Here is a 288358-nt window from a genome sequence, read left to right as displayed (position 1 = left end):
CTCATATTTAAGAGGACATGTCATGCTTTTTTCTATTACAAGGGATGTTTACATTCCTTGTAATAGGAATAGAAGTGATCCATTTTTTTTTTCAGTGTAAAAATTAATAAAATAAATAAAAATAAATAAGAAAACCCCCCAAAAAAATGTTTAAAGCGCCCCGTCCCGACGAGCTCACGCGCAGAAGCGAACGCATATGTGAGTAGCGCCCGCATATGAAAACGGTGTTCAAACCACACAAGTGAGGTATTGCCGCGATCGTTAGAGTAAGCGCAATAATTCTAGCCCTAGACCACCTCTGTAGCTCAAAATATGCAACCTATAGAATTTTTTAAATGTCGTCTATGGAGATTTTTAAGGATAAAAGTTTGACGCCATTCCACGAGCGGGCGCAATTTTGAAGAGTGACAATTTGGGTATTATTTTACTTGGCGTAACATTATCTTTCACAATATATAAAAACATGGGGCTAACTTTACTGTTGTCTTATTTTTTTATTCAAAAGAGGGAATTTTTTCCAAAAAAAGTGCGCTTGTAAGACTGCTGCGCAAATACGGTGTGACAAAAAGTATTGCAATGACCGCCATTTTTTTCTCTAGGGTGTTAGAAAAAAATATATAATGTTTGGGGGTTTTAAGTAATTTTCTAGCAAAAAAACTGTTTTAGTCTTGTAAACGCCAAATCTGAAAAACAGCCAAGGACCTTAAGTGGTTAAATAAAAAAAAATCATGCCCAGCAATATCAACCAAACCTATGTGTCAGCAGTTGCACAACACTAAAAATAGGTCAGTTAATTATCTCCATGGCTTGCGCAAAGTTTCTGGTTGTATTTCTTTAAATGTCCCCTAAGACTCCGGGATTAGATTTAGCAATACTGGAAAACACTCTGCTAATATCCCACCAGTGATGATCCTTGATAATAATTTTATGTAAAGATATAGCTTCAGCAATAATTGAACAAGGAGCATGAGGGGAAAATGTTGCTTTATGTTTCCAAACAGTGATTGATACTCAAATAGAAAGTCCTCCAGATCTTTTCTACTGTAATATTTACAGACAGTTAACACACAGTTAACCATTACAGGGACATTTTCAATCTATCCATATTCCTAGATGCAGCCATTAAAATAAGTGTTCTTGTTCACTGTGTGTAAAACCTTAAGTGGGTTTATGTAAATCTGCTTTTCTAAAATACAATTCCTGCCTCCATGCTGTCAAACAAACCTGTTTCATCTCTCTCATTAATACTCTCTTAACTTGTCTTCATCGGCTCTTCTCTGCCTTTAACTCCCTATTTTGCTCCTATGAATTTCCACCCACTAACTCATTCACTGGCCAAGAGATTGACAATAACATAAAAAAAAAAAAATATTGATGCAATTCCACTGTACAGATATCTTACTTACTTACTTACTTACTTAATACATCCTGTCTAACAGCAAATTCAATACTTTCCACTTTTGACACTGCTACTACAGAAGAGGTTACCAAACTTTTCTCAGACACCTGCCTAACCATCTGTCCGATGTACCCTATTCCCTTGCAACTACTATGGTCACCCTTTTGCTGTATCCTATCCTCTTGCTCACATCTTTAATCTCCCGCTCTCTATTGGCACCTTCCCCTCCCCTCAAAAGCATGAACTGGTCTCCACCATACTTAAAAACCCCTCACTGGACCCCACCAGCCTGAACAACTTAAGGCCTATCTCCTTGCTTCCATTTACCACTAAACGCTTACCTCACTGACAACAACATTCTTGACCGCTTACAGTCTGGCTTTCACTTGCAGCAGTCCACAGAAATTGCACTACTAAAACTCACTAACAATTTACTATCTGCAAAAGCCTATGGCCACAACTCCAAATCTTACTAGTAGACCTTTCTGCTACCTTTGATACTGTTGACCACTCAATCCTCCTCAAGAAACTCCACTCCCTTGGCCTCAAGACTCAGCTCTTTCCTGGTTCTCAGCCCTCATATCACAGTGTTCCTTTAGTGTTGCCTACAACTCTGTCTCCTCCTCCTTTCCACTTCCCCTTTCTGTAGTGGTCCCCAAGGCTCTGTTCTGGGACTCCTTGTCTTCTTTATCTACACCCCCTCTCTTGATCACTTGAACTCCTCACCTCACTTTTTCAGTCTCCTCTTGCATTACTAACTTACTAAATTACATATCAGCATGGATGTCACACTATTTCCTTAAACTACATCTTTCTAAAATGGAGCTTGTGATATTGTCCCCGCCTGTGCCCCCTTCCTGACTTTTCCATCAAGATCAATAATACAACTATTTGTCCCTCCACTTATACTAGGGTACTAGGTGTAATCCTGGACTCTGAGCTGTCCTTTCAGCCCCAAATCCAATCATTGTCCAAATCTTGTAGACTTTACCTCTGTAACATTTCTAAAATATGCCCCAACTAACCCATCATTCACTCCCTTGTTATCTCTTGCCTTGATTATTGCAACTTCCTTCTCATAGGCCTACCTTTAAACAGACTACCCCCCTTCAGTCTAACATGAATGCTGCTTCCAGACTCATCTACCTTACCAACCGCTCTCTATCACCCCTCTCTGCCAGTCTCTCTACTGGCTTCTAATTGCCCATTGAAAACAATTTAAAATACTAACAATACCACAATAAAGCCATTAAGAACTCTGCCCCAAATTACATCACCAATTTTATCTCAATATATCACTGAAACCATCCTCTCCACATCTTCCAAAACCTCCTGCTTAAAGTAAATTTAAATGGCTGCCTATACTTCTACTGCTTATAGGTAATATATAGTAACATATTGATGTTTTTAGGGTTCAGAAAGAAATGTTTTGCCATGTAACAGGTTGTACCATGCTTTGTAAAGTTTTGTTTTGCTTTCTTCAGGATCAGTGAATGGATTTGGGGTTTTAATGATGCAAGGTCTTTTAATGTTTTACCTATTCAAAAGCTAACTATTTAACTAAGGCTGATACTTTCAACCATCTGTCTGAGTAAAAAATTTCCAGGTCTTGTCACAGTACTATTCTTTATAAAGTATATCATGCCAGAACTTTTATACCCTAACATATATCATGCATAATTGACATTTTTCAGGCCTGAACTTTTTAATGTTTTAATGTTTTATGGCGTTATTTATTTGATTTTCAACAGCAAAAAATGTAACAGATGAGAAACCTACAAGAAAGAAGCACAGAGGTAACAATATGGAGTATATATATATGATTTTGAAACATGTGTATTAACATATTAAAGCTAATGTTATCGTTGGTGTATTGATCTGTCTGTTATTGTGCTTGCAGCTGCTGAAGAGAAAACAACAACAGATAAAGTCAAAGGTACAGTAATTATAAATGAGTTAAATGCATGAACTTTCTTAGTTCATTAGATCAATGAAGAAAACTATCCCATAAAACCACCTTGGATTGCAACAAGATAATTTCTAACACAGAATTAACAAAAATAGGCTAATTAACATTCACATGCTTGCCTGTATATGTGACTTTGAGCCTATTCAATCATTTATGACCCAATACAACTGCTAGTAGATGCTATGGGCCAGATTCACAGATGAAATACGCCGGCGTATCTACTGATAAGCCAGCGTATTTTCAAATTTCCTGCGTCGTATCTTTAGTTTGAATCCTCAAACCAAGATACGACGGCATTTGGGTAAGATCCGACAGGTGTACGGCTTCGTACGCCTTCGGATCTTAGGATGCAATACTTTGGCGTCCGCTGGGTGGAGTTCGCGTCGTTTTCCGCGTCGGGTATGCTAATTAGCTGTTTACGGCGATCCACGAAGGTACGCAAGGTCGTCGCATTCTCTTACGTCGCCGCTAGTTGTCTTTTCCCGGCGTAAAGTTACGGATGCTATTTCAATGGCTTATATTTAGACTAGCCATGTTAAAGTATGGCCGTCGTTCACACGTCGAATTTCAATTTTTTTTTTGCGTAAGTCGTCCGTGAATAGGATAGGACGTAACGTACGTCGCCGGTGCGATGTCATTTAGCGCAAAGCACGGCGGGAAATTTCAAAAAGGAGCATGCGCAGTACGTTCGGCGCAGGAACGCGCCTAATTTAAATGATACACGCCCCATTTTAATTAGGCAGGCTTGCGCCGGACGGATTTACGTTACGCCGCCGCAAGTTTACAGGCAAGTGCTTTGTGAATCAAGCACTTGCCCGTAAAACTTGCGGCGGTGTAACGTAAATGTGATACGTTACGCCGCCGCGGATTTACGCGATTCTACCTGAATCTGGCCCTATATATATATATATATATATATATATATATATACACAGGTGTATATATATATATATATATATATATATATATATATATATTTCAGTTAAATGTTTTTATCCTGGTGATACTGCAAATATATTTGGGTAGTTTAGTATGCATCTGCAACTGGTATTGGATATAGGGGTATATTGTTATATACACATACCATTTTTAACACAATCCTCTGTTTCAAAATTATATTAGCATAATAGCATAATACAGGCTTGCAATCTAAAAGTCCAATACACTGTTTACTCCTTCTTAAGAACCAGCTAAAGAACCTGAGAAGAAAAAAGAAAAGAAGGAAAAAGAAAAGAAGAAAGCTAAAGGTCAGTTTAGGCTTTGGTAGATTAATATTTACATATGCAGGTATGTTCTATTTCAATGGCAATCAACAAAGGTTTTATTCAATTTCAGTTGAGAAAATAGGGATAGTAGTGTGCAGTATAACAAGCTAAAAAATCAACCTATCCTCATGTAAATGAGACTGTGTAGTGCAGCTTTAAGGATTTAATAAAGCACATGACAATCAGCAACTAGCACAATTTAAAACAACATACTGCACAATGAAAACAAAACACAACGTTTTATCTATTACTTAGCACATTTGCGTGGTCAAACAGCAAAATTATTGCAGCAAGATGCAGCTGTCCTCAGTTACTTTATATATACAATACTATGTTTAGTAATGCCAACTGGTTAATTTGTAAAGATTTTCTGTAAAGATTAATGCTATGGAAAAACGTGACAGCATTAAAGTTCTCTTTAACTAATATATGTTTGTAATAACTGCACTAATGCATCTAAAGCTGACCATAGATTGATCACATTTTAACCAGTTCAGCAGGGACTAGTCAAATTCTGATCCTTCTATGGTCATTCTCGTTAGAGAACAGTTGATCTAACGACCAACTGCTCACAAACCAGCTTGTTGGAAAATGTTGCTTCAATCAGCACTGCAGTATATTCTGACAGTGAAGATGTCCCCACAGTCTGAATACAGTCTGAATACAATGACACAAGAGAGGCGATTCCCCCATACATCTCGATTGTGCGAGTGGGGAGAATTTGTTCATTTTTTTTAATCAGCTTTTTGATCAGCTGATCAAAAAAAGATGACATACGTGTGACCAGTTGCCAAATGTGTGTTTTAAACCTGGTCTAGCTTTAATTATAATTATAGAATGGCTCCTCTTAAGTCATTTTTTGTATTTGGGACAGAGTAAAAAAGGGTTAAAATCCCTTTCAACTATTGATTTCATTCCACTTCCCCATTTCAGATATTAATCATCACTTCCTTTTTATTTAATGTGTGTCTGAATAGGAAGCAGAGGAAAATCTCAGAGACAGTGATACAAACTATTTTTCTTGAATGATGGGAAAGGGTTTGAAACTCTGTCAAGTTTTTATTACTGTTTGTGTCACTATTAGGATTTCCCATGCTTTCTATCAAGTGATACACACCTGGCCCTGGGACATGCTTCCTGTTTTACCCCACATGAAGCTGTATTTTTATAAACAAACTTCTTTGTCGATGGCATACCTGAACCCCTAATACACAGTTCTCTGTGCGGCTCTTGATTACTTGCGGTTCGTCTTCACATGGGTCCTAGGGCCCCCTTACCTTAATATTTCTACACAGCCATAACAGGTCTACCACCACAGTTGGGCCCCCCCTCCATCTTGGTCACTGTGTGAGAGTCTTCTCCGTGGTCGGCCCCTGGCTCCCTAGCGAGTGGTTGTTTTTGGTACAGAAATTCTCCTGACGAAGCAACTATCGTTGCGAAACTAGTAGAGATCTTGACTTGTATGACCCCCTTTGTTTCAATGCTACCCTTCGTCTAGGGTCCATTCCATCTCGGTGATCTGGACGGTTGGTCGTACAATATGTCCACCATTTTATACTGCTGTTTTTGATGTATTTTATAATTATGTGTGTTTCCTGTTTTTTGATATTATGTTAAAAAAAATGATTTATATCTTTTATCCTTACTACATTTCTATTCTACTTTTTCTTATCTAGTAACGAGACAGTCCCCTTGCCCCTATTTGTACTTGGTCTTTCGGGCCTCTGGGGTCCCCTTAGTCCTTATTCTATTCAAAATTGCTTCCTATCAAGGTTATGGAAGTCAAAAGTGATATGAAATCTCATTGATTAGGTTGCATACACACGGTCCGCAGACCAGTTTCAGCGGACATGTTCGGTCATCTGTACGTGCTAGGAAACATGTCCGCTGGAAGCCTGTCCGTCGGACATGTTCGGTCGTCTGTACAGACTCAACGGACATGTCCGCTCGGCCGAAAGCCCTCGCATGCGTCAAAGTGATTCGACGCATGCGTGGAAGCATTGACCTTCCAGGGCTGCGCACGTCGCCGCATCATCGTCGCGGCGACGGCGCGGCCACATCACCGCGTATCGTTTCCGCGCGGATTTCTGTTTGATGGTGTGAACAACCATCAGACAGAAATCTCCGAGCGGACATGTCCGATGAAAACGGTCCGGCGGACCATTTTCATCAGGCAGTCCGTCCGTGTGTACGAGGCCTTAGAATTACCCTTATGGTTAGTGGTGTGAAGTCCTTTGCTTGCACCTTTCAGTGCCCAGATGAAATTGCACATAAGTACTTTTATAGCTCCTATTATCTTCAGATTCCACATACTACCATAAATAAATGTAGGACTTTAAAGTAGAACTCCAGGATCTGCAAACATCCCCATCAGTACCCCCCCCCCCCTACACAAAACACTAAATAGTTATTACATTTGTGAAATTTCTAATTCAATTTTCCACTCTGTAATTCAAAAAATATATTCTGTCAAGGAGGAGCTGTTACAACAGTGATTACATCATGTCCTCGCCTCTCTGTTTACAGAAAAAGTAACTACATTTCCCATGAATCTTTGGGAATTGCAGTGAATGTGGGAGGGTCTATAGACTAGGCCTGTACATGTTAAATGTGAACTTGCCCACTTCAACAGAAATCATGCCCCTCATTCTCAGCCACAGTGCTGAGCACAACACAGACAGTGAGGGGAAACTCCTATAACTGTAAAGCATGCATATGCCCTATGTAGTCTACTTTCATTAAATATCTCCCTCTCCAGTCAGAACAGCAGATAAACATATTGCCCTTACTTTCTTTATTTAATCATTACTGCCCATAATGATTTATTCCATCATTACATGCCCATATTCATATATTATACACACTGTACTCTGCTGTAATTCAGTATTAGAAATATTCTTCATGCAGCGTTTTTAACACCATTCAGTGCTTGTATGGTGTGTGAGCACATCCCCAGCCACAACACAGAGAGAGCTGGGATATGCTGCTTTACATTGGTAACACAAGCAACATGGTAGCAGGAGAAAAAAAAGTGCAATACTACCTTTTTAATCAATAACTTAACAATAATGGTGGAGCCCGCTAATGTATTGAAATCTCAATAACTTCACATATAATACACATCAGACTGAGAAGAAAACCCATTACAAATTAATCTTGCAGGGATAGTGGAAACCCCTTCTATAGTTATTGGCCATACAGATTAACTTCAGGTGCAACAATTCCAGTGATATGTGATTTGCTAAGTATGTTTTGTGGAAATTTCCATTGTAATTGAATGGCTCCGTGCCAACGTTTAAGATATTTTCATATTCACTGATGGACACACTGTATGGAATATTTCCTTACCAATTCAACTGTTAAGAACTTTTGTATCGTTTTCTCCTGTGACCTAAATAAAAATTTGAGTGCATACATAGCGACACCATTTATTGAAAAGCCTGGCGCATCTTCCCTGTTGGAAAGAATTGACCATGCTCTTTGCTTCTAACAAATATAATGCTCTCAGCAACAGGAGGAAAGGTTGGAAAATGACTAAGGACCTAGCCACAGTAAATAGAAAGCCAATCCAACTCCTCATCTCTGTCTGACCTCTGCCGATGCCTCACCCCTCCTTCTGGTCCCCTCAGTCACTGTCTATTCTCTATTTTTACCTAATTTTATTGCATATGTCTATTATCTCTTACCTACAGCTTCTTTAGCCCATCAGCTGTCTTTTTATTTTGTCATTTTCCTTCACAATGTCTTTCCCTCCCTCCTCACAGTATGTCCCATACACTTAAAGGTAATACAAATTATGAATCAAAAACCCCTTATGCCTTGTACACACTATCTTAATTTCCGATGAAAAAAGTCAGATGGATTTTTTATCGGATATTCCGACCATGTGTGGGCCCCATCTGACTTTTTTCTGTCAGAGTTTAGAAATAGAACATGTTTTATTTTTTTCCGATGGAAAAAAATCCTATCGCAAATTCCGATCGTCTGTGTGGAACTCGTCTGTGTGAAAAAACACGCATGCTCAGAATGGGATTTCTAGTATGTATAGAGCAGTGCACATGAACGCATTAAGGTACATACATGTGCTGATCATCCAAACAGACCAGAGTGAGTGGCAGAGGTTTAAGGCCGCGTACACACGGTCGGTCCAAACCGATGAAAACGGACTGAAGTTCAGTTTCATCAGTCCAAACCGACCGTTTGTACGCCCCATCGGTCTGTTGTTCTTCGGTCCCAAAACAGAGAACTTGCTTTAAAATCGAACCGATGGACGCCTGACCGATAGGTCAAAACCGATGGTTAGTACGCAAAAGCCTCGGTTCCAAACCCGCATGCTCAGAATCAAGTCAACGCATGCTTGGAAGTATTTAACTTCGTTTTTTTCAGCACGTCATGTGTTTTACATCAACGCGTTCTGACCCTGATCGGTTTTGGAAACGATGGTGTGTACGCACATCAGACCATCGGTCTGCTTCATCAGTGAACCGATGAAAACAGTCCGTCGGACCATTCTCATCAGATGGACTGATCGTGTGTACGCAGCCTCAGAGCTCACAGAGGGTGTCACAAGGAGACCAAAAACACAGGGCCAAATTCTCAAAAGAGATACGCAGACTTAACTCAAGTTTTCTAAATTTACACAGCGCGTATCTTTGCGCACGATCTTCAAAACGAGTTAAGCCCAGATTTCCGTATTTTCAGCCCTATCTAAATTAGTTACACCTGCGCATCCCCGGGCGCAAATTACGCTAGTCTCGCCGCTGTTTTTGATAGGCAAAGATGCAAATGAGGGAGTTAGGGCGATTCTCAAAATTAAGTGTGTGCGCCGTATTTTCCGCCCTGTGCGCACCTGTTAGTTTCCCTGACTAAATTTCCACATTATAAAAGCAGCCCTAATTTTACACATGCCGTGAAGGGTTTGCTGTAGGTAGTGACTAGAGCTATAGTTGAGAAGGATCTGTCTTTAAAAATGCCAGGGGCATCAATGATTCTGACGGCACTTGCCGCCTTACAGGCACAAAGGAGGAGGAGGGCACAGAGGAGGAGGATGAGGGCACAGGCGAGAGTTTATCGGCCACGGCGTGATCTTTTTCAAATGCCAGATTATGAGGTGTATGGCAACTACAGGTTTGATAGGGAAGCCATCCTGGAGATCACCCAACTACTTCAGGAGGATCTTATCACCCCAACCAGACGCTCCCATGCCCTGACACCTCTACATAAAGTGATGGCAACCCTCCATTTTTTATCCAGTGGCTCATTCCAGCGTGCATCTGGAGGTCTGGCTGGGATGGTGCAGTCGACAATGAGTCGATGTGTCCATCAGGTGGTCCCTGCCATACTGCAGCGCATGACCAATCAATTTGTGAAGCCCACCCAGGAGGAGCAGCGTCTGCAAGCCATGACTGACTTTTACAGCATTGCTGGCTTCCCAAGGACCATCGGGGCGATAGACTGCACCCATGTGGCACTTCAGCCCCCCCATGAAACTGAACACCTGTTCAGAAACAGAAAAGGGTGGCATTCCATCAACGTCCAGATGATTGTAGATGCCCATGGCCTCATCTGGCATGTTTGTGCCAAGTTTCCAGGGTCGTGCCACGACAGCTTCATTCTACGGCAGACCAAGATCTACCAAGACTTGGAGCAGAATGTGTATGGAGACAGCTGGCTGATTGGTGAGTGACATTGGTGTCAGGTATGCCCCCCCCATGATGCAGACATCACAAGGGGCACATGCATGACTAATATCCTCCTGTCTTTTCCCTTACAGGTGACTCTGGATATGCGTTGGGACCCCACCTGATGACCCCCTTTAGGAACCCCCAAACACCCGGAGAACGGAAATTCAACGAGGTGCACATCCAGACCCGGGCAATAGTAGAGCGGCATTTGGCCTTCTCAAGTCCAGATTCAGATGCCTTGACAAGACTGGGGGTACACTCTTGTATTCCCCAGACTTTGTCTGTCAAATTATTGGGGCATGTTGCATCCTCCATAATTTTGCTCTGAGAAGGGGCCTGCATGTTGAGATATGTCCTGACCTAACCCCCCCCCCAGGCAACCCCCCCCCCCCCAAACCCCTCTACCCGGTCTGCTGAGGGCCAGGCAATAAGGAGACAACTGGCTGAAGGCATCTTTGCCCAGTAAATGGACCCTAATTATCTTTATTTTTTTGCTTTGCCAAGAAAAAATCACAGTGATTATGTGACCTTTAAACATTTTCTTTGCACATAAAATGCACATTACTTATATGTCAATGAGAATGTCTTTTTTGGTACAAAACGCACATTAATTATCTCACAATGAGAATGCATGAATGCACGTCACTGTGGTCCCTAGCACAGACACATCACATGCACATCGAATTGGATTAGATCCAAGTACCCCCCCCTTTGGTACTTGGGAGCAGTAACGCCCCGCCACGGCTCCAATTATGTCACTGTGCATTCATACACCATTCAGGAACCTAGGATGACTTCTCCCTGGTCCTGGGGATCCCTAATCCACCAAAACTGAGGGTGACACCCTTATGTTTTCAGGAATGCCACCCCCCAACATTCACACATTATTCACACACATAAACCAAATCATAAGTACAGTTAAAAAAAAAAAAAAAAAATTCAAAAGTACCCCTGCAACTTAATGATGTTGCCGAGTGCTCCTTCTGGGCTGCCCACGGGCACGGGCACGGGGACGGCCATGGGGATGGCCACGGCCGACTGGGGGATCTTCACGGGGGGGGTCTGTGCAGGGGAGGGAGTATTTTCATGGGGGGGGTCTGTGCAGGGGAGGGAGTATTTTCATGGGGGGGGTCTGTGCAGGGGAAGAAGGAGCCTCCCCTGGTGTCTGTCCTCCTGCTGGCCTGCCCTCCAAGGCCACGGCTATCCTTGTCAGACAGGAAGTAATGTCAGCCGTATTAGCCTGGCCAGCCCGGGTATTGGCCTGCACAGCCCGGGTATTGGCCTGCACAGCCTGGGTGAGGGCAGTCACCTCCTGGGCCACGCCTGTTGTTGCATTTTTCAGGTCCCACAAACACGTGATGACCCCCACTGAGTTGGTGGCTACGTCACCCAGTGACTCCCTCATTAAACCCAGGCTGTGCTCCACCTTGCTCATCGATTTTTTTAGTTCAGCCAGACTGCAGGTCTGCCGGGCATTGTCCCTCAACAGACTGACCGGCAGACGCACAAACCCCCCCCTGGTTTCCGGGGTCGGCCTCCTACTTGCCCCTGAGGCTTGTGGCCTTGGAGGAGGGGTTGGAGTCACCCATGGGTGCTGCTGCATGTTGGAGGAGGGTTGGGAGGGGCCACCCATGATGGTGGCCTGACTGCTGTGCGCCTCTGGGGTTCCCTCAGGGGATGACTCAAAGGTCATATCTTGGCCCATCAGGATTTGCTGGCCAATATCAATATTGTCATCTTCCTCCCCCTCATCCTCCTCCCACTCAACATCCAAATTAGGGGAGTTGTGGGCACTCCCCTCCCATGGCGAATCCTGCCCTTCTTGGGACTCTGCATCAGCCTGTCTTGGGGGTGGTGCAGCAGCCTGCACTGATGGGCCAGCAACCTCCTGCCCTGATGGGGCTGCCACCTCCTGCCCTGATGGGGCTGCCACCTCCTGCCCTGATGGGGCTGCCACCTCCTGCCCTGATGGGGCTGCCACCTCCTGACCTGATGGGGCTGCCACCTCCTGGGCTGATGACCCAGCAACCTCCTGGGCTGATGGGGCTGCCACCTCCTGGGCTGATGACCCAGCAACCTCCTGGGCTGATGGGGCTGCAACCTCCTGGCCATCTGGGGAGGACACAAAACAATCACAGGTTGGTGGATCCACACACTTGGCACATCTTCCCTTCCCCCACCCACACATGCTAATCACCAGATAGAAAATAAAAAAAATTACCTGTCCTCATAAGAGGATCAGAGTCAAAGCCAGGCAGGCCCACCACCTGCTGTGGGTGGAAACACTGGGCCACTGCCCATTCCTCCTCACTCATCCTGACTGGGCAGGGTCCCCCTCCTCCAGTGCCCCTGGTATGGGCATGCAGCGTTGCCAGCTTGTTCCGGGACACGCTCTTCAAATCATTGATTTTTTTTTAACTCCAGCGATGGTCCTGGTCCCCCCCCGCGCCGCATTGATCCGATTGGTGATCTTTTTAAGGATCTCCTTCCTCCTGGCCGGGGTGGTGTTGTGGCTCTCAGGGCCATGGAGAAATCGCCCATATTTTATGACGCCCTGAGCAAGTATATGCTTCTCTGCCACTGTAAAATTTAGCTTCCTGCGCTTGGGGGCTATGACAGACAACACCCAGCAACAGGGAACTCACCCAAAAAACAATCAACAATACACACACACAACAAAGAAAAGAAAAACAAGCAAAAAAAAAAGACAGCTACTCTAAATTCAAAAACAAACAGGCAAAAAAGGGAAACAAAAAACAATCACACACCAAAAAAGAAACACTTATCAAAAACAAACAGGCAAACAATCAAAACAAATAACAAATTATCAAAAACAAACAGGCAAACAATCAAAACAAATAACAAATTATCAACAACAAACACCAACTAGACTCTCCAACTCCTCAACAACTTTTCTCACAAACAAATCTTACCAACAAACACTGACAAACGTTCAAAGCAGAAGCAACTTGCTTTAGGAATGGAACACAGGGAAATACTTTTGCAATATAAGTGTGTTTGACTGGGGCTATTTAGACACAGGGCGATCCTTAAACTAAGTACGCTTGGCCTTTTACCTATCTCACTGATTGCGATGAGCAAAGTTCTGCACATGCGCAGTGAGGTCCAGATTCGTGCGCGCATGCGCAGTACGGCCGGCCCTTCATTTGCATGGGGTCACGGCTCATTACAATGAAGCACGCCCACTTCATTCCCACTTGCCATAACCACGCCTTACGCATTGGAACTTAGGTTAAGGATGGCGCAATTTTGTGCGCAAATGCGCTGTGGATACGGCACTTACGACACCAACTTAGGGCGCCGTAACTTAAATGACATAAGTTAGATAATACTAAATTTGCACAGCTTTTTGGGAATTTGGCCCACAGAAACTATTTCAAGAACAATTGATCACAGGGCTATTAATTATTTGATGTGTATGGATTTTTTTTGATGATATTATTTAATGTCACTTTAAACTTCATCCCAGAAGTTACAGGCAGCTGCATTGCTCACAGTCCCCATCATAATTCTTCATATGGAAACAACACATTGAATATGCTTACCGGTTTCATAATAAACAGTAGGAATCTCTTTAAAGTTCAAATAGAAAAAAAATTGAAAAAAAAGCTGAAATGCATTCCTTCAAATGCTATGCAATATTTCCTAGGCAGTGTTTTGTAGACTGAATCCTGGTCTACATAAAAACAAAAAAAATCATACTTTACCTTTTTTTCTTTGAATGGATTTAACTTTTTCAACAGTTAACTTTTTGTTTATTATTTTGCCTAATGCTGCGTACACACAACCGTTTTTCGTGACGAGAAAAATTAAATTTTTTCAATTGGTCATGAAAAGCGGTCATGTGTATGCTCCAGAGCATTTTTCTCGACGAGAAAAATGGCCGCATTTTGTTTAGAACCTGCTCTATTTTTTCTCGTCATTTTTCAAATCGTGAAAAATGGTTTGTGTGTACGCTTTAACGAGGGGGAAAAAAACATGCATGCTCATAAGCAAGTTATGAGACAGGGAATTTAGCAAAAGCAGCCCAAAGGGTGGCGCCATTCGAATGGAACTTCCCCTTAAGTAGTGCCGTCGTACGTGTTGTACATCACCGCGCTTTGCTCAAGCATTTTTTTTCACGAACGTGTGTATGCAAGGCAGGCTTGAGAGGAACCACGACAAATCATGTTGAGAAAGATATTTTCTTGCATGACATGAATAATGGTCGTGTGTAAGCGGCATAAGCATTTTTCATTCCTTGAAATTTTTAGCTCTAGTGATGTACAACAATAACTCTTTGCTTTTTGAAGATTAACACCATGTAACAATAGTTTTCTGAGATTATCGGTCAAACAAAAATGTTGACCCATTACTGCCAAGCACAAATTTTGACTTTTTTCCAGATGTAAAATAGATTTAACAAACCCTATCCTACAATAGAAAAAAATACAAAAGTGACACAGTAATACTTTTCACAATGTCCTCTTAATGTAAAGATTTTTTTTAGAAATAGCCAACACTTGCATGAGCACAGGTAGTCATATATTGATATTGTATTTTCTATAATTTTAGAACTAGAAGAGATCACACCTGAAGAAGAAGGTAAACTGCTAGACAAGTATTTAAATTTTGTGTAGATTGATACTTTTATTTATTCAAAAGGAAATATGTTCTTATGTACAAGCTACATGCTTATCCCAGGCCAACAGGTGGGACAGCAAGGCCCAGGATTTATGGCAGGGGGCAGGACCTTATGATGCTTTTTGAAATGGTCAAGCAGGTTTACAGCCAGCAAAATTGCTTCCATAAAAATCGGAGAGTTGTCTAGCCAAGTGTATATGCATTCTTGGCTGCTGAAGCACATAACAACATAAGCCTTATGTCAGTGGCAGTGAAAGGGTTCAATAATGCTAATGTAGGCTCCGTTCACACTTGTGCAGCTTAAAAGTTGTGCGATTTCCATTGCGACTTTATCCTGTGACTTGATGCAACGTTGATACAACTTTTCTGCAATTTTGAAGTGACTTTGAATGAGTGCAACTTTGTTACAACTTTGGCTTTACCAATGTGATCGTTTTGTTTGTGCTCTGAAAAGTCATTAGACATGTGCAGATTGGAAAAATGTGTATGTGTAAATAGTTTAGTTTAGTTTCTTAATTTTATAACGAATTCCAAATTTTAAGAACAATTTGGATTTACATTGGTCGAAAATTGATAGACCAAACCAAATTCTGTGTAAATAATAGCTGGTTGTTAAGGAGCAGGCCAGGAAGCCGGACTCGGTTTTCTTAACAAATGATGATGGTTCCCCCATGCAAACCAAGCCCTTCAGGTCTGTATTTTAACAGGAACCCCACCTCAACATTTTTAAATTCGAGCATGCAGGGTGACAGACCAGGAACGGGGGGACAAGCAAGTCCCCCCGCCACCCCTAACCATACCAGGCCTTGTGAAGACATCTGTCGGCTTTTTGATGGAAGCAATTTTGTTGGCTGTAAACCTACTTGATCATTTCCAAAAGCACCAACAATTCCTGCCCCCCTGCCATGTATCATGGGCCTTGCTGTCCTACCTGTGGGTCTGGGGTATGCATGACAGGTGTTGCTGGATAGAGCTGAGGAAGTGCAGCCAACATTCATTCACTAATCCTCTGAAACAACATTTTAAAGATCCTCTTCAGAAATATAGGGACTTTTAAGTCAACAACACAATTAAATAAAACAATGGATTTCTTCAATTTGATTACAATGAATTGTAGATTATTGCATAGTCACCATATAAAATGTACAAATGTAATCATACACCAAATATTACATCACAAAATCTAACATTTATTTATAAATACCGCTAGCCTTTAAGGAGGTATCATACTGCAGGTATCATGCTACATACTCCTCTGCCTGGATGGACATTTTACAGCACCAATGTACATTTCTGGTTCAGTGTCCAACCTATCTTTCCCTATCTTTCTTTGGTCTGTTGGGGGATTGCTATTTTGATTTATTTGTATGATACCTCCTTAAAGGCTAGCAATATTTATAAATAAATGTTAGATTTTGTGATATTCCCACAGTGCCCTTGACAAAGCAGTTGAGGGCTGCGAAATTAATCGGAAATTATCAGTGGGATATACCATTATTCATGCATCTGTATTGATTTTAATATTTGGCGCATGATTACATTTGTAAATTGTATATGGTGACTATGCATTAGTCTACCATTCAAGTTAATCAAATTGGGTAAATACATTGTTTTATTTAATTGTGCTGTTAACTCTAATATGGTGCCCTAAAAGTCCCTTTATTTCTCAAGGTGATTCTTCAGATGTTGTGTCTATGATATTTGGGATGTGGCACTATAAGCCTACTCCCCAAGATGGTGTAATTTTGTTTATCTTCACGGTTCCACTGTTATTCCTTGGCAGTGTTGGTCAGGGAAGAAGCTGATTTGTGTTTTATTAGCTTCACTGGAGTCCAAAGGTGACATTAGGGGCCTTATAGACCTCTAATGTCTTATTAACCACTTAGAGACTTTTACGATACGACACTGCCTAAATTTAACTGACAATTGCACGGTCATGCGATGTTGTACCCAAACAATTGACATCATTTTTTCCCCACAAATAGAGCTTTCTTTTGGTGGTATTTGATCACCTCTGCGGTTTTTATTTTTTTGCGCAATAAAAAACGCAGATCGCTGCCATTACTAGTAAAAAAAAAAAATACTAATAAAAATGCCATAAATCTATCCCCTATTCTGTAGACGCTATAACTTTTGTGCAAACCAATCAATATACACTTATTGGGCCAGATTCACATATACTTGCGGCGGCGTAACATATCGTCTATACGTTACATCGCCGTAAGTTTTCAGCGCAAGTGCCTGATTCACCAAGCACTTGCGTGTAAACTTACGGCGGTGTAGCGTAAAGGCGTCCGGCGCAAGCCCGCCTAATTCAAATGGGGCGTATACCATTTAAATTAGGCGCCCTCCCACACCGGACGTACTGCGCATGCTCCAATTTGAAATACCCGCCGTGCTTTGCGCGAAGTGACGTCATTTTTTTGAACGGCGACGTGCGTAACGTACTTTCGTATTCCCGGACGTCTTACGCAAATAAAAAAAAAATTGAAATTCGACCCGGGAACGACGGCCATACTTTAACATGGCTCGTCTAAAGTTAAGCCATGTTAAAGCAGGCTTAACTTTGCGATGGGAAGAAATTACTAGCGATGACGTAACGAACGCGAAAACCTTCGTGGATCGTCGTAAAACCTCATTTGCATACCCGACGCTGGAAAACGATGCAAACTCCACCCAGCGGCGGCCGAAGTATTGAATCCTAAGATCCGACAGTGTAAGTCAATTACACCTGTCGGATCTTAGGGCTATCTATGCGTAACTGATTCTATGAATCAGTCGCATAGATACACTCAGAGATACGACGACGTATCAGGAGATACGCCGTCGTATCTCTATTGTGAATCTGGCCCATTATTTATTTTTTTTACCAAAAATATGAAGAAGAATACATATCGGCCTAAAATGAGGATAATTATTTTTTTATATATTTTTTGGGGATATTTATTATAGCAAAAAGTCAAAATTGTCGCTCTTTTTTTGTTTATAGCGCAGAAAATAAATACTGCAGAGGTGATCAAATACCACCAAAAGAAAGCTCTGTTTGTGGGAAAAAAAGGACGTCAATTTTGTTTGGGTGCAACGTCGCACGATTGTGCAATTGTCAGTTAAATTGACGCAGTGTCATATTGCAAAAAGTGCTCTGGTCAGGAAGGGGGTAAATTCTTCTGGGGCTGAAGTGGTTAAATAAACTTTTTAAACATTTTTTTTTACAGAAAATATGCACGTGACAAACAGTTGTGCTAATATCATGAGACAGTTGTAAATACTGTCATTTTTCTTATCCATTATCTCTTCTTCCATAAAATATATAGGGGCAGATCCACAAAGCGAGTACGCCGGCGTATCTACTGATACGCCGGCGTACTTTCAAATTTCCTGTGTCGTATCTTTGTTTTGAATCCACAAAACAAGATACGACGGCATCTGGGTTAGATCCGACAGGCGTACGTCTTCGTACGCCTTCGGATCTAAGATGCAATTCTTTGGCGTCCGCTGGGTGGCGTTCACGTCGTTTTCCGTGTCGAGTATGCAAATTAGCTATTTCCGACGATCAACGAACGTACGAGCGGCCGTCGCATTCTTTTATGTTGTGTCTAGTCATTTTTTTTCGGCGTATAGTTAAACCTGCTATTTGGTGGCGTATAGTTAAACCTGCTATGTTAAGTATGGCCGTCGTTCCTGCGTTTAATTAGATTTTTTTTTTCGTTTGCGTAAGTCGGGATGGACGTAATTTACGTCCACGTCAAAACAATGATGTCCTTGCGACGTCATTTAGCGCAATGCACGGCGGGAAATTTAGGGACGGCGCATGCGCAGTTTGTTCGGCGCGGGGACGCGCTTCATAAAAATGAAACACGCCCCCCAATTTGAATTCCGCGCCCTTAAGCCGCGAGAGATACACTACGCCGCCGTAACTTACGGCGCAAATTCTTTCAGGATTCAAACCAAAAAAAGTAAGTTACGGCGGCGTAGCGTATCTCAGATACGCTGCCCCGGGGCAGATCTTTGGGGATCTGCCCCATAATGTTTAGGGTTTATAAGTAATTTTTCAGGCCTAAAATTTGCATTTTAATAAGTGAACGCAAATTGCCAAAATGGCTCTGGTAGTGTAAAGGTGAAATGTAATGCCATCATTTAGGTCCAAATTCTTGGTAGTAAATATAAATAATCTTTTTTTAAACTGTTTAGACAATGACATACATATTGAGAGGGTCAATTCTTTCCTCATAGGACATGTCTGCCACAACCAGTACAAATCACTGACAGGCCGACAGATGCCACGGCTGTATACACTTCTGAACAGTTACTGTACATGCATACAGGTACTGTTGAGTGGCCCTGGATAAAAACTGTCTGAATCCAGAGCTGCTCATCTATATGTGCTGCGGCATCTGTCAGTCTGTCATTAATTTGTACAGGGTGATGGTCACGGCTGTTCGCAAACATTAGGCACAGAATTACACTGATATCTGTCAGTGTATGGCCCTCTGCACCCATGTGGATGAGCCCCTAGAGGCACCGGTGGCGTTTACAATGACTTTAAAATGCAGAAGAATTCTTGTAAAGAAAATTAAAAAGGAAGAAACTGAAAGATATGTGAACTTATAAGCCCAGAAATACTGGAATCTACCACGAATCTATGCCCGATCACAATTTTAGTTTTTTTATGTTTTGGTACAATAATTTCTATTTTACTTTTTTCTCCATAAAATAGTTGATTCAGTTCAATTAATTAATGTGATAACATTCTTTCAGGTGCTCTACAGTACATCCAGAGTGTATTCTATGATGGAATGAGTGCAGTTAATCAATTTACAGAAGGTAATGTCATGTTCTACAGATGAAGTTTATCTATTTTTCCTTTTCTTTACTTGAATTATTAGTATTCCTACTTGTGCATGCATATTTGAGATATAGAAACGTTTCATTTGTTTACTAATTTGAAGTAATCGCTTCAAACTTTTTAAATCACTACAACTCTACTGTCTATTTCTCCAGATACTCTTAATTACTCTCAGAATCTGTTCTACGATGGACTTGATACAGTGTATGATTTCAAAGAAGGTAATGTTATTCTACATACAAAAGGCGCATATAACCTGGAGAAAACTGTATAGAGTTTATGACCAAATTAAATATTATCTTTTCAAATATTTGAGCATATCTGCAAGTATATAAAAATATAAAACTGTGAAGAAGAATGCCCATTTACTGTTTTTTACATTAGTTGAGTGATTATTTATGGAAATTACTTAAAGCAATACTGACATGTTATCGTTTATATTTCTTATGTTTTTTAACTGCAAACGATCTGAAATTGCTAGTTAAAAATAAATGTATGCATCCATATTTGAAAATCTACAGTATGGCCTGGATTCACAAAGCACTTATGCCGACGTATCTCAAGATACGCTACGTAAGTGTAAATATGCGCCGTCGTATCTATGCGCCGGACTTTGAAACCAAGATACGCCTAAAAATAGGCTTCATCCGACCGAGGTAACTTTCCTACACCGGCGTATCATGGGCGCATATTTACGCTGGCCGCAAGTGGCGCTCCCATTGATTTCTTATTCAAATATGGAAATGAGGGAGATACGTCGATTCACGAACGTACGTGCGCCCGGTGCATAATATATGCGGTTTGCGTAAGTTGTACGTCTGACATAAAGTTATTCCCCATATATGAGGCGCAACTCATGCTAAGGTATGGACCAGGGAACACAGCCGTCGTATTTTACATCATTTACGTAGTACGTGAATAGGGCTGGGCGTAGGTTACGTTCACGTCGGAGACAGTGATCCGTCGTATCTTAGGGAGTAGTTCCGACGTGATTCTGAGCATGCGCACTGGGATACGTCCATGGGACGGTGCATGCGCCGTTCGCTTTAAGTACTTGTATGGCACTCGGCCCATCATTTGCATGGGGTCACGCCTCATTAGCATGGCTCACGCCCACTTCCACCTATGACGGCTTACGCCAAGGGGAACCCAGCGCAGTTTGGGAGGCAAGTGCTTTGTGAATTCGGTGCTTGCCTCTCTGCGCTGCTTCGGCGTAGCGTATTTTAGATACGCTACGCCGGCATAAATATGCGCCGATGTATGTGAATCCGGGCCTACTGTATGTGTTTAGTGGCTTTCTCAATAGGTTTTCCATCTGCTATGCAGGCATAGAATTAGGTTCTAGGATTCCTCATGACCTCTTGGGTTGATCTCAGCTAGCTGCATAATCCGGGGGTCATAAACATTCCATTCTTCCCACTAAGTATGTCAATATGCTCCCACTGCCTTGTGTTCTTCATTCTCCTTTGATAGGCAACGGCATTTAGTATACCAAGTAACAAGTGGCTGATAAAAGAACAGGAGAGAGGAGGATTAAGATAGGCATATGATGACCCTTTTATACAATGAGTTCTAAGCAATATAATAAAAGTAATTCCTACAGTAAACTCCCTGTGAGAAATGTACTACATTATTCTCCTTACATTCTAGAATCATCTTTACCATCTCTATTTAATGCCGTGGAAGTAAATTAAACTAACTTTGCAAGTTGGCATATGTATAATATAAAGAGTGTGCATACACAATTTTTACTTGTAATGTAAAACTGTTTAAAAAAGTGTGTTATAATGCTTTACTGTAGGGCAGCCTATTTATTTGATTGGGTTAAATCACAACATATCAAAAATAATGCATGCAGCATTTTCATTATTGCAGCATGCTGCAACATATCGCACATTAGTGCAACAGTAGTTCAGGTGTACTAGGGATGTGCATTGGGTGCTATTCAGAATAAATGGCACCACAGTGCACCGACATTAGGAAAGATCATAAAGGTAACCTATACAGATTTAGGGTCAGTTTAATTTTTTAATTTTTTTTTCTTTAATCTGTTTTTACTATATGCATACAAAATATGTATTACAAATACATATTTTAAACATGGCAAAGGATCGATCTCCAGAGCCAGAGCCAGAGCAGCAGACTCCTTCTGCTTTAAGGATCATTTTCTCTAACTTAGAACCTAAACAAAATTAGAACATAATTTACAGTCAGTTGGATGTACCCTTTGTCCTCTTCTATAAGTTGAAATTGTAATGTGACAATCCCCCCCCCCCCACACACCCTCTATAATATTGTATTGCAGTGGTGATTAATAGAACTATAGGCTGCCACCAGCTCTCTTTAAGAGAGTCTGACTATGCCCACCCTTTATGTCCAGCTCTGCCATTCATACAAGCCATACTACAGGATCTATGGCTTTTCAAAGTCTCTATTTGTTAATGCATATGCATGCCACTTATATAAGCACGTATATGCCTTTTAAAAAGTCACTCTGAAATTAGTATTAATATTGTTGTTCTCAAACCAGTCTTGGACTGAAATGACTTCTGCATCATAATTATGCCTTAACTTTTAAGTTAAAAGATTTTCTCTTTTATCCTATCTGTCTTTCCAGTTCAGTGTAATATTTTTATACCTGCATGTTTGACTTCCAATAAACTTGTGTTAGAAGTAAATTATTTTGCAGACAACATTGACCATATATCCAATCCCCTCATAGGAACCGAGCTAAAGTGCATTCTAGGGAAACTGAAATATGAAATGGATAAAACCTCTGTCTGGAACATTCACTGACTAAAATTACCCTAACTGTACACACGACTAGAGATTAAAAGTATTTTGGGTACAAACATAAAAGTAGTACAAAGATAAGGTAGATAAGAAATAAATAATAGCAATTAGTAAGGAAGATTCACATGGACATATTGGTTCTTCCCCTCAGAAGGCTTAAAGGATCACTAAAGGAAAACATTTTTTTAGCTAAATAGCTTCCTTTACCTTACTGCAGTACTGGTTTCATGTCCTCATTGTTCGTTTTTGCTTTGAAGTAGCTGTAATTCTGCTGTGATCTCCACACTTCCTGCTTGTCTGGCTCCTGATGAAAAATCTCATGGCAGCTTTTCACTGTGGTCCAAGCTGTGTGTCTAAAACACCTCAGAACCAATCAGATTAATTTTAAAAACAAAACACTGCCCTGGATTTGTTTGTTTTTGTTCTGTGGGTCTCTTTACTTCACAGAAACATGAAACCAGTTTAAAACCGAAAGTGAAACTAGAGGAACATTAAATGATTGAATTTAATCTATTTTTAATCATTTTTAAAAGGAATCAGTTAACTTGTATGTCTCTATAACCTGTAAACAGTCATTTCAGCAACAAAAAAAATTCCTTTAGTGACCCTTTAACTATGCTATGTCTACCAAGGTCACTAGGTGCTAATAAACATATTCAATTCAGATCAAATTGAACCTGACCTTTTCTCTTAATGTAGTCACATTTGGATTGGTTGCTATGGGAATTTGCACTTTAACTTAATTATCAGTAGAATGTGCTGACTGAGCAACCATAAAGGAAAAGGATACAATGTTGTTTTAAATAATTAAAGTCCTTTGTTCAATGGTGGATAACATCTTATAACAAAAGCAGCATTAATGCAGTATATTTATTAACGTGTGTTACTTATGATTTGTTTATTTATTTTAAATGTATTCTTCAATTTATCTAAAAACATTAACAAAGAGATCAGCTGAATTTTCCACAGGCACCTTATTTTAGAGATTTTCTTTTTAGATATCCTTGTTATAAAAGCCATTTCACAAAGATTATAACATAGGTTATTGCTCCTAAAAATACTTTTAGCTTCAGGCGGGTGCTAACTTTGAGTTTCAGCAAGTTGTCTAGTGAGAAGAGAGACAAAAGCAACCACTTGAAGTAGTGATACAATAACATACAGTGAGATATAATATCAATTAATGTGTATAAAAAATCTTTCAACTGGTAAATTCTGATTTTATGTAACAAAAACAATATTTCAAGCTCAGTAGTATTTATGTTTGGAAATGTAATTAAGCTCAAAAGTATAGTTATATTAAATAAATTAAATAAGTTAAAACACCTAATCAATATTAGTGAATTAATCCTTATGGAAATTTTGGCTAAGTAAATGTGTCTTGGTACAATATTCTTGAAGTCTGAAAATTTTGAATTTTAAATCAAACCCCACTGAAGTCTATAGTGGATGTATCTTGAAAATGTATTCTGGCTATTTTCAAACCTAATAAGTAAGTGAATGGCAAAAAATGGGAATGGAAAGCTTGGCGCTACCATGGAAGATATGTAGCAAACCAAACATTAAAAATAAATTAATTGTTTTAAATAGCATACAGTCGGGAAAGGGTCACCCTTTTCACGCTACTTGAAGGACAACAAGTAGCACCAGACATGGTGGAAGCCACATAAGATGTAATGTTGGCAGACCAGCACAGGTGGAAGCAGCTGGTAATGGTGGTAGGCCAGCAGAGGGGGGGCACGAGTTAGTAAGGGTAGAACCATTTTTTTATAAAACTGAGCTGGTCCACAGTATCAGGGGACAAAAAATATTTCTGTTAACCAGTACCCACAAAGGCCAATTCTGACATTTCTCTCCCACATGTAAAAATCTGTATTTAAAGATTTAAAAATAGCTTTAAAAATATTTACAGGTTGCCAGTTTAGAGTTACATAGGAGAGCTAGTGTTAGAATTATTGCTCTCAGTATAAAGTTTGTGTTGAAACTTCACATGTGTGGTGGAAACACCATTTACATATATGGGTGTGACCTACGTGGGCATTTTTTTTTACACTGTCCCTGATTTTTTTGATCGCTTTTATTCCTATCACAAGAAATTTAAACACCCCTTATGATAGAAATAAGGCATGATAGGTCCTTTTTATGTAGGCATCTGGGGTCTATAACACCCCAGATATCTCCATTACTATAAAAAGCATGAGATCAAAAACAAAACATTGATCTCTGCTTTCCAGGAAAATGAAAATGGCAATGTTTATATCTGCCAGAGCCAGAAGTGATGGAATGATGTCGCTTCCAGCTTTCAAGGATCATAGAGATGACTGGAGACCATCTGGTCCATGGCCAGCTCTGTGGTAACCAGAGGCTGTGGCAGATCAGATTCTGGGCCTCCAGATCACATTGGAGAGCCCAGAGAGGCGCTGCTAGGCCTGCAAATGCAATTCATTGTGCTAGTATGGCTTTTACATTGTAGGGAATCATCGGCTGAAAAGAAAACTGCAGGCATCATCCAGCTATCTCCATTTCAAGTCCAGAAGATCAAACTGCACTGGGTTTGGTTCAAGGGTTTGGAGAAGTTAAAAAAGATTCTGAACCCGACTGAAATCAATGTGAGCTGAATCTGTAAAATAAAAAATGCTAACTTTTTAGGCTAATAGGCAAAGGGTTGTAAAAAAAATATCACGGGGAGGGGAATATGTAGTACCAGTGCAAAGAATGTTTAGGAAAATGAAATTCAGCCAGGAGCAGTATTTTTTTTTATTACAGCACTGACATTTACAAGGTAAAAAGGGGTTCTAAATTACCTTCAAATTACATTTCCCATCAGGCTGCTATAAAAAATAAACAATTATTGACCATTCTAATCCACCTGACTTAAGTTCAGAGGCCAGGAAGTACAATTATGATAGTCAGTTGCTATGTCTGCATTAGTTAGCTATTTTTCCACACCCATGCACAACACAAAACCATAGTTCATCCCTATTGACATCATGGAATATTGACGTCTCCAGAATCCTCTCACCAATCCAATGGTAATTAGGTAAGTATACTGGTGTCAACAGTTGTGGAATTCACAGTTGTGGGCTTCACAGGCTGGGAATCTCAGTGTAATCCTGAGCAGATCCCAGGGATCCAGTGCGCAATTAGGAATACCATTCCACAAGAACTAAAGCGTGTTTGACCCTCATGCGACATGCATGGGGGTCCTTTCCTTCCTGTGAGAGTGGGAAATTTAGAAGGGGCACAGAGCATCACTTTATTAATGCTGTGCACTGAGCACTTCACAAGGGATAACCAAGAGAGACTTTGAAGTGTATGATTTTGGAACTGTGAATACACCTAATATTTATCACAGACCTATTTATTGTTTAATTTTGTATTAATTATTTATATGTATGTACTGCATCGCATTGTGAGAAAGTACCCACTTTGTGAAATATGTAAAATCTAATCTAATGTAAATATCACATCCTGTTTTCAAACACAAAATCTGTTTCTGTGATTCTTTAGATTCTGTTGATTACTTCCAGAGTGGGATTAACACAGTGACTGAATTTGGAGAAGGTATGATTAGGATCCTTCATTAGATAGATAGATAGATAGATAGATAGATAGATAGATAGATAGATAGATAGATAGATAGATAGATAGATAGATAGATATATGGAGTTAGAATTGTTTTCTGGTTCACCCGGACCAGACGGGCTTTATGCCGGGCCGGGGAACGGACGTAAACCTTCGTCGTCTCCACACCCACCTAGCGCTGGCCGGCCCTGGGGAGACCGGGGTGGTGGCCTCACTCGACGCCGAGAAGGCATTCGACTCGGTCGAGTGGGGCTACCTCTGGGCGGTGTTGTCTCGGTTCGGTTTCGGACCCCGCTTTCTGTCCTGGATACAGATGCTGTATGCCCACCCCAGGGCGCGCATTCGGACCAATGGGACCCTGTCTGCCTCCTTCCCCTTGGAACGGGGGACCAGGCAGGGCTGCCCGTTGTCACCGGCATTGTTTGCCCTGGCCCTGGAGCCCCTGGCTGCGCACATTCGGCGCGACCCAGGGGTCCGGGGGGTTAGGGTAGGTCCCCTGGAAGAAAAACTGTCCCTCTATGCCGACGACGCTCTGCTATACTTGGCGGACGCCTCCGCCTCTCTACAGAACGCATTGTCACATTTTGAGACGTTCGGTCGGTTTTCGGGGGTGCGAATCAATTGGGACAAGTCGGTCCTCCTCCCACTTCATCCATCGTTGCCACGAGTGGACACTCGCACTCCTCTCCGGTGGGTGGAAGACTTCACCTACCTGGGGGTGAGGGTGGGTCTCGAACCTGGATCCTACTTAGACAAGAATGTCCTTCCAATGCTGGACCTCCTGACCAAAAGATGCTCGACGTGGCGTAGCCTCCCCCTTACACCGGTGGGCCGGGGAAATCTCATCAAGATGGTGATACTGCCTAAATTGCTATACTTCTTCCGACAGACCCCGGTCATTATCCCGAGGTCCTTTTTTCGACGGCTCGACGCTATCGTGATGTCGTTCATTTGGGCGGGCAGCCCTCCCCAGGTTGCTAAACGTGTCCTCTATCTCCCCTTGTCCGGGGGCGGGTTAGCCCTTCCAAACTTCCTGGCCTACTACTGGGCGGCGGTCCTGGTAACGGTCCGGTGGTGGTTTTCCCAGCCACGACAGAACCCGGCGGTCACTCTGGAGGCGGCGGTACTAGGGTCCTACGCGGCCCTTTCCAACCTTGTGTTCCGAGGGCGCAGGGCTCATCCCTCCGTCACGGAACCCATGGCGACGGTGATAAGGGTATGGACGTCGTCTAGAGCTCGAATGCTTAAACCACAGACCGTATCCCCGCACACCCCGTTGTGGGGTAACCCGCATCTTCCCCACCTGAACACGGTCCCTGACCCGGTAGTCTGGGCTCGGCGGGGCGTCCTCACCCTCCGGCATGTGATGCCGGATGGTGTGGTGATGCCCTTTCAGGAGCTATGCCAGACCTATAAAGTCCCATCCTCCTTTAGTTTTAGATATGCGCAATTGAGACATGCCTTGGCGGCTCAGTTCCCGGAACCGGTGGTGCTCGAGTCGGACTCGGTCGAGCGCCTCCTGGTTTCGGGTGTTATGGGGAAACCCCTCTCATCCCTCTACTTAAGGTTCACGTTAGCATACGACACGGACATGACGCGCACCCTGGCCAAGTGGAATGCCGACATACCGGATCTGGACGAGGAGATTTGGGAGGAGTGCGTTTCTTCTTATCTTCCGTCCATGATTGCATCCAGAGACAGGTTCATCCAACTAAAACTTCTACACAGGGCCTACTACACCCCTCAAAAACTTGCTAAAATCTACCCCGCTAGGAGCCCGACCTGTACAAGATGTCTGGGGGACGAAGGCTCATTTATCCACATGGTCTGGTCCTGCCCCAAATTAGATGAGTACTGGAGGAAGGTGGCGGAGGTCCTCTCGGACCGCTGTGGGGTGGTGCTTGTGAAGGATCCAAAAATTTTCCTTCTGAGTTACCTGGGTGAGATAGAGGGAGATAGATATACTAAATTATCCATCACTTTCGCACTATTCTATGCCAGAAGGGAGATCCTACTCCGATGGCGGGGCTCTGAGCTCCCCACTGTGTCCTCCTGGCTGGCCACGATCAGCAAAGTCCTTCCCCTCTACCGGTTGACATACGAAAGCAGAAACTGCTCAGCGAAATTCGAACGCATTTGGTCGAAATGGATTGATTCGGTTGGAGACCCCTGATCGCATCCTCTATCATGTCTCTGCCCCCCGGGGGCGGGGAGGTGGGTGAGACCCCCCCATCCCCCCCCCCCCCGGCCGTGCCCGTCCCCTCCTCTGCCCCCTCGCTTCCCTCCTAAAAGGGGGGGGTGACGGGGCGGGATTGGCGGACGGGTGGCGCCTCATGGTGCCGTCCTTCATTGGTTTCAGCTCCCTCCTTGCAGTTTATCCCGCCCTAGACGTGGCAGGTATGTCCTCCCGCCAGGAGTATGCTATGTTTGTGTTGTACGTGTATGATTATCTCCAATTGCACTATGACCTTTGCACTCTCTGTACTGTCGTGTTTATGTGTGTGTTGTTGTTTGTCTTTTGAAAACAATAAAAAACTTATACTGTAAAAAAAGAATTGTTTTCAAAAAACTAAAAAATCACCAGAAACTACAAAACAATTCCTTTAGAATGCAATCACTGTTTGCGCATATATGGAGAGTTTATCCTCTGTTGAAATACTTCTAGTAAATTCTTAAGATTTTTTAATATGCTTTATTTGTTGAAACTAATGATAAGTATTTGTATTTTTTTCTTTTTTTCTTTGAACGGGAAGAGGCTTATTTAGCAATTATGAGATATTATGTATTGTTTTTCCACAATTGCCAATAGCCACTAGCAGGCAGTGAGCCATATCTGAAAGGCAGCTGAGCAGTCTATGTGCACTGCTTAGAAATCAACTGCTCAGAAAAGGTCACCAGATTGGCTTTTTAGAACAGGTTTAGTAATACAGGTATACTGTAGACTGTACTGTTGTTCTGTCTACGTAAAAAGTATAACATTGTTGCATAATACATACTTATTTAGGCATCCATTCTAAATGGATTTTTATCGGGTTTTTTTTGTTTTTTTTAAACAGATATAATAAGATATCAACATATTTTGAAGAACACTATAATCATACTTAAGAAAAAAACATTTCTCTCTATTACAGATTCTATTTAAAATGTACACTATGCTGTGGATTTTATCCCTGGCTCAGTCTAAGTTTAGAAAGCCAAAGATAATTTGAAATGAATATAATAAAAATAATTAGAAGTGTTTTATTATGAAAGGGCTAATAATTCATCTGTTCTTGTTTCAGGTGCTTTCGAGTATACCCAAGGTGTCTTCTATGATGGCTTTGATACAGTTAATCAGAAAAAAGAAGGTAAAAATATGCAAGTTCCCTCCTTTCCTCTACATTGGCTCTATGTATCAGTTTGTTCTTACCTATTGTGTCACAGCCAATCATATTCAGGCTTTCAAAGCAACTCTGATGCTGATTGGTAGACAAGAAGAAATAATTCCAGTTTTTAATAAGAACATGTTAATACATAAGTCCCATTTAAATTGTCATGTGAGTTTTTCCTCTAGACTAAATTAATGTTTGTTCTATATTGGTTACAAATTTGTAATGGTCTGAACTGATTTACAGTACTGTTAGCCCACATATCGGACAAACATGCACATACTTTTTTCCATTTATTCAGATATACTTCAATACCTCCAGGGCCATTTCTATGAAGGGCTCAATAGAATTACTGAGTTTGGAGAAGGTATTGCCAAACAATTTTATGGCTATGCCTGGCTTTTGCTTAAAATACAATCCAGCTAAAATGTCTGCTCAACTAATAATAAATTGCTTTATGTGTTCAAGTGTGGCTACCGTAGTGTAGTTTGCCTACTATAGTGCTGAATGGCAAAACAGAACTTTATTTTTGGCTCTTTAGGTCTCGTTGACTATGCACAGAGTTTCCTCAATGGCAGCTTAAATAGACTTAATCAGTTCCGAAAAGGTAACTAATAAATTCCGGCATTCAAAATATTCAGTCACATACAACTTGGACCTTTTTCAGAACCTACGCAGCATTATTTATAGGTTTTTAAACGATTTTGGATAGACTGTATGTAATAGCGAACGTTGCTGCCTTATCTTGTTCCAGAGCTACAGCCATAATCCATGTTAGTTCAATAAGTGTGTTATACATTGAAAATTCAATACTGTATATTGCTAAAGTTCTATTTAGTAATGACTATATTTACAACTATTTCTAGTGCTTCCAATTGCATATGTATCTGCCAATCTGTAAAATATTCCATTGTACATGTTCAACATCTTAGTAGTACTAACATAAGTATTTCAGCTTGACAGACTATTTGCCTTTTTACAGCCTGCCTGGAGCTTTTAAATACACCAGGAAAAGCAATATCACAGTTCAAATAGGCGATATAGAAATGTTTTATTTTGTTTTATTCAGCACGATTATATGAGTGCACTCATGATTGAGAAGTCATGATATCAATGACTTTTTTCCCAGTCCTACTTTTAGTGTTGCTACCTATGTCAAGTAATTAATATTCAATATAATGATAATATTATTATAATATAATTGTATAATAGATGACAGATAATCCCCCCCCCCCTTTTCTCTTTACCTCTCCCTTATGCACTACATGTGACAATTTTGTCTGTATTCCCTCAGACCTTGTTGAATACTTCAGCAGTCTCTTCAATGATTGGGTTGAAAGAAGCACTCATTTTGGAAAAGGTAATTACACAATTAAAGATACCGAAGAGCATTGGGTATTAATTAATACAATATAAAGTCAATATATAATTGCATGAATAGCTACAAATATGTACTGTTTTTACAAGTGAACTTTTCTTATTCTTATACCCTATGAGCCAGATTCTCGTATCTCTGCGCAATTTTGGGCAGGCGTAACGTATCTGATTTACATTACGCCTCCGCAACTTACACAGGCAAGTGCTGTATTCTCAAAGCACTTGCTCCATAAGTTGTGGCGGCGTAGCGTAAATCGGCCGGCGTAAGCCCGCCTAATTCAAATTTGGATCAGGGGGGCGTGTTTTATGTAAATCTACTGTGACCCGACGTGATTGACGTTTTTCCTGAACGACGCATGCGCCGTCCGTGGAATTTCCCAGTGGGCATTGCTCCAAAGTACGCCGCAAGGACGTCATTGGTTTCGACGTGAATGTAAATGACGTCCAGCCCCATTCACAGACGACTTACGCAAACGACGTAACTTTTTCAAATTTCGGTGCGGGAACAACGGGCATACTTAACATTGATGCGCCGCACTTATGCCACCATATAGCAGGGGCAACTATACGCCGGGAAAAGCCTAACGTAAACGTTGTAACTTTACTGCGTCAGCCGCGCGTACGTTCGGGAATTCGCGTATCTAGCTAATTTGCATACTCGACACGGAATTAGACGGAAGCGCCACCTAGCGGTAAAAAAAAATGCAGTTTAGATCCGACGGCGTAAGAGACTTACGCCTGTCGGATCTAATGGATATCTATGCGTAACTGATTCTAAGAATCAGTCGCATAGATACGACAGGTCAGATTAGGACTTACGACGGCGTACATGGCGCTGCACCGTCGTAAGTCCTTTGAGAATCTGGGCCTAAATTCTCATGTAACTGGCTCATGTAAAGTGCCACCTGGACAAGAAGCATCTCTGAATATCCTGCTGCTGGTTTACTCTAATTAACGTTTATTAACACAACATGTAATCAGAAGAAACTTTTATTATATTTGCACACTCTGGACCAGAGCAGAATGAGGGCCAAAAGGGACCTAGACAAGGCTGTTGTATTGACCCCCAACCTTTTCACAATATGGAGTACAATGAACAGAACAGCACGGCATACAGTGTACACAAGTGGGGATTTTATGACAATGCCCTGTCAAGTCAGGGATCTCTGATCCTCTCTGGGTATCAGCAAGTAAAGAACACAAATAAACTACCTGCAACAAAAGACTGGTCTCCACATGTGCCAGACAGGATAAAAGGTGTCTAATTAAGTCTCATAATTTTGGAAGCGGACTGGATATTTCAGTGCTAGCACCCAAGATAAAGATACCAAAGTGCACCCTTGCTGACCATTGATTGGACAGGTTGAGAAATTTCCCTATAACCTTAAACATAAGGGCAGAGAAATCATAGCTATCCATAGCCTTAGGGTTTCCTTCTTTTCATCCATGGAAAATGCAATCAAATGGTGGCTGGTGGTGTGTATGTGTGTGGAAGGGGAGAAGTTGTTGCAGTTTTCTTCCAACTGAGAGATGAGGCACAGGGGTTGAGCTAAACAAATGTAGTAAAATTTTAATTTCAATATTTTTTATTGGTTATTAAAAAAAATCAATTGACATCTGACATCTTACAGTAAAGCAGCATCAATAATGTAAGCATTACAAGTGGAGCTTACAATGTATAACACATGTGTTAAGGCTAGCCGCAGGCTAGCCTGTGTTTGTAGGAGGAGTCAGAGGGCTATTTATCCCTCCTCCCCTCTAATCTCCGGCGTCGGTGGGATTTCTGGGTAGCTGCGTCACTTCCGGTTTCTTGCACGTGTGATGGTTCCTCTTCTAGGGCTCATACCTTTCCTCGTGCTGCATCTAGGGGGGTTGGGGGCGCTCCCCCCGTCCACATTGCTCTACAGTGCAATTCTCGCCTGGCTATACGCAGGCACGGGGGGGTCGCCCACTCGCAGTCCCGGAGCTTTTGCCAGGCCATCCACCACTTACAGGGCATTGCACGCTGCCTCGGCTCCATCTGCCTTTTAGGGGGCCACCCGCTTCTCCCGGTACTCGCGCCGGGGGAGGGGGGCCGCACTTACACATGCTGCCAGGGCGCTGGCTATTGTGAGGGGGGGGCGCCCGCCGCTTCTCACCGGTACTCGCGCCGGGGGAGGGGGGGCCGCGCTTGCACACGCTGCCGAGGCTCCAGCTTTGTGAGGAGGCCGCCCGCCCACTTCTCCCGATACTCGCGCCGGGGGGGGGGGGGGAGGGCTGCATACATCCTCTTTCCCTGGGCACTATCCGGCATCAGAGCAGCAGTGCACCTTGTGGCAGTGCTTTTCTCACGCCAGGGGAGGGGGTGGACCGTCCGTCCATCTGCCCGCCCACCCACGTTGCCTGGGTGCTGTCTGGCATCTAGGAGGCCGCCCGCTTCTCCTGGTGCTCACGTCGAGGGGGGGGTGTCCGTCCCCCCACCCACACTACTCTGTTCAGCCACTGCTAGGGCTCTGTCCTGCATCAGCAGGGACCTGCCGCCTGTTTCTCCCGGAGGCAGAGTGGTAGCACGATCGGCCGGGGGTCTAAGGTTGGTGATGGTTAGCCTATGGTTCACATGGTGCTGGCTTGGGGGGTGGGGGGAGACGAACCGGATGCCTCAACAGGGGGGGGCGTCCATCCTGTCCTCCATGGCCGTTGCTGCCATGGGGGGCATCTACCACTCATCCCAGGCACACGCTGGCAGCATGGGGGACACATCATCTACTCCTCCCGGGGGCACACTAGCAGCATGGGGGGGGAGGCTGTCCCCCGCATCTCCAGGGGTCTTGCTGGCAGCATGGGAGAGGGCTGTCCACCCACATCTCCAGGGGTCACACTGGAAGCAGGGGGGAAGGGCTGTCCACCCACATTTTCAGGGGTCACACTGGCAGCATGGGGGGCTGCCCACCTTTTCTCCCGGGGCACGCTGGCAGCAGGGGAGGGGTGGTCCACACACTTAGGGGGTCACTCTGGCAGCATAAGGGGGGGGCGGTCCACCCACGTCTCCACAGGTCACGCTGGCAGGTTTTCTGGCAATATGCTATTTGTCAGATCCTGTCCCTGCGTTGCAGTCTCTGCATTTTCTGTTGTAGCGTTTCCGCCCTGGCTGTTCTACCCCATGGGTTTTTCTGTCATAGCGGATGTGTCAGTAGTATGTTTCTGTCAGAGCGGTTGTGTCAGTACTATGTTTCTATCATAGCGGATGTGCCAGTAGTATGTTTCTATCATAGCGGTTCTGTCAGTAGTATGTTTCTGTCGTAGCGGATGTGTTGGTAGTATGTTTCTGTCATAGCGGATGTATCAGTAGTATGTTTCTGTCATAGCGGTTCTGTCAGTAGTATGTTTCTGTCATAGCGGATGTGCCAGTAGTATGTTTCTGTCATAGCGGTTTTGTCACTAGTATGTTTCTGTCGTAGCGGGTGTGCCAGTAGTATGTTTCTGTCATAGCGGTTCTGTCACTAGTATGTTTCTGTCATAGCGGATGTGCCAGTAGTATGTTTCTGTCATAGTGGTTCTGTCACTAGTATGTTCTGTCATAGCGGATGTGTCAGTAGTATGTTTCTGTCATAGCGGTTCTGTCACTAGTATGTTTCTGTCATAGCGGATGTGCCAGTAGTATGTTTCTGTCATAGCGGATGTGCCAGTAGTATGTTTCTGTCATAGCGGTTCTGTCACTAGTATGTTTCTGTCATAGCGATTCTGTCAGTAGTATGTTTCTGTCATAGCGGTTCGGTCAGCAGCGTGTTTTTGTAGTAACTGTCATGCCAGTATCATGTTTCCCGTCTTAGCGTGTTCTGTCATGGCGGTGCTGTCAAACATCATGCTTCGGTCAGCGTCATGCTTCTGTCATGGCGCTTTTTGCTATCACTGCCCTGTCGTTAGTGTTTCTGTCACAGCAGCTCTGTCATGGCGTGTTTCTGTCATGGCGTGTTTCTGTCATGGCGTGTTTCTGTCATGGCGTGTTTCTGTCATGGCGTGTTTCTGTCGTTGCACAGGTTCAGCTTACACCAGTAGCCGGTTCATCTTCGCTCATTCTTATGTCTCATCATTTTTCATAGGTTGCTTTCCTGGTCCAGTTGGCTAGGGCTCTCATCTCGGGATCTGTCACGTCCACAGATCCATTCGTGCTGAGGGTTTTTCATTTTTCAAGTTGATTGTTGACCTCACTCTTCTCGCCTGTCATGTCTTACCATGCATTGCTTTGCATTTCGTTTCACCTGCAGGACTATCCACCACGGTCTGTGGGTACACGGGTCCTCAGTGTTCTGTTGCGCGGCAGGTCACTTGCGCTCACTCACGTTATTCGCCGGGGGGGGTCGTCAGGTTCATTCACATGCTGGGGTCCCTCCGTCACTGTCTTCATACTCGGGTAGGCACAGAGGGGCTTGTGTTTCTTTTTGGGGTTCTACTCCAGCGTGGTTCGGTCACATAGCTTGTCGGTGCTATGCAGTCATGGCACACGAACAGCCTTGTAGCTTCATGTGTTTTTCTTTGTCTTGTCATACCATTCTTCCGGGTATAGTTAGCCAGGGTGCGCATCTCAGGATCTGTCACGTCTACAGATCCATACGGGCTGAGGTTTCGTTTTTAAATGATTGATTGACCACAATCTTCTCGCCTGTATACCATACGTCATACGTCCACGTTCATTCTTACGCCTATACATCTACCCACCACGGTCTGTGGGTACATCGGCCCTGAGTGTTTCGTTTTTAATTACCTGTCTCTGCGCGGCAGGTTACTCGCGCTCACTTACTGCTTACACTTATCACATAGACTTGGGTGGGATCTGTCAAGTTCATGCACGCGCTGAGGTCTGGTCATTTCTGCTCACGTCTTTGGCCCAGGCAGGTACAGAAGGGGGGGGGGTGTCCCATGTTTTGTTGTCTGTTGTCTTTTCTTCCTGTTTTCCTAGGGTTGGGCGTGCCGCACGATCGGGGATGACACATTTTGGTACATCCTGGCTGCTCCACGTGGGGGTTCAGAGCATGGTAGTACTCCGTCACTCGGGTTGGTCCGTACTTGACTTAGCAGAGCGGTAAGTCAACAATGGGTTTCCTTTTCCGGCCACAGCAGGGTAGGCCGTACGTTTCAGTTTGTGTCCAAATTCCATCCCAGTTACTTCACATACCAGCATGGAGCGTGTTCTGGCCTTTCCTACAAGGATAATTTTATCAGGGTTCTCGTTCATGAAGTCGTCACTTCTTCTCTGCTCATGGTAGGGGTCTGGGCTGTTCTCTTGTTCATAGGTTGCCGGATCGTCGGGGCAGGTCTGTCAGTCCAGGTTTCCTTGTCCAAATTCCCAGTCTGTTCCTAGGTGGGGGGTCACAGGCACTTGGGTAGTTTGTGTCATGCCATGTCTGGTTCTGTCTGTGTATCGTTGCCTATCGCTACTGCGTGTTGGCCTCATCCGTCAACATCAGCTACTCCTCTTTCGGGTAGCCGGCTCTCATACCCCTTCCCTCCTATCAGTTTGTCCTTTTTGGCATCTCTCCCTCTCACGTCCCCTTACCAGGTATAGATAGTTAGGCCAGGGGTTGTGGGTGTTTGACAGGGCTACTGGTCTTGCGTCCTATTGGATGATGTTTGCATTTCACAGGGCTCCTCAGGTCGGCCCTTGTTCCATTCCCCCACGTATCTTCTCACCATCAGCATTCGTGCCCATGTCTGTGCTTTCGGGAGGGAGGCTTAGTCTATCAGTCCTGGGACGGTCGTTTGGTTTCTGGGCAGTTGTGTAAGTGCCAACGGATGGGGGGGTTCCTTCTAATCATCGGTTCTTAGTACGCTGGTTTCTGCTGTAGTCACGGATGCTAGTCGTTCTTTGAGACTGTCCGGGCATGCTTCCCTACCGGACAGATGGTTCATGCCCTTCCACTTTTCATCACACCTACTTCCGGGTCTTTTTGCCCACTTATAGGCGTACTGTCTGCAAGGCCAATGGCACACCTCAGGCCTGGGTAGTTAGGATGTCGTATTCCTCGGTGAAGACTCTGACTACAAGTGTTAAGGCTAGCCGCAGGCTAGCCTGTGTTTGTAGGAGGAGTCAGAGGGCTATTTATCCCTCCTCCCCTCTAATCTCCGGCGTCGGTGGGATTTCTGGGTACCCACCCACCCGTTCCCCCTTTTTTCAATTTTGTCTTTTTCATCATTTATTTCTTCACTTCACTATCACTTCGGGGTATGCCCACTTATAGGCGTACTGTCTGCAAGGCCAATGGCACACCTCAGGCCTGGGTAGTTAGGATGTCGTATTCCTCGGTGAAGACTCTTTTTTATTGGTTATTAAAAAAAATCAATTGACATCTGACATCTTACAGTAAAGCAGCATCAATAATGTAAGCATTACAAGTGGAGCTTACAATGTATAACACATATATAGTTTAACATATATAGGGGGAAAGTTGAAGAAAATTATATTGTTACACAGTCCGACTTATACAAAATGTATTATGGTCATTATTTTGTTACTTGACTTTATTACTTGTTTTATACCATTCAGTCCATCGTTTCCATCTGGAACTCATATCTTCATAGTTACCCTGTGCTCAGGCCCGGATTTCCCACAAGGCCACTGAGGCCAGGCCTTGGGGCGGCAGGGCGACAAGGGGCGGCAGTGGCATGGATTCATCTGACGCCCGTAACATACAGTTAAGGGTGGTAAGTTATGGGGGAATCCGCTCGCTCGTTAACAAGTGATTGCGGCGATGTCGCGGAAATCACTTCTAAAATGTGTGCTCCCGACCATCCTCCCCCCCCCACCCCACATACCTCTCTCTGCTGGCTCTGTCTTCGGAACTCCATCCTCCCCCCGGCCACGAGTCTGTCTCCTGTTCCTGCTGCCGATGTACACAGTGAGAGGGGAGAGCTGTGCTCTTCTTATCTCAGCTGTGACAGGAGTTCTAGCACAATGCTAGGACTCCTGTTTTGGAGGTAACAGGGTCAATAAAGAGAACCTGTCACCTCCAATTGCTATCACACAGGGAATTGTTTTCTCCTGTATGATAGCAAAAAAGTGAAACAAAATGATAAAAAAAAAAAAAAATAATAAGAAATAATAATTAAATTAATAAAATAAAAAAGTAATTAAAAAGTAAAGAATAAGAAAAATAATAAGAAAATTATACAAAAAAAAAAGTAAGCGACAAGCTATAATAGTAGTTTGGTTGGTGGGGAGGGTGTGCATTGCGGAACCTGGCCTTGGGGCGGCAGGGAGAGCAAATCCGTCCCTGCCTGTGCTGCCGCGAACATTAGCCCATAGGTGGCGTGGGTGTTAGTTGTCTCCACTACCTCTTTTACTGAGGGCGGTTTTATGTTCTTCCAGTGTCTCATTATTGACAATATAGTGCTAAGGAGAATATATGTGACTATGGTTCTTGAAGCTGTTGCAATCTAGTCTACACCTAGGGATACCTAGGGATTAAGAAAAAAAAAGAAAAACAAATCTTGATTGTGCAAAGAATTGTGGGAAAAAATTACAACTTCAAAAAACTCACCATGCCTCTTTCTAAATACATTGGAATATCTTCTTTACAAAAAGGGGTCATTTGGGGGGTATTTGTACTTTTCTGGCATGTTAGGGTCTCAAAAAATGAGATCAGGTCGTCAGTACTTCAGGTGTGATCAATTTTCAGAGATTGGCACCATAGCCTGTGGACGCTATAACTTTCACAAAGACCAAATAATATACACCAATTTGTACTTGTTTTTACCAAAGATATGTAGCAGTATAAATTTTAGCCAGAATGTAAGAAGAAAAATTACTAATTTGCTAAATTTTATAACAGAAACAAAGAAATTTTTATTTTTTTACAGAATTTTCAGAATTTTTTATTTTAATAGCGCAAAAAATAAAAAACCCAACGGTGATCAAATACCACCAAAAGAAAGCTATATTTGTGTTAAAAAAAAGACCAAAATTTCACATGGGTACAGTATTGTATGACTAAGTAATTGTCATTCAAATTGTGAGAGCACCAAAAACTGAAAATTGGTCTGGTTAGGAAGGGGGTTTAAGTGCCCAGTGGTCAAGTGGTTAAAAGAACTTGTACCTCAGTAATGCTATCACATACGGTAGTTATCAAGTTAACTCCATTGTGATAGCAAGACTATTATGTGAAAAAGGTGGAAAATAAGTGTAAAAATAACATAATATATTCAAAAATCTTAGATTGTATGCTCTTTGAGAGCAGGGACTGATTTGAGTGTGTAAAGCACTGCATAAATTGTCAGCGCTATATAAGTATCTGTAATAAAATAAAATACATGTAAAAAAATTATTTACACATACAAATGCACGCCAGTAAAAAACACATACATACATAAATGCAGATTGTTCAAGACTTGAGCTGTAAAGGCTTAAAAACAATATCTGTGGAGAATTTTGGAGCATATCGATGTTTATCAGTGTTTTGTGCACAGTTTTGAAGTGTGACATATTTGGCATCTATTTACTTGACACAGTAAATAGTAATTGTATTTTTCAGTAGAAAACACATTCAAATTATTGTTAATACACACACAGTAATGGCATTAATTAAGAAATATTGGGTTTGTGTGAACCATTTGAATGTATTTTTCTATTAAAAATGTTATTTTTATAAACAGCTAGCAAAAAATTGTATAACTTAAAGCAGGGCTTCACCCAAAAGGTAAAGTTCCACTTTAATGCCTCCTCCTCCACTCCTGTAATGAAAATGGCGTGGCCTCTGCCGCCAAATCCATACCAGACACTTATCCAAGCATGCAGCCCGGCAGGTCAGGAAAGGAGGGGACAAGCGAGGGCCCCCTGAACCATACTAGGCCACATGTCCTCAACATGAGTGAGATGGGTGCTTTGGGGCAGGGGGGCTCTTCCCCCCATTCTAATGCACCTTGTCGCCATGTTGATGAGGATAAGGGCCTTGTAACGGAATGACCCGGAACAAACAGAGACTTTGGAAGGATGAGGGGTACTCCTGTGCCAGCGTCATTAATAACTCTTATGTCTAGCGTCACCTTATGTCCGATAGGGCCATAGGGTGACTGAGAAATTATATCCTAAATTACAGGACAGGGGACATTACTGATAGCTCATATTGCAGGAGATTGCAAAGTGTTGGTTTATTCTATGACTCATCTCTCTGTGTAGACTGTTGACATGCTAATTGAGTCTGGTCCAGGATCTCTCATTATGTATGCTAATAACACTGTGTGAAGATGCTACTGATGATAGATATGTGTTGTGAGTTAGCAGGCTAAAGGTCAGACGTCTGACTTAAGGAATGTGTATTGTGCCATTGAATGACTTATTGTCGGAGACGTCTGGGTGATAATTAACTCCTCTATGTAATTATCTAAAAGATAATGTGATTGAAGCTCATCGTGTGATGTATGGGTGGGGTGTGGTTTTGTTTCTTTGAGTACTGTAACATGCTGTAACTGCTTAAAAGCTGAGAGTGAACCATTAAAGTTGTCTTGCATTTGAAACCAGAACACAGAGCTGTGTGTCTCGTGTCTGGGGGGAATTCTTATGGGTCGTGTTCGTTTGCCTGATTGTGGAGTGTCGATAAGCTGTCATGGGTTGATGGAAGGTCGTAAACGGTGGTGAACGTTACAGGCCTCATCCCCACAACCATGGCCGGTTGGTTGTGGGGGCCCCCCAAATCCCACCCCCATGTTAATTAGTATCGGGTGCATAGTACCCCTACCCATTCACCAAAAGAAGTGTCAAAAAGTAATAAAAACACAGAGACAGTTTTCGACAGTTCCTGTATTAAAAAATCAAAAAACAATGTTCCCCGATGTGAATCCATCTTCAATCACGCTGCCCGTCACTCTCGCTGACATGGAGGCAGTCTGCCTACTGCAGGCACCTCCATTTGACAGCTGGTTTATAGGATGGGGCCACCTGGCAATGTCATTGGTTGCACCGCCCCCCTTGTGATGTCACAGACCTAGCATGCACCGGTCCGTGACATCACAAAGGGGGTGGTGCCACCAGGTAAAGTTGACAGGTGGCCCTGCCCTTCCCTATAAAAGTACTGTCAAATGTAGCAGATAGCTTCCATTTTGGAGAAAGCTATTTTTTTTGGGTGCAGCGGACGGCATCATTGACGATGGATTTACATCGGGGGACACTATTTTAATTTTTTAATAAAGGATTTGTCAAAAAACTGTCTCTATGTTTTTCTTACTTTTTGACTCCAGAGCACCCATCTCCCATGATGAGGGCATGTGCCCGGGTATGGTTCAGGAGGGGGGCGCTTGCTCGCTCATCCCCCTTTTCTGACCTGCCAGGCTGCATGCACTGATAAGGGTTATGGATTTTGAGGGGCACCCCACGCCATTTTTTGACATTTTTGTATTGCCAGCATTCTTTTCTTTACATTCATCTGTCAGTGGGAAAGCCCACTGACAGATGATGATTCATCGGTTGTTAAGTACGCAGTTTAACAACCAGCTATTCTTCATGCAAAGTTCAAATCATTCTGAAACGTTGGAATTCGTTAAGAAAATTAATAAACAGAACAAATTTTTACTAAAACGAAACTAAATTTACCGAAAATGAAACTAAACTAAACAAATTCCAAAACCAAACAAAACTAATTCCATAACGAAAAATAAAATTAGTAACATAATGAATCTATCCAAAACTAAAACAAAGAGACAAACACCCTTCCCAATTTTATGTGTTTTAATTCCTATATGTGTCCTGAAAGGAAGCAAGGGGAAATCCCTCAATAGGGTCACATACCACTGTAATAAAAACTGGCAGGTGTCCCATCCTTTCCCCACTATGTCAAAAACTAAAAAAAAAATTGTCCGGAGCTTGATTTTATTTAAAAAAAAATGATTCATAGTGTACATATACAGTATTTCATTAAAGTGAGCACTCCCCTCACATTTTTGTAAATATTTTATTATATCTTTTCATGTGACAACACTGAAGAAATTACACTTTGCTACAATGTAAAGTAGAGAATGTACAGCTTGTATAACAGTGTAAATTTTCTGTCCCTTCAAAATAACTCAACACACAGCCATTAATGTGTAAACCTCTGGCAACAAAAGTAAGTACATCCATAAGTGAAAATGTCCAAATTGAGCCCAAAGTGTCAATATTTTGTGCGGCCACCATTATTTTCCAGCACTGCCTTAATCCTCTTGGGCATGGAGTTCACCAGAGCTTCATAGTGGAGTCCTTTTCTACTCCTCCATGATGACATCACGGAGCTGGTGGATGTTGGATACCTTGCGCTCGTCCACCTCTCATTTGAGGATGCCCCACAGATGCTCAATAGTGTTTAGGTCTGGAGGCATACTTGGCCAGTCCATCACCTTTACCCTCAGCTTCTTTAGCAAGGCAATGGTCAACTTGGAGGTGTGTTTGGGGTCCTTATCATGTTGGAATACTGCCTTGCAGCCCAATCTCCAAAGGGAGGGGATTGTTCTCTCTGCTTCAGTATGTCTCAGTATATGTTGGCATTCATGGTTCCCTCAATGAACTGTAGCTCCCCAGTGCCGACAGCACTCATGCAGTCCCAGACCTTGACACTCCCACCACCATGCTTGACTGTAGGCAAGACACACTTGTCTTTGTACTCCTCTCCCGGTTGCCGCCACACATGCTTGACACCATCTGAACCAAATAAGTTTATCTTATGTATCATCAGACCACAGGACATGGCTCCAGTAATTCATGTCCTTAGTCTGCTTGTCTTCAGCAAACTGTTTACAGGCTTTCTTGTGCATCATCTTTAGAAGAGGCTTCCTCAGCCATGCATACCAATTTGATGCAGTATGCGGCATATAGTCTGAGCACTCACAGGCTGACCCCCTGCTCCTTCAACCTCTGCAGCATTACTGGCAGCACTCATACATACATTTCCCAAAGACAACCTCTGGATATGACGCTGAGCATGTGCACTCAACTTCTTTGGTCGACCATGGCAAGGCCTATTCTGAGTGAAACCTGTCTTAAACTGCTGTATTGTCTTGGGGTCACTGTGCTGCAGCTCAGTTTCAGGGTCTTGGCAATCTTCTTGTAGCCTTGGCCATCTTTATGTAGAGTAATATATTTTTTTTCAGATACTCAGAGAGTTCTTTGCCATGAGGTGCCATGTTGAACTTCCAGTGACCAGTATGAGAGAGTGAGAGCGATAACACCAAATTTAAAACACCTGTTCCCCATTCATACCTGAGACCTTGTAACACTAACGAGTCACATGACACCGGGGGGGGGGGGGAATGGCTAATTGGGCAAAATTTGGACATTTTCACTTAGGGGTGTACTCACTTTTGTTGCCAGCGGTTTAGACATTAATGGCTGTGTGTTGAGTTATTTTGAGGAGACAGCGAATTTACACTGGTATACAAGATGTACACTCACTACTTTACATTGTAGCAAAGTGTCATTTCTTTAGTGTTGTCACATGAAAAGATATAATCAAATATTTACAAAAATGTGAGGGGTGTACTCACTTTTGTGAGATACTGTAAGTTGGAGCATTGCATAATCTTTAATCGTCAATGATGTGAAGCACTCATACCCCTCTTGGTGGCTACAGATCAGGAGATGTATGTTGCCAAGGCTTTAGGACACTTATCAAAGGCTTTAGGACACTTGGAAAATTGGGCAATGTTCTTTTTACACATGGCAAGTAAAATATATTTTTTAAATAGAAGCAATAATGTGATATGTTAAAAGGGTTGTAAAGTAAAACAAATTGTTTTTTTAAATAATAAACATGTTAAACTCCACTGTGCAGCTCGTTTTGCACAGAGTGTCCCCGAACCTGGTCTTCTGGGGTCCCTCGGCAGCTGTCTCGGCTCCTCCACGCAAGAACTCAACGCCTTCATGTGAGCGAGCTTGCATGGTGTTGAGTTCCTGCGGGCGCGCTCCCGTGATATTGCCGCTCACTGTATCACTTGTATAGCTTCCTTTACCTTAGTGAAGTCCTCCTTCACTTACCTCATCCTTTGATTTTGCTTTTAAATGTCCTTATTTCTTCTGAGAAATCCTCACTTCTTGTTCTTCTGTCTGTAACTCCACACAGTAATGCAAGGCTTTCTCCCTGGTGTGGAGAAAGCCTCTTGAGGGGGCGGGCAGGAGGGTCAGGACGTGCTCTTCTTTGTAGATAGAGAAAGGAACTGTGTATTGGTGAGCGTCCTGACTATCCTGCTCGCCCCTCAAGAGGTTTTCTCCACACCAGGGAGAAAGCCTTGCATTACTGTGTGTAGTTACAGACAGAAGAACAGGAAGTGAGGATTTCTCATAAGAAATAAGGACATTTAAAAGCAAAATCGAAGAATAAGGTAAGTAAAGGAGGACTGCACTAAGGTAAAGGAAGCTATTTAGGGAAAAAAATTACCTTTACAACCCCTTTAATGCATAGGATGCATTAAGGTGAAAAAACATTTACCTTTACAACCACTTTAATGTTAACATGTACCGCACTGATATATACTGTATGTAATCTTTTTTATTCATATTATTGTTTTGCCTACTTTTCTGTCGCACAGATATTGTTATTTATGTCCAGCATGGCTTCAATGAAGGGGTTAACAAGTTTAACAAGCTGAGAGAAGGTAATTTTATATTAATATTATACAGGATATAAATAATGCCAATAGTTTTACATTGCAACACTTTACATTGTAAGGGCAGACAGTACAGTTACAATGCAATTTAATACAGAATCAAAGGTCCCTGCTCATTAAAGCTTACCATCTAAGAGAAAAGGTCAAGTGATACAAAAGTTAATAACTGTGGGGGATGAGCTGAATGAGAAAATAAAAGAACAGTTGTTGGGTAGAGGCAAAATAGGCTTCTCTAAAGAGAAGGATTTTCAGGGATCGTCTAAAAGTAGATAGAGTAGGAGACAGTCAGACAGGTTGGGGTTCCACAGGATAGGAGAGCCTTGGAAAAAGTCCTGAAGGCGAGCATGGGAGGAGGTGATGAGGGAGCTGGAGGGAGGAACAAAGAGCATGATCTTGTTGGTATTTTGAGACTAGGTTAGTGATGTAGCTGGGGGCGTTGTAAGTTGTTGTTAGTATTTTGAATTTAATTTGATGAGTGAGCAGAAGCCAATGGAAGGAATGGCAGAGAGGAGTTGCAGACACTGAATGGTTGGGGAGGTGAATGATTCTGGCAGCAGCTTTCATGATGGACTGAAGAGGGGATAGCCTATGTGAACATAAGCCAATGAGGAGGGAGTTGCAGTGGTAGAGATGAGAGATGACCAAAGAGTGAATTAGAAGCTTTGTGGTGTTATCGGTTTGGAAGAGGCATATGTTGGAGTAGGTTGAGTCAGAAAGTTTTGGACAGTGATTAGATGTTGCGCCGAAAGGATAGTTCAAAGTCTAGGATAACACTTAGTACCATGGTGTGTGGGACAGGATAATAGTTGTGTCATCGATCTTGACAGAGAAGTCAGGGGAAGAGGCTCATAGGGCACAAAATATTATGAGCTTGGTTTTGGATAAATTTGAGCCTGAGGAAATGGTGTGACATTTAGGCTGATATGTCTGCTAATAGTAAATGAGGGATGCGTGTGGAGACTAATGGAGTGAGAAAGTTGCTCAGTCAGTTTTAGACCAGACGTTCAAGAAGTTTGGATAAATAGGGGAGAAAGGAGATGGGGCATAGGTTGTTTAGATTGGTGGGGTCCAATGAGGGATTTTTATGCGTGGGAGTGACTAGTTAGCATTTTATAGAGTTGCAGAAGATGCCAGAAGAGAATGAGAAATTGGAGATGTGAGTTAGACAGTGTAGGATAGAGTCAAATGGTGAACGTAGCATTTGCAAGTGAACCAGGTCCGGGGGGAAGGTGGTAAAGTGGGCATTAGAAAAATGTTTAGCAACCTTATGTTTAGTAGTGGGGATGGATGAAGGAAGTAAAATGTGTACCTGTGAACATGAAGTGTTAAGTATGGAAGGTTTCTGTACAGTAGAGATTTCATCAATAATTTAATTGATTTTATTTTTGAAGTGTTTGACAATCTCCTGGGCAGTGAGTGAGGTAATGGGTGGAGACAGTGGAGGACAAAGTAGAGATTTGAAGGTAGAGAAGGGTTGACAGGGATAGGATAAGCTGGTAAGGAAAGTGATAAAACAGGTCTGCTCGGAGGCGGGAATTGTATTTTTGTGCAGCAGATTTATATTTTTTTATATCTTTCTGAGACTTAATCTTACAGGTGCTCAAGAGTGTAGCTACTTTTTTTCAATATTCTGGTGTCATCTGTCTGCCAAGATTTTGGGGGTCAGGGCCTGGTTCTGTGTGTAGTGGGGGGAAGCATGTCTAGGGAGGATGAAACGGAACTGTTGAAGTGGCTAGGTTTGGGCAGATCAGCGGTGAAATCTTGTCAAAGAAATGGTCAGTAGCAGAATAGAAAAGAGAAGGGTTAAGGTGGCAAAGGTTTTTATGGGTAGCTGTTAAGCAGTTGGAGGGAGAGGAGGTGGAAGACAGGGAGAGAGAGAAACAAATAAGGTAGTGCTGAGAGAGAGGAAATGGATTGTTGGAGAGCTTGTCCAGAGTGCATAAGGAGTAGCAGGAGTGTAAGTATTAACAGGAATATTAAAGTGACTGAGAAAGATTAGGGGTTGGGGATTTCAGAACAGAGAAAGTAGGGTAGCAAGGCAGAGAAGTCATTAAGGAAGGTTGATACCGGTCCAGGGGGCTGGTATATCACAGTAATTCTTAAAGAAACTAGAGAAAATAGATGAATACAATGTGCCTCAAATGAAAATAACAGAGAAAATAATCTGCAGTAAGTTATTTATGTAGGTTGCCATTGTATTGCCGTGCTAATCCTATGGCTTTAATACTGTGCTACTGACTTGGAACACATATGCAAAAATGGTGTTTTCATTTTGATGGCCTACAATTAGCAATTTCAAAAGGCTATCAACAGCGAAACTGCAAGAAAGAGGATTATAATGCTATTTAGTGAATTCAATTTGCTTCTCTGCGATGAACTGAAGTGCACTATGGGAAAATCGGTCTGCATGAGTTTCCTTGTCAACATGCATTTTCAGTTCTGCAGAAATTAATGTTAATGGACTATGTGATAACACACATGTACACTGTGATAACACATATGTACACTGTATACCATGTAAGCAGCAGAGTTCTTTTTAATCTGGATTCAGGAAAGAAAACACAAAACACTTTTAGAAAAACACAACAAAATGTACAATGTCTGCCATGAAAAACATTCAGAAAACTGCATGCATTTTTAGCCTTGATACATCTCAAAGCATATACATTTCTTTATTTTTCAGATCTGTCCAGCTACAGTCAGGAACTGTTCTATGATTCAGTAAATAAACTTAGTCAACTTGGAAAAGGTAAAAAAAATTGTACCATTTTCCGATTATGAAATTACATTGGTAAAGCTTTCTTTCCTAAGTTTTAAATCAGAAGAACCCAGCTTTTTGTCAACCCAAAAAAAAAAAAAACTGTGAGCTTTGTTTTTTTGTATTATTTATTTAACACTTTGGAGATATGTGTTTTATCAGTAAAGTATCAGACAGTTCAAGTAGATATGGGTGCTGGTAAAAGGCATAGATTTTGATTGCACCACATCCATTGCATCAAAATAAAAACAAAAAAGCTTAACCTTCTGGGCGGTATTCCCGTGTGTGTCTCGGGGCGAGATTTTTAGGCTACGATCGGTAACCCCGAGACACACACGGGTTTGCTTCGCTAGATGCAGGAAGAGGTTTCTTACCTTTTTCCCTGCGATCCAGCGATGTCAGCGATGTCTTTCCCCAGTGCACGGCGGCCGGATGTCTGCCCGATGCACTGTGTTCCTCTGATTCCCTTCCCTGCGAGCGTCGCGACGCAGGGGGGCGGAACGGGGGGGGGGAACGGCGCGAAATTCAAAAAATATAAATAACACATAGTAAAACACACTGACACAATTGGCTAAAAATTAAAAATAAATTACAGTGACCTTTGATTGCCCCCCAGTGCTTTCCCCAGTGCCCTGTCTGCAGATTGACTGTACCTGTACTGTACCTGTGTCTGCAAAGTGCACAGCGATCATGGCAAAGCGCACCTGTACATCAAAATCGCTATGCGACCTGCTGCAAAACAGCGACAGCGATACGGAATCACTTGCGGAGGAGCTGAGTGACAGCGACGCATGGCAAAGTTCGTCATCAGACGCAGAAAGTGATATAAGCGACGATCCTGTGCCCAGCGATGTGCGGACTTGGTGCGCAATTGATTGCGGTGATGACCACGTAGCGCCCCCAAGATTTCCATTTACAGGAGCACCTGGGATAAAAGTGGACGTTGATGACAATCCCCTGGAATACCTCCAACTTTTTCTGACCGCTGAAGTGATCGACAAAATAGTTATTGAGACAAATCGATACCAAGAACAAGAAGCTGCGACTCCTCAGCGATTTTCAAGGCGCAGAAAATGGGAGCCTGTAACCAGCGAGGACATTTGGAAGTTTTTGGGCCTCATTATTTTACAGGGAGTGGTGGGGAAACCCCTGCAAAAATGGTACTGGTCCACGAACAAATTATTGGCCACGCCTTTTTTTGGATCCGTGATGTCGGAGTACAGATTTTCATTGATCATGAAATATTTGCACTTTGCAAATAATGAGGACTTTGATGAGCATTCTCATCCAGCTCCAAAGCTGAAAAAAATTTGGGAGGTTTACCAGCTTATTTTGCAGAACTTCCAGCGGACCTATATTCCTGAGCGCGACGTTACCATCGATGAAAGTCTCATGGCCTACAAAGGTCGGCTCAGCTGGATACAGTTCATCGCATCAAAGCGAGCTCGCTTTGGTATAAAAACTTTTATGCTGTGTGAATCCAGCTCTGGATATATTTGGAACTCAGTCGTATACACTGGGAAAGGGACCAAGTTCTGCGAGCGATTCAGCGATTTTGGGATGGCAACCGCTTCAGTTCTGTCATTGATGGAGCCCTTGCTCAACCAGGGCTATTGTGTCACCACAGACAATTTTTATACCTCCCCAGAACTGTACGAGTTCCTTATCCAAAATAAGACCGACGCTTATGGAACCGTGAGGCCTAACCGGCGTAACATGCCGTCAGCATTTCCCAGCAAAAGGCTTGGGAAAGGAGAAGTAGCAGCATGGCAAAAAGGGAAAATGTTGGCACTGAAGTGGCGGGACAAAAAAGACGTTTCCCTTATGAGCACAGTCCATAACACCTCGACCGTCATGGTGCATACCAAAGGTGGCAAGGATATTATGAAGCCACAAGTTGTGTTGGACTACAACCACACGATGGGAGGTGTGGACAGGGCTGACCAGGCCATGACTTTTTACCCTGCGATGAGGAAGCAGCAGAAAAAGTACTATAAAAAATTTTTCCGACATCTTGTCGAACAATGTCTCTGGAATTCCTTCATCCTGATGAAAAAAAAAAGTGACAGGCCTATAGCCCATTCAGACTTTGTGTGGAAGGTGGCAGAACAAATCTTTCTGAAGCACCAAACGCCAATGGCGGTAAACCGATCTGGACGTCGGGCTACTGGTGTAGTGAACCCTGAAAGACTGACCGGTCGTCATTTTTTGGACCACATTCCACCTACTGAAAAAAAAACAGCACCCACAAGGATGTGTGTGGTTTGCTGCTCCAAACGCGACGAAAACGAAAGAAAAATCCGTAAAGAAACGCGTTTCTATTGTGCCGACTGCAACGTTGGACTTTGCGCTGTACCCTGCTTTAAAATGTTTCATACCCGAGACGTTTACTGAATAATTATTTTGCACCCTTGTTTGACCCCCCAAAAAATCAGAGTATCTGAATATATTATTTGTTAAGATTTATTGAATAAAAAGTATTGTTATTATTAAATTATTACTTGTTATTATTTATTATATTATAATTTATGATTTTGTGTTTCAAACTTCATCATAGTCTACTAGAGACTCTGGTTTGGACAGATTTAGGTGAGTTATTCCTAAGAATTACAGGCCTGCAATCTAAAACGCCAAATTTCCATGCAAAATAATGGTACCGCTTTCAGCACCTTTTTTCAGAAAGAATCATACCGCCAGGGAGGTTAAAGAGGTAGGATTGGGATCACTGAGACCAAACAAAAATAAGCATTTAAAATGTAACGCTTTTTATTCCAAATGTTTCATAATACCCATAAAAAGGTACAAAGAGAAAATCTTGATTATAACCACTATATATAATCCTCTATACAACTTCCTATTGTACATGTTTTGCCCACTGGCTTCTTCCAGAACTCATATACTGCTTATTTTTGTTTGGTCTCAGCACCCCAATAAACCCCAATACTAGCTCTTTAAGATTTTTTTTCTAATAGACAGTTCATATTGCAGGACATACCATACCTCAGGTGCCTCTCAGGTCTAGAGTTGTCTTCAGACAAAGAAGAAATGTATATAAGTGAGAAAATATTTTTACAATCCAATACTAAATATTCAAATACTTTCAAATCCAACACACATATTTTATATCTGTGTTTGTACTTATGTACATATGCACCAAGTATCCGTGTTTGTTTCACATGTAGTGATGCCTTGTATGAACTGCATAACTTTAGTTTATTTTAACATAGTATTTTAGTCTATTTAATATGTTGCTGCATTACACCAATTCCTCTTTTTATCTAGATGCTCTTGAGTATTTCCAGAATCTTTTCTCCTCTGGAGTAGACAGATTGTCTGAGTTCAAAGACGGTAAATATGCCTTGACATGTCTGTCTGCTTGTAGAATAGCTTAACATCTGATGCACTGTAGGTAAAATGAACTGTACTTATACTGTAAGCATGATTATTTCTGTTTTTTAGGTACTGTTAACTACTCCCAGAGACTCATCTATGATGGACTCAATGGACTTTCTGAGTTCAAAGAATGTAAAGAAATATATTAAAGTAGCATGCTTATATTGCTTGTAAATTGTTTTCCACTCTATAAAAAAATATATATTTAATACAAAACCACCAATTTATCTTTCAGGTACTTTAAACTACTCACAGAACCTTTTCTATGTTGGACTTAGTAAGCTTTCTGAGTTTAAAGAAGGTAAGGGTGTAAATCTGTGCAAGTATATTCAACTATACAGTGAAAAACTTTGAAAAAGTATTCATAACCCTTGACATTTTCCAAATTTGTTCATGTTACAACCAAAAACGTAAATGTATTTTACTATGATTTTATGTGTTAGACCAACACAAAGTGGCACATAATTGTGAAGTGAAAGGAAAATGAAAAATGGTTTTCTAAATTGTTTACAAATAAATATGTGAAAAGTGTGGCTTGCATTTGTATTCAGCCCCCCTAAGCCAATACTTTGTAGAACCACCTTTCGCTGCAATTACAGTTGCAAGTCTTTTTGAGTATGTCTCTACCAGCTTCTTTATAGCTCAAGCTGTGTCAGATTGGATGGAGAGCATCTGTGAACTGCAATTTTCAAGTTCCTGCTGAAGAAAAGCATTCCCACAACATGAAGAGAAGAAAAGAACGGCTGCACACCAAAGGAACGTTCCAATGTGTTTATTCCAAAATAGCAAATTACAGCCAACAAGACAGAGTGCCCAAACCCAAGAAGAAGCACTGAGGTCAGTGTGAAATGCGTCACCTACTGGGTTTGGGCACTCTCTCTTGTTGGCTGTAATTTGCGTTTTTGAAATAAACATGTCGGAACGTTCCTTTGATGTGCAGCCATTCTTTTCTTCTCATTGAAACTAGTTGGCGAGCCGTGGCTTTCACCCAGCACATCCGGACAGCAGTGATTGCATACCTGGAGCGTATTTTCCTACCTGGAACATCCCCACAACATGATGCTGCCACCACCATGTTGCACGGTGGAGATGCTGTGTTCAGGGTAATGTGCAGTGTTAGTTTTCCGCCACACATAGCGTTTTGCTTTTAGGTCAAAAAGTTAAATTTTGGTCTCATTTGACCAGAGCACCTTATTCCACATGTTTGCTTTGGCCCCACATGACTTCTGGCAAACTGAAAACGTGACTTTTTTTATGGCTTTCTTTCAACAATGGCTTTCTTCTTATCACTCTTCCATAAAAGGTCAGATTTGTGGAGTGCACGACTAATAGTTGTCCTGTGGACAGATTCTCCCACCTGAGCTGTGGATCTCTGCAGCTCCTCCAGAGTTACTATGGGGATCTTGGCTGCTTCTATGATAAATGGTCTCCTTGCCTGGCCTGTCAGTTTAGGTGGACAGCCATGTCTTGGTAGGTTTGCAGTTGTGCCATATGCTTTCCATTTTCAGGAGATGGATTGAACAGTGCTTCGTGAGATGTTCAAAGCTTGGGATATTTTTTTTATAACCTAACCCTACTTTGAGCTTCTCCACAACTTTATCCCTGATCTATCTGGTGTGTTCCTTTGCCTTCATGATGCTGTTTGTTCACTAGGGTTCTCTAACAAACCTCTGAGGGTTTCACAGAACAGCTGTATTAATACTAAGATTAAATTACACACAGGTGGACAGTATTTACCAATTAAGAGACTTCTGAAGGCAATTGATTCCACTAGATTTTAGTTAGGGGTATCAGAGTGAAGGGGCCGGAAATAAATGCACGCCACACTTTTCAGATATTTATTTGTAAAAAAATGGAAAACCATTTATCATTTCCTTCCACCTCTCAATTATGTACCACTTTGTGTTGGTCTATCACAGGGATATGCAATTAGCGGACCTCCAGCTGTTACAAAACTACAAATCCCATCATGCCTCTGCCTCTGAGTGTCATGCTTGTAGCTGTCAGAGTCTTGCTATGCCTCATGGGACTTGTAGTTGTGCAACAGCTGGAGGTCCGCTAATTGCATATGCCTGGTCTATCACATAAAATCCCAATCAAATAAATTTACGTTTCTGGTTGTAACATGACAAAATATAAAAAATGTGAATACATTTTCAAGGCACTGTAGTAGTGTGCTTCATGTTTTTTTAATCAATAAAAAATAAATAGAAATGCACAATTTTAAAAATACCTCCCTGTCTCCTAGGAACTTTTAACTACTCAAAGGCTCTCCTCTATAATGGACTCAGTAGTCTTTCTGACATTAAAGAAGGTAAAATATTATGCATTTAAAATAATTACCATTCTCTTCTTTATATCCCCCGCATACAATTGCATCTCTTCTTTCAGGCACTATTAACTATTCCCAGAGTCTGCTATATGATGGACTTAATAGACTTTCTGAGTTTAAAGAAGGTAAAATCACTGCATTGCTAGGCTGTATAAATATAGAATAGTTTAGCTTTTCTTTTTGCTAATGCAAACAAACAAAAATATATATAATACACCAATATATGCATGGAATGCAACTGTGTATCTTCTTCCAGGAACTGTTAACTATTCCCAGAGTCTCTTATATGATGGACTCAATAGACTTTCTGAGTTTAAAGAAGGTAAAATCACTGCAATGCTAGGCTGCATAAATATAGAATCATTCAGCTTTTATGTTTGCTAATTTCAAGCAAAAAAAAAAATATATATATATATATATATATATATATATATATATATATATATATATATATATATATATATATATATATATATATATATATATATATATATATATATATATAAAATACACCAATATATGCATGGAATACAACTGTATATCTTCTTCCAGGAACTGTTAACTATTCCCAAAGTCTCTTATATGATGGACTCAATAGACTTTCTGAGTTTAAAGAAGGTAAAAATTACTGCATTGCTAGGCTGTATAAATATAGAATAGTTTAGCTTTTCTTTTTGCTAATTGCAAACAAACAAAAATATATATAATACACCAATATATGCATGGAATGCAACTGTGTATCTTCTTTCAGGGACTGTTAACTATTCCCAAAGTCTCTTATATGATGGACTCAATAGACTTTCTGAGTTTAAAGAAGGTAAAAATTACTGCATTGCTAGGCAGTATTAATATATAGTAGAATAGTTTAGCTTTTCTTCCTGTTAATTGTAAGCAAACAAAAATATGTTCAATTAACCAATATATACATGGAATGCAACTCTGTATCTTCTTCCAGGAACTGTTAACTATTCCCAGAGTCTAATCTATGATGGATTCAACAAAGTTTATGAGTTCAAAGAAGGTAAAAGTATTTTGCATTGCTAGTCCTGCATATATGTAATCGCCTTTCTGAAATTGTAAACATCAGGCATAATAAATGATCATAGTGGAAGCCATCCAATTATAAATGCTATAAATACAATTGTTTTTCTCCTTTTAGGAACTGTAAACTACTTGCAGAGTCTGTTCTATGGTGGACTCAATAGACTTTCTGAATTAAAAGAAGGTGAGATAACTTAAAATGACATCACATCTTTACCTGTTGCTTAACCTAATCTATAGTTCTTTCTTGTCAAAATGACAAGATTTATATACACAGCACTTATGCATCTCACTGTAATGATTGTCTTTATTATAATGATTGCTTTGTTTGCAGTTATGTTTTTATTTTGTAAAAAAAAAAGCGTGTATCGGTTTTTAATTAGTCCCACTTCAGTGCAAGCGAACTCTCATTAGTAATTGAAAGCAATTTTAATAAGTCACTTCACATTTTGTGCTATTAAATAGCTCTGTGTATTATTATTAGACATATTTATTTTCAATATTTCTTTATTAAAATTTTCAATAAAGTGAACAGAAATACATTTGTTACAACATGTCGGATGTTCCGACTGGAGCAAATGAAACCAGGAAGAACAAATACCGATACTAGTATCGGTATCGGGACCGATACCAAGCATTTCCTCGAGTACATGTACTCGGGGAAAATGCTCCGATACTTTACCGATACCTGACTTTCCCTGTATCCCTGTATTCTCCCATCCATTCTGCTCTCTCCCTCCATGCTCCTGTGTCCCCCCTCTGTGCCGCTGCCGTTCTGCTCTCCCCCCTCCGTGCCCTGTGTCCATTCTCCATGCGCTGCTCTCTCCCCTCCGTGCCCTGTGTCAATTCTCCGTGCACTGCTCTGCCCCTCCGTGTCGCTGCTCTCCCCCCTCCGTGCCCTGTGTCAATTCTCCGTGCACTGCTCTGCCCCTCCGTGTCGCTGCACTCCCCCCTCTGTTCCCTGTGTAAATTCTCCGTGCACTGCTCTCCCCCTCTGTGTCGCTGCTCTCCCCCCTCCGTGCCCTGTGTCAATTCTCCGTGCGCTGCTCTCCCCCTCTGTGTCGCTGCTCTCCCCCCTCCGTGCCCTGTGTCAATTCTCCGTGCGCTGCTCTCCCCCTCCGTGTCGCTGCACTCCCCCCTCCGTGCCCTGTACCATTCTCCGTGCCGCTGCACTCCCCCCCCCCTCCATGCCACTGCAATTCCCCCTCTGTCAGGATGGAAAGCAGAGGTAGGGGCCGCTAAATCCGGCTCCTACCTTTTCTGAATGAACAGAGTCAGTGATCACTGACTCTGTCCATTCATATAACTGAGCATCATAAACTGTGTTTACGATGCTTCAGTTTATGAATGGAGAGGAGCTTCTGTCTCCTGTCCATTCATTTTCAGCACAGCTGAGAAAGAGACTGGGGAATCTGTGTCCTTAGTCCCTTTTTTTTCTGTATCAAAGGGGAGATGTCAGAGGTCTGTAAAGACCCCTGATATCTCACCAAAGCCCCCCAACAGGGCTAAGAAAAAAAATAGCAATAAATAATAAAAATAATTAATTGTAAAAAATACATATTAAAATAAAAAAAAACACACTGACACATCCATCCCCCCCCCAAGGAAGCATTGTAAAAAAACAGAAAATTGTGAAAAAATGTAATTGTAAAATAAAAATAATACTGACATAAAAAATAAAAAGTATCGGTAATCGGTATCGGTGAGTACTTGAAAAAAGTATTGGTACTTGTACTCGGTCTTAAAAAAGTAGTATCAGGACAACCCTATAAATGAAGCATAGTCAGTCTTAGAAATTGAACTTAACAGAGATAAGGCATGTTTAGTATATAACCATTGTAAACTCCAGGTGGGGGGGGCGGTAGGGATGGGAAGGGGGCACTAGCTAGGTAGGCATTTTTGCTGTGTCGTAGCATGGGGGTGAGTGGAAGGTAAGAAAGAAAGAAAGAAAGAGAAAGAAGGTATGGAAATGGCAGGAGGTTGCGATATATGGAGAGCATCAGATAGTCACAGTGCATTTGGAGTGTGTGAGCCAGGGTGACCACTTATACAGGAACCTTTCCATACTCAAGTTTTTTCTACCGACTAGTCTCTCCATTTCACATTGGAGGTTCAAGTCTCTGTACTATTACCACTCGTGATCTGGGGGGGGGGGGGGTTTCTCTATCCCAAGATGTAGCGAGGGATTAGGGGTGGTTGGGATCTGTGATATTGTGGAAGTTAGAGCAAATATGTGTTTCCAGAATGAGCTTATGGACCTACAAAACCACAGAATGTGTGCTATGGTTCCAGCACTTCCACAGGTCCTCCAACGGGTAGAGGGATGTCCTGGGAAGAAATTGGATAAGCGGTAGGGGGTGATATACCACCTGTGTATTGTTTTCTGGTACGATTCCCAATGATTGGTGCAGTGGGATGCTGTGAAGGTGTGTTTAAATGCACGTATCCACATGTCGGGGGTGACAGTAACATTTAGTTCTTCTGTCCATTGTGAAAGGCATGAGATTTGGGAGTATGGCCGGTTGTCGCTAAGTGCAGAGTACATTAGCGATATACCATGTTTTGGGTATGTTGGGTATGCGTAGAAGTTATGGATTGGTTCTGGTATTTTAACCTCCGTGGGGATTTTAGACTTCTGGAGAAAGTGCGAAATCCTTATGTGTGTGAAGGCCGCAGATTGAGGGAGGTTGTATTAATTTTGAAGTTCTGTGAAGGTTTTTAAGGCATCTGTGTTGTAGAGGTCAGATATGTTACTAATCTTGTGTTTCTGCCAGTCCTGCAGGTTAAGATTTTGCAGATGCACTAGAAGCGCTCTGAGATGGATTGGGAGTGTATGAGACTGGTGCGTTTTGGATGTCAGCTGGGTAAATTTCTTCTGGACAGTTAGTGAGGCCGCAACTGACGGGGAAGTATCTGTTGTGATAGGAGGAAACCCAGCTGAAGTGATCAGTAGTATTTCACGTAGGTTATTAGGTTTATAGGAGGACGATTCTATGATCGACCAGGTCTTATTGGGAGTCGGGTGCCACCAGTAGTATTGCTGGTCTAGGACAGAAGCATTGTAGTAGGTATGTATGTGGGGAAGGCTTACACCTCCTTTTTTATGATGTCTAGTCAGGACGTAATGCGCACATCTAGATGGTTTAGTGTCCCATATATATCTTGAAATTTGTTTTTGTATGGAGGCAAAGAAATAGGTATAGTAGTTTGGGGAGGATTAGCATTTTAAAGGAGGCAATCCTTCCTAGTTTAGATAAGCCTGAAGTCCGCAGTTGGTTTAATAGTTGGGGAAGCTGTTTTTGGAAGGCACGATAGTTGAGGTCATAGAGTTGAAGCAATGATGGGGCCAAGTTTATCCCAATGTACAGGATAGATTGACTCATCCAGGAATAAGGAAAATATTCTTCCAGTAGGGTCTTCTGGACGTTTGTGAGATTAAATGGGAGAATTAGGGACTTGGAGGAATTCATTTTATAGAAGGAGGCTGAACTGAATTGGGTAATGATATCTTGAATCGCAGGCAAGGAGTGGACCGGGTTTGTGATCATGAGTACGACATCATCGGCAAAGAGGCTTATTTTATGTTCCATGTCATTATGTATGATGCCTAATATGTGCTTGTCTCCTTTAATCCTTGCTGCCAAGGGTTTTACATAATAAGAGCAAAGATGAGAGGGGAGAGCGGGCATCCCTGACGAGTGCCATTAGTGATCCCGAACGGTTTAGACAAGGTACCATTGTTTAATGCTATGGCTGAGGGGTTTGAATAAAGTGACAGTATTGCAGATTGAAACCAGCCTGTGATTCCATATTTTGTTAGCACTGCTTTCAGGAATCCCCAGTGCACTCTGTCAAACGCCTTCTTTGCATCTAAGGATAGAAGCAGAGAAGGCGTTCGAGATCGGGAGACCCGAAGGATCAGATTGATGACTCTTCTATTTGCGTCTGGGGCTTGTCTATCTGGCATAAAGCCGACTTGGTCTGGGTGCACTAGAGAAGGAAGACATTTTAGCAGTCTAGCTGCCAGGACTTTGGCGAATATTTTTACGTCTGTATTGAGAAGCGATATGGGCCTGTAGTTGGTCGTGGAAGTAGGATATTTTTCTGGTTTGGGGATGGTGGTGACGATTGAACGAAGCGACGCGTATCAATTAGTAGAGAACCAGAGGTGGCAGCAGAGTTGAAGAGGTCCATTAGGTGAGGGGTGACTAGTTTAGCGAATGTCTTATAGAACTAATTTGTGTAACCATCTTCTCCAGGTGATTTGTGGAGAGGGAGAGTATGGATGACTTTCAGGACTTCTTCTTCTGAAAATGGTCGGGAGAGCTCCGCTGATTGGGCAGGGGTTATAGATGGGAGACTACTTAAGGATAGGAAGTTTTGTATGGTTTGGTCTGTTGGTTGAGGGGTAGTTTTGTCACTTGCTAAGTTGTAGAGAGAAGAGTAGTAGTCGCTAAAGGCATTAGCTATGTCCTTTGGATTTGAAAGACGTTTTTTGGTGGTAGGCTTTATATGCCGACCATAGTACAAGCCGACCATAGTACAAACCTATCAGTGTCAGGGCGATCGTTTGATTCAAAATAGGATTGGTGCTCAGTAGTGAGTTTTTGGATGTTGCTCGGGCTTGCGATGAGAGAAGAATCAAGTCTCCATATTCTGGTTGTTTTGGGTCTAGAGTTTCCTACAGTAATGGAGATAGGGGCATGGTCCGACCAGGTGATGGATCCAGTCTCTGATTTTGTCACATCTTGAAGAGTGATTTTGTCAACAAGGAAAAAGTCTATACGGAAGCAAGAGAGTTGAGAAGAGGAGAAATATGTGTAGTCTCTTTAATTACTATGCTGGCATCTCCACGGATCAAAGAGATCATTTGTTTGAAGAAAGGGGTTAAATGCAGGTCGATTGGTGTTAGTTGAGGATGTAGTGTCCAGGTTTGAGTCTCCAATTATATTGAAATCGCCTCCAATAATAAGCCTTCCCTTTCGGAGTCGTGTTACTTTCTTGTATAGTTGTTTGTGGAATCGCAGCTGTTGCTTGTTCAGTCCAAAGACGTTGACTAGAGTATAGGTGACTTGGTTAATGTCGCATAAGAGAATTAGGAAACGTTCTTGGGGGTCTTCTATGGATTGATGTAATTGGAAAGAGTCCCATATGGCAATGAGGACTCCACTTTTCTTCTTTTGGACTGAGGCTAAAAAAACTTAGTCGTAGTTCTTCAGGGTGAACTTGGGAGTTTTAGCAGATGCAAAGTGGGTCTCCTGCACCAAGAGGATATCAGCTCTTTGACTGTTGGCTTCTCTGATAAGTGTGGATATTTTTTGTGGAGAGTTAAGGCCCCTGGTGTTAATGGAGACTATTTTGAACGCTATTTTGAGTGGGTGAAGGTAGGATAGATTGTCCCCAGATAGGGGTGGCAATTAGCAGATTTAGGGGGATTAGTTATATAGACTCTTTGGTATGTGGGAAGAGTGAGTTGTCGCTTATCCACGGAAGTAGAGGACCGGGGATAGTTCGGTGGAATGGTGGGTGGGGGTTGGCTGGTGCTGGGTTCAGGTGGGAGATTATCATTTAAAAAAAAAGGAGAGCCCTAGACCAAGTGAGGTCTGGGCTCAATGTGCAGAAATGACTGCAAACAATCAGAGGGGGATAGTGCTCCTCTGTCAACTACAAGGGACAGGGATCACTGAACAGGCAGGCAGGTGTTGGATAGGATCGCTGCAGTTTCCCAGCCATTTGGCGGGTGTTGAGAAGGGAATTTATTATGGCCGTCAGACATCAGGAGGAGCTCCTCCGACTTCCATATGTGTTGGAAGTTGCTCAGAAGAGTTTGGTATTTGTTCCGGGATAATGCGCCAGTTCCTCAGGAGTGTAAGTCCTGATGAAAGGGTTTGCACTGCATGAGTTTTGTTCTGGTGCGTAATGAGAAGTTTAGTGGGGAAGCCCCACTTATATGGTATTTTATGATTTTGAAGCGCTTTAGTTATAGTCGCCAGTTGTCTGCGATTTTCCATGGTTGCTTTGGATAAATCAGCATAAAGAGCGATGTCATTGAACGGGTCAGGAAGTCTTGCCGCTCGTTTCGCTGCATACATAACTTTTTCTTTCACAGTGAAAAAGTGTACACGGGCCAATACATCTCATGGCTTAGGGAGTCTGTGTGCTCTGTCGATTTCCATGTCACGGATGGTTAGGTCAGGTAGAAGTGTGCGCATCAGTGATTGCAGGAATTGAACTAGACCCGATTGTTGGATCGACTCTGGGATATTAGGGAATTTAATATTATTACACCTGGAGCGGTCCTCCAGGTCTGCGAGATTAATCAGTTGGAGTTCATCCTCATGGTCTGCAAAGCCATCAACTAACTCATTGTGTGCAGAGAGGAGGTCTCCCATTTTTGCATCTATATGAGTAATGGCTTGATCATGTTTGTGTACAGTTGCAGAGAGTGAGGTAACAGAAGTGGATAGATCGCTGTATAGGGTTTGCCTCAGAGAGAGCAGCATGCTCTTCATGGTATTTTCAGACAGTGGCTGGTCTGAAACAGGGAAGGCATCCAGCTCCGATGCTTGCTGTGGTGGAGGGAGAGAGAACAGGCAGGGAGCTGTGACAGGCTGGGTCAGCTGAGGCTTCAAGTCATGGGTGAATTAGAAGGGGAGCACTCAACCTGTGTGTCAGATGATCATAGGAGTCCCGGAGACAGTATGGAGCTCTGGCTGGAGTGTGAGGAGGAGAGCCGCGCCGCCATTTCACGGCCGCTGCCGGCGCCATCTTGGCCGCTTGGGTAGTAATCTGTGAGCTTTCTGGGCAGTTTGGAGTCCTTCCTTCATTTCAGCATGGTTATCCCGCTGTGCCACCGTGTCTGGGCTACAGGTAGGAATAGTTATCCCTTCTCTGAATTTGCTTATACACTCGCTCAGGCTGGTTTAACTGCGGAGCTGAGGGACTAAGCTGCCATCTACACGAGCCGTCAAGCCACGCCCCCCATGATTGCTTTGATTATCAAAACATTACACACAACTTTGCCAGCAGCTGCTCTTAATTTTTTCAGGCCTTCTAGAATACTTACAAGACCCTTTCTTTGATGGACTTAATGGGCTTAAGAAGTCTGGAGAAGGTAACGATACTGTATATTCAGTTAATATACTGGTCGATCCACCTTTACCTTTTATAATCTTCAGTTGTAACTTCTCTGATGTTCAAATTTGGCTAACAGGTATACCACGCCATTAAAGAATCTTTATTCTTTTAGGTCTCCTTGAATACCTGCAGAGTCTCTTTTTTGATGGCATTAATGGACTTAAGCAGTCAAGCGAAGGTAATGATTTTTACCTCAAGTTCAATATAATTGTTCAAATGTAGGCATAACTGTATTCTATAAATAGTGATGGAAGTACCTAATTAACCTGATAAATTGTGAATCAAAGTATTTGATATAAAGCAGAGGTCATACATTCTCGTGAGGTCTTGTTCTGCCTATACCTGGCTAATGAATCTTTGGAAAAATTCATTCATCTGAAAAAATAACTTTTAATTTTCATTTACAATCAAGCCAAGTTCAGGTACTTTTATTTCTTCTCAATTGTATATACCTGATATTGTCCTTTAAGTATAAGGTGGCCTGGTAAAATACTTGCCTCCCCATTCCAGTGATGTTCATTGTGTGGCACTACACAGTCTTTTCAAGAAAGATATCCCAACAAGGTTGTCTTTCTGCTGTGCACATGCTTAAAGTGATTGTAAAGGTAAAAATGTTGATATATGTTTTTAAATAACAAACACGTTATACTTATTTCCTCTGTGCAATGGTTTTGCACAGAGCATCCCCGATCTTCTTCTCTGGTCTCCAGCCAGCGTTCCTCACTTCTCCCCCTGCTGATTGTACCCATATAGGCTTGCTAGGAAGGAGCTCATGCAGACTCACTCCTGATCTGAATTCTATGTGTCCATTGACATACACAGTGCGATTCTTCTTTGCCCCCTGCTCCTGCCTCACTGGCTGCATCTGAGCCAGTGAGGAGCAAGCGATGCTGCTCTCTTGCACAGCCCTGGATCGACATTGGGCCCAGGTAAGTACTGTATAAGGTGGGGCCTGGAGGGGAAGCTGCACACAGAAGGTTTTTTATCTTAATGCATACAATTAACCACTTTTTGTGTTTTGCGGTCCACATTGTCTTCATTTTGTCAATAAAAGAATGAAGAAACCTACTTCTGCAGGATTATTTTGGTAAAAGGAAGATGCTATTTACATCTCAGTCACTGCAACAGTGAATATTTCCATCTCTTTGCCATATAAATGAACTATGCTCATTACTACAGTAATTTACAATTGAATACCACAGGGTATAGACCTCTCAATGTCCCAAACAGTGGCCCAGATTCACAAAGCACTTACGCCGACTTAACTCGAGATGCACGGCGTAATTGAAAAATGCGCCGCGCGTATCTTTGCGCCGTATCCTCAAAACGAGATACGCCTGAAATCCATTTTTTCCGTCCTACCAAAAAGAATTACACCGGCGCTTCTTCGCGCGCAAAATACTCTAGACACACCACTGTTTTGATAAGCAAAGATGCAAATGAGGGAGATAAGGCGATCCACAAAATTAAGTGTGTGCGGCATAGATTACGCCCTGTGCGCTTCTGTTAGTTTCATGGTGTATAATTACACCTTATAAAAGCAGCCCTAACTTTGCACCAGCCGTGTAAAGGTCAGCTAAAGCAACACCATTAAGGAAGAGCTGAGCACACACACTTGCAGGACAACAATCTGTATGCCAACATGCCAGGGGCATCCATGCTCATAACTATACTAGTGACTTTAGTACCCGAGGGTACCCCCTCTTCTGAGGGAACAGCAGTCAGGAGACGCCTCGCAGAATGCATCTTTGCACAGTAGGCACACACATTAATCATGGCACAATGAGAATGCACGCATGCACACCCACTGTGGTCCCTAGCACAGACACATCACATGCACATCTAATTGGATTAGATCGAAGTACCCCCAATGGTACTTGGGAGCAGTAACGCCACGCCACGGCTCCAATTATGTCACTGTGCATTCATACACCTTTAACACAGACCTGGGATCACTTCTCCCTGGTCCTGGGGATCCCTACTCCACCAAAACTGAGGGTGACACCCCTTATTTAATCAGGAATGCCACCCCCACATTCATACATCATTCACACACATAAAACAAATCATAAGTACAGTATAATAAAAAAATAAAAAAAAATAAAAAATAAAAAGTACCCCAAAACTTAACGGCGGCGGCGTGAGCTACGCCTGGGCCAGCCACGGGCACGGCCACGGCCAACCAGGGGAGACTCCTGGGGGGGGTGAAGCAGGGGAAGGAGGAGACTCCCCTGGTGACTGTCCTTCTGCTGGCCTGCCCTCCAAGGCCACTGCAATTCTGTTCAGACCCAGAGTGAGGGCAGCCGTATTGGCCTGGACAGCCCGGGTGTTGTAATGGACAGCCTGGGTCAGGGCACTCACCTCCTGGGCCACGCCTGTTGTGGCGGTCTGCAGGTCACAAATGCATGTGATGACCGCCAAGGAGTTTGTGGCCACATCAGTGAGTGACTCCTTAATTGAGCCCAGGCTGTCCTCTATCTGGGTCAGAGTCTGGTTGATCTGACCCAGATGGCAGGTCTGCCGGGCATTGTCCCTCTGCAGATTGGCCGGCAGACACTCGCCCACCCCCCTGGTCTTCTGGGTCGCCTTCCTGCCTGCAGCTGAGTCTTGTGGCCTGGGAGGAGGGGAGAGAGAGACCCTTGTGGGGGAGGCCTGTTGGGGGAGGAGTGGGAGGGGCTACCCCTGATGGAGGCCTGACTGCTGCCAGCCTCAGGGGTAGCCTCAGGGGGATCCACATCCGAAGCCAAAAGGATTTCCCTGGCAATCTCCATATCTTCATCCTCATCCTCCCCCCCTCATCCACCCCCCCCCTCAACCTCCTCATGAGGGGAGGTGTGGCCACTCCCCTCCCCTGGGGACTCCTGCCATTCTTGGGGCTCTTCTGCAGCCTGGTGTCCTGGGGATGGTGCAGCCTGGCCTGATGGCCCAGCAACCTCCTGGCCTAATGGCCCAGCAATCTCCTGGCCATCTGTGGAGGACACAAAACATTCACAGGTTGGAGGATCCACACACTTGGCACATATTCCCTTCCCCCACCCACACATGCTACTCACCAGATAGAAAAACCAAAAAATTACCTGTCCTCACAGGAGAATCAGATTGAAAGCCAGGCAGGCCCACCACCTGCTGGCTATGGAAACACCGGGCCACTGCCCATTCCTCCTCAGTCAGCCTGACGGAGCAGGGTGGGCCTCCTCCAGTGCCCGTGGCATGGGCATTTATTTTGGCCATCTTGTCCCGGACCAGGCTCCTAAGATCGTTGATCTTCTTTTGAATCCCACTGGGGGTCCTCGTCTCCCCCCCTCGCCGCATTGATCTGATCAGTAATTTTCTTAATGATCTCCTTCCTCCTGGCCGGGGTGGTGTTCCGGCTCTCAGGGCCATGCAAATATTGCCCGAAACGGGTGATGGCCTTAGCAAGTATCTGCTTTTCTCTGATTGAAAAATTCAGCTTCCTGCGCTTCGGTGCCATAACACCCAACACTCAGCACCAACAAAAAACAAACACAACAAACAAACACAAATTCTCACACAACAAACAAACACAAATACTCACAGAACAAACACACACACAAATCTAACCACACAAGCAGACAGCTAATACAAATTCAAAAACAATCAGAAAAAACAAACAGAAAATACGATCAGAAAAAAAACAATCAGAAAAAAACAAACAGAAAAGACACTCAGAAAAAAAACAATCAGAAAAAACAAACAGAAAATACACTTAGAAAAAAAACACAGCTGCTACACTCTACTACTCCTCCAAATCTTTTATCTAACACTAAACTCACCAACACACACCAACAGACAACAGAGCAAAAGCAACTAAGTACGCTTGGCCTTTTACCTATCTCACTGATTGCGCCAAGCCGAGTTCTGCACATGCCCAGTGAGGTGAAGATTCGTGCGCGCATGCGCAGTACGGCCCGGCCTTTTATTTGCATGGGGTCACGGCTCATTACAATGGAGCACGCCCACTTCCTTCCCACTTGCAATAACCACACCTTACGCCTCGGGATTTAAGTTACGCTTGCGCAATTTTGGGCGCAAATGCGCTGTGGATACGGCACTTACGACACAAAATTAAGGCGCCGTAACTTAAATGACATACGTTTGGAGTAACTTAATTTGCGCCGCTCTACGTGAATCTGGGCCAGTATGTTTAAAGCCTAATTCTGTTTTTAGATGTTGCCTGTGTCCTCTCACTTCTTGCCCTTGTGACACCAAAAATAACCCCCTAGGTCTCTGTATCTAGTTAATAGATTTGTTATCACTCTCTGTCCTGGTGAGCTCGCCATGTGGTGCGGACAGGAAAAGAGTCCTAAACATCCAAGTAAGATCACAAGCAACAATAAAACCAGACTGACAACGTTCCCACTCTATCCAAAATGGAAAAAAAAGGTTTCAGCTGGGGTTAGGCTTTATTAACATCACTTGTATGTTTTTGTTAAAGGTATCTTAGGTCAAGTGTAAGTGCAATTCTTTTTTGTGGAGAAAAAAAGTCCACACAAAAAAGTATTTGTCACTTTAACTGGTAATCACAGGGTTAAAATCTGGCTCTAGAAGATTTTGCATTGTAACCTGGTGTCCTGTGGCAGAGGAAGAAGAAATGAGCATTTACACTTTGGTTTCTAGAGTTAGCCTGTGAACTAGAGGAGCTGTTCTGCTGAGATACTGCAATGGTCTTCACAAAGCTAAATGCCACCACTGTCTCTTTATTCCAGAGAGTACAACATTTTAAAACAAATGCACCTGGCATAGCAAGCAGTTTGATCATGCCATGGGGAGGGACATTCACTGACACTAGACTGCATTTAGAGTCACATGGAAGCATGAAGCTATGCACCCTGGCTAGGTATGACATCATGGGTCTACGTTATGGGCACACTACCAGTTCTATCAACATCAAACTCAGCAGCCTCCAAGTAGAGAGGTGCACCCAAAAGGAAAATCAAAGGAAGTGTCCAGTGGTAACCACAGTGACTCCCTTCCACACACTGCAGTTTTTTTTTTTTTTTTATATATATATTTTTTTTATTGATAGAAATAGACAGTACAATAAAAGTAAATCAACTCTTTGAAGAAGCATCGTTACAGAGTAATAAGTTGGGGAATATTACAGATGATGCATCATAGAGAGCATAAACGTTTCAATTGTCTATAAATAAAGAAAAAGAAGAGAGATACAGAGAGATTACAGAAAAGATAGGAGGAAAGAGATGGGAAAGAGGTAGGGAGGAAGAGATAAGAGGGCAGAAAAAAGATGGGTGATGGACAAGCAGGGAAGGGTGGGGAAGGGGGAGAGCCGGGACACATGGCAGTCGTATCGAGCACATCGCTAAACAAACGTAATTAGTAAGACATCAGCAAAAAGGAGGAACCATATCAGAGAGTGGGAGAGAGGGCCACAATTTGGTGAAAAGAAGCCTCATGTCACACACTGCAGTTTGCATGGATTCTCAGAAGAAGGCTGCATTAAAGAGGTTCTAAAGGCTAGACATTTTTTTACCCTAATACATTCCCTGCATTAGGGTAAAAAATGTCTTAGTTTTTGTTTCACCCCCTCACCATCTTTATACTTACCTGAGTCCTATCTCAATACAGTGCTGTGCCCATCTGCAGCTGCTCTCTCATCTCTGGCTCTTTCTGCTGTCAATTAAATCCTGCGAGCAGAGAGCGGGGGTGGGGCTGAGCCTGCAGATGTGCGCTCATAGCAAAGAGCCAAGAGAGCCAGAGAGGAACCCCAGAAGATGAGCTTTGGGGCCACTGTGTGCATAACATGTTTTCTACTTTAAAAATAAAATAAAAAAAAGCCATTACAACCACTTTACTATTTGTCAAGAAGTCACCTGACACCTATGTACTCCCTAGCTGTAGGCATTCCAAATAGCTAACTAAAATTAGCACATTTACAGTTACTCAGAAATAAGAAGGTGCCTTATAAGCACAGGTTACACTATTCCCATGTGCCTGAAAACCTGATGAGCTTATGAAAAAGCTAATTGGATGGCTGTCTTTGGCATCGTACTTTCTAAATTAGGGCCCAAGTCTAAGTTTGTCCAAAAAAAGTGAAGCCGAAATAAAGCCAAAACATTTCATATTCATACATTTTTGGGGTAAGCTATTCAGCTGACATGCTCAAAGGTCTGCAATGGCAGCTTCCATTTAGTCAGTACAGGTTTCTTTTCTATTTTTTGTCCAGATTTTTTTGTAACTTTGATTTTAGCATGGTTGTTGAAAAGAATAGGTGTTGTAAAAAATAGCAACAAGGAAGATAGCAAGCTTTAATCTATTTCCTACAATTTTCATGTACTTTTCCAAAAACTATTTTGGTGTAAAAAGGAAATGAATTGGTTTTGTTTTCCAGATCTTCTTAGCTACTTCCAAAGCCTTATCAATGATGGACTTTCGTTCTTCACCTCGGCCAACAGTCAGGAGCAATACTCTAGCCATTCCGAGGCTGATGAGATGAAGACTGGAACAGTGGAAAACTAAAAAACATACCAGATATATATTCTTGGAATCTTTTATAAAGGACTGTAGTCTTTACAGTCTGTGTCCTAGTAACAGGTCACTAGACAGAGAAAGAATTTTACAGTTCTAAGTATCATGAGAAGAAGAAAGGAGAATGACATATAGGAGGAATGTGTCATGATAAGAGCACATGGTCCTTCATTTTGTAACAATGTAAGAGCCTAGGAATGACTGCAAACTGCAAAACAAAGCACGTTCATGTCTCATTGCATTTACTGCTTTGTCACCAGTTAGCACAAGGAAAACCCTAATGTTGACACTCAATATGTTTGTTACATTCACCTTAACATTTCAAGTTATTGTGCTAATAGCAGTGACAGGCAATTAATTTTTACTTTTCTAGGCAAACTACATTATGGATTTTCTTGAAACAGACGCTTGTTTATAATAAGAGCTGTACCGCTGCAGTTTCAAGTTTACAGAGTAATAAAATGTGGCGGTTAGCAATGACTAAATGGTGCTAAGCTGTTGAACAGTTATTAGCCCATTAATACATGACATCAGCGACTCATATCTTTAATTAATACCTCTGGGCACATGTCTTAAAGGCCCCTCTTGAAATATTTATAATGTCTATACCAGGCAAATTATGATATTATACTATATTATATTATATTAAACAATGTAAAATGCTCAAGGGATTCACTGGCAAAGAGTGACCAATAATGTATTTATCGATACTTGGACAGTGGATAGGAGCTAAAACAATTCTTGTACTGGAATAAATAGACATTTGCATAGTGCATACATATAATAATGCTCCTACATATGATTTCCTGTCTATATAAGTCCACTACAGTTGGACTATTATATTTTACATTTGTTGCTAGGGTGTATGAATCTCTTTTAGACAAGCACTACATGTAATTATTATATAGGTGCATACGGATGCAACACCCCATGTCCTTAAACAAAGGCTTGGTAAAGTAGACAGATATAAAAAAGAAAAATTGACAAGAGGCTGGCGTCATGCTGCTGAAGATGTTCTATAACTTTTGTTATATTTTGCCTTAACTAGGCTAATTTAAATATTTTGGTTGTGGATTTTTGCATTTGCTTCAGTAGATTGGTTTCAGTCAGCAATAATTAACAAGCTATATTGTACATAAAAATTGGCAAAATGCTTCTTGTAAAGTATCATGTTTGCTATTGAAGACTTTATATGTGATGGTGGTGATGACTTTTTATGGGTAGTGCTTACTATACAGAGACTAGATAAGCACAGATATTCTCTAAACAAATCTTCAGAGTCACTTACCACCACATTTCCACATTGTGTTTTATGATTGTGTAACTGAGAATTGTGCTGCTGTGAATGTAAAGCAAAATGCTGCTTTGTGGGTTGCCTTTTATTGGATATTTAATGCCTCAAGCATAATGACTACGTAAGCCTTTTTACAACATAACAGTGTTTTTCAATGCTAAAATAACTTGCAGTACATATTAAACACTGGCACTAAACTTAACAGTGTTTATCCATCCAAAGCAAAGGTACAATGAAACAAAAGTAGGCAAGAATAATATGCATTATAGTGGATAATCTCATTGATGATTCCAAGACTTGATGACTTATATGAACATAATTTCTCTAGTGATTAAATGCAGTCAGGAAAACATTGTGCTCATTGGTGCATGTGTCTGCAGCTCCGGCACTAGTATAAATATGTTGGTTGAGAGCTGTAGAGATGTGTAGAATAGCAGTGTCACCAGCTGGGCCACAGTGAGTGAAAGTGACTGAATATGCATTCATGTAAGTTAATCTGTTTCCAGACAGCTGCTCCTATTCCTTCTCTTTGACTGCGTCCCAGCAGAGTAAAGTGGGTACCCTCCAGAGTTCTTCCTCTATGCCATTGTCTAAGGTTTGCTCTCATCCCAATACAATTAACATCCTAGCAGACTGGTTCTAATTATGAATGTAATACTAAATTTGCTTCCAAAATCAATCAGCTGTATGACAGTGAAATGTGAAGATGTCTGCATATTGTTGTACAGTTCACAGACAACATGGCATGACAAATTGAAAGTCTTTGCATAGAATATGACTGACTTTAGTGTGTTAAGATTCAGAATAAGAACACTTCTACCTAAATGGAAATGCTTTGTTATAGGCAGTGTGGGATATCATTTGCTCCTTCACCAATTAAATAGTGCTGTCGGGGACCCCAGCAGTGAGATTCCTCACTCCCTAATTTTGTCAGAGTTTTTAGGACCAACTGGCTTAAATGAGTTCTCCATACGCTAACATGGGGAGGGTGCATGGCACAGAAATGCTTTAACATTTTTCCTCTAGTAGATTCCTCTAAGGAAAAAATTGTAAATTCCCATAGGTCACTGATAACAGTAGAGCTGTGTTGGTAAGGACTCTCCCCGCTCGGATCCCACAATAAGTACTCATCAAAGATTCAAGCCCTGCCCTACCGATTGGGGTAGTGTTACTTTTTAATCAAGAGCAATACTCAGCTCACGACACATGTGAATGTATTTATGTTTTTATGTTAACATAATTTTACATGAAACGGATGGATTGAACAGTATGTGAAGCTAGTACATGATATTTTTTATTGTACTTACATGGAAAGTGGTCTGTAGCTTTATCTGTTTTAGAAACAATTTACAGAAGCAAATCTGTTTAGTAACATTGATTAACTGACTGTAACATAAATTGCAAACTTTATTGCACACTGTACATTAACTGAAAGTTTATTTTTGATTCAATATAATTATGATCTTTGAGAACATAAGTTTTCTGACTCTGGATTCAACTATGATACAAAAATCCAAAATAATACTGTAGAAAATAGTATCCTAACTCATTACAATCATTACAGTCTTAACCAGCTCACAATGTAAGCACAGTGTATGAAATTAATCCTACTCAGAAGTATGTCCAGGGTTGTCAAATGATCGTATGTGATGCAATATTTTCAGACCCTGAGCTGTTGGGTTCTCATAACAATAACATACAGCCAGTATGGATAACAATATAAAGGTTTACGATAATTGGTTTGGTTGTCCAGAAAAATGGCATTCTGCCATTTAACATCCCTGCAAATTATTGAGTATCACTTCCTTAGCTTGGATATCTCTCGTATGGTGTAAAAAGTGATAAACAATACTGTCTGATATGGATTATTGTTAAGAAAGCATAAGTAAGTCTACAAAAGATTTATAGAGATGTGTGAAGAAAGTGACACAATTTGACAGCTCACTTTTACTGCTATGTGGTACGCTGTCAGTTTGATGAGAGCTGAGTTGCTCATAAGAAACCAGTAACAATAGAAACATTGGTGGAGCTCCCGCATATGTGAAAAGTGCAATGTATTTATTGCTTATGAAGTCTGCCTATAACCCCTATATAATCTTCCATCATAATCGTATTTATTGACATTTTCCACATTGTCCCCTTCCAGAAAAAGTATCTTTAATAAGATGGCTGCAAAGATTGCTGTACATTTTTCTCTGTTAAACTGATATGTCAAAAGAAATCTCGTAGGCTTTCTCACTTCAAATCCATGCAAATTATGCTGGGAGTTGCAGTGTATTTTCCATGATGTATTACTCTTCTTCATCCTGACTGTCATTTCATTTGGAGATGTTTTTGTGAGGCATGTTTACAAAGTGTAGTCTTAAAAGAAACTGCTGCTGTAATTTTTGATTCATAAAATATTTTATTTCTTGCCAAAGTAGTGTGCAACTGGGAAATGAAAATAAACTTCTTTTTGAGCACTAGAAAAAGCTTTGAAATTTGTTTCAGTGTTGTCTTTTTTATTTTGTTCTCTTTAAAATACTGTGATATCTATCTATCAATCTATGCATTAATGCATCAATTTATTTTACACAGGTGAAATGTATATATGTAAATAAATCTATTGAAATTTAAAGAAATCACTGATTAATTTCAATATTCGGGAAGGGAAATGAAAGAGAGGAAACTGTCAACAAAGAAGGTGATTTCCACATATAAATGAAGCGAACTGCAAGAGGAATAATCAATTCGATTTGCACCTAAAATATCCACAGCTTATCACACAGTGTTATTGTGACCAGTGAGACATGCATCCCAGTATCCCAGTACACACACTTCACTTAACATACATTACATGTTTCTAATTTCACAGTATCCATGTCACTAGAGAGATCTATACCCAAGTACACAAACCTCACCTTCTATTATCCTATCATCAGTGGAATCTTCATTCTAGTACACAAACCTTACTCTCCAATATACCTGTCACTAGTGGGATTTGTAACCCAGTACAAATGCCCAGGCACAGATTGGGACAAAAAATATTCTCTGGCATTTTAGACTGGGCAGCCCCGATCCTGGGAGGGGGTGTGTAAGGGCAGAGATGGGAGGTGGGTGTTCATGGGGGGGTTGGTGATGGGATATTCATCCCGAGACACATCCCCATAAAGCAAAGAGGCATCCCCATCCAGAAAAGAGACAGTCCCAGACCAGCAAAGAAACATGCCCAATCCAGAAAAGAGACAGCCCCAGACCAGGAAGGAGACAGCCCCAGACCAGCAAAAAAACAGCCTCAGTCAAGCAAATAGACAGCTTTAGCCAGGAAAGAGACAGCCTCAGTCCAGCAAAGCAAAGAGGCAGCCTCAGTCCAGCAAAAAGACAGCCTCAGTCCAGCAAAGAGACAGCCCCAGTCCAGCAGAGACAACCCCAACCCAGCAAAGAGACAGCCCCAGATGAGCAAAGAGACAGCCCCAGTTCAGAAAAGAGACAGCCTCAGCCCGGCAAAGAGACGGCCCCAGTCTAGCAAAGATACAGTCTTCGTCCAGCAAAGAGACAGCCCCAGACCAGCAAAGAGACAGCCTCAGTCCAGCAAAGAGACAGCCCCAAACAAGCAAAGAGACAGCCCCAGAACAGTAAAGAGACGAAAACCACATCTCACTTCCCACTATCTATGTCACCATTGATATATGTACCTCAATTTATATAACTCATAATAAAAATTTAATAACTGCAGCAAGATACATATCAAAAACAAAAGTAAACAATAATGAACCACACTGGATATTCGAGCCCAAGAGGGGGCACCAGGAAAACTTTACACCACAGAGATAAGAGCATGTATTAAATAGTGAGCAAATCTAGTCCTCTCAGCTTAACGTGTAACACCACTTTTGTTGAGAAAAAAAAACATTCCTCTCTGGGTGATCTATATACATTGCAAGGATTTTAACAACCTTTGTTGCAGATTCCTACCGTTTGTTATTCTGAAGAAATCCCTCTGTGCCTCTGTACAGGGTGAGTCTAATGGGAGTGGTTTCATAATTAACTGTCAGCTGTGCCGCTGCAGAGCACTAATGAGGAAAGCTGCTGGGCCTGCATTGCTTTAGACGTGATCCTATTGAAAGTATCTCTCCAAAAATTACATTTTTGTTGCAGAGATGCTTGAAATCTGACTTGTATCTTAGTGCAGACTTCTGGGAAAATTGGTGAGCCAATCACACAAGCAGGAAATTATGTTACTGTGGAGTGGTCAGTACACATTCTGTGTACAGAACAACTCCAGGTAGCCATATTACAGTACATTGAATTCTCCGAAAATTACAGCAGCTACAGATTAAAAAGGAAATGTAATTTTTAATAACATTCAATAACAATATGACTTGTGTCCCAATTATATTTATTATTTGCTATTTTTTTCTCCACGAAAGTGGAGGTACCCTTTAAACATATGCACAAAATCTAAAGCAGAGCCAGATAATAGCCCCATAGTCCGAAAGAAAAAGCAGCATATCCCCATAATAAGATTTCTGATAGCAAGCAAGAGCCTTTTGACATTGTGTCAAATTCTTTTTTAGAGGGTAGCTACTGTGCATGGAGCCTGTAGCTGGGAATCCACAAGACTGCGATTTTATGTGAGATTGTGAGATTACCATTAACTACTTAGGACCCGGACCAAAATGCAGGTAAAAGACCAGGCCCCTTTTTGCGATTCGGCACTGTGTTGCTAACTGACAATTGCGCGGTCGTGCGACGTGGCTCCCAAACAAAATTGGCGTCCTTTTTCCCCACAAATAGAGCTTTATTTTGGTGGTATTTGATCACCTCTGCGGTTTTTATTTTTTGCGCTATAAACAAAAATAGAGCATCAATTTTGAGAAAAAAATTCAATATTTTTTACTTTTTGCTATAATAAATATCCCCCAAAAACATATAAAAAAAATTGTTTTCCTCAGTTTAGGCTGATACGTATTCTTCTACCTATTTTTGGTAAAAAAAATCGCAATAAGCGTTTATCGATTGGTTTGCGCAAAATTTACAAAATAGGGAATAGTTTTATTGCAATTTTTTTAATTTATTTTTTTACTACTAATGGCGGTGATCAGCGATTTTTTTCGTGACTGCGACATTATGGTGGACACTTCGGACAATTTTGACACATTTTTTAAAATGCATTGTTTATTGTGAAAATTACAGTTGTCGTTTGGGAGTTAACCACAGGGGGCGCTGTTGGGTTTATGTGTGACCTGAAGAGTGTTTACAACTGTAGGGGGGTGTGGCTGTAGGTGTGATGTCATCGATTGTGTCCCCCTATAAAAGGGCCGCCACAGTGAAGAACGGGGAAGCCGTGTGTTTACACACGGCTCTCCCCGTTCTTCAGCTCCGGGGACCGATCTCAGGACTCCAGCAGCGATCAGCTACTAGTACAGGACGTACCTGTACGTGGATGTGCCCAGCCGTGCCATTCTGCCGACATATATGTGCAGGAGGCGGTCCTTAAGTGGTTAAGTAACAACATGTGGGCTTTTTTTTTTACTTTCCATGTTGCACTACCTGCCAGGTGAAATCTTCAGTAGTGGACTCAGGGAGGGAATCCCAGCCTTGAATCACCAGACCCTAGATACCCAGGATTCTACAATAGATTTGCAGGTCCTCCAGAAAATGCAGTTTGGAAGGCGATCCTTTATTGAAAGCTACAAAGTTAAAGGGTAGGCCCCAACAATCTGGAATTAAATTATCCCTTAAACAAAGTCCTAGGCTCTTGCACTGCTGAAAATTATCCGCAAAATATTTGGGAACAATTGGATCTCTGCTCCACCAAACGCTGTACAGTACTTCCCATGATCCATGCTATACTCATTAGCTACTCATTAAGTGGAACATTGTGGAGTCTAGAAATGACATCACTGGGTCGATAAAGTTGCCCTGAGGATCTTAAGGCCCAGCAAGCATTTTCAATTTTTGTCAAGTTAGCCATAGGACAGTTCAGAATGTTATAAAATATAGACTGTAATACCAATGTGAGGTCCAAGTGACTTCAGATCTCTCACTGTTGTTTTGCCTGCCAAGATTTTCTCAGTCTTTCAGGTGTCTCTAAAAATCACAGATCTGTGAAGTTTATGATATATAATTTGATTGTGTAGCTTAGTGACCTCAAACTTAGTCACATGGTATCTCAGTAGGGTGCTGCATGGATGTTTCGATCATGAAGGGCTATGGTCCACAATACAGTAGTGTAATTACATTTGGCACTTCACTGCTAAAAGATCTGTTGCAACGTGTGCAGAGGGGGAACCAGGGTCACAAGGCAAGTTGTTGGTGTTGGTGTTGGTGCAGAAGTCTTTCTGGAAGCAATATGTTGGCAAAGTGTCCCCTTTAGCACTGGTTGTTGTCTGTACAGAAGGCAGACTGTATGAGAAGACCAGCACCATTTTGTTTTCCTTGTACACCTGGAGCAATCCTGAATATAAGTAGGTCCTGATGGAGCGATTTTTCACCTAAAGAAAAGGTGGCCTGGGTGGAATGCACTTTGGGTCCCTTTGTTTTTTATGTTTCCCCATATAAAGAGGGTTAAATTAAAGCTTCTAAAACAACAGGCCAGAACGGGAGCTGTCTCAAAGCATATGTCCAGCAGCCATTCACACCATGCATTTATTAACAAATTGAAAGATATTGAAACATGTAACTTTACCATGCATGGCAACTTTCTCATACAAAATAAACTGTAATGCCACGTACACACGATCGGTTCATCCGATGAAAACGGACCGATGTATTTTTTCATCAGATATCCGATAAAGCTGACTTTCATCAGTCTTGCCTACACACCATCAGTTAAAAATCCGATCGTGTCCAACGCGGTGACGTAAAACACAACGACGTGCAGAGAAAAATGAAGTTCAATGCTTCCGAGCATGCGTCGACTTGATTCTGAGCATGCATAGATTTTTGACCGATGGTTTTCTCCACAGACGATCGTTTTTTTCTATCGTTTTTTTAACCATCAGAACATTTTAAAACAGGTTCTAAGTTTTTTCACCGATGGGAAAAAAAAACAAATCGGACCATTTTCATCAGACGAACTGATTGTGTGTACAGGGCATTAGTGTACAATCTAAAAAGCTTTGGTAATATAGCAATTAAAATATCTGGTTGTACACATTACAATATTTGTGGGCCGGATTCAGAAAGAAGATACGACGGCGTATTTCCTGATACGCCGTCATATCTCTGAGTCCGGCCGTCGTATCTATGCGCCTGATTCATAGAATCAGGTTACGCATAGATATGCCTAAGATCCGACAGGTGTAAGTGACTTACACCGTCGGATCTTAGGCTGCAATTCCAGGCCGGCCGCTAGGTGGCGCTTCCATAGAAACGAACGACAGCCCGTCGCTTTTTTTTTACGTCATTTGCGTTCGGCTTTTTACGGCGGAAAGTTACCCCTGCTATAGCAGGGGTAAGTGCGGCGTATCCTATGTTAAGTATGGCTTTCGTTCCCACGCCGAGTTTTGAATTATTTGATTGATTGATTGATTGATTTTTGAGCTTAGTTAGGCGCCAAATGCCCACTGTGAAGTGAGCGTCTAAGCACCATTTGCGTAAGTCGTTCGCAAATACGGCCGGACGTAATTTACGTTAACGTCGAAACCAATGACGTCCTTGCGACGTCATTTGGAGCAATGCACGCTGGGAAAATTTGCGGACGGCGCATGCGCTGTTCGATCGGCGCGGGGACGCGCCTGATTTAAATAGTACACGCCCCCTAGCCACGGAATTTGAATTCCCCCAGGGGATTTACGATATGCCGCTGCAAGTTTTGAGGTTTCTGAATTAAGCACTCGCCTCAAAAACTTGCGGCGGCGGATCGTAAATCAGATAGGTTACGCGGATCTAAAGATCCACTAACCTATCTGAATCCGGCCCATTGTGTATATATATATATATATATATATATATATATATATATATATATATATATATATATAATTAACCAAGTGACGTGAGGGCAATCTAAGCAAAATATTCAATTTATATATGGTCAGCCAAACTCTCACATTACACTTTTGCTTCAAATCGCTTCGAAGCCTCTAGACTCCAGACCCTGTTCTGGGAATTACAAAACAAAGAGAAAACCAATAACTGTTTTTTCTCAACTCAGAACACTATTCTGGATCCCCTCACATATGTGAGACCCCTGTGTATCAGGGTGAAAGATCAGTCCAAGGGGCATGCAAAAACATGGTCAACAGGCCGAGGTCAGTGCAGGTAGAAGGCAATAATAGACGAAGGCATAGTTGATACAGTCTAAGGTCAGTTCATGTGAAAGGCAGAAACATGGCAGATAAACCATGCAGATGGCAGGCAGAGGCATAGTCCATAAACAGGCCAGGGTCAGTTCACATGGAAGGCAGTGGTATGGTTGGTTGAGGCACCAGGGAAATAATCAGCACAGAAATTGAAAATGGGGAAATGGCGGTCTATGTGAAATATGGGCTAATATTTTACAAGAGTGTGATAGCGTCTGAAGCATTCTCCAATGCAAAGGCCAGGTTGGGAGGGACATTGGGGACAATGGAAACTGGTGTCTTTCCTAACTCCATTTTTGCTGCACCCCCGACATTTTGTGGGGTGTTTTCTTCCGGTTTCTGATGGTGGAATATTGTCAGGAAAATTACACTCATGCAGTCTGCTGACACAATTGGAGTGAATGCTTTGTGGGGGGATCCTTGTTGATATATCAGGGCAGTAACAACATTTTTAATACATTTTCAGAAGGTGTTGGGCATTTCCATATATTTTTTATAGATGATGAATTTGTTGCAAATGGCCAAATGAAAAAAGTAAATTGCGACTTTTGTTACCAGAAGAGAGACTTTCCACCGAGGTGTCATCATGGATGGTGGACATGATATACACATCTTTCCTATCCCTCCACTTCATGGCCAACACTTCCTTGTTCCTCAGGCTTTCCGATTCCCCCCCCATTTTTTCTTGCTGTAGGCCAAATATTTCTTCAGGTAACGGTGGCAGAAAATAGTATAATAATTGTCCATATAAATGTGATATCCCTTTTGAGAGAGTGGGAATGCCACCTCCCAGACAATTTTCCAGCTTATTCCCATGTACGTTGGACCCTCATGGGGCTGGATCTGGGAGTCTTTGCCTTTGTACACATGAAAGGCATGCACATATCCAGAGCTTTCACAGAGCTTGTTGAGCTTAAATCTGTATCTGGCCCTCTTACTGGGGATATTCTGCTTGAATGCCAGCTGGCCTGTGAAATGAACCAGGGATTCGTCCACAGAGATGTAATGGTCAGGGAAATAAAGTTCAGCAAACCTCTTAGAGAAAAAAACAATTAACCCATTAAGGACCGAGGCTCATTCTGAGATTTGGTGTTTACACGTTAAAAACATATTTTTTTTTTTATAGAAAATTACTTAGAATGCCCAAACATTATATATATTTTTTCTAACACCCTAGAGAATAAAACGGTGGTCATTGCAATACTTTTTGTCACACCGTATTTGCTCAGCGGTCTTACAAGCACACTTCTTTTGAAAAAAATAAATACATTTTTTTAACTAAAAAATAAGACAACAATAAAGTTAGCTCAATTTTTTTATATACTGTTATTAGGCGTCTGGCATTTGTTTTCCTGTCTCCCAACGCCTCTTTATGTTAACCTATGTGTCCACGCACACATACTGTAGGTGTTTAGAGGAGTTTAGAGGCAGGCACTTGTAGTGGTAGAAAAAAAGGAACAGCAGCATTTTGACAGAAAAAATGCTTCTTGCGTGTAAATTCATGTAAACATGTCTAAACGTGTGTTAACACAAGGCACATTTAGCTCTTGAGCGTTAATTCACTTTAATGGCCAGAATAACTTAGTATTCAGGGCAAGGAAATTAATTAATGCCCAAGTGTTTTACAAACTTAAATATGCCTAAGCACATTACACACATTTATCAAGCATCAATTGTTTTTTTTTGGTTTTTTTTTAATGCTGTTGCCAGGAGAAAAGGCTTCAAGGAGAGAGGGGCAAATATCCAGTGTGCATGTGTCCTAACACTCAGATTGGAATGTGAACAGACGCTTTCAAAAGTAAATATTTAATATGCTAAGTGAGCAGCCTCGATCCAAGTATGGGCACTGTGGTTGAACAGAAGTTGATCTACTAATCGACTTCTGTACAACTGCATTGCCAGGTATTATGGACTTACAGATGTTATAGCCTGCAGTGCTGATCTGTGTATTATGACAGTGCAGAAGTCTCCTTGCTGTCAGAATACAATGACTCAGCAGGGAGGATTACCCCACCCAACTCTAAAGTGTGGATCGGGGAAATGGGGTCAGTGGGTTAAAAAAAAAATAACTCATCAATGGCCAGCTTGAGTCTCTGCAGAAACTGTGCTGTCTTCAAAGAACTATGAAGAATCTGGTATCTGAAGAATTTATAAAAAAAAATACTAGAAATAAAATATAAATTTGTAGGTGACCAATTCATACCAGCAATGCTCTGAGTTTTGTTCCACAAATTTTACACCTAAATAAGTAGCCTTTTCTATAATTAAATACTGTATATCTTTCAAATTTCAAGTCATGGTAACAATATTATTAGACGTACAGCTGATTCATTGTGTCAGTGAGTTATATAGACAATCTGTTACCCACAGTGTCATATAAAGTAAAATAAACATTTATCTATGCCAAGGAAATCAGCAGCAACCTGGAATGACTACCACCTGTGTATATACTGTGTGTGTGTGTATATATATATATATATATATATATATATATATATATATATATATATATATACTGTATGTATATATATATATATATATATATATATATATATATATATATATATATATATATATACATATATATATATATATATATATATATATATATATATATATATATATAGTTTAATCTATGTTTTTTTTTAAATATGGCTTCCTTTTATTCTCATTTATATAGTCAAGCTGTACTGTAGTCTGGTTCTCACAAAAGCACACCCCTCACATTTTTTTAAATATTTTATTGCATCTTTTCATGTGACAACACTAAAGAAATGACACTTTGCTACAATGTAAAGTAGTGAGTGTACAGCTTTTTAGCATGTTATCTTGATAAGGTCTTTTTTAAGAATAATGTGTACCAAAACAACCTCAAATATATCACTAACATTCATTACACCACTTCCCTAATCCCTATAAATAAATACAAAGTTAGACATACACCATTTAGGACTACTATCCATAATTAGTTCCTTTACTGGTCAATTTTACCTGTATCTCCTGTGGTATCTTTATTCTTTTAGTTAAGCCCCATCCTGTACTCCTTGGGGCAGATCCACAAAGAAGTTACGACGGCGTATCTATTGATACGCCGCATAACTTCTATTTTGCTCCGGCGTATCTTTGTTTTGTATCCACAAAACAAGATACGCCTGAAGCTGGGCTAGATCTGACTGGCGTACATCTTAGTACGCCGTCGGATCTAAGGTGCATATTTACGCTGGTCGCTAGGTGGCGCTTCCATCGAATTCCGCGTCGAGTATGAAAATTAGCTAGATACGCATTTTTTTTCGTCGTTTCCGTAAGGCTTTTTTCGGCATAAAGTTACCCCTGCTATATGAGGCGTACTCAATGTTAAGTATGGACGTCGTTCCCCCGCCGAATTTTGAAAATTTTACGTCGTTTGCGTAAGTCGTTCGCGAATAGGGCTTTGCGTAGAATGACGTTCACGTCGTAAGCATTGGCTTGTTGCGGGTTAATTTCGAGCATGCGCACTGGGATACCCCCACGGACAGCGCATGCGCTGTTAAAAAAAAAACGTAATTTACGTCTGGTCAAGACGTATTGTGATAAAACACGCCCCCATCACATCCATTTGAATTGCGCGCCCTTACGCCGCCAAAGTTACACTACGCCGCCGTAACTTATGGCGCAAATTCTTTCAGGATAAGGAAAATACGCTGTAAGTTACGGCGGCGTAGTGTATCAGAGATACGCTATGCCGGACGCAACAATGCGCCAGGCTACGTGGATCTGGCCCCTAGTCTCTAATAAATTTGGACCTAGACTGAATATTTTAAAAATGGTAAAAATGTTTAAAAATGTTCTGCTCCTCACCAATTGTACACTGTGTTCTCTTAATTTATGTTGTAAAACATTTGCCTGTACTCTTTTTCTCTAGTACATTTTGGTAAATTCTTTCTCAACGAAAATGTCTCACCTCTGGCTTTTACACTGCGGTATCATCTGTGGTCTCTACATTCCTAATGAGAGCTTGATCAAATTTGGCCAGCAACAGGGCAGTTGCTGACCAAAGGGACAGCCACAGAAAACTACTGGTCAATTGCTATCCACTGATCAAAACAAATCTATTACCATTCAACGAAAAAGCATGTGTTGCTGCTAAAACTACATGAAAAAACTTTTTTCAAACTGAAATTTACCAAATTGGGATATTGTTGTTGTTTGTAAGCCAATCTAACTGTAGAAGAAATAAAAAATCTAATCCACAACCAAGCATGCAATGCCAGTATATGCTCATAATGACTGTAAGGCCCTGTTCACTTACTGCACTGGGTGAAAGCAGGTCAACGCTAGGACTTAAAGAAAACAAAGTGTAAGGTAAACCAGATTCCCAACAAAAGAAAACCAGTGCAAGCTTATGCTAATATTCATGCGTGTGCACATTTTTCACATGCTAATACTTCTAGGCAAAGATTTACTATTCCTGTTCAACATGCTTGCATTTGTGTGCACACTTGCACATACGAATTAGCATGCATACTTGGTGCCCAGCTGCCTAATTAAACTGGCATGTCACCATGAGCAGTTGCTGAATGGTCTTAAGCTTGTACCTGCATTCCTGTGACCCGGTCCATTGAACCTACTTACCTGTGTATGACCTGGATTTCTCCTGCACTTTCTCTGCCTTTGCTCCTGCACTAACCTTGTTCACCTGATCTCTTTGACTTCGGCCTGTCTACTGGACTTATCTTTGCCTGCTGATTCTGTACTGCACTGCCCAGCTGTTACCTACCTTGGCCTGCTTCCTGGACTTGCTTTGTCGGCTAACTGTGTCTTGATACCCGGCGGCCCCTGCTCGCTGTCTGCATATTGGCTCTGCTACCATCTCTTGCTCTGGTGCCAAGCTGCTTCAGTATCCTGTTCCTAGGACTACAACTCCCAGCTCCTTTCACCTAAGTGCAGACCTCACCAGCCAGCTATTCCGGCACTCGTGCCACTCAGTGCCTCACACTCTATGTCTCCACCTTCAGGAGTGTTGGGCAGGAGGTGCAAGAGAGGCCTTCTCAACATTCCAGTCGTCACCATGTATGTGATACAAATGCTGTATTTTATGGCAGTGTATAGGAAGGGATGCATGCCACTGCACAGCAGCACAGTGCACTACACTGCTGTGCAGTGACATGAATGAAATGACACAGAAAAACGTGTCACACCGCCCCTTATTGCCGGCTCACTGAAGCTCTTGAGCGTCCTGGATACTAAACCACTGCAGTTTAGTGTCCAGTCAGTGAGAATGGGCCCTAAAAATACACACTGCTTTCATAACAGCTTTAAAGCACCCCAAAACCTATAATTTAAAAGATGTGTGTACTTTCAATGTTGCCTGGGAAACTGAATTGAAAGACCCTCTTCTGTATAGTATTTTTTCTAACACTTTTTGCATTGGCAGTGCCCAGTTTCCTATGCCATTTAAAAAAATTAGTTTGCTGAAAAGCCCTAAAAATTGTTCAGAATTTAAAATCAAGAATTGAATCTCATAGAAATTGAATTCACCTCTAAGGTTGGGTTCACCACAAGATTCACCAAACCCTTGATGAATACAACCTGGGAAGATGTATCCATCATTACATCTATCCCATGCAAGAAACCTCATGGTTGTTTGGGTGATTTAAATAAACTCGTTTGTTGTTCTGTAAACCTAGAATATTAATGTATCATATACTGTATATCAGTTTGTGGCAGGTATTTAACACTGCATTACCATAACATATTTCTTTCTTATTTTAATTATTTAATTAGCGCATTGTTTTTCAATTTCCAGGGTGAAGGGTGGCTTATTATCCAGTCATTGGTGACTATTTACAGAAGACTAGCTGTAGCAGAGCCCACAGATTAAGATGGTACACATATAGAACAGCTGCGCCTCTCTGCCCCCAGCCACGCTGTCCTGATTACATGTCTTCAACAACATTGCACAGTAAAAGCCCACAATAGAAGGTAATTGCTTTAATCATTGGCAGATTTGCTTTTACAGGACTTAAGCCCCTGTTATTTTAATTGAGTGCAAATTGTTTCAGCTCAGTAGAGAAAAAAAAGATAATCAAATTTTTCTGTTTTTAATGCATATGTGAATTAGGTTCTGGAATTTATACAAATGCCATTTGCTCTAGTGTACTGGAGAGCTCTTTTTTAAACCTACTTGACATTCAAGTTGAGATTCTTAATGACACGGCTGTATTAAAATAAAAAAAGAAAGGGATGATTAAGCTTATGCTTCAAAGCAAATAGACTGTAAGGCTAAACGCATGTATTTATTTTCAAACCGCCTCTTGTTCATCAGATTTTTTGCTAAACATTTGTTAAAGGCTGGTTGTAAATGCAGCTGTGGGAATACTACTGCATAGAAACTAGCTAGTCTCTGTGCAGAAATAGATACCCTGGCACCAATGGTATTTTTTTGGTTTGTTGCATTTGGTGCAGAAACTGGGGTTGTTTCAGATGCCTCACACAACTTCTGTTGCAATTTTATAGGGGTGGAGGGCTTACTTCCAAGGCATGTCCACTCTCAACGTATTCATTGCTAATATATAGACAGTAAAAGTTCCTGTTTTTCCCAGTTTGGTCACTTCATTAGGGATTAGGGATTCAGTTTGCACCAGAACCTTCAAACGGACCGTACGTTTGCGCGAACATTTAGAACCCTATTGACGTCTATGGGACTCGAACATTCGAATTCAAAAGTGCTAATTTTATGGACTTATATTATGTGTGCAATACTTTTTGGTGATTTATTTAAAAGATTTATTACCACTACTTGTATATCACTGGTTTATCCACTTGGGAGAATTTTATGATTTGTATTTTTCTCAGCTTAAATGTAATGTCTGGTCCCTGCAATATGGATGAAAATCATTGTGAAAAATAGCATGGGTTTCCCCCAACTCCCCCCAGGTCATTACAAGCCCATTTGGCCCTATATACTTTGAACAGCAGTATTTAGGCGGTGCAAACAAGACAGGGACTGTAGGTTTGTTGTTAAGTAGAATCTGTTTGCAATTGTGAACTGGTACTTTTTTAAAGTGTAGCCATGAAATCTATTTTTAAGCTTTTCTGAAAACATAGAGAAGGGTTATCACCCCTGTAACATTTGTTTTGCTGTCTGTGTGCATCTGTTCAGAAGATTGCAATTCACTTTCTGTCCCAATGACAAATGATGTTTCGAAAATTTAGTTTTTTTAGTGAAACAAGGATTGGTGATAAAGCATCAGTGGACAGGAGACACCTCTTATAGTTGAGAATTTCCCTTCCTAGGGGTAGATTTCCTCTCACTTCCTGTTGTCTCCTTCCGTTTGCAAGTAGGAGTCGTTTGTAAGTTGGATGTTTGAAAGTAGGGGCCTGCCGTATATACTCTGCATAAATTTGGGCCCTGGGTGTTGGTGTTGCCACAACACTGTAAGCCCTCACAGTTAGTCTTGGTGGGCGCTGGAACGCCCTGCTGTGTGAACTATTATATCAAGAACTGTAATTACATGCCATTGTTGAACAGTAGTAGAAAAATTGGGCCTTTGGTGCTGGCGCTGGTGCCACAACACCGTAAGTCCTCACAGTTACTCTTGGTGGGCGCAGGAATGGGCCCTGCTGTGAAATATTAGATCAAGAATTGTAATTACATGCCCCTGTTGAACAGGGGCAAACAAATTGGGCCTTTGTTGGTGGTGGTGGTGGTGGTGCCACAACACTGCAAGCCCTCACAGATACTCTAGTTGGAGCGCAGAAATGAGCCCACTGCAAAGTATTGCATCAAAAATTGTAATTACACGCCCCTGTTAAACAGGGGAAGAAAAATTGGGCCTTAGGCACTGGTGATGGTGCCACAACACTTCAACTCCTCACAGATACTCAAGTTGGAGCGCAGAAATGAGCCTGCTGCAAAGTATTGCATCAAAAATTGTAATTACACGCCCCGGTTAAACAGGGGCAGAAATATTGGGCCTTGGGCACTGGTGCTGGTGCCACAACACTGCAACCCCTCACAGATACTCTAGTTGGAGCGCAGGAATGAGCCCGCTGCAAAGTATTGCATCAAAAATTGTAATTACACGCCCCTGTTAAACAGGGGCAGGAAAATTGGGCCTTAGGCACTGGTGCTGGTGCCCAGAACCAAAAATGTTCTTACAAGCTATCAGCATGATCATTGAGAAGGAAAAGGATAGTCACTCAGCATAACATGATAGTCACTCAGCATCAGCATAGGCAGTCTTGAAGGGATCTGACATTTCAAAAAAAATTATTCAGTTACATAAGCATCAGGTGCTTGGTAGCTGGTGGTGATCCAAGCCTGATTCATTTTTATGAAGGTCAGTCGATCCACCGAGTCGGTGGAGAGATGCACCCTGTGATCGGTTACAAAGCCTCCAGCAGCACTGAATGTGCGTTCTGAAAGAACGCTGGATGCAGGACAAGCCAGTAGCTCAATTGCGTACTGTGCAAGCTCTGGCCAGTGATCCATCCTCAAGACTCAGTAAGCCAGAGGATTTTCGGTGGGAAAGGTGTCCAAGTCTGATCTTGCCCCTAGGTATTCCCGCACCATGTAAAACAGACGCTGGCGATGGTTGCTGGAACCATACCTTGGGGCTGCGGACTAAAAACATTGTCTGAACACATCGCTCAGATGGCCACCTTCTCCACCGCTCCTTCTGTGACTGACCGAAGCCTCAGCAACACTTTGTCCAGGACCGGGATTTTGTAACCTCCCAGTATCTGGTAACGCATTGCACAGACCTTTCTGCAAGGCCTCCCGAAGATGTTTCATCTTCTGCTCCCTCTCTGCCGGCAAGATAAGGTCTGCAATGTTACTCTTGTATCAAGGATCAAGGAGGGTTGCCAGCCAGTAATGATCCCTCTCCTTGATAGCATGAATACGAGGATCCTTCCGCAGGCTTTGCAGGATCAGGGAGGTCATACAACGTAGGTTTGCTGAGGCATTCAGTGCGGAATTCTCTGGGTCACTGAGGACGACATGATCCGCAGCCACCTCGCCCCAGCCTCGTACAAGTCCATGTGTTCCTTGGGACTGTAATTGATCCCTTGAAGACTGCTGCTGATGCTGAGTGCTAGGTTCCACCTCCATGCTGACACAATCCTCATCCTCGTCCTCGTCCTCTTCCTGTGTGATAGGCGGGCAATCAGGAACACTGTCTGGATAAAAGGGGCCTTGAGAGGTACAGAAATCCTCCTCTTCCTCCCTCTGTTCTGCCTCAAGGGCCCTGTCCATTATTCCACGCAGCGTGTGCTTCAACAGGTGAATAAGAGGGACAGTCTCACTGATACATCGTCGGCAATGCACACAGACTTTCCTGGCCTGCTTCAGGACATCCTGTAAGCCCGGGTACCTGCCCAAGAACCGCTGCACCACCAAGTTAAAGAGTCCATAAAGGTTTTTTTTTTAGCTAAATAGCTAAAGTGCTAGCAATTTAGCTAAGCTAGCATTCAACCGCTGGGCATGTGGATGGCTGGGAGAGAACTTCTTTCGGCGCTGCAGCAGCTGGGGCAGGGAAATTTGCCTGGAACAATCTGCCATTGGTGTGCCGATAGTAGATTGCCCGCAAGTACTTGGCTGTGACAATTCTACACCTTAAGTCCTATCAGTGCAGGCTTCACAGAGGACTGAGGGTATAGTGGGGTTGGAGATCCCAGTTAATGAGGAGCAAGGGGAGGTCTGCTTTGTTCTTTGGTGTGGGTCTTTGAGGTACGCTTGCCAACGAACTTCATGGCAGGTCGACATATGTCTGGTCAAGCATGTGGTGCCCAAGCGGGTGATGTTTTGGCCACGCGAGATACGCTTGAGACATATGTTGCAAATAGCAGCAGTGCGATCTGATGCACTCGTCTAAAAAAAGGCCCACACCAAAGAACTTTTGAAATAACGCTGAGAGACAGCAGTGCCCTGCACATGCTGAGCTCTGCGTTGTGATGCAGTCGGTGTGCTGCCCTTAAGCTGGCCCCTGGAGGGCATCCTGCCTCGTTGGAGATGTGCCTGTGCCTGTGTCTCCTCCTCATCCTCCTCTCTCCTATCAGGCACCCACGTAGAGTCAGTGACCTCATCATCCCCTCCCTCCTCATCACTGTAGAAAACCTGGCAGTATGCTGCAGCTGGGGGAACATGACTGCCAGATTGCTGTCCTTCTTGGGCATCCCCTTTCTCTGGGCTCACGTTACTGCCTTCCTCTAGCTGTGTACCATCATTGGAGCCTTCAAAACTCTGTGCATCCTCATGCAGCATGTACCCAACACTGTGGTCAAACAGTTCGGTGGACTCCTCAGGAGGACATGGTGGGGCTAGGGAAGAAGTGACTGATGCCATTGAGCAGAGGGAAGAGGCCACTTGGCAGCTGATTTGCCAGACAAAGTAGCCTGAGCCTGGGTGAGAGAGGATGAGGAGGATGAGGATGGCTTGGTCATCCACTCTACCAAGTCTTCGGCATGTTGCGGCTCAACACGGCCAGCTGCCGAAAAAAAGGACGAGCGTGTCCCACGGCCACGTGCTGATGAGGATGCACCGTGTCCGCGACCAGCACTGTTGCCTCTAGACTCAGAGCCTGCTTGCCTCCTTTTATCGGCTCGTGACTCTCTGCCTCTCCTTGTTTTCCTTCCAGACATACTAATGGCCTGCACACTGCAGAGGACCACGTAGCTTTAGGTGCACACTGCAGAGGACACAGGCAGTACACACACCACGTAGCTTTAGGTGCAAACTGCAGAGGACACGGGCAGTACACACCACGTAGCTTTAGGTGCAAACTGCAGAGGACACGGGCAGTGCACACCACGTAGCTTTAGGTGCACACTGCAGAGGACACAGGCAGTACACACACCACGTAGCTTTAGGTGCAAACTGCAGAGGACATGGGCAGTACACACCACGTAGCTTTAGGTGCAAACTGCAGAGGACACGGGCAGTACACACTACGTAGCTTTAGGTGCACAGTGCACACTGCAGAGGACACAGGCAGTACACACACCACATAGCTTTAGGTGCAAACTACAGAGGACACGGGCAGTACACACCACGTAGCTTTAGGTGCACACTGCAGCGGATACAGGCAGTACACACCACGTAGCTTTAGGTGAAAACTGCAGAGGACACGGGCAGTACACACCACGTAGCTTTAGGTGCAAACTGCAGAGGACACAGGCAGTACACACCATGTAGCTTTAGGTGCAAACTGCAGAGGACACAGGCAGTACACACCACGTAGCTTTAGGTGCAAACTGCGGAGGACACGGGCAGTACACACCACGTAGATTTAGGTGCACACTGCAGAGGACACGGGCAGTACACACCACGTAGCTTTAGGTGCACACTGCAGAGGACACAGGCAGTACACACACCACATAGCTTTAGGTGCAAACTGCAGAGGACACAAGCAGTACACACCACGTAGCTTTAGGTGCAAACTGCAGAGGACACGGGCAGTACAGACCACGTAGCTTTAGGTGCAAACTGCAGAGGACACGGGCAGTACACACCACGTAGCTTTAGGTGCAAACTGCAGAGGACACGGGCAGTACACACCATGTAGCTTTAGGTGCATACTGCAGAGGACACAGGCAGTACACACACCACGTAGCTTTAGGTGCAAACTGCAGAGGACACAGGCAGTACACACCACGTAGCTTTAGGTGCAAACTGCAGAGGACACGGGCAGTACACACCACCTAGCTTTAGGTGCACACTGCAGCAGACACAGGCAGTACACACCACGTAGCTTTAGATGCAAACTGCAGAGGACACGGGCAGTACACACCACGTAGCTTTAGATGCAAACTGCAGAGGACACGGGCAGTACACACCACATAGCTTTAGGTGAAAACTGCAGAGGACACAGGCAGTACACACCACGTAGCTTTAGGTGCAAACTGCAGAGGACACGGGCAGTACACACCACGTAGCTTTAGGTGCACACTGCAGAGGACACAGGCAGTACACACCATGTAGCTTTAGGTGCACACTGCAGAGGACACAGGCAGTACACACACCCCGTAGCTTTAGGTGCAAACTGCAGAGGACACGGGCAGTACACACCACGTAGCTTTAGGTGCAAACTGCAGAGGACACGGGCAGTGCACACCACGTAGCTTTAGGTGCACACTGCAGAGGACACAAGCAGTACACACACCATGTAGCTTTAGGTGCAAACTGCAGAGGACACAGGCAGTACACACCATGTAGCTTTAGGTGCAAACTGCAGAGGACACGGGCAGTACACACCACGTAGCTTTAGGTGCACACTGCAGAGGACACAGGCAGTACACACCACGTAGCTTTAGGTGCACACTGCAGAGGACACAGGCAGTACACCACATGAGAATACTGCAGTAAGCACAATCACCTGCCTGCCAGTAAATTAAGAAGAGCGGATCTAGCTATACTATACAGTGTATAAATATATATACATCACCTGGGATGCAAATATATCCTCTACACACTGTAACTTTAACTGACTAGCCTGCCTGCTCCATCTACCTAGAAAAAATGACACTCTCTCTCTCTCTGTCTTCTCTCTCTTAACCTCCGCAACACACTACACAAGGCCGACCTGCAGACGGCCTTTTATAGTGAGGGGCATGTACTAAACCCCCTCAGCCATAATTGGCCAAAGCCACCCTGGCTTTGGCCAATTATGGCTCTCCGTTTCTTGCAAGCTGTGATTGGCCAAACATGCGGGTCATAGTGCATGCTTGGCCAATCATCAGCCAGCAATGCACTGTGATGCCGCAGTGAATTATGGGCCGTGATACGCCACTCGAATTTGGCGCGAACGGCCCGTAACGTTTGTATTTCGACGAACGGTCGAACACGAAGCTCATCCTTACACTTCATCACCATTTTTTTTCACAATAAAGGTTTTTTGAGAACAGTGCATAACAATCCCCTTAATTTTATATGCCAGTAACACACATCCTGTCCAACGGTGGCCACACTCGCTCACTGTACTGTATCTATGGTAGAACAGTATTATCATTCTAGAGGACACATCTCCCTTACCCCAAATCACCCTCACTAGCACAAAACCCCCTTTCTAGCAGCCAAAATCACCCCAAATTTCCCCTGCCAGCACAATTCCCCCCTCCAACCCCCCCACTAAAACAAACTCTCTGCTCCAATCCCCCCCCCCCAAGCACAAATTCCCCTACATCACTCCTCCTAGCAAAAATTCTGCCCCCCAAATGTTCCCTCCTAGTATCCCAGTACATATCTTCTTCCCCCAATTCACCTCCCAGCTCAAATCCTTACCTCTACAACACCCCAATCCTAGCATTAATCCCCCTTCCCCCAAAGTCACTTCTCCTAGCACAAATCCTCTACCCCCCCCCATTTCCTTTCCAAGCACAAATCCTACCTAAATCACCTCTACATCCTTAAAGCTTCCCAACCCCCTCTTAGCTCAAAGCCTCAAGAAAAGTAGGCGAGCCATTGCATCAGATTGAATATGGTCACTTGTAAATGTGTATGCATATACTGTGCATGGCATAACCCTGCTCCAATTCTTTAATATATGCTTGGTACCTATTAGTAAAGAAAAGAGCAAAGTGCAGAAATCCCCATTCACCAAGCATCAATTATGTTTTATTGTTCTCCTTGCTCAAAATAGGGACCAGTCACATCTGGGGACCTGTTATGGGTTACTAAACATAATTACACTTTGCCAAACACTAATAAACTTTAGCATGCATTGCATGCAATTGTGCAACCACTTTTCATAGCTCTCAAACACATTTTGAGATTAATATTGGTGCTGCGTGCCATTGACAAACTATAATTTAATATTTTCTGTTCTAGCAACATAGAGATTATTTGCCACTCCCCATAGACAAGTGTTTGCTCTGTGTTTTAATAAATAATTCCAATAAAATAAAATAAGAATTCCCAGTTTCACACTTTGATTCATATTCTAACAAATAACAATGCCAAGCACAAATATAACATAGTATTTTTGTTTGATATAGTACAACATTGTTGTCTTTGCATATTTCTGCTTGCCTAGTTACCTTAAGTATATCCAAGGATGTAACGTTTTGTAGCCCAGGGGTAAGCCACTGTGAAAGTCTTGTTGTAAAGACACATCTGCGGTGACAGTTGTGCATCGTGGAGAGAATGCACACAGCTCAAATCTTTAGTGGCCACATTCACAGTTAAAACCTTTTTGTCGTCCAATGAACCATTTTATCTTTCAACAACAACGCACATTTTTGTGTCTAAAAATCAGTACAGAATACAGAAATTGCTCTCCTAAGTAATACTAGATTTATATTGAGATTTAGTGGACTTGTTATAACTTTCTTTTCGATACTATTTTACATTCGCTTTCCACCCTTTTTTATATACTCTACTTTCTGGAGCCTTAACCTCCCTGGCGGTCTTCCCGAGACTGACTCGGGGTTAGATTTTCCTGCTACTATCGGTAACTCCGAGTCAGTCTCGGGCTCGCCTCGCTGAATCCACAGGCACTTTTTACTTACCTTGTCCCTGGATCCAGCGATGCCACCGCGCTGTGTGAGCGAGCGGGACCTCGCTCGATTCACATAGTGCCTCCGTGTGACGCCGATCTCCGTTCCCTGCGACGTTACGACGCACGGGGACGGAGAACGGCGCCAAATTCAAAAACGTAAACAAACACATTACATACAGTATACTGTAATCTTATAGATTACAGTACTGTATGTAAAAAAAACACACACCCCCTGTCCCTAGTGGTCTGCCCAGTGTCCTGCATGTCATTTTATATAATAAAAACCTTTTTTTCTCCCTGCAAACTGTAGATTGTCCATAGCAACCAAAAGTGTCCCTTTATGTCACAAATAGTTTTAGATCAGCTAAAAAACAGCGATAATAAATTATAATCACTTGCAGAATTGTGCGATAGCGATTTGTGGGGAAATTCGTCATAAAAAAAAAAAAATAATGACAGCAACAATTCTGCAACTGAGCAAATTTCAGTGATTTTAATTTGATTACATTATTGAATAATTTTTATTATAATTATATTATTATTTGTTATAATTATTTATAATTATTTATTATATTATAATTTATAATTTTGTTTTTAAAAAAATGTAATACACGGGATGCCTATTAGAATCTTGTTTGGTCAGATTTAAGTGAGTTATTTCTAAAAATTACAGACCTACAATATAAAACGCCAAATTTCCTTGCAAATAATGGTACCGCTTTCAGCATGTTTTTTCTGAAAGAATCATACCGCCAGGGAGGTTAAAAAGCAGCTCTGTTGTATGATCTGAATGTAAGGGAACCACCTTGCATTGTGCTCTGCGAAAATACTTTTACCGCAGTGGGCGTAGCATGCCACAGGTTGCTTCCTCCCTCAAGTGTCCCTCATTCAGAAGTTCAAAAAAGAAGAAGTTCAAAAGTTGGAAGGTGTGGTTCAATTACCATGACAGATGACCCAGAATTTAGGATCAAAGTAAGCAGTGTCCTGATAAATGTAAGGTTCCGGGCTGGCAGCATTCACAGAAATTCATTTGTTATCCAAAACAAGGGTCAGGGAAGGCAGTGTTCAGTTTGTATTTTATTATTCAAACCAAGGGTCAGTACAGTAAAGACAAGACAGAGCATGGACACATGTACGCTAGATAGCAAGCGCTATTACAAGCTAGCGCTCAGAGTGCCACAGCCACTTGGGAGCAAGGAGACAGGATGACTTGAGATAACTACTGCCACCCCTGTCCAATCAGGGTGGGGGAGGGATTTCTGGTCAGTCAGGGTGTACAGCAACTGGTTGTGCCTCTCTTCCTCTCTTCTAACAATGTACAACAGCTGGAGGTCTGGTAATTGCATAACCCTGAACTAGTGTATAAATGTTCTAAAAGTGGTCTGTATTTGAAAAAAAAAGAGGGGAAAAAAGTGCAAATACACCCAGAGATAAGAAACTTGTTCAACAAAGTTCACAGTTTAAAGAGGACATTTGTAGGATAATGTTGAGAAGGTATAAAGTAATGGTCATCAAACCTGTCCTCAGGGCCAAGTAACAGGCCAGGTTTGCAAGATAACTGAAATACATCACAGGTGATATCATTTGCTGCTCAGTGATTGCAGTATTCTAGTCTGCATCTCCCCAAGGTAATACATAAAACCTGGCCTGTTAGTGGGCCCTGAGGACAGGGTTGATGACCACTGGTATAAAGTGTAACTTTTTATAGTTCTGTCAATAAAACTTAAGGGGGTTGTAAAGGTTCATGTTTTTTCACCTTAATACATCCTATGCATTAAGGTGAAAAAACATCTGACCCCCCCCCCCCGTTTTACAGCCATTGGCTTGCGCTGCTGTCAATCACATCCAATGACAAAGCAAACCAGGGGCGGGGCCAAGTGATACAGTGAGCGGCTATATCCGTTTTCTGTATCACGGGAGCGCGCCCGCAAGAACTAACCCTCATGGGAAAGAGCTCCCATGAAGGGGGTTAGTTCTTGCAGGGAGGACCCAAGACAGCCACCAAGGGACCCCAGAAGACCAGGTTCGGGGCCACTCTGTGCAAAACGAGCTGCACAGCGGAGGTAAGTATAACATGTTTTTTTTTTTTTTTTTAATTATCCTTTACAACTCCTTTAAAAAAGAAAATGAAAATAAAGATACACAATATGGAGTGGGCTGACACTGTAAGAGAGAAGATAATGAAAAAAGTCCTGGATAGAAAAATAAAACGTAAAATATAAAATGTAAAAATTAAGTTTCCACCAAACAGACATAAGTTCAGACATTTGGCTGAATGCCTGTACAGCCAAAATTCTGTTTGAACAATCAGCTGATTCCTAATCAGAAGCAGTGTAGCAGCAATTCCCAAACTTTGGCCTGCTGGACTGGACCAACCCCTTCAATGAAAGGCCCTACATACAGGGCTAGAGAGTCCACTTAGGGATGTTGTACAGAAATAACAGGCGCAGCTTATCTGTGTACAGCTCTGCGCTTTAGGATAAACACACTCAAATTGTCCAACATAAATGACCCATTACCATAAATAAATAAATAAAAGCTGCTGCTAAAAAAATATAGTCCAAGTGTAAGTAAGGCAGAAATGAAAATGACTCCCAATGAGTCTAATACAGTCCTGCAGCAGCGCTGCAAACTCTACGTTTGTTGTGATCCTATGCAGTGTAGAGGTAGAAAAGATGTGCTCCAATCACCAGTTGTTGTTCACCACGTGGGGGATAGGAAACCCCTTCAGGGGATGCACTTACCAGATGACTGATAAAAACAGCAGCATGTAATCCACCTCGTTTTAGTAACCGTCAGACTTTCATCATAATGTTATTCAGCATGTATGAGGGAAAAAAAACTCATATAGAGTAGTACCGTTTGGATCATTTATTGAAAAAACTTTCCCCAAATGTACATTCCCCTTCTAAAATATGCGTACCACATAGATGAAATAAACAGGCATGTAAATGTAAACGTTTGCCTCACGATTTGATGACCCTGAGGACCGCTCTGGCTCGTTTCCTTGCGGCGGCTTCCTGGTTCCCTCCTCGTGGAGCGCAAACGTCACTTCCGGTTTGTTGTGTGTCGAGAGTCACGCCCTGACGCGTTTCGTCACTTCCGGACTTCAACTGAGGGCCTCAGTTGAACCAGGAAGCCGCCGCAAGGAAACGAGCCAGAGCGGTCCTCAGGGTCATCAAATCGTGAGGCAAACGTTTACATTTACATGCCTGTTTATTTCATCTATGTGGTACGCATATTTTAGAAGGGGAATGTACATTTGGGGAAAGTTTTTTCAATAAATGATCCAAACGGTACTACTCTATATGAGTTTTTTTTCCCTCATACATGCTGAATAACATTATGATGAAAGTCTGACGGTTACTAAAACGAGGTGGATTACATGCTGTTTTTTATCAGTCATCTGGTAAGTGCATCCCCTGAAGGGGTTTCCTATCCCCCACGTGGTGAACAACAACTGGTGATTGGAGCACATCTTTTCTACCTCTACACTGCATAGGATCACAACAAACGTAGAGTTTGCAGCGCTGCTGCAGGACTGTACTAGAGAGTCCACTGGCTGCAGAGTAGCAGTGAGTACCAGGTACTTGAGTGTTCTGGCACTTAGCAATGTATAAGGCACCAACAGGTCATGTGGTCTATTGGCTGATGATGCCTGTATAGTTCTGGCCATGACCTCATTGTGATGCCAGGGCATTTATTATTGCCACTGACACTGGGTCATTTATTACTCCCACTAACACTGGACATTTATTACTCCCACTAACACTGGGGCATTTTTTTTACTCCTAATGACATTGGGAACGTATTACTCAAACTGACTCAGGACATTGTTACTCCCACTGACACTGTGACATTTTTTAATCTCACTGATGCTGGGGAATTTAAAAGTCCAACTGACACCAGTGCATTTATTCCACTGACATTGACATTATTACTCCCACTGATGCTGGGGCATTTTTTTACCCATCGTCCTTTGGACCAGTGGCATTTTTTATTACCACAGACCACAGACACCGTTGTATTTTTTGCTTGCAGTGATGCAGTGGAATTTTAAACGTCCACTGATGATAGGGCATTTTTGTAACCCCCACAGTCCAGATCTCAAACACTCCAACAAACGGTGAACTGGCCATTTGTTTAAAATGTTTGAGAAAACCTGGTATAAAAAAGTTCACATGGTGGCAACCCGACTTACAGCGTGACTTTGCAAGGTAACTTCAGCGCAACTTGGAGCAACTTACAACGTGACTTAAAGTTGCCTCCAGGACAGGCGACTTTGGCTGTGGCCAATCACAGAATAATCAGCTCTGTGGGAGGGAGGAGTTTGCCTGAGTAAACTATTTTCTCTTCCTGTAACGTTGCTTCAGTTAAGACGGAGATCTGACTTGGAGGCAACTTCCATTGAAATCTATGGGTACAAGTTACCTAGAAGTTGCCTTGAAGTCATACAGGAACCTTTTCTGAAGTCGGAGCAACTTCAGTAATGTGCATTAAGGCGGCTTTCATTCACTTCAATTGAATTTCTTGACTTGGGGCGACACAAGTCGGATTCCAAGTCGCGGTAGTGTGAACCGGCACTTAAGCTTGTCATTTTGACAATAAACTTTCTTTCCTAACTAACGCTACTACAATAACAATCTAATTGTCAGAAATATACTGTAACTAGCTGGATTTTCAAATAGATCCTCCTTTGATTACTTTAAACGTCTCAGAATCACCTTTGTTATCGCATTTCTACATAACAATATATACAATAAAGACAAGTATCTGAGGATGATATCTTTACGTATAAAATGTGAAACAAGAAGCATAGAACATATTATCTTGAAGTGCTTTCATCTTCTTTAGAAGATGCACAATCCTCACAATTCTGTTCCCTGACCCAACTTCACATATCATTTTCTGCGCATCATTTTGGATGACAGACAATATTATCTTTTGCTATTCAAACTAAAAAAAAAAGAAGAATATTAGCATTTCAAGATCTGGGAAAGCTTGGTAGACAAATTGACATACCTTAGGAAGTACAGATTTTTCCCCCTGCATATTTTGTTAAAAGACATGTTAATAAAGAGCCCTAGATAAATATATATTTTTGATTTTCAGTTAAATGGTTTGGCAGTCACTGACAAACATTTACAGATAGATAAAATGTATTTATACTAAAAATGCCCTCACTTTTTTACCCTTAAGTGTTTTACTTTTTACAGTTCAGTTACTCAACTAAGCAGTGACCTTTACAATATATTCCTCTTAATATCATGTTTTCTTTATTTTATTAAGCTCAGTAAAACCCAAGGGAAGGGGATTTATCATCCATAACATTTACTGTATACCTATAAATTGTGGATTATGCCAGTTAAAAAAGACACATTAATATTATTAGTTTTACCGTATTTTCCGGTGTATTAGGCCCCGTACACACGACCAAACATGTATGCTGAAACTGGTCCGCGGGCCAGTTTCAGCATACATGTTCGGTCGTGTGTAGGCGCGAGCGGGCCGAATTCCAGCAAACATTTGCCCGCCGGGCCTTTTCCCAGAGGGCAAATATTCCTGGGCGTGTTTTAAAACCGTCCGCTGGAATCCTGCCCGCTCGGACATGTACGGTCATCAGTACAGACCTACCGTACATGTCCGAGCGCCCGCCGTCCCTCGCATGCGTCGAATGACTTCGACGCATGCGTGGAAGCCTTTAAATGGCAGGCCCGCCCACGTCGCCGCGTCATCGCCGCGTCATCGTCGCGGCGACGACGCGGACACGCCCCGAGTAGTGTTTACGCGCGGACTTCTGTACGATGGTTAGTACAACCATTGTACAGAAGCCCTCTGGCAGGCATGTACGGTGAAAACGGTCCGACGGACCGGTTTCACCGTACATGTTTGCTCGTGAGTACCCGGCCTAAGAAGACTTTTTGGATGCAAAAAAATGAATCCAAAGTCGGGGGTCGTCTTATACGCCGAGGACAGTCTCCGTCAGGCTGCGGGCATCCATGATTTAAAAGCCACGCCTACTCCTGAGACTGTTCTGTGATAGACGGAACACAAATTTTCCCAGCAGGGCCTCTGTTTAGTGTTCCGCCTATTACGGATGCATTCTCATCCTCGGACGAGAGGACATCCGTGATAGGCCAAACACTGAACAGAGGCCCTGCTGGGAAAATTTGTGTTCCGCCTATCATGGAACAGTCTGAGGAGAAGGCGCAGCTTTTGAATCATGGATGCCCGCAGCCTGGAAGACAGAATCTGCAAAAACATAAGGTAGGGAGATCGTCTTGGCCGGCACAGTGGGGGCAAGTGATGGCACAGTGGGGGCAAGTGATGGCACAGTGGGGGCAAGTGATGGCACAGTGCGGGCAAGTGATGGCACAGTGGAGGCATGTAATCTAATGTAATGGCACAGTGAGGCATGTAATGGCACAGTGAGATTTGAAAAAAGTGACACTCCTGAAGAAGTCACGAGAAGTGACGAATACGCGTAAGAGTATTACATAGAGTCCACCAAGAGGTACTGGAGGTGACGTTGGCGAATGCCCTGTTTTTATATGCCTGTTTTTATCACAACAATGTGAGTACCTAGTGTATTATTTTGTTTGAATAAACCCATTTTTAAAACGATACTGCACTATTGGCACTTTCATCTCCCTGGGTGCGAGTCACTGTTTGGACGTGACTACCGAGAGGGATCTACTTTTTTCAATTACAGTCCATTTTGATGACACCTTATGTGGATAAGACCAGAAAAGTGTACCTGGATTTTTATGCTGTTACCTTACAGCAGTAAGGTAAGGGGACATCCTCACATACTTTGAAGAAAACACCGGAAATCAACCCCTTTGTTCACGTCACTTTGGCATCTACACCAGCACTTTTATTTTGGATTTTGCCTGCTGCTATGTTTATAGTTATCTGTTGCATGGACATTTAACCTAGTTGATTACAGTCACTGGTGTGTTTTTCACACTGTACACCTTATTGTGTATCAGTACGTTTGTTATTATTTATTTCACTATATGACACCAGCACTGTCACTCTGTATTATTTCACATTTTTTTAGCTAGCTTTGGCTGCATTGTAGCACGTTCAATTTTATTTTGATGATATTTATTTGTATAGTATACCAGTATCATTTTTTATTATTGCCACTCATGATTAGTAGCCAGACTATATTTTCCATATTTTTCCATATATAAGGATTGGCTACACTTCCTCTGCACGTTATCCTACTCCCTATTCACAGCGCAGCACTACCCCTTTATTCTTTATAGGTATACATGGATTCCCCTCTTTGCAGATAAGCCCAGACTCTGACTTTTCTGCACAATATTCCATTGTTTTATGTCAGTTTCATTGGCACATGTTTGTAAATCTGAGAGTGTTTAATCAAGTAAAGGTATTTCAGAGGCTAGAGAAGGCATCTGAACAGTGGTCTTTTGTTTGGAAGCTGCTTGTGCAGATTAAAATGGGACTGGATTTGCCTCGAGTACAATGTCAGGGAGCTGGACCATCGCATATCCAGCATGATAAGTATGGTCATCCGGTCTTGAACAAGACCCATCTCAAACATATTTTAAGCTCCCGGGATTGCACTCGAGCACATATCCTCCTTGAGTGAGGTGTCCTGCTGTATAGCTTCAATACATTAATGTTGTGGGGCTACCTCATCCTATTCATTTTTTTTTTAATCCCAAGAGAGCATTCAGGATTAGGGCTGGGCCTGAGGTGGGGGAGGCATATTTTATTTCCAAATTAGGGTTTGAGAGCAAAAATTACCTCATACCCACTTAGCCGCTGTGCGGACATATGTTGGGTGACCTAAAGTGAAAGATGTGGCCATTTCCACATTCATAGCACAGGATGCAAGAGCTCTTAGACACACCGACATACCCTGAACCAGCATAGGCACTACTCTTGAGAAAAAAGCGATAGGTCGCAGTTTGCACCCATGTTCTTGCGCTAGGACTCCCACCATGGTTTTACAGTTGTCCCTAGCAAATAGGTGAAACCCTTTGCTATACTCGTATAGGCCAAGTCCAGGATCTGATACCATAGATGCTTTAAGGTATACAAAAGCATTGTACATTTCATCATTCCATTTTATACAATCTGGCATGGCAGTACCTGTGGTTTGTCTCAAAATGTTATCATAGTAGGAACAGTCAGGTATTCATTGGCGAAAGTAACCAATCATGCCAAGGAAGGACAGCATATCCTTCTTGGTCTGTGGGTGGGCTAGACCCACGAGAGCTGGAGCTCTCTTGTGACTGACTTTCCTTTCACCTTTTGTGAGTGTAAAACCAAGGTATTCAACAGTTTCTTGACACCACTGAAGTTTCTTTTTTGAAACTTTATGACCATTATCTGCCAACCAATGTAGCAGATCTAAACCAACCTCCTTGCAGGCTACCTAACTTGAGATACATTTTGGAGTAGGACAGAACCATGAGAAGTCCAGGACCGCAAGGTGGCCTGGAGCACAACTGAGTAGACTACAGGGGAGTCCACATAGCCCTGAGGCATTCTACACCATTTGGCGGTTTCGAAAACAGAATGCAAGAATAGGCTGTGTCTCTTCGTCCACAGGGATGGAAAAAAAATGCATTTGTAAGGTCAATAACAGAAAAATATTTTGCATCGGATGGTATGGAATTAAGGAGGGATGGCACATCAGGCACTATATGGGGACAATTCTATTATTGACAGCTCTAAGATCTTGCACAAATCTATAAGAACCATCAGGCTTATTTACAGGGTTAATTGGTGTATTCCTTTTGTTTTCAGTGATTTATCTCACTATGCCTTGTTTCAGGAAATTTTCAATCATAGACACAATCCCCTCTTCCTTTTCTTTAGAAAGAGGATATTGTTTATGATAAATGGGTTGGGTTCCGGGTTTCAGTGTGGCTTTATACGGGGTGCATGAGATGAGACCAACATCTAGGCTATTTATAGACCAGATTTTATGATTTGGACCAGGTTGGTCACCATCATCAGGTTCTGAAAATAAAAATTGTCTTTGAATGGAAACCTTTTTAGAGTGCACTATGATTCCTCCTTCCTCTGTCATTAAATAATAATAATAAATTCCCATCGAAGGCTCAGCATTTGTGGTTTCACCTCTATAAAAATCCTCACTCAGGGTGCTCCTTGTGGCTCCTGAATCAAAGAGAAATGCTACTTCCATTCCATTTACATACATCATGATAATTGGTTGCTCTGAATAAGAGGATGAAACCAGGGGAAATGCTGGGATACTACCTTCCAGGCATCCTCATTGGGGATGGCGTTGCTTCCATTGGATGGGGTATTTTGGCCCTTGATGTTGTTGGGTTTGTGGGGGTTGTGTGACTTGTGTGCTATTTTGTTAAGGTATGCCATATGGACATTGGTTTCTCCAATGACCCAAGTCCCCACAGTTAAAACAACCTCTTTTTGAGGGCTGTGTCCTGGGGAAACCACGGCCTCGACCTCTTCCTCTGCCTCTGCCCCTACCTCTATTCTGCTGCGTACCATTCCCCAGGTGGGACTGCTGCTGTTGTGGCAGTCCTCCCTGGAAATATGTACCTGAACTTTTTGGTATCTCAAAACATCCTGCCGCATTTTTCTCTGTAACTGCTTTCTGAAAGTCTGGTATGGTCTTTGTAGGCCAATCAGAAATTATTTGCTTAACCATTAAACCATGTTGTGGTTTTAGGTTACTAATGAAAATCTGAATCATCAGACTATTCATATCCGGTAGTATTGATTATCCAGTTTCCTGTGTCCACACAGCCATAAATCTCTTCCAAAATTCTAAAACACTTTCTCCTGACTTTTGTTTACAAGCTATGGCAGTAGGAAGGGAAGTTCTGTTTTTAAAGGCATTATTTAATTCCACTTCTAATTGATCCCACATGGTGTTTTTTTTCTTTCAGTATTTAATTTATATACATCAGCCTTTACTGTTTTTGGGTCTTCAATATTATTTATGGATGCTACTTTAGTCCAATCAAATGCAGATGTGTGTCCAATGACACCATCCACAATCAATTGCGTATCTTCCTGTGTATAATTTCTCCCTTTACAAGCCTTTTTCAAACAAGGTTGCAGAGGCAGACTGAGTTGGTTTTGGACAATTTTTAACAATGCGGTTGATATTTTTAATGTCAATCACCTTGTTTAACATGTCGTTTCCTGTAGTGAGAAAAGGATGGTATTGAGTTCCCTCATCTCATCATCATCTAGTCTCCTCTGTCTATTTGGTAGATTTCTTAATTCCATTTGGCTACCCTGTGGGCGTGCAAGTGGGGTATTCATGATATCAGATCCTACAATTGTTAATCCTCGGAGAAACATATCTCTTACGAAACTATCTACTTGTTCCTCCTGACCAGAACCTTGTTCGTATCCAGGTGGAGACGTTTTTGATGAAGAAACAGGGAATCAGAACCTCCCGAAACCCCACCTTGAGGTGAGCCTCCAGGAGTTCCCAAAACAGGACTTTGTGATACGAGATCTAGTTGGGTGACCACAGAAGCTCTATGAGGCGGCGCGCCTGATGTGGGCGCTCCACCTACAGATACTCCTCCTCCCTTTGCAGGTGGTTGTGGTGGGGTTGGGGTTCTTTGTTGTACTGCATAATGTCCGGTCAGTAAGTCTATTTCTTCCTTAGGTAAACTGGTGTATACTTTACAAACCCAAGGATTTATAAATTCATAATCTGTACTACAAACCCTGGCTACATAATCTTTAACATTTTGTCCGGGATTAGGATATGGGGGAGGTTTTTTACTATGATTTTGACCCATATTAAAGTAGTGACAGTGAGAGTCTGTCTGTCTTACCTTACAGACTTCCTTTTCCCACAAAACAAATTATCTTTTAATATTTCTTATACTTTATGCGAAAGAAAGAAAAGCAAAGGTAGGTTGGGTCACTGAAGCATAATCCTCATTAACTATTTCAGCTCCTTCCCCAAGAAGGACTGTACAGTACTGTATTATTCAATTAAGACCTTCTCAAAGGTACTTTCAAAGGCGGATTTTCCCCAAAATTCCCCTATACACCAAGGCGTGGCTCATATACCTCTTTCTTTATAAATTTAGTTTGAGATGAAATTTAAATTAGAGCTAAGGCAAGAGAAAACAGTCTGTCTAAAAGACAAATAAGTCCTACCTACCAAAGGTGATTATCTAATCCCCACCGCTGCCATCATTCTGAAGAGGTAAAAAGGTAATACGGCCACCCAGGTGTACTTCAGGTAATGAAAGAAGAGCTCCAATGACCCACGGACCCGGAGAGACATATGACACAGAGATAGACTCATGTGCTGTTCATTAGATCTCTAAGGTTTATTCACTCTCAGGAGTGGCTTATATGCAAAAGAAAGATAGGAGGGGCTGTGTGTTAATTCATATGTGTCTAAATATTATACAAACTCAATATATTCTTATCAAGATTTAAACTTTCTGAATTTAGTTTTAACAAGGGCTAAAAGATGACTTTGCTTATACAATCAGGCTGTTCCATGAATAGGCTTAACCACAATGACTAGCAGTAGCAGGGTGTGTCTCTATGCAAACTGTTAGCTAAGCTAAGTATCTTAAAACACATATAGAAAAGTTAATTTCTACTAAAAAATGGAGTCAGTTATGTTATACATTCTATTACATATACGATATATGGCCATTGTTAACTGGCATTCATAAGTGTAGTGGATACGTTCTGCTGTGTAGAAGAGGCATAAAAATAAATTAAAATGGTAATTGGTGTTCTACCACTAACCTGTGGCTGCATCCTAATAGATGGGGGAAGGATCCCAATTCAGTGCCAACCCCCCTTCCCCACCCCCTAACTTTTACAACCCCCACAGCCCCCCCTTCTCTTTCTCCTCTTTATCCCTCCCTTCCCCCTTCCTCTCCACTTCCCTCCACCCTTCCCAACCACCCTTTGCACCAAACCTTCCCCTCCTTGCCACCCCCCCTCCACTTCCCTTCACCCTACCCTACCACTCTTTGCACCACAGCTGGACCAGTTCAGATCTCCTGAGTTTTTCTCCCCATAGATTCTTCTTGTGTGACAGGCACACTTAATTGGGATCCTTCCCCCATCCATTAGCATGTAGCAACAGGTTAGTGGTAGAATACCATTTTTATTATTATTATTATTTGTTTATGCCTTCTATGCACCATGACTTCTTCACTACACTTCTGAATGCCAGTTAACAATAGACATATATTATATTGATTTTATCTTTATATCTACTTCTATCATATTTATGTGTTTTAATCTGGGTCGGGTTAGTGATCCAGGGAGGCTGGTATGACTCATCAGACAGCATCTCTGGTACCTCCCTTTACTTCTGGGCCCTGACCAATCCCCAGCAGATGGGTTGACAGGGGGCAGGCCCCCTCAAATACTCAGGGTCAGCCCAGCTCGGCAGGAGAGTTTGGTTGGAAATTGGAGACGGAGTGCTAGGAGGCTGTTGGTGGGCTCTTGAGGATAACCCCCTAGTCTGGGGGGGGTGACCTCAGGCCTAGTAGCTCGGGTGCAGGAGGGTTCTTCTGATATCCCAAGGAAGAAATCTGTACAGTGGCACGGGAGCAATGCAGTGGTCAGTGTTATAGTCACAGTGGACTGAGAAGCTGCCTAAGAGCACTGGGTGAGAGCAGTCTGAGATGGATGCAGAGTCAGTCTATGAGGACTGTGGAAGATTAGCCAGAAGGGCTAGCGAAAGGGGCAGCTGCAACCAGGTGGTACTGGGATCAGTAGCCACAGTAGGACTTTGCTGGGCACTAGGACTTTGCTACACAACCAAAGGTTCCACAGTCCATGCCTGCTAAATCTGATTGAGCTCTATTGTCAGATCACCTATCAGTGGGCCAGCTAGTCCTGGGAATTGTGTGCTGCAAGCAAGTATTGTGCTGGAGGAAGCTGAGGAGTATGTAAATAGTCTGAACAGAAGAAGTAGTCCCTGAAGAGTTCTGCTAAAGTCAAGTGGGCATCCCACAATACCCCTATCCCCATCCAAGTTCAATATCTCTAATAAAAATACAAAAAGAAAAAAAGCTGCAAAGATTGTTTCTTGACTCAAGAGTGCTTTGGAAAATTATGTGTCTAGCTGTGCAGGGTGGCGGACCCTTTCTTCAACAGCAGCTTCTGTGGGGGTAGCGATACATTTATTTTGTTTACTATTTCTTTCTTTCGCAGTGTATTTCTGTATTGACACTCAATTATAGCATCTGATTATCATATTTAGACATACCGGTATGTATATTTTTTCTGTACCGCTCTTATAGGATTCATTTTAATGCATTTTAGTTTAATAAGACTTTCGACATACAATTATCGAAATAATGATTTTGTTCCATTTCTACATATTTATACTACTCCATGTACAGTAAATGTTCTTATGTACCCTTATATTTGTTGAATAGCCCTGAGTCACTGTTTCCCCGAAACATCTTGGCTTGATTTAACATGTTACTACCTTCAATAAACAGCTTTAAAACCCACTTTCAAACTCACATTTACTGGATACCAGGCATTCCTCTCTATCTACTTTCCAAGGTTACTGAAACAGTGTAGAATAAGCTTTTTTGCTGGCTTGCTGGTATAAATGTTGGAAATGTTTTTTATTTTTGCTCATGTTTTCTACTGTTTCGAGTATTGTAGAGTCTCTATTTTTTTTAATAGGTTTTTATGTCTTTCTATTGAAATAATATAATAAGTACATAATCACTAGGTATATTTAGTGATAAGTCTTAAAGTGATTGTAAACGGTCACCTTGTAAAACAATCTATTACGTTTAAAATAGAAATAAAACATTTTTGTATAGATGTAAAAAAAATCATTATACATAAATTGTTTCCCTTTTTTTAAGTGATGACATTTTTCCTGTTCTCAGCTGCAAAGGAGCTGGGGGGAGGAGAATCAGCAGTACACTGAGCTTCCCAGTGAATGGCTGTGCAGGGGGCATGTCAGGACAAGTCTAATCATTGGAGGAGAGGAGGCTGAGTTTCCAGCATAGCTAGAGAACTCACCACTGTGTGTTATCCTGCTTAGTGTGGTCAGTTTTTAATAGGAAAGCAGGGGGACTAGCATGAATGCCAGGAATTTAACACAAAGCAATACAAAGAGAACAGGATACTTATCATACAAGTACATGGTACAGCAGGCACATATTAGGAATGTGAAATGTTAAGGTAACAAACGATTTAAGCTTTTCATGTAATATGGTCCAATATTTTAAAACAGAAACATTGTTAAAATTAACAAAATATAAAAAATACGTAAAAAGAAAAAAAAAACAATGCCAGATTTAGCAGCAATATTAACCTCCAATCCACAGATTTCTCCTGCAGTACTATTTTTTGCCTCCAGATGTTTCCGCTTGATAACCAGCATCATTCAACCCACTTCGTTTGAGCCACGTTGTCCTGGACCTGCTGTAGCCTGTGACTGGACAGTAAAAGGAAAAGAAACACATCAGTCCCTGGCGATTGCTTTGCTGAATGGATTCATACCTCAGGTTCAAAAGGTTACCAGAAAGCTGATATTATTTATCCTGACAGGTGCTAGAATTACTATAGCAGCTGCCTGGAAGAAACCATTGGTTTCTATACTAAGTATGAAAAGAAAAGTCACATGGATAATGGAACAATAAAAAATAATTGGAGGGGGAACAGACGATGATACTGGACGTAGGAGAGAGGGTTATGGGGGAAAGGGAGGAGGTAGGTGCTAACCTATATGTGACCATAGAGGTGTGAAATTATGTTTCGAAATTCTAGTTTTTAGTTCCTTTGCTGGTTGTTTTTCTGGTTATTAATGTATGTGTAATATATCCAAATAAGCATAATTCATATATTATTTATGGGAAAAGTTTTAGAATAAGAGGAGTAGTCTGTGTAGAAGGTGACAATACTGGCCGCTAGCAAACCGGCCTGCTAGTGACAAGATTTCATAGAAGTGGAGGGGTGAGGGGCAATAGATTTAAAAAGAAAGAGGGTGAGTGCAGACAGGGGAACCGGGGGAGACTCTCTGCTGTGCTTTCACACTTCCCCCACCAAGCGTCTCTCCTCCTGTGGGAGGGAAGTCGGAGACGCGTGGGGTTTTGGGATTTTTTTTTTCTTCTCCGTTCCCCGCAATAGACCGGGGGTCGAATCTGGTCAAGAGGCGACCACGGGCAGGGACCCAATAATTTTTTTTTTTTCTCTTTTTCACAAATTACTCGGGCATCTGGACGGAGGTCTTGAGTTCGAGCTACAAGGGGGGGGGTTCGGTTTTTTTTTTTTTTTTTTTCCCTCCTGTGTCCTTCCATCAGGGTTACTTCGGCCGGCACACAAACGACAACGTAAATATGAGATCAGAAATGCATAGAATAAATATAACATCGTACAATGTGAAAGGGCTAAATATCCCGGAAAAAAGAACGAAACTGATGTTGGAATTGGGGAGATTAAAAACACACATTGTGTTTTTACAGGAAACTCACTTCAGAAAAGATAAGATTCCAAAATGGAAGAACCAGAGATTTCCAGTGGTATACATGGGGGCTTCCCAGTCATCAAAAGCGAATGGGGTAGCCATTTTACTTGCCAAAAACATAATCTGGAAAGAATCTAAGGTGGTGACAGATGAAGAAGGGAGGTTCATATTGATAAAAGGCCTAATAAATGAAAGAAAGGTCACATTGGTAAACATCTATCTCCCCAATGAAGACCCAGTGTCCACTCTGGGTAAATTTGTAGAAATAATAAAAGAAAACAAAGAAGGGGCCCTGATATTAGGAGGAGATATGAATATGCTATTGGATCCGAATCTGGACTCCTCCAGGGGGTCCTATAGCATATCTAACTCTAAACTTAGACAAGTAAGAAATATGATGTACGACCTGCAAATAGTAGACAGCTGGAGATCCCAACACGTACATGACAGAGATTACAGTTTCTATTCCCATAAATACAAAACTTACACACGAATCGACTACATCTTCTTGGACCGAGCGGTCTTGTTGAACTTAAAGGAATCCTCAATTGGGTCTATTACAATCTCAGATCATGCCCCAGTCAGTTGTCTTATTGACTGGGGAGTAGCAGGACCTAGAGAATGGAATTGGAAGCTCAACGAGACCCTAATTAAGGACCCAGAATACGAGGAGAAGATAGGGCAGGAAATAGATAAATTTTTTGATACGAATAGGGACGATGGAACATCCCCACTTTGTAACTGGGAAGCACATAAGTGCTACCTAAGGGGAATACTGATTTCATTGGGGGCCCAGAGGAAGAGAAAACTAGGAGTAAAGGTAGATACCTTACTAAGAGAAATTAAAACAGTGGAAAATGAACATAAGAAAGTGCAGAAAATAGGAAATGAGGAAAGACTGATGTCCCTTCGTGAGAAATTAAATTTATTATTGATTTATTATTGATGGATAAGGCGAGAGCCCTTCACATTTAATAGCAAATGCATTCAGAGAATACTACGGAGATCTGTACCAACTGATTAATCAACCTCAGGTAGAGAAAGTACAGAACAGAGAAGTGAGAGTAAAAGAATATCTAATGAAGTCAGAAATGCCTAAAATACCAGATGAAAAGATAGAGAGTATGGAGGGTCCGATTACAGCAAAGGAATGTCAGGATGTAATAAAGGAAATGAAACCAGGTAAATCACCAGGGCCAGATGGTTATACGCTTCGGTATTACAAAACTTTCCAAGATAAACTAATACCAAAATTCTTAGAGGCCTTTAATTCATTGAAAGAAGGATACCCGATGAGAAGAGAAACATTAGGGGCACACATAGCTGTCATTCCCAAGGAAGGGAAAGATCCAACAGTCTGTGCGAGCTATCGACCGATATCTTTGTTGAACATAGACTTAAAAATATTCTCAAAGATAATTGCCAACAGACTAGCACCCAATATCCCATCCCTCGTACATCCAGATCAGGTGGGCTTTGTACCTGGAAGAGAAGGAAGGGAGAATACTCAAAGAGTGCTAAGTGCCATTCACCTGGCCCAAGTCCACCATAAACCAATAGCATTTATTTCGACTGACGCGGAGAAAGCCTTCGATAGGGTGGACTGGGGCTTCCTGAATGCTACACTTAAGTACATAGGGTTGGGTGTAGGCATGCAGAATTGGATTGCAAGCCTCTACTCTTGCCCGTCGGCAAGGGTAAACGTAAATGAAGTACTATCCGACTCATTTCCAATCCAGAACGGGACTAGGCAAGGCTGCCCGCTCTCCCCGATCATATTTATTTTAACACTGGAGCCACTATTGAGGACAATTCGATCAAATGCAGACATAAGGGGATATCAGATTAAAGGAGCGGAATATAAAGTAGCTGCCTTTGCAGACGATCTCTTTTTCTCAATAGTGGCCCCAGAATTATCACTGCCACCTTTGATGAGAGAGATAAGGGAATACGGAGCCCTCTCTAATTTTAAAGTAAACTATACCAAGTCAGAGGCAATGGGGATAGAAGTAAATAAACAAACAAAGGACCAGTTAACAGCAACTTTCCCTTCAAATGGTCGGATTCGCACATACTCTATCTAGGGACAAAAATCTCAAAAAATTTAAATAGAATCTTTGAACTGAATTTTCCCCCGTTGACAAGGCAAATCAAATCTGACTTCATTAGATGGGAAAAAGAGACGTATTCATGGTTCGGGAGAATCAGTATCTTAAAAATGAATGTGCTACCAAGACTACTCTACTTATTCCAAACCCTACCGGTAAAGATTCCCCCGAGTTACTTAAGGGATTTAAGATCTAGGTTCGTGAAGTTTGTATGGGCAGGGAAAAAGGCGAGAATACGTAGGGAAATATTAACGTTACCCAAGGAGAGGGGAGGTGTGGGCTTCCCGGACCCAGTGGGATACCATGAAGCAGCACATATGGCAAGAGTGGTCGAGTGGTGTACACGGGAGAAGCATAAACCCTGGATTCACATAGAGCAAATGATTACAAATATCCCATTGGAAGGAATGGTGTGGATACAAGAAGTAGATATACCAGGGGAAGTAAAGAAACATCCAACAATAGGGGCTACCCTGCGAGTAATGAAAAAATTATTCAGGAAAACGAAATTCTCAGTACACCCAAGTCCACTTACCCCGGTCTTGGGAAACCCGAAATTTCAGCTAGGGATAGCAGATACACACTTTAAGACGTTAAAACGGTTAGGCTGGAGTAGAGTAATACACTTTGAGGGGGAGACCCAAAGGGCTGGAAGAGAGGAAAGGGATGAGCCACCAACAAATGAACTCGACTCGATGAGACAAAACCAACTAAAAACGGCTATCAGAGCAATGAACCCAAAAGGGAAACCGCTTAGAGACCTCTCAGGTTATGAGGAAATATGCCTAAAGGGGGAAGAGATGAGACATGGCCTCTCATTGATGTATAGCCTATGGGTGGAGGAGGCAGCACCGAGTGACTTACCATTCATAAGAGCTTGGGAAAGAGAGTTGGAGGTCGTCTTCTCGGAGAACCAGAGAACAAACATTTTTAACTTTACACATAAAGCATCTTTGGCCACCAGATACCAAGAGGGAGGTTACAAAATTTTAATCAGATGGTACAAAACCCCTGTAGTGTTAAACCGGATATTCCCGGATGTGTCAGACAGATGTTGGCGATGCGGTAGGGAAAAGGGAACTATGTTACATATTTTTTGGACATGTGCAAAGTTAGGGGACTTCTGGAAAATGGTCAGGGACACGGTCAAGGATATTGTGGAGGTGGATTTGGGAGGCAATCCTGCTACGTATCTATTGTTGGACCTACCAGTCTCCATGGCCAGGTTCAAAAAGTCCCTGTTAAGACATCTATTAGTTGCAGCTAGGGCTTGCATCCCAATCCTGTGGAAAAGTACAAATATCCCAAATAAACAGCAATGGCTAGGTAGAATCTCGGAAATTCAACAAATGGAAAAGCTCACCATGGGCATAAGAGAACAAGAAGATGGGTACAGATTGATATGGAACCCCTACATAAGATACAGAGAAGGAGAGCTTTGAGGGGGTGAGGAGTTGAGGGAGGAGACGGCGGAGATGGCGGGAGACCGTGGGACTGACATGGAGGTTTTTTTTTGTCTTTTTGGGGGGGGGGGGAAGGGTGGAAGGGGGGTCGCTAAGGGAAGATCTGGAAACGGGTGGGTGAGGTATAGGTTGGGGTTATCCATAACAGGTAGTGGTTAAGTGTAACAGTAAAAATATAGAAATTCTGTTGTAGCTAAGAAGACTGTATAATCAGTGGTATGAGTATATGGATACCCGAAATGTATATTTGTGTTGTAACAATAACAATATAATGCTCACGGATTATTATGGAAAAAAAAAAAACTTTAAAATAAAGAATTAAAAAAAAATAATAATAATTGGCTCCATGATGGATAAACTTACCCAGTTCAATGAAATATGGGAGCCTTGGTTAAAATTTATGGGAATCTCATATACCTTGCGGATTTAGTATTAGCTTTCGCTTTGGACTGATGTGCACTTTTGGCAGGTAGGCTCTTTGTCCTTCTTTTATCTCTTCTCCAACTCCTTTCTCTTTCTCTATCTTTCTTTCTTTTATTATGCTGTCTTTTTTTTTTCTCTATCATTATTTCTCTTTCTCTCTTATTATTTTGTTTATGTTGTTTCTTTTTTTTATTATATGAATAAGGAACAAGTTTTGCATACATATATTGTCACTTCTCGTGACTCCTGAAGAAGTCACGAGAAGTGACGAATACACGTAAGAGTATTACATAGAGTCCACCAAGAGGTACCGGAGGTGACGTTGGCAAACGCCCTGTTTTTATATGCCTGTTTTTATCACAACAATGTGAGTACCTAGTGTATTATTTTGTTTGAATAAACCCATTTTTAAAACGATACTGCACTATTGGCACTTTCATCTCCCTGGGTGCGAGTCACTGTCACTGTTTGGAAGTGACTACCAAGAGGGATCTACTTTTTTCAATTACAGTCCATTTTGATGACACCTTATGTGGATAACACCAGAAAAGTGTACCTGGGTTTTTATGCTGTTACCTTACAGCAGTAAGGTAAGGGGACATCCTCACATACTTTGAAGAAAACACCGGAAATCAACCCCTTTGTTCACGTCACTTTGGCATCTACACCAGCACTTTTATTTTGGATTTTGCCTGCTGCTATGTTTATAGTTATCTGTTGCATGGACATTTAACCTAGTTGATTACAGTCACTGGTGTGTTTTGCACGCTGTACACCTTATTGTGTATCAGTACGTTTGTTATTATTTATTTCACTATATGACACCAGCACTGTCACTCTGTATTATTTCACATTTTTTCAGCTAGCTTTGGCTGCATTGTAGCACGTTCAATTTTATTTTGATGATATTTATTTGTATGGTATACCAGTATCATTTTTTATTATTGCCACTCATGATTAGTAGCCAGACTATATTTTCCATATATAAGGATTGGCTACACTTCCTCTGCACGTTATCCTACTCCCTATTCACAGCGCAGCACTACCCCTTTATTCTTCATTTGTTCCTGGTTTGATACACTATTTAGTGCAGCAGCTGTACCCCTTCCTTTCCCCCCCCTCCCCACTCTTGGGGTAAGCGCGGTAATACCCACCCCATCACATGTATACCTATAGCTAGTGCCCCATTGTTTATCTCTTAGTACCATGGGGTGGGACACAGAGGCTGGCAGATGACATGTGAATTACTGAATAAAGATTTTTTCATCCCAGGTCTTCCCTCTGTTGTGAAATCATATGTCTCTAGATGCATCACATGCTTCCGGAACAACCCAAGAAATCCACACAAAGCAAAACATGAACATTTGATATATCCATCCTAACCATTCACTAATTTACATATTGATTTCACCCACATGCCCAAATTAGGCAAACAACAGGAATATTTACTTGTAATAGTAGACATGTTCTCAAGATGAGTAGAAACATTTGTAAAGAGAAGATGCTCAAACAGTGGAAAAATCCTCATGCAAGAAATCATCCCTAGATGGGGATGCCCGCTCCAAATAAATTCTGACAATGGTCCTGCCTTTATTTCAAAAGTGTGCCAATATTTAGTGAAAGCACTTTTGTGCTTTTGTAGAAAGAATGAATAGGACAATAAAAGATAAGATCAGGAAGGCTACAGGTGGAACTTATACCAACTGGAAAACGGTGCTGTCGGAAATTCTAGCAGAGGTAAGAATGACCTCAAATAACAAGACAGGTTATTCTCCCTATTGAAATTATTATGGGCAGACCATTTCCCACTCCCTGGGCCAGAGAACCCTTAATGTTAGAAAGAGGGGATCTTGATCCAATTCAGGAAGAATATGTAAGAAAATTAATTGAAACGTTGGACAAAGTTGAAAGAAATGTCGCTCGCACCTCTCCTTCTTCTTCACAGGAACCAACACACCCCTTTAAAGCGGGGGTTCACCAAAACATTTTTTTTTTAACATTACATTCAGCCGAGTTGTCAGAATGACAACCGGCTGTTTTTTTTATTTTATTGCCGTACATACCGTATTTTCCCCGCCGCTTCCGGGTATGTAATCTGCGGGACTGGGCCTTCCTAATTGATTGACATCCTTCCGACCGGCGCATACAGCGCGTCACGAGTTGCCGAAAGAAGCTGAACGTTGGTGCGCAGGCGCCGCATAGAGCCGACTCGCAGTCCGGGTTCTTTCAGGAAACCCGTGATGCGCTGTATGCGCCGGTTGGAAGGAGGTCAATTAATTAGGAACGCCCAGTCCCACAGATTACATACCCGGAAGCGGCGGTGAAAATACGGTATGTACGGCAATAAAATAAAATAAAACAGTGATTGTCATTCTGACAACTCGGCTGGATGTAATGTTAAAATTTTATTTTTTTGGGTGAACCCCCGCTTTAAGGTCGGTGAACTCGTAGTGGTCCAGCAGCTGAACCGAACAAAAAATCAGGAATATCCTTTTGGACCTCCAACCATAGTGATTGCAGTAACCAGGACAGCCATCCTCGTGGAAGGACAACAGTCTTGGATCCATGCCAGTCGAGTAAAGAAGGTCAACCAGGACCCTAAGAGGCAAGGCAAAGATAAAGATAAAGGAGGTGAAGAAAGTAGTGAAAATCCTGGAATACTGAGTGAAGAAAGTGGTCAAGTCTCTGAAAAAGATGACCTCGCTTATTTCACCACAGACTTCTGGGAAGGCATTTTGCCTCCTGTTCCTAATCTCTCTGATAGTGTTCCTACCTACATGGATCGTAACTCACTGTATTTATCATCCTAAAGGACTTGGGAGCCCTTAAAGTCATATGTGGGTCACGCAGTAACACCATCAATAATACACATATCAGACACAAGAGAGATACACAATCACATAATGAATGAGTTAAAACCGATAGTTTTACAGACAAAATGTTGCTACTGAAATTTAAATATAGCTATGCCCAGAAGTCTGGATTTGAAAAATGTTGGATATGTAGTAAACTCCATCCTAGCACTGCTAGGATCCCCCTAATGGCAGTACCTCTAAACTGCACGCCCTCCTAAATGGCACACCTCCTGTCGTCCTTACAAATGTCACAAGAACGCTTTCAAATAATACCCTTACTTTCCAAATTCTTGGTAGAAGTCATTCCCCAGACTGGTGTTTCAGGTTGGGAAACTCCACAAAGGGAGCTGAAGTTTGCCAACAAGCTAAACTTAACTTTTCAATTACTTCAATTGAAAGCCCTTTCCTTCACACTTCAGAACCTGCCCTAAACACCACTCTAATAAACTTTCTTAGCTCCAGTTCCACTTCCACAGTAGGAAAATTATTGTTGAGTTTAACCATTTTCAGTCTTTCTGATGAAATGATGACAATATTCAACTAACGATCCTTAGCTCTAGGAAACAGTATTTATATTTGTTGTGGAAAAATCTGTCACGCCCCTCCCTCCTTTGTATTCCATGGACAATTGCTATGAAGCTGAGATTATCTGTTTATTGTTCTATATTTTTACATGCTTAGGATAATGATACATTTATGGGAAAGTAGCCCAGGTGAATGTCAGGGGTTTCACGTTTTGTGATAAAAGAGGGGATTGTAATAGAATGTATAACATAACTGACTTCATTTTTAAGTAGAAATTAACTTTTCTATATGTGTTTTAACATACTTAGCTTAGATGACAGTTTGCATAGAGAAACACCCTGCTACTGCTAGTCATTGTGGTTAAGCCTATTCATGGAACAGCCTGATTGTATAAGCAAAGTCATCTTTTAGCCCTTGTTAAAACTGATAAGAATATACTGTGTTTGTATAATATTTAGAGACATATGCATTAACACACAGACCCCCCTATCTTTCTTTTGCATATAAGCCACTCCTGAGAGTGAATAAACCTTAGAGATCTAATGAACATCACATAAGTCTATCTCTGAGTCATTTGTCTCTCCAGGTCCGTGGGTCATTGAAGCTCTTCTTTCATTACCTGAAGTACACCTGGGTGGCCGTATTACCTGTTTATCTCTTCAGTATATACTCACGTATAAGCCGACCCGAATATAAGAGAAAGAGTAATTACCGTTTAACATGGGAGTCTATGGAAGGGGTGCCCGGCATTGAAAAATTGGTGCTCCCCAGCTGTAGGTCTTCCGGACATCAAACTTTGCACACTTGTAGCGGAAGAGTGGGGTACATGTGTGCCAAGTTTACATGGGTCCCCAAAGTCCGGAAAATCAGGCGCAAAAAGGTGACTCGAGTATAAGCCGAGGGGGGGATATTCAGCGCAAAAAATGTGCTGAAAAACTCGACTTATACTCCAGTATATACGGTACATTGATTTTATCTGTATGTCTAATGTTATCACATTTACTTTTATTTTTGATTTCTATATTTATTTCTTTGGCAATTTATTTCTATATTGACACTCAGTTATGGCATCTGATTATCATATTTAGACATATGTATATTTTTTTCTGTACAGCTCTTATAGGATTAATTTTATTGCATTTTACTTTCAAAGTTTTTATTTATTTCAAAAAAGAAACAAGAAAAATAAATCAAACAAAAGACGTACATTGTACAAGATGTCACCTGAGAAAGACCAACAAACGGGTATAACATCAAAAATGAAAACATGAAAGATCAACAATGAAGCATAAGCAAAGGTAGCCATACTGACAGAACTAGGAGCTCTGAAAGACCACACTAGCACCCCCAACTGGAACTTACTGTGCCAGAATGGCCCTCACAGGACCCCTAAAGAGTACTTAAAAATTTGGGCATACCATAAACTGCATCAAAGGAAACCGAAGATATTAAATTAGTAAGCCATTAAAAGATACCCTCGGAACCGAGCAACACATAGGTCATGTTGCAAACCCAAAATAAGAGAATGATAACACAAACCAACAGAAAAAAATAAAGGAAAAAGGAAAAGGAGAGGAGACAAAGAAGAAAAGGGAAAGGAAGAAGGGAGTAGAGCCAGTCTATGGGACGCCGACTAAACAGACAAAAGCCTTGTATGAACCTTAGGCTGGGATTCCCGGACGGAAAGGCAATGCCTACAAAATGGGCCCAGGTGGATTCAAACCAGTCCTTAGAGTCGAGCAAAATGCTAGACAGTTTTTCCTGGGACATGATCCAGGAGATTTTGCGTTTAGCAGCTAGAAAAGACACTCTGGGCTGTTTCCATGCCTTGGCCAATGTTGCTTTAGCGCCTAACAAAATAAAGTGAATTAAGGTTCGCGTGAATTTATGAATCTTGGGAATGTAGGCATTAAGGAGGGCCACATCAGGGGTTCTAGGAACCTGTAGGCCTGTAACTTTAAAGATTAAATTAAACACTCTTTTCCAGAAGGGCCTAGTTCTGGGGCATTCCCACCAGATGTGGGCCATAGATCCTATTGTTTCACAGCCTCTAAAGCAGAGTGGGTTTGCAGAAGGGAACATGTAAGACAATTTGGCGGGGGTGAGGTACCATCTTGTCAACACTTTAAGGTTGGCTTCAATTAGAGAAACATTTTATTGCTATTTTATTGCATTTTATTGCGTTTAACTACTTAAGACACGGACCATTATGCAGGTTAAGGACCTTGCCCCTTTTTGCGATTCGGCACTGCGTCGCTTTAACTGACAATTGCGCGGTCATATGACGTGGCTCCCAAACAAAATTGGCGTCCTTTTTTTCCCACAAATAGAGCTTTCTTTTGGTGGTATTTGATCACCTCTGCGTTTTTTATTTTTTGCTCTATAGACAAAAATACAGCGACAATTTTGAAAAAAAATCAATATTGTTTACTTTTTGCTATAATAAATATCCCCAAAAAAAGATATAAAAAAAATATTTTTTTCCTCAGTTTAGGCCGATACGTATTCTTCTACCTATTTTTGGTAAAAAAAAAAAACAATAAGCATTTATCGATTGGTTTACGCAAAATTGAAAGTGTTTACAAAATAGAGGATAGTTTTTTGGCATTTTTATTAATATTTTTTTTTTTTTTACTACTAATGGCAGTGATCAGCGATTTTTTCATGACTGCGACATTATGGCGGACACATCGGACAATTTTGACACATTTTTCGGACCATTGTCATTTTCACAGCGAAAAGTGCTATAAAAATGCACTAATTTCTGTGAAAATTACAATTGCAGTTTAGGAGTTAACAACTAGGGGGCACTGTAGGGGTTAAGTGTGACCTCATATGTGTTTCTAACTGTAGGGGGCAGGGCTGGACGTGTGACGTCAGTGATCGTTTTTTCCCTATATCAGGGAACAGACGATCACTGACACTGCCACAATGAAGAATGGGGAAGGTGTGTTTACACACACCTCTCCCCGTTTTTCAGCTCCTGTGACCAATCGCAGGACACCGGCGGCGATCCGGTCATGGAGCTTCGGCCCATGGCTGGGCTCTTAAAGAGCACGTACAGGTACGTGCTTGTGCCCAGCTGTGCCATTCTGCCGACGTATATCGGCGTGAAGGGGTCCTTAAGTGGTTAAGTTTTATAAGACTTTTGACATACAGTTATCTAAATTATGTTTTTAGCTGCCACCTTTCCATTTCAACATATTTATACTGCTACATATATATGTTTGTATGTACCCTTTTGTTTGTTATTATTATTATTCCTATTATTATAATTATTATACACGATTTATATAGCGCCAACATTTTGTGCAGCGCTTTACAATATAAAGGGAGACAATAGAGTGACAATACAATTCAATACAAGAGGGTTAGGAGAGCTTGTTGAATAGCCTTGAAGAAGGGGAGTCATTGTTGCCCCAAAATGCATTGGCTTGATTTTACATGTTGCTATGTTCAATAAACAGCTTTAAAAGCCACTTTCAAACTCACATTTACTGGACACTGGGCACTCATACCTATCTACTTTACATGCAGACCATAAGGCTGTATCCTGAGGCAACAGCCCAGGTCCTGGTAAGGCCCACTACCAACTCCTTTCAAGCTGGGCACACATCTTTGGAAGGGAACCTTTCCAACCCTCCCACATTATTGCCTCTCTATAGACCCTCTATAGACAGTGATCGATAGGCAGTCCAGCGCAGTCGCCAAATTTAAAGAGACACTGTTTCTGTAATCTCTGTTAGAAAGAGAGGTTTTAATTGTGTATAATTGGAGAAGCCACACTACCTTGTAAGGGCTCCTCTCTGACATGTGGTTCAGGTGCAGAAATGCCTGGCTGTAGCCCATTCCTTCTTAAAGGGCAGAGACATACCAGAAACCCAGCAGAGCACAATAGCAGCTAAAGATCTCCAGTGTGTCTATAACGTAAGGTGCACATAGACAAGGGCCTTCACAGAACAAATACAATACAAATATTTCCCTCATACCAGCTAGCAAGCGAGAAGAAACAAAAAAACAAATTTTACGGTATTTATAACGAATAGATTCATTACATTTATGTGTAAATCAAACATTTTGAAAAAGTTGGCATTTCTCAAGTGAAAAGGTCATGGAGCTATTTATATATAAGACCACCATGTTGCATGTAAAGTGTAATTAAGGGCAAAACCTTTTTTCTTTCATGTTGGATAGAGTAAAAGAGGGTTATAACCCCTGTCAGTTTTTTTTTTTTGCCATCTGTGTCTCATAGAGGCAATTTCCCTGTACTTCCTGTCCCATAGCCAAAATAGGAAGTAAAAGGAAATTCCTCCAAAGTGAGAAAATCCAAGGGTGTCACCAGAGTCATTAGAACAAGAGTCTCCATTGGAATATTTCCCTTGTTGTTCTGGTGTCAACCCAACATGTGGAATTTTCTTCCTATTTCACATTCAATGATAACAGTAAACAGGATAAATTGAGAGGGTCAATCTTCCTAATGAGGGAACAGGCATCTATAAAATCCTGACAAGTGTTTTAATCCCTAATGCCTTGTACACACAATCGGAATTTCCGATGGTAAAAGTCAGCCCGGAATTTTTTCATCAGATATTCCGACCGCGTTTGTGCCCCATCTGATTTTTTTTCATCAGAATTTAGAAAGAGAATAATCTATCGGAAATTCCATTAGTCTGTAGGGAACTCTGACTGAGAAAAAAACATGCATGCTCAGAATCAAGTCGACGCATGCTCGGGGAGCATTGAACCTAATTTTTCTTGGCTCGTCGTAGTGTTGTACGTCACTGCGTTCTTGACGGTCAGAATTTGATGTGACAGTGTGTATGCAAGACAGCTTGAATGGAATTCCATCAGAAAAATCCGTCAGAGTTTATCCTGACGTAAAATCCGATCATGTGTACAAGGCATTAGTTGCCTTTAGTTACACTTCAACGTATGTAATTTTAATGTAAAATGGACTTGAACTCAACAAGTGAAGATTTGCTATGCAATAGGAAACATCTACTTTCAGGAGATATCGCTTTATATTTGCTAATGTCACTACCTTACTGCTCAATGATCGTCTTCCAGTGGAGGAAAATTAAGTTCAAGGGTTTTCCTCCATTTTCAGCTTCTTTCATTCTGTGCGTCTGTGCTTTCACCGCCTTCTTTTTTTTGCTTCTTGATTATTCCTCAATCAGATCACCAGTCATAATGAGGAGGCTCTGACAAGAAAAAGTGAAGTCTTGCCTACACCATGATGTCCACTTCCACACAAAGAACTGGGCATAGTAGATAAGTAGATAAGCTGCAGAATGTCAAAAGGTAATACTGGTGGCTAGTCCTTTCCCTTGTTATGTGATCAGTCTTTATTTTTTCTTCCAGCAGCAGCGGTAGGCAGTCCTTTACTGCTGTATAGAACTTTGTTCTCAGAATTACGTGTCAGTGATCAGTATATGTAGCTCAGTTTTAATTATGTATTTCTTTTTTTTTAAAACAGCAAAGTAAAGGCTATTTTCTAATTAATCCATGTTTTTTGGATACCTGCAAAGCTGAACCGTCTGATGTAAACCTTAAGGTATAAGTAATCAGAGTACCAATAGTAAATCTAATAAAAGCTTACATTATTATCAATGGCAGATTAAAATGAGCACAAACTGTAAATCACAGACATGTTTTGATGCAACCAGGTCTTGGTGAAACAAAATGGATCAAATCTGTGGTATGCTGTTCATTGTGCTTTTAGTCTGCTGATAACAATAAAGTAACCTTACTGAATTTATTGCATGCACTGATTGCCTTTATTTGGATTCTTTTTCATATCATAGTAAATTAATACATTAGTATTCTTAAAGCATGCACATTTCCTAGACTCAATATATTTTTATTTTAGCCCTTACACACAGATCACGTTGCAAATATTTTTTAGCCTTGTGTCCTTTATTTACGGTTGCCAAGGTGAAGTTCTGTATGTTCCAGAAGCTATGAAGTGAAGATATCAAGCAGAGAGATATAAAAAAAATGTATATTTAAACTGCAAAAAGAAACAACACATTTGGTCATGGTATATTAGCAAACCTGTCATGATCGAATTATGTAGGCTTCCATTGCTGACTCTTTGTAAAAATGTTAGTTGCTTGGTTGTCATGCTGAACTTTTGGCTTCAATATTTTTCTGACCCATGACAGGTATATTGAATTTTGACTTTGCCTTGTTTTGTATTTGTACTACCTGTTCACAGCCAAGCAACTAGCATTGCCAAACAAAGGCCTCTAATGGCAGGCCCCAGGTTTCTCTCATGGTGTATTTAAAAAAATCCCAACACTGCATAAGAAAATTCACAGGAAGGGGGTATGTTTGAACCATAACACCCCCTAATGTAGCCAGAGAAAACAGCATTGGACCTTTAGGTTCAGGAAATCCCCCTACTGCAAAATCGACTTTTTTCACTGTACCACAAATATCTTAAGATGAAAGGAAAGTTTGTTCTAGCAATTTTATTGATATCAGAAACCCAAGTGTACTCTTCTCGCCCTAAGGTAAACTTGGAGTTTGCCACAGAGCTAAGCGCTGTCTGTCACATGATCCATATCACCTCCATCCCTCTACCTTGCACCTCCACCTTTTATAAAGAAGAGATAGATCAATTATGTAGTCCTGGCACACTCCCTGTCCTAGGGTGAAAACAATGCTCAGTGAAAGAAAATTCAGCTGGGCAGGTACACTGCAATACAATTAGTTTGTGTTCGTAGATTTAGATACACTTTATAATATTAATATATATATATATATATATATATATATATATATATATATATATATATATATATATATATATATATAAAACCCTTATGCAGATCAGGATTTCTACTTTATGCATGCTTGTTCTAGTTTTCTGACCCAGAAAACCCTAAATGCCAGAGACACCCAGAAACTAGAATCTTCAAAAGCAAGTCAGCAATGGCAGCCTCCATATTTTTCTCTATACTAGTTTCCCTTAATGCACCTTTGGGTCTTCAAATCTCTCTGTCACCTCTTTGGAGATATCTCCCATCAATGTGTAGTGTGCAGTTTACTAGCCTCTTCATGTCCCCAGTGACTGATGCAAAGGCGTGGCTGACATGCTTTAGTATGTTCATGTCCAATCAATCTAATGGATATTTCCAGGGAAAAATGTACTCACTGGCATCAAAGAGGGCAATAAACAACTGAGGGACTGAACCTACCTAATTTAAATGTAATCTAAAGAATTGTGGAAATCTATTTAAAAAACCTTCCCTGTTACAACAGTCAAATTAAAGGCTAATGCCCCGTACACATGATCGGAATTTCCGTCGGTATAAACTCTGACTGTTTTTCTGACGGAATTCCGTTCAAGCTGTCTTGCATACACACTGTCACACCAAATTCCGACCGTCCAAAACGCGGTGACGTACAACACTGCGATGAGTCGAGAAGAATGAAGTTCAATGCTTTCGAGCATGTGTCGACTTGATTCTGAGCATTTTTTTATTTTTTTTGTCGGAGTTTCATACAGACGAATGGAATTTCCAATACATTTGTTTCATCGGAAAAAAAGAGAACATGTTCTCTTTCTAAGTCCGCTGGAATTTCTGATGGAAAAGCTCTGATGGGGCACACACGCGGTCGGAATATCCGATAAAAAAATTACGTCTGACTTTTTCCATCAGAAATTCTGATCATGTGTACAAAGCATAAGTTCTTCTTTAAAATAAATAATATATGTGCATATTTTTTCTGAAAAAAATGTGCATTTATTCTATGTATATTAGGTGCAATGCCAGTCTCCTGTAGATTCTCTCATACATTTTTGCCCATACATCTGTACATGCTTTCAGTTGAAAAACTGGACGAAGTGTCAATGGACTAAACGTGTGCTTATTACCACACTACTATTGAGAGCTACAAGTCTGGTGCAGTGGCAGATGGGGGACTTGTAGTTCATACATTCACAGATTACCAGGTATTGTATTTGGACATTTAAAATCAAGCAGAAACTGTGCTTGAAATTACAAATGCACTCAAAAGGCGTCCTAAAGTGAAAAAGCATCAACTCTGTTGTGAGATATTGGCAGTGGGACTAAAATTAGCATTATAGTGAAACACTAAAGAACAGGATTCAGATCTGCCGGCTCAAAACATAACATAGTCACATTGATTGTTGGCAAGCTTTGCTTTACATGGAGCATTTTTTTCATGTCTTTGGGGATGGGTCCATGGGCATGATACAGAGACCATCACTACTGCTCAAACATATGCCTCTGAACAGAACCCTTTAGGAACACTGCTGGAAGACCCTGCCCTGGTTGTTTAGCCACATGCTCTGTTGACCTTTTTTTTTACAAGGTCATGTGAAGCTGATAAGCCCGCATTCTTTCCACATTGAGGTGGTGGTGTCAAGGCCTTGATTTCACAATGGTGATGGATGTTTATTATACACATGAGATTTTTTAATTATATTTGAAGAGGACTCAATTTCTTTCACTAAAATTACACTTGGACTTTATTTGGATTGTTTAATTTTGGGTACATTGTTTATGATTGCTGTATCATTATTATCATTTATGGTTGTTATATCACAATTTTTTTGTAGCTCAACTTTTTTAGGCTACATTGTATTTGGACAGCAATTGCTCCATTACAATAGTGTATAACTGTATATGCTCTGGTTTTTAGTCCAATAGAAATTTTTCAAAACATAGTGAATGTCCTTGAGAGCCCATAGCTCTACCATACCAGACATTTCACTCACCAAACCCACACAAAATATACACACTCTCTCACACATGCAAAATATCACTCTCTTCACCCTAACAATTTGTAGGATCGCCTCTCTTTAGGAGGAGTCCAAAAAGTCAATTTATGCTTGGTTGCTGTGGATGTGTACAGTTAATAGAGGAAATAGCTCTTTTCCTTAATAAAAACATTAGGCTGTATAGTTGCTACATTGGTCATTTTGTCCTGGGATTTACAACTTGGTGATCAGCAAACACATTTCATGACACATATACTGGCAGAATGCTCATAAGTTTATTCTTGGTAAAATAAGTTAAATAAATACAAATAAAATAAAATATATATTTATATCCTAACACTTCTTTTCAGTTATATTTAAACAGGTCATTGGAAGTTTGTAAAAATATTTTTTTTTTAAAGTTGGAACAATTCACAAGCATCACATAAGTGTCAGATCTTACATAAAGAGTTACAGCAATTGTCAAGAAAAAAATAAAGCAGAAACCAATTTTTTCCATGTTGCCACAGAGGGTTGCAGCAAACCATGTTACAGACTGTAAATAAACTGCTGAAGCAGTGATGGGCATTCGTCAATGTAAAGGATGTTTAGGATACATTTATTTTTTCCCAAATGTCCTAAATATCACCAAGACCATATCATTGTTGCTACAGTAAATAATGCATACTAATTTTATAAGATAATTAAAGGGACCAAAGAGTTCCTTGTGTAGGTTATCTTTACTAAAAGGAATAAGAAAAGGTTGTCTGCTACTGGGAAAAACTGCAAATTCACATAAAGGCATATTTATAAAGCAGTGAATGGGGCTTCATTAAACATTCCCTGCTGGTTGTGAATTAATCACTGTCAATTAAAATACATGCACTTGGCCATGATTTCATTACCAATCTTCCTTAAACTCTGTCCTACCTGTATGTCATTATGATGTGCTTTCTAGGCTAAACTGCAACCCTATATGCTGTACCCATGTCCCATATTTTCTCTTTTTGTTATGTATCCTTGCTTATGTTTATTTTGCTCTCTTATACCTAATAAAAATTCAATGTTGCAAAAAAAAAAAAAAATACATGCACTTGGAAGAGTCACCTGTAGCAAATGTTTATCAAATTTCTGTTTCACTGCTTCATAAAAATGTTCATAGTGTTTAGAATCTTTTTTAGGGGTTTATATGGTGTTCAAATGAATTTTTGGTATATATCAACTTTTTTTTAACAACGTTTTGTATGATGGGACAACACTACTCCTAAAATGGCGATTATAGCAGACCTACAATATTCTCCATTTGCCCTCACTTCATGCTTTGCCTCCACCAGACTCAATTACCCAGATTCAGAAAGACTGGCTTAAGTTTGTGCGGGCGTAGCGTATCTCAGATACACTACGCCGCCGTAACTTAGAGAAGCAGGTACTGTATTCACAAAGAACTTGCGTCCTAAGTTACGGCGGCATAGTGTAAATGTGCCGGCGTAACCCCGCCTAATTCAAATTAGGCAGGTAGGGGGCGTGCTCCATGTAAAATACCCGTGACCCCATGTAAATGAGGGTCGTTGGTACGGCGCATGCTCAGAATCACGTCGCAAATACTCCTTGCTGTCGACGTGAACGTAACCTACGCCCAGCCCCATTCACGTACGCTTACGCAAACGACATAAAATAGGACGGCTGTTCCATCGCCTATACCTTGCATGGGCTGCGCCATCTTTTTGGTGGTTTATCTTTACGCCGGAAAAACGCCTTACGTAAACAGCGTATCGGGTGCAAGTACGTTCGTGAATAGGCGTATCTTGCTCATTTGCATATTCTCGGCGTAAATCGACGTACACGCCCCTAGCGGCCAGCGTAAATATGCAACTAAGATACAACGGCGTAGGAGACTTACACCGGTCGTATCTTAGCAAGATTTAAGCGTATCTCAGTTTGAGAATACGCTTAAAGATACAACGGCGCGGATTCGGACTTAGAACGGCGTATCTAGTGATATGCCGTCGTAAGTGTTTTTGAATCTAGCTAATTGCCTTTAGCCCATATGGCCCTTGGACTGACCTGATTTAAATAAGCAAGAACAAATTCCTAACATATTTGTGAAACACTTTGTTACCGGCAATAACTAAATACATTTAATAGAAATAATTACTGTTCCATTTTCACACAACAGATGAAAACGCTGTTCCATTCACTCTGGAGAAGCATTGAATGTTGAATGCAATGAATTCCTATTAACATATTCATCTTGTGCTTATGTAAAGTAATCAGCAGCTGCAAGTGAAGGCCAGGTAGGTTTGTTCCAGCTGGCTTAGCTTCTTTTTTGGTTCTTTCCACACCTGATCTTCTTTCTTTCTTCCTAAAGCCCAACTTTTAAAATGCTGCATTAAACATAATGCTTACCAGTTTAGTATGGATTCACTATGAGCTGGCAATATATACACTTACATGAATGGACTAAAGACCATGTCATGCCCTGTCCTGTGTATGGCTGAGATAAATTGATTATTTTCATTTGCCCAAATTCCAGTGAAAATCAGGAGATTTTGGTAAAATATGTCATTTTGATAAAATGCATTGAAGTCAATAGGAAGAGCAAAAGTAAGGTGTTTTTGATAGTTTAAAGGGTGCAAAAGGCTTTACATAGATCCCAAGCAGTGTTGCCAACCATCAGTATTTTTACTGGCAGCCAGTAAAAAGCAGGCACTTTTCTCCTGCTAGTATATGCCAATGACAGGAAAAGGTTTGCAGTAAAAAATATGGCTGTGACGCTCTTCTTGGAACTGCGCATGCACAGTTCCAGTCTGGAGCTGTCCAGGACCATCCAAATGCCTGTTATAGTGTGGTCAGGTGGTGGCAGTGGGGGGCGGGTCTGGTGGAGGCGATGCCTAAGCTTTTTGAGTGATGTCATGGTGCCAGGGAGCTGAGCAGAGCAGCTGGAGCCCTGTGTGCAGGTCTGCAAGAAGGGAGCAAGGCAATCCAGGAGCCGGACTGTCAGTGCAGTTTGGACTGGAGTGGACTGAAGGGACCACTTGGCCTGAGTCCTGTCCTTGAGCTACTTATTATAAAAAAAAATATATATATATGTTTTTTTTTTGTTTGCCTTAATCACATTTCTAATTGTTTATTGTACTTGTTTATAGCCTAAATATTACAATTGGCACAACATTTTGGAATGCCAGTAAAAACTTGGCTGTGCCAGTAAATTTTTGGTAGGTTGGCAACACTGATCCCAAAGCTTATGAAAAGCTTTTTTCAACTATCTTGAGCCAAAAACAATATCTCATTAGCAATATTATTTTACATTTTTCCCCAAAAAAAAGACTGTGAAAAAGGAAAATAAAACAAATTAAAGCAACAATACACAAATAATGTTCGAATACAGACAAAAAAGAAAAAATCATACAAACAACACCAAATGAAATGAAATAAACTGCCTTAACATATCAACAAAGAAGAACCATATGCTTTAAACAAAGAAAAAAAAAGACTAGGGCCCAGATTCTCAAAGGGCTTACGACGGCGCAACGCCATGTACGCCGTCGTAAGTCCTAATCTGGGCCGTCGTATCTATGCGACTGATTCTTAGAATCAGTTACGCATAGATATCCATTTTTTTCCCCATGCAGATTTCTCCTAAGTAGATCAATTAATAAAATTAAGTTTTTTTGCTTCTGTAAAATTTAGCAGCTGGATTACTCCAGGACAAGGCTACGGGAATACTTTCTCCTCTCTACTTTGACATAGGAATTTTGCAGTTTTGGCTTTCCTAGCAAGCCTTTATACACTGTCTGGAATACAATATATTCCTTTCCAGTGAACCGATGGTTTGTTTTTCATAGAGAGATAATAAAAAAAAATCTTTGTCATAGTTTTGGCACTCAAAGGTAATCATCGTTTTTCATGGTACTGATAAAGTAAGATGCCTCTCTCTTAAAATATAAGGATGAGATATAAAATGGCAGTTAGCAAAAGACATACAGACAAACAGAGTCGATTTTTGCTCTGAGATATGATATTATAACACGTTTTATACACAAATGATATCTCACAATGGTTTGCCATATGGTACTTTGGCAAAGGTGCTAATATTTCACTTGAGATTGTCTTGCTTCACAAGGACAATATGAACACAGATTTACATTGATTTTCAAGAAGATGAATTATAGTTAGTCAAGCAAAAGAACGGACGGGTTTTTTTTTTTTTATCTTAAGGATGGAAGCAAAGAGACATTTTCTTACATGAAATATTTATAATGCACTGCAGAATCGGAGCGTCAGCAGGAATCACTCTGTTACCATAGCTACACTCTAAGGCCTACAGTCTCTCTGGAGCGTGTTTTATTGTCACATAGTAGACAGTAGCTCTTAATATATTGATCATGTTCTATGCATGCTGGCTATTGTGCCCTTAGGTGACTCACAATGAAACAAAGCAATTAGCCAAATAAATGTATCCATTAAATAGAAGCCAAAATAATATCTTATTAAATCAAAGACATAAAAACATGACACACTAAGACGCGAACAAGTTCCCCCAAATGGTTAGAACTTTACACCGAAAGGTGTTTTATATTTATTGTTAAAACAGGTTTTAGCAATTAATATTCATTTGCTTTAGTCACTTTACAGAAGAAAGTATTATAAAGGCTGAGTTTTTCGAAAATAGCATCTTTCATTGTTCTGAGGCTGCTGCATGAAAGTTAGAGGAAAAGAAAATGTGTTGCTTCTCTCAGAAATGGTTGTTTTCTTTCAGCAGTTATGTCCTTATACCTCATAGGCCCCATACACACGATAGAATCTATCCGCAGATAAATCCCATCGAATGGGTTTCAGCGGATAGATTCTATGGTGTGTACACTCCGGCGGATATTTATCCGCGGATATTTCCGAATTCCAGCAGATAAATATTTGTCGACATGCACAGAATATCTATCTGCTGGAATCGGATCCCACGGATGGATCCGCTCGTCTGTACAGACTCACCGGATCCATCCGTCCAAAGGGATTCCCCGCACGCGTCGTAATGATTTGACGCATGCGTGGAATTCCTTATATGACAGCGTCGCGCCCGTCGCCGTGTCATAATCGCGGCGACGGCGCGACACGTCATCGCCAGAGGATTTCGGCGCGGATTTCAATGCGATGGTGTGTACACGTCATCGCATAGAAATCTGCTGAAATCCTCGAGAGGATTTATCCGCGGATACGGTCCGCTGGACCGTATCTGCGGATAAATCCTCTCGTGTGTATGGGGCCTCAGTCCACACGTTGCTCAATTTCAAATCCCCTGGATCACCAAAGCATCCAGCCATCTATCCCAGGCTATAACCTAATGACCCGCCTTCAGAACTTTATTCAATATTTTTAAGTTGATGCGGTAGGTAAACTAATACTGTATTTATTGGAGTATAACACTCCCTTTTTTACCCTGAGAATAGAGGGTAAACTGTGTCTGTGTACTATGCGCAGGGGGCTGTGGATTTTTTTTCCCTGAAACTTCCCTCTTAAAGTTAGGGTGCGTGTTAAACGTATGTGCGTGTTATACGCAGATAAATACGGTAATTAATTTAAGTATTTTATTTTTATTTTTTCCTTTGACTTTTAGTCAGTAACCTACTGTTCAGCAGTCAACTGACAAGTTCATTAGGTAACTTTTCCACCTTTCCTCTCTCATGCCCTGTACACACAATCGGATATCTGATGGAATCTAAACCGATGGATTTTTTCATCAGATATCCGATTAAGCTGACTTTCATCAGTCTTGCCTACACACCATCGACGTAAAACACTACGACGTGCTGAGAAAAATTAAGTTCAATGCTTCCGAGCATGCGTCGACTTGATTCTGACTGAGCATGCGTGGATTTTTGACCGATGGATTTCCCCACAGACGATCGTTTTTTTCTATAGTTTTTTTAACCATAAGAAAAATTTAAAACAGGTTCTATTTTTTTTCACAGATGGGAAAAAAAACAATGGGGCCCACACATGATCGGTTCGTCCGATGAAAACGGTCCATCGGTTCGTTTTCATCAGACAAACCGATTGTGTGTACAGGGCATTACAGGTTTTATAACATAGCCAATTTATCCATATGAAGAAGGATTCAATGTATACAATGTACCTAAAAAAATTACCATGCACTGTATAAAAAAAACATGTAGCAATTAAAATTAATACTACAATATTTAAAAACATTCATACCCATCCAAATGAAAAAGAATGCTCTTCTTGGGCATAATTATCCACTTGCTTCCTGCAGGATGACTATAAACGTTCTGTCTTTGAAGAGGAATACCGTTGTTATAGTAGCAGCTAGCTACCATAACCCCAGTATCCTCTTCAAGAGCCAGCGGTTCTCTTTCAGATAAAATTAGTCTTTGCGGCGGTTTTTTTACAAGATCACTTTTATCGGCAGTGGGAGAGGACCCCCCCCTCCCGTCTGGCTCCGGTGCCATGTCCATCGGTCATGGCGGAGGCAATCCGGATCTGTCCCTAGCCTGACATGGAGACAAGTCATTGCAGGGCAGAAGTGACGTCAAAACGTCAAAACACTTAAAGAGACATTTTATTATTATTATTTTTTAAATGACAATTTTTTTTTTATTTGCATTTTAGTGTAAATATGAGATCTAAGGTCGTTTGGACTCCAATCTCATATTTAAGTGGACCTGTCATGTTTTTTTCTATTACAAGGGATGGTTACATTCCTTGTAATAGGAATACAAGTGACACCATTTATTTTTTAAGGAACAGTGAAAAAAGTAAAAATAAAAGGTAAAATAAATAAGAAAAAGAAAATGTAAACAATAAAATGTATTTACCTGAGCCCCACCTCTGTCCAGTGATGTCCACAAGTGTCTCAGCCATCTGGGACTCTCCCTCCTGATTGGCTGAGACACAGCAGTGGCGCTATTGGCTCCCTGCTCTTGTCAATCAAAGTCTGTTAGCCAATTAGGAGACAGAGATTGGGTGGGGCCAAAATGCAGGTCTGTGGCTGAAGGGACACATGGAGCTGCAGCTCCCATAGATATTTCAACTAAATGTAACTATTTGTCTGGAGTTTAGCTTTAAGTCTTTATTTTTTGTATAATCTGTATTTATTGAAAAAAAAAACATGTATACACAAACATAAGTGCAGCTTACGTTAAACATGGTCCACAATGAACATACATATCAGTACAGTGCAAAAGGTACAACAGAGCAACTGAGAAACAAGGTACCATTTCCTAGATAGTAAAACCCTTCCCCAACTTGCTTACTCGTCCTCCATCAAAACCCGGGATCTTGGACCGGACTAAACAAGGAGCCCCCACATCCCAGTGCCAAATATAGGGAGGGGGGGGCAAACGGCCTCCATCAGACCCTCCCCGGCCGAAATCCGGCCCATAGGCACATAGAAAATAGGGGCCCCACACAACTAGGAATCTCCCCATCCAAGCTGAAGGAGAAGAGACCACAGCTGCACAATGAGATCCGGCCCAGTCAAAGGGCCAACCCCAGCAGCGGAAAAAACAACCTGAGCTGAACAGGTGCGCGGGGATCCATGTATTAATTCCCAAAAGAAAAAACAAGGGAATAAAAACTGAACACAAAAAAAAACAACAAAGAAACAAACAAAATACAGACAGACAAACAGACGACGACGGGGGATAGTAAAGTAGAAAGTCCAGCAAAAGAAAGAAGAGGACAAGAAATAGGGGGCTATGACTACCTCCACCAGGCACGCTCTACAGCGTCACACGGTTCTGCCAATCAAAGAAAGGCTGTTAAGGCTTAGCAAAGCATTCAAACTCCTGCGTCTTCTGTCTCCACCTCCAGGGCCTGTGACACATCACCCCTTCCCCCCTTAAGTGAGGGCTACGCAAGTTCCAATAAAGTGATGTCTAGACTAGAGGGGACACACCCAGCCCCTAGAGTAGCTTTAAGTCTTTATAAAGATGATTAAAAAAATAGAACAAATTTTGGAAAACAATTAGTAAGAACCTATAAGGTAAAAAAAAAAAAAAAAAAGATTAACCTAGCCTACTTTGCATTAAATGAGTCAAAAGTGGGCATCATATTGAGTGACAATAGTTTGGCTATGAGTTCTTGTAGGTGGTATAATTAGGACCATGTATTTGTCACAAACATAGGTTCCCTATAAAATAGATGTATGCTATGTAAATGCCAAAGCACATTTAATCATGGATCGTGCCTATGTGATTTGATTATATTTAGTGCATTTCCTAGACAACATCAATATTTTAAGGATTATGTTATGCCATTCCACAAAGCCTTTATTTTTTTCAGTTAACATAACACTGCCGTCAATGCCAAATTCATAGCACATATAAAAGCTATGCCAACATTTTATATATACACAGTACTTTAAAAACATTTTCAAAACCTCAAAAAATTACAAATAAAATATGAAATTGCTTCACTTGCCATTCACTTTCAACTTTGCAATGGCAGTGTTTCTACTAAAGAGCAAGAGTATAATTCAGAAAAAATGATTGATTCCAATTAATTATATATTGCTAACAATTCATACAACTCTTTACATATTGTACTTTCACATCAGTCCCTGCCCCCAAGGAGCTTACAATCTAAAGTTACAATTTCACATGCATACATGCACACGCATCCTAGGGACAATTTGGACAGGTGTCAATCAACCTTTTTGGAATGGGGGATAAGGAAGGGCATGGAAGAAAATGCAAACTTCCTGCAGATAATATCCTGACTGTGATTTGATCCATGGACTCCAGTACTGCATAGCAAAACAAAGCCACTGTGATGCACAGTTTATACTTTCAAGTAAGAGTTATCAACTATATAAAACCAGCATGTTCTTGCTGCATCTCCATATAGTAAGCACTTAATAACCTCATATTCTAATTTTATTTCTTACATTTACACTTTCAAAAACACATTGGCCCGGATTCACAGAGAACGGGCGCACATTACGCCGCCGTAGCGCATCTCAATGTACGCTACGCTGATGCAGCGCAGAGAGGCAAGCATGGAATTCACAAAACCAATGCTGCCTAAACTGCGCTGGGTTTTGAAGGCGTAAGTCGGCGTAGGTGGAAGTGGGCGTGAGCCATGCAAACCCATGCAAATGAGGCGTGACCCCATGCAAATGATGGTTTGAGAGCCAGACAAGTACGTTGAACGAACTGCGCATGTGTCGTGTGGTAGACGCATCCCCGTGCACATGCTCATAACCATGTCGGAACAACTACCTAAGATACGCCGGATCACTGCCTACGCCATGAATGTAATCTATGCCCATCCAGACACACGTCCAACGTAAACTACATAAAAACCACCAGCTTCTGTTCCCTGATGCAGACCTTTACATGTCTGCTGCTGAGTTACACCTCCTTTATGGGGCTTAACTTTACGCCGGACGTACAACTTACGCGCACCTCTCATAGCCTGCGTCGGGCGGGTGCAGGTTCGTGAATCGCCGTATTTTCCTCATTTGCATATTTTAATGGCTAATCAATGGCGGGATTAAGCCTGTTTTTAGGCGTATCTTAGTTTGTGGGTACGGTGCACAGATACGACGGCGCATATTTGCACTTACGCAGCATATCTGGAGATACGTCGGCGCAAGTGCTTTGTGAATCCTGGCCATTGAGTTGCTCAGTAATGTAAGACAACTCATAACATACGGCAATACATATAGTAACCAACTACCCTAAACAGCTGATATCACCTATCTGATGATCTGGCTATTGGGGCTTACTTTGTGTATTCAAGAATTAAAGACCTTGGTGGTTCTATCAGTCTGCCTATATATAATACATCGAAAGTGCTGTAAAACGTGATAACTGTGTAAATGTTGTGGCAAAAAAAGGAGCTGGTAGGGTATATATAAATAATCAATGAAGAACAAATATTAATGACAATATAGATCATATTTTCCTAGAATGCACCTGAATATAAAAACAGACTTTCGATCCACTTCCCTTCCCTGTTTCTTCGGTTTGCTGTGGTGAACAAATGTATTATTTTGTATTATTTTGATGCAGACACTCTGATTGGCAGAGGGAGATAGTCAGTTCCTTGATCCACAAATAGCTCAAGTCCTTCCTAACAGATAGAAGAGTTGGTGAGGCAGCTGCCACTGGGACTCTGGTGGATCCAACTGCAGGTCAGGGGTAGGTATTTTAGCTTAATTATGGATCGCAATAGTAATTGCAGCCTTAAGGGGGACCAGTGGATCTAACTTTGTCTTTTGTATTTTAGGTCCACTTTATTGGAAATTAAACAAAAATATAAAAAAATAATAAAAATGAGGGGTGTTGAGGCGCTTACTAAAAGTAATAAATATAAGAAAATAACACAATAGTAAGTGCCAAGTGCAATCAATTGTGCAAAAAAGTGCATATAAATAGTACACACAGTACTGTCAGCGGTGAATAACCACTGAAAAAAATATTGTGAAGGAATCCACAATTTAATAATGGAGTCCTAAAATCCGAATTAATAATTAATGCAATGGACAAAAATTCTTTCTTCATACAGAGAAATTCAAAATAAAACACATGAAAGTGTACAAAAACAATTGTGCAGTTCAAAAAGAAAAAAGGTGCATAATATTTCACACAATATTATCAGCGATATAACCGGCTGACCAAAAAATATTATGAAAATTAATAAAGTAGCTTGTGAAAAATTCCAATAATTGGGATGATCAAAATATGAATCATCAAATAATGAATGCAATATGTATAAATATGCAAAACAAATCATACATGCAAAAACAATACATGCAAATGTAAGTCTCTGTGCACAGTCAACACAAAGGTCCAATAGCGTGTGGACTGATCCAACATCCAAAATATTTGCTAAATATATAGTGCTTCAATCCACAGCAATTCCCGAGTGCAGAGTGCTCCAGGTGACCCTGTTTCCCCCAGCCTCTCACCTCAGCTGGCTTACAAATAAGCCTCTTAAGATCTCCAATGGCAATAGCTCCTGAATGACACTGCAACCTTTAATATGGACGAGCGGCTCCTACAGTAGCTGGCTTCCAAACATGCCACTCTAGCTCCACATCAACAACAGCTTCTGAGTATCAGCAATGTGGCTTTACCATGGGCAGATGGCTCTCAATGCAATTGAAACAGAGGGGACTCCATAGTGTAATAGCGTCAATAAAGTTTAATAAAACAAAACAAGTACACTTACATTAAAACAGATGTATCATGCACGTAATCAATGATCTCTCCGCTCTCAGCCACGAGCGGGGATGACGTTATCCTATGATTAAGTGGCCGTGCACTTAATCATAGGGTATCCTGGCTGGCTTATTTTTAAGCCAGCTGAGGTGAGAGGCTGGGGGAAACAGGGTCACCTGGAGCACTCTGCACTTGGGAAGTGCTGTGGATTGAAGTACTATATATTTAGCAAATATTTTTGATGTTGGATCAGTCCGCACGCTATTGGACTTTTGTGTTGACTGTGCACAGAGACTCACATTTGCACGTATTGTTTTTGCATGTATAATTTGTTTTGCATATTTATAATATATACGTATTGCATTCATTATTTGATGATTCATATTTTGATCATCCCATTATTGGAATTTTTCACAAGTTATTTTTTTTTAATTTTCATAGTATTTTTTGGTCAGCCGGTTATATCGCTGATAATATTGGGTGTAATATTATGCACCTTTTTTCTTTTTGAATTGCACAATTGTTTTGCTACACTTTCACATGTTTTATTTTGAATTGCTCTGTATGAAGAAAGAATTTTTGTCCATTGCATTAATTATTAATTCGGATTTTAGGACTCCATTATTAAATTGTGGATTCCTTCACAAGATTTTTTTCAGTGGTTAATTACTGCTGATAGTAGTGTGTTCTATTTATTTGCACTTTTTTTGCACAATTTATTGCACTTAGTACTTACTATTGTGTTATTTTCTTATATTTATTATTTTTAGTAAGTGCCTCAACACCCCTCATTTTTATTATTTGCTTGGTGTGTGAACACTTTTATGGTTGTGGCAGCTGCTTATGTATATTTATTTGCGTTAGATTTGTAGTCCCTTTTGTATGGTTTGCGTGTTAGTCTCCCCCTAATTTAAACAAAAATATAAGATACCCTACTCATATTATCAAGACTTTAGCCTTTAAAAATCCAGAATGAATGACATATTTGTTTTATAAACTTGTTTGCCTATGTATGCAGTCTATTTTATTTGGTCACATTTTGTTCCACTAATTCCTTTGCTTGAAGCCAGTGATAATTTGAAAATTACATCATGCAAATTGCTTGAAGTACATATTATAGTACATTATATATTCAGTTATAGATGGCAGCCAGCACCCATGAGACCACAAAGAAAGTGTGTAATGGAAAAAAAAATTATGTTGGTGTCTTCTAACACTATGCCTGTTAATGCCAACAAGAATGACAGTAGTTCTGTCATTGGTTTTCCGTTTTGGAGACACTCATACGAATATTGACAATGCTTGCTGTTTTTTTTTTTTTTCTGTTAAATATAAGACAGAAATGAAGAGGATGTGTGGCCACATTAACTTGTAGGTTAAGCATTAATTATTTTGGTAGACTGTAAATAACAAATACATATAAGGTACTATGTTCCTACCATGCACTATCTATTACACAATCTGTTTGAATACACTTGTCAAACTAAATATCTGCGATGTTAAAAAACAATAGATGACCTAATCTACCACAGTGCACATACCTCCAGTTTCTAGAAAATTATAAAAAAAAAAATCATCAGTTGATAGGCACCCTAAAGAAAATGTGTTTTGTTATTACAACCCAACAGCATGTCCAAAAAACACTATACATTGGGTGCAATGAGCTTTGAACAAGCAGTATAGTGAAAATATGAAAATATAATGTAAACAATTTAGTAATACTGTGAAAAAAAATTGTGTTGTTAAAGTAAATGTATTGTCATTCCTTTATATTAGCAGAAGTTATTTCTGTAGTTGTCATTCAAAATAATACAATAGATATAGAAAAAAAAAAGGACCTTGCACACAACACTACATAGCAGAACTGCAGCGACACTCTGTGTTGTAATATTTAATTACAAATTTGTGAATAACAGTGTAGAAAAGTGGATGGAAACACTAATGGAAACACAAAGACGTAGCTTGATCCACAGTAATAGTTGAACTGGATGTGCTAAATTTAAATCATGATTTTTGCTTGCTTTCTGTGATCACACAATAACCCGTAGTAATCAATGTACAATACAGAAGAAAATATGACTATCATGAACATACAATAATTCTGTTACTGAGAAGCACTAACCTGACAAGATCAACTGTGCAGATAGACAAACGAGAGATCTCAAAATAGTTCAGAGCACTATCTAAACATTTTCTACTTGATGGCACTGGTTATTTTTTTTTCTGGCTTGCTGTAATAATAATACTGTTTAAAAAAGAAACTAGCGTCACAAATCCCTATTACAAATTCATTTGGCACAGTACAGATATTTTTTGTTCTGTTGTCCTTAATAAAACCAACATGCATTGCCTTGTAGTCTAACCTGATACTTCCATACTGGAGGCACAAAAACCCCTTCTGTTTCCTGTTTAGAGTAAAGCAATTTCATACTGAAATGTCTTTTTTCAATATTCAGAATAAAAAGCAGTGTGGTATCTGCTATATGGCTTTATATAAAAGAATGAATCCTATTATAATAATATATTTTTTGTTTTGTAATTCTTATTTTTTTTTTTTGTACATTACACAATTTAAATTACGCAGTGGTGTTCATCCATTTTCTTTCACAGAAGTGTTCAACGGAGCACTTAGAACAATAACTCTAATGAGAGAGATTACTTTGGATTCTATTTACAAACAACGAGTTGGCACTTACAGAGTAAACGCATTAACTGGTGGCCCCCATATTACTTGCAAAGAAGAGAAACCCTTTTGTAAGAATACATTTTACAACATTAACATATGCGATACATTTCCAGTTGGTACATTCCAGTAGAGGGTTTAGTTATTAAGAGAAAATCTTCTTCTCCTTTGCGAGTCTTGCAACAGCGCAGTCTGCTAATCAAGTGACAGGAGAGGCTGCTGTGTGGTGTCATCTTCATTTTTGTCATTGTGTTTTAACACCCCTGGATCCACTACCGACTGAGATCTGCAAATAGACAAAAAAAAAAGGAATGTTTTTCAGTCTATCAGCACAATGTTCTCAAAGGCCCTGGGGATAATGTCTTGACTTTCAGTAATGTGCCTATAATCTGCAATGGAAAACATTTCAGCAGTAATACATATTCATATCTTGGAAAAAGCAGTGAATTGCTGTTTATACACAGTGCTTGCTAGTTCTTTCCTATTCATATACATGTTGCTAGGCAAAAAGAGCTACTGTCAACTGGATAGCAAACCTGACACTTGTTTTAGAGCAGAAGACAGCATTTAGGCATATTAAGAAACACAATATATATAAACATCCTTAATGTGTGTTATGAAAAGCTTCACATATTGCACATCATATGTATTCAAAGTAGATGTAAACCCTAACTAGATTACATTTAATTTGCTAAATCACAATGGGTTTGATTTACTAAAACTGGAGGGAGCACAATCTGGTGCAGCTGTGCATGGTAGCCAATCAGCTTCTAACTTAAAGTGGTTCTAAAGTCAATTTTTTTTTTACCATAATGCATTTGTTGCATTAAGGTAAAAAATGTTTACTGTAGGTGTCAGCATCGCCCCCTCAGCCCCCCTTTACTTACCTGAGCCCTCATTTGATCCAGTGCCATGCACGTCTGCAGATCTTTTCTCCCTGCCTCTCTGGCTTTGCTAGGCACCAGCAGCCACTAGCTCCCAGTGCTGTCAATCAAAGCCAATGATGAGGCAGCGGGACGTTGAGTCTCGCTGTCTGTGTCAATGGATGCAGCAGAGGGACTTTGGAGTGGACATGCATGAGTGCCCCTATGGGAAGTGGCTTTTCATGGGGGTACTAGCCAGCAAGGAGGGACCCGGAGCGCTGGTGGGGGATTCAACAGAGGGGGTTCTTGGCCACTCTGTGTGATTCCATTGTATAGAGTAGGTAAGTATAGACATGTTTGTTATTTAAAAAAAAAATACCTTTACAACCCCTTTAGGGGTAAAAATACCTGGAAGCTAAATGGTTTCTATGCAGAACTCTGGCAGATTTTGCACTCTCCACTTTAAGTAAATCGTGCTCACTGTTTCATAAAGACCTGTCACGCTATTTTCCCTTAAAATACTGTTTTCACAGCCTCTCTGGTACAACGTCCTGTTTAAAGTGGAATTCCACCCATAAATATAACATTACATCAGTAGTTTTAAAAAAATGTCATTAGTCCTTTAAGAATTTTTTTTTTTTTTAGATGCCTTCAAAGTGTTGTTGCTAGGCAGAATAGTTAATCTTCCCTCTTCCTGCACCTAGGTGCTTAAGCTTCCTAACCTACACTGCACAGACTCCTGGGAATGTAGTGGGTGTAACTTTCCAGGAGTCTGTGCACTCCCCAGTCTCGAAGAATCATGTGACTTGGACAGTACAGGTGCTGAAACCTGATCTGAAACCTATTACACTGCTTGTGCAGCACTGAGCACGTGCGAGATCTGCAAGGCTGAAATCCAGAAAGTCATACAGTCTGGCTTCATGATGCCCACACTTAAGATGGCCCCAGTCAATTTCTATTTTATAAAGTGTCTAAATACTGTAACAACCTAACAAAACAGACCTTAGTTTACAGACTAACTTTACTAGAATACATTAAGCTTGTGTATTACATGGGTATTTATATTTAAAAAGTGAAATTGTGGCCGGAACTCCGCTTTAAGCCCTGGTGTATACTGAATGCGATTTCAAAGTGGTGGGATTTGGTGTGATTTAAAAGCGATTTAATAAACGTGACTTAAATCTGACTATTTCAATGTACTGCGACTTTGCTATGTCCAATAAAAATGTACTGGATGGACTTGTGTCTTTTTTCAACCTGACTAACTATGTAACTATCTTATGATGTTATTTACTATGTTCACAAATGCCAGATACAGATCACCCTCCTGCTACAGTCTCCCATCTTGTGATTTTGTAAAAAAGTCAGTGTTTGATTACATTTGGACAGTAACTATCCTGATTATTATGTTTTTCATGCCTCCTGGAATATTTGGTGCATTTTATCGGTGGGGTCTTGTCACTGATTTAAAAACCTAGAGACGCTCTGAGATTCTGCTCCTCTCCTCTGGGTGGAGGTAGGAGCAGTGTCTCAGGAGCTTCCCCATCCATGCTTTCTTTTAGGGCATAAACCCTAAATGCATTGTTTACTTGTGTGGGAGTTTTTTTTCCGTTCTCTTCTTTGTTGAGTTTTTCAAAAGTATGTCACTGGTCACTGTGATATATGACTTACTCTGATGACACATACATGTTATATGGCGTAATTGCTTCCATTCTATTGACCACGTAATTTTTCTTTTGCATTATCGTTGAAACAAAAAAAAAATGACAGTTTTGCAGCCTGATCACTGGTAGGGATGAGCTTCTTACATGTTCGAATGTTCGTCAAATTACAAACGTTTTGGGTCGTTCGCGCCAAATTCGAGTTGTGTTTCACGGCCCATAATTCACTGCGGCATCGCAGTGCATTGCTGGCTGATGATTGGCCAAGCATGCACTATGACCCGCATGCTTGGCCAATCACAGCTTTCAAAAAAACGGAGAGCCATAATTGGCCAAAGCCAGGGTGGCTTTGGCCAATTATGGCTCATGGGGTTTAGTACACGCCCCACACTATAAAAGGCTGCCTGCAGGTGGGCCTTGTGTAGTGTGTTGCGGTGGTTAAAAGCGAGAAGACAGAGAGAGAGAGAGTGTCATTTTTAGTAGGTAGATAGAGCAGGCAGGCAGGCAGGCAGGCTAGTCAGTTAAATTACAGTGTGTAGAGGATATATATGCATCTCAGGTGTTGTATATATATTTATACACTGTAAAGTTTAGCTAGATCAGCTCTTCCTAATTTACTGGCAGGCAGGTGATTGTGCTAGCTGCAGTATTCTCACGTGGTGTACTACCCGTGTCCTCTGCAGTTTGCACCTAAAGCTACTTGGTGTGTACTGCCCGAGTCCTCTGCAGTTTGCACCTAAAGCTGCTTGGTGTGTACTGCCCGTGTCCTCTGCAGTTTGCACCTACAGCTACTTGGTGTGTACTGCCCGTGTCCTCTGCAGTTTGCACCTAAAGCTACTTGGTGTGTACTGCCCGTGTCCTCTGCAGTTTGCACCTAAAGCTACTTGGTGTGTACTGCCCGTGTCCTCTGTAGTTTGCACCTAAAGCTACTTGGTGTGTATTGCCCGTGTCCTCTGCAGTTTGCACCTAAAGCTACGTGGTGTGTACTGCCGTGTCCTCTGCAGTTTTCACCTAAAGCTACGTAGTGTGTACTGCCTGTGTCCTCTGCAGTGTGCACCTAAGCTATGTGGTGTGTGTACTGCCGTGTCCTCTGCAGTGTGTACCTAAAGCTCAATGCTTTTCATCCATATTGCAAGGGACCAGACATTACATTAAAGCCGCAAGCAGTTTTAAATTACTTTTTTCTTATAGTAATCTCATTTTGTGCAGGGACAGTTCTAAACACGTGCCACTTCACAGGCATACTATAGACACCCAGCAGGTACGATATTTAAAGGAATTTTTCATTTTTTTTTTCACTTTAAGCATCATTAAAATCACTGCTCCAGAAAAAACGACCGTTTTTTAAAACTTTTTTTCCATTGATACATGTTCCCAGGGGCAAAACCCGGGTTCTCAAAGACGTTTTACGACAATAACTTGCATATTAGGCTTTAAAATGAGCACTTTTGATTTCGAAAGTTCGAGTCCCATAGACGTCAATGGGGTTCTAAATGTTCACACAAACGGTCGGTCTGTTCGAAGGTTCTGGTGCGAATCGAACGGGGGGGGGGGGGGTGTTCGGCTCATCTCTAAAAGTGGGAATGAGAAAATGATCCTCCTGCCTGCAGCAGACTGATAACATCATTTGAGCCTAGGTAAAGTCACTGACTGGAGCTCAGGGACTACATTTTATAGGTAAAATCTGTAGCTTTAAAACATGAAATTGTAACTGTATATTGTGATGTCAGGCTTGTTCATTTGCCCAAAGGTCCACCTTACATTTATATTAACATACCTCTTCATGTTTTTAGGAGATAAATCTTTTTCCACTTCCACTTTTGTTGGCATAGTATATGAGTCCACATTATAATCAGTTTCATCATCATACTCGTGATCCAAAAGTGTTCTTGCCCATGTTCCCATGTCATATGGGGGCAACATTCCTCCAAACTCAGAAGGTAGGATCTCTGGGTGGATCAGCTGATGCAAACTGTTGAGATTATTACCATGTAAAAATATCTGTAAAAAAAAAGGCATTATTTAGAAATGTGTAACTGGTGTTTAGGAGCATGTAATGGACACATTTAACCACTTCAGTTTCCCGAACCTACCTGTGAAGTGACACATTAGTACTTTGTATACAACCTACTACAGCAAAACTGACATATACAAAGAAAAGCAAATGGTGTTTAAATTTTTGGTAAATACTTTTCCCCAGTGCTCTGTTTTGCTTGTAAGCCAGAGATTCCCTTCTTATATACCAGAGCCTTATCCTAGATGAGGGTCTGGTATATATATTAGTAGGGACCCCAACCCCCCCAAAAAAAGGAACTGGAAGCCTACTTTAAAATAGTGGATCCCTAGATATTCACCTTCAATATATTGATAAGTAAAAGGTACATGTACTGTTTTTAAAAGACACCAGGATCTCACTTTATTTAAAAAGTTAACTTTGGAATGAGATGCTGCATTTCCAGTAGCAAGGAATTAGGTGCGGTGAATATAGATAGTTGTCCACCTTACCTAATTCAGGCTTATGGTTCAAACATAGGTGTTGAGTTTTTTCCTGCTGTTTACACTGTAGTAAGTGTACATGTACAGAGCTGAACCACAGAAAAAATCATAGAAATTCACAGGATTCCCCCATCAACATAGACAGTGTGCTCCTTTCCAAGCCATTGTCTGTTTTTGGTGGGAGAGGGAGGGTGGCTGGGGGAAGACGTCCCTGCCAGGAGAAGACAGTGATAATCACAAGGGAATCCAGCAAGTTGCTCAAGTTGATCAGTTGATCAACTTTGTACATTTAGCCAGCCCATTAACAGTTAGAATCTCTGCTGGTTCCTGCTGAACCAGCCGAGATTTGAACCATGTTTAGTGGGCTTGAATACGCCTGTCCTGAGTTAAAAAATGATTCATCTCCTCCAGGCCCTGTGTTGGCTGTGATTATCAAATAATGCACTTTTATCCCTTATGCACTTACTAGGACAATACACATAGGCTCCATAGGTCCAAACTGTTTGTTAAAGCGGAAGTATACCCATCTATTTGATAGTTTAAAAAAACAGTTAACATTCCCGGCCTGCCGGAAATGCTAGATGTCTCATTTGCTTGTGCTCTCAACCAAACTGTCAAATCATCCAATGACTGGTTTCATAACTGATCACATGTGCGGCATCGTGGCAGTTGCAGATTAAACAGAGGCCAAGATGGCAGCTTCCTTGGCTGAAAACAATAGGAGGGTTTACTTCCACTTTAGGAGAGAATTATGATTGCAATGCCTTGTTTCACATCTAGGGTATAAAACTAAAGATTCACAAAGGCTCACTATCACTGAAAATACTGTTGCCCAATAACTTAGTGTTAAATTTCATGCCTTTGTTGATATATGCACACTGTTATAACAATAGCTATGAAAGCTACGGTGTCCTCTTTTATGATTTGACAGATCTAAGTTACTTTTCTGCCGCTCTAGTCTAATGCATCACTAAACATGAAAAAACATAATATCAGTCATGCTTACACACTAGATTAAGAAGCGATATTGTTCGGTTATGGTAAAAAAATAAATGTTTAACACGTTATCATGTGATATAATAAAGTTACCCTCTTCCTTGTCTTTTCCTTTAGGAAGGGCCGAATAACTGTGTATAAAGCATGAATATACCATGGCTGATTGACAAAATGGATTCCTCCAAATCGAGCTGGAAAACTATCCTGAAAAATAAAATAAAAAGTACTTACTGTATGTGAATAAACAGGACAAAAGCATGATATTTTCAGTATGAACTGGCTTCAAATTGGGCTCTAGGTGGGCAACATATTATCATTAAATTCAGCTATTCAACTGAGTCCTTAATGGAGAGGGACTGTTGGAGAATCCAGACAGGTTCTAGTACATAATGTTGTCAATCTAACTTGCTGACAGCTGTAAAGAGCAGAGTTAGCAGCATGATTACCTTATAAGTGTAGTGATATTCCTAAACTGGTCACTTGTCAGGCTGTGGGAGTTTCGGTGACCATGCTGTATTGTTTATTCGACTCTAAAAAGTGAGATTATTGACCTACCTGGCTCAAAACCTTTTATAGTACCCCATTTGGGCTCTCAACCTTCAGCTTATGCACCTCTGTGATATTGCACAAGAAAGGAGTCACATGCTGTATCAAGATCTCACAGGAACATGTTGAGAACACACTGGCTGATGACAAATGAGTAGACTGCACAACCAAAGATGGATGAGGATCTTCTAGTAAGAGACCCGAACAACAGTGAAGAAAGATTATATGTCCAATGTCAATGGAGTTGTTCTGAGAATATCAAGGATAAAACCAGAAACGGCACTCCTTGTACATAGTTATATGTAAGAAGTATTTGCCTTTGAACAACCTTGAAAAGGATCCACAAACCTACCACCCAGTAAATGAAAATCTGGTTTTATGTATAATTTACTTATGCCTTTGAGTTCCCCTTGAGCATGCTGTGTGCAGCCTGTAAATAAATTGCTATTTTAGTCTTATCTAGCTCGCTTCATCTGCCATTTGTTGCTAAATAACTGGCAATGAGTGTGAACAAACTAAAACGTGTAATTAAAGACATCTTTCCATAAATATATATTTTAACAGCAATTAAGAGGCAAACATTGGCTTAAGCAATTGAAAGTGTCCTGTGGGAAAAATAAAGACATTGTAGTTTATCCAAATTCTAAACCAGATATTATACTTTTGGATAACAAGACATTGTGGCACTCAGTCACACATATTTTAGAAAAGGTACAGCCTCATAATGCATCAATAAAAACACTTACCAATGAGTAGGGGAGGGAAATTGGATTTTCAATAAATAATAATAAACAAAAAACAGTTAAATACAGCAGCCGATAAGTACTTCTCGGAAGAAGTCAACCTAAGTACCCATTCCTTAAGGGAAAAATGTGCACTAAAGGAAGGCATAGCAAACCTCCTAAAAATGTTGGTTGTTTGGTAGTCATGCAGATCCTCTGACTTCTAAAAGTTTTAAGAGACTGGTATGGCAAACTAAACCGAGGAAAGGCAGAAAATCTAACTCGTGGGGAACGGAGCCCGACACATAGTACATCGGGCAGAGGACACAGCCCACACACACAGCGGGAGGACATCCTACTTTAGCCCCAATAAATGTATCAGCTCCAAGATCCTGAATAGGAAACTTTCCAGTTGAAAACGGCTATAACACTGCAGCAGTATGCAGAGCAAATATGGAAGTGTTTCTTCATCATTTTACGTGATAAGCAAATGCTCCTGAAGAAACGGCACAGGCTCCAATGACATCATTGGCGCAGTATACAGTAAATATCTCCTAAACTGCACATGTTTAGGGGAAATTTACAGTACCTATAGGTAAGCCTTATTCTAGACTTACCTATAGGTATAAATTACACAGGCAGGTTTACAACCTCTTTAAGAATAATGAAAATTAGAACAGAAATAAAGTAATACTGAGATAAACTGATTACAGTCCTGCCACATGAAACTAAAATAAAGGGTTTTGGCTTTACCTTTACGTTATAGACTTGTCTGGTCATCCTACTCTAGTAATTTTCATCTGGTGGCCCAAAGGGCACATGCATCCTGCAACATTTTATGTTTCAACCTTCTAACCCTGGGTTACTTTACAATCATAATATCCATTTAATGTGAAATTTGAAGAACATAGAAGAGAATGACATTTCCAGGGTCACTTTTCTGTGTATATTACAGGGCATCATTGTGACCTAGCTGTAACCATTAGTGATGCCTGTGGGTTTATAGGAATCCTAGAGAAATAATAGTGATAATTCAATCTGTTGGTGATTAGGGATGAGCTTTGTATTCGAGTCGAACTCATGTTCGACTCGAACATCGTATGTTCGATCGTTCATCGTAATACGAACAAAACGGGTCGTTCGCGCCAAATTCGAGTTACGTTTCACAGACCATAATTCACTGCAGCATCGCTGGCTGATGATTGGCCAAGCATGCACTATGACCCGCATGCTTGGCCAATCACAGCTTGCAAAAAACGGAGAGCCATAATTGGCCAAAGCCAGGGTGGCTTTGGCCAATTATGGCTCATGGGGTTTAGTACACGCCCCACACTATAAAAGGCCGCCTGCAGGTCGGCCATGTGTAGTGTGTTGCGGTGGTTAAGAGAGGACAGAAAGGGTGTAATTTTTTGCAGGTAGATAGAGCAGGCAGGCAGGCTAGTCAGTTAATGTTACAGTGTGTAGAGGATATGAATGCATCCCAGGTGTTGTACATATATGTATACACCAGGGATAAGCAATTGGCAGACCTCCAGCTGTTGCAGAACTACAAGTCCCATGAGGCATAGCAAGACTCTGACAGCAACAAGCATGACACCCAAAGGCAGAGGCATGATGGGACTTGTAGTTTTGGAACAGCTGGAGGTCCGCTAATTGCATATCTCTGGTATACACTGTAAAGTTTAGCTAGATCAGTTCTTCCTAATTTACTGGCAGGCAGGTGATTGTGCTAGCTGCAGTATTCTCACATGGTTTATTGCCTATGTCCTCTGTAGTTTGCACCTAAAGCTACTTGGTGTGTACTGGCCGTGTGCTCTGTAGTTTGCACCTAAAGCTACTTGGTGTGTACTGGCCGTGTGCTCTGTAGTTTGCACCTAAAGATTCAGGAGCAGTGATTTTAATGATGCTTAAATAAATAAAATAAAAACTGAAAAATTCCTTTAAATATTGTACCTGCTGGGTGTCTGTAGTATGCCTGTGAAAACGTCTTTGAGAACCCGGGTCTTGCCCGAGGGAACATGTATCAATGGAAAAAAGTTATAAAAACTGTAGTTTTTTCAGGAGATTTTCCATTGATACATGTTCCCTGGGTCAAGACCCGGGTTCTCAAAGACGTTTTACAACAATAACTTGCATATTAGGCTTTAAAATTAGCACTTTTGAATTCGAACATTCTAGTCCCATAAACATCAATGGGGTTCTAAATGTTCGCGCGAACGTTCGGTCCGTTCGAAGGTTCTGGTGCGAACCGAACAGGGGGGTGTTCGGCTCATCCCTATTGGTGATTAAACTTTTTGAGTTAGAAAGTGTGCCATTTTGGGAGGGTTTTGAATCAGCTAAAGGCTAACTGTAGATACAATTATATTATTGTGGCAAATCCTTGTCCCCCTTTTAAAAAAAATATAATATGGAATGAAAGCTACCTTCAATTAATAGCACTCTAGTTTTGCAAGATGTTGGTACATTTTTATAGCCAGTACTTCTTGCTAACGAATACATACTATTTAGTATGAGATCTAGTCACTCCATGTGCTTTTGGTTAGTTACTCCAAAGTCACTAAAACAATTTATTCAGTATAAGATAGGCAACTAATAGTTTCAGAAGGAGAGGTCAGCAATGTAATCACTATATTTTCTTTGTATAGGTTCCCTTAAATTTCAGCTGGTTATCAACATTGTTTTTTCTTGTAATTCTGTTTCTCCTGTAATATCAGCACTTCTTAGGTTCTACTGACTACATAATGTGTGCCTCATCGTGATTAATGCATATGGAAATCTGTGTACACTGCAAGTGATATGGAAGAAGCCAGAGGAAATGTTGAAGCGTATCAAAGACATAGAGGCTTTATTCAGGAGGACATTTTTTCAAGAGACTGTCACTCGCCCTAATTGATGGCACATGAAGCTATTAGAAACCGACAAGAAAAAAGGTCACTAAGTCATTTTGGCGCCTCTTTAGAAATCGATCTGTCTGTAAGATGACAAACTACATTTTAGCTTGCACTACATGAAGGAATATCAACACATTAGTTGTGTGGTTTTGTAATCTGGGTTCCAAACATCAGAACGAAAACAATCTTTGATTTTATTGATTACAAATACAGAGAAAAATGCTGCCAAGCAAACACAGGATAGCATTTCTTCAGTATAGATCAGTTTTATCATTAGGGCATCAGATTTTTATACTGCATACAATAAAACCCATTTTTTTAAGTATTTCATGGGAATGTGTTAAAATATATTACATCCCAGAAAAAGGAACCAAAGTACAAGTAAATATTTGCATTTTCACACAAATGTTATGGTGAAGTGGGCTGAAGAAAGGAATCATAAAGCCCTCCACTAAACCTGTGGAAGCACAATAACATCTTATAATAGAATGTCCCCTTTTGAACTATGTACAGCAATACTCCACTTTTAAGTACACAATGGGGTTTATTTACTAAAGCTGGAAAGTACAAAATCAGGCTCACTTCTGCATAGAAATCAATGAGCTTCTAACTCCAGCTCGTTCAATTAAATTGCAGTTCCACCCTAAAAATGAACTTTCTATTAACAGCTTGCCTTTAATGTAAAAAAAAAAAAGTTTTACTCACTTCTATCTGGCTGTTACTAGGCAAATTTCGTAATCTGCATAGTTCCTGGTTCTAGGTGGTTCAACTTCCTGTCATAAGACCCCATTGCCTCCTGGGAAATTATGAGTCTCTGGGCATTACTGTGCCTAAAAATCGCCTAGTGTGCACCTCTCCCTGAAAACCAGGAAGAAAAAGGAACTGGGCTTCACATGTCTACACATATGATGGATACGGCCACAACATGAGCTGGAGGATATAAGGCAAATGTTTGCAATGATTTCTGGAATGATTGGATAACTATTAAAGGGGTTGTAAAGGTAATTGTTTCCCCTAAATAGCTTTCTTTACCTTAGTACAGTCCTCATTCACTTACCTCATCCTTCGATTTTGCTTACAAGGCTTCATTTCCATGGACATTTTTGGACGTTTTTACAGCCACTTTTCTGAGCTTTTTTTGCAGCTCAAAAACGGCTCTCCATGTTAATCTATGGCCTCATGCCCACCATGACATTTTTGAGCTGTAGATGGCTGAGCCATTTTTAAGCTGCAAAAAAAAAACCAGGACCAGTGCATTCTGAAGCTCCAGCCTTAGAGCTGTAAAAAGGGCAGACGTTAAAAAACGCTCAAAAACGTGCAAAAACACGCGAAAACGCTAAAAACGCTATAGCTGCATTTTTGAGCTCCAACTCAAAAAAAAAAAATGGACAAGCGTTTTTAAACTGTAAAAAAGACTAAAAAAAGTGGCTGTAAAAACGTCTATGGAAATGAAGCCTAAATGTCCTTATTTCTTCTGAGAAATCCTCACTTCCTGTTTTTCTGTCTGTAACTCCACACAGTAATGCAAGGCTTTCTCCCTGATGTGGAGAAAGCCTCTTGAGGGGGGAGAGGCGAGCAGGCAAGTCAGGACACTTCTCTACTTTGCAGATAGAGAAAGGAGCTATGTGTTAGTGGGCGTCCTGACTCTCCTGCTTGCCCCGCATTACTGTGTGTAGTTACAGACAGAAGAACAGGAAGTGAGGATTTCTCAGAAGAAATAAGGACATTCAAAAGCAAAATGGAAGGATGAGGTAAGTGAAGGAGGACTGCACTAAGGTAAAGCTATTAGGGAATTTTTTTGTACCTTTACAACCCCTTTATTATGTTTTAGGGACTATTTAATGTGATTAATTTTAGCTTGCAAAAAAAAATTATGCCCGGATCCCACTTTAAGCTATGGTAATAAAACCTGGAAGTTCAATGGTTTCTATGCAGAAGTGAGCCTGGTTTTACACTTTCCAGCTTTAATAAATAAACCCTATTGTGTACTTAAAAGAGGGATATGCCTGTAATGCATCAAGTGTTTTACTTGTTTAAAACTGAAGCTGTCTGCATGTCTGACTTCATCACAAATCCCAAACTTAAAGGTTTATTCTTTATTTCATTAAAGTGGTCAGAGTCAGAGTCATTCCCCAAGCCCTCTTCTATAGAAATTTCTAGTCACTATGTTAACAAGAGCTCCAAAAGCATGCATCCAAGGCTCCTTTCAGACATATGGATCCCATGAGGATCCGTACTTTTCTTATCCGCTTGCTCAGCAGGGATCGCTCCGTTGATCCCCGCTGAGCCGGCAGATGACAGGGCGGTCCCTGCACACTGTGCAGGGACCGCCCTGTCAGATCTCCGCTCTCCCATATGGGGGAATCGGATAAACACAGACCGTCTATCCGTGTTCACCCAATCCGCTCTGCAGACAAATGGAAAAATAGGATTTTCCTCCATCTGCAGAATTGGAGCATAGCGGACACCGATGAGATCAGGATACATGTATGTCCCTTTTTTATCCGTAAATGGATGGATGAAAAAACAGACATACGGTCCGCTGATGTGAAAGGGCCCTAAGTCCCTGAACCCAAAAATAATGTAACAACTTTAGTGTTCCAATATTAACTGATCTGTCAATTTAAAGTCCAAGTTCTCCATGTCAAGAAAATAACAAAAGGTGGCTTCAGATAAAAAGAAGAGAAGCTAAACTAGCTTCTCAAAAAAAAAAAAAAAACGGACTATGTAGGCATAGTATGAGGTGGTTCATGTAAAACAATGGATTTTTATTACAAAATACTTAAAAATATATACATTGAAAGGAGAGTATTTTATCTGGAAGACCTTAAAAAGTTGCCAACACCCCTGGTTTAAGTAGGAAAAAGGAGAAGTTCCCCCAGGATGGGGCTTTAACGGCAACAAAAATGAAGAGAGTATAGGGTATTATAAAATGTATTATATGAGAAGATTCCAAAAGAAAATGAAAAAATGTTTTTTGTATATATAGAGAACAACACAGTAGTTTAAAAACAAGGTTCATCAGTGGGTGGTTTTGTATATTCACAGGGATGGGTTCAGGCCCTACGCGTTTCGAGGTTCCGTCCCTTCTTCAGGGGCCAGAGTCCGTGCGAGTTATTATACTGTATGTAATAGAGATTATAATAAAGTAAATTACAAAATTGTGTACATATACAAGAAAAGAAAAAGCAAAAGATTTAAAATCTGCACAATATACAAAACACGTACCAATCACCACGTGTATGGACCGCGAGGACCGGAGAGCATCAAGGTACCGAATCCCTAAGGTGTATAGGGAAAAGCCAAAAGGGACACAAAAGAGGTCCCAGGACTCCTAGAAGGCAAACCCTGGGCGAGCAGGAGGGGGTGTGGAAATTACACACGTGACTCTTGCAAAGGCAAGGAAAATAATATAATTTATGTATATCAAGGGTAAGGTAAATAAAGTAGGGGTGTACATGAAAAATGAATATGGAGGGGGGCTATACCTAGCAGGGGGCTTAGATGGCTTGGAGACAAGACATGGTAGCAGTCAGTAGCAAAATGGAGTTATGGTTCCAATCATCCAAAAAAAGCCACAACGTAGCCACTGGGAAAGAGGTCTTAATTGTAGTTGATGGGCAAAGCTCCTAAAAAGGAAACACAAAAATATGTGGGTAAAACTTATGCTGAGCAAGTAGGATATGGGAAAAATATATTTGTAACACAAGAGAAAAAAAATGCTCAAGTGGGTTACCTTGAAAGTCTAGACCAGCTGTATAACTGCAGAGAAGCAGGGGGTAAGCCGGCAGCGGTCCCAGAGATCAGGAGAAATAGAAGTGTACTGACACTTATTTGGTCCAAAGATCTACAGGGGACACAGTATAGAGTAAAAAGAAAAAATGTTTGTTTAATGATGCCATCAGGAGGACCTGGGAAGGCAGAGCCCCATAGGTCTTGGAAATTAGAAGAACCACTCACCTATTCAGAGGATCAGTCATAGGTGACCAGGGTCAGCCAGCGCTGTCAGAATATGGCAGCGCTGTGATTAAATACCCAGTGGGGGGTGTGGTTAGGGGCAGAGGAGATAACGCCCCCTCTATCTGATTGGAGCCAGAGGCCGCGTCTCCGTGTAATCACGGAGATAGGGAGTGTAGCTTGGTGGGCGTTGGGGGCGGCGACGACCAGCGCATGACGTCAATACGCCTGGTCATGCCGCAAACCGCCCAATCGAGGGCGGAAGTGATCGCGAGACCTGGCGACGGCGGTCAGCGTGTGACGTCACCGCGCCCGTTCCAAACACGGACCGCCCAAAGGAGGCGGAGAAGTAGCAAACAGGCAGGGGGGAGTGCCTGTGATCAGAGACCACCACAAAAAACGTGACATACACAGCATACTGTGCCGTCAAGGGGCGCCCAGCGAGACGCAGGATCAGGAAATAGGTGTGATCAAAGACTAGTGACTGCAATGAAGGAAATGTAGCCAAACCAATGCCTAACCCAGAGGAGGAAGAAAAAAGGGGTCAAAATAATAAAGTTGTAAAATGTATATAGATGCGGATGGGGGTCACCAAATAATGGTGGCCACTACCCTAAAATATGAATATCAGTATATGTGTATGCATATACATAATCGCCCAATCAGGTCCAGGGAAAATGGATTAAGTCACGGTGATCACCTCACTCGAAGGGGAAGTGTAGTCTCCCCCGAAAACTGGGGGAGGAAACCAATTCACCGTGCTGCACCGGATTCCCTGCTGGCGCTCAAAAAGACCCTAAGGTCACAAACCACGGTGTGGTATGGACCAGGGTCTATGTATGCCATCCCCCCCGGGAGGAAACCAGGAGGTAGGCATACGTGCGCCAGGCCTTAGGAGAACAGCAGCATCCTCCCACCCCCCCCCCCCCCCTTCGGGAAAAAAGGGGGGGAGGGTGGGGGGAAAATAATGTCGGCACCAGTGATGCACACACGACCCCCAGGGCCCGAGGTGAAGGGAAGGGAGATGACACACAAGGGGAAATAATCACAATGAAAATACAACAGAAACAATACCTAAAAAGTACAGGCAACAATAGGGTCCAAAAATGAGTACATAATAAAGGGCAGTTAACAATGAAATAACAAAGAGCATCCTAGAACACATTTTAAACAGCCATATCATAGGTGTGGGCCTAATTAACAGGTACCCTTAGTGATGTAAAGAAATGGTAACAAAGGACCTCAGTCTTTTTCACAACCTCCAGATGCAAATCCCTCCAGGAACGGTCTGAAACTAATCTGATCGTTCAAACCTGGGGGGCTGTTTGCACATAAGTTGGCAATCCACCGGGTTTCATGTTGAAGGAGTATTTTATTCCAGTCACCCCCCCCCCTGTTGTTTGGGTGGATCCTGTCCAGGATAAGAAAGCTAAGTCCCGAAAATTTGCCTCCATGCTGAAGCAGTACATGCCTGCCTAGTGGCAAATCTGGATTAGCTGTCCTCATAGAATGTATGTGTCTTAGAGCGCGTATATGAAATGATAATTTCGTTTTACCTACGTAAAATCTGTCACAACTGCAGGTAAGTAGGTATACCACACCTGCGGTTTTACAGTTAGCGAAGTGTCGAGGCCGATACGGACGACCATTAGGTAGGAGGATATTGCCTTTGATGTTCATGTATTGACAAATAGAACATCCCCCACAGGTAAAGGTCCCACAGCGTTTACAGGGGTCCTTGCGGAAGGTACCCCTGAATTCGCTGGAGACCAATTGGTCCCTAAGGGAGGGTGCCCGTCTATAGGTAATGGCAGGTTCAGCTGGAACAAATGGACTCAAACTCGGGTCAACATATAAGAGGTGCCAGAATTTTTTAATGATGGATCTGACTTGTTGATGCTGGCCGGCTTACCCCCTGCTTCTCTGCAGTTATACAGCTGGTCTAGACTTTCAAGGTAACCCACTTGAGCATTTTTTTTCTCTTGTGTTACAAATATATTTTTCCCATATCCTACTTGCTCAGCATAAGTTTTACCCACATATTTTTGTGTTTCCTTTTTAGGAGCTTTGCCCATCAACTACAATTAAGACCTCTTTCCCAGTGGCTACGTTGTGGCTTTTTTTGGATGATTGGAACCATAACTCCATTTTGCTACTGACTGCTACCATGTCTTGTCTCCAAGCCATCTAAGCCCCCTGCTAGGTATAGCCCCCCTCCATATTCATTTTTCATGTACACCCCTACTTTATTTACCTTACCCTTGATATACATAAATTATATTATTTTCCTTGCCTTTGCAGGAGTCACGTGTGTAATTTCCACACCCCCTCCTGCTCGCCCAGGGTTTGCCTTCTAGGAGTCCTGGGACCTCTTTTGTGTCCCTTTTGGCTTTTCCCTATACACCTTAGGGATTCGGTACCTTGATGCTCTCCGGTCCTCGCGGTCCATACACGTGGTGATTGGTACGTGTTTTGTATATTGTGCAGATTTTAAATCTTTTGCTTTTTCTTTTCTTGTATATGTACACAATTTTGTAATTTACTTTATTATAATCTCTATTACATACAGTATAATAACTCGCACGGACTCTGGCCCCTGAAGAAGGGACGGAACCTCGAAACGCGTAGGGCCTGAACCCATCCCTGCGAATATACAAAACCACCCACTGATGAACCTTGTTTTTAAACTACTGTGTTGTTCTCTATATATACAAAAAACATTTTTTCATTTTCTTTTGGAATCTTCTCATATAATAAATTTTATAATACCCTATACTCTCTTCATTTTTGTTGCCGTTAAAGCCCCATCCTGGGGGAACTTCTCCTTTAAAAATATATACAAACATCCATATTAAAATATATTAGCATCTAGACACACTGAAATATTTTGTTTCAGAATTTTGTTTTCATCAGAAAAATGTATTCATTTAATTACCCCCGAAATTCGTTTTTATTTATTTTGTTTTGTTAAAAAATCCATTTGTATGAAAATCTGAATTAAATAAGGTTGAATCTGTCAATTGAAGGCTTATGGTGTCTGTCAGATGTTCTAAGAAGATTTAACATAGCAGCTAAACTATACGGCGCTGCGATTGTACATTTCCGTTCGAATGCTCAGCCCACAAGCTATAGTAGAATTCTAATGTTGTTTGACTAGTAATAATTATAATTATAAATTATTATTACTAGTCATACAATATTAGAATTTTTCTATAGCCTATGGGTGGAGAATTTTAAATGTCCGCTCGCTGCGATCGTATGTTTTTAGCTGCTTCGTTGAATGTTCATGTCGAACGGTATTATACATATTTTTCATAATGAACGATACTTGTTCATTTCTGTTTATGTCAAACGGTCTACCACAACAGCCAATGGAATGGCTTGTATCGAAAATCAAGCATATAACTTCCTTCCTGTTCGCTCTGCGCTCCTAACCGTTCTGGTTCACACTGACGATGGAAGCATCCAACTGTAGCCCCAGGCAGTTCAACCCCATTGGGGTTCCTGGCCCTTCTATGGAGGCAGCAGCAGCACCACCACCATCATCAAAAAAGCACAGGAGGGGGACACAAGCTGCAACCAGCAGGAAGCTTGACCTTCCGTGGACTCACATTGAGTCCCAGGTCCTTATAAGGGAAATTCTTCCTTGGTGGATGCAGCTGTTTGGCACCCACTCCAGGGAGACCACTCTGGAGTGGAGGCGGGAGAAGTGAGAGGAGGTCTCCTGAAAGTTGAGGAGATGCAACACCATCAGCGTGACCTGTCTGCCTATCATAAAAAATTCAGCGACATACCTCAGTAAGTAATATGTCTGATTATTTATGACTTTGTGAAAAAAAATAAAAAATATGTCTGATTATTTTTTTTTTTTTACATTTTAAAAATCCAATACTATGTCCAAAAACAAGTCCCCCCCCACACACACCAGTGTGCAATCAAAAACAGGAAAACGTGTTGACCGCTGGGAGCTGTCCGCTTTAGCCATTTTTTCTTTTTAATACTGCAATGCACGAATGGTATAGTGCTGGAAAAAACTTTCTGTTGAAAGTTGTTTGTGCAGGAGCAACATATTGTGGAGCAAGGGCATGCATGAGCTGTTTAAATAGCTCCCCTTCAATCATGCGAAAAGAGGCTCCTCCAACATCAATGAATTGGCCAATGAAGTGGGTGATCTTGTTGTCTTGCTGTTTTGACATGCCCTTGGAACTAACGCCAACAAAACTATCTAGGGTAGGGTTATGATGTCATTTGGAGGATGAGGAGCCTGAATGGGTCTGCAGTGGAACTACTACACATGGACGCTTTGTCTTACTTGAACCCTCTCTATTGACTGTGCTCTGATTAAGTGGTGTGGTTGAGGAGGTAACACCAGTTCAGTCAGAGTCTGTAATAATGCTACTTCCTGCGCTACCATCTTCTTTTTCTGCCTCTGCTCGCAGTAAAGTAGAGAGGTGGTAATTTTTAAGGTGTAGGTTCTTACCAGTATTGGTTATATGTCCCAACGTTTCCCCCTACTCACTTACCACACAATTTACACATACAGCCTCTGAGGCTATCACAACACTAGTATCAGTATCAAGTTCAACACTAGGGATGAGATTGTTGTTCGATTCAAACTGTCCTAAACACAAGAAAAATGTGCCGCTTTACAGGCATACAATAGAAGAATATTTCACTTTTATTGTTTCACTTTAAGCATTATTAAAATCATTGCGCCCGAAAAAACTGACGTTTTTTAAACTTTTTTGCATTGATACATGTCCCCTGGGGCAGGACCCAGGTCCCCGAACACTTTCTATTAAAATAACTTGCATATTAACCTTTAAAATTAGCATGTTTTTTTTTTCACATTCATGTCCCATAGACTTTAACAGTGTTTGCGTGTTCAAACAAATGTGTTGCCTGTTTGCATGTTCTGCTGCGAACCGGGGGGTGTTGGGCTCATCCCTATTCAACACTAAGGCCTCATTCACACTACAGGCCGTTCGGGTCCATCTGTCACGGACCTGAATGGCCGCTCCATGCATCGCTATGAAGCATCAGATGTCAGCGGAGACATGTCCGCTGACATCCGACCCGATCCGATCTGCTAAAAACAGACGTATGGGGGCCACGTCCCCATCCGTCCATGCGGATCGGATCGGGTAAGATCTGATAAAAACGGACATGCAGTCCGTTTTCATGAGATCGCTCCATAGGACACAGCTTTGCCCGACAAGACCCTCCCTCCTCAGTGAGCAGAGAGGAGCTTGTCATCTGCGACGGAGTCCGCTTGTGTAAATGAGGCCTTACACAATAACAGATACATAGCAGATTAAATGAAAAAGCTAAGTTGAACTATAGCTTGCTTCACTATCTGTTCTGCTGCTGTGCTTATTGCTTAATAATTCAGGTTCTCTGTTAACAAACAAATGGACCAGCTAAGATTGACTGTCTGAAATGATTCAGTGTGCGTCTCTCTCTGCTAGCAATCATAAGTGAAAGTAAGTTGGCTGTACATGTGTACTTAAGTTCTAATTATTTTACTGCTCCCCCACTTTGGTTACAATCAGCAAATAACATTCATCATCATTATCATCATCATCGTCATCATTTTACTTCCCCCACCCATTACAGCAGGGACCACTAACAGCTCTTTAACTATTGTCTCTATAATGTTGAATAATCTTGGACTTATGCCCTGTACACACGATCGGTTCGTCTGATGAAAACGGACCGATGGACCGTTTTCATCGGACGAAACCAAATTTATTTAATTACCCCCGAAATTCGTTTTTATTTATTTTGTTTTGTTAAAAAATCCATTTGTATGAAAATCTGAATTAAATAAGGTTGAATCTGTCAATTGAAGGCTTATGGTGTCTGTCAGATGTTCTAAGAAGATTTAACATAGCAGCTAAACTATACGGCGCTGCGATTGTACATTTCCGTTCGAATGCTCAGCCCACAAGCTATAGTAGAATTCTAATGTTGTTTGACTAGTAATAATTATAATTATAAATTATTATTACTAGTCATACAATATTAGAATTTTTCTATAGCCTATGGGTGGAGAATTTTAAATGTCCGCTCGCTGCGATCGTATGTTTTTAGCTGCTTCGTTGAATGTTCATGTCGAACGGTATTATACATATTTTTCATAATGAACGATACTTGTTCATTTCTGTTTATGTCAAACGGTCTACCACAACAGCAAATGGAATGGCTTGTATCGAAAATCAAGCATATAACTTCCTTCCTGTTCGCTCTGCGCTCCTAACCGTTCTGGTTCACACTGACGATGGAAGCATCCAACTGTAGCCCCAGGCAGTTCAACCCCATTGGGGTTCCTGGCCCTTCTATGGAGGCAGCAGCAGCACCACCACCATCATCAAAAAAGCACAGGAGGGGGACACAAGCTGCAACCAGCAGGAAGCTTGACCTTCCGTGGACTCACATTGAGTCCCAGGTCCTTATAAGGGAAATTCTTCCTTGGTGGATGCAGCTGTTTGGCACCCACTCCAGGGAGACCACTCTGGAGTGGAGGCGGGAGAAGTGAGAGGAGGTCTCCTGAAAGTTGAGGAGATGCAACACCATCAGCGTGACCTGTCTGCCTATCATAAAAAATTCAGCGACATACCTCAGTAAGTAATATGTCTGATTATTTATGACTTTGTGAAAAAAAATAAAAAATATGTCTGATTATTTTTTTTTTTTTACATTTTAAAAATCCAATACTATGTCCAAAAACAAGTCCCCCCCCACACACACCAGTGTGCAATCAAAAACAGGAAAACGTGTTGACCGCTGGGAGCTGTCCGCTTTAGCCATTTTTTCTTTTTAATACTGCAATGCACGAATGGTATAGTGCTGGAAAAAACTTTCTGTTGAAAGTTGTTTGTGCAGGAGCAACATATTGTGGAGCAAGGGCATGCATGAGCTGTTTAAATAGCTCCCCTTCAATCATGCGAAAAGAGGCTCCTCCAACATCAATGAATTGGCCAATGAAGTGGGTGATCTTGTTGTCTTGCTGTTTTGACATGCCCTTGGAACTAACGCCAACAAAACTATCTAGGGTAGGGTTATGATGTCATTTGGAGGATGAGGAGCCTGAATGGGTCTGCAGTGGAACTACTACACATGGACGCTTTGTCTTACTTGAACCCTCTCTATTGACTGTGCTCTGATTAAGTGGTGTGGTTGAGGAGGTAACACCAGTTCAGTCAGAGTCTGTAATAATGCTACTTCCTGCGCTACCATCTTCTTTTTCTGCCTCTGCTCGCAGTAAAGTAGAGAGGTGGTAATTTTTAAGGTGTAGGTTCTTACCAGTATTGGTTATATGTCCCAACGTTTCCCCCTACTCACTTACCACACAATTTACACATACAGCCTCTGAGGCTATCACAACACTAGTATCAGTATCAAGTTCAACACTAGGGATGAGATTGTTGTTCGATTCAAACTGTCCTAAACACAAGAAAAATGTGCCGCTTTACAGGCATACAATAGAAGAATATTTCACTTTTATTGTTTCACTTTAAGCATTATTAAAATCATTGCGCCCGAAAAAACTGACGTTTTTTAAACTTTTTTGCATTGATACATGTCCCCTGGGGCAGGACCCAGGTCCCCGAACACTTTCTATTAAAATAACTTGCATATTAACCTTTAAAATTAGCATGTTTTTTTTTTCACATTCATGTCCCATAGACTTTAACAGTGTTTGCGTGTTCAAACAAATGTGTTGCCTGTTTGCATGTTCTGCTGCGAACCGGGGGGTGTTGGGCTCATCCCTATTCAACACTAAGGCCTCATTCACACTACAGGCCGTTCGGGTCCATCTGTCACGGACCTGAATGGCCGCTCCATGCATCGCTATGAAGCATCAGATGTCAGCGGAGACATGTCCGCTGACATCCGACCCGATCCGATCTGCTAAAAACAGACGTATGGGGGCCACGTCCCCATCCGTCCATGCGGATCGGATCGGGTAAGATCTGATAAAAACGGACATGCAGTCCGTTTTCATGAGATCGCTCCATAGGACACAGCTTTGCCCGACAAGACCCTCCCTCCTCAGTGAGCAGAGAGGAGCTTGTCATCCGCGACGGAGTCCGCCTGTGTAAATGAGGCCTTACACAATAACAGATACATAGCAGATTAAATGAAAAAGCTAAGTTGAACTATAGCTTGCTTCACTATCTGTTCTGCTGCTGTGCTTATTGCTTAATAATTCAGGTTCTCTGTTAACAAACAAATGGACCAGCTAAGATTGACTGTCTGAAATGATTCAGTGTGCGTCTCTCTCTGCTAGCAATCATAAGTGAAAGTAAGTTGGCTGTACATGTGTACTTAAGTTCTAATTATTTTACTGCTCCCCCACTTTGGTTACAATCAGCAAATAACATTCATCATCATTATCATCATCATCGTCATCATTTTACTTCCCCCACCCATTACAGCAGGGACCACTAACAGCTCTTTAACTATTGTCTCTATAATGTTGAATAATCTTGGACTTATGCCCTGTACACACGATCGGTTCGTCTGATGAAAACGGACCGATGGACCGTTTTCATCGGACGAAACCGAATGTGTGTGGGCCCCATCAGTTTTTTTTCCCATTGGTGAAAAAAAAAAGAACCTGTTTTAAATTTTTTGTATGGTTAAAAAAACGATAGAAAAAAACGGTCGTCTGTGGGGAAATCCATCGCTCAAAAATCCACGCATGCTCAGAATCAAGTCGACGCATGCTTGGAAGCATTGAACTTCATTTTTTTCTGCACGTTGTTGAGTTTTACGTCACTGCGTTGGACACGATCGGATTTTTAACCGATGGTGTGTAGGCAAGACTGATGAAAGTCAGCTTCATCGGATATCTGATGAAAAAATCCATCGATTCGTTTTCATCAGACGAACCAATCGTGTGTACAGGGCATAATAGAGTTAGTTACATTCGACTGCAGGTTCAATAGACACAGATCAATATTGTCACCGTCATGTAGAATCTTCTATCTATCTATATCAAACTGTTGTCGGAACGATATGAAAACACAGTGGATATGAAAATAACGTTTTTTTTTTTATTTTGGATATTTTGGATTATGCGTGCTCGTTATCGTTTTGTTAAAACGAACACGAAAATCCCAGAAATTCAGATGATAATGAATGCATATGTCTACTAAAATCCTCTACATCCAGTATGTCTAGCAGATACCCAATCTTTAAATATGGAGATAGTGAGTCACAATATATTGAACATTATTTAAAAATACAGCAGTTGCTTTAGTAGATATCATGTCGGTATGGATTATCAAAATGCGGCCCAGCAAGGCTCCCCACTTATACGTTAAAGCGTTTCGCAAGAAAGACTTGCTTCTTCAGGACTGATTGGGTGTGTGCTGATCAACTTCAGATACAGAGGAGGGAGTGGTTAACGATCTTGGAGGGGGGGGACATAGGTGCCATCTCGAAGGAAGGAGAGAATGAGTAGCAGTATCTTAGGCATCCCCTTTCCGGAGAGAGAAGGGGTCCCCACTGCCAACTAAAACAGCAACCAGTCAAGCGTGGAGATGTAAATAGGGTAGTAACCACCAAAACGAACCCATAAATAACAAATCACGGCTATGTTTCGCAAGTGAGCTTAGGGATAACAATGGAGATGAAACAGTCACAGGTTAGAGAAGTAGTACATGATAGGGTGAAATACTGTTTCCTGAATATGTGAGATCGCAGAATTAACCTCTGAAAATGCCACAATAGGGTGGAGTAAGTAGGATAGATGCCACTTATGCTATGTATAGCAAAACAATATTTTGCGTCTCGCCATCAATGCTGGCATCGCACAGGGAGGTGAATACCCCAGAGCGGTAGCCCACCATGCAACATGAAGCAAAGTGGGCCTCTGAGCTGTGCTATATAAAGCGATCATGCTATGTTTTACATGCAAAAGGGGCCAGCCTGAAGTGATTTATCAGGAATTCATTTTCTGACTAAAGTTCCACTTTAAGCACAATAACACTTAGCAATCCTGTGATCCTGGGACATAACCGAAACAGGACAATTAACGCAAAAGGGAGACCGTCTAGCACGTCCAGGACAATTGGCAAGTATGTGACTCATGTATAGATTTATGTTTGCTTGGAGAAAAGACATTGCATGTGCCCTCTTTGCTAACATGTCTGCAGCAATAACAGTAGAAGTCATAGTGTGGGTGATTTACTAAAACGCAAAAGTGCAAAATCTAGTGCAGCTCTGAAAATAAACCATCAGCTTCCAGGTGTTATTCTTAACTGCTTGCCGACCAGCTGCCTCAGTTATATGGCGGCAGGTCAGCTCTGCTGGGCGACATCACGTAGATCTACGTCATCTCGCCGTTCAGCCAATAGGGGCGCGCGCTGTAAACACACAGCTCCCGGTCCTGTCAGGGGGAGAAATGCCTGATCATCTGTTCATACAATGTATGAACAGCGATCAGTCATTTCCCCAAGTCAGTCCACCCCCCCTTCAGAACACACCCAGGCAACATACTTAACCCCTTCCACGCCCCCTAGTGTTAACCCCTTCCCTGTCAGTGACAATTTTATAGTAATCAATGCATTTTTATAGCACTGATCGCTATAAAAATGCCAATGGTCCCAAAAATGTGTCAAAAGTGTCCGAAGTGTCCGCCATAATGTTGCAGTACCGATAAAAATCGCTGATCGCCGCCATTACTAGTAAAAAAAAAAATATTAATAAAAATGCCATAAAACTATCCCCTATTTTGTAAACGCTATAACTTTTGCGCAAACCAATCAATAAATGCTTATTGCGATTTTTTTTCCAAAAAATATGTAGAAGAATGTGTATCGGCCTAAACTGAGGAAAAAAAATGTATATATTTTTGGGGGAAATTTATTATAGCAAAAAGTAAAAAATATAATTTTTTTTCAAAATGGTCGCTCTACTTTTGTTTATAGCGCAAAAACTAAAAACCGCAGAGGTGATCAAATACCACCAAAAGAAAGCTCTATTTGTGGGAAAAAAATACGCCAATTTTGTTTGGGAGCCACGTCGCACGACCGCGCAATTGTCAGTTAAAGCGACGCAGTGCCGAATCGCAAAAAGTGGCCTGGTCTTTGACCAGCAATATGGTCTGGGGCTTAAGTGGTTAAAGCAAAATATAAGAATAAAGTCTGCAATGATTATAATTGTTGTGACAATTAATTGATTTAAACCTATGGGCACTTAAAGTACAACTAAAGGCAAAAAATTTGTTTTAGTGTAGTGGATAGAGTGAAGAGGGATTGGAACACTTGTCTGTTTTTTACTGATGTCTATGTCCCCATTATGGAGATTCACTCTTTTTGTTTTGTCCTAGGAATGGGGGGAAATCTTCTAATGGGTACACTAGCTCTGGTAAAACTGGTGACAACAAGGGATTCCCTCACTTTGGAGAGATTTCATCTCACATCCTGCTTTAGCTATGGGACAGGAAGTGAATGGAAATCTTTCCAATGAGGCAGATGGCAAAAAAAATAATTAAATGTGAACAAAAGTGCCTTTAGTTCTACTTTATTAGTAACAACCTTTACATCACATTGTATGCTTCTAGAGTGCCTCAGGGTCCTTACATCCTGAAACATCCTGTGCTGCCCTATTGGCTAGATCAGGGGTGTCAAAACTGTTTTCAAAGGGGGCCAGATTTGATGAAGTGAACATGCGTGAGAGCCGACCATTTTGCCTGAAATTCTTTGAACCATTCAAATTTGGTTTAAGTGTGTTCGTTCGAGCACTAATACAATGCCCAACAAGAATACTCTTGCATTTGTTGTTGTGTGTGGTGAAGAGATGAGCTGGGGCGTGTTATTTGGATATATACCTTTTGTGGCCCCAACAAATCCCAGAGCGTCGCTCAGGACTAAGGATGAGCTTGTGCGTGTTATTTGGATATACCGTATTTATCGGCATATAACAAGCATCTTGTCAAGAAAAAAACGTACATTTTAAATAAAGAACTGTGAAGCAAAATAAGGGTCAGTCCCCATCAATGTAGCCAAATCAGTGCCCATCTGCAGCCTCACAAGTGCCATGAATGCAGCCTCACCATTCCCATGAATGCAGCCTCATAAGTGCAATTAATGCAGCCTCATAAGTGCCATGAATGCAGCCTCACCATTGCCATGAATGCAGCCTCAACATTGCCATGAATGCAGCCTCAACATCGCCATAAATGCAGCCTCACGATTGCCATGAATGCAGCCTCACCATTGCCATGAATGCGGCCTCACTATTGCCATGAATGCAGCCTCACAAGTGCCGTAAATGCAGCCCCACCATTGCCATGAATGCAGCCTAACCAGTGCCATGAATGCAGCCTCACCATTTCCATCAGTGCAGCCTGATATATAACAAAGTATCAAAACAATCTGTGAACTATAGTTCAAATGATAAACAGCGCTATGAACTGGTAAAATTCCAGCTCTATGTAAAGTTTAAAAAGAGCAACATAAGGTGATGTGATAGGTGATCCTGAAAAAGGTATTAGTGCATCCTACACCAATCAAAAGATTCAACAAGTGGGTTACTCCCCCCTCTGGGGTGCAGGCTTACCACAAGCAACCTATCTGCAGCCTCAGAGGGGACAGGGAGGGGGGCAGGATGAGCGCTGACAGCTTAAATACAAGATAATCTCCCGTTTACTCAGTGGCCTCTTTAATACAAAGTCCCACCTCCTATGATAGACAGAACAGTCATCCAATGCCAGCCCAGGAGATTGGACTTCTTATTAGAGGCCGCCGAGTAAACAGGAGATTTTCCTGTATGTAATCTCTTGCCACTCGTCCCACCCCGTCCCTGGCCCCTCTGAGGCACCAATTGATACAGGCATATATCTTTTGTGGCCTTTTATATTCGCTGGGGGCCACAAAAGATATATATCCAAATTACCAGTGGGGCTGCTTGAAACCGGAACGTGAACCTGCAGGCTGGACTTTGGACATCCCTGGGCTAGATGATCCAATAGTGAAGTACAGTGGGTGGGGAGACAAGCCCGAAATCAAAAATATTTGTATAATTTAAACCTCTATCTTTAAGGGGTCACAGAACACTATAGAAAAGCAAGGGTGAAATGATGTGTAATATTAGTGAAATGTATTTACTGGTTAGGGTCACAAGGAGTTTTTGTTTAATTGCAGTTTAGAAAAAGTATCTGTATGCTGAAATATTAAGCACTGCTTGTGTAATATAATTTTGCATCTGAAATATAAATAACATTTTACTGGGTGGCTACAGAGTTCAGTAGGTCGCCCCCACCTGCCTTTTCCCAGTCCCACGGCTGTCTCCCACATAATGCAGATCTTCTATCCAAGGGATTGATAGAACATAGGCAAAAGAGGCGCAAGGATGAGCAGTGAACGGAGTGGGGCAGGTGTTCTATCAAAGATTGCAACAGCGGTGGAATGTGTGACCAGTCACATGGTCATACATTTTTAAATAATCACGCCCACTTTTTTTGGAATATGTGACCGGCAAAAGAAGGAGAGTTCCAACACTTTCTCAGCTGTTCCAGGGCAGATTGAGCCATTGAGTCAGAACTTTAAAATTTTTAAATAATGTCCTACGGAGATATTATCGATGAGTTTGCCAAAAGAAAACAGTTAGAACTAAAAATGTTTCGGGAGTTTCTTACTGCTATAATCTTTAACCACTTAAAGGGGTTTTCCACCCATTTTTTAAGTTTATTAAAAGTCAGCAGCTACAAAAAGTGTAGCTGCTGGCTTTTAATAAACTGACACTTACCTGCTCTAGCGTTCCAGCGATCGCCTGTCCAATCAAACAGCGTAGCGCCGGGCCGCGCCGTGCGCGCATGCGCAGTGCCACTCGCGCATGCGCAGTGGGTGCCCGGCCGTGAAGCCGAAAGCTGTCACGGCCGGGTGCCCACACTGTCACGGCCGGGTGCCCACACTGACAATGAAGACGGCGTCTTCATTGTCACTATGGGCACCCGGCCTTGACAGCTTTCGGCTTCACGGCCGGGCACCCACTGCGCATGCGTGAGCGGCACTGCGCATGCGCGCACGGCGCGGCGCGGCGCTACACTGTTTGATTGGACAGGCGATCGCCTAGGACCTGACCTGTCCTAGGCGATCGCCTACAGTGAGGGGCTGCCAAAAGGCGATTAAGCTTAATCGCCTTTGCAGCCCCTCGGCGGAAGGAGGAAGTGGGACAGGAAGTCCCCTTCTCCTGAAGCCCCCACTCCCCCCCCCAAAAAAAATTACATGCCAAATGTGGCATGTAAGGGGGAGAGGAGTGGGTTAAGAGGAAGTTCCATTTTTGGGTGGAACTCCTCTTTAAGGACCGGACCAATATGCTGCTAAATGACCCAAGGGTTTTTTACAATTCGGCACTGCGTCGCTTTAACAGACAATTGCGCGGTCGGGCTCCCAAACAAAATTTGCGTCCTTTTCTTCCCACAAATAGAGCTTTCTTTTGGTGGTATTTGATCGCCTCTGCGATTTTTATTTTTTGCGCTATATACAAAAATAGAGCGACATTTTTGAAAAAAAATCAATGTTTTTTACTTTTTGTTATAAGAAAAATCCAATAAACTAAATTTTAGCCAAACATTTAGGCCAAAATTTATTCAGCCACATGTCTTTAGTAAAAAAAAAAAACACAAAAAAAAAATTAGCTACCTAGCGGCAACAGTGACACTTATACAGCGATCAGAAAAATGATCGCTTAGTGACACTGGCAATAGGGAGTGAAAGGGTTAACTAGGGCGGTGATCAAGGGGTTAAAACTTTATTAGGGGGGGTACGGGGGCTACCCTGAACCTAACACTAACTGCCTGTCACACTAACTGTCACACTGACACTAAATGCAGTGATCAGTACATATATGATCACTGCATTCAGTGACACTGTGACAGGGGGTGGGGGGGTGATCGGGGGGGTTAATGTGCCTATGTGTAGTGTGTGTCAGTGTAGTGTTGTGCAGACTTACTGTGTGATGTATTCTGTCCTTAGCGGCGGTTGAAAATACCGCCGAGAGGAGAGAATACATCACTTCCCCCTTCCTGTGTTTACACAGGAGGAGGAAGTGACACACGGGGGAGTGCTCGCATTGGCTGAGAGTGATCCGGAGGGGGCGGACAAAAACGAACAGCCGCCCCCTCGTCCCGGATCGCTCGTGAAGCCACGTGAACCGCCGCATGTACTGGGGGGGTCCCGATCGGACCCCTGACCCACGTCTAGGCAGGGACGTACAGGTACGCCAATGTGCCTGTCCGTGCCATTCTGCCGACGTAAATGTACATGCGGCGGTCCGGAAGTGGTTAAAAGACATTTAGTGTATTACAGAGTATTTTCAGTCAGCACAATTAAACCCAGTTATTTTCAGTGTTCTTATGTGTGGAAATATGTTTTTAATTGATCTATTGTAGCAGTCATCGATAAAGGACAAAAATGGTGGAGTGTGTGTTGGGGGGGAAGATTGAAGGACCTGGCCTTGGAGCGGCAAAGGGAGTAAATCCGGGCCTGTATATATATAGATATATATATATATATATATACAGCTTGAAGTTTTCACAGTGAGTATTATGAAAAACACCACAATAAGGGAAGTCATTTAAAATGTTATATTATATAGCAGAGTGGTTGTCACTTATAACTAAATACAGGTGTAACAGTAGAAAACAATAAATGGCCGAGTATAAGATTAAAAAAATAGGGAAGAAGAGGAAGGCAAGAAAAAACACATTTAGAGTACAAGGATATACAGTATATTGTAATAAGTGTTAACGCCATCTCTATAGTAATGTTATAGATTGCCTCTGGCCATGATATCAGTGAAATTAACATACTGAATATAACAGATATGAAATGAAAATTGTAGAATATAAGATAGAGTAGTGTCTTAGTATGTAGAAAGAAAAAAAACAACCCTTTAAAATTGAGCTATTACTGTATGTTCAATAGATGCAAGCTATGCAGCTGTGATGTGTCACCCAGTCACTTTACTGTTTTTCCAGAAGGTGCCCCACTTGCCATTTTTATAGTGGGCATAAGTTTAAATTTCATCATAGGAGATGTTCTCAAGGAGCTGGCCCCTTGAGAATATCCCCTACGATAAAAAAACAGAGCAGAGCAACACAGGGCATACATAGCCTGTGTTGACGTCATCACGCTGGTGGATTGAAGTGGCTTGTTTGTTGTCTCTTGTACATTTTGACTAATGTGAGTACCTTTCTCTCATATGAATAAACAATACAGCAGTTTTACACTATAGGGGTTATTTACTAAAGGCAAATCCACTTTGCACTACACGTGCACTGCAAGTTCACTAATAGTGAACTTGGAAGTGCAGTCGCTGTAGATCCAAGGGGGACATGCAAGGAACATAAAAAACAGCATTTTGCTTGTACATGATTGGATGATAAAATCAGCAGAGCTTCCCCTCATTTCAGATCTACCCCTTTAGATTTACAGCAACTGCACTTCCAAGTGCACTTTCAAGGCGATTTCAAGTCCACTTTGCACTTGCAGTTTGCACTTGTGGTGCCTTTCATAAATAACCCCCTATGAAGCTTGTGTCACTTGTTTCTTACCAGAATCCTGATGCTTGCTAAGCGGAGGTGCAGATTTTGGCTGATTCCATTTAGAATAGGGGTTTGAGGTATGAAAATGATTTCCTCATGCCACTGTGTTTAACTGTACATTAATAACTAATTAAGAACTGTATAGCAAGGATACAGCCTAATCTGCAGTCGTTCATTTCCAATTGCATTTAGCCATTTTGATTTGACTTATCTTGGAATTGCAGTCATTGTAGGTCTGAGGGGGGCATGCAAGGACAATAAAAAACAGCATTTTTGTTTGTACATGATTAGATGATAGAACTCAGCAGAGCTTCCCCTAATTTCAGATCTTCCCCTCAGATCTACAGCAAATTCCCTTCCAAGTGTACTTGCAGTGCACTTGTAGTACAAAGTGGATTTGTCTTTAGTAAATCAACCCCCAATGCAGTTACCATAACGCCCTGCCCCCTCTGTCCCTTGACTAACTGACTTTGATTGACAGCCATGGGAACCAATGGCACCGTGGCTATGCCCAGCCAATCAGGAGGAGAGTCCCGGACATCCAAGGGAATCATAGTTATCACTGGATAGAAAAGGGGCTCAGGGTAAGTGTCGGGGGTGCTGGGGGGGCTGCTACACACAGAAGGTTTTTTGTCTTAATGCATAGAATGCATTATAATAAATGCAATAAAAAACTTTTGCCTTTAGAGATCATTTAATTAACTTTTCAGTCTTTTGGCCTTCATCAGCACACAGCATAAAACAAATGATTGAATGAGTCACTCCATGCTATAATATACTGTATGTATTTTTGTATTCAAGTCTCCATAGCAGTTATCATCAATCACTGTAAAGGACTGAACTTTCTCAGATAAGACACAGCATTGGACTTTGCTAATTAAAGCAGAGACACAATGCACCATTTTGTAAATTTACTATTAATAACAATGTATTAAATACCGTATTTATCGGCGTATACCGCGCACTTTTTTTGCCCTGAAAATCAGGGCAAAATCGTGGGTGCGCGATATACGCCGATACCCGCGCCGAGTTTGAATGCTGCGCCGACATATACCGAGCGCAGTACACTTGTGTATAGTGGGCCAGTCTCGGCTCCTCTCGCGCTGACGTCCTGGACGTACAGGACGTCAGCGCGAGAGTAGCCGAGCCTGCCCGACCATACACGAGTGTACTGCGCTCTGTATATGTCGGCGCAGTATTCAAACTCGGCGCGGGAAACGACCGGGGAGGACGCGAGGACGCCGGACCCAACGAAGAGGACACCCGAAGCCGCAGACGGACGCTGGACCCGATGAGGCCGCCGATGGACACCGCGCAAGACACCAAAACTGTAAGTACAAAAAATCTTTTTTCCACAGGAATTTCGGGCAACTTTAGGGGTGCGCGCTATACGTGGGAGCGCGCTATACCCCAATAAATACGGTAATCACATGAAGACCGGACTGTTACACCAACTTCCTATCCAGGCCATTTTTCTGTTGTCAATACTTTGAATGACAATTAGTCAGTCATGCAACATTGTATCCAAATAAATTTGATATATATTTTTTTAGACAGATAGAGCTTTTTATTGATGGTATTTAACCACTTCAGCCCCAGACCATATTGCTGGTCAATGACCGGGCCACTTTTTGCGATTCGGCACTGCATCAATTTAACTGACAATTGCGCGGTTGTGCGACGTGGCTCCCAAACAAAATTGGCGTCCTTTTTTTCTCACAAATAGAGCTTTCTTTTGGTGGTATTTGATCACCTCTGCGGTTTTTAGTTTTTGCGCTATAAACAAAAATAGAGCGTCAATTTTGAAAAAAAATTATATTTTTTACTTTTTGCTATAATAAATATCCCCCAAAAATATATAAAAAAAAATATTTTTTTCCTCAGTTTAGGCCGTTAGGTATTCTTCTAAATATTTTTCTAAAAAAAAAAATGCAATAAGCGTTTATTGATTGGTTTGCGCAAAAGTTATAGCGTTTACAAAATAGGGGATAGTTTTATGGCATTTTTATTAATATTTTCTTTTTACTAGTAATGGCGGCGATCAGCGATTTTTATCGGTACTGCAACATTATGGCGGACACTTCGGACACTTTTGACACATTTTTGGGACCATTGCCATTTTTATAGCGATCAGTGCTATAATAAAAATGCATTGATTACTATAAAAATGCCACTGGCAGGGAAGGGGTTAATACTAGGGGGTGAAGAAGGGGTTAAGTATGTTCCCTGGGTGTGTTCTAACTGAAGGGGGGTGGACTGTCATGGGGAAATGACAGTTTGCTGTTCATACATTGTATGAACAGACAGTCAGGCATTTCTCCCCCTGATAGGACCGGGAGCTGTGTGTTTACACACACAGCTCCCGGTTCTTGCGCTGTAACGAGCGATTGCGGGTGTCCGGCGGTGTTCGCGCCCGCGGGGAACACACGCATCGGGACCAGGGGCGAGCGGGGGGCGCACGCGCCTCCGGCGGTGCGCACGCACCACCATTGGCTGATTCGCGAGATGACGTAATATTACGTGATCTCGCGCAGCCAAGCTGACCTGCCATTGCAGTTTTTTTTTTTTTCCTATATAAGGAATAAAAGACTAAAAATTTAGAAAAATGGCAAAAATGTATTCTGCTACATTTCTTTGAATACTTTTGGCTCTATATGCCACCAGAATAAAATTAAAACAAACCAATCCAAATTAATTTAAAGTGCAGACTTTCAGGTTTAATTCAAGGGGTTGAACATAAATATCAACTACACATTTTAGGAACTGCAACCATTTTTATATACAGTCCCACCATTTTCAGGAGCTCAAATGTAATTGGACAAATTAATGTAATCATAAATAACATTTTCATTTTTAATATTTTGTTGAGAAGACTTTACTGGCAGTGCCTGAATTTGGGAACCCATGGACATTCCCAAAGACTGGGTTTCCTCCTTTCCTTTATGTGATTGATTCGGCCATTGCAGAATATTCCACTTATTTTCCTTCAAAAGCTCCTGAGTTGCTTTTGCAGTGTGTTTGGGATCATTGTCCATCTGTACTGTGAAGCACCGTCTAATCAACTTTGCTGCATTTGTCTGAATCTGGGATGACAGTATATCTCGGAACACTGCAATATTCATCTGGCTGCTTCTGTCTTCTGTCACATCACATCAATAAACACTAATGACCCAGTGCCACTGGAAGCCATGCATACCAATGCCCTCACATTGCCTCCACTATGTTTTACAGATGATTTTGTGTGCCTTGGATCATGAGCTTTTCCAAGCCCTCTCCACGCTTTTGTCTTCCCTTTATTCTGCTACAGATTAATCTTGGCTTCATCCGTCCAAAGAATACTTTTCCAGAACTGATCTGTCTTTTTTTAGTTTTTTTTTGGCAATGTCTAATCTGGCTTTTCTATTCTTCAGGCTTATGAATTGGTTTGCACCTTGTGGTAAACCCTCTGTATTTGCTCTTGTGAAGTCTTCTTTTGATTGTAGACTTTGACAATTATACGCCCACCTCCTGGAGAGTGTCCTTCACTTGTCTGGATGTTGTGATGGGATTTTCTTTACCATAGAGAGGATCCTGCGATCATCTACCACTGTTGTCTTCTGTGGACGTTCAGGCCGTTTTATGTTGCTGAGCTCACCAGTGTGTTCTTCTTACCTCAGAATGTGCCAAACTGTTGATTTGGCCACTCCTAATGTTGCTGCTATCTCTCTGATTGATTTGTTTAATTTTTAAAGCATTAAAGTGGCCTGTTTCACTTGCACGGACAGCTCCTTTGAATGCATGATGTAGGTTCACAGCAATAGATTACCAGCTTAGTTTATGAAGAAATAACAAAGGAGTAGCCCACACCAGGCCCCGAAACAGCTTTTGATTCAATTGTCCGATTACTTTTGTCCCTTGAAAAAGTGAGATCCCTATTCTTAAGAGCTGTATTTCCTAAACCCTTTCTCCTATTTGGATGTAGATACCCTCAAATTAAACCTGAGAGTGTGCACTTTCATCCCATATCCATTATATAGTTATAGCTTGAATATGTTTTAGTAAATACCTGAAAAACAAATTGTGCCTGTATCCAAATATATATGGACCTAACTGTCATATATATAAGAAGGCCAGTATGGTGGCCTGAGTTTATGGGAGGAGCCCGGAGGGTATTTAAGCAGCCCACTCACACATGCTCTTTGTCGGTTCAGTGTGCAGTACTACACGTCACTGGGCCGACTCTTCCCAGCTCACCTCATGTCCGTGAGTCTGCGCATTCAATCGCATTCGACATCGCAAGCGCTTTGCGGCTTCTCCCTTCATGGTCTTCGCCGGCGGTTCCCGCTTACTGTCGCAGGTAGGATTCAAACCTTTTCGTATCTTGTGCAATCTTACAATTCCTATCCTGCATCCCTTTTGGGAAAAAATCTGCCTGAGTTACTTTTGCTTATGTTCCAACATCATTCGGCTCAGGCATAATACATTTGCAACTTCCTTCTGCCAAACATACGATTCATTTGTAAATCCATTTGGAGATTGACATGTGTTTGTATGGGTTCTTTGGCAGATTGAGGTGGTAATTGGACTCACATGGTGCCTTCTCTGCACTTGATTAGCCTGGGGGGATGGGTGGTTGGTAGGTGTTCGGTTTCAAAGCAAGGGGTAGCATACACTCTACAACCAATTCGTATCAGATTCGTTCAATACTCCTTACTATCAATTCGTATCGGATTCATTTCATGCATTTTACAACCATTTTGTATCAGATACATTGCATACTTTTTACCGTTGTCATTCATTGTTTCCCCCATGCCGTGTGTTTTATTTCCCACAGCGGAACTTACGAATTGCTTGTACACGGCTCTTCTCTCTCATTTATTCACCAAAGTTATTGCCTGTGCGTCATGCATGGCGCCACACCACACTCTTGGGATGCGTTGCACATCCACTCCAGTCCAAAGCAAACCCAGTCGCACGTTCACTGTCCCAGGTAGGATTCGTTAGCTTGTTTGTCATGTCAAATTCGTGGCCACTCATGGTGTCACCTGTACCATATGTTTGGTTCCCGCAGTGGAGCTTACAAAGCATTGATACGTACTTCTCGTGTTCTATTTTCTACACCAAACCTCGTTGTTTTCCCAATGCACGGCATCACGCTACACGTTCCCGACATGTTTCACTCCAGCCACAGTCCGCCGCAAACTCACTCGCATGGCCCACTGTCGCAAGTAAGATTTGTTATTACATTCTTTATGTTCTATCAATTTGCTACCATTTGTTGTCTCCCATATCGTTCATTAGTGGCCCCTGCGGAACCTACGATTCAAACAGGCGTTGTCCTTCTACCTTATACTGCTTGCTTAAGGTACAAACAAACCAGGTGTTTCTATCCTTTCTCAGTAACCCAATTCTTATTGATTGAGACCTTGCAACCATGCAAATCATCTCAGCAGTCTGATACCCTTGCTGAGACCCTTGCAACACATGACCCTTACAAAATGCAAAAAAAAAAAAAAAAAAACGCAAAAAGGAAAAAAATATGTAAAACGCAAAAAAAAAACCACTATTGCCACCACGTAATCTCAGCCCAGCAACCTGACACCTGTTGAGACCGTTGCAACGATGCAAAATTCGTCTCCACAGCCTGACACCCTTGTTAAGACCATTGCAAACGCAATACCGTCTTAGCAGCCCCACACTCATCGAGACTCTTGCAACCACACTAAATCGTCTCAGCAGCCTGACACCCTTGTTAAGACCCTTGAAACACATGACCCTTACAAAACGAAAAAAAAAAAAAAAACGAAAAAAAATAAAAAAAAAAAACAAAAACAAAAAAAAAACGCAAAAAAAAAAAACGCAAAAAGAAATATAAAAGAAAAAAAATAAATTGCTACCACACAATCTCAGCCCCGTTGAGACCATTGCAACGACGCAAAATTCGTCTTCGCAGCCTGACACCCTTGTTGAGGCCCTTGCAAACGCAATACCGTCTCAGCAGCCCCACACTCATGGAGACTCTTGCAAGCACAGAAAATTGTCTCAGCAGCCTGACACCCTTGCAAACGCAATACCGTCTCAGCAGCCCCACACTCATGGAGAATCTTGCAAGCACGCAAAATTTGTCCTTGCAGCCTGACACCCTTGTTGAGACCCTTGCAAACGCAATACCGTGTCAGCAGCCCCACACTCATGGAGACTCTTGCAAGCACACAAAATTGTCTCAGCAGCCTGATACCCTTGTTAAGACCCTTGCAACACATGACCCTTACAAAACGCAAAAAAAAAAAAAAATATGCAAAAAAAAATAAATAAATAAATAAAAGCAGAAAAAAAAAAATTGTCACCACACAATCTCGGCCCAGCAACCTGACACCTGTTGAGACCATTGCAACCATGCAAAATCGTCTCAGCAGCCTCACACCATTGTTGAGATCCTTGCAAACGCAATACCATCTCAGCAGCCCTACACTCATCAAGTCCCTTGCAACCACGCAATACCGTCTCAGCAGCCTCACACCATTGTTGAGACCCTCGCAAACGCAATACCGTCTCAGCAGCCCCACACTCATCAAGATCCTTGCAACCACGCAATACCGTCTCAGCAGCCTTACACCATAGTTCAGACCCTTGCAAACGCAATACCGTCTCAGCAGCCCCACACTCATCAAGGCCCTTGCAACCACGGAATACCGTCTCAGCAGCCTCACACCATAGTTCAGACCCTTGCAAACACAATACCGTCTCAGCAGCCCCACACTCATCAAGACTCTTGCAACCACGCAATACCGTCTCAGCAGCCTCACACCATAGTTCAGACCCTTGCAAACACAATACCGTCTCAGCAGCCCCACACTCATCAAGACTCTTGCAACCACGCAATACCGTCTCAGCAGCCTCACACCATTGTTGAGTCCCTTGCAAACACAATACTGTCTCAGCAGCGCCATACTCATCGAGACCCTTGCAACCACGCAATACTGTCTTGAGCAACCTCCCACTCGTCAAAGACCTTTGTGACCATACAGTCTCGCCCCAGCAACCTGGCATTCATTGAGACCCTTGCAGCCAGACAAATCATCTTTGGCCTCATGTACACTGCTGTTGGTAAAAAAAAAAAAAAAATGGGTTCAGACGGATGTTCAGAGGCATTCGAAACGCATTCGAAACGCCAATGCCTGTAACAGCTTGTAAACACTGCCAGATGCGGTAACTCATGTTTACCAGCGTTTCATTCACAGTCGTTTTCATAAAAAAAAAAAATAAAGGGGAATATTGTCTCAGCAACTTGACACTCATTTGAGACCCTTGCTAAATGTAATATCATCTCAGCTACCTCACACCCGTCTAGACCTTTGCAACCACACAATCTCATCTCAGCAACCTGACACCCGTTCAGACCTTTGCAGCCATACAAAGTCATCTTAGCAACCTGACACTCATTTGAGACCATTGCAAATGCAATATCGTCTCAGCAACCTGACACCCATTTAGACCCTTGCAGCCATACAAAGTTGTCTCAGCGGCCGACGCTCATTTGAGACCATTGCAAAACACAACATTGTCTCAGCAACCCCTCACTTGTTGAGACCTGTGCAACCACACCATGCCATCTCAAAACAAACCTCATAATCGACACCTTTGCAACCACGCAATATCGTCTCAGCAAACCAGACTGAGACCCTTGCAACCACCAATACCATCAAACCTTCATACTCAAGGCCCCTGCCACCACACAATATCTTCCCAGCAACCTGACACTCACTGACACCCTTGCAACCGCACAATATTGTCTGCAGTAGTATAAAACACTTAGCCGCACGCACCTACGTGCAAACCCGAATACAAACTAAACTTGCAAACACACCTCAGTGACAAACAATCAGCCACACAAACACACAGTGGCACCCAGTTGGCCATTCATCTTCAGTGGCACGCGGGCCACTCATCTTTTCTCAGTTTTTTCCCTGCGGTTAGTTCAGGTTTTCATCCAGCACCAGCGAGTGCACGTTGGCCTGCGAGTGCACGTTGGCCTGCGAGTGCATGTATATCGTCTTGTTGAGCACCTGTGTATTGTCTTGATTTTCTCACACCAATGCAAGATCCAGTCCAAGTTCTCAAACTAGACCAAGCATCAGTAGCAGACTTAGCTATGTGGGACAACTTCCCCACCTGATAGAACATCATTTCAATCTTCATCCCGGCAGTGTCAGCCGAGCCACCAAAGGCTTTTGCAGCCATTTTTAGGCCGCCACTGGTTCTCCAAAACTTGGCCCCCAGAAATTCTCTTAAATTTTTGCTTCACCCAGTCTTCATCACGCCTCGTGCTGCACCCCATTGTGGCAGCTGCCCAGGTCTGGGACCACACTTGAACAGGACAGACACTGTTCTTCACCACAGACAATCAGGCCACAGCCGACATCATCAATTAAGATAGATCTAAGTCACTCCCCATCACTTCCTGCGCAGGCTCGCGCAGCTGTCACTCCGTCACCAGTTAATATCTTATGTAGACCTTTTCCAGGCAAATGCAAAAAGCAGCTGATGGGCTTTCCTATTCCAACCTTGGAATGGATGTTTTTTCCAGCAAGAGCCTGGAGCCGACCCAACAACTATCCCTGTCCCACCATGGACATTGCTGACGATGGACTGAAGTCGCATCTCGCCAACGCAATCCAACTTATTAACCACTCCTTGGCACGCAACAGACTGAAGGCCTATCGCACTGCTTGGAACACTAATCGCACATTTTTGGCCCCTTGCCCCGGAGCAGCAATAGGCAACGTTGGACACATCCTAGCCTTCATATCGTATTTCCACATGCAGCTGACCATTTCTCAATACTATCACGCCATATCTAGATGGCATCCAGCATTTCCTGTCCCTGCAGGACCCCAGTAAACCGTCAGTATTCTCGAGCCCATGCACTCAAGTCCCTCCTACAGGGCATACAGAAGCACCAACCTGTAGTCAGTGGCAAGCGCCTACCTTTCAAGAGTCCCCTCTTTAGGGACATGTCTAAAATCCTTACTCGTTCCCTGTTTAGGGCATTGCCCAGTCTAGTCACCCAACAGCCATCTACCAGGCCTTCTACGGTTCCCTACAACCTAGTGAATTTAGTCAGCGGCTCCGGCAGTCACACACTGCTCCGACGCCACCCGACTCGCTTTCGAACCACTACACTCTCACAGTCTGCAAACGCAACAAACAGGCCCCTGGGGTTGACATCAACCTGTTTCAGACTGACATCGCCTGACGCCCAGTGACGGTGCTCGACCCACTACTGCTCCATCTACCCAGCCAATCTGATGGTAGCTCGTTGCTACCCTTTCTAAACCAGCTCCCTGAGTGTCAGCCAGTGTGTCAAGCATGTCAGAATCCTCCTAAGTAACTTGGGCTTCAAACCCCAGTCAGTTCTCTGGACATTCTTTCCGAATTGGAGCAGTCTCAGTTGCCTCCCAACAGGGAGTACCAGACTACGTAATCAAGATACCAGGCTGATGGAAGTCTCCTTGTTTTGCTACATACATCCCAAATCCTCATGAAGGAATGGCACAAGCCTTTACCAAGCTGGCTCAATAAATACAAGAAATCAATATAAACTATTTCCCTATCTGAGTCTTTTGCCCCCTTTTCTTGGCATACTGACCAGACCACCAAGGCACACTTCAGGTCTATTTATGTTGTAAGTCTTGTCGCGTGTTTATGTGATCCACATCTCTCTCGGTCAGAGGGTAACGACCATAAATAAGAAGGCCAGTATGGTGGCCTGAGTTTATGGGAGGAGCCCGGAGGGTATTTAAGCAGCCCACTCACACATGCTCTTTGTCGGTTCAGTGTGCAGTACTACACGTCACTGGGCCGACTCTTCCCAGCTCACCTCATGTCCGTGAGTCTGCGCATTCAATCGCATTCGACACCCTCCCGCCCTTCCCTTTTTCAGGGCACTTCTCAGCATGTCCTTCTTCAATTAACTACCCATTACTTACCTTGGGTATGCCCCCTTTTCTTGGCATACTGACCAGACCACCAAGGCACACTTCAGGTCTATTTATGTTGTAAGTCTTGTCGCGTGTTTATGTGATCCACATCTCTCTCGGTCAGAGGGTAACGACCATAAATATATATATATATATATATATATATATATATATATATATATATATATATATATAATTATATATATAATTGATCAAGCATGATGCACTGAATGACTATCTCTATTCCTGAAGTGTTGAAATGCCAGCACAGTACAAATACATCCAAAATTACCCTTTTTTGGAAATTTGACAGTCCAAGGTATTTAGTAAGGAACATAGTGAGTTATTTTTAAAGTTGTAATTTTTTGTCAAACAGTTTGGGAAAGTGAAGAAACAAAAATAAAATACAATACAATACAATACAATACAAGCATACTTTCAATTACATCCCAAAACACATTATACTACACCCCCCGAGTATGAGGATACAGTGTGTGAGAATTTTTCACAGCCTAGATCAGCCCTCAAATTTTCCACTCGCCTACTCACATTTTGCGAGTAGAAAATTGTTTCTGGTGAGGAACTGGGAGTGGGAGGGGAGAGGGTGGGTACTGCGGGGATTGATCGGGAGCCGTTCTCCCATCAATCACCCTGGGCAAGACAAAAGCCACGGGATTACAGTGAGTGAGTGAGTGAGTGAAAAACTTATATAGCGCTACACATGCTAACTAAATCGCCTCTGGGCGCTTGTTTGGCCAGTTCTCCTTTTGGACCTTAAAAGAGATGGGTTTTGATCTTTCTCCTAAAGGCCAGGTGGTTCTCCTCCAACCGAATGGAGGTTGGTAAAGTGTTCCAAAGCCGAGGGCCTTGGACAGCAAATCTTTCTCCTTTGGACTTGTATCTGGTTTTAGGGATTTGGAGTAGATTTTGGTCAGAGGATCGCAGAGTGCGACTGGGGTTGTATGCGTTTAGTTTTTCGCATACAACATACATTTTAGATAGTTGGGTGCCTTACCCAAGATACATTTATGCGTCAGACATAGTGCTTTGAAGGTGATTCTGTCTTTCACTGGAAGCCAGTGAAGGCTTCTCAGTGAGGGGGAGATAGATTCCCAAGGTTTTTTTCCCGTCACAAGCCGCGCGGCCGTATTCTGAACGATCTGCAGGCGAGTGATTTGGTATTTTGGGTATCCAAGGTAAAGGGCATTTGCATAGTCAAGTCTGGAGTTAACAAGTGTTCCCATCACGACTGCTATGTCTTCTTTGGGAATAAATGGGATAAGTCTACGTAGTAGGCGCAGCAGATGATGTGAACCGCTGACTACTGACCCTATTTGTGCATCCATTGTCATGTAGGTGTCAAAGATGACTCCAAGACTTTTGAATTTGGTGCTAGGGGTAATGATTTTTCCCAGAATGGGAGGGGGTATCCAGGGTGTTTACGATTGATTCTTTCGATTGGCGTGAAACGGGAGAAGTTCTGTTTTCGATCCGTTGAGTTTAAGATAACTCTTTGACATCCAGTTCTCTATCAAAGAGAGACATTTCTCTAGACCGAGATGATGATCATTTTTGTTGCAGATGCGAAAATATAATTGTGTGTCATCCGCATAAGAGTGGTAGAGCAGCTTTTGGCTGCTGATGATTTAAAAAAGAGGGCGAAGATAGATGTTAAACAGCACCGGTGACAGAGGGGATCCTTGGGGGACACCTCATGACACCGTGCGTTTTTCAGAAGTGAACCACTTGTGATCGGTTTTCCAAGAATGAGGCGAACCAGGATAAGTCACATTCTGCGACTCTGGCTACTTCCGATAGCCGAGTCAGCAATAGTTTGTGGTCTACTGTGTCAAAAGCTGCGCTGAGGTCCAAGAGTACTAGAAGACAAGATTCTCCTTAGTCTGCGGCCTCAAGAGCATCATCCCATATTTTGAGAAATGCTGTTTCCATCCCGTGTCCTGGACGGAAACCTGATTGAAAAGGATCGAGCAAATTATGGGTGTCTAAATGCTGTTGCAGCTGTTGTACCACCGCTTTCTCCATTATTTTGGAGAAGATGTTCAGACCTGTTATGGGACGACAATGTTCGGGGTCTTTAGGGTCAAGGGTGGGTTTCTTTAAAATGGGTTTGATTATACCTTGTTTCAACAGGGTGGGTACTAAGCCCTCCCTGAATGACTGGTAATAATGATTACATCTGCTTGATAGGCAGTGCCAGAATATCGGCACATTCCTTTAGCAGTTTGGTGGGGATAATATCATTAGGCACTGTGCTGTTGATATTTTTTGTGGCCTCGATGGAGATGGGTTTTAGAGTGAACCTGGTTAATTGCGGCTGATCTTTATGGGCGTTGGGCGGTTGACTAAGGGGGGGATTGAGAGGGGTACTATTTCCCCTCAATTTTGTTAATGAAGTGATCCGATAATTCATTGCAAAATTCTTGGGTGTCAGAATTGGGGGCTTCAAAACAGACTGGATTCAATTTAAATAGCTATTGCAGCTTTTCACAGCAGCTAAACAGACTTTGGCAAAAGCATGGAGATCTTCAAAGTTAGTGGTAAATGAAGTGGTGACTAAAATGAACAACACTATGACCCATGCCAAGATGCTAGCTATAGATACGGACATGATCTCTCAGTTTGAGAAAATGTGGAAACCCTGGATCACATATGCTATGCCATCATCTTTTGATAATACGGTACTCTTGCCATGGTGATTACTCAAGAACGCAAATAAGAAGGTTACTCTTACAATACCTCTAGGCTTGACACCTTTTGAAGAACTGTAAATACCTTTTAAAGTTTTAATCAATCTTGTTTCAATATTATTTAATAGTTATTATTACATTCTAACCCCTGACTATATGATATTGTATTTACTTTATGCAATTTGTACACTACTTCTGTACTATTCAATAAAATATTTTGACAAGGAGGATTCCTGTTAATTTTATTGACCTATGTGTCCCTCTTTAGCTGTATAGACTTCAAAACAGGAAATAATAGGAAATGTATCCCAATGGACTAAACATTGCAATAAAACTCTCAGAAGAATTGAGCTCCCTTTTTTCCAAAAACAAGGTTTTGTCTGGAGTGACATCATATATAATTTAGTGTAGACAGCAAGCAATTATGTCCCTTAAAAGGCTCTCTCACCTGAAGACCTTCTATTGCTAGTCTCAGCATGCTTGGAGTCAACTTTGATGCTTGTTTGAAGGTAAAGTTGCTCCAGTCTATTATTAAAACAAATCCATTCACTTGAAGTTCTGGGTCTTCTATCATAGCCTCTAGCGATAGCAGTATCGCACGCAGAATATCCACAAGTGTGTATCTAAGAAAAACAAAAAATAGTTTGTCCAGTTAGCTTACGCATAAAACAATCTTCAATATAAAAAAATCCATAAAAAATACAAGGGTAGCTTCATGATTTAAGAATGGTATTGACGAGGGAAGAATGAGAAAATGTCGTAGAAAGGAGAAACAAACTCAGTATATATATTTGTAAGAAAAAGTTGGAAGAAGTGCAATGTTAAGTGGAAGAAAACATAAAAATGTCAAACTCACTTATGTTATGGTGAACTTTGCTTTGCAAGAATCAATGAGGTACGAGAGTGCCTACCAGTGCCCTTTTGCAATTCATTGAGGAAAATGTAAATTAATAATGTGACTGTGTGGCAGGACCCCACACTGCCATGATGTTTTCAAAAATTGACAGCAGGTTTGGGGAGAAGATCGCTTACCCACTGTCACAGACCACAGAGTACCAAATATGAGTGCAACATGTAACTTGCTCCTAAAGGTGAAAATATCATGGCCAATAAAATCCAGGTTAAAGGAGTTGTAAAGGCAGAAGGTTTTTCTTTATCTTAATGAATTCTATGCATTAAGATAAAAAAAACTACTAACCTACAGTGTGTAGCAGCCCCACCAGCACCCCCCCTAATTACCTACCTAAACCCCTTCTCACTCCAGCGATGTCCACAATCCCCTCAGCCATCCAGGACACTCCTCCTGATTGGCTGAGACAGAGCAGCGGCGCCATTGGCTCCCGTGGCTGTCAATCAAAGTCAGTTAGCCAATCAGGGGAGAGAGGGGTGGTGACAGGTCAGGCTCCATATCTAAATGGATACACAGAGCTCTGACTTGGCTTAGGTGCCCCCTGTAGCAAGCTGCTGCTTGAGGGGCACTTAAAGGACGAAGGGGCTACGAGCAGCAAAGAGGGACCCAAGAAGAGGAAGATCCAGGTAAGTATAACATGTTTTTTATTTAAACAAACAAAAAAAGAGACTTTACAATCACTTTAAGAGTTACTAAATTGCCAATAAGTGGCTTATTAATTAACCCTTTTGTTTTCATTTGGTTTTCTATGATTCCTATGATTCAATGAGTGTCATTTAGAATTATTGCTGAGTGTATATGAGCACTGAAATTAGTATTTCATCTGATTGTGTGATGTCATGTCAGTTACTGGACAAGTTGGAGTAGTGTTAAACATTAAATAATATGAGGAAGGTGTAGGCAGAAGCTACAGGAAGAAGAGGGTTTCCTAATCCAAGCACTGAAAGAGCCAGATCAATTGTGCATGGGCATGAGCTGGAAGTGGCAGCACTGTTATTCCTGGGGCACAGCCATAAAGAACAGGAAAAAAAAGTCCTTTTATCATTTGGGCAAGCATCTCTTTTGACCAAGGTAGCAGTAGATGTAACCCAGGTGAAGGAGAGAAGGAGAACTTTCTTGGGAGGATACAGAAGGTCCTAATATCTCAATACCTGGAGGAAGAGCATGCAGCCATCCTTATGAACTTTGTGGCCTGTCACCATGCTATGTGGAAAAAATATTCTTCTCCAGGGAAAACCAAAATCCTTGCTTTTAGTGGGGCTGCCCCCACACTGCATAGTTTAAATGCCTATTTAAGTCTGGGGTACCAAAAAAAAAAAGTTTTACTTACCTGATTCCTGCTCTCTTGGCAACCGGCGCTCTCCTATATTCTGGCTTATGGACTGTCCCATGGCTTCCTCACATCCAGTGTAGATCTATGAGCCCTGAATTGTACGAGATGATGTCAGAGAACCTGTGACTGCTGGAGTGTAAGAGAAAAGCCTGCAGACATGGTCATTTATTTTATTTTTAACCAGTACCCTAGACATGAATGAGCATTTAGCCCATGCAGTGAAGTCACCATCTCAATACAAAGCTGGCACACTGTATTTGAGAAAATGTCTATGGTTTATAATAGAACCTTAGCAGACAGAGTTGGCTGATTAGAGGTATGTGTTTATTTATCCCAGTATTCCAAATGTACCCATTGTACATACACTGCATGTGGCTTTTTTTCAACTTTTTGGACTAAATAAAGTTGAACATGTAATATTTTACCACATTGCTTTTATGATTTTTTATTTTTTTTGTTTTTTTGTATGGCACGTCAAAAGTCCTAATATTAGAAGGAAGTTGTTTCATGCAGGATAGAGCTTTGGCATAACCCAGTTCCCACAATGCAAATCATCACCCTTTTAGTAAAAGCACATGCATTGCATTATGGGTTGTGGAGTGAGGCTTAAACTTAAGCTCAGTCAATATTGGAATAGTAAGAGCTGGAGGATTCTGGGGCAAGCAAGAACAATGCTCAGTAAACTAATAGATAAGGTGGCTGCTGTTAACCACCTTTATTACTTGCATTTCTTTATAGATGTTTTGTTTTCACTAGCAGCTCTTTCACACACAATCAACCCCATCGATTTCAAGGTGTATTACATACCTTTCTAGTAGGCTGCAGAAATGATTATAAGATTCACTGCCCTTTTTGGAGTGTATTGGCTGTGAAAACTTGCATTGAAGTGTTTTGTTGCATGGATGTAATGTGAGTTGATTAAATATGTCCTATCAACTTGAATCTGATTGCATTGTGGCACAGCTAGTGAATGTTCCCATGAAGCCTATAGGCAGCATTACCACAGTCTGCTTGTTTTGCTGTCAGTGAACCTTCAAACTGTTAGGACTTAAATTCCTCCTGAGTGATGCACAAAAGGGAATTCAGATTATTTTTATAATTGTTTGCTATGAACAGCACTTGTAATAAATCACTCTACTCTACATATACACTCTAAAGCAGTTTGGAAACAAGTTATTTTACCTGTATCAATGAATTACTCAGCAGTTTTGACAGCTGGTAAATTTGGAAAAATTGGCAAACGTTTTTAATATGGATAGAGTGGTGAGAAAATAGATCTGTCTGTTTTTTATGCGGTCTGTGTCCCTATTACCCAATCAGGGAGATTTCCCTATTTACCAATGTTAAAAGGAATGAATATATGAGTAAGAATTTTTTTTCGTTTTTTTTTGTTCTGTTTCGTATCGTTCCGTAGGTTCGTTCCCGTTCGTTTTTCGTAAGACGCCCGTTTTCCTGTTCGTTCCCATTCGTTTTTCGTACGACGCGATTTTTTCGTATTTCGATCGTTTCGTATTTTGGTTATCGTTTTATTTTCGTACATGCGGGATGGTTCGTTATTCTGTTTAATTCATGTTCGTTACTTGTTAGACAATAATTTTCGTGAATTTTCGTCATTTTGTACTTTCGTAAATATATTGCGGGATTCGCGGCACTTTCAACACGCGGCTCATTCATATTAACTATTGTTAAGCCCCATACACTTGGTCAGACTTTTTTAACAACAAACATAAAAACGATCGTTTTACCGAACGTTCGTTCGTTTTTAAACTCCATCAGAAAACCATTTTTGGGTTCCAGGTTCAAAAGTCTAGCCAACTGATCTCTCCCTTTTGGCTCTACTGTACTACTGTACTCAGCACAAAAGAGAAGCTGCTTCACTAACTAACTACACTCACTGTCCATTCAAAAAACAAAAATGACATCTTATAACAAAAGATTTGCATTCTGTATTTTGAAACCAAATTACGAACAGAAAAAAGGAATTCAGAATACAGAATACAAATCTTTTGTTATAAGATGTCATATGAACATACAAACAGAAAAAGGAATCAAACAAAATACAGAATGAAAATCTTTTGTTATAGATGTCATATGAACATACCGCTGAAAATCAAAATACGAACAGAACAAGGATTCAAACAAAATAAAGAATGCAAGTCTTTTGTTATAGATGTCATATTCATTCTTTTGCCGTTTTCGTCGGATCGTTCGTTCGTATTTGCGGTTGTTCGTTATGCGACTCATTCGTAATCCTGTCGTTTTCGTATTTTGGTGCTTAAATTTTTTCGTATGTACACATTATTCTGCGGGTACGAAAATGAAAATTTTCGTACGAACGGGAATGCACATATCTAGCGTAGAATGCTAGGTAAATTTTGTTTTTAGCCCCCTGTGTAATCAAGGTAGAAGTGATCCTGACCTGGTCTGTTTTGGGTTTCATAGACTGGGAGTTTGCTTTCTTGTTTCTCTGGAAGAAGCTTTCAGAGCTTAGGGTGGGAGAGACAAAACCAACCTGAATATTTATCAGGTTCCAGCCAATCCCTGGAAAGGAGTATCCAGAAGGGGAGCAGGAATGGTGATACATAGTCTGAAGTTGATTGCAGAACTTCACCAGAGGTCTGGAGAGATGCCATCTTAATTACTGGACTGTGTCCAGAGGAAGCTGGAAGGTGGCACCTGCCCTGGGGACTTATGATTAACGACCCTAAACTAATAAATAATTACTTAACAGTGTCCACGCAACAAAAAATATTCAAAAGTTAATCCAGCTGTTTGTGTGAAGACCCTAAACTGATCCCTGTGACTTTGAGTGTTCCAGAGAATAGGTACCAGCAGTTGTGCAGAGGTGCAAGATAATCAGGTGCCAAAGACTTGTCAAATGGTCTTCAGCTGTGAGGCCTTAGACTGCTCATAAACGTGCCTCATCCCCAGCTGTGAGACATTAGCTTATTCAGAAAGCTAACTCATGGTCTTCAGCTGTGGGAGGTTAGACTGTCCAACATTCAAATCTACTGAAGGAGAAGACTGTCCTTTCATTGCTGAATTCCATGCCCTAGTCCTTCTCCTGTTAAAGTTACTTCAAGCAATAAATACTTAAAAGACAACTCGTAGACTGTTTATTCTAGCCCGAATGAGTGAATTAATTACTGGGTGGACAGGCAGCCTCTGTAGTTTTAGGGCTCATGAACACACAGACTATGTTGACCGCCAGAATATAAACAAAAATGTCAGTGCTACTACCCATACATCACATGAAAAGCAGAGCTCCCGGGTGCTCGATCCACAGTCGCTGGCTGTGTAGAATAATTAGGAAAAGATGATCAGCACTCCGGTCGTTGCTCTTAAACAATTGACGTATCTATTGATAAGCCACTGTAGACAAACGCAATAGGAAAGGTTGACGAGTTTCAGCCTATAAGGCCTTAGTCTTATGTTGATCGCCGGCCATGGAAAAATGCAAAAATGCATTTTGGTGCAGGCGGTCTAAAGATTCCTATCCTGAACGTGATTCTTCCATGTTCAGGAGAGGGAGTTTGAGGGAGGCTGAACCTTTAATAACCGCAGCAGCTTCAAACTCTTGTAAAAGCCTTTTAGGTTTTGGAGTTGACTTTGGGAGCTTTGGCAAAAAAATGCCAAAAGCTCCTAAACACAAGTTTAGAAGCTGTAGTGTACGTGAGCCCTAGGAGGGAGAACCAGTTAGCACCAGTGGCCCCTACAGGGGTAGCGGTGCACTAGAAAATATTCCTGGTCGGTCTATAGGACAGGAAGTGTAGGCATACATGTTATACTGGCAAAATAATAGCCTGTTTTGAATTTTTATTTTTAATGTAATTGTAATGCCTTGTACACACGATCAGTTTCCCCGGCGGCAAAAAGTTTGCCGGAAAAACAAAGGGGAAAACCGTGAACCTCCTTGGCAGCTTTTTCCCCCTACACACGGCCGGTTTTCCTGGCAAGAAAACTGCCATGAGAGCTTTGGAATCCCGACCGTGTGTATGCTCCGTAGCAGTGTTTCCCATGGGAAAACTGTCGGGAAAAAGACTGCCGGAAATCCCGGCAGGAAAAAAGAAAACATGTTCTTATTTTTCCTGCCGGGAATCCCGGCATTTTTCCTGTCGGGAAAACTGCCATGGAGCATACACATGGCCAGTTTTCCCAGCCAAAAGCTGTCATGGAAGTTTTCCCGATGGGAAAACTGGTCGTGTATACGAGGCATAAGACATGTAATAATTGTAATAAATGTAAGTCTATTCAAAAACTGAAACTGAACCAATCTTTCCCAGAAAGCTGAACTCTGGGAAAAATCTAAATCCTCCCTTGCAGGAGGGTTGCTCCCGCACCACAATGGTTAAATGCTCATTAATGTCTAGGGTACAGGTAAAATTACTTTTATTTTCCTGATTTCCGCTCTCAGGCTCCCTCCCGGATGTAAGCCATTGCTCACAACCTGTTATCCCCTACACCCCAGCGTTCACAAATCTTCTGACATAATCAATTACAATGAAGGGCCCATAGACCAGCATTGGACATGAAGACAGCAAGGAACAGTCCAAGCTGGAATGTAGGGGAGTGCCGGTTGGCAGGGGTGTGATGATTATGTACATAAATGCTTTTTGGTAACCTAGACAGAATTAAGCATTTAATATTTGCAGTGCAGGGGTATCTCCCTTGAAAGGGAGGATTTGTGTTTCCCCCAGAGATTTTAAGAGGGATTAAACCCAAAACCAAAAATGTAATATATTGCATTATTAAATGTGGTGGCTGCTTTTTTAGGCTTTTTTTCTTATGTTCTTACCTGGTGATCTGGCCAGTAACACACCTCCTGTACTAGAGTGCCAACATTCTTTATGAAGAAGCAACAAAAACAACTATGGACATTATTAGCGCTGCACAGTTTTTTATTTGTATAACTATGGACAGCAGCATTGTCATTCTGAGGGTGTAAGATGTACTTGCAGATTTAAATACACAAACAAACTGAAAACAAACTCCAGCTAACACTTTTTAAGCAGTTACAGCAGTAGTTTTTTTTTTTCTTCCTTTGGGGTAAATGTTCTACATAATTGAATAAACGCTGATCATTGTAAGCTCCCCTGTCCGTGTTAAATGGTTTATCTCAACCCTCAACCTGCTACATCTGCAGGACAGATTATTTTTTGGAAGAACAACAGACTTTGTGGCCAGATCACCTGGTGAAAATAAAAGAAAGAAAGCATAAAAAATAAAACTAATGCAGCCATCACATCAAAGAATTGGTAATCTGTAATATAATACATGTTTATGTTTTGCTTTTGGATCAAATACCCATGTAACTTATGACTGACTATGCATCTTTCACCCACCTGTACAGTCACATGCAGGTTGCTACGTTTTTTTTTTTCGAGTTCTGTTAGAGATTTTTGTAGGGTTAAATTAAAATGTGTTGATGTCCTCTCACATCTCAAAACCACAACGTGTCTACCTCTGTATAGTATTGCAGGTTATGTCAGCACTATCCAGTTTAATAATTGCAAACAAAATAAGCCCTAGGCATTAATTGCTCGTGCAAATAGGAAGTATTGGTTATCTTCAAGGGCTTCATTTGTTTCCGTTGAATAAATGAATGTAGAGCTCATAATAATGTCACATATAAAATCAGTGTAAGGCCAAGGATGGGCCATGTTTTTTTTTTTTCACAATAAATAGCACTGCTAGGACATTCGTTTAAGTGCTTGTCTAAATAAGCTTTTACATTTTGTTCTTGACAGATGCATGAGTCACCCAGTTCCAAGTGGAAAAACAAATCTGTCAAATTATAATATTACAAATTTATTTCAGTGTAATACATGAATTTGCTTACTTTTATGTTTTTTTTTTATATTTACCACACGTTTAAGCAAATAACAATTTCATGAAAAAAAGGGTGAGGGGTAAAATTACACTTTGTTTAATTTTGGTAAAACGTAGCTTAAATTGTATCTACACCCAGCAAAAAAATATATACAGTATATATTACTGTTTACTTATACTTAAATGTGGTGACTGTATTCATTTTCTTTTTTTTTAGGTTTTTTTTCTTACATTTTTTTTTTTTTTTCAATTTTCTAATTTTTTTTTTAGAAAAAAAAGAAAGAAGACATTTAACATGTAAACATAAATGACAGAAATAATAATGAGCAAACATCAGAACAATAGACATATATCTATTGAATTTGATCAGATCTGTCCCATAAAGTGATAGATATACCTCAACAAAACAATGTAATAGCTATCCTATCTCAGTCATGAGCTTAACAAACAAAAAACCCCAATTCAGGGATCATGAAATCCCATTGAGTTTAGGAAACTGCCCAAAAATGTTTTCCCCTCCCACCGTTGCAAAAAAAAAAAAAGAAAAAGAAAAAAGAAAAAGAAAGAAAGCAAAAAAAAAAGAGCTAGTAAAGAAAAGGTAGGGTGGATATTACTAAAGGGCCAATCAAAATTAAAGGGCATGTTACGTAAATTCCATCAACTAATAGGACTCACATCACTGAGAGTCTTTCCCTCCTTTGAATTGATAAACAAGCTCCATTAGGACCAAGTTTTTGTGTAAAACATTTTTATTTATTTATTTTTTTATTTTTTAGGTTTAATGAGCACAATAATGAAAAAAAAATTTTGGGATGGAAACTCCACTTTAAGGTGAGCCTATGCCATGTCTGTCTTCATTACCAAACAGATAAAAAGGTGCACAGTGAGCCTGTAAATGCAATACATGAGACAAAGAGAATTTATTGTAAAATCTAAAATCATTGCAGAAGCAGGCAAACTTACTGAATATATAGTGGTGTGGGTGAGGGATGCCATTCCACAGTCATAGATACCGTAAGCCTCTTAGCCCCAAGCTGGAGCATGCAGAGTGGGGCTTCCCCCCTGTATAGGATGCCACCAGCAACTCAGGGAGTAGAAAAGCTGGCAGCTGTAAGGTTGAGCACCTTCTCTGTAATTGATCAACGTCACACTGGTCCAAAGCCCAGAAGAGACGCGTTTCTGGGATGTCCTCCATTTTATCAGCCTAAGACTGATGAAGCTGATGAAAGGGAGAGCATCCCAGAAATGCGAGCTAGATGTAATCCTGGACTCTGATCCCCTTCCAGCCCCACATCCAATCCCAATCTTAACTTTACTGCCTTTATCTCCGTAATATTTCCAAAATACAGCTCTTGTTAACTAATGACACCACAAATCTACTTTTCTACTCCCAGGTTATCTCTCTACTCAACTTCAGTAACTCAATCCTCATCAGCCTACCACTACACATGCTACCCCCCCCCTTTCAATCTATCATGAATACTTCTGCCAGACTCATTTACCCCACCACCCATTTTTGCCAATTCCCTCATTGGTTTCCATTTACTCAACTAATAAAATTCTAATACAATTCTAACAATGATACTTACTGTACAATAACATAGAGAGTCTTTCACAACTCAGCTAGATACATCACCAAACTTGTGTAGGGATCTGCTTCCCCCTAGTGTTAGCTGTCAATAGCACAGCGTCACATAAAGTTATGTATTAGCACTTCCTGTCTTTGGGAGGCAGACTTTAAAACCCCAGAAAGAGGAAGTGGAAAGAGAGACAGAAAGTCTCAGCCACATATCCTGTCCATGCTTCTAACTCCAGAAATGACTAATTTGCAAGTATTCCTATGTTTTAATAGTCCAACTGCATCTGCCGATAGCCTCTTGAGTGTATATCTGAAGCCTGAATAATTGACACTAAGTGAAAACAACTAAATGATAATTAATGTTGTGTTCTCCTAAAAGGCTCGAATCAGCTACATGAAAGTGAAGGGTGTTGCTCACATCTAAATGCATACCTGCATATGCAAGTAAACAATAAAAAATGTGTCATCCCTTAAGCAAAAATGAAGTAAATGCTAGATGTGAAAAAAAACACCAATAAATATATTTATAGAAAATATAACACAATCCCTTAATCTGTGGAAAAAACATTCAAAGTCCAGTAATAATACATATAGGGCCAAATCCACAGCCAGCGGCGCAAAATAAGTTTTTACTAACTTATGTCATTTAAGTTACGGCGCCCTAAGTTGGTGTCGTAATTGCCGTATCCACAGCGCATTTGCGCCCAAAAGTGCGCCTGCCGTAACGTAAATACAGAGGCGTAAGGCGGGGTTATGGCAAGTGGGAAGGAAGTGGGCGTGCTTCATTGTAATGAGCCGTGACCCCATGCAAATGAAGGTCCGGCCGTACTGCGCATGCGCGCACGAATCTGCTGCTCACTGCGCATGTGCAGAACTTTGCTTGGCGCAATCAGTGAGATAGGTAAAAGGCCAAGTGTACTTAGTTTGAGGATCGCACTGTGCTTAACTAGCTCCAGTCAAACACACTTCATTTGCAAAAGTATTTCCCTGTGTTCCCTTCCATGAGCAATTTGCTTCTGCTCTTAGTTTGTCAGTGTTTGTTGGTAAGTTGTGTTTGATAGAGAAGTGTTGGAGGAGTAGTAGATAGTAGTTGTTGTTTGTTTGTGATAAGTGTAATTTTTGTTTGATTGTTTTTGGTAATTTTTTTTTGTTCTGCTTGGATTTTGTGTTTGGTTTTTGTGTGTTTGTATTTGACTTTGTAGTAGCTGTCTGCTTGTGTGTGTATTTTTGTGTGTTTGTCCTGTTTGGCTTCTTGTTGCTGGGTGGTGTCTGTGATGGCCCCCAAACGCAGGAAGCTGAATTTTTCACATGTTGAAAAGCAAATCCTAGCCAGGTATGTCATACAATATGGAAGATATCTACATGGGCCTGATAGCCGGAACACCTCCCCGGCCCAAAGGAAGAGGATATATGCCAAAATCACAGATCACATAAATGCGGCGGGGGGAGGGGAGACGAGGACCCCCGCTGGCATTAAGAAAAAGATCAATGATCTGAGGAGCGTGGTCCGCAATAAGGTGGCCAAGCTCACTGCGCATAGGAGGGGCACTGGAGGAGGGGGACCATGCCCCATCCGGCTGACTGAGGAGGAATGGGCAGTGGCCCGGTGTTTCGAGCCAGAGCAGGTGGTGGGCCTGCCTGGTTATCAGTCTGATGTTCCTGTGAGGCCAGGTAAGGTTTTTTTTTTTGTTTTTTTGGTGATTAGCATGTGTGGGTGGGGGAAGGGAACATGTGGCAAGTGTGTGGATCCTCAAACCTGTGATTGTTTGGTGTCTTCCACAGATGACCAGGAGATTGCTGGGCCATCAGGCCAGGCTGCTGCACCACCCCAAAGACAGGAGGCTGCTGAGGAGTCCCCAGGGGAGGGGAGTGGCCAAACCTCCCCTCATGAGGAGGCTGAGGGGGAGGAGGATGAGGGGGAGGAGGATGAGGGGGAGGAGGAAGAAGATCTCCAGATTGGCCGGGAAATCATTATTGCCACAGATCTGATGACCTTTGATGATACCCTTGAGGCTAGCCTTGAGGCTCCCCTTGAGGCTACCCCAGAGGCTCCCCTTGAGGCTCCCCTTGAGGCTACCCCAGAGGCTCCCCTTGAGGCTCCCCTTGAGGCTACCCCAGAGGATCCCCCAGAGGCTGGCACCAGTCAGGCCACCATCAGGGGTAGCCCCTCCCACTCCTCCCACAACATGCCGCAACCCACAAGGGTCACTCTATCCCCTCCTACCTGGCCACAAGCCTCAGGGGCAGGCAGGATGGCGACCCAGGACACCAGGGTGGGGTCTGAGCATATGCCGGCCAGTCTGCTGAGGGACAATGCCAAGCAGACCCGCAGTCTGGGTGACATCAAAAAAACTATGGCCAAGATGGAGCACAGCCTGGATGTAATGAGGGAGTCACTCAGTGATGTGGCCACCAATTCATTGGGTGTCATCACCTGTTTGTGGTCCCTGCATACCGCCACAACAGGCGTGGGCCAGGAGGTGACTGCCCTCACCCGGGCTGTGCAGGACAACACCCGGGCTGTGCAGAAGAACACCCGGGCTGGCCAGGCCAATACGGCTGCCATCACTGCCTGCCTGACCAGGATAGCAGTGGCCTTGGAGGGCAGGCCAGCCGGAGGTCAGACACCAGGGGAGGCTCCTCCCTCCCCTGTTCCCCCCCCCAATGAAGATACTCCCTCCCCTGCTCCCCCCCCCAATGAAGATACTCCCTCCCCTGCTCCCCCCCCCCGTGAAGATCCTCCAGGTGGCCGTGCCCGTGGCCGTGCCCGTGCCCGTGCCCCTGCCCGTGGGCAGCCTAGACGGAGCACTCGCCGCCGGACTTAAATACCAGGGGTACTTTTTTTTTTTTTTTTTTTTATTTAAAACTTTTGGTTATTATACTGTACTTATGATTTGGTTTATGTGTGTGAATGATGTGTGAATGTGGGGGGGTGGCATTCCTGACAAAATAAGGGTGTCCCCCTCAGTTTTGGTGGAGAAGGGATCCCCAGGACCAGGGAAAAGTCATCCTAGGTTCCTGAATGGTGTATGAATGCACAGTGACATAATTGGAGCCGTGGCGGGGCGTTACTGCTCCCAAGTACCAAAGGGGGGGGGGTACTTGGATCTAATCCAATTCGATGTGCATGTGATGTGTTTGTGCTAGGGACCACAGTGGTGTGCATTCATGCATTCTCATTGTGACATAAATCATGTGCGTTTCCAGAGACAAAAACATTCTCAATGTGTCATTAAACATGTGCGTTTACTGTGCAAAGCAACATTCTCATTGTCACATAATTCATGTGCGTTTGCAGTGAAAACAAATAATAACATTGTCACATAATTCATGTGCGTTTGCATCGGAAAAAAAAAAAACATTGTGACATTTTTTCTGGCCATTTACTGAGAAAATATGCCTTCTGCCAGGCGTCTCCTGGCTACTGTGCCCTCAGTAGACCGGGTAGAGTGGGCTAGGGGGGGATTGCCTGGGTGGGGGGTCAGGTCAGCACGCAAGTTAATCTCCAGTCCCCTTCTCGTTGCAAAGTTATGAAGAATGCAACAAGCCCCTATTATTTGGCACACAAAGTCTGGGGAATACAGCAGTGTACCCCCTGTCTTGTCCAGGCATCTGAAGCGGGACTTCAGCAGGCCAAAAGTACGCTCCACTACTGCCCGGGTGCGAATATGAGCCTCGTTGTAGCGTTGCTCTCCTGGGGTTTGGGGGTTCCGGAATGGGGTCATCATGTGAGGGCCCAGGGCATATCCAGAGTCACCTGGAAGGCAAAAGACAGGAGGATATTAGTCATGCATGTGCCCCATGTGATGTCTGCATCATGGGGGGGGACATACCTGACACACATGTCACTCACCAACCAGCCAGCTGTCTCCATACACGTTCTGCTCCAATTCACGTGCTATGTTGGTCTGCCTAAAGATGTAGCTGTCATGGCACGAACCTGGAAATTTGGCACAGACATGCCAGATGAGGCCATGGGCATCCACGATTACCTGGACATTGATTGAATGCCAGTTTTTTCGATTCCTGAACAGGTGCTCTGTATCATGGGGGGGCTGTAGTGCCACATGGGTACAGTCAATGGCCCCGATGGTCCGTGGGAATCGTGCAATCTGATAGAAATCAGCCATGCTCTTCATTCGCTGGTCCTCCTGGGTGGGCTTTTCAAATTGACTGCCCATGCGTCTCAGTATTGCAGGGACAACCTGGTGCACACACCTGCTCATCGAGGACTGTACCATCCCAGCCAGACCTCCACATGTTCTCTGAAAAGACCCAGTGGCCAGAAAATGCAGGGTGGCCATAACTTTAATATGAGCTGGCAGGGCATGGGATCGTTGGGTTGGGGTGTTCAGATCATCCTGCAGGATCCTGGTTAAGTCCAGGATGGCTTCCTGGTTTAATCTGAAGTGGCCAATGACCTCAGACGCAGTCATGCCAAAGAGATCTTGGCGTGGCCGGTAGATCCTCTCCTGTGCCCTCCTCCTCCTCCTCTGTGCCCTCCTCCTTCTCTGCGCCTGTAAAGTGGCGAGTGCCGTTATTATCATTGATGGCCCAGGCATTTTGGCAGTCACAATGAAGTGTTGGCAGCTCTTCCGAAATCGTGTTGCTTCAACAGACCTTTACAGGGCTGGTGTAAAATTAGGGCTGCTTTTATAAAGTCTAATTTTGCTCCAGAAAACTAACAGGTGCGCACAGGGCGTTATCTACGGCGCACAGGGCGTAATCTACGGCGCACACACTTAATTTTGAGGATCGCCCTATCTCCCTCATTTGCATCTTTGCCTATCAAATAAAGCGGCGTGACTAGCGTAATTTGCGTCAGAGGATGCGCCAGAGTAATTATTTTAAGTAGGACGTAAAAACCGGATTTTTCGTTTTGAGGATCGGGCGCAAAGATACGCACGGAGTAAAATTAGAAATCTCGAGTTAAGTCGGCGCATCTGCTTTGTGGATTTGCCCCATAGTTCCAAAAATAAATTTTCTATGTCCAAACATTGTCTTCTTCCGCTCTGTGCCCTGTAGTATCAAAAAATCCAAATTTACATGCAAGTGGGTCCCACCACTCTTCCTCCAATGCGCTCACCTCAAATATTGGACCTAAAACTTTCATAATTAGGACTAAATAGGCATTTTCCCCCAGGGGGTATGAATATGGGATCTGTTATCTTCTTAGGATTCCTTCAGAAGGATCTTTTCCCTTTTGATAGAACACCTGGTGTGTTTCTCCTTAAGAAACCACCGGTCTCTACCTCCTCCACTGCCAATACACTCAAGCAAACATAGAATGGTCTCTCATGGTGTAATAAAACAAGTATCCAGTAGCTTCACCCGGCTGATATCTTTATTGGCCAATATAGATGCAATTGTAATATTTATATATATATATATATATATATATATATATATATATATATATATATATTTCCACAGTTGGGGCATGGAAGCATTTGGAAGCATTTTCTAGGTCTCACACTAAGGTTGAGAACCATATGTAACACTCACCCCCGGAGGAGCCGCTGATTAGTTTTGGGACCGGCTTTCTAAGTTACCTTCTTGACTTGGTCTAGGGGTGATTTCTGTGAGTATGAGCAAAGAGCAAGTGTCCAGACACCAATTCAGTTTTCCAATGCTTTATTCCAAGGCCCAACCTGGCCAACATCAACATGACACACGATCGAGAAGGTTGATGAGCATAGAGGAACTTTTAGTATCAGGCCTTGGATATTCAGAGAGAGTAAGCCTGCTCTCAGCAATAGTGTAGCTCAATTCGTCGCCACCCCAATCCGGCAGCTATCTCAGGCCTGGCAGCCGGAGCGTCACTTATAAATCACTGGGAGGAAACAGACCTGACTCAGGACCTCTGCCACAGGCTGGATAATTTTGAATTTGTGATAAAACAGTTTGAGCAAATCCTCCCAGTCAGTGCAATCAATGTCACCCACTGACAGCTTGCGCATACCTGTCATACGGTGTGGTGACCGGATCCCCGATGGTTCGTCTGGGCCTCCTGGACAACCTCTGGTTCTAGGTTCTCCCGGGCCAATCCCCCATCGCACAGCTCCCAGCTTAGGATCCTCTCAGCAGAAGGTAGGGACCCAGTAAGTCGCTGGGGCCCCTTTCAATAGTAGGAAGAGGCTCCGCATGGTACCCGGCCTCAGCATGGCAGGACACGGTGGCGGGGCCTATGGATGCGCATACCCTAGGTGGGTACCGCACCTGGAACTCGGGCCCCGCAAAACAGAACCCACCAAAAGCGGCTGCCCCAGATATATCCCTCCCCAGCATGCCCAACGAGGGAAGACTCCTCTGATTGGCTGCTGGGAGCAGGTGGGTCTGCCAGAATCCCTCTAGTGCCAACTGCCGCCCAGGGGTGTCAACGTACCCCTGGAGCGCAGACTGACCTACAGGACAAATTCTGGAATGGACAGCAGCCGAAATTTCCATAATTTGCGAATGGGAGTAAAACCAAACCTCCCATTCCCACTAACTTCTGGGTAGCGCCCGTACTGAAAGTAGGGGGGCGCTACACATATAAGACTCTATAGCAACAGAAAGTCTAGCTGAGATTTACTACTTCAGTAAAAAAGTACAAAACACAGCTAATGTGATTATCCTCATAGACAGTGTCCCTCACAGCTAAGTCCAATGTAGTTCTGGTAACACAAATGAACAACTGGAAGGATCCAAGGATAAAGTGCCACCCCACGGAAATTAGAGTACTGGGGTAGTTGCTCCCTACAGTAGCTCAGTGTTCCAGAGATGCTGCATATTATTCTGCCCAGCTGCTTGCACACCTGTTCTGACAGCGAAGTGCCTCTCACCTGCTTGCAGATCCCTTTCCAAGCTACCTCTGCCTCATCAAGTGTGGCCTCTCTGAGCTGCCAAGGGGGGGGGGAAGCAAAACACGTTTTGCTTTGGTGTGTATGGCAAACCAGGAGGTTGTGATAAAAGGTAACGTGTCTGAACATTGTGAGAAAATGGGCACTCCATTACAGAACAAAAATTTATATCATGCTGTTAGGAGCTCTCATTACTGCACTCCTGTGACCCAGCTTCAGCATCTGACTAATGCTGCAGCCAGCTAGATGATGTTTATTTAAAACATGTTCTTTAAGCCTACACTTATAGTCTATATATTAACCACTTAAGGACCGCCTAAAGCCGATATACGTTGGCAGAATGGCACGGCTGGGCACAGGCACGTACAGGTATGTTGCGCGCGACCCGGTCAGAAGCTCCGTGATCGCGCCCATGGGACCCGATCGCTGTCGGTGTCCCGCGATTGGATCACAGGAGCTGAAGAACGGGGAGAGGTGAGTGTAAACAAACCTTCCCCGTTCTTCTCTGTGGCAGTGACACTGATTGTCTGTTCCCTGTTATAGGGAACAGCGATCAGTTACATCACACCTACAGCCACGCCCCCCTACAGTGAGAATCACTCCCCTAGGGCACACTTAACCCATTAGTGCCCCCTAGTGGTTAACCCCTTCACTGCCATTGTCATTTTCACAGTAATCAGTGCATTTTCGCTGTGAAAATAACAATGGTCCCAAAAATGTGTCAAAATTGTCCGGTGTGTCCGCCATAATGTCGCATTCACGAAAAAAAAATGCTAATCGCCGCCATTACTAGTAAAAAAAAAATATTAATAAAAATGCCATAAAACTATCCCCCATTTTGTAAACGCTAAAACCTTATGCGCAAACCAATCAATAAACGCTTATTGCGATTTTTTTACCAAAAATAAGTAGAAGAATACGTATCGGCCTAAACTGAGGAAAAAAATGTTTTTCTTATATACCCGTATTTATCGGTGTATATCACGCACTATTTTCCCCTTAAGATAAGGGGAAAATCGTGGGTGCGCGATATACGCTGATAGCTGCTTCCCGCGCTCAGTTTGAAATCCTGCGCCGACATATACCGAGTGCAGTACACTCGGGTACATTCGGCTAGTCTCGGCTTCGCTCGTGCTCACGCATAAACGTCACAGAGCGTGAGCGATGCTGAGCCTTGCCGAATGTACCCGAGTGTACTGCACTCGGTATATGTCGGCGGAGGCGTTCGAACTGAGCGCGGGAAGCGGGGACTCGACTTGAGGGCGCGCGCTGGAGAAGCCGGGAGGACACCATCGAGGCCGCAGACGGACGCCGGACCGGACGATGGATGCTGGGAAGACACCAAAACTGTAAGTAATAAAATCATATAACATTTTTTTTACAGGAATTTTGGGGGCCACTTTAGGGGTGCGCGGTATACGCGGGAGCGCGTTATACCGCGATAAATACGGTATTTTTTGGGGATATTTATTATAGCAAATAAAAACCGTAGAGGTGATCAAATACCACCAAGAGAAAGCTCTATTTGTGGGGAAAAAAGGACGCCAATTTTGTTTGGGAACCACGTCGCACGATCGCGCAACTGTCAGTTAAAGCGACGCAGTGCCGAATCGCAAAAAGGGGCCTGGTCCTTTACCTGCATAATGGTCCGGGTCTTAAGTGGTTAACAGATTTAAATAACTAAACCAAACACTATACAATAATATACCAATATAATGCTAAATCCAAAGGCACGAATACCAAGTTTATAAAGGATATAGAGAGATAATCTAAAAATATTAAAATGAATAATACATTTTTTGGCTTCATATTATATATAGACTTCTTGGCTCAAGCATATTCTGGTTATCTGAAATCCCCTAGCATCTATATTGCAATGCAACCAGGAAAAAACTAATTTGGTTATTTAAAATGTTACTGGAACATAAACATCTTCATATTTCATTAACACATGCTAAAACTAATGTTTTGCATTACCACAACAAAGAGTAGTGTGTGCACTTATGTGTATGCATTGCTGTGCCAATATCTTTAAATGGCACCTACCACACTGTTACAGTAGCAGCTGTATTGCAGCACACAGTGATGTATCGCTGGTTGCAATCAGTCAACAATTGATTACTTGATTACTTTTGCAATGATCTATTGTCGAGAGACTAAAAGCAAGAGATATCATATCCTATATGACATCACTTTCTGTGTAAACGTAATGTAAAAGTGTTGTTTCACATTGTGTTTACTGTGCTTTGCTAATAAGAGCTATGTTTGCAGGAGCAGAAGCCCAGGAGTTGATTGATTTAATTCCTGGGCTAAATGATGAACTGTTGCAGTCCCTGGAAGCTGGAAGTTCCATCAATAAAGCCTGCCAGAGCCATTGTTACTCAACAGCAGACCACTGTGCTCTAGACTAAAATTGGATGAACAATTACAACGATTACAATAATAATGACACTGATCGTCTGTTCCCTGTTATAGGGAATGGCGATCAGTTACATCACACCTACAGCCACGCCCCCCTACAGTGAGAATCACTCCCTTAGGGCACACTTAAGCAAAAGTTCCACATGTTCATCCATTCATCAAACACACGCATTTGCAGAACACCAGGCGTATGTTCTCCTGCCAAGCGCCCCACAATGCACTGCACGCTTCACAGTGCATTCTAGGGCCCTGATTTGATGAAGAAATGCACCTGACTTCTGGTCAGATACAAGACTTTGACAATTAGGGCACAGAACATTGTCAGAGCCCTGATTGGACAAAGTGATGATGACTTTGTCCAATCACGGCTCTGTGCTCATAGTCCTACCCCACACTATAAAAGGTTTGCTACTAGTGAGTTAATGTGTTATTGTAGAATTGAACTAAGGACTAGTGAGTTGGGCTTTGAAGGCACACGATACAAAAATTATAGAAAACTAGAAAAATTTATTATAGATATAGAAATATCATAGAAACCGTTATAAATAAAAAATCACAAAGTGAAGTTCAATTGACAACTGGTTTACCACACACGGTTCACATACATTGTATAGTTCTAACATAAAAAGCTTAAGATAAAAAGCATAATTATAAAAAACGTTATATCACAAGTGACCAGATGGTTGTCCAGAGGACTAGGAGGATTTGCTCGACATGTTGCGCGCTTATGGAATTAGCGCTTCCTCAGGAGCATAGATATTTCATTAAGGGGTATCCCGTGTTGGTGGTAATCAACGAACGGTCTTTTATTGGCCTATCACTGATTGTAATTCACAAGGAAATTTGTTTCAACCAGATAGGAGAGTATAATCATAAAGAAAAAGCAGAACTAAATTGCATGCGGTGGTATGGCAGTTGATTGCTGGTAAGCAACGAACAATGAATCTGATCCAGGTATATGTTCACACATCCAGCTAGTGCATACAGTGTATTAAATCGGACATAGAAAAACAGATGGGTAAATCTGTCTAAATAATCGCCTACCTAACTGACCTTAGTCCATGGGTATGGAAAGGATAATAGGTAAGGGCGTTAAAGTCCTTAGTGTTGCAGTACAGTGTATAGCTGAGTGTGTCCCTGGTAACAGAGTAGCGCCAGTACTGTGTGTGTTATTGTGACTCTGAGTGTAGAGTGTTAGTATAGTGTGAGTATAGTGTGTCAGTATAGTGTAAGTATAGTCTATCGTTAGTGCAGTGTGTTTTTTAATTGTCAGCTGCAGTTTTTCTGACTGCGACACTGCGGTTCCCCCTTTTTAATTTTTTAAAGTTTATACATTGCTGTCAGCATCAGTCCTCAATTTAAAGTGCACCACACATTGCTTTTTCTTTCATTTCCCAGTTTCTATTACATTTGGGTAATAGCCCCCCCCCCCCCATAATGTCTGGATGGCTAAAAAAGAGAGGCAGATGTTCCCATACCCATATGAGGGCGCCAGTAGTGTCTGTGTCCACAGGCAAAGGTGGACATGGTCCATCCTCAGGGAGGGCACGTTTGTTTCTGTTTGGTGAGGAGGTGATGGACTGGCCTACTAAACTTTCCTCATTCTTTATCACCCAAGCTGTCCACCACAGATGTAAGAGCAACTTATTCTGCCTTCTTGTCCACAGTTACTTCTGCCTTATGGCAGCGTCATGGAGGATTCAGCTGAATTATTTGAATGCAGAGTCAGTTACTTGCTTCTTGAGAATGCACAGACATTATTTGATTCTGATGTTGGTACTGAAGTTGAGGAAGTGAGTGACATGAGCCTACAGAGAGGGGATAACACTGATAAACAACACATTGACAGTCATGTTCCCCCATGAATTTGGGTCTGAGTGTACTATTATTTGGCCTCTTCACATAAGGCTTGCTCACTGTGCTGCAATAAGTTGTTTTTTCCATCCAAAGTCTGGAAAAGAGGCACCAGAATTCATCAAAAAAATCTTTAATCTTGTTCAGAGTGCACTAAATTGTGGCCTCATACATACAGACTGGCTCCACAAGCCGTTGTTTACAAAATAAAGAAAGCTTGCAGGGAAAATGTAAATGTCATTTGTTTTTCTTTATATATGTCAGTTTTGCTGCAGAAGGTTCTATCCATGGTACAGATGCGCCATTGTATAGGCAGACCCCCCAGACACTATATTTAAAGGAATTTTTCATTTTTATTGTTTCACTTTAAACATCATTAAAATCACTGCTCCTTTAAAAATGATTAAAAAATAAACAAACATTTTGCATTGAAACATGTCCTTCAGGGAAGTACCTGGGCCCCCATACCCTTTTAATAGTCAATAACGTGCAAATAAAACTTCAAAATGGTCACTTTTGATTTCTCAAGTTTGAGTCCCATAGAGTTTAATAGGGTTTGTGCCTGAACTTTTGTGACGTTCTGGCACAAACCAAACTAGGGGGTGTTCAGCCTATCTCTACTCTAGACCTGAGCAGAGGTTTAGAGCACAGCAGTCCAAACTTGGAACTCTGATAGACGGCATGCAGTGGCGTATCTAGGGTATGGCAGCCATGGCAAGTGCCATGGGCGCCATATGAAGGGGGCGCTGTTGAGTGGCTGGGCAGCAAGGCACTTACCAGGGTCTGAGGGTCTCTTCTTCCCTCCTCCCGAGCATAGGCAGGCACCTTTCAGCACCTTTGCTAATGGGACAATGGCAGCGCTATCCCTGCTGCGTTCATCCACAGCGCTCCCCTGTTCTCCCAGGCTCTCCCATTCCATCTGGTCGGATTGGCAGCGCACAAAAGAAAAAGGAGCAACATCAGTTTCTCCCTCTCCTCCGTGAAAACTGAGGCCTTAAGTGATGAAAATGTCATCGCTTCCCGTATTGGTTCTGCATTTACCTGGCCTTGGAGAGCAGAGGAGGGATCAGGGGTCTAATAAACCCCAGATTTCTCCATAAAGAGGATATGTCACTACCCAAGGTATCACAAGGGATGATAAATATCACTAGTTTTGTTAGCTGTTTTTTTGTTAAGGTTATCTGAAAGATGGGTTTCAAATGTTTTGACAGGGGCGCAGTTTTAGTGTTTGCCATAGGCGCTATTTTCACTAGATACACCTCTGGCAGCATGGGTCCTGCTGGCAGCTTGTTGGGCACCAGCGATCTAGAATTTTGAAGCCATTCAGCTTTTATTAGAGGATGTACAGAAACCAATGTGAAAAATCCTGATGTGAGAAAGCAGCCAGCAGTGTTATGAGCAGCTATCATCATGCTGTCTGGCTGAGATGTGAGCAAAGACAATTATGCTGCTTCCAGCTAAGTCCTTTCCAGATATTAGTACTTTAATACAGGATTATAGGTAGATAAAAAAATAAAAATTAGCCCACATTTAATCCAGTTATGCGTTAATAAAAAAAAATCATAAATGTATTTTAAATAATAGCCCAACCATTTTCTTCTTAGCCTCCTACTAGTTCCTTCACAGTAGGACTGAGAAAGAATTGGGCAGAATTCTTGGGGTTGATTTAATAAAACTGGGGAGTGCAAAATCGGGTGCAGCTGAATTTCGATCCATGTATGGCCAGCTTAACTATTGTCTATAGATCTGCTTTAACCACTTCCATACAGGGCACTTACGCACCTTCCCGCCCAAGCCAATTTTCAGCTTTCAGCACTGTCGCACTTTGAATGGCAATTGCGCGGTCATGCTACACTGTACCCAAACAAAATTGGCGTCCTTTTTTCCCCACAAATAGAGCTTTCTTTTGGTGGTATTTGATCACCTCTGCGATTTTTTTTTTGCGCAACAACTAAAAAAAGACCGAAAATTTTAAAAAAAAATACGTTTTTATTTTTTTCTGTAAATTTTTTTGTAAATAAGTAAGTTTTCTCTTTCAATTACGGGCACTGATATGGTGGCACTCATGGGCACAGATGAGATGGCACTGATGGACATCGACGAGGTAGTACTGACGGGCACAGATGAGGCGGCACTGATGGGCACTCATAGGCGGCACTGATGGGCACACATAGGTGGCACTGATGGGCACACATAGGCGGCACTGATGGGCACACATAGGTGGCACTGATGGGCACTCATGGGTGGCACTGATGGGCACTCATGGGCGGCACTGATGGGCACTCATGGGCGGCACTGGGCACTCATAGGCGGCACAGATGGGCACTCATGGGCGGCACTTATGAGTGGCACAGATGGGCACTGTGGGGTGGCACTTATGGGTGGCACAGATGGGCACCGTGGGGTGGCACTGATGGGCACTGTGGGGTGGCACTGATGGACACTGTGGTGTGGCACAGATGGACACTGTGGGGCGGCACTGATTTACTTATGTTGCCAGTCAGTGCCCATTTGTGGGCACTGATTGGCATCTTTTTTTTTGGCATTTTTTTTTTCCCCCAGACTTTTTATTTTTATTTTTTCAGACTTTTTTTTTTCAGACTTTTTTTTGCCCCATTTTTTTTGGTTTGCCCTTCCCTGGTGGGCTTCTCTGGTGGTCCATGTGCCAATCCGAGGGGGGGCTGCGCTGATAAACAATCAGTGCGAACCCCCCCTGTCAGGAGAGCCGCCGATCAACGTGATCAGCCGTGGTTGGACACGGCTGATCACGTGGTAAAGAGTCTCCGTGAGAGACTCTTTACCGAGATCGGTGTTGCGGGGTGTCAGACTGACACCCTGCAACAACGATCGCCGCGATGCGCGCCCCCGGGGGCGCGCAGCGGCTCAGAATCCTGAGGACGTCATATGACGTCCAGTCAGGATTCTACAACCACTTTGCCGACGTCAATATGTCATTGGCGGGCGGCAAGTGGTTAAATAACGAAAGATACTGAATACAAATGAATTACTATGTGTAAAGATTTTATAAATGTCCCCCCCAAAGATGATTAACCACTTCCCTACCGAGTCATAGTAAAATGACGTCGGTAGGGACCTCTTGTCCTTCAGACTGGACGTCATATGACGTCCTTGCTTTCCCGGCCGCACCGCCGCCGCATTGCTCGGGACCCGGTGCGCGTGCCTGGCGGCCACGATGTCCGCTGGGTACCCGCGATTGCACGCAATCACGGCAGGACCATGGATCTGTGTGTGTAAACACACAGATCCATGTCCTGTCAGCGGTGAGGAGACCGATGTGTGTTCCCAGTACAGAGGAACACACATTGATCTCCTCCCCTTGTGAGTCCCCCTCCCCCTACAGTTAGAACACACTATAGGGAACATATTTAACCCCTTCAGCTCCCCCTAGTGTTAACCCCTTTCCTGCCAGTCACATTTACACAGTAATCAGTGCAGTTCTATAGCACTAATCGCTGTGTAAATATGAATGGTCCCAAAAATGTGTCAAAAGTGTGCGATATGTCCGCCGTAAAGTCACGGTCATAATAAAAATCGCAGATCGCCGCCATTACTAGTAAAAAAAATTAAAATAAAATAAAAATGCCATAATTCTATTCCCTATTTTGGAGACGCTAGAACTTTTGCGCAAACCGATTTTTTTTTTTTTACCAAAAATATGTAGAAGAATACGTATCGGTCTAAACTGAGGAAAAAAACTTTTTTAAAAAAAAATTATGATATTTATTAAATCAAAAAGTAAAAGATATTGTCTTTTTTCAAAATTGTCGCTCTTCTTTTGTTTATAGCGCAAAAAATTAAAACCGTAGAGGTGATCAAATAACACCAAAAGAAAGCTCTATTTGTGGGGAAAAAAGGGTGTCAATTTTGTTTGGGAGCCACGTCGCACGACAGCGCAATTGTCATTCAAAGTGCGACAGCGCTGAAAACTAAATATTGGTTTAGGCAGGAAGGGGGTGAAAATGCCCGGTATTGAAGTGGTTAATAAATATTTCACATTTTAAATGTTATTATGTATTTCATTAGTCTTGACCGGCTCACGTGTGTATAATGGCACTGCTGGGGCACAACCCAGTACGGGTATGTCTTCCCCTTTAGGAGCCGCCAGAGGCGGGGGCCCCCGAGGCACGTGGCTGGCGGGCACAATCAGCCCTGGCCACGCACGATCTCGTGCACGAGAGCCAGCGCAGGGATTTGTGTGTCACAATTCCCTGTTCTGTCAGGGGAGAAGAGACATATCGTTTGTTCCTACTAAGTCTTATACCCATCATATCTGAGAATTGGTAAGTAAGTTGCAATAAAATAAATGTTTGGTTTTGAGTTTAATACAACTTTAAGAAAAAATCTATTTTCATACAATATCGACAGCGTGCCATACAATCTGATGGGAATCATATTGTTATTGAAAAAAATGATTCCAGACTTTTCTGTCCTGCAGCAATCTTATTGGATTTGACTCATATCTCCAAGAAGTCTGCTTTCAGTGTATGACTGACAGATAACAAGCCAGATCCACTTATTTCATGAATAATATCCCTTAGGATACCATGCAGCATATGACCACCAACCTTTAGGAAATGCAGATTTTAAAATCGTCTGTACCAAGTCATAGAGCCGCACCAACCTTCCCTCAAGGATTCATTTAGTGTTAGCTTGTGTATTTCAGATCATTCCTCAGCAGTCTTCTTGGAGCATCCTTTATGCAACACACTTGCTCTCAATTCAGAAACGCTAAAAGCTATGTTCATGCTCAAATAATTTATGACAGGCAGGCACAGGGCAAAATGCTTTTCTATTTTTGTACCTTGTGCCGTAGATTACAATAAAGGTACACTGCTGACAATATTTTATTACCCCTTTATATACCTAATATGTGTCCAAATTAAGTGCTAGACAACAAATACATGCCATTAGTATTGTCCTTACTAGTCATAGCTATCGGTTAAAAATATATAGTAAAAACATTAGGGCAAATGGTTGTTATTTAATTTGGTAGACAAAGCTCCATTAACTTCTTCCAGCCCATGCTATAGCCGAAAGACGGCTACAGTGCGGGCCTAATTGCCGGGAGACGTCCATAGACGTCCTCCTGACCATGCACTGTCAGCCCGACCCTGCGGGACTATGAGACTATGGGGGTTATTTACTAAAGGAAAATTCACTTTGCACTACAAGTGAAATTGCACTGAAAGTGCACTTGGAAGTGCTTTTTCTGTAGATCCGAGGGGGACATGCAAGGAAAATAAAAAAACATAATTTTAGCTTGCACATGATTGGATGATAGAATCAGCAGAGCTTCCCCTAATTTCAGATCTACCACTCAGATTTACAGCGACTGCACTTCCAAGTGCACTTTGCTGAAGCTGATCACCGTCTTCTGTCAGAAGGACATCTGTCCCTCACACAGAGAGCCGTGACTACCTCATTTGTGCCCACTAGTGCCACCTGACAGTGCCACCTACCAGTACCCACCAGTGCCACCTACTAGTGTCCACCAGTGCCACCTACCTTAGCCCACCAGTGCTGCCAATCAATGCCCATCAGTGCCTCATCATCAATGCCACCAATCAGTGCTGCCTAACAGTGTCACTTACCAGTGCCCATCAGTGCCACATATGAGTGCCGCTTTTTAGGACCACCTACCAGTGCCCTTCAGTGCCACCCATCAATGCCACATCATCAGTGCTGCCTTATCAGTGTTCATCAATGCAGCCTATCAGTGCCTATCAATGCAGCCTATCAGTGCCCATCAGTACAGCCTATCAGTACCTATCAGTGCCCATCAGTGCAGCCTCATCAGCGCACATCAATGAAGGAGAAAAATTACCTGTTTTCCAAATTTTTTAACAAACTATGAAACAGTTTTTTTTCTTTTCAAAATTATTGTTTTTTTTTTGGGGGGGGGGGGGGGGGGTAACAGTAGTGATTAAATACCACCAAAAGAAAGCTCTATTTGTGCGAAAAAATTAAATAAAAATTTTATTTGGGTACAGCATTGCACAATTGTCATTCAAAGTGTGACAGCGATGAAAGCTGAAAATTAGTCTGGGCAGGAAGGGGATTTAAGTGCCCAGTAAGCAAGTGGGCACTTACGTGGGCTGTATCACGGGAGCGCGCCCGCAATTACTGACCACCATGCGAGCTCTCGCATGACTGTGGTGAGTAATTGCGGGGAGGACCAGAGACAGCCGCCGAGAGACCCCAGAAGACGTGGATCGGGGCCGCTCTGTGCAAAATGAACTGCACAGTGGAGGCAAGTATAACATGTTTGTTATTTTAAAGCAAAAAAAATGTTTTCCTTTACAAACGCTTAAAATGTTATCAACATTACTCTCTCATTTTGCCATTTAGGTCTGTTTGGTTAAGTTTTGCTTGGAGTAAACCCATTCCAAGTTGCTTTGCAAGCCCTGTGATGCCCTCAAGGCATCCATACAATTTAGAGGAAAATGGTGAAATGTGGCACTGTGAATTAAAGGGGGTTTAATAGCGAAGCATGCAAATAAGGCCCCTTGCACACTGGGGCGTTTTTCATGCGGTACAGCGCTAAAAATAGCGCTGCTATATCGCATGAAAAATCATGCCCTGTAGTGTTCAATGTGAAAGCCCGAAGGCTTTCACATTGAAGCGGTGCGCTAGCAGGAGCGCACCTAAAGTCCTGCTAGCCGCATCTTTACCGCGTGTGTTCACCGCTCCTATACCACGCCTTCCCATTGAAATCAATGGGAAAGCGCGGTAATACCGCGGTATTAACCCTTTTTTGTCCGCTAGCGGAGGTTAAAACCTCACCGCTAGCGCCCGAATATCGCGGTAAATACGACGGTATAGCCGTCACCGTGGCTGCACGCCTCAGTGTGAAAGCAGCCTAATAGCTTCATGGTTACATAGTGACAGGCTTGTAGGGTATTCAATTACAGTAATATGGTCCTCTGAACCAACCAAGCTGAATTAACAAAGAGAGGTCATGGCCATCTGGTGAGTTCTTCAGAGTGGTGATGATTCACAGTGGTGGATGTGAAGCACTTAAGGAATTTTCTGCACATAGCATGCGCTTTATACAGTGGAATTATTATATTTCTTTGATACAGACACTGTGATGGAAGTTACTAAAATGAATATTTTGTGTTTATGCTATCTTATACTAAAACCACTCAAAGGTTGTTTTTCTTTCATTATATTGTTTTATTTCTTTTATTTCTTGATCTATATATATGTGTATGTGAGTGTATTAGAAAATTACTTTCCTTTAGCCCAGGTTCACACTGGGTACGATTTGGTTCGATTTGAGATGCGATTTCACTTGTGAAATCGCATCTCAAATCGGCGGCATTTGCCGGCAATTGTCGGCAATGACACTGTCCTAATTGGTGCGACGCAGCATCTGCGGCGCTGCACCGATTTCAAAAAGTAGTTCCTGTACTACTTTTTGCGATTTAGGGCCGTGATTTACATAGACATCTGTGCAGAAACCTGCACAGATGTCTCTTAAATCACGGCCGAAATCGGGACTGCCAGCGGGAGTGAAAACATGCGAGTCTCTGAAATTGCGTCCGAAATCGGGACTGACAAGTGGGAGTGAAATCGTGCGAGTTTCATTCCCACAGCCCAGTGTGAACCTAGGTTAAAGTGTACATGATACATAAAGTTAATTAAAAAAAAGGAATCCAGATTCTTCAATAAAACACACGTCATACCGTCCCCTGCTGCACTGCTCTGCAGCCCAAATTGCTGTAGGGGCAGCAGTGGTTTAAGCTAAAGATAGAATGAAGGGGCCCTAAACAGATGTTTCCTAAGGTGACCAATTTCCCTAAAAAGGTCACAGGTACACTGCAATGATTAAAAATTGCTTGTAGTAAGAGAAACAGTGCAAACGAGCATTTTTAATAATTGATCTTTTTCCTGCAGTTTTTTTTTTGTGACATAAGGGGTGCACACAGAATCTGGTGCAGCTGTGCATAGAAACCAATCAGCTTCCCGGTTTGTCGAAGCTTAATTGAACAAGCTAAAGTTAGAAGCTGATTGGTTACAATGCGCAGCTGCACTAGATTCTGAGTGCATCAGCTTTAGTAGATCTCCCCCATGGCCTATAATCACAACAAAGCACCATGTTTCACTCTGGGTTATATTTATGCGACCTGCCACCCAGGGCCAACTAGCCGTGCTGCTACTCCAACCTTAGCCAACTGGTTATTGTACTTGAAAGGACAAACTGAAGACAAAGACTAGTAAGCACTGAGGATACAAAAAATATTTTTGCTATTTCTTTAACATGCTTCTAGACACTGAGGAAAACTACTCATGTGTGAATGAAGCCTGCCGCCTTTGGTACATTAAAATTCAGACAGCATTGTTTAACATTGAGATGATGATTTAGACCATGGATACTTTTATTAAATATGAAGAATCTCAGAGCTTTAAGACATAGAGGGTTTTACATACTATAATATACTAGTGATTACTTTAAGTGTGCTTACTGTATCTGAGCACCATAAACTGAAAACTCAATTTAATGCATTTTTATTACTCAAATAAGCTCACCCAACCATCAATCTATTATTGTTATTATTATTATTATTATTATTATTATTATTATTATTATTATTATTTTTTGAGAAATAATTTTGAAAACACCCCCTAGCATTTCTAGTTGTGGCCATCTCAAATAAAGGCAGATGATTCATGTAGCATTTGCTTCCTGAAATCCATCTGCCCTTAGTTCGGGCATGCATGCAGGATGGTAAGCTTAGCTGAGAAAACCCCTACTCTCCCTGAAAGAATAAAAATACACCCATGAAAATACTTGGGATGTATGACATAAGTCTGGCCTAGGCCAGAAACCGGGAAGCAACTGCAGAAATGTAAAACAAGTTAAAAACAAGTAAATATGATATGCCTTCAGTATCTATGTAGGTATGCTAGCAGCATAAGGATTACAATAGAGTTCCTGTTGATTGAGAGGGTTTAGTTCCACTTTAAAAGGTAACTCCATGTTTGTGGTAAAAAAAAAAAAAAGAAAAAAATAGCATATACCATTGCAACTCAAGTCATATTGTATTTGAATGCCATTACAAATTACCTTTCCTTTTCAATCTGCATCTAAAGCAAATTTTCTGTAAAATGCAAAGCAATATAGCGACTAGTGTTGAGCAGAATATGCCATATTCGATTTCGCGATATATCTCGAATATATATTCGAATATTCGAGATATATTCGCTAAATTCGAATATTCGTGATATTTTATCGAAATTAATTGAATGCGATTTTTCGCTATTGCGAATGCGAAAATAATTGCGATTTTTTTAATAACTGCGGTAGGAGCGCTCTGATTGGCTTAGAATATTCGTGATATTTTATCGAAATATCGCAACATGCGAATGCGATATTTATTGCGGAATTTCGAGATATGCTGGAGGAGCGCTCTGATTGGCTTAGAATATTCGTGATATTTTATCGAAATATCGCAACATGCGAATGCGATATTTATTGCGGAATTTCGAGATATGCTGGAGGAGCGCTCTGATTGGCTCAGAATATTCGTGATATTTTATCGAAATATCGCAACATGCGAATGCGATATTTATTGCGGAATTTCGAGATATGCTGGAGGAGCGCTCTGATTGGCTCAGAATATTCGTGATATTTTATCGAAATATCGCAACATGCGAATGCGATATTTATTGCGCAATTTCGAGATATGCTGGAGGAGCGCTCTGATTGGCTCAGAATATTCCTGATATTTTATCGAAATATCGCAACATGCGAATGCGAAATTTATTGCAGATATTTCGAAAACTGCTGTAGCAGCACTCTGAAATCGAATATGTATGATATTTTAACCAAAATACATATTGCGATTGCGATTTTTCGATCGCGCATGCGCAATTGCGCGAACAACACGCGACCATTTCCTGGAGCCTTGCCAGTTTCCAACTTATGATCGCAGCGCAATCACACAGCAACATGGTTGGAAGCAATTTCACTAAGTCTGAGGAAAAGTTGCTGATTTGTGTAAGTATTTTGACCACTGTTATTTCATCATCTTCAACTGCATTTTAGTCTAGTTTAAAAGTTAGTATATATGATCAGATATTAGTATTTCACAAAAAATGTGTCTCCTGCTTTTACAAAACTACAAGTCCCAGCATGCCTGGACAGCTGCAGACACCCTGGTTGGCAAATGTGTATTTAGGCACTTTTCCTTGTTATTTAGCATAATGAATTTAACATTTTATTGGACATAGGACGTATGCGAACGTCCTGACTTCAGTGTCCTCAAGGCCCAAGGACGTTCGAATACATATTGCCCTTTAGATGTTGCAGAACTACAACTTCCAGCATGCCTGGGAATGCTGGCACTTCTAGTATTGTAAGTTCTGCAGGCCCACATTTTTCAGGCCTTTATGCACGGGTCTCTAAACTGTGGCACCCTAGATGCAGCAAAAGTAAAATTCTTAGCATGCACTGACAGACCGTGGCTGATGGGAGTAGTAGTTTTGCAACAGCTGGAGGTGGACTGGTCTTGAAACCCAGAGTTAGGTAACAAACCCGTAGTGTTTTGCAACCATTCTGCCTCCAGCTGGTTATTTTCTGTTGAAAAGCCTGTGGCGTGCAAAACACAACCCAAAAACTCCACCCGGTGCAAGGAAAAATTTGCACACACCTAAAGAGTGACATCACAAAAAACTGCGACGGTTGCATACGTCAGTGGTCCTCCGAAAAGGTCCCGTCTCTGACCCCCCGGGGCGTTAGGCTCCTAGGCTCCTGACAGGGAAAAGAGTTACTGTGGTCCATACAGCCGAAGCCATATGGACCCATCTCGGTCCAAGCAGCGCAATCAACACGCGAACAACACGCGACCATTTCCTGGAGCCTTGCCAGTTTCCAACTTATGATCGCAGCGCAATCACACAGCAACATGGTTGGAAGCAATTTCACTAAGTCTGAGGAAAAGTTGCTGATTTGTGTAAGTATTTTGACCACTGTTATTTCATCATCTTCAACTGCATTTAAGTCTAGTTTAAAAGTTAGTATATATGATCAGATATTAGTATTTAACCAAAAATGTGTCTCCTGCTTTTACAAAACTACAAGTCCCAGCCCAGCCCAGCATTTTAGTCTAGTTTAAAAGTTAGTATATATGATCATATATTAGTATTTCACAAAAAATGTGTCTCCTGCTTTTACAAAACTACAAGTCCCAGCATGCCTGGACAGCTGCAGACACCCTGGTTGGCAAATGTGTATTTAGGCACTTTTCCTTGTTATTTAGCATAATGAATTTAAAAATTTTTTGGACATAGGACGTATGCGAACGTCCTGACTTCAGTGTCCTCAAGGCCCAAGGACGTTCGAATACATATTGCCCTTTAGATGTTGCAGAACTACAACTTCCAGCATGCCTGGGAATGCTGGCACTTCTAGTATTGTAAGTTCTGCAGGCCCCCATTTTTCAGGCCTTTATGCACGGGTCTCTAAACTGTGGCACCCTAAATGCAGCAAAAGTAAAATTCTTAGCATGCACTGACAGACCGTGGCTGATGGGAGTAGTAGTTTTGCAACAGCTGGAGGTGGACTGGTCTTGAAACCCAGAGTTAAGTAACAAACACGTAGTGTTTTGCAACCATTCTGCCTCCAGCTGTTTTTTTCCTGTTGAAAAGCCTGTGGCGTGCAAAACACAACCCAAAAACTCCACCCGGATGCAGTGAAAAATGTGCACACACCTAAAGAGTGACATCACAAAAAACTGCGACGGGTACATACGTCAGTGGTCCTCCGAAAAAGGTCCCGTCTCTGACCCCCCGGGGCGTTAGGCTCCTGACAGGGAAAAGAGTTAGCAACGCATATCTCCCCTATACGTGTATCCTGTGTTGTTAATAATATATTCATAATTATGCAAATGATAATGGCTGCTATATTTATGCAAAAAAGGTGGCGACCGAAATGGCAGGATATAAAATCTTTCATGTTACCCCTGTCATTGATTAATAAGGCGAGAATGCTTCCAATTGTTGAATAGCATACATTTACGTCATATATCCATAAGGCTGTCAACAGAAGTATTACAATATACTTTGTTCTTCATCTTGCAGAAGTTCCTGGAAACAGGATACGATGAGCTGCGGAGGCAGCCACAGAAAAGGGCTGTGGTCAGCGCCCTAATCGCTGACTTTGGCGGCCAACATGACCACAAGGCCATTGTTAAGAAGTGGTCTGACCTGAAGAGGCGCCAAATGGTTCATGTCAGACGTCTTCGGGCTAAATATCATCCAGGTAAGTTATTGTTGACAGTTATGTTTTTTTTTAAAAAAGTGTATTTTGTGCGTGAACTCGAAAGAGAGAGGAGCCGGCCTGCAGGAGTTGGGAGGCCTCCCCCAGAGGCAATCTGCCACCTTTCTCCATGCCCCGGTTGGCAATGGCGGGTGTGAGGGGGTCCTCCCAACCCAACCTCGCATAGCACACCCACCAGGGGCGGGGCTGAGACCACCAAACTCAATTCACAGGTAGCCGAGAGCGGGATCCGAACCCCTAGCTGCAGAGGTGAATCAGTTGTCAGTGCAGTGGCAATCGCGTGGAGCCACCGCAGCTCCTTTGGTGACAGTTATGTAAGGTCATATGTAATTCATGTAAGGTCAGATGTTGTTAACCAAGATGCCATGTTGTGCTAACATATATCACCACCGGCCAAGGTATTCATAGTACTGTTGAAAAAAGACATGGGGCAGCAGACAGGAACACAGAAGTTATGTGGGAACATAATTTTCCCATTGCTTTGCATGGGACTTTAAAGAAAAACCCCGACCATGGCAAGTGGGGGTGGGTAAGGTTTAAACCACCTATCCTATGTTTGTGGCTGACATATAAGTAACCTGTGTGCCAAGTTTCATATAAATATCTTTAGCCGTTTGTACGTGATGCTGGAACATACATACATACATACATACATACATACATACATTTATGCACACACACACGTTGAGTTTTATATATATAGATTACCACTAAATTCCTGTGTTAGGAGTGGGGTTGTTATAGTAATCCCGTGTGCTCCATCAGGCCCTTTTTTTAACATGAGATGGTCTGAACAAAACAAAGGAGACAAAAACAGCTCATTTTAACATGGTTGCATCCCAGCTCACGCTCAGTCCCCTGTAGTGCCCACAAGACCCTTTAATATAACATTGTCCCATTGGTTAACTGTCTATATAAATCAATTTGTATTCATATACAATACAGCACAGTACACAGAATTTGCATACGTCATTAGAAAACATTTTTATAATATATGAACATTGTGTTATTATAGGAGCTCCAATGCCAGTTGTCCGCGCCAAGCGCAGAAGGCGCCAGGCCGATGAGGAGGAGGAGGATGCGGCAGAGGAGGATGCGGCAGAGGAGGAGATGCATGAGGAGGAGCAGCCAGGGCCCTCCCACTCCCCAACCCCAGCTCCTGTTGAGGAGCAAGCTGAGGAGCTTCCCCCCCCCACCACCCCAACTTCTCAAGCAGAAGATCAGGAGGAAGAGAGCGGTCCTGTGAGCCTCATTCAGGAAGGTAAATATGTGCACAATGATTAATAACATTTCAACAACAAAATGTAGATATAAAAATGGACAACATATAAAGCGCACCTGTCAGATTGTAGAACCATAATATGGTATTGATGCTAGAAGTATACAGGTAGTGCATAATTATTAGGCAAGTTGTATTTTTTGAGGATTCATTTTATTATTGAACAACAACCATGTTCTCAATGAACCCCAAAAACTCATTAATATCAAAGCTGAATTTTTTTGGAAGTAGTTTTTAGTTTGTTTTTAGTGTTAGTTATTTTCGGGGGATATCTGTGTGTGCAGGTGACTACTATTACTGTGCAGAATTATTAGGCAACTTAACCAAAAAATAAATAGATAGCCATTTCAATGATTTATTTTTAACAGTGAAACCAATATAACATCTCAACATTCACAAATACACATTTCTGACATTTAAAAACAAAACAAAAACAAATCAGTGACCAATATAGCCACCTTTCTTTGCAAGGACACTCAAAAGCCTGACATCCATGGATTCTGTCAGTGTTTTGATCTGTTCACCATCAACATTGCGTGCAGCAGCAACCACAGCCTGCCAGACACTGTTCAGAGAGGTGTACTGTTTTCCCTCCTTGTAAATCCCACATTTGATGATGGACCACAGGTTCTCAATGGGGTTCAGATCAGGTGAACAAGGAGGCCATGTCATTACTTTTTTTTATTTAATACCCTTTCTTGCCAGCCACGCTGTGGAGTACTTTGACACGTGTGATGGAGCATTGTCCTGCATGAAAATCATGTTTTTCTTGAAGGATGGTGACTTTTTCCTGTACCACTGCTTGAAGAAGGTCTCTTCCATAATCTGGCAGTAGGACTGGGAGTTGAGCTTGACTCCATCCTCAATCCGAAAAGGCCCCACAAGCTCATCTTTGATGATACCAGCCCAAACCAGTACTCCACCACCACCTTGCTGGCGTCTGAGTTGGACTGGAGCTCCCTGCCCTTTACCAATCCAGCCACGGGCTCTTCCATCTGGCCCATCAAGACTCACTCTCATTTCAGCAGTCCATAAAACCTTAGAAAAATCTTTCTTGAGATATTTATTGGCACAGTCTTGACGTTGCAGCTTGTGTGTCTTGTTCAGTGGTCATCGTCTTTCAGCCTTTCTTACCTTGGCCATGTCTCTGGGTATTGCACACCTTGTGCTTTTGGGCACCCCAGTGATGTTGCAGCTCTGAAATATGGCCAATCTTGTGGCAAGTGGCATCTTGGCAGCTGCACGCTTAACTTTTCTCAGTTCATGGGCAGTTATTTTGCACCTTTGTTTTTCCACACGCTTCTTTTGTTTGATGATCACGCTTCAGAAGCTTTGCAACTTTAAGAGTGCTGCATCCCTCTGCTAGATATCTCTCTATTTTGGACTTTTCAGAGTCTGTCAAATCCTTCTTTTGGCCAATTTTGCCAAAGAAAAGGAAATTGACTAATAATTATGCACACCTGATATAGAGTGTTGATGTCATTAGACCACACACCTTCTCATTACAGAGATGTACATTACCTAATATGCCTAATCTGTAGTAGGCTTTCGAGCCTATACAGCTTGGAGTAAGACAACATGCATAAAGAGGATGATGTGGTCCAAATACTCATTTGCCTAATAATTCTGCACTCCCGGGATGTGTTAGACACATAACAAGTGTATACACATGATAATGATTGATTAATAAGCAAAAAAAAATATTTATTTATTTGGTAACGTTATTTGAAATCCAAATGTTTTTTTATTATATCCTAAAAGCATCAAGAGATCTGAGGAGGCAAAATATACTCATCGAAAAGACGCACCAGAAGATCCTTCAGAACCAGCGGAAGATGAGCTACCTCACCCAACAAAATGCTCTGATAGAGCAGCAGCTATCGGGTCAGATTGCGGAAATGCACCGCATTCAGAAACGGATTGAGAGCTATATTTAAATTTATTTTTGTATTAAAAAAACTTATTTTTTGGAAATGTTTCATTTCTTTTTGAGATAGAGTTGTAGGTTTTTCAACACATCTAACTTCACATCAAACAAATCAACATCAACACATTTAACTTCATAATAAGCAAAAACATTTTATACTATTATTTTATTTAACATTAACCTAGGACAAACTAAAGCACACGACACAGACACGACGAACACAAAATAAACTGTTGAAAAATGAACATAACAAAAGCAACAATATATATATATATATACAAAGAGAGAGAGAGGGAGAGCAAGAAAGAGAGAGAATGCAGATGAGCTCTTGCAGTCAGCCCAATGGTTGCAGTATAAATGCCGCAAAACAGGGTTTAACATAAGGTTCATTGTTATAGTTACACTTGCTGTTTAGATCCGGTCTGGTAGTCCGGTCTGGTAGCTTGTAGCGGAGGCTGTTGGTGGATCCGCTGTGCCAGAAAGGTCATGAAGCTTTACTCAGCATGGAGGCAGCAGCAGGAGTATTAAAATATAATATAACTAGACAATGCATTTCCTGAGGAAAATGCGAGTGGGAATGCTGAATAGCTTAATTGGTGAGCCCCTTGCCAAAGACATTCACCATAACCACTACACTATCTTTAGGACACACAGCTTCTTTCTCTATCTGCAAAGTATAGAGTATGCTGACTTCCTGGTCGCCCCTCCCCCCTCAATAGGTTTCCCCTCCCCCCCAGGTCCGTGAGGAGGAATATTGCACTGAGGTCAGGAAAGTTATTTATGGAAAGAAATAACATTACAAACGCTTTTAATTCACAGATCTAATACATGATTTAAGCCTCCAAACAAAGCTTAATAAATCCTCAAACGTACATGCAATTGATACAACGACTACACCGTTTGAAATACACGGCCCTTGTAAACGCATCGATATGAAATTTATGTAGATAAACTTAAAAATGTGGCCATGTCTGCGATTTAGAAAAGAGCGTCTTTGTGAGTTCTGCAGCAACATTTTTTAGATAATTTCACATGAGAGTCTATGAGACATAATTTCTGGCTGTTGCTCCAATAATTAAAACTAAAATACGTATCGCAGAATTGGTCACATTGCCATAAACCAGACAAGCATAGCTACGTTTTGATATAAAAATTGTGTATGAAAAGTAGATCTTGTGGGCGTGAGACCAATTTGTTTCCCCTTTTTGTAAAGATATTTTTAATTACAAAGATCTCCAATGTTAAGGTCACATGACAGACTCTAAATCCCCTCCATAGGATTACATTATAACCTATTGCATTTTTGTGAAAAATTCGCAAAACGTAAATTGCGTTTTCACCAAAAAATTGTAAACGATAACGATCTGAAAAGTCATAGCCGGATAGCTAAATATTTTGTGACCGCTTTAAAGGTTTTTCAGTGTCTGTAAGTGAAAGTATGAAGTAGCTGAAACTTTTGGCATGGCATGTGAATTCAAAGGGGAAAAGGATGTTCTCATTGACTTCAATGTTTAAAAAAAGGGTCTAAAAGCTTAAAATTTATAAAAGTGTAAAAAGTAGAAAAAAACTTGAAGAAGTCCCATCATTAGCTGAACGAGACGAACATTTTTACAGTTGAATGGTCTCAATAGCTGAAAGTATGCCGAAGTTACGCAGAACCAAAAAACGTAAGGAATAATAAGATTACTAAATTTACGGATATCAATACTGGAAATGTTTATTAAAGCATTCACACTAATTAAGATTAATACATTTACGGGTATCCATACTAGGAATGCTTATTAAAGCATTCCCACTAAGTATCACACAGGCATGATTTACAAGCAGTAGTGGTAATAGTAATACATAGCATAAAAACACTTGGGGAATACTTTACAGCATCAGTAGTGGTCATAGTAGTCAATAGTGTACCAAAAAATTGGGACACAGGTGTCTTGACTGAGCTGTAATAGTAGTAGTAGACATTGACAATACAGTGTCAAATCACTCGGGCAAGAGGTGCCATGATGAACAGCAGTCTTAATAAGAGTATATAGGGTGTGAAATAACTGATGACATAGGTGTCTTGACTGGGCAGCAGAAGCAGCAGTAGTAGTATTAACAGTAGTAGTTGATACAGAGTCATATCACATGGGCAGGAGGTGCCATGATGAACAGCAGTAGGAATAGGAGTATATAGAGTGTCAAATAACTGCTGACATAGGTGTCTTGACTGGGCAGCAGCAGCAGAAGCAGCAGTAGTATTAACAGTAGTAGTTGATACAGAGTCATATCACATGGGCAGGAGGTGCCATGATGAACAGCAGTAGGAATAGGAGTATATAGAGTGTCAAATAACTGCTGACATAGGTGTATTGACTGGGCAGCAGCAGCAGAAGCAGCAGTAGTATTAACAGTAGTAGTTGATACAGAGTCATATCACATGGGCAGGAGGTGCCATGATGAACAGCAGTAGGAATAGGAGTATATAGAGTGTCAAATAACTGCTGACATAGGTGTCTTGACTGGGCAGCAGCAGCAGAAGCAGCAGTAGTATTAACAGTAGTAGTTGATACAGAGTCATATCACATGGGCAGGAGGTGCCATGATGAACAGCAGTAGGAATAGGAGTATATAGAGTGTCAAATAACTGCTGACATAGGTGTCTTGACTGGGCAGCAGCAGCAGAAGCAGCAGTAGTATTAACAGTAGTAGTTGATACAGAGTCATATCACATGGGCAGGAGGTGCCATGATGAACAGCAGTAGGAATAGGAGTATATAGAGTGTCAAATAACTGCTGACATAGGTGTCTTGACTGGGCAGCAGCAGCAGAAGCAGCAGTAGTATTAACAGTAGTAGTTGATACAGAGTCATATCACATGGGCAGGAGGTGCCATCATGAACAGCAGTAGGAATAGGAGTATATAGAGTGTCAAATAACTGCTGACATAGGTGTCTTGACTGGGCAGCAGCAGCAGCAGAAGCAGCAGCAGTAGTATTAACAGTAGTAGTTGATACAGAGTCATATCACATGGGCAGGAGGTGCCATGATGAACAGCAGTAGGAATAGGAGTATATAGAGTGTCAAATAACTGCTGACATAGGTGTCTTGACTGGGCAGCAGCAGCAGAAGCAGCAGTAGTATTAACAGTAGTAGTTGATACAGAGTCATATCACATGGGCAGGAGGTGCCATCATGAACAGCAGTAGGAATAGGAGTATATAGAGTGTCAAATAACTGCTGACATAGGTGTCTTGACTGGGCAGCAGCAGCAGCAGAAGCAGCAGCAGTAGTATTAACAGTAGTAGTTGATACAGAGTCATATCACATGGGCAGGAGGTGCCATGATGAACAGCAGTAGGAATAGGAGTATATAGAGTGTCAAATAACTGCTGACATAGGTGTCTTGACTGGGCAGCAGCAGCAGAAGCAGCAGTAGTATTAACAGTAGTAGTTGATACAGAGTCATATCACATGGGCAGGAGGTGCCATCATGAACAGCAGTAGGAATAGGAGTATATAGAGTGTCAAATAACTGCTGACATAGGTGTCTTGACTGGGCAGCAGCAGCAGCAGAAGCAGCAGCAGTAGTATTAACAGTAGTAGTTGATACAGAGTCATATCACATGGGCAGGAGGTGCCATGATGAACAGCAGTAGGAATAGGAGTATATAGAGTGTCAAATAACTGCTGACATAGGTGTCTTGACTGGGCAGCAGCAGCAGAAGCAGAAGCAGCAGTAGTAGTATTAACAGTAGTAGTTGATACAGAGTCATATCACATGGGCAGGAGGTGCCATGATGAACAGCAGTAGGAATAGGAGTATATAGAGTGTCAAATAACTGCTGACATAGGTGTCTTGACTGGGCAGCAGCAGCAGAAGCAGAAGCAGCAGTAGTAGTATTAACAGTAGTAGTTGATACAGAGTCATATCACATGGGCAGGAGGTGCCATGATGAACAGCAGTAGGAATAAGAGTATATAGAGTGTTAAACAACTGCTGACATAGGTGTATTGACTGGGCGGCAGCAGCAGCTGAAGCAGCAGTAGTAGTATTAACAGTAGTAGTTGATACAGAGTCATATCACATGGGCAGGAGTTGCCATGATGTACAGCAGTCTTAATAAGAGTATATAGGGTGTGAAATAACTGCTGACATAATTGTCTTGACTGATCCAAAGGAGTCATGGGAGAAAATCATGTGGTCAGATGAGACTATAATATAATTTTTTGATCATAATTTCACTAACCGTGTTCGGAGGAAGAATAATGATGAGTACCATGCCAAGAACGCCATCCCTAATGTGAAGCATGGGGGTGGTAGCATCATGCTTTGGTGGTGTTTTTCTGCACATGGGACAGGGTGACTGCACTGTATTAAGGAGAGGATGACCGGGGCCATGTATTGCAAGATTTTGGGCAACAACCTCCTTCCCTGAGTTAGAGCTTTTAAGATGGGTCGAGGCTGGGTCTTCCAACATGAGAATGACCCAAAGCACACAGCCAGGATAACCAAGGATTGGCTCTGTAAGGAGCATATCAAGGTTCTGGCGTGGCCTAGCCAGTCTCCAGACCTAAACCCAATAGAGAATCTTTGGAGGGAGCTCAAACTCCGTGTTTCTCAGCGATAGCCCAGAAACATGACTGATGTAGAGAAGATCTGTGTGGAGGAGTGGGCCAAAATCCCTCCTCCAGTGTGTGCAAAGTTGGTGTAAAACTACAAGAAATGTTTGACCGCTGTAATTGCAAAGAAAGCCTACTGTACCAAATATTAACATTGATTTTCTCTGATGTTGAAATAGTTATATTCAGCACTGTAAATACATCAGGTCCGGGGCTTCATCAGGGAATGCATGGCAAGGGACCCTTCAGCGCCCTGAACCGACGACGGGTGCCAGAAAGTCACCGCCGATCCAGGACTCATTCATCTTTATGAATGTGAGTCTGTCCACGGAGTCTGTGGACAGACGGGTCCTCTTGTCCGTGACCACCCCACCTGCCGCGCTGAATGTCCGCTCAGATAGTACGCTGGAGGGGGGGCAAGACAATAACTCCAGCGCATACTGAGCGAGCTCGCGGCAGGTGTCCAATCTGGCAACCCAGTACTCCATGGGGTCGTCGGTGCTCATACTGTCAGAAGCACCGACGGACGCCATGTAGTCTGCCACCATGTGGGCCAGCCGCTGGTGGTGACTGCTGCTGCTGCTGCTGGTGGTGGTACTGGGTCGCTCGGTTTGAAAGAACATCCTCATCTCTTCCATTAGGTCCCCTGCTCGGCTGCAGCTGGGTGCAGCCACCTGCTGGGTGAGATGAGGGGGGACAACTGGAGGCCGGGGAGTTGCCTGCTCCAACCGTCTGACAATGGCTGCCTGCAGTTCCTCCATCCGGTGCTGCCTCCGGCTGGCTGGGATGAACTGCTCCAGTTTCCCCTTGCACCTGGGATCCAAAAGGGTGGCCATCCAGAAATCATCCCTCGTCTTGATGGTCTTAACCCGGGGGTCCCTCCTGAGGCATCTCAGCATGTGGGCAGCCATGGGGAAGAGCACAGCCCGCTGTGACTCCTCAATGCTGGCCAGGTGAATGAGGTGCGACTCTTCATCCCTGAGGCGCTGCTGGTCAAACTCAGACATGCCCAACCCCCGGACTATCGGTGCCCCCAACACCGGCTCTCCCTCCTGACCAGGCCCTGACTCCGGGACGACACCAGCAACCACCTCCTCCTCCTCTTCATCATCATCCTCCTCCTCCTCCTCCTCCTCCTGGTCCTGGCCCTGGTCTCGGTGGAGCATTGCTGACTCCTCCTGCTCCACCAAGGCACTCTCCCCAGCCTCGAGCAGGCGATCTAGTGTCCTCTCCAGCATGAACAGTATTGGCAGCACGCTATTGAGGCCAATTTGCTCACTGCTGACCATCTTGGTCGCCTGCTCGAAGGAGGACAACACTTGGCAGACCTGGTTTATCTGCCCCCACTCCGCACAGGCGATGAAAGGGAGTTGTGGTGAAGCCCTCTCAGTGCCTAGTTCCATCAGGTACTCCCTCACCGCCCTTTGCTGCTCCCACAACCTCTTCAGCATGTGGAGGGTGGAGTTCCACCGCGTCACACTGTCCACAATCAGCCTGTGAAGGGGCAGATTGTACTTCCGCTGCAATTTGGACAGGGACGCGGTAGCGGTTGGGGAGCGCCTGAAGTGGCTGGCAATCCTACGCGCCTTTGCCACAATGTCACTCAACCCTGGATAAGTGCGCAGGAACTTCTGCACCACCAGGTTGAGGACATGTGCCAGACAGGGCACGTGCGTCAGACTGCCAGCATGGAGGGCGGCGAGTAGGTTGCTGCCGTTATCGCAGACAACCATACCTGGCTGGAGCCTTCGGGGTGTCAGCCACTTCTGGACCTGAGCTTGAAGTGCTTTCAGCACTTCTTCTGCAGTGTGTCTCCGGTCCCCTAAACTAACAAGCTGGAGCACGGCCTGACAGCGCACGTGCCCCACACTTGAGTAGCTACGGGGGCGCTTGCTGGGAGGCTCAGCAGCTGCGGAGACAGTGGCTTGAGGGAGACCAGCAGTTCTCCCCTGGACACCCCGGGGCGGCACCACAAGATCGGTTGCCGACGATCCCTCACCGACGCCTCGGAGGGAAACCCAATGGGCCGTGAAGCTGATGTAGCGTCCCTGCCCATGCCTGCTGGTCCAGCCATCCATTGTCAGATGAACCCTGTCGCTGACAGCGTGATCCAGCGACAGGGTTACATTCTGCACAATGTGCTGGTGTAGGGCAGGGACACCAGTCCTGGCAAAGAAATGGCGGCTGGGGACACGCCATTGGGGTTGGGCCTGCTCCAACATCTGCCTGAAGGGGTTGCTGTCAACTATGTTGAAGGGCAGCAGATGTTGGGCAATAACCCTTGCCAGGAGCCCATTGAGGGAACGCACACGTCGGTCTCCAGGGGGGAAGGGAGTGGTGCGGTCAAAGGCGTCTGAAATCGACGCCTGGCGCCGGACGGCAGTGCGGGACACAGACGTGGAGGGTGCTGTGGAAGTAGAGGTCTGGCTGCCGGTACCAGTACCTCTACTAGAGGGAGCGGGGGGGCATGACCTGCTGGAAACAGATGAAGATGTGGCAGGGGCTGCTGTACCCTGCTCACTTGTGGTGGTGGCGCTGCTACCACCACCACGCTTCATCTCGTCATACAACGCCCAGTGGTTTATCCTCAGGTGCTGGTTCAGGGCTGTGGTACCCACCCGAGCCAAACACTTCCCTCTCTTCACCCTCACTTTACAAATCCGGCAGATGGCCACGGTAGGGTTGTCTGCCACCAGGGTAAAGAAATTCCAGACAGGTGACTTCAGCACCGCCCTCCTGTCAGATGGGGTGACGCTTACTTGCACCTGCTGGGACTCGGTGCGCACAGGTGGAGCTGCCTGCTGCTGCTGCTGCTGCTGCTGCTCCTCCTCCTGACACCTCCTGCTGCCATCACCAGTGGAGACCCTGACGATGGTCTCCCTGGTGGTGACCTGGCGCACCGTTTCACCAGGGTGCCTACCTTCCCCGTCGTCACTGACGTAGTGAGCCGACGCGTCAGATGGCAACCATGATGGGTCACCCTCTTCGCCCCCAGAGATGTCAGACCAAGGGCTGAGATGTGTTGGTCTGAGGGAACCACGTGACATGGAGCCTCTAGCCTGGCTCCGCTGTCCCCTCACCCACGCCTGGGTCTGACTAGGTGCTGCTGTTTCCTGCACCAAAACAGCAGCACCAGTTTGAAGGGATGTCTCTGGGATACTGCCAGCAGGTATCCCATCCTCCTCATCCATCCCTTCAAAAAGGTCCTGACCATCAGGACAGAGCTGGAGGTCTGCCTGATGCATGGCCTCCCCCAAGAGATCCCTATCACTGTCGCTGTCGAACAGTAAGATGCTGGACTCTTGGGGGCTGGGGGGGGGTAGTACAGGCAACGGTGTAATGGTGGTACTACTGTGAGTCGGGACCGACGACTCAGTGGCACTGCTGTGCCCCATGTAGTCCACCACTACTTGAGCCTGAGATGGCAATATCGGGCGGCTGCCCGATGGGAAGAACTCCCGGATCAGGCGTACTCCCCTTGCACCCGATCCTCTACCACTAGTAGGGGCACGAGAGGTACCCCGTGCTGGCAGCGATCCAGCACTGGGAGTAACTCCCCTACCCCTGCTGCCACGGCCACGGATGCCGCTCATTATTGCTGATATGTGTGTGGGGGGGGTAAACTTTATTGGGGGGGGAAAATGTGAACAAAATGTGTTTTTGTGTTTTTTTTACAAGACAGGCACGCAGACAAAGACGTACACAGACAGCTACTAAACTATAAGAAAAGTAGTACACCAGACAAGGACTACAAAATTAAAGAAAAAAAAAAAAGCACTAAACAAACACTAACTTTTTTTTTTTTTTTTTTTTTTAAACACAAAACACAGACACTAAACACACACTAAGCTAAGCTAGATGAAATAAATGTACACTAACAGTGTGTACACTTACTACACAAAATTTAACTAAACTGAACACAAAACTTAGCTTTTATAAAAGCTCTTTAGGGAAAACTAAACAAAATTTGAACTGAGATGCCTATCAAATATCACTGAACAGCGAACCTGCAAGATCTAACAGTAACACAAGATGAACAAAACTTAGCTTTTAGAAAAGCTCTTTTATAAAGCTCAGCAAAATGTGTTCTGAAATCTCTTGCAAATATAACTGAACAGGGAGGATTGCAGGATCAAACAGTAACACAAATGAAAAAAACAGCACAAAACAGCACAAAACGTAGCTTTGAAAAAAGCTCTTGGGTCTATTGCTTTGAAAAAAGCAGTTGATATACTGGAAAAGATCCACTGGAATCACTAAATAGCAATGCTGGTGATGATCTAAATCAATCAAGAACAAAGACACAGGAAACCAGGAACACAGAAACAGCCTCCACACTCTATAGCCAGCTTCTGAATCTGCAATGAAATGGTGCTGGGAGTGAGCTTATATAATGTCCATGCAGGCAGGTTCCTATTGGTTGCTAACCTGTGACGAGTGTGGAAGGAGAACTCTGATTGGCTCTGATGCAAAAGGGCGGAGCAAATAATCGCGCAATATTCCTATTGCCGAATATTCGCATTGCGAATATTCGGCAATATAAAATGATCGCTTCAGCTACTCGGCCCAATGGCTCTAATCATACCAGCAATGCTTTCAGACGTCTATGGAGATCACTAGGATGTGATCTGTTTTAAAAATGAAACTGTAAAAATCGCTCTGATGCGGAAGATCGGGGCGAGGAAAATAATCGCGCGATATTGCGTTTGCCGAATAATCGCATTGCGATCTTTCTGGAAAATTCAATGAACGCTTCAGCTACTCGGCCCAGGGTCTCTAATGATACCAGCAATGCTTTTAGACGTCGATGGAGATATCTAGGATGTGATCTGATTAAAAAAAAAAATTGTAAAAAATCGAATATTCGGAATTGCGAATATTCACCGCGAATTTCGAAATATAGCGCGATTTCTCGAATATGCTATATTCGAGTCGAATATTCGCAATGCGAATATTCGTGAGCAACACTAATAGCGACCTGGAGGTGTTCTGTACACAGAATGTGTACAGAATGCTCTTAGAAACATAGATTTCTGCGTGTGTGATTGGTTTACTGATTTTCCCAGAAGTCTGTACTAAAGACTTGTACACACTATAAGAAAATCGTGTGAATATTTTCGTCCGAGGAACTATCGTACAATTTTGATATTGTTATGATAATTAGTGTGTTCTCAACTTTCGACAGCCAATTCCGACTTTTCGGAAGAAAATTACAGAAGGGACAAACTCGTACGGAAACAGAACAAATGATTTTTGTTTAATGTGTACCGTTTTCGGACGATTTTCGTGCAAGAAAAATCAGTAAAGAAAGACTGCGCATGTTTAGAAATAAAAAAACAACAACAAAAAAACCTTTGTCGTACGAGAATTTTCATTCAAATCGGCTTTGATTTGTACCAGTCATCTCTATGGCCATTGGAGGCCGGGTGCGACGTTATGACATCACGCCCAGGTACCCGGAAGTAAACAAAGCCGCAATCGCAGCTGTAAGCATGAGATCAGTGATTTTTTTCACAATATCATGCTTTCCAGCCTGGAGGAGAGATGCAGGGTCTTATTGACCCCGCATATCTCCATAAAGAGGACCTGTAACACGCTATTTCTATTACAAAGTATGTTTACATTCCTTGTAATAGGAATAAAGGTGATCAAAAAAATATAAATAAAGTGTAAAAATAAAAAAAATTAAGTAAAAAAAAAGAATTAAAACGCCCCTGTACCCAGTAGCTCCTGCCCAGAAGTGAACGCCCACGTAAGTCCCGCCCACATATGTAAACGCTGTTCAAATCACACATGTGAGGTATCACCGCGTGTGTTAGCGCGAATAATTCTAGCACTAGACCTCCTATGTAACTCTAAACTGGTAACCTGTAAAAAAAAAAATTAAAGCGTCGCATATGGAGATTTTTAAGTACCGAAGTTTGGCGCCATCCCATGAGTGTGCACAATTTTAAAGCGTGACAAGTTAGGTATCTATTTACGCGGTGTAACATCATCTTTCACAATATACAAACAAATTGGGCTATCTTTACTGTTTTGTTATTTTTTAATTCATGAAACCGTTTTTTGTTCCAAAAAAAAGGCGTTTGAAAAATTATTGCACAAATACCGTGGGAGATAGAAAGTTGCAATGACCGCCATTTTATTCCCTAGGGTGTCTGCTAAAAAAATATATATAATGTTTGGGGGTTCTGAGTATTTTTTTAGGAAAAAAAAATATTTACATGAAGGAGAGAAGTGCCAGAATAGGTGCGGTATGGAAGTGGTTAAAATCCTTGCAATGTACATAGATTACCCAGAGGGGAATGTATTTCTTCAACAACAGTGGAGTTACCCTTTAAGGGAAAGTTAAGCATTCCAAACTAAAAGCAGAACCAGGTAGCTGGCACATAATGTGTCAGCACCTACATCTTACCAACTGTTGCTAAGATCAAAGTGCAAGTAAACTAGTTGACCAAAAAAGAAAATAGTAAATATGAGAATACATTGAAATTGGAAGATGCAATTTTAGGGTGAAGATTTCATCCACTTGGAAAGGAATGTATGGAACTGGATTTGGCTACAGAAATGATGTAAGGGTCACTGGGCCAGATTCACGAAAATTTGCGGCCGTGTAACGTAACCCGTTTACGTTACACCGCCGCAAGTTTTCAGTGTAAGTGCCTGATCCTCAAAGCACTTACCTGGAAACTTGCGGCGGTGTAACGTAAAGTCGTCCGACGTTCTGCTCATGCTCCGTTCGCAATTTTCCCGACGTGCGTTGCGCAAACTTACGGCGGCCCGACGTGTTTGTGAATCGCGACGTGCGTAACGTACTTACGCCGGGAAAAAAAAAATTCAAAAGGGACGTGGGAACGACAGGGCATACTTTAACATGGTGGAGTAATTTTACACCATGTTAAAGCACACCTAACTTTGCGACGGGAAAAAAAGACTTGCACCGACGTAACAACGGGAAAAACCTTTGTGGGTCGCCGTAACTGCTAATTTGCATACCCGACGCTGGAATACGACGCATACTCCCCCCATCGGCGGCCGAAGTATTGCATCCTAAGATCCGATGGTGTAAGTCAATTACACCTGTCGGATCTTAGGGCTATCTATGCGGAACTGATTCTATAAATCAGCCGCATAGATACGACAGGAGATACGACGGTGTATCAGGAGATACGCTGTCGTATCTCCTCTGTGAATCTGGCCCACTATGAGGAAGCACTGTAAGCAGCAGGGGATCAGGAATCTGACAGTCCTGTATGTGTCCATTTCCGAAGAATCTATTTCTCTTCACTATAGCATTGTTTGCTGGCACAAACAGAGGAAATTGGAAGTATGTACTATCTTCTTTGAAAGGAACTATTTTATTGGCACTAAATATATTTAGATGTGGATAAAATATGTACTGTAACATTGCAGCTTCTGTATTTCAATGCACCGTATTCTTCTCCCTGCTGTAGTTTCCCTTAATTCAATGCAGATCCCTGGAATTTAGGGCTATGTGATACCCTACCCTTCTCTCCTTGACCCAGCTATTGTGAATGATTTGACATCATGACCCTGACATCTGCTTATTTGTGAATTAAACAACCTAGGGGGCTTAAAAGCTGCTAGACTACATAGTGCCTAAATACATGTCATTCACTCGCTGGCGTTCCCTATCCCCAGCCTGTTTAGCAGAAGAAACTTATGAAGCCTGAGCGGTTACATGACTGTATCTTTGCAAGGAAGATTAATGTATTTTTTCTCGGAAAGTAATAAATAAATTCGACAAGTAACAAATGACTTTCAAAGGAATATGGGAGTAAATGTTTTTGGTCTGATAAAATTTTACGCTTTGGCTTAAAAGAAACCTTTCCTGAGAGAAACATGGCGCTGCCATTTCTGTAGGTTGCTATTTCTCACTCATCATCTTTGAAATGCTAGTTGCCTGGCTGTTATGTTCACACTCTCTGCTAAAAGTGATTGTTTTCCTTAAAATAACAAACACGTCATACTTACCTGCTCTGTGCAAGGGTTTTGCACTCAGTGGCCCGAATCCTCCTTTTTTTAGGTCCCCGACGGTGCTTCTGGCTCATCCTCCTCATTGAGTGACCCCACAGAGAGCCGCTTTCCATGAGGCCATCCGTGCAGGCACGCTCCCGAGTCCTGCTGCTGCATCTATTGACACAGACAGCAGGATTTGGCCCTGCCCCCCCCCTGCTTCCGTGTTACTGGATTTGATTGACAGCAGCAGGAGCCAATGAGAGAAAGCGCTGGGTGCCACCTGCTAGGATCTGATGAGCTGCTGGAAGAATCTGAGTGCCTGTCTGGGAAATTCAATTGAAACAAAGAAAAATGGCGGAATATCCAGAAATAAAATCAAGAAAGTTTATTGAAAGTCCATAAAATCAAGAGAACATGACATATATCCTAAAGTGATGAGTAAGCATGTTTGTGTGATATGTGTCCACTGAGAACCTTATTGGATTGACGTATGTCATGTCTCTTGATTTTATGGACTTTAAATAAACTTTGATTTTATTTCTGGATATGCCGCCATTTTTCTCTGTTTCAGCAGGAGCCAATGGCTCCTGCTTCTATCAATCAATCAAATGAGGACCCGAGGCATTGGCTGGGCTTGTGCTCGTCGCTGGAACAATCTGGTTCAGGTAAGAAAAAGGGGGGCTCTGGGGGGCAGCTGCACCACAGAAGGTTTTTCGCCTTAATGCATGGAGTGCAAACCTTGAGACTTTACAACTCCTTTAATACTCTTAGTCGCTAACCCTGTATAAAGCAGTATGTAGAACATGTATGTAGAAAAGTACACAAAAAAAATGTAATTTTAGCTATACTTCTGTTTAGATATGATTTTTAATTTTTTTTGCTTTCTTATTAAGGCACTGCAATAAATATTGTTGATGCATTGTGCCAATTATTACCGTTTTCCTGCACAGTTCGGTATTATGAAAAATATTTATTGTATGTCACAGACAGTCTGTAACAGTCTATGGCACAATGCTTAGCCATCTCTTTCCTTATGGTACAATAGCAGTCTTGCTGTATGGCATGACCTTTCAGTGTTTCTGTAGATAGACAAGTCTTTGTAGCTTTCTATGTGTGTTGCAGTCTATTTATTGCATCCACACTTTTTTACAGCATTTTCATTGTTTTTTTAACATGATGGTGGTAATACAAGATTTTCAGTAGGGTCAAGTGTTTAGGGTTTGTAGGGTAATCCAGGCTCAAATTAATCCAATTGCAAATTTATTTGGTGGGGCTATGGGTGGCTTTCTTGGAATTACAGTCACCCTGTTCTTCAGCCAAATCCCCTCCAGCACTTCACATCTTATGCCTCGAACACACGATCGGAATTTTCAAATAGAAAAAGTCAAAAGGAATTTTTTCAACGGATGCGTGTGTAAGCCACATTGGACTTTTCGTTAGAATAAGAACATGTTCTCTTTTTTTCAGACGGAAATTCCGTTCATCTGTATGGAACTCCGACAGAGAAAAACAATGCATGCTCGGAAACAATTTGACTCATGCTTGGAAGCATTGAACTCCATTTTTCTAGGCTCGTCATAGTGTTGTACGTCACCGCGTTTTTGATGGTCAGAATTTGGTGTGTCTGTGTGTATGCAAGACAGCTTGAACGTAATTCTGTCGGAATAAACTCTGCCGGTGTGTACAGGGCATTGGGCTAGTAAGCAGAAGAAAAGCATCAAGCAAGAAACCAGACATTGCTAGAACATTATCAATTATAGTCAGAAAAGTACAAGCCCAAGTGGAAAAACTGCTTAACAGGAGGAGATGGAATCCCCAATACCATGGGGGCAACAGCCATACATTGATTGACTTAAGCCCTGTACACACGATCGATTTGTCCGATGAAAACAGACCGATGGACTGTTTTCATCGGACAAACCGATCGTGTGTGGGCCCCATCGGTTTGTTTTCCATTGGTGAAAAAAAATAGAACATGTTTTAAATTTTTCCTATGGATAAAAAAAGATAGAAAAAAACAATTGTCTGTGTGGAAGTCCATCGGTCAAAAATCCACGCATGCTCAGAATCAAGTCGACGCATGCTCGGAAGCATTGAACTTAATTTTTCTCAGCACTTCGTAGTGTTTTACGTCACCGCGTTTTGGCACGGTCAGATTTTTGACTGATGGTGTGTAGGCAAGACTGATATCATCGGATATCCAACGAAAAAATCCATCGGATTAGATTCCATCAGATATCCAATCGTGTGTACGAGGCTTTAGTTAGTTTGTGTCCAAAGTTGTCAAGACCTCAGAGCAGTCAGAATCAACTATTTATAGTAGTACTACATCCTGGTTATAGAGGACATCCAAAGTAGGTTCCACAAGATCTGGGAGTTGGTAATACTTAACACCTTGAACAATCACCCCATCTTTGCAGTGGAGAGGCTTTCCACCATAACTCATGAGTTGCATCCTTCTGCATCACTATCTAAAAATGCATGCATTTGCCATCCTAAGGCCCCTTTCACATTGAGGAGTTTTTCAGGCGGTACAGCGCTAAAAATAGCGCTGCTATCCCGCCTGAAAAACTCCTTCACTGCAGACTCAATGTGAAAGCCCGAGGGCTTTCACACTGAGGCGATGCGCTGGCGGGAGACAAAAAAATCTCCTGTCAGCAGCATCTTTGGAGCGGTGAGAGGAGCGGCATGTATACCGCTCCTTCACCGCTCCTTCCCATTGAAAACAATGGGAAACCGCGGCAATACCGCCCGCAATGCGCCTCTATAGAGGCGCATTGCGGGCGGTATTAACCCTTTATCGGCCGCTAGCGGGGGTTAATACCGCACCGCTAGCGGCCGAATCCCACGGCAATCCCGGCGGTATAGCGCCGCTATTTTTAGCGGCGTTATACCGCCACCGCAGCTCCTGCCTCAGTCTGAAAGGGGCCTAAAGCTAAAGTATAATCTGCTTATATTTTGCCTTTTCTCCCCCCCTACCTAATCAACATGCCAATTAAATCTCCAAATAAATAAATCTTGAAAATTTTCATTGTATACCTTATTTTAGTCTCACTGATGACATCACTTGTTGCCTGTGCTTCTCTATGCAGTACAGTCAGATCATGACTAGTGCGAGGGTGCTGTACATTAGACATGTACACACTGAAATATTTCGTTTCAGAATTTTGTTTTCGTCCAAAAAAGACATTTATTTAGTTACTCCTGAAATTCGTTTTAATTTATTTTGTTTTTCTTAGAAATTGCATTTGTACGAAAATCCGAATGAATTAAGGTTGAATCTGCCATTGAATACTTATGGTGTCTATCGAATGTTCAAAGAAGATTCGACGGAGCAGCGAAACTGTACGTCGAATCGTACATTTCCGGTCGAATGTTCTGCCTACAAGCTATAGTAGAATTCTAATATTGTATGACTAGTAATAATTATATTTATTAATTATTATTACTAGTCAACCAACATTAGAATTTGTCTATAGCCTATGGGCGGAGCATTTGACCAGAAATGTATGATTGCGGCGTACAGTTTCGCTGCTCCGTCGAATCTTCTTGCAGCTTTTAAACCCCCTAGGTTGTTTAATTTACAAATAAGCAGATATCAGGGTCATGATGTCAAATCACTCATGAGTTGCATCCTTCTGCATCACTATCTAAAAATGCATGCATTTGCCATCCTAAAGCTGAAGTGTAATCTGCTTATATTTTGCCTTTTCTCCCACCTCCCTCATCAACATGCTGATTAAATCTCCAAATAAATAAATCTTTAACATTTTCATTGTATACCTTATTTTAGTTTTACTAATGACATCACTTGTTGCCTGTGCTCCTCTATGCAGTACATAGAGAAGCACAGGCCAGAAATGTACGATTGCGGCGTCGTACAGTTTAGCTGCTCCGTCTAATCTTCTTTGAACATTCCACAGACACCATAAGCCTTCAATGACAGATTCAACATTTGTATGTTTTTCGATGCTTTGTCGAATCTTCGTCGTTCATGTTGAATTGTCAAGTTAGTTCTAGCTATTTTACTGCTCCTCCTCTTTGGTTACAATCAGCCAATAACATTCATCATCATCATTATTTTTATTTTACTTCCCCCACCCAATTCCAGCATCGATCTTTTCTCTCTATAATGTCGAATCTTTTCTCTCTATAATGTCGAATCTTTTCTCTCTATAATGACAAATCTTTTCTCTCCATAATGTCGAATCTTTTCTCTCTATAATGTCGAATCTTTTCTCTCTATAATGTCGAATCTTTTCTCTCTATGTCAAATCTTTTCTCTCTATAATGTCGAATCTTTTCTCTCTATGTCGAACCTTTTCTCTCTATGTAGAATAATCTTGGACTAATAGAGTTAAGGTTAGGCACATTCGACCCATGAAAACGAAAATAAAGCATTTGTTTATGTCGGATCTTTCGGTTTTCGTATTCTGCACTTTCGTTTTAGTTTGTTAAAACAATAACGAAAATACCTGAAATTCGGACGAAAATGTATTCAGACGAAAACGAATGCACATGTCTACTGTACATAGCTTTCTGAAAACATTACAGCACTTTGCCTCAGTGCTGTTCTTCCGAGCTCTCAGCCCAGAAGCAAACCGTCTTGCTTTTGTGAGGAGTTATAAAATATCAAAATGGCTTGCTTGGTGGATAGCGGTCCTGGGAAGGGGGCGCTTCTCTGCCTAGTTGATAACCACTAAAATTCAATGAATAACTGGGGTGGGCCAAAAACAGTCAATAGGGAGAGGAAAGGGCTAGAAGATGCTGAATGTTCTGCAGCAAGAAAAAGAGGCAGGCTCTAGCTGACTTGCTGCAGCTTCTAATGCACTCTTGAAATCAATGTAAGAAACTTTAGCGCAGTGCAAGACTTGAGGACCAGTTCACACCCCATGCAGTCAAGTGTGGTTTGTTTTTTCTGCATCAAAAATGCATGGAGAATAGGTTATATGGTTTTCAATGGCATAGTTCACACCGGTGCTTGCAGTTCCAGTATGTTCCAGTTCCAGAAAAAAACTAGAACATGCTGCATTTTTCCTGCACTGGACTGTACTGTAATGCAGTAAAATGCATAAAAAAGCACTTGAACGCGCCAGAACGCACCAAAAACGCACTGGAATGCACATGTCCTTATTTAAAGTTAAGAGCCCTTTTACACTGGGGCCGCCATGCGTTAGCGGTAAAGCGCTGCTTGTTTTAGCGGCGCTTTACCACTGCTTAAAGCAGAGTTCCACCCAAAAGTGGAACTTAAGCTCATCTGATTCCCCCCTCCCCTTCTGGTGCCACATACAGCGCTCCCAAACCACCCCAGACTTTTTCTAACGTCCTACAAGTGCACCACTCCCAGTGTGAAAAGACACAGTGAAATGAATGGAAGTTGGTTTTTAGGCATTATTTATAGGCTATTTCTAGCACTAAAACACCTGAAAGCCGTCTCAGTGTGAAAGGGGGTCTAAGAAAAGAGGGGCAAAAATGCACTGGACTGCACCAATAATGCATTAAAAACACATCAAAAATGCACTGTAACGCATCCAGACTGCGTTTCTATGGTGTGAACTGGCCCTGAAGGTCTTCAAAAATGGACTAAAGAACTGAAAAACATGTGCAAGTTGCAATGCATATTTTCGGTAGGGCTATATATTTATGTAAGAATCATGTTACAAATTTTGGCTTGACAGTTAAATTGGATCATAAAATCTCCCAGATTTTGAAAAATGTGAAATTTTTATGAAGTATTCCCTCAATCGGTGTGCCTTAACTACTGCAAATTATTGATGAGGATCTCGAAGCTGCTTAACATAAGAAACGTGCGCATAACATTTAAAAATGTTAATGAATGATTAAATCAGTAAGGATTTAGTTTAGCTGATTTCAGAGCAAGCATCGTCTGTGTGTGGGGTGGCAGTAACTTGCCGATGAGACAACAACAAGTCCTGGGTAAGATAAACCTATCACGTTTGCACATAGACTGCTCTGGTGCCGTTAGTGTTGCCTAGGAACAGCTGACTGATAGTGTACAGTGAAAAGTCTTGCCAGGGATGAGACGGTATCCTGGCCAGGCTCTCTGTTTATGTTGTTTTAGAAGGTCATTTACAGATAAAGATGTGATGTTAGAGATTTATCTCTGCCTTACTGAATGCAGCATGCATACTTACAGTATGTAGCATATTACCATAATTACCAGCGTCGTATAATTATTGATCCAGTGCTCTTATTAAGCAAGTACCTGCACAGCTTTGGCAGTGAAAAACCTCTTGAGTCCCCACTGTCCTTAAGCTTTATATATTGACCCTTATGCCGCGTACACACGATCATTTTTCGGCATGAAAAAACGTTGTTTTTCAAAAACGTCATTTAAAATGATCGTGTGTGGGCTACACATCATTTTTCAGGTTCTGAAAAACAACATAAAAAGAATTCGAAAATGCTGCATTTTTTAACGTCATTTTAAACCAATGTCGTTTTTCGGGTTGTAAAAAATGATCGTGTGTGGGCTAAAACGACGTAAAAAACCTGCGCATGCTCAGAAGCAAGTTATGAGACGGGAGCGCTCGTTCTGGTAAAACTACCGTTCATAATGGAGTAAGCACATTCATCCCGCTGTAACAGACAGAAAAGCGCGAATCGTCTTTTACTAACACGGAATCAGCTAAAGCAGCCCAAAGGCGAATGGAACTTTCCCTTTATAGTGCAGTCGTATGTGTTGTACGTCACGCGGTTTGCTAGATAATTTTTTAAAAACGATGGTGTGTAGGCAACGTCGTTTTAATGATGAAGTTGGGAAAACTTTGTTTTTTGGACATGCTAAAAAACAACGTTTTTTTTTCATGCTGAAAAATGATCGTGTGTACGCGGCATTAAATGTGTGCCCCCAGGACTCGTGCACTGGTTTGGAAATGGGGCTTTAATACACAGTACTTTCGTGACACTGGTTTTGTAGAAAATTTGCAACAAGGAAGTCCAATTATTTTTACCTCACTTTCTGATTGCCTCTCTTTAACTGAAACTGCATACAGTGATGTATGAACTAGAGGTAGGGAGGGGTGTGTATCTCTTCTAAATCATTCAGTTGAATTTTTGTTGTGAATACAATAGAATCAAATCTTGAAGCTTTACACAAAGATACAGTAAGACCAGCCATACACGGGTTCAGATCTCGGCCGGTTTATCAGGAAGCCGATTGAGATTGGAATCGTTAATAGGTAGGCTGAATGTACCAACTTGTTCAATAGACTTGGATACAACCAGCCTGCCAGATTCTCTTGCAATTATCTCCTGTTGGGGATGGAGTCCCCTTCCGCCCCCCTAGAATAAGACAATTGCTGATTCCCCTGTCAACACTGTCTGTGTTGATGGGGGAATCGTGGCTGCCTGAAAGAAATTTGCTCTGTGTTTGGCCAGCCGAAGTGATAAGTGACTGAGCAAAAGTGCTTTGAAAATCATGTGATTCTATCATCTGCTGGGTGTACATGGTAAATAGGAAATATTCATATGCAATATTTTACATTTACCTGGCTAAAATGTAATATTTAAAAAAAATATATAACATTAAAGAAATGCTAGTCATGCTAACAGAAATGTCATGCTAGAAATGCTAACAGAATACATTCCCTTAAAAAAAAGCCTTATCTTGACTTGGTTGTCCTGCAAGGGAGTCTTCTACTTTGCCTTTAGATGTATACAATGTACTGTTGATAAGTTAAAAATAACATATTCTGAAGAAGGAAACTTCAATTGCCAATAGATGTAGGAGGGGGCAGGTTGTATAGGCACAACCCAGCCACCCACCAACTCAATGAATGTCCCACTGATTTATGAACAAGAACATTCTGCTTGGATGGCTTTCTAACATGTTGGGATGATTGCTTCCCTCGACAACAGTCGGTTGTTGGGGTCAATGGTCTTTGACAAAAAACTAGGTAATAGGATGATCCAGCTACTGAATAACTTCATAAAGTCTTGAATGACGGTAGCCACTAGTGTGAAATTCCCCTTTACAGGGCTATTTACACATAGAACAATAGAAGGTTGAAACTTCAACAATGTTTGTAGAAACCTTTATGCCGCGTACACACGGTCGTTTTTTTTGTGATGAAATAAAACAACGTTTTTAAAAATGTCATTTAAAATGATCGTGTGTGGGCTTCACATTGTTTTTTGTCTTCTAAAAAATTAACAGAAAAGAATTATGTCTTTTTTCAAAATGTCGTTTTTTGTGTCATAACAAAAGGATCGTGTGTGGGATAAAACTACATTTAAAACAACGTTTTTAAACCCGCGCATGCTCAGAAGCAAGTTATGATGTGAGCTTGAATGGAACAGAGTACGTAACCACGCTTTGCAAGAGCATTTTCAGAAAACGTTGGTGTGTGGGCAACGTCGTTTTTAAAAATGAAGTTTGAAAAACGTTGTTTTTTTTCATGATAAAAAACGACGTTTTTTTACAAGACAAAAAACGACAGTGTAAAGGGACTGTCACAAAAAAAAAAACTATAAAGTGGTGAGGTATAGAGGTCACATTGTATACATGCTGAAGCTCGTATTGCCCCCTGATATAATTAAATGCTGGGCTGTTCTGAATGTGAAAACGATGGCACCACTTGTTAGTAATGGACCTTGGCTGCTTGTTCCTGCTTCACAGGCATTACTATCGGCCAACAAAGCAGAGCCCATCATAGGGCAATAAAAATGTTGGGGGGGTAAGTTATTTAACTTACCCCTGTGACACTGGCTGCTTCAGGTTTTCCGAGGTCAACTCATCAACTTGCTGAGGACTTTAGCTGTGTAAGGTTAAAGTAAACCTGGGAGAAATACATGGGCTGCAATTGCTCACCTGCTTCTTAAAATGTGTGTTGGTTGTTTGTTATACTGATGCTCTGGCTTTAATAATTTCTGTGTCACTGACCCTAAACAAGTTTACAGATCAAGAAAGGCAAAGCAAAGTCAGAACTCCTGATCTGCATGCAGGTTCTGGGTCAGTGATGCAGACAGTGCTGAATACAGTGAAGCCTCGTAGACACGGCCGGTTTTCTCAGCAGGAAAACTGCCAGGAGAGCATTTGGCTGGAAAACAGCCGAGAATCCAGACGGGAAAATAAAGAACCCTGCTCTCTATTTTCTCATCAGGTTTCCCGACAGAGTGTTTCCTGCTGAGAAAACCGGTCGTTTGTATGCTTACCTGTCCCAGGTAAACCCGCGCATGCTCGATAAGAGTTCGCCGCATGCGTGGTAGCATACAAGTTTAGTGTGGGGTGTAGCAAGATACCAGCGACGGCATTGAATGTGACGAGCGCCGGCTCATCATGGTCGATGACGTCACCGCGTTCTTGCCCTTCAAAAGAACAGCGTTTCTTTTGAATGGCCTTCTGTATGCACGGCTTTGCAAGAAAAGCTTGCCAGGAATCCCGTCAGGAAAACCAACGTTTTTTTCCTGACGGGATTCCCAGCCGTGGGTACAGGGCCTGAGTTCACTAGACAGCCAGGCAAAAGGAGGTGACAGCCTCCAAATGCATATCTAACTCTTGGCTTTCTCACAAGCCACTCAGATGTATGAATAGCTTGGTAAAGTTTAACAAAATTGATTGTCAGAGAGCTCCCAGAATAGCTTTGTTGCAGGACCTTTATAGCAATTACCAATTACAAGAAAACCAAGACTTTTCCTCTTACCTTTTTTTTCATTCATCAGATGTACTGTATGTATTTTTCTTTGCCTAATTTTCTACCTTTGGTTATAATCTTTAAAATGTTGTTTTTGTGTGTTATTTTCTTTTATATTTTATTTATAATATGTAGCAAGCAGTAGATGTACACAACAGTACGACTTTGGGGGCAACTCGGCAAGGCGATCTCAAGACGACTTGAGAGGCAACTTGCAAAATGACTTCTGTATTGAAGTCAATGCAAGTCGCCCCGAGTCGCCCCCAAAGTCGTACAGGAACCTTTTTCTAAGTCGGAGCGACTTGCGTCGCTCCTATTAGAACGGTTCCATTGAATAGAGCGGACCGCTACTTGTCAGGCAGTTGAGGCGCCTGACAGGTCGCCCCTGTGTGAACCGGCTCTTACTGTTATGTAAGTAACGTGTATAACTTTAAAAAAAGAAACAACCCCACAATCTACTGTACAATAAAACCTTGGTTTGAGAGCGTTTTGAAAGACAAACAAAATGTTTTAATAAATTTTGCCTTCATATACAAGCGATGTCTTGATATAAGAGTAGCGTCATGTCACAACTGAGTATAAAAAAGAAGAGAGGGGCCTCTAAGTGTAGCAACTTATTTCTACACTTAGAGGTGCCTCTCTTCTCTTTTATACCCTGTAAAAAATGCTTTGATATACAAGTGCTTTGGATTACAAGCATGTTTCTGGGACAAATTATGCTCACAAACCAAGGTTTTACTGTATATTAAAGTGGAAGTAAACCCTCCTATCGCTTGCAGCCAAGGAAACTGCAATCGTGGCCTCTGTTTAATCTTTAACTGCCATGATGCTGCACATGTGATTAGTTCTGACACCAGCCATTGGATGATTTGACAGTTTGGTTGTGAGCACAAAAAATGTGACAGTTACATTCTCAGCACATGTCAGAAATGTAACTGTTTTTTGAAACTCTTAAATTGATGGGTTTATTTCTGCTTTAAGTATGCTCTTGTGGCTAAATTAAATGGTAGCATCAAAGCCCTTCATCTTCTTTCACTTTAAAAACCGAGTACTTACTGGTATGAAGCAACACATGAAACTCCTTCTGTGGCTGCCCTACCACAATGTAGTGCTCTTCCTACCTAAGTAAATTATAACTAGGCCTGAATGCTTCCACATGGTGGGTCTAAGTTAGTCTAGCACTGTTCAAAAATATAATTTTAGGTTATTTTTTTATAAGTAATACGCAGTAAGGTGTACATCAGTGAGTTTAGACAACAGAAGGTGCCTGGAACACATTGGGAGCGTGGGTGATATGTTTCCTTTAATATTAGGTACTACAAATGAAAATTGCTTGATGTGCTGCCATCCCTTTCTTTCAGTTAGAACATAATGGTTTTATGGGACACAGCAACTGTTAATACTGACTGCACACAGAGGTATCAAAAAAGGATGTTTTGCATTCATTCCTAGATCATCAATGCTTAGGCCTTAACACTTTAGTGTTATTCAATTGCCATTAAACCTGACTACTAAAGCACTGATATTACTGTGAGCTCTACTTTGCTAAAAAAGAAAAAGCAGGTTGCAGAGTCCTTTTGCAACTGATGCTACAACCTTCAATGTCCTAAATGTCCCCCACACTCACCCCCCCAAGCAGCATCATCTCTTAAAAGAGCATCAGCATTGGAATTTCAAACTCAAGTTATAGACTGTAGAGCCTGGAGTTTGCATGTACAAAACCAGGTTTATGTAGTCAATGTAAAATGGCTGCTGTACCAAAGCCTGATATCGAAACTGTCCAGTTACCTGTTCTAACCAAAAAGTTCTACAGAAAGGATAAAAACCCTTGCTATTACGATTAATATACATAAATGTACTGAAACAGAGTTTTGTACTAGACGCACATAAAAAAGCTTATCTAATATAAGGATAATGTAAATATTATTAGTACTTTATCTTAATATATGAGCCAAAAACTGAAGGTGCATCCTGTTGCAGAAATAGCCGGATTTGCCTAGAAAGTGGTCCAAACATGGCTGTACAAATCAATATCTGGTGATTGTTACATAACAATGAGAACAAAGATCTGCATTTTAATGAGATCCTCTAATCAATTGCAACGAGAGAGATGTAAATCCACGTAAACAGTACACTCTGCATACTGAGTGTTTTATTTTTACTTAAGATTTACATTATTTTTATAGACAAAGCTTTCCTAGAAATGCATCACAGATGACAACATAGATTAAGAGAAAGGATCTGTCATTAGTCAAACTACCAGTTTTATGTGACTGATTCATTTGAATTGGTTAAATTAACTATTGTGTTCACTATCCACTTTTTACACTGGTAATAATAAGACATTAATGCTTGGCCTTTTATACAATAGGCCTTTGGATACCAATTGTGTCATTTGTTAGGACCCCAACTGGCTAATTGCTATTGTACTGGGATCCTGGTAAAATGCATTTCTTAATTGCATCCAGTAGAATAGATGTCATATCAAATAAACTGTTTCCCCAAAAACGATTATGGCGCTGACTGCTTACTTACAGATTTCTGGGAAATGAGATTACCTATCTAAATTACCAAGGTAGCAATGGCTGTGGCCATTTACTGTAACCCATAGAAACCCAGTCCTTTTCAGGTATCGCTAGGAAGACAGATCAGAAAGAGATCTTGACTATTGGCACTCTTTACTGTCTCTTCAATAGGACTATATCAATGCAAGGACAGATATGTAAATCCAATGGTAAATGAGACTACACAAAGATTTCTGTCAAATAAGATTACCTGTCTTATTTACTAAGGTAGCTCAAAGTGCAATGGATGCGTGGTAACTCATAGTAACCCATCCAATTTCAGGGGGCCCTATATATATAATATTGTTTATTTATTTATATATATATATATATATATATATATATATATATATATATATATATATATATATATATATATATATATATATATATTTTTTTTTTAGATTTATTAGTTAGGCCACCACTTTACTCTGGTCACAGTCGTCAGCATATAATACCAAGAACTTCTTTTGAAAGTCGTTGAGATTGGAGCGTTATCCTGTAACCCATAGTAACCATTCCATCACTTATTAAGTTTTCTCAAAGTACCACGGATGCACAGTAACCCATTATAACCTATAGCTCAATTACCGCTTTCAAATATTTGTTAGTTAATGCCACCACTTTACCTGCTCTGGTCCCAGTTGGCAGCAAATAATACCAAGATCTTCCTGCCAAAGTGGTCAAGATTGGAGAGTACTCCTGGAAAGCCATCCTTAAGTCCTTGCTTTATTCCCGGATCAGTGGCCTTGAAGTTCTTGAACATATCCAGGTTTTGTTGGCGGTACTCAAAGTATTGTGCCAACAAACGGAAAGCTTCAAAGTGGTTAAATTTCCTCGCCCTCAAAAACCTCAAAATGAAGGCATCATCTGTCCTGAGGAAACCAATATCCGGCCGCGTGATCACCATGTCCCTTACCTCCTGGATATCCTGGTGCAATGTATCAGGGTTCTCATTAAGCTCCAGCCGAGCTTTCTCTAGAGTCTCAGGGGACAGGCCAGCCTGCAAGTGAGTCATGTTGCCTGAACAAGAACAATTTGACTTGTATACCTGAGAGGACCAAATGGCAAACTATACCAAATCAAACTAACAATAAATATGCCAACAGTTAAAATGCAGTAAAATCTTGTATGCGGTGTGAATAAACAGCAACAATTTAATATTTGTCTAAATATATATACTTAACAAAACACGAGCCCCTATGCTGTGTTCTCTGGCCTTACAAAACATGAAGATCTAGCCCCAGACAGCAGGAGGCAGCACTAATAATCAGAAAAGAGTACATTGAGCATTTTGGCCATGATTTTACCACCTATATCCCAGAATACTGATACCAAGCCAGGAGTACATCATTTTCTGGATTGTATCCCTGTGTATTTGAATTAAACACCCACAGTATGATGTTTAACAGCTGGGTTGTTTTAAAGGTCTGACAATTCCCATCCTACTGCTGTAATCCTAGTGGTCACAAATCCACATGCATACATCTCCCAAGTTCAGGGGAAAAATCCTGATTAATGCGGCAACCTGCAGTAGCTGTTCCAGTAAGAGATGACCTTTATCCATCAGCAGAGAAAGACAGCATCAGTGTAGGGAAGAAAAAAAAGATCAAGGAGGAGGCTGAGTCCCCTCAACATGTGGCTACTGCAGCTGATTGTGTAGCGGTGATGACAGCGCAGCACCTTCCCAGGAGATAAGGCAAAGGGAATGGACCACTGCCTTTATCCTCGCACGCAGCATCAGATCCTATGACGCCTGTTCATCACATTGCAGCTAGAAAGTGGACAGTCTGTCTATGCAGCTTGTGTTCTTTGCTGTGCAGTTGCTGTGGCTTGGATGGCAATGAGATGAGAGGCTGCCCGTCTGTTTTGTGCATTCAATCACTTCTGGTCCTGCTGCTGCTGGAGGGTGGGTGACGTCAGCCTTGGCTGAGCCAATACTATGCAGCTAGTATCTCTGCTTAGAGCTGATGATGCTCATAGCCTTAGCAGGGACTCCAGCTGCCTGCTTCCTCCAACAACTCAGCAGTATGCAGCATCCTCCCTGTTCTTATCTCCCCCTCAACATGCCACTCAATATTCTTTGTTGCCAATCTCGGTTATTTTGCACCTGCTGTCCTTTCTTTTGTGGTCCTGCTGCACAGTCCCTCCCACTATGGTCCAAGCTTCCCAGAAGGTTAGCTACATGTACAGAGAGCAAAAAAATCCCCCCCTCCTTCCCCCCAATCACTGAAGTCTTTGTTAGTTGAACAGTTGTTTTATAAGTAAAATCAATGGAACCGATGCGTTGCGTATTCTGAGATGCACTTAGTGAGAATCACAAAAGGAAACACTTTATTGAGGCGAAGGGCATATTATATAAGTGGAAGAAGAGGCCACACAACAACACACCTGTTAAATATTGCTTTCCTATTGATTTATACTCCCCCGCAAACATTGTCTTTTTAATCACCACTTAAATACATTTTTTCACTGAGTACACTTGACCCCAAAGTTTTTGGCTCTATCCCAGTGACTTATCAATAATGTGTGTAGTGCAGGTTGGTCCCCACTGTGTACTTACTGACTGCATACATTGTTACCCCTTCATCTCCCCACCTGCAGTCTCCAGCACAGCAAATTGCATCGCCTCGCTAAGGTCCTGAGCTCAGTTCCAAAGAGGCATACTTGTATTATCTCGCTGTCATTGGTGTGCGCAGACTATTGCATTAGGGTATGCACCCCAGAGCACAAACACACATGGGTGTATATCAGCAGAGCAGTGGACGGTGTCAGTAGAGCTGAAAATGGTGGCAGTAGGGCAGTGGAAGGTGTTTTTTTTTTACAATTATTATTTTTATTATTTTTACAATATTATTATTATTATTTTTGATGTTTCTTTTTTACAGTTTTTTAGGAGCCCCGTTCTTGGGGCTTTGGTGAAGTATCAAGGCTCTAAACCAGGCATCCTCAAACTATGGCCCTCTAGCTGTTGCGGAACTACACATCCCATGAGGCATTGTAAAACTCTAAGGCCCCATACACACGGGAGGATTTATCCGCGGATACGTGCGCGACGCTGTCATATAAGGAATTCCACGCATGCGTTGAATCATTGCGACGCATGCGTGGGATCCCTTCGGACGGATGGATTCGGTGAGTCTGTACAGACCAGCGGATCCATCCGTGGGATCCGATTCCAGCGGATAGATATTCTTTGCATGTCGACAAATATTTATCTGCTGGAATTCGGAAATATCCGCGGATAAATATCCGCCGGAGTGTACACACCATAGAATCTATCCGCTGAAACCTATCCTAGATAAGTTACACCACCGCAATTTTTCATCGCAAGTGCCTGATTCACCAAGCACTTGCGATGAAAACTATGCCCGCGGCCTCCGGCGCAAGACGGGCCAATTCAAATGGGCGTGTGCCATTTAAATTAGGCGCGCTCCCGTGCCGGACCTACTGCGCATGCTCCGTTTCCTGACTCCCGCCGTGCCTTGCGCGCCGTGACGTCATTTTTTTGAACGGCGACGCGCGTAGCGTACTTCCGTATTCCCGGACGGCTTACGTAAACAACGTTAAATTTTGAATTTCGACGCGGGAACGACGGCCATACTTTAGACAGCAATACACTTGCTGACTAAAGTTAAGGCACCAAAAAAAAAGTGTAACTCTGCGACGGGAAACTAGACTAGCGGCGACGTAGCGAATGCGAAAAACCGTTTTGGATCCGCCGTAACTCCTAATTTGCATACCCGACGCTGGTTTACGACGCAAACGCCCCCTAGCGGCGGCCGCGGTACTGCATCCTAAGATCCGACAGTGTAAAACTATTACACCTGTCGGATCTTAGGGAAACAGGGATACGACGGCGTATCAGGAGAAACGCCGTCGTATCCCTTTTGTGAATCTGGCCCTAAGGCCCTGTACACACGATCGGACATGTCTGCTGAAACTGGTCCTCAGACCAGTTTCAGCGGACAGATCCGACCGTGTGTACAGCCTAGCAGACAGGTTTCCAGCAGACAAAAGTTTTAAAGCAGGCTTTAAAACTTATCTGCTGGAAACCCGTCCGTCCGACATGTCCGCTGGTTAGTACGCTTAACCAGCGGACCGAAATCTCCCGCATGCGCCGAATGGATTTGACGCATGCGTGGAAGCATTTTACTTCCTGGTTTGCGGACGTGGCGGCGTCAACGTCACCGCCACGTCACCGCACTGTCTGTCCGCGGGGATTTTGGTTTGATGGTGTGTACAACCATCAGACCAAAATCTCCTAGCAGACATGTCCGTTGAAAACGGTCCGCGGACCGTTTTCATCGGACATGTTCGAGCGTGTGTACAGGGCCTAACATTCACAGACATGACTAGGCATGATGGGAATTGTAGTTCCTGAACAACTGGAGGCCCATAGTTTGAAGACCCATGCTCTAAACAGACCACTGATGTCTCCCTTTTGAGACAGAGAAACAAACTGAAGACAGAGATTCCCCAGTCCCTTTCCCTGCAGCCTGCAGTAAACACAGTTTACTATTCTTCAGTTAAGAATGAAGACAGGAGCGATCAGTACAGATCACTAACTATGTTCATTCAAAAAAGGAAGGAGCTGGTAAATGAAATATTTACCAGCCCCTTCCCTGCTCCTGAGAGGAGAGGAGGGAAGCTGGCAACACTGCAGGGGGAAAACAGGAAGCAGGGGGAATTGGCATAGTACAGGGTGATAAGGGTGTGCCCAGGCACACCCGGCACACCCTGTGCGCACACCTATGCTCGCTGTGTTTGTGTGGGTGCAATGATTTGATTAATTCCCCCAATCCAAAAACATAGCCTAAATTTAACTGACTGACACCCAAATAGATCCTAAAAGTTTATATCTGTGATTGTGGAGAGGACAATCTAAGCTCCTTGAACCCTCCCTATCTCCAGGATATATGGCATTTATGCTGTGCTAGTAAAATTATATTTCCCACCCCAACTGGCCTGGGAGGAATGGAATACCTTACCTATTAATTGTATTTAGTGAAGAATAGATCCTTCACTACAGTGTGTCCTCACTAGGGATTGGCCGAACACCCCCCTGTTTTGGTTCAAACAAGAACATGCTAACAGGCATAAGGTTTGAGTATATGCAAACCCTATTAATATATGGGACATGAACATTAAGAATCAAAAGTGCTAATTTCAAAGGCTTATATCCAATTTATTGCCATAAAAAGTGTATGGGGACCCGGGTACTGTCCCAAGGGACATTAATGCAAATATATATTTTTAAATTACCGTTTTTTCAAGAGCAGTGATTTTATTAATGCTTAAAGTGAAACAATAAATTAAATATTCCTTAAAATATCATGCCTGGAGGGGGGGGGTTGGGGGTCCCCTTAGTTTGCCTGTAAAGTGGCACATCTGTGTGATGTGTAGAACAGTGCCACAGAAAAAAAATACATTTCTAAAGGAAAACTTTCTTTAAACTTGCTTGTGGCTGTTATATATTGCCGGCTCTCATGTCTGGTATGGATTTTAAGGGGAACTCCACGACAATTAAAAAAAAAAAATTGGCGTGGGGGTCCACCCAAAATCCATACCAGACCCTTATCTGAGCATGCAGCCTGGATAAGGGTTTCCTAAACCATACCAGGCCACATGCCCTCAACATGGGGAGGGTGCTTTTGGCCCCCCTCAAAGCACCTTGTTCCCATGTTGATGGGGACAAGAGCCTCTTCCCGACGACACTGGCAATTGGTTTCTGGGGTCTGCGGGTGGGGGGCTTATAGGAATGTGGAAGCCCCCTCTAACAAGGGGGCCCCCAGATCCCGCCCCCCCCATGTGAAAAAATGTGTCAAAAAGTAAAAACCACAATAGACAGTTTTTGACAATTCCTTTATTAAAAAAAAAAAAGTGTTCCGTGATTGAAATCCATTCTGTCGACTGCTGTCTTTTTGCTTACGTAAAGGGATGACCCTGCCCCGTCTGACGTCACACGCCATCACATTTTTTTAATAAAGGAATTGTCAAAAACTGTTTTTTGTGGTTTTTATGTTTTGGGTAATTGGGTAGGGGTACAATGTACCTGATACCCATTCACATGGGGGCGGTATCTGGGGGCCCCTCATTAAAGGGCGCTTCCAAGTTCAGATAAGCCTCCTGCCCGCAGACCCCGACAACCAATGGCCAGGGTTGCTTGGTTTGCCTGCCTTGTAGCGACGGGCCTGGCAGTATCCATAGCCGAGAGGGTACCTAATAGAGGCAAAAAATTAGCCATCTTTGTTAGACGGTCGACCACCACCAGGATCGTGGTAAACCCTTCAGAGGGGGGTAACGCCACTATAAAATGCATTGATATCGCTTTCCACGGGTGGTCAGGGACAGTTAATGGTCTTAACAGGCCCCAGGCTTGTGTGCGGCTTCCTTTACTTCTGGCACAGACTGTACAGGAACTTACTAAGTCCTTGCAATCCTTCCTCCGGTCAGGCCACAGTAGGATCGCTGAATCAGCTCAGAAGTCTTATGGCCGGCAAGCTGGTGTTCGTGAAGGGTCTTGAGGAGCTGAAGTCTGGCTCCTTCGGGGACAAAAATCTTGTTTCCGTGCCACAGGAGCCCTTCCTGTTTTCTGAATGTAGAACTCTCAGATTCAGGACATTGAGCAGAGGCTTGTTCCAGGGCTGACTTCAGGTCAGGCTGAATCAACAGGAAATTCTGGGGGGACAAGATGGTCTCTGGGAACATGCGTGAGAGAGCATCTGCTTTCTCATTCTTGGACCCTGGGCGGTAGGTAAGATGAAAATTAAACCTGGAAAAGAATAAAGCCCATCTGGCTTGCTGTGGTCTCAGTCGTTTGGCGGATCGGAGGTATTCAAGATTTTTATTGCCTGTGAATACCATGATGGGGTGAGCGGCACCTTTGAGGAGATACCGCCATTCCTCCAAAGCAGCTTTTATTGCCAGTAACTCCCGATCCCCCACATCATAATTATTTTCTGGCTGGCTTAATTTTCGGGAGAAAAAGGCTACTGGGTGTAACAAAGCTTTAGAACCTTTTCGTTGAGACAAGACAGCCCCTGTGGCAACTTCCGATGCGTCGACCTCTAGAACATAAGGTAGAGCTTGATCTGGGTGCCGTAGAATGGGGGCCGAGGTGAACAGAGTCTTTAGTTTATTGAAGGCCTCCTGGGCCTCCTGGGTCCACTGAAATGGATGAACCTTTGGATGCCTTTTTTATCAGTAGGGGCTGACCATTCCATAATGGTGGATACTTTCTGAGGATCCATGGAAATTCCGGATGTGGAAATGATTAGACCCAAGAACTGTATGGATGACCTTTCAAACTCACATTTTTCCGCTTTTGCATAGAGTCTGTGTGGCCTTAATGTGGATAGTACCTTCCTGACGTGAGTTCTATGTAATTCCAAGGTGGCAGAAAAAATTAGGATGTCATCCAAGTAAACGATTACAAAGTGATCCAAGAACTCTCTAAAGATGTTGTTCACAAAATGTTGGAAGGTTGTCGGAGCGTTGCATAGACCAACAGGCATAATGAGGTACTTGAAATGTCCGAAGCGAGTTCTAAAGGCGGTCTTCCATTCATCCCCCTCCCGAATGCGCACAAGGTTGTAGGCACCTCGTAAGTCCAATTTAGTAAAAACTTGTGCAGTACGGAATCTTTGGAAAATTTCAGGAATGAGAGGGAGAGGGTAATGGTTTTTAATAGTAATTTTATTGAGTTCCCTGTAATCCACACAGGGCCTGAGGGTATGATCTTTCTTCTCTACGAAAAAAATCCCGGCACCAGCTGGAGAAGAAGATGGGCGGATGAACTTCTTTTCTAGGTTCTCGTCAATGTATTGACACAAGGTCTCAAGCTCAGTCTCTGAAAGTGGAAATATGCGTCCAAAGGGAATTTCTGCACCAGGCAAAAACTCGATAGGACAATCGTAAGGACGATGGGGAGGTAGTGTGTCGGCTTTCTTCTTATCAAAGACATCTAGAAAATCATTGTAAGCTGTGGGAACATTTTGGCTGGAAGTGGAAGCTGGCTGTACAGTGAGACAACTGGGAGGTACTATAGACTCGGGTACTATGCAGTGCTGATGGCAGTAACCTGATTTGAAGGAGATACTCCCTGTGCTCCAGTCTATCTGTGGGTTATGTGCCCGCAGCCAAGGGAGCCCCAGGATCACAGGAAACATTGGAGAACAGATAACATCAAAACAGAGGAACTCTTGATGGCCAGAATCAATCAAGGTAAGGTAAGTGTCATGATCCGTGTTGTGGCTTCGGTCACCTGCTGGTGGCATTATTACTTCCAGCAACAAAGGGTGCAATTCTGGTGGCCACCAGGGGGTGTCTCCCAGTAGACTCCCAGGACTCTTCATTAATCAAGCTGCACCTGATGTGAGCTGCTGGAAGTATATAAGCCTGCCCTTCACTGAGGTTCAGGGCTTCAGTATCCTCTCTGCTAGCCTTGTTCCTGCTTGACCTGATCTGTTGCCTAAATATGTTCCTGATCCGCTTTCTGCCCTGTCCTGGACTCTGTCTCCTGTACCTTGTACCCAGTGCCTGAGTCTTGTCCCCTGATTCCAGCTTCCCCTTGCCACTGCTCCCTCCATCAGGCTGCCTGTTCCCCCCTTGTCTCTCATCCCTGCTTTGATTATGTATATATGCTCTTGTTTTTGTATATATTAGTTAGATTAGATTAGATGTTTTGAGGGTTGCTTTGTTTTCTTGTGTAGCGCTCACCCCCGAAGGTTTGTTTTTGGGATCGGCATATTGAGTTACCTTGATATGGCCCAGGGATGCAGTTGTAGAAGCAACAGTGAGCGAAGGTCCAGACAGTGAATAAAGGTTTTTTCCAATGCTTTATTTTGCAGGCCAACACGGCCAACATCAACATAAATTGGAAGGACAGTTGATGAATAGAGAGAGAGGAAAAACCTTGCAGTATCAGGCCTGGATATTAAATGGAGCAGTCAGTACTGCTCTGTATAGTACCAATTTGTAACTCGTCGCCACTCCAGCTGAGTGGGTAAAGTGGCCCCGGACAGACCCTTTTTTACAGGCCTGGCAGCCGAGATGTCACTTAGGATTTCTGGGAGGAACAGGTCTCTCTCACAGACCCGGCTCTGGGCCTCTGCCACAGGCCAATTACAATAACTGAGCTAGATAGATTGATGGAGCGAATCCTCCCAGTAGATTTCTGCATCGGTCACCAGATGACAGCAAACATACCTGTCAGTACTCTGGTCACCGGATCCCCAATTGGTTTGTTCAGGCTCTGTTGGACGACCTGCCTCCGGGTCCTCCTCAAACCGACTCCCCAATCGAATGGCACCCGGCCTGGGATCCTTTCAATAGAATCAGGAACCCAGCCAAAATTGACTGGGGTCCCCTTGTACCTCTGGATGAGGTTCCAAGTAGTCTGCAACTATGGCCAGGTGGGCCACGCCGGCGGGGTCCATGGATGCGCGTACCCTGAAGGTGGATGCCGCACCTGGAACAGGGACCCTGCAAAGATTTTAGAACACATGACCTGTCACAGATATACTCCTCTCCAGCACGCCCCGCGAGGGAAAAAGCTCCTCTGATTGGCTGCTGGAGAAACTTACTCTGCCAGAACCCCTCTGGCGCCAACTGCTGGCCAGGAATGACATTGCATCCCTGGACCACAGACTGACCCAGTGGACATTTCTGGAATGACAGAAGTCCCAAAATTTAAACAAATACTGAATGGGAGCAAGGTAACTCTCCCATTCCCCACTAACTTTAGCGTAGTATGCTTTGCTTGTTTTTTTTTGTTTGCGGTTGTTTGGTTTGCACGTGTGCCTTTATCTTTAATAAATATATATTTCTCTCCTACTTTTGTTCCTGTTTCCTTTAGTGCAGCCTACTGATCTGTTTAAACCTGTGTTGGATGCCTGTGTCAGGCCCCGTACACACGGCCGAGGAACTCGACGTGCCAAGCACATCGAGTTCCTCGTCGAGTTCCTTGTTGAACTTGTCGAGAAGCTCGACAGGCTTGCTTTGCGTACACACGTAACAGACAACAATTTGGTCGTTCTCCAGCGCGGTGACGCTCACCACGTATGACGCGACTATAAAGGGGAGGTTTGATTTTGTTGGCGCCACCCTTGGGGCTCCTTTTGCTGATTCCGTGTTTGGTGAGTGACGATTCATGCTTTTCAGTCTTTGTGCTTTCAGATTGATCTCTGCCGTTCAGTTTGTACTTGTGGGGGTCGTATCTAGGCAATCGGGACGTGCGGTCAGGTCGTATTGTTTTACATTGCGGTCCTGTCCCCGCGTTTTTGATTGTCAGGGTCGTTCTTCATAGGTCTTGCTGTTCTTCACTGCTGTCTGTTTAGTGCAATTCTGATTTGTCGTTCGTTCCTAGCCTTGTAGCCATGTTGCAGGCACCTAGTCGTCGCCGACTTAGTGCTAAGCATCTTATGTGTGTAGGTCTGTTTGTTAATGACCTAGACGATGAGGAGTTCATGAACAGGAGGAGGACGTGTTCATGGACCAAGAATTGGTTGCTCCGTAGGAACCAATTCTCTCACATGCCTTTGCTGCGGGAGCTTCAGGAAAATAATCCTGTTGATTACAGGAATTTCCTGAGGATGTCTGATCCCGTCTTTCAGCACCTGTTGGCTTTGGTGTCCCCCTATATTACCAGGCAGGACACCGTTATGCGGGAAGCCATCAGTGCTGAGCAGAGGCTAGTTGCCACCCTCCATTATCTGGCAACTGGGAGAAGCCTTCAGGACTTAAAGTTCTCGACGGGCATCTCCCCCCAGGCTCTGGGCCTCATCATTCCTGACACCTGCTCTGCCATCATCCAGGTTCTGCAGGAGGAATATATGAGGGTAAGTTTTCTCCTTTAATATCACATTTTATGTCTATAATGTATGCTAATGTCTTGTAGTTATCTCCTCCTTCCCTAATTACCATGTCTGGAATATGCTGTGAATGTTCCCTTTGCCCCCATGCATGCTGTAAACTTTATTGATGCCCCTTTTTTGGCCTACATGCATATTTCCCATCACTTACCTCCCCAGCATGCTATCCTGGGCCCCAACCTACCTAGTCTAGTCACTTCCCAATGTATTGTGTTATATCCATTGTAATGTCCCCCCCCCCTCCCCTCCCAAATGTGTGGTAAAGTCTATGTTCACCAATATTAAATAATTTTGATTTTTGATTTTTGGACTCCCAAACTCATCTAGCCCTCCCCTCCAAAATGTGTTGTAAAGTCTATGTTCACCAATATTAAATAATTTTTAGTTTTGATTTTTGGACTCCCAAACTCATCTAGCCCTCCCCTCCAAAATGTGTTGTAAAGTCTATGTTCACCAATATTAAATAATTTTTAGTTTTGATTTTTGGACTCCCAAACTCATCTAGCCCTCCCCTCCAAAATGTGTTGTAAAGTCTATGTTCACCAATAATCATAATTATATATTTTTTTGGACTCCCAAACTCATCTAGCCCTCCCCCAAACTTGGGCACTGGCCCATCAGAGGGGGTGTTTAATGTGCTAATTGTCTAAATATATTTAGATATAATATGCTAGTTCCCAGAAATGTTATAATGCTTATAATGTCTTTGTCTAATCTGCTTGCAAGGTTATGTGGCTAATTTTTGGATTTTTTCTTCCCCAGCTTCCGTCCACACCACAGGAGTGGCAGTCTTTGGCTTTGGACTTCCAGACCCGTTGGAACTTCCCCAACTGCGGGGGAGCCATCGACGGGAAGCACGTCCGCATCGTGCCTCCACCCCGTTCAGGATCCCAGTTCTTTAATTATAAGGGGTTCAACAGTATTGTGCTGATGGCGGTGGTGTCAGCACAGTACGAATTCCTTTTTGTGGATGTCGGGATGAACGGACGGATATCGGATGGGGGAGCCTTCAGGCAGACGGAGTTTGCGCTTCGCCTTCAGGATGATGATCTGTCATTGCCACCGGATGACCAGAATGTAGAAGGCCTGCCATTTGTTTTCCTGGCTGATGAAGCGTTTGCCCTGGGACCCCATCTTATGAGGCCATACCCTCAGCGCACCCTCACCCCAGAGAGGAGTGTCTTTAATTTCCGGCTGGGACGAGCACGCAGAGTGGTTGAGAACGCCTTCGGCATCAAGGCCAGCCGGTTCCGCCTTTTCCTCACCTCTCTCCACATGGCGGAATATAAGTGGAATACAATTATTTTTGCATGCTGCATACTACATAATTTTTTGCGGAGACAATCTCCTAATTATATGGCCCTGGTTGGGCCCGAGGCACAAGTTTTGTCTCCATCAGAAACTTTGCCGGGCCTTGAAGCTGGCCACACAGGACTGCCCCCCCAGAGTGCCCGTGAAGTGCGGGACAAATACATGGACTATTTCATGGGTAGGGGGGCAATACCATCTCAGGCCAATTTGCCCTAATTTTTGGTTTACAAAAAATAAATACAAATATTTTGAAAAAACTTGTTATGTCTTGCTTGTGTTGCTTGGAGTTGTTTACTAAGTGTAACTAAGTGTATTTTCATTATCAACTAGCAAACATTTCCCAGGTGACCCCCAAACCAAACACATAGAAAATTAGATGTATTTTAGGAAAAACACCACACACTTTTTTCAGGTTCAAAAGCTCTTTATTTTCTGACTAAATTTTTTTTTGGGTTTACCAATTACCCACCAAAAATTTTTTGGGTAATTTTTTTTTTTTTTTGATCACAATAATCATTTTTTTCTTTTTTTTTTTTCTTTTTTGATCATACAATATCCAATAATCATTTTTTTCTTTTTTTTTTTTCTTTTTTGATCATACAATATCCAATAATCATTTTTTTCTTTTTTTTTTTCTTTTTTGATCATACATAAAATGTTGTTATTTTTTATAATATTTTGATTAAATAATCCTTAAAATCTGGTTTTGTTATTTTTTTTTTTTTTTTGATTAACCACTTCCATACCAGGTACTTACGCAGCTTCCCGCCCAAGCCAATTTTCAGCTTTCAGCACTGTCGCACTTTGAATGGCAATTGCGCGGTCATGCTACACTGTACCCAAACAAAATTGGCGTCCTTTTTTCCCCACAAATAGAGCTTTCTTTTGGTGGTATTTGATCACCTCTGCGATTTTTTTTTTTTGCGCAACAACTAAAAAAAGGCTGAAAATTTGGAAAAAAAATTACGTTTTTATTTTTTTCTGTTAATTTTTTTGTAAATAAGTTTTCTCTTTCAATTACGGGCACTGATATGGCGGCACTAATGGTCACCGATGAGATGGCACTGATGGACATCGATGAGGTAGTACTGACGGGCACAGATGAGGTGGCACTGATTGGCGGCGCTGGTATGCGACACTGATGGGCACACATAGGCGGCACTGATGGGCACACATAGGCGGCACTGATGGGCACACGTAGGCGGCACTGATGGGCACACGTAGGCGGCACTGATGGGCACACATAGGCGGCACTGATGGGCACTCATGGGCGGCACTGGGCACTCATAGGCGGCACAGATGGGCACTCATGGGCGGCACAGATGGGCACTTATGGGTGGCACAGATGGGCACTGCTAGGTGGGCACTGGGCATGGATGGGCACTGTGGGGTGGCACTGATGGACACTGGGGTGGCGCTGATGGACACTGGGGTGGCGCTGATGGACACTGGGGTGGCAGCACTGATTGTTGCCAGTCAGTGCCCATTTGTGGGCACTGACTGGCATCTTTTTTCTTTATGGTTTTTTTTTGTTTTTTTTTTTTAGACTTTTTTTTTTTTTTTTGGCTTTTTTTTTTTTTTTTGCCCACCCTGGTGCTCCAGGGTGGGCATCCCTGGTGGTCCAGTGTGGCGATCCGAGGGGGGGCTGCGCTGATAAACAATCAGCGCTAACCCCCCCTGTCAGGAGAGCCGCAGATCGGCTATCCTCTACTCGCGTCTGTCAGACGCGAGTGAGGAAGAGCCATCGGCGGCTCTTCCTGTTTACATCGTGATCAGCCGTGGTTGGACACGGCTGATCACGTGGTAAAGAGTCTCCGCCGGAGGCTCTTTACCGAGATCGGAGATGCAGGGTGTCAGACTGACACCCCGCATCACCGATCGCCGCGATGCGCGCCCCCACGGGCGCGCGCGGCATGAAATCCTGCAGGACGTTCTAGAACGTCCTGTCAGGATTTCATAACCACTTCCCGGACGTAAATCGGCCATAGGCCGGGCGGGAAGTGGTTAAATAATCCTTAAAATCTGGTTTTGTTTTTTTTTTGTTTTTTTTTTATTAAATAATCATTAAAATCTGGTTTTGTTATTTTTTTTTTTTTTTTATTAAATAATCCTTAAAATCTGGTTTTGTTATTTTTTTGTTATTTTTTTGATTAAATAATCATTAAAATCTGGTTTTGTTATTTTTTTTTTTTTTTTTATTAAATAATCATTAAAATCTGGTTTTGTTATTTTTTTGTTTTTTTTTTATTAATATTAAATACTAAAAAATCATAATTTTTTTGGTTTCAAAAACTTTTTTCGTAACATTCAGACTCTCCCCAAAACATCTATTACATTTTTTAATTTATTTTCCACCCTCCTTGTTCGTTCTTTTATTTTTCTGTTGGCCAGATGTATCTCCTCCACCTCTTCTCTGCAGACCCAGATTTCTGAGATCACCATCTGGACAGTATGCCTGTCCAAGTCCAAGCCACCACCTGCTCCTGAAATGTGGGACAAAACCATTTATTAAAATTAGGCAGGCCTACATCTACATTACCTGAAGCTGGGTTAGTTATATGTTACTTTACCTGATGTGGTGGCAGGCTGCGCATCATCACCATCCCTCGGGGGTGTGGCTTGCGTGCTGACTTGTTGCTCCAGTGTCGAAGCTTCATGACGCCCTACGAGAATGAAGAAAATGGAAACAGGATTTTAAGAGCTTATAGGCCTGAAAGAGGAATATGATTCACTTTATACAATTTCTGGGACTATTGATGTTTCGAAAAACCCCTCTGGGCAAAACACAGGATTGTAGGCATTCACAAAGATCATGACAATTCTTGTACCTTTGGTCTACTTTTAAACATGTAAGCCAACCAAGTATACACTGGATCACCTCACCTCTGTGTGAACCCCAAAATGGGTTATTAAAGGGGACAACAATTATGCAAATGAGTCCACATGTGTCACCGACTGCTGAGCAGACTCTCCTTTTACTGTATATATTTTAATTTAACAATAATTGAATTTTTTTAATAGCACATCTACATAAATTTCAATATTGATCTCACCCTAAATTTATTGAAATGTCATAATTTTCTTGATTTTATGCACAATATTTTGTCGTTTGAGTTGTCGTTCCGAATGTACGTCGACTTTGACGACAAATTATTGGGCAGAAAAACATAATACAGTACAACCTGAAATTAAAAACACATGGCGCGGAACAAATAATAATAAATATATAAAAAACTTACTTCTTCTAATCACTCTCCTGATCCGCTTCATTTGTTCCGGCTCCCGCTTTTTGAGGTCCGACCACCTTTTTCTGATCTGTTCTTTAGACCTTTTCACCCCAAATTTGCGATGGAGACTCCTCCTCACCTTCTCCATTATTGCGGCCTTTACCTTGTTCGGGTACTTGTATGGCCCATGCCTCCCATTATAGTCCTCTGCTTTGAAGATGAGGACCATCTCCACCATTTCTTCAAAGGTCATGTTGGTGGCCTTAAATCGGATTCTTCTGGTGATCCCTCGTCCTGCCTGGCCTGGCTCCTGTATTGCTGCCATATTTCTTAGCATGTGCTCCCAACCCAAAAAAAGAATGAAAAGGGGCGGGGAAAGGACTACACCGCGAACATCAGGGGCGGGGAGACGTGCGTAAAGTCACACATGCGCGTGTATAAAGGGCTACCACGTGAGTAAAAGGGGCGTTCACAGTTTGTGGAAGACGGCGGAGATAACGATCGGGTCAAACACCGGTATGTAACTACATTTTACATGTTATTCTTGATTGAATGATTTTGTGGGCTACATATTATGTTCATAAACTAAGACATAGCTAGTTCTAAAATTGAAGGTAATGGGCCGCTATAGTGCCATCGTACGTAACCAACGCTTTGCTTATGCATTTTGATCCAACTACTGTTGTGTGGCCAATCTCGGTTCTCAGGATGTCTTTAGAAAAAATGTCGTTTTAAACATGATGCAAATGGTCGCTTTTATGTCTTGACCAAACTAGATCGGAGTGCTTTTCTATAACGTTTCATACACAAATGAGGAGGAGATCTGGCTTATTAGTTCAACACAACTGGTCATCTGTTTCCTACGAACTGACCCAACATGATCTGCTGCCAATTCCTCCTTGTCGTTTTAGCGACGGAAGATAAGGGGCGGGGGGAAACATCTAATTTTTTAAGCATGGGCGGATGACGTGTGCGGAGTGTATATAAGGCTCGAACACACGTGGCGTCCATACGACCGGGTTGCGTAAGAAAGACGTTTGGGTTTGGGCCCATTTCACAGCTTTAGACCAGTACCCCTGATGGTCTTTTGGGAGGGCTGACGGCGATGAGGACGTGACGCGCTTGAGGGTGGGAGGTGCCGATTGCTCCATGGCTGCTAGCGGCATCTGCCGCGCCGAGTCTCTGACGATCTCATCAACGGACCGACGGTCATCAGCGTGAGAGGCTGAGTAATCGGAGGACCGTGCGGGAGACTTATCCCCTCGCAAAGACCCGACAACGCGGAGATTGACCAGAGCGCCCCACGATCCCCAAGTGAACTGTATGTATCACATGGGACAGCCGAGCGGAGCACAGTGGACAGCACAGTGACATTATCAGCCGGGGCTACATCAAGGCTTCCCCCCCCACGGAGCGGCATAGTCCAGCGGTGGTCGGCGAGATGAACTGGGGGATTGGTGAGGCGCTCAGTTGAGCCGAGTGGGGTCGGGCTCCCTGCCCCCCCGGACCCCCCCCTCCCTATTCTCACTACCCCCTTGTAATGAGCTTATGAATGAATTTTTCTGCCTACTGTCATGTCTAATCTTGGGATGATTTCAGGTGTGGGACACTCTGGGGTCTAGCCGTTGATCTAACCCAGGCATGATATGCTGAAAGAGCAGGAAGGATACAATATCTTTCTCTGGTTGCTTTATTTAGTTGTTCTCTTTTTTTTTTTTTTGTGGTTTGTGTTTTTGTTTGCTGTAAAACAACTGGGGGCAGTGCTATAACAGTAGAGAAGGGATCCTGAGGCTGGGCGAGACGCTTAGTTGAGCCGAGTGGAGGAGGGGCGCCATCCCTCGCCCCCCCCTGGGAGCCCCCCACCCCACCCCCTTCCGCTCTTATGTTTTCATGCGGATGTACCTTTTAAATGCTCAGCTCTAGGAATGAACTCTGTGCAGTGTTCTGCGGATTACAAGTTGCAGGATTATTCCCATATGGGAGGTAGCCATTTCTATATTTAACGTCTTTTTGACATACCCGACGAACGGCAAGCGATTGAGAGATTTGAGTAAAACTCTGGTGTTCTTGCTACAGGGGCCAGTAAAGAGGACTGATGAGACTCTTTTTCTTTACATATAAACTTATCTTTTGCCCTATGAACACTAGCGGAGGGGGGTCTTCTACCTCACGAGATTAAAATTAGTCTGAAGACACACAGTAAGGCTCAGGCCCATTTTTTTTGTTGAGCAATAAGGAAAAACCGAACAGAAGCACCACTGTATTCTCCAGATATTTTGTTCACTTTATACATTTGATAAACCAATAAAAATCCACACGCATAGTGAGCACCTTCTACTGTAAGGATAGATCCCGCAGGTGTAACAGCCCGGTTTAAAAGTTGTCGATGAACGGTGAAACAGAGGGGAAATCAATACCATTTCCCAGGAAAACAGGATCAAACGGTCATGAGATGTACCCTCTTTTTCTGTATAAATCTCTCCACTGTTAAGTCAGTTCAGTCAACACCTGGTACGCCGTACGCCCTCACTGCCATAGAGCCTGAGATAGACAATAAGGCTAGATTACTGTGACGAAGGGGAAAAAAAAAAGGGGGAAAAAAAAGAAAAGGAAAAGGGACAAAAAAAAAAAAAAAGAGAGGAAGCACAGAGAAAGAAAAAGGAAAAAAAAGGGAAGAAAGAGAAAAATACTCAGGCCTTGAAGTAGGGGTCTGAACAAGGCAGAGCAGAAAAAAAAAGAGAAAAGGATAATAAATAAACAGTAATTCGTTAAAACACCTTCAAACTGGGGAAGAGAATCAGACCCACCAACAAAAGCATAATGAATAGATCAACGAGGGGTGTAACCACCAAAACACCTAAAAACAATCCAGGAAATACTTCAATACAGCAATATATGACCCAAGAAGGGAGTCTTAAAAGCCCAGGTTTAGTAAAAAAAAAATGAAAAAAAGAAGAGTGAGACAAGAAAGGGGGAGAGCAGTGTCGAGAGCTCCAGAGGAGAAACGACAATAGAAAGCGAACAAGAACATAGTAAATCTGTAGAGCAAGCTCAAGACACACAACCCCCCACGAAGGCAGAGATGAATACCATGCTATTAAGGATGGAAAATCTTATAAAAACCGAAATTAACAGAATAAGATTAGATCTAGGTGGGCTGCTGGAAAGAGTAGAAACGACAGAAAGGAGAATGGAAGAACAGGACCAGGAAATAAAATTACTGAAAAAGCAAGTTAAGGTAATGAGTGACAATCAAAGAATGACAGCATATCGGTTAGAGGACCAGGAGAATCGCAACAGGCGGCAGAACCTCAGAATCCGTGCGATTGAAGAAGAAAAGGGGGAAGATCTTAGAGCAATTATGAATATAATATTTAACCCCCTGCTAGAGAAAGCAGCAGATGCGAAGCCCTTCAAGATTGAAAGAGTACACCGTATAGGAAATCCCCAACAGATAGAAAGATACGGACCAAGAGATGTTATTGTGCGATTTAGGAACTATGTGGACAAAGCGGAAATCTGGGGAAAGCTTAGGGGGAAACCGCCCCTGAGATATAGAGAGACTGAGCTCCAAATATTCCCCGACCTGTCGAAAGAAACGTTGGCAAGGAGAAGACACTTGAAACCCCTGCTAGAGTTGATGCGGGCACAAAACATTAAGTACCAATGGGGTTTTCCTGCATGCCTCATTGGAATAAAGGGGGGTAAAACCGCTCGACTAAGACACCCGGAAGAATTGACGGAATTCTGCCATAAAATGGACTTAACAGTACCTGAGCTACCGGATTGGGTGGATTAGTCTGGTGTAGATTGTTTCCATACTTGATCAGGGTCGGGGGGGGGGGAATGGGGGGGGTGGGGATGAGGGGGGAGGGGGAGCAGCTAGGGGAGCACTTGGGTGCACCACCACAAGGGAGGAGCCGATGGTGAAGGCGAGGAGGCAACCAAGAACGGCTCCCAGGCCAGGGACGGGCCAGGGGGATGGGAGGGGGAGGGAAAGGGAGGATTGGGGAGAGGGAGGGGGGAGGGAGGGGGACCATCTGAACGACTCCACAAGAAATTTCCTTAGCGTACAAAAAAAAAAAAAAAAGTTTTATGACAGATATTAAGTTCCTCTCATATAAGGTAAAAGGACTAAACTCTCATATCAAGAGACATAAAATCCTCTGTGAATTAACACAATATAAAACAGATATCGCTTATCTACAAGAGACCCATATTACATTGGAGTCCAATATAAAGTTGTATTCACCAGAATATCCTGTATGGTATTATGGAGATACAATTTCATCGCGATCCCATGGGGTTGCGATAGGATTCGCTAGTAGAGTCCGATTCACATTGGTGGACAGACAGACAGATCCCGAGGGGAGATTCTTGTTCTTGAAAATAAAACTAGGTGGGGAGGTATATACCTTGGCAAATGTCTACGCCCCCAATGTGAATGCGGTTAAATACATCAGTAAAACTCTGAGAAAATTAAAAGAATTTGAAGAGGGTCACGTAGTATTGATGGGAGAGTTCAATTTCTGCATGTGCCCAAGCCTTGATAGTACGTCTGGTGTACAGGGGACTAATCGTGAACATCTAAAGATACTGACAAGACAAATGACACAAAATCAAATGGTGGATGTATGGCGAATCCTCAATCCCAAGGCCCGCGATTACACGTTTTTCTCACCTGTACATGGGACGTACTCGAGGATCGACTACATCTTCGTCGACCATAGACTTCTGGAGAGTGTGATTGAAGTAAGATGCGAGATCATGACGATATCTGATCATGCTCCTATAACCATGAAAATAAGGACCTCTATACAAAAAGCCACTCCACCAGAATGGAGATTGGATGAGAGTCTGTTGGGAGACGAGGAGGTGGTCGAGAGGATACAGAAAGAACTGGAACTCTACTTCCAGGAGAACGATAAGGAGGGTATTTCAAGAGCTTCCCTGTGGGACACTCACAAAGCCTATATTAGAGGGATTTTTATTGCAGAAGGAGCAAGGAAAAATTAAATAAGAACTAGTAAATTAAAAACGTTAAGGGAAAAGATATACAGGCTGGAACAGGAACATAATTTTCAGGGGCAAAAGAGGGAAACACTTCATAAGCTAATTATAATAAGAGACGAATATAGAGCCGTGGCGGAACAAGAAACTAGGAAATATATAGACAGGACAGAGAGAGAAAGATATGTCTGGGGAAACAAACCTAGTAAAAACCTGGCTACGCCTGGTCACGTTTTTTATCTCCCCCCATCATCCGACTTCTGAGAGCTGGCGAGGCAAGAGGAGACACAAACCGCATGCAAATTGAGGTTCCACCTCCCCATTTAAAGGCCCGCAGACCCAGTGCCGGGATGGGCACCTTTTAATGTAAGTGGCCATTTGGCCCATGTTTTGTTTTATTATTTTATATTAAAAACCGGTTGCACTATGGAGTTTTTCTGTTTTTCATTTCATTTCTGAGATTATTGGGAGAAGATTTGCCTGTGTCAACTATTGGAGAACGCATTACATGTTTGCAGACATTCAGAACTGCACAAGCGTGTTTGACTTTCTTTTTAGCGAAAGGAGTCAAAGCGCTGTGGTAAGCGCATATATTTATTCACTTTTGGGTGTCGTTTCTGCGGAAGTGGTGGAAGGATTTCTAAGCACTGCAGTATATGAGAAGATTGCATGATTTTTTCTTCTGGTCCACTGCAAGATTCACTTCATTGTTATCTAAGTGGCACACTACCACTATATATATGGACATTATTATTATCACTTAAGGAATTTTTCTTTTTCTCAAGGTGTTGGGAACACATCTTTTTTCAATCAGAGGTTCCCTTGTGAATCTTATTTTGTAATTACTTATTCAACTGTGTCTTTGCTAATTAGCTCTGAATTATTAGTTGTTTATTATTTTCAATTGTTATCACATATATTTGTAATTGCTATCACTTTAAAGGAATTTTTTGTGTCACTAGCGCCCCCTACCTATCACACATGAAGAATTATATGGTGTCCAACAAAAGATCAGGGACCCATGTGAAAAAAGGGATAAGATCAGGGAAGTATTACAGCAAGCTAGTCTCCCGAAGTTAGAAGAGCATGAGATAGTAGGAATGGAGGAATCTATAACGGAGCAGGAAATAAGCGAGGTACTAAAAACCATTCCTAAGGGGAAAAGTCCTGGGCCTGATGGCTTTACGTCTGCTTATTTACAAAGATTTAGCACCATCTTAGTCCCTAGACTCTGTCAATACTTTAACGGACTGGGATCAGACTATGAGATGAGTAGAGAGGCATTAACAGCAACGATCACAGTGATTAAAAAAGGATAATACGGTTTGCTCTGGTTTCCGACCGATCTCACTACTGAATGCAGACACTAAACTATATGCAAAAATTTTGGCTGAACGAATGAAGGGACTGATGACAGCCATTGTCCACCCAGACCAGGTTGGTTTTATACCTGGGAGGGAAAGGACAATGGGGTTAGGGCACTTCTCCTTCTTGGGCAGATTAGAGATAGAGGGATCCCCGGTCTATTCCTGTCGGTAGATGCTGAGAAAGCTTTCGACAGGGTAGACTGGGGGTTCCTGATACAAACTTTAGAAGCTATAGGAATAGGCCCAAGGATGATGAGGCGGATTAAAACCCTATATTATCATCCCTGTGCAAGGATCAAAATAAACGGATCTCTATCCGCACCTTTTGAGATGAAAAATGGGACCAGGCAGGGATGCCCCCTATCTCCCCTTCTTTTTGTCCTATCATTGGAACCCCTCTTGGCAATGGCCCGACGCAATCCAGAAATTTATGGAGTAGAAGTAGGCGAAGATGAGCACAAACTGGCAGCTTTCGCTGATGACATTTTATTTTTCATAAGTAGCCCAAGAGTTACCCTCCCGAAATTAATGGCTACCTTAAAACAATATAGTGAGGTCTCAAATTTTAAAATAAATACAGCAAAGACGGAGATCCTGAATATTAATATACATAAAGAGGAAGAACTACATCTGCGGAAGAAATACAACTTCTCCTGGCAAAGAGAGATAAAGTACCTAGGTATAAAACTAGCAAATACTCTCAAGAAAATATATAGAATAAACTTTATCCCCCTTCTTGATGAAATAAAAAGAGAAATTAAAACCATATATAATAGACCTATTTCGTGGTTTGGGAGGATAAATGTGGCAAAAATTATCCTTATTCCTAAAATTTTATATAAATTTCAAATGGTCCCAATTCATCTGCCACCGTCATATATCAAAACAATTAACTCCCTTATAATGAAATACATCTGGAATAATAAAAAACATAGAGTCTCTGCGCAAATTTTAAAACGGATCAAGAAAAAGGGTGGTTTGGCAGTACCCGATATCAGACTGTACTACAACGCATCGGTGCTCTCACGGGTCATAGATTGTACTAAAGAGTCACAGGACAAAAGGTGGATAAGTATCGAATGCACATTAGCGAGAGCACAATTAGGGAGATTAATTTGGAACCCACCACATTATAGAACCTTGCATATGTCAACACACGTAATTACACATAACGCCTTAAGGATTTGGGATAGATTACACAAACAATTAAAATCAAAATTTAACTCACCCCTTATAGACTTAAAAGAAAATGAATTTTTGCACCTGGGACAAAAGAGGTAGGTGGTAAGTGGATTAAAAATAGAACACAGTTAAAAGATATAATATTAAAAGGCAAAATTATGCCGCTTCACGAAATTAAACTTAGGATTGAAACTGGGGCGCTGGACGAGTGGAGATACCGTCAGTGGGTGTCATTCGTCAAGAGCCTCCCACACCCTTTGCGGACACGGGAGGAGTACACTATATTGGAACAAATGTGTTGTACCGAAAGCTCAAAAGGCAACATTTCCAAAATATATAAATACCTGCAGAAAATAGATGAGTCGGATACGATAAACTATATTCAAAAATGGGAGAGAGACTTAAGTGTTCCAAGGGGGAAAACGACCATAGCAAGAATTCTCAACTTGGTCCACACTTCGGCGGTAGATGTAAGAACCGCCGAGATGAACTTCAAATGTCTGACGAGGTGGTACGCCACCCCAGATAAAATTGCTAAAATTAGAGTAGGAGAGTCAGAGCAATGTTGGAGAGGCTGCGGGGCAAGAGGAACGATGGCCCACCTATGGTGGGACTGTATAAAAATTAAAACGTTCTGGGGAAAAGTGCGGGACCTAATAAAAGATATAACAAAAAAAGAAGTAGAAGATAACCCATGGGTAGTCCTCTTTCATGGGGGGGATACACCAGTGAAGGAATATAAGGGATCATTGACTCCGCATTTGCTGAACTCAGCGAAAAGATTGATACCCCTAAAATGGAGAAACTTGGAAAGCCCGCAAATATGGGAGTGAATTGATTCCGTTGAGGGTACATATAGGAGGGAGAAATTGAACTACGGTTTAGATAAGAACAAGGCAGGGATTAAGGATATTTGGGAACCATGGATTGGATTTAAAAAGTCTCTGAGATTTGCAGAAAATATGAGAATGGAAGGAATGTAGCGGCAAAGGAAATGAAAATACTAGGTGGAGTCGTGAGATGGTCTGGGGGGGGGCGGAGGGGGGGGGGCTTTTTCTATTGTGCCACGTTGTGATAATGGTAGCACTCTGTACCCGTGATGAATGATCCAGCTTGATCTTGTCAATGGGTAGAAAGAAGTTAAATAAAAAAAATAAAAAATAAAAATAAATAAACTAAGGAATACATATAAAAGTATATCTTTAAAAATACCACAAATGATGCTAAACCTGAAGTAGAGACGGAATTATGAATAAAATCATGAGCAGGTCTCTTGCTGTGGTTATGTCTGACGTGGCAAAAAAAAAAAAAAAGAAAGACGTTTGAACGACAAGCGTGTAGGTATGTTTCGAACTTGGGACAGCAGTGGCATATTCAGGAAAGACAGACATTTAAAGGAGCAATAACCCCAAATATTTTGGGGCAGAAATAGCTTACTTTACATTATATCAGTCTGGATTTCATGTCCTCATTGTCCGTTTTTGCTTTTAAGCAGCTGTAATCCTTTGCATAAATCCTCACTTCCTGGTTCTCTGGCTCCCTCTAAAATTTATCATGGGAGCTTCTCACTGTGGTCTAAGCTGTGTGTCTAAAAATCCACAGAAACAATGGTAATAATTTTTTGGAATAAAATATGCCCTGGATTTGTTTGTTTTTGTTCTGTGTGTCTCTTTACTTTACAGAAACATTAAATCAGTTTAAAAGCGAAAGTGAAACTAGAGGCACATTATATGTATGCACTTGTATGTCTCTAGACACTGTAAACAGTCATTTCAGCCAAAAAAGATTTATCCATTAGTGACCCTTTAAGGGCTAGCTGGTGAGAAAGAGTAATTAACTTTATAGACTGTGTATTGACATTATTTATTTCTCCTTGGTTTTGGACAGGAAAAGATGAACCTGTTCAATAGACCAGAGTTTTTGGACATCTTTATTGACCGGTGGAGAGAACTTCCAGTTCTGTGGGCCACCAAAGACCCCATGTCCCGCAACAAAGACTTGCGGAAAACAGCACTGGAGAGCCTGCTCCCACTTGTGCGGAGACAGGTGGGGATTGATGTGATGACTGACCAGTTGGAGGTCAAAATTGGGACCTTGAGAGGCACCTACAGGAAGGCACGCAACAAGGTCTTGGCTTCGATGAGGTCTGGAGCTGGAGCAGGGCAGGTATATGTACCCAAGTTGTGGTACTATAGTAAACTGAGCTTCCTGGATGAACACCTGGAGGTAAGGGAGTCACTTTCCAGCCTTACCCCCAGAAGTACCAGAAGGTCCAGCCTTCCCTCCAACCTTCCCTCCAACCTTCCCTCCAGCCTTCCCTCCAGCCAACCTGCTGCTCCCTCTGCAGATGAACCCTCTCAGCAGCCTTCCATCTTGGATAAAGATCCGGATTTGCCCAACTGGAGCCAGGTATAGTACTTTCAATGTGCAAATGTGTGGTGTTTAAATGTTGTTAAAGAGATGTTAAAGGTAAAAAAAAAGGTAGAGAGAAAAGTGTTATACAGATCATTTGTCAGTATTGGCCAGGAATTCTTTTTGTGTGATTCACAAAAAAACATGGGTCACAATGATTGGCTTAGCTAAGTCGTGACTAAAAAATATGCAACAGTCAGGAGCTGAAAATTGAGTCTTAGTTTTAAACAAGAAAGTAAAACTGTACTTTTTTTCCATACACAGGACGAGACCAGCCAGCAGGAGGATCTGGAAAATGCCAGGCAGGAGGAGGGCAGGGTGAGTGGCTTGGAGGAGGCTGCAGGCCCAAGTAACTTGAACGAGGTGGCAGGCCCAAGTGGCTTGAACGAGGTGGCTGGGCGAAGTACCAGATGTCAGGTGCCTCCTCTTCGCCTGCGTCCGAGAAGGCAGGTGAGGGATACGAGGGTGCGTGACGCCTCACTAGCCCTCATTCGGGACGCCCATGCAACACTTCAGCAGCCTCCCACTGCTCAGGAGGGATTTGTGACTGTCGTTTTGGCAAAAATGGCAGAAATGACAGTAGACCAGCGCCTCCTCTTTGAGGGACTCCTCATCAACCTAGCAAATCAGGGGGTGAGGGGTCTTCTCACGGAGGACACTGTCATTTGCAGACATCCCCATCCTCAGACACCAGATAACTCCCAACCTCCTCCACCTTCTTCTTCTCATGCTCCTTCTCAAGCTCCCCCACCTTCTTCTTCTCCTGCTCCTTCTCAACATTCTTCTTCCTCTTCTTCTCCTGCTCCTTCTCAACATTCCTCTTCCTCTTCTTCTCCTGCTCCTTCTCAACATTCTTCTTCCTCTTCTTCTCCTGCTCCTTCTCAACATTCCTTTTCCTCTTCTTCTCCTGCTCCTTCTCAACATTCTTCTTCCTCTTCTTCTCCTGTTCCTTCTCAACATTCCTCTTCCTCTTCTTCTTCTACTACTCCTACTCCACCTTCTTCTACTGCTCCTCCTCCTTCTACTGCTTCTTCTACTGCTCCACCTCCTTCTACTGCTCCTTCTACTACTCCTCCTCCTTCTACTGCTCCTCCTCCTTCTACTGCTTCTTCTACTGCTCCACCTCCTTCTACTGCTTCTTCTACTGCTCCACCTCCTTCTACTGCTCCTTCTACTACTCCTCCTCCTTCTACTGCTCCTCCTCCTTCTACTGCTCCACCTCCTTCTACTGCTCCTTCTACTACTCCTCCTCCTTCTACTGCTCCTCCTCCTTCTACTGCTCCACCTCCTTCTACTGCTCCTTCTACTACTCCTCCTCCTTCTACTGCTCCTCCTCCTTCTACTGCTCCACCTCCTCCTCCTCCACCTCCTCCTCCACCACCTTCGTCTACTCCTCCTCCACCACCTTCGTCTACTCCTCCTCCTGGCATGAGTACTACCCCTGTGGCACCACCTCCAGCCAGGCAGAAGAGGAAGGCTGCTGAGAAGGCTGCAGAGAAGGTCAAAGAGCAGGCTGCAGGGAAGCCACCAAGGAAGGCCTTGAAGAAAACACTTCCATGTGGTGTACCAGAGTTCAGGCTGCTATAGTACCACAACCTGGTGACATCTGCCTGCCCTGCTCCAGTTTGTGACCTCGGGGAGTCCAAGACCTTGATGCGTTCCTTCCTGAATGAACCTCTCAAGTCCCCATTTTGGCCTCCAACTGCTCACCAGTCACATCAAGCCACACCTGGCTGTGCACAAATGGCAGCAAGCTCTCCAGTGCTGACTTTTGCTTACTTACTTTATTTTTCGAACCAAAATAAATGGTACATTTTGATTTTCCAGTTCATACTTGTCCTTGTTTTTTTTGGCTTTTAAATCCAAAATCCACTCCCATCGAGAAAATAGAGAACCTGCTCTCTATTTGCTCGACGAGTTCCTCGGCGGCTCCATCGGGCCGAAAGTGTACACACGACAGAGTTTCTCGACAGAATCCGGCTCTTCACCGAGTTTCTCAACAAATTCTGCCGAGAAACTCTGTCGTGTGTACGAGGCCTTAGACATCCCTGACAGAATACTGAAGTCATACAAACAGGTCGACTGCACTTGGGAATTGATTCTGGGAACTTGCTATTGCAAAAAAAAAATGCATCTGGAAGATATTCTGTTTTTGTCGCTCCTGGCAACAAATGACAGAGATTTCTGTTATCAGGAATTGAGTGAATACACTAGAGAGCAGTTATTGGAATGTATCCGTATAGCTCACGTTTTTGTTGATCAAGGCAATTTTCTGTTTAAGGACTTGCATCCATTAGTTCGGATCTGTACAGAGTTGGCCCTGTCTGATGCCTCTACTGGACATGATGATTATACACCTCCTTTTAGTGCAGCTCAGGTAGAGTCTTTGGTGTGGCTGTTGGAAGATGACTCAGCCTTTTTCCATGAGCAGTACTCAGCTTGTCCTCAACAGGTACTTGCAGCATGCATTGATTCTGTGCAGTCTCTGGTCAGACAAGCAGTGTGCAAACTGGATTTTGTGAAACCATTATTATAGGCCTGGTCAAGTTTGGTATACTCAGTCCCTGTCAGCTCCCAACCATCCATTTCTTTGTCTAGACACCAACCTCCTGGGATGTCTTCCTCTCCTGTACCCCCAATTCCCACTTTTGCTGAACAATACACCCTGCTAACAATGAAGTACCAGTCCCTTGTTTCCTCCTGCTGCACTTACCCTGCCTTTAACCCTCCTGCTTTTTCTCGGGTGCCTCCATCAGTTCCACCAAAATCCCCTTCAAAGTCTGCACCCTCTGTTTCACCATCCCTCCGCTCTTCACCTCTACCAGCTGTATCCATTACCTCCAGCCCTATATCCATATACAAATCCTCAGTGGCGAAACCAAAGAAAAAATCTGAATTTTTATCCAACCCATTCAATCCTGCCACTATCCCAATCTGCATCCACTTCAGCCAACTTGCTTCAGCCTGTTCTCGTATCAGCGGAGCTGCTCCAGCCTGCCAACCTGCCCCGGTCCGTCCTCATTTCAGCTGATCCTGAACCTGACGACCCACCTTATTCTGCCAACTCTCTGCCTGCTGTCCAGTCTGAAATCCCAGTACCTGCTGCCCAGTTTGAAGTTCCAGTACCTGTTATCCAGTTCGCTGCACCTGCTGTTCTGCCTGATGTACCAGCGCCTGCTGCCCAGTCTAAAGTTCCAGTCCCTGCTGCCCCGGTTTGAAGTTCCAGTACCTGCTCTCCAGTCCGATGCACCTGCTGTTCTTCCTGTTGTGCCAGCACCTGCTGTTCTGCCTGATGTGCCAGTGCCTGTGCCCGCCGACCAGTCTGAAGTTCCAGTACCTGCTGCCCGGTTTGAAGTTTCAGTACCTGCTATCCAGTCCGATGCACCTGCTGTTCTTTCTGTTGTGCCAGCACCTGCTGTTCTGCCTGATGTGCCAGTGCCTGTGCCCGCCAACCAGTCTGAAATTCCAGTACCTGCTGCCCGGTTTGAAGTTTCAGTACCCGCTATCCAGTCCGATGCACCTGCTGTTCAGCCTGTTGTGCCAGCACCTGCTGTTCAGCCTGTTGTGCCAGCACCTGCTGTTCAGCCTGTTGTGCCAGCACCTGCTGTTTAGCCTGATGTGCTGGCACCTGTGCCTACCGCCCAGTCTGAAGTTCCAGTTCCCGCTATCCATTCCGATGCACCCGCTGTTCAGTCTGCTGCCCAGCTTTATGAGCCACCGTTTGCTGCCCAGCTTTATGAGCCACCGTCTGCTGCCCAGCCTGATCTGCCACGATCTGCTGCCCAGCCTGATCTGCCAACGTCTGCTGCCCAGCCTGATCTGGCACCATCTGCTGCCCAGTCTGGTGTCCCGGTGCCTGTCTTCAAACCTGGCGTCCCGGTGCCTGTCTTCGAGTCTGGCGTCCGGTGCCTGTCTTCGAGCCTGGCGTCCCGGTGCCTGTCTTTGAGCCTGGCGTCCTGGTTCCTGCCTTCCAACCTGGCATCCCGGTTCCTGCCTTCCAGCCTGGCATCCCGGTTCCTGCCTTCCAGCCTGGCGTCCCGGTTCCTGCCTCCCAGCCTGGCGTCCCGGTTCCTGCCTTCCAGCCTGGTGTCCCGTTTCCTGCCTTCCAGCCTGGTGTCCCGGTTCATGCCTTCCAGCCTGGTGTCCTGGTGTCTGCCTTTCAGTCTGACGTGCCCGCTTTCCAGTCTGACGTGCCCGCCTTCCAGTCTGATGTCCCAGTGCCTGCATTCCAGTCTGATGTGCCCGCTTTCCAGCCTGATGTCCCGGTGCCCGCTTTCCAGTCTGATGTGCCTGCTTTCCAGTCTGATGTTTCTGCACCTGCCTTCCAGTTTGATGTGCCACCTTCCCAGCCTGATGTCCCAACGCCCACTGTCTTGCTTGGTGATCCCGTACCCGGTATCCTGCCTGACAATCCAGTTCCTGATGGTCTCATTCCTGATACCCTGCCTGGTGGTCCCTTTAGCGCTGCCCAGCCTGATGACTCGGAGCTCGCTACCCAGCCTTATGATCCATTGCCCTCTGCCCAGCCTGATGTCATGGTACCTGTTAAACCTGTTCCTGGTGCTCAGCTTGCCGCTGATTCTCCCCTGTTTGATTTTTAGCCTGACTATGATGCTCTCGTGTTGTCGGCCCCTGAGAGGTTTATACATGTTGCCCTGCCTGTTTTCATCTCCAGATCCAAACTTCTAGACCTTGGTGGTGGGGGCATGTCTCTCAATAGATTAAGAGACTCTGGCCGGAAAAGCGCACAGTCACAGGGAAGACTTTTTGGGACTTTTCCGCATCCACATGCACTACCAGGTCAAGGGCAGAATGGAGTGTCCGGAGGTCACTCCTTGGGGGGGAGGTGGGGGACTGTCATGATCCGTGTTGTGGCTTCGGTCTCCTGCTGGTGGCACTACTACTTCCAGCAACAAAGGGTGCAATTCTGGTGGCTACCAGCGGGTGTCTCCCAGTAGATGGACTCTTCATTAATCAAGTTGCACTTGATGTGAGCTGCTGGAAGTATATAAGCCCGCCCTTCACTGAGGTTCAGGGCTTCAGTATTCTCTCTGCTAGCCTTGTTCCTGCCTGACCTGATCTGTTGCCTGAATATGTTCCTGATCCGCTTTCTGCCCTGTCCTGGACTCTGTTTCCTGTACCTTGTACCCAGTCCCTGAGTCTTGTCCCCCGATTCCAGCTTCCCCTTGCCACTGCTCCCTCCATCTGGCTGCCTGTTCCCCCCTTGTCTCTCATCCCTGCTTTGATTATGTATTGAAACGGCTACCCACTGGTAGTGAGGGGTATCGGCCGTTGGAGACGTCCTTTTTGCTGACAAGTTATGATATGCAGGTACCGCCGGTATATCCCATCGAACGCCCTTCCAAGAAACGAGACGTGCTACGTTTGAAGGGTCAAGCAGACTGACTTTATTTGGCATATTTCACCTGCTTATATCTGGTTACAACTGTCACAAGAACAATGACATCTCCTTGAATTAATCACTTGGCCAGTTTCTAGCCGCTTCGGCACCTCACCCCACTTAACATTTCCTGGCCAGGCACATAGAATTCAATTAACCTTTAAAACAATTATCACTCACACATAATCCCCATCAGCATACACCTCACAGGGGGGCTGTTTACCTGCACACAAAAGAGAGTTCATTATCCATGCGAAGGGAACATTAGCATTCAACAATGAAAAGAAACTTGTCCAATTAACCCTTTGAGCTCAGAATACACTGTGGTACATCCACTTGTGACAAGCCATGCAGTTCCTTGTAGTCCCCCTGCACGAAGATTATAACTGTCTCGGCAGCATGCATGTGTCCGTTACACTACTCCCCCTTTGTGGAACACTCCGGCAGACCCGGATTGATCTTTTTCGGATCAACTTGGGGATGTCCGGTCTGCTGTTAGGGTAAAAGTTCAGTTTGCCTGGACAGGCCGTCGGCATTCCCATTGAATCTGCCAGGGCGGTATTGGATAGAAAAATTGTAGGGTTGTAGGGCCAAGCTCCATCTTAGCAAGTGCCCATTATCTCCGGCTACTCGGTTCAGCCATACTAGTGGGTTATGGTCCGTGATCAGGGTGAATTCCTGACCATACAGGTAGGGTGTGAGCTTCTTTAAGGCCCAAACCAGGGCTAAACATTCCTTTTCCACGGCCGCGTAGCTCACTTCCCTGGGTAATAGTTTTCTACTCAGGTACGCGACAGGGTGTTCTCCTCCATCCTCCCCGATCTGGCTTAGAACTGCCCCCAGTCCATACATGGACGCATCTGTATGAACGACAAATCTTTTGTTAGGGACGGGGGCAGATAGGACAGGTGCGTTGATCAATGCTTGTTTCAAGGTTTGGAATGCTGTTTCACAGGCGGGAGACCACAGGACTACTCTAGGCAAATTCTTCTTGGTCAAATCCGTCAGGGGTTTGGCAATGGTACTATAGTCAGGGACAAATTTTCTGTAATACCCTGCTGTCCCTAGAAATGCCAGTACCTGGGTCTTAGTGTGGGGTGTTGGCCAATTGGCTACAGCCTCAACCTTAGCGGGTTCGGGTCGTTGTTTACCACACCCCACTCTGTGTCCCAAGTACTGGACTTCTGCCATCCCGAAATTACATTTTTCTGGCTTCAGGGTTAGGCCGGCGGCCCTAATCTGATCCAGTACAGCCTCAACATGCCTCAAGTGTTCCCCCCAAGTCTCACTATAGATCGCAATGTCATCCAGGTACGCGCAAGCAAAATCCTGGAAGCCATCAAGGAGGCGGTCCACTAAGCGCTGAAATGTGGCTGGGGCGTTCTTCATCCCAAATGGCATGACCTTGAACTGGAATAAGCCAAATGGGGTGACAAATGCCGACTTAGGGATAGCCTCCTTGGACAGGGGAATCTGCCAATACCCTTTGCACAGATCGATTGTGGTCAGATAACGTCCCCTGGCAATACGATCTAATAGCTCGTCTACTCGGGGCATGGGGTAGGCATCTGTCACGGTTTTGTCATTGAGGCGTCGGTAATCGACACAGAATCGGGTTGTTCCGTCCTTTTTGGGTACTAGGACAACGGGCGAGGCCCAGGGGCTGTCAGATGGTTCTATGATCCCCAGTCTTAACATTTCTTGTATTTCCTTCCTCATCTCCTCTTTTACTGCCTCAGGGATTCTGTAGGGAGTCTGTCTGAGCGGGTTTTGTCCTGGGGTCTCTACGTAGTGGGTCGCTAAGAGAGTGTACCGGGGCTCCTGGGAAAATGTCAGTCCTTTCTCAGTTATCAATTGTCGCATCTGTCCCTTTTCTGCGGGAGGTAACCGCTCCCCTAGCTGTATCGTATTGAGCAGAGTCTTAGGTTCCGAATCTGCTAATAGATCTGGGATGGGTAAGCTGTCGGGGTCTTCAGTGGCTGGGATACATATGGCTGCTACATCCTCTGGTCTTTCCTGATACTCTTTTAATAAGTTTACATGAAAGGATTTCTGGACCCTTTCATCTTGGCTGCTGGCGATTACATATGTAGTATCGCAGACTTGCGCTACCACTTTGTAAGGGCCCTGCCATGAGGTCTGGAGCTTATTCCCTTTGACAGGCCTAAGCACCAGCACCTTCTGGCCCACTTGAAACGTTCTCTGATGGGCGCCCCGGTCGTACCAGTGTTTCTGTCGTCCCTGGGCCGCTTGGAGATGGTCCCGTGCCATCCGAGCTAAATGTTCCATGCGGTCCCGCATTTCCAGCACATATGGCACAATGGGGACACCTTCATGTTCTGTCTCGCCCTCCCAGTGCTCCCGGATGAGGTCGAGGGGGCCTCGCACTCTCCGTCCATAGAGCAGCTCGAAGGGAGAGAACCCTGTGGATTCCTGCGGTACCTCTCGATAGGCAAACAAGAGGTGCGGCAAAAATCGCTCCCAGTCTCTGTATTCCGCCGTAAAGGTCCGCAGCAATTGCTTGAGGGTACCATTAAAGCGTTCACAGAGACCGTTGGTCTGAGGGTGGTACGGTGAACTAAGCAAGGTCTTAATACCGCAGACCTTCCATAACTGTTGGGTTAGATCTGCAGTAAACTGGGTCCCTCGGTCGGACAGGATTTCCTGAGGGAACCCCACTCGGGTGAATATCCCGACGAGCGCACTGGCAACAGTGTCCGCCTGAATATTCGTCAGAGCGACGGCCTCCGGGTAGCGGGTAGCATAGTCTACTACGGTAAGAATGTATTTCTTACCTGAGGGACTGGGGTTAGGTAGAGGTCCCACTAGGTCGACTGCTACCCTGCTAAACGGTTCCTCGATCACGGGCATAGGTGACAGTCGAGCCTTAGGGTGGTCCCCTCTTTTTCCTACCCGTTGGCATACGTCACAGGTGCTGCAGTAACGTCGCACATCCTTCGAGATCCCTGGCCAAAAGAAAGTCTGGGTGATCCTGTAGGTGGTGCGGTTACCCCCTAGGTGCCCTGCCAACGGAATGTCGTGGCCGATTCGGAGAAGTTCCAACCGGTACTTTCTGGGTACCACTAGTTGGCGTTTTTGCGAAGGGACACCGCCTCTCTTTCTGCCTTCAGTCAATCTGTATAACCTGTCACCCTCCCATATAAAACGTTCCCGCTCATCCCCTCTACTGTCTGCTAATTCTCGATACTTTTGAAGGGTGGAGTCCTCCCTAGTTTCCCTCCCAAATTCCTCTGGGGTGTCCCAAGCTATGGGTCTCTCTACCGTAGTGGGGTTACATGTCGGTTCTTGGCTTACCTGGGTCTCCTGGCCTTTTGTAGGATCATCTGTGATACGGGTCTGTGAGCGGGTGGTCACGGGGCAAGCTGCATCAGGTGTAGGTAGATACGCCGAAGTCAGAGGGCCAATGTCGTTGCCCAGCACAACCTCGGCCGGTAGGTTGTCCATGATACCAACGGTGGTCTTTCCTGACCCGACTCCCCAGTCTAAGTGCACCCGGGCGGTGGGTAAGCGGAATACAGCGCCCCCTGCGACCCGGACGGCAATTGTACGAGTGGAGACGTTCTCTGGCTTTACCAGATGTTTTTGAACCAGAGTGATAGTGGCCCCGGTATCTCTTAAGCCTTGTGCTACTTGTCCATTCACCCGTACCTCCTGACGGTGATGCTGACGGTTATCTGGGGAGGCAGCTTGTATTGGGTCTGCCTCATACAAAATTCCCAGACATTCCTCCGGGCCCCCCTCGGTCTCCAGGCAGTGGGCCGCAGAGGGACGTGATGGAGTGACTTCTGTGTTGGGTGTTGTACGTCTCCAATTGTTATTTGTAGCTCTTAGAGGGCAATAACGAGCAATATGTCCCGTGTTGCTGCAGTGATGGCACGTCACCCTAGACGAATCCCGGGGGTAGTTGTTAGGCCCCTGAGGACGTGGTGGTCCTGGTGGGACTGGAGCCCGAAACTCTGGGCGTGGGGTGACGGTTGGAGTACGCGGTACCACCTTCTGAGCCAGCCGCATAGTACCCTGGCTTACTTTCCTTGTCTCCGCGTACTCATCTGCTAGCCGAGCCGCCTCGTTTAAGTTAGCGGGACGGCGATCTCGTACCCAGTCTTGTATGTCTGCGGCCAGGTCTTGGAAGAAATGTTCCATTAGGAACAGCTGTAATACTTCCTCCCCGGTGTTGGCCTTGCACCCTTGGACCCAATGGGATGCCACCCTTTGTAACTGGTTGGCCCATTCCATGTGGGAGTCCACAGCCATCTTCTTGGACTCCCGGAAGCGCCGGCGGTAGGCTTCTGGCGTTACAGCATATCGGGTTAGCAGCGCCTTTTTAACTTGCTGGTATTGTAAAATATCCTCTGGGGCGAGAGCCCGAAAGGCTTCATTGGCTTTGCCCGACAATTTCCCCGACAAAATAGTGACCCATTGGTCTGGTGGTACCTGGTGTAGTGAGCACTGCCTCTCAAAGTCCGCCAAATATCCATCGATTTCCTCCTCACTTTCTACAAAAGCTTTAAATGCAGTGAACGGTATTTTCTTTCCTGTAGCAGCAGGTGGGGGGGTAGGAACTGCAGGTGTAATGGGCTGTCTCGCTCTTACCAGTTCCAGTTCTTGTCCCCTCTTCGTTTGTATCTCTTCCCTTGCTTCCCGGAACAGCTGGTTGATTAGTTCCACGGACGTTTCTGGATACAAGGATAATCTCCGCTGTACAATCCCAGTAATTACATCTTCCTCGCTGACCGGTGCAAGGGGCTCCGTTCCTTCCATGGATCCATCCATTTCGTCCAGCTCCAGCAGGTCAGCTATCAGCTCCCTCCGTGGTCTGTTACTGGCGCTCCTACCACGACTCTCCAATAGATCTTTCAGTGTGGATCTTTTCAGCCTGGCGTACTGCGACTCCATTCAGAACTTGCTCTTTGGATAAAAGGACCATCCCACTGCTGCCAACCAATGAAACGGCTACCCACTGGTAGTGAGGGGTATCGGCCGTTGGAGACGTCCTTTTTGCTGACAAGTTATGATATGCAGGTACCGCCGGTATATCCCATCGAACGCCCTTCCAAGAAACGAGACGTGCTACGTTTGAAGGGTCAAGCAGACTGACTTTATTTGGCATATTTCACCTGCTTATATCTGGTTACAACTGTCACAAGAACAATGACATCTCCTTGAATTAATCACTTGGCCAGTTTCTAGCCGCTTCGGCACCTCACCCCACTTAACATTTCCTGGCCAGGCACATAGAATTCAATTAACCTTTAAAACAATTATCACTCACACATAATCCCCATCAGCATACACCTCACAGGGGGGCTGTTTACCTGCACACAAAAGAGAGTTCATTATCCATGCGAAGGGAACATTAGCATTCAACAATGAAAAGAAACTTGTCCAATTAACCCTTTGAGCTCAGAATACACTGTGGTACATCCACTTGTGACAAGCCATGCAGTTCCTTGTAGTCCCCCTGCACGAAGATTATAACTGTCTCGGCAGCATGCATGTGTCCGTTACATGTATATATGCTCTTGTTTTTCTATATATTAGTTAGTTAGATTAGGTGTTTTGAGGGTTGCTGTGTTTTCTTGTATGCTTTGCTTGTTTTTGGTTTGCTGTTGTTTGGTTTGCACGTGTGCCTTTATCTTTAATAAATATATATTTCTCTCCTACTTTTGTGCCTGTTTCCTTAAGTGCAGCCCACTGATCTGTTTAAACCTGTGTTGGATGCCTGTGTTAGACATCCCTGACAGTAAGGTCTCTTGGGTAACAGGCCCCGAACAAGGTGTAGATCCATCAGCCAAATGAATCTTAAGTTTATGTTCCTTGTTCCGCAGAGGGATCTGATAGTCCTTAGCAAGGGAAATGTCCAAAAAACAACTGCAAGCCCCAAAGTCAATTATCGCTGGAAATCTGACCTACCCTCTTGCCAACTGAAATGCGACATGGAGAGCCAGGTGAGCTGAGGAGGATTTCGGGATTCAGAGGTGCAAAGGGTTGCAGGGAAAAGATCTACAGGGCATTATTGGACAGTTGGAAAGAAAATGTCCGGCTTCTCCACAGTAGAAACAAAGGTTCACCTGCCGGAGATGAAGTCTCTCATTGGGGGTCAGGGCAGAGCGAACCACGCCAATCTGCATAGGCCCTCTATTGAACGTGACCGAAGAGGAGGGCGCATGAGCGGCTGGAACCTTAGGCAGCATCCAAGAAGGCCGGCAGGCTTGTGCACGTTCAGACTGTCGCTCCCGCAGGCGCCTGTCAAGTTGGATGGTTAGCTGAATGAGCCCTTCTAAGGTGGCTGGAGCCTCCATTCGTGCTAACTCGTCTTTAATAGGTTCAGACAGGCCAAGGCGGAATTGATATCTGAGGGCGGCTTCATTCCATCCTGTGTCCGCAGCCCAATTGTGAAATTCCACAGTATAGTCCTCCAGCAACTGATGGGCCCAGGACTGAGGTCCTTTAGACAGCAAGGTAATACCAAATCCCACTTTAACAGTCTCTAGAGAGAAGGTCCTTGGCTGTAGGGACAGGTACAATACACAGGAGACTTTGATTGCTCTGAACTTCCTTCGGTCACCTGAGAAGCATTCTGGAGTGGGTACACGGGGTTCAGGAGGAGGGAACATCGTCTGGTTTGGAAGGCAATTTCCCAACTGGGAGTACTGCTCCTGTAGGTTCGTCACTGCTTGAGTAAGGGCTGTGACTTGCTGGCACAAAGTCTTGAGCAGGGAAGCACCTCCGTTCTGGCTGCATGATACTGTCACGTACCTTACCGGAGGCCGAAGTGCTGAGAGGGCTTCCCTTGCGACTAAGCGCAGAGCGTCCCCTGGAGGTGACACAGGGAGTGTTATGCCCAGAGATGCAGGAGTTGCCAGCTGCGACTTGCTGAGTTGATGCTGGAGATCAGCTGGAGACCAGGATAAGCAGTCAGGCAGGGGTACCTCGGAAGTACCAGATGAGACTGTGTAGCAGAGAAAACAAGGGGCGGAGTCAGGAGCCAGGCTGGAGGTCATACACTGCTAGCGAGCAGAGGAGAAGTTACTGAGACAGGTCAGAGGACAAGCCGGGGTCATACACTGCATCAGGCAGACAGGAACAAGGCACGGTAACAAGCCAGGAATCAAGCCGGGGGTCATACACTGAGAAGACTGGTCAGACAAGCCGGGTTGACAACAGTAGTTCTTAGGTAGCAGGAACAGGAACTCAGGAAACACACCAGAGGGCTGAAGATCATGCAGCAGTTGGTAACTGCTGCAGCAGGCTTTAAATAGGGCACTGATGCCAAGAGTCACGCCCAAATTGCCTGCGCAATGGCGCACGTGCGTGCGCAATGAACAATGTAGAGTTCTCACTGCTGTTGCCCGTGTGCACGCTGTGCACGCATGCGCCCTGCGCTCGTTGGTTCGTGACCCAGCTGATGGACAAACCTGCCAGTCTTTCTATGGATGGTTCCCTGACAGAAGGTGTAGAACTAGGTGTGCCACTGCCAAGTACTTGCGGGCAATCTGCTATCAGTACACCAACCTCCGATGGTAGCAGGCAAATTTCACTGCCCCAGTTGCTACACCGGCAAAATAAATTTGCTCCCAGCCATCCACATGCCCAGCGGTTGAATGGTAGCTTGGCTAAATTGCTAGCATTTCAACTGCTGCCTTTTCAGTTGGTAGACTCTGCCCCCTTTCGTGATTTTGTGGAATGTGGGGTACCTCAGTGGCAAGTTCCCAAAATGCACTTATTTTCACAGAAGGTGATTCCGGCTCTCTACCGGCATGTGGAAGGCTATGTCTTGGCCTCACTGGTCAGGGCGGTCAGCAGTAGGGTGTATATTACCTCTGTCTCATGGTCCAGCAGGCATGGACAGGGATGTTACCTATCTTTCACTGGGCATTGGGTGACTCTGCTGACAGCTGGGAAGGATGCAGGACAGGGTGCAGTAGTCTTGGAGGTTGTTCCGCCACCACGCCTCCAAAATGCTACTAGTGGTGGTTCTGCCACACCTCTCTCCTCCACACCCTCCACTTCTTCTTCCTCCATGGCCTCTTCCTCTGCTGATTTTACCTCGGAACTAGCGGTGCTCAGTAGGCGTTCAAGGGGCTACGCAAGTACGCTGGCAAAACAATGCCATGTGGTGCTTAGGCTAGTGTGCTTAGGGGACATGAGACACACTGGGGCAAAGATTCTGTCAGCTCTGCAGGGGCAGGCTTAGAGGTGGTTGACGCTATGCCAGCTTCAGCCAGGAATGGTGGTTTGCGACAATGGCACCAACCTCCTCTCTGCCCTCCGACAGGGACACCTGACTCATCTGTCCTGTTTGGCTCACGTCCTTAACTTGGTGGTGCAGCGGTTCTTGTGCAGGTACCCGGGCTTACAGGATCTCCTGAGGCAGGCCAGGAAAGTGTGCATTTCCGACGGTCATATAATGCCAGTGCTCGGCTGGCTGACCTCCAAAAGGAATTTAACCTACCCAAGAACCGCCTAATCTGTGACATGCCCACCAGATGGAACTCAACATTGACCATGCTTCAGCGGTTGCACACTTAGCAGAGGGCCATCAATGAGTACCTGTGCGACTATGGCACCAGGACAGGGTCAGGGGAGCTTGTTTTTTTTTTTTCGCCACGCCAGTAGGTCATGATCAGGGATGCATGCACTGTCCTGTCACCATTTAAGGAGGCCACGAGGATGGTGAGCAGTGACAGTGCATGCATCAGTGATACTGTCCCTCTTGTCCACTGTTTGGAACACACGCTGCATGGAATAATGGGCAGGGCCCTTGAGGCAGAACAAAGGAAGGAAGAGGAGGACTTCCTTACCTCTCAAGGCCCCCTTTATCCAGACAGTGTTCCTGCGGGCCCGCCGATCACACAGGAAGAGGACGAGGAGGAGGATTGTGTCGGCATGGAGGTGGAGCCTAGCACTCAGCATCAGCAGCAGTCTTCAAGGGATCATTTACAGTCCCCAGAAACCCATGGACTTGTACGTGGCTGGGAGGAGGTGGCTGCAGATCATATCGTCCTTAGTGACTCAGAGGACTCCAGACCGAATGCCTCAGCAAACCTACACTACATTACCTCCCTGATCCTGCAAAGCCTACGAAAGGATCCTCGGATTTGTGGTAACAAGGAGAGGGATCATTACTGGCTGGCAACCCTCCTTGATCCACGTTACAAGGGCAAGGTTGCGGACCTTATTCAGCCGTCGCAGAGGGAGCAGATGAAACATCTTCAGGAGGTCTTGCAGAAAGGTTTGTGCAACGTGTTTCCAGAGCCTGGGAGGTTACAAGTTCCTGGTCCTGGACAACGTGTTACTGAGTCTTTGGTCAGTCACAGAAAGAGCGGTGGAGAAGGTGGCCATCTGACCGATGCGTTTAGACAATTTTTTAGTCTGCAGCCCCAAGGTATGATTGGTTCCAGCACCATCGCCAGCATCTGTGTCATGTATATGCAATAATGTCTGGCAGCTTACCTTCTTCTCATGTCTCCATTAGAGGCCTGATTCTGTTCTGTTTCCTTTTTTATCACTTCTCCTTCCCACCCAGCCCCACCCAGGCCATCCCAGGAAGTCTATATTAACTGTTGCACTACAGGTCTGCAGTGCTGTTCAACCGTGTTGTTAGCTTTAGTTCCTGTCTGCAGTGTGCTACGATTATCTTCCTGTGTCCGTTTTCTGGCTCGTCCCTGACTACTCCTGTTTGCCTGTGATCCTGACCTTTTTTTCCCCCCATACATTTTATTGTAGAAAATAACAGCTTACAATATTTAAAGTAGTAATAACAGTACAGAGTGAATAACAAGAACATAAAACGTTACATAACAGTTGTATGATGTACATAGTGTAGTGGCAAAAGTAGTTTTTAATAAGGTGTAGGTATTGCATACATATATATCATATCTGTATCTAACTATACAACATTCTTCTTTTAGAAAGTATTAGTTTTTGATTTCTATACAGTAGGTAATCAGGTCAGCACTTGCTGCATATTTTCTGGAATTTGTCAGAGATTGATTCCTAAAGCAGAGTGTAAATAAACACCTAATAATGATTAGATGTAAGGCAATTTTAATATTTATGAATTACATTAGGTAGTCTAAGAAGAAAATAGGTTAGTATTTTAATTACGTGCTAGTTATGTAAAATAAAGTTGGTTTTATAGGCTAGTTTGTTAATTGGTTTACACTTATGCATAACAAGGTTGCTCTGCTAATTTATTTGATCTATTATTAGTTTTATTAAGTCAATATCCCTTTTTATTTAGTCTTGGTATTAATACCTACCAATAAATCTGAAGAATAAAGGTGACCCTATTAAAATATAATCCTCTGTCAATACTCTAGAGCAGGTGCCTCCAAAGTAGAACCCGCGACCACATCCAGCTGGCTAGGACTAAGACTGACTGCAGGAATGGTCACTTCTCTAGTTTCTACTGGTTTGCGGGACATCCACTGCATACGCCTCCTCCTGCAGTATGCAGAACATGCCCTGCCAGCAGACAATGCCTGCCCCTAGAGTTGTTTCAGAGGCATACTGTTATTCTGATGGGTGTAACAGGGCTCTGAGGGGAACACAAATGTACATGGGGGGCTCTGCTCTGAGGGAAACACAAATGTGCATCAGGGGGCTCTGAGGGGGACACAAATGTGCATCGGGGGGTCTGAGAGGGACACAAATGTGCGAGAGGGGGGCACGAATGTGCATGGGATTATCTGATGAGGGCTCTGGGGGGGAATACATGTGCATTGGGCTGTGATGGGGACTCAAATGTGTGTGAGGGGGTCTATGAAAGAGACACAAATAAGCAGGGAGGTGCTGAAAGGGACACAAATGTGTGGGGAAACCCTGATGGAGACGCCAAGTTGCGGGGAGACTCTGATGCGGACACAAATGTGTGGGGGCTATGATGGGGAAACAAATGTGTGGTGGGCTCTGATGGGGACACACGTGTGGGGGGCTATAATGGGAACATAAATGTGTGGGAAGACTGTAAGACCCTATGCACACTGGAAGTTTAGTCGCAGTGCATAAGGCTTCCATATTTAGGTGCGGGCAGAGTATAAAGGAGCATCACCCAGCACCACTGTGAGCTGGCGCTCCAATTCTATCAATTCTATTCTATTGTAGCCTTTGAGTAAACACTGTGACCAAGCTCTCCCCCCTCCTCCACCCTACCTTCTGTCTCCCAGATCTCTTACCCTCGTTTGCTCTCCCTCCTACTATTTTTATTTTGTGCTTCAGAAGTCTGCTCAGAAACTGTATGTGAAGGTGAATATTCTAAAACAAAAAAAAACATTACTTAACAGTGCAACACTTCAATGCATTTCAATGTACAGTACTTCACATGCGTTGAATGGTCACACAGAGTCAATGGAAAAATGAATTATTTCAGAGGGGAAGAAACTTACAAAGCAGGCTTACTATAAGCTGTTCCCTTAGTTCGATGTTACAGTTTTGCAGGTACTGTATGTGTTTTGTGCCATAGATTCAGGACTGGTTCACACCACACTTTTTTGTGATCCAGATGCATCTCTGAATTCACTTTCTTTTTCAATGCATTCCAGTGTGTTTTCCCCTTTTGCATTTTTCTTTTTTTGTCAAAGTTTCAGTTTTTTTTTTTTTTTTGGGGGGGGGGGGGGGAGAGGTTGTAATGTGTTCCAGTGTGTTTTTGATGTGTTTTTCCACATTCATACAGAAAAAATGCAGCATGTTCTACTTTTGTTGGGTGCACTGGAACACACTGCACAGATGGGAATTTGGACCATTGGAATCCATGTAACATAGGGGTTTATTTATGAAAAATCTGGTGTAGCTCTGCATAGAAACCAATCAGCTTCCAGGTTTTATTGCCAAAGCTTATTTGAACAACCTGAAGTTAGAAGATGATTGGCTACCATGCACAGCTGCACCAGATTCTGGGTGCAACAGTTTTAGTAAATCTCCCCCATAGTGTCCATGCTTTTTTGATGCAGAATAAAAAAGCACAGGACTGCATCTGGTGTGAACCGGTCCTTGATCATCTGCATCACCAAAAACAGCAACAGAATTCTCTCACTGAAGCACAAACTCTTACGATGTCTGGTTGTGAATCTCAGAATTGTAGGGTGACAGCAGACAGTTCAGACAAAAAAGACCATGTTTGAACAAGGACACCCTTGATCAGACACTCGCTGACTTTAAACACCACACAATGCAATGCATGGTCTTCTCAAGGACATTCAGCTAAACCTTCTTATCCTATAAACTTCAGATACCATATTTCTTTGATCTCAGTTTATTAGAACAAGCCAGGTGAAACTACAAAATAACAGAAATAGACCTAAGTAAGTACACTAATGCATACAATACAGCATATATAGAAGAAACAATGATATACAATACAAGATGAGATAGTAAAAAATTACTTTGTAAGTTCTCTAAGGGGTGGTGGCGATAGATTGAGCAAGACATGTCCTGCTCCCTGCAGGGTCTTCTCAAAGCATGGTGGCTGTTTACTTCCTGTGAAGATTCTACCCAAAATTCCCTGCTTACTAACAACTTCCTGGACATACAGTAAATCAGATAAACAGAACTGAAGCAATACCAAAAAAGAACACTAAGTGGAGCCTGCACTCCACATATGATTGTCTTATATACATTTGTAAATCTTAAATGTCATTTTAACAACATAGATACAGGTAATCAGAATATAAGTCTGGTGGACAGAACAATGCACACATTAGCAGTACGCTGTTGCAGGGTTTTAGGGGTTAGAAACTTGTTTTTATAAGGTAACAGCCCTCTATTCCTGTCTCGCAATGCTGCTGTTGTGTTTTCACCTGGGGAATCCCTTGTTGAAGGGGGCTTCCAGATTCCGATAAGCCGCCCGCCCGCAGACCCGGTCAACCAACGGCCAGGGTTGTCGGGAAGAGGCCCATGTCCTCATTAACATGGAGACAAGGTGCTTTGGGGTGGGGGTGCAGGGTCCCTCTTCCCCAAACCACCCACACCCCCTTGTTGAAGGCATGCGGCCTGTTATGGTTTGGGAAGGGGGGGCGCTCGCTTGTCCCCACACCTTTTCCTGACCTGTCGGGCTTTGTGAGTGAGTGAGTGAGTGAGAAACTTATATAGCGCAACAAATGCGAACTTAATCGCCTCAAGGTGCTTGGCATCCAGAGTTGTACAGGTCTTTCAGAAGAGGTGGGTCTTCAGTTTTTTCCTAAAAACCCGATGGTTTTCTTCCAAGCGGATGGTCGTGGGTAGAGCATTCCAGAGCCGTGGTCCTTGGACCGAGAATCTACGTTCTCCCTTAGATTTGTAGTGAGATTTGTGCTCAGATAAGGGTCTGGTATGGATTTTGGGGGGACCCCTATGCCATTTTTTCCCCTAAAATCCATACCAGACCTAAAGGGACTGGTATGATCTTTGAGAGGGGAACCCATGACATTTTTTTTTGGTGTCGAGTTCCCCTCCAAGATCATCAGAGCACAAGTCGCATGGCAAAGTCGGATTACTTAAGACGGCTATCCGACTTTGAGTTAATTACCACCGCTGGAATCTTTTTTTTTTTTTATTGTTTTATTTTTAATAAAGGACTTATCCCAACGGTGTCTGTATTTTTTTTAAACATTTTTTACACTTTCTTTGTGAAATGGTAGGGGTGAAATGTACCCCATTACCAATTCACATATGGGGGGGCGAGATCTGGGAGTCCCCGTTGTTAAAGGGGTTATCCAGATTCCGATAAACCCCCCGCCCGCAGACCCCCACAACCACCGGACAAGGGTTGTGGGGATGAGGCCCTTGTCCCCATTAACATCCTCCAGAACCACATAGACTTCCTTGTGCAGAACTCTTTGGGGGGGTGGGTTCAGTCAGTTAGAGTGGAACTTTGTCAACTTTGGAGGTACAGCATTGGAAGATTTAACAGGAAAATAACAATTTTCCCCTTTTTTCCCTCATCCTCTTTGCTGCTACATCCACATTTTTTTTTCTTCTCTTTTTTGTGAACTGTTGCAGTACCAGCGCACTGACCGCTAGGGGCAGTGTTCTGCACCGTTACTACAAAGGACGATACTGTTGCTAATGTGTTTGATATTTTTTGCATAGAGTATCTCTTTTCAGCACTTATAGATTTTGATCTAATTGGAGAGGATTTCACGTTCAGGCCTGAGCATGCAGTCCTCATCCTGACCTGAGAGGTTGCAAATGTTATAAATTATTGCATTGATATGTCAGGATGCATGTTGTATATATTTTTTTCATGCCTCTTTTTGAATATACAGGTTTTTTTTTCTTTGATTCCTGGACCCACCTGCCATCAATGCTGCAGAGAATGGGCAGTCAGATAGCAGGGTTGTGTATGTCTGTATGTCATATGTATATTTATAGATTGTAATGCCATGTTTGCAAATGTTTTTTTTTTCCTACTTTCCTGTCTGGTTCAGTATCAGGTCAGCATTCGGGCTCGAATGCTTTAGGACACTGGGGACAGTGTCAATTCAAGTGGGAGGAGTATGTAGCGCCCCCTAACTTTTCAGTACGGGCGCTACGCTAAAGTTAGTGGGGAATGGGGGGATTACTTTACTCCCATTCACAGTTTATGGAAATTCAGGCTGTTGCCAATTTCAGAATTTGTCCTGTAGGTCAGTCTGCGCTCCGGGGGTGCGTTATCATCCCCGGGTGGCAGCTGGTGCTAGAGGGGTCCTGACAGACCCACATTCTCCAAGCAGCCAATCAGAGGAGTTCTTCCCTCGTTGGGCATGCTGGGAGGGGATATATCTGGGCAACCGCCTTTGGGGCCGTTCTGTTCTGTACGGGGCCCGAGTTCCAGGCATTCACCTTCAGGGTGCGCGCATCCATGGGCCCCCCCACCGTGGCCTGCTTTACTGAGGTCATGCACCATGCAGAGCCTCATCCCAATCTAGAGAGGGGCCCCAGCGACTGGCTGGGTCCCAACCTTCTGCTGAGAGGATCCTAAGCCAGGACCTGTGCGATGGGGGATTGGCTCGGGAGAACCTAGAATCAGAGGTTGTCCAGGAGGCCTAGACAAACCATCGGGGATCCAGTCACCACACTGCATGACAGGTATGCTCAAGCTGTCAGTGGGTGACACTATCTGAACTGACTGGGAGGATTCGCTAAATCCAATTTCACAAATCTCAAATTGTCAAGCCTGTGGCATAGGCCTGTTCCTCCCAGTGATCCTTAAGTGGCGCTCTGGCTGCCAGGCCTGTGATAGACGCCTGTCCGGGGGCACTTTACCCACCCTGATTGTGGTGGCGACGAATTGGGTTACATTATTGCTGATCGTAGGCTTGCTCTCTTTCATATCTAAGGCCTGATACTAAAGTTTCTCTACGCTCATCAACTTTTCTCTATTGTGTGTCATGTTGATGTTGGCCATGTTGGGCCTTGGAATAAAGCATTGAAAACTCAATTGACGTCTGGACACTTGGGGCCAGATCCACAAAGAACTTACGCCGGCGTATTGATACGCCGCGTAAGTTCTACGATGCGCCGTCGTATCTTTGTTTTGTATCCACAAAACAAGATAAGCCTGAATGTGGGCTAGATCCGACTGACGTACGTCTTAGTATGCCATCGGATCTTAGGTGCATATTTACGGTGGCCACTAGGTGGTACTTCCGTTGATTTCCGCGTAGAGTATGCAAATTAGCTAGATACGCCGATTCTCAAACGTACGTCCGCCCGGCGCATTTTTTTACATCATTTACGTAAGGCTTTTTTCGGCGTAACGTTACCCCTGCCTCTATGAAGTGTACGCAATGTTAGGTATGGACGTCGGGACAGCGTCGAATTTTCCATAGTTTACGTCGTTTGCGTAAATCGTTTGAGAATAGGGCTTTGCGTAAATTACGTTCACGTCGAAAGCATTGACTATTTGCGACGTGATTTCGAGCATGTGCACTGGGATACGTCCACGGACG

At 42.8% G+C, this 288358-nt stretch overlaps 2 protein-coding genes across 2 annotated transcripts in view; one reads left to right on the top strand and one right to left on the bottom strand.

Annotated features, from left to right (window-relative positions):
• The window catches only part of LOC120935716, a 112161-nt gene extending 40702 nt beyond the window's left edge, over nt 1–71459 (top strand). The window contains exons 6-30 of the mRNA XM_040347775.1: nt 3151–3195; nt 3300–3335; nt 14893–14922; nt 19720–19785; nt 19963–20028; nt 26108–26161; nt 29464–29529; nt 29852–29917; nt 30092–30157; nt 30845–30910; nt 44449–44514; nt 47210–47275; nt 50567–50632; nt 50744–50809; nt 50913–50978; nt 52926–52991; nt 53069–53134; nt 53266–53331; nt 53562–53627; nt 53761–53826; nt 53965–54030; nt 54169–54234; nt 61099–61164; nt 61300–61365; nt 67558–71459. Of these exons, the coding sequence (XP_040203709.1) occupies nt 3151–3195; nt 3300–3335; nt 14893–14922; nt 19720–19785; nt 19963–20028; nt 26108–26161; nt 29464–29529; nt 29852–29917; nt 30092–30157; nt 30845–30910; nt 44449–44514; nt 47210–47275; nt 50567–50632; nt 50744–50809; nt 50913–50978; nt 52926–52991; nt 53069–53134; nt 53266–53331; nt 53562–53627; nt 53761–53826; nt 53965–54030; nt 54169–54234; nt 61099–61164; nt 61300–61365; nt 67558–67685 (1613 nt within the window). The 3' untranslated portion in view covers nt 67686–71459. The remainder of the gene's footprint in view (nt 1–3150; nt 3196–3299; nt 3336–14892; nt 14923–19719; nt 19786–19962; nt 20029–26107; nt 26162–29463; nt 29530–29851; nt 29918–30091; nt 30158–30844; nt 30911–44448; nt 44515–47209; nt 47276–50566; nt 50633–50743; nt 50810–50912; nt 50979–52925; nt 52992–53068; nt 53135–53265; nt 53332–53561; nt 53628–53760; nt 53827–53964; nt 54031–54168; nt 54235–61098; nt 61165–61299; nt 61366–67557) is intronic.
• A 64930-nt stretch (nt 71460–136389) lies between these two features.
• CLVS2 (clavesin 2) lies at nt 136390–243585 on the bottom strand. The gene is made up of 5 exons (XM_040350348.1): nt 242272–243585; nt 181008–181182; nt 143309–143419; nt 141501–141724; nt 136390–137485 (listed from the first exon to the last, which is right to left on the bottom strand). The coding sequence occupies exons 1-5, from the start codon at nt 242658–242660 to the stop codon at nt 137395–137397; spliced, it is 990 nt and encodes a 329-aa protein (XP_040206282.1). The 5' UTR covers nt 242661–243585; the 3' UTR covers nt 136390–137394.
• Nucleotides 243586–288358: the final 44773 nt, after the last annotated feature.

The sequence above is a fragment of the Rana temporaria genome, chromosome 4 (assembly GCF_905171775.1).
Source record: "Rana temporaria chromosome 4, aRanTem1.1, whole genome shotgun sequence".
Classification (NCBI taxonomy): domain Eukaryota; kingdom Metazoa; phylum Chordata; class Amphibia; order Anura; family Ranidae; genus Rana; species Rana temporaria.
The sequence above is the reverse complement of the archived record's forward strand: the minus strand, read 5'-3'. Positions and strand labels throughout refer to the sequence as shown.

Coding starts and splice junctions, on each gene's coding strand:
- CLVS2 (XM_040350348.1), bottom strand. CDS start 242,660: ATGACTCACTTGCAGGCTGGCCTGTCCCCTGAGACTCTAGAGAAAGCT. Junction 181,183..242,271: donor GCCAACTGGGACCAGAGCAG/GTAAAGTGGTGG, acceptor TGTTTTTCTTAG/ATACACACTTGTGGATATTC. Junction 143,420..181,007: donor TAGCAATAGAAGGTCTTCAG/GTGAGAGAGCCT, acceptor TTTATTTTTCAG/GATAGTTTTCCAGCTCGATT.